The sequence below is a fragment of the Hyperoodon ampullatus genome, assembly GCF_949752795.1.
Source record: "Hyperoodon ampullatus genome assembly, chromosome: 2".
Classification (NCBI taxonomy): domain Eukaryota; kingdom Metazoa; phylum Chordata; class Mammalia; order Artiodactyla; family Ziphiidae; genus Hyperoodon; species Hyperoodon ampullatus.
In genome coordinates this window covers 89923219-90211576 of record NC_136915.1, presented here as the reverse complement: position 1 = coordinate 90211576, position 288358 = coordinate 89923219, and the positions used below count along the sequence as shown (strand labels likewise).

Genomic DNA, 288358 nt, shown 5'->3' with positions numbered 1-288358 from the left:
TTGCCACACCACTTATTGAAGAGGCTGTCTTTTCTCCATTGTATGTTCTTGCATCCTTTGTCATAAATTAGGTGACCATATGTGCGTGGGTTTATTTCTGGGGTTTCTATCCTGTATCATTAATCTATATTTCTGTTTTTGTGCCAGTACCATATTGTCTTGATGACTGTAGCTTTGTAGTATGGTCTGAAGTCAGGGCATCTGATGCCAACAGCTCCATTTTTTCCCTCAAGACTGTTTTGGCTATTTGGGGTCTTTTGTGTCTCCATACAAATTTTAAGATTTTTTGTTCTAGTTCTGTAAAAAATGACATTGGTAATTTGACAGGTATTGCATTGGATGTGTAGATTGCTTTGGGTAGTAAAGTTATTTTCACAATATTGATTCTTCCAATCCAAGAACATGGTATATCTCTCCATCTGTTGTTCTCATCTTTAATTTCTTTCATCACTGTCTTATAGTTTTCTGCATATAGGTCTTTTGTCTACTTAGGTAGGTTTATTCCTAGGTAGTTTATTCTTTTTGTTGCAGTGGTAAATGGGAGTGTCTCCTTAATTTCTCTTTCAGGTTTTTCATCATTAGTGTATAGGAATGCAAGGGATTTCTGTGCATTAATTTTGTATCCTGCAACTTTACCAAATTCATTGATTAGCTCTAGTAGTTTTCTGGTGGCATCTTTTTTTTGGGGGGGGGTTTAGGGGGGGTTTGTGATACGTGGGCCTCTCACTGTTGTGGCCTCTCCCGTTGCGGAGCACAGGCTCCGGATGCACAGGCTCATGGGCCATGGCTCATGGGCCCAGCCGCTCCGCGGCACGTGGGATCCTCCCAGACAGGGGCACGAACCCGTGTCCCCTGCATCGGCAGGCAGACTCTCAACCACTGTGCCACCAAGGAAGCCCCTCTGGTGGCATCTTTAGGATTCTCTATGTATAGTATCATGTCATCTGCAAACAGCGACAGTTTTACTTCTTCTGTTCCAATTTGTATTCCTTTTATTTCTTTTTCTTCTCTGATTGCCATGGCTAGGACTTCCAAAACTATGTTGAATAATAGTGGTGACAGTGGATATCCTTGCCTTGATCCTGATCTCAGAGGAAATGCTTTCAGTTTTTAACCATTGAGAATGATGTTTGCTGTGGGTTTGTCATATATTGCCTTCATTATATTGAAGTAGGTTCCCTCTATGCCCACTTTCTGGAGAGTTTTTATCACAAATGTGTGCTGAATTTTGTCAAAAGCTTTTTCTGCATCTATTGAGATGACCATATGGTTTTTATCTTCAATTTGTCAATATGGTGTATCACATTGATTGATTTACATATATTGAAGAATCCTTGCATCCCTGGGATAATTCCCACTTGATCATGGTGTATGATCCTTTTAATGTGTCATTGGATTCTGTTTGATAGTATTTTGTTGAGGATTTTTGTATCTATATTCATGAGTGATATAGGTCTGTAATTTTCCTTTTTTGTAGTATCTTTTTCTGGTTTTCATATCAGGGTGATAGTGGCCTCATAGAATTAGTTTGGGAGTTTTCCTTCCTCTGCAATTTTTTGGAAGAGTTTGAGAAGGATGGGTGTTAGCTCTTCTCTAAATGTTTGATAGAATTCACCTGTGAAGCCATCTGGTCCTTGACTTTTGTTTGTTGGAAGATTTTTAATCACAGTTTCATTATCATTACTTTTGATTGGTCTGTTCATATTTTCTATTTCTTCCTGGTTCCATCTTGGAAGGGTAAACCTTTCTAAGAATTTGTCCATTTCTTCCAGGTTGTCCATTTTATTGGCATAGAGTTACTTGTAGTAGTCTCTTAGGATACTCTGTATTTCTGCACTGTCTGTTGTAACTTCTCCTTTTTCATTTCTAATTTTATTGAGTCTTCTCCCTTTTTTTCTTGATGAGTCTGGCTAATGGTTTAACAATTTTGTTTATCTTGTGTAAGAACCAGCTTTTAGTTTTATTGATCTTTGCTATTGTTTCCTTTGTTTCTATTTCATTTATTTCTGCTCTGATCTTTATGATTTCTTTCCTTCTACTAACTTTGGGTTTTGTTTGTTCTTCTTTCTCTAGTTCCTTTAGGTGTAAGGTTAGATTGGTTATTTGAGATTTTTCTTGTTTCTTGAGGTAGGCTTGTATAGCTATAAACTTCCCTCTTAGAACTGCTTTTGCTGCATCCCATAGGTTTTGGATCGTGATGTTTTCATTGTCATTTTTCTCTAGGTATTTTTTGATTTCCTCTTTGATTTCTTCAGTGATCTCTTGGTTATTTAGTAACATATTGTTTAACCTCCATGTATTTGTGTTTTTTATGTTTTTTTCCCTGTAATTGATTTCTAATCTCATAGCAGTGTGGTCTGAAAAGAAGCTTGATATAATTTCAATTTTCTTAAATTTACTGAGGCTTGATTTGTGACCCAAGATGAGATCTATCCTGGAGAATGTTTTGTGCTCACTTGGGAAGAAAGTGTAATCTGCTGTTTGTAGATGGAATGTCATATAAATATCAATTAAGTCTCTGTGGTCTATTGTGTCATTTAAAGCTTGTGTTTCCTTATTCATTTTCTGTTTGGATGATCTGTCGATTGGTGTAAGTGAGGCGTTAAAATCCCCCACTATTATTGTGGGTGACTTTATTTCCCCTTTTATGGCTATTAGCCTTTGCCTTAGGTATTGAGGTGTTCCTGTGTTGGGTGTATAGATATTTACAATTGTTTTATCTTCTTCTTGGATTGATTCCTTTTTCATTATGTAGTGTCCTTACTTGTCTCTTGTAATAGTTTCTATTTTAAAGAGTGTTTGTCTGATATGTGTATTGCCACTCCAGCTTTCTTTTGATTCACCTTTCTATGGAATATCTTTTACCATCCGTTCACTTTCAGTCTGTATGTGTCTCTAGGTCTGAAGTGGGTCTCTTGTAGACAGCATACATATGTGTCTTGTTTTTGTATTGATTCAGCTAGTCTGTGTCATTTGGTTGCAGCATTTATTCCATTTACATTTAAGGTAATTATAGATATGTATGTTCCTATTACCATTTTCTTAAGTGTTTTGGTTTTGTTCTTGTAGGTCCTTTTCTTTTCTTGTGTCTCTTGCTTAGAGAAGTTCCTTTAACATTTGTTGTAAGGCTGGTTTGGTGATGATGAATTCTCTTAGCTTTTGCTTATCTGTAAAGTTTTTGATTTCTCCCTCAAATCTGAATGAGATCCTCACTGGGTAGAGTGATTTGGTTGTAAGTTTTTCCCTTTCATCACTTTAAATATATCCTGCCACTCCCTTCTGGCCTGCAGAGTTTCTGCTGAAAAATCAGCTGATAACCTTATGGGGATTCCCTTGTGTGTTATTTGTTGTTTTTTCCTTTCTGCTTTTACATTTTTTTCTTTGTATTTTATTTTTGTTAGCTTAATATGTGTCTCAGCGTGTTTCTCCTTGAGTTTATCCTGTATGGAACTCTCTTTGTTTCCTGGATTGACTATTTCCTTTCACGTATTAGGGAAGTTTTCAACTATAATCTCTTCAAATAATTTCTCAAGCCCTTTCCCTTTCTCTTCTTCTTCAGGGACCCCTATAATTCAAATGTTGGTGTGTTTAATGTTGTCCCAGATGTCTCTGAGACTCTCCTCAATTCTTTTTATTCTTTCTTCTTTGTTTTGTTCCTCAGCAGTTATTTCCACCATTCTATCTTCCAGCTCACTTTTTCATTCTTCTGCCTCAGTTATTCTGCTGTTGTTTACTTCTAGTGTATATTTCATTTCAGTTATTGTGTTGTTCATCACTGATTGTTTATTCTTTAGTTCTTCTAGGTTCTTGTTAAACATTTCTTGAATCTTCTCAATCTGTGCCTCCATTCTCTTTCTGAGATTCTGGATTATCTTTACTATCATTACTCTGAATTCTTTTTCAAATAGATTGCCTATTTATTTGATCTTATGAGATTTTACCAGAATCCTTCATCTGCAACATATTTCTCTGTCATCTCATTTTGTCTAACCTACTGTGTTTATGGTCTTATTTCTGCAGGCTTCAGGGTCATAGTTCCTCTTGCTTCTGTTGTTTGCCCCCTGGTGAGTGAGTTTGGTCCAAGGGCTTGTGTAGGCTTCCTGGTGGGTGGATGTGGTGCCTGCACACTGATGGGTGGAGTTGAGTCTTTTCCTTCTGTAGGGCAGGTCCTCATCAGGTGATGTGTTTTGGGGTTTCTGTGGGCTTAGTACGACTTTAGGCAGGTTGTCTGCTGATGGGTGGGGCAGTGGTCCTGTCTTGCTCGTTCTTTGGTGTGAGGTGTCTAGCACTGGAGCCTGAATGCAGTTGTGTGGGGCTGGGTCTTTGTGTTGATATGGATACTTCTGGGAGCATGCATACTGATTACTTTTCCCCAGACCCAGGAATTCTCTGGCAGTCCAGTGTCCTGGACTCTATGCTCCCACCCTAGACACCCAGGCACAACCCCTGGCCGGGGAATCAAGAACCAACAAGCTGCACAGTGCAGCCCAAGAAAAAAGAAAGAAAAGACAAAAAAGAAAAAGAAAACAAACAAAACTCAAGAGAAATAGCAAAAACAACAGCAGAAAACAACAGCAACAACCACACATCACACACTTACACACACACCCACACACACATACAGAAAAAAGAAAAAACAAACAAACAAAAAACCCAAGGGAACAGGCAAACAAACAAAAGAATTCTAATATGAGAACAGTCAATAAGGACTCAACTAACAAAAACCAAGAATGACAAATAAAACAAAAATCAAACAATAAAAATGGAAGAAAACATAAAATATATGCATTAAAAGAATGAAAAAAATTAAGACAAAATTTAAAAAAAGAAAAAAGAAAAAAAAACAAAGAACAAAGCCAAGAGAAAACACTGCAAAGCAACAAGAAAGTAAAATAAAAATAGAAAAATAAAAAATTATATATATTAAAAAAGTAAATAAATTAAAATTAAAAATGAAAGATAAAAAAATAATAAAAGCAACACCACCAACAACTGAGTAAAACAAAACAAACAAAAAATAATAGTAATAAGAATATTTTCCTGGTGCCTCCTCTGTCAGTGTCCTTGCTCCCACAGTGAGCCAGAGCCAATCCCCACCTCACCAGGAGGCCTTCCAATACCTCTAGTTAGGTCTCTGGACCTGATGTGGGCACTGTGGAGCCAGCTCAGACTCTGACCTGGCCTGATTCCCACGTGCACTTGTCCTCTGAGTCCAGTGCTGTGAAGGCTAGACAGGTCTCAATTGTTGAAACACTCATTGTCTATTTAGGTATTCCACAGATGCAAGATTTACCCAGTCAGTCTCGGGCTGGGTAATCCACAGCTTGTGCAGCTGCACGGAAAGATTTCTGTTCCACTTCCTTAGTCGCCCACCCCTGGAGCTCAGGTTTGGTTTTGACTCCACCTCTGTGTGTGCACCGCCCTCAGACATCTGTTCCTTGCCCCAGCAAGAGGGAGCAAAAGCAGCTGTTGCTTGAGGCACACTTACTCACTCATGTCAGGGTAGGGGTACTGAGACCATGAATATAGTGTTTGCAAGTTGCCTGCGGCAGCAGGACCAACAGACAGTTGGAACAGACTGTGGTGCACTTGTTCTGGTGGGTGTCCCTCCCAGTGGAGCTGGCATATGTGACTGGTGGCAGCCCTGCTCCCTGCACACCTCTTAACAATGACACCTCGCTTTTCAGGCAGACTACACTCTCTCTAGGGGCATTCCTGGCCATGCACCCCCTCATTTCCATCCCCTCTACTATATCCATGCTCCCAAAAGCTTTCCTCTCCCCAGATCCATTCTCCCAACCCCACGCTTCAGCACTCAGTCCCCGCCAGCATCAGCAGACTCTTGTTCCAGGCAGGGGTGCCCAGGGCTGATTCCCAAGGAGGCTTTGGAATAGTTGGCACCCAGGCCCCCAGAGCCCTCGTGGGTAGAGGAGACCCAGGCCTGAGGGGGGAGTGGGCCCATTTAGATTGGAGCTCCTCCCAGTGCTGGAGGCCAAGGAAGCTGGTGGTTAGGGAAAGGAGTTATAATGGCGGGTCCACCCCTTGCACACCACTCAACAATGACACCTTGTTTTTATGGTATCTCAGGTTTTTTCCACAGACTTTCCCAGTGGTGGAACTCCTTACTCCTGTCCTTTCAGGCCGTCTTTTCACAGCCAACAACTATCTCCTCCCTGGGTCAGCATTCCAAACCTCACTTTCCAACACCCAGCCCCCTCTCACAACAGGCAACTCACAATTCAGGCTGGAACATGCAGAGGTGCGGTGTAGAGCATGCGTGCAATTCTTACTTTGTCCTGCCTTCCACAGACCATCTGCTGCATTCTCCTTTGATCCCCTGAAGGTCCTTTTCTGTCCCAGCTGATTCCCACAGTGTGAGGGAGTTTTTCTGAGTGTGAGGACCTCCCTTCACCTTCAGCTTCCCACTAGGATTGCTGGTCCCTTTTTTGATTCTACTTTTCTTTTTTTCCTTCTTTCTTTCATTCTTTTAGATGTCCGAAGTCTTCCACTAATGTTCAACAGGTGCTGTGTGGGAATTGTTCTATTTGTGGATGAATTCTTGACATACTTGTGAGGAGCAATGAATTCCACATCCTCCTATTCCACCATCTTGACTCCTCTCTCTTGTCCTTTTTTTTTTGGCTGCATTGGGTCTTCGTTGTTGCATGCAGGCTTTCTCTAGTTGGGGCAAGTGGGGGCTACTCTTCATTGCGGTGCATGGACTTCTCATGTCAGTGGCTTCTCTTGTTGTGGAGCATGGGCTCTAGACACATGCTTCAGTAGTTGTGGCATGCAGGCTCAGTAGTTGTGGTGCACGGGCTTAGTTGCTCTGCGGCATATGAGATCTTCCCAGACCAGAGCTTGAACCCATGTCCCCTGCATTGGCAGATGGTTGCTTAACCACTGTGCCACCAGGGAAGGCCCTCTTGTCTTTTTGAGGATAGCCATCCTAACAAGTGTGAGGTGATATCTCATTGTGGGTTTGATTTGCATTTCTCTGATAATTAGTGATGTTGCTTACCTTTCCATATATCTGTTTGGAAAATCCTTGTAAAAATGTCTATTCATATCATTTGCCCATTTTTAAATCAGTTTATTTGGTTTTTGCTATTGAAAAAGACCTGTACACTGAAAACTATAAGACACTGATGAAACAAATTAAAGACACAAAGAAATGGAAAGACATTCCATATTCATGGGTTGGAAGGATTAATATTGTTAAAATATCCACACTACCCAAAGTGATCTAGAGATTTATGTGATCCCTATCAAAATTCCAATGGCATTTTTCACAAAAATAGAAAAAAAAATCCTAAAACTCATATGGAACAAAAAAACCTGAATAGCCAAAACAAACTTGAGAAAGAAGAGGCATCAATCACTCCTCTTGATTTCAAACTATATTACAAAGCTATAGTAAGCAAAACAATATGGTACTGGAATAAAAACAGAGTCATAGATCAATGGAACAGAAGAGAGCCCAGAAATAAACCCACACATATACAGTCAACTAATATATGACAAAAGCACTAAGAATACACAATGGGGAAAGGATAGTCTCTTTAATAAATTGTGTTAGAAAAACTGGATCTCCACATGCAAAAGAATGAAATTGCATTGTTATAACATACCCAAAAACTCAATTCAAAATGGATTCAAGATGTAAATATAAGACCTGAAACCATAAAACTCGTAGAAGAAAACATAGAGGAAAATCTCCTACCATAAACAAGACAAAAAGGCAACCCTCAGAATGGGAGAAAATATTTGCAAATGAAGCAACTGACAAACGATTAACCTCCAAATTATACAAAGAGCTCATGCAGCTCAATATCAAAACAACAAACCACCCAATCAAAAAATGGGCAGAACACCTAAATAGACATTTCTCCAAAGAAGACATACAAATTGCCAACAAACACATTAAAAGATGCTCAATATCACTAATTATTAGAGAAATGCAAATCAAAACTACAATGAGATATCACTTCACAACAGTCAGAATGGCCATCATCAAAAAATCTACAAACAACAAATGCCAGAGAGGGTGTGGAGAAAAGGGAACCCTCTTATACCATTGGTGGGAATGTAAATTGATACAGCCACTGTAGAGAATGGTATGGAGGTTCCTTAAAAAACTAAATGTAGAACTACCATATGACCCAGCAATCCCACTACTGAGCATATACCCAGAGAAAACCATAATTCAAAAAGACACATGCACCCCAATGTTCATTGCAGCACTACTTACAATAGCCAGGACATGGAAGCGACCTAAATGTCCATCAGTAGAGGAATGAAATAAAGAAGATGTGGTACATGTATACAATGGAATATTACTCAGCCATAAAATGGAACAAAATTAGGTCATTTGTAGAGAGGTGGATGGACTAGAGACTGTCATACAGAGTGAACTAAGTCAGAAAGAGAAAACAAATATTGTATATGAATGCATGTATGTGGAATCTAGAAAAATGGTATAGATGATCTTATTTGAAAAGCAGAAATAGAGACATAGATGTAGAGAACAAATGTATGGATACCAAGGGGGAAGGGGGGGAAGGGATGAATTGGGAGATTGAGATTGACATATATACACTATTGATACTATGTATAAAATAGACAACTAATGAGAACATACTGTATAGCAGCAGTCCACAACCTTTTTGGGACCACGGACCGGTTTCATGGAAGACAATTTTTCCATGGACGGGGGGCAGGGGTACAGTTTCAGGATAATTCAAGCACATTAAAGTTATTGTGCACTTTATTTCTATTATTGTTACATTGTAATATATAAAGAAATAATTAGGGCTTCCCTGGTGGCACACTGGTTGAGAGTCCACCTGCCGATGCAGGGGACACGGGTTTGTGCCCCGGTCCGGGAAGATCCCACATGCTGCGGAGTGGCTGGGCCCGTGAGCCATGGCTGCCGAGCCTGCACGTCCGGAGCCTGTGCTCTGCAACGGGAGAGGCCACAAGAGTGAGAGGCCCACGTACCGAAAAAAAAAAAAAAAGAAAGAATTATACAACTCACCAAAATGCAGAATCAGTGGGAACCCTGAGCTTGTTTTCACTGGCCACTCACTGATAGGGTTTTGATATGAGTCTGCAAGCAACTGATTTATTATGGTCTCTGTGCAGTCAAACCTCTCTGCTAATGATAATCTGTATTTGCAGCTGCTCCCCAGTGCTAGCATCACCGCCTCAGCTCCACCTCCAGTCATCAGGCACTAGGTTCTCATAAGGCATGTGCAACCTTGACCCCTCGATGCGCAGTTCACAGTAGGGTTTGCATTCCTATGAGAGTCTAATGCCGCCACTGATCTGACAGGAGGTGGAGCTCAGGTGGTAATGCAAGCAATGGGGAGCGGCTGCAAATACAGATGATGCTTGTCTCACTCACCAGCCTCTCACCTCCTGCTGTGCGGCCTGGTTCCTAACAGGCCACAGTCCGTGGCCTGAGGGTTGGGGACCCCTGCTGTATAGCACAGGGAACTCTACTCAGTGCTCTGCGGTGACCTAAATGGGAAGGAACTCCCAGAAAGGGGGGTTATATGTATATGTATAGACGATTCACTTTGCTGTACGGCAGAAACTAACACAACATTGTAAAACAAATATACTCCAATAAAAATTAATTTAAAAAAAGAAAATCTCCTGATATTAATCTTGGCACTTACTTTGTACTTGACAACAAAAGCTCAGGAAACGAAAAGAAAAATAAACAAGTAGAACTACATCAATCTAAACCTTCTGCATGGCAAAGGAAACATTCAACAAAATGAAAAGGCAACCTAAGAAATGGGAAAAAATATTTGCAAACCAAATGTCTAAAAGAGGGTTAATATTTGAAACAATTCTTAATTAGAATGATTAGAATGTGCAATCTAGATATTTTAATACCACTGAAACAAAAAGAGGAAGAAAACCAGTGTGATTTTTATTTCTACTATGAAAAAATAATTAGAAAGATTCTAGAAAAGAAGAAGGCAAATTAAAGCATCAGTAATACTTTTTAAAAGAAACCTTTACAAATCTAAAATCACTTTTTATGATAATACCTATTACACTGAAATGGTAGAATTATGGGTGAGTGACTTATTTTTCTCCATCAAACTCTCTGTGTAAGTACATTACTTCTATAATAAAAATGAATAAAGATAGACTCACTTTGACAAGTTAATTTGCTCATAAATTTATCATGGATTCCTGAGTTCAAATCCCCACTGCTTATGTGACACTGAACAAGTTAGTATCATTATTATTATTATCATTACCAGTAGTATTATTAATGCAATAAATAGCATTCAGCATGTATTTTGTGCCATTCTGTTAAGCACTTCATGTACATTATCTCATGTTAGTGAATCTTTCAAAATATACTTCTTCACCTATTAAAAAGTTGGTAATAACTCCTTAAATAGCAATTATGAAGATTAGATGAGATTATATATGAAAAGCATATGGCAAACTGTATGATATTACGCATGTGTTGGTTTGAATCTTTGTACATTCTGATTATAAAGAACATTCAGATAATAAATATAAATTCACCAATGCTTTGCTTTTAAAAAGAACAATGGTAGTTTTGTCCTACGACTGAACTTTAAGAAATTGGCCTCTTTTAACCTTAACTAGTTTCTGAGAAGTAGATACATGTGTTGAACTGAAGTGAAAATTGTTATTTTGGTTTTAGGGCTTAGTGTTTTCCGCAGTTCGAAAGATGGTGAAAGCACTTATTGCCAGAAAAGTGCTAGGGAGGAGAACGAGAGAATGGGGGAAATTCCCAGTCCTTGATAACAGAACAATGGAATCAGGTTCTGAGCTCTCCGTTCAACAGTCACTGCTGTTTCTGATGCTTCGCTTTCGTGCTCTTCACAGACTGACTAAAACGACTGTGTATTCACAGTGAGACACGCTTCTCTCCCTTTGCTAGTTTAGTTTATAAAATATGCAAATTATTTTTCAGACTGCAATAAATAAAGGTAAGAAGAAAGGTTGCCTGTGTCCAGAAAAAGCCTTACCACACGGTGCTGAAAAGATTGACTTAGCAGAATGCCACACTGTATCTCTCTGGTTCAAATTTTGGGCTACGTTCTACATTGCATCCCCTCAAAAAACAGAACCTTTTGGTCATGAAACTGCTAAGCCAGAAACTAAGAACTATGCCTTGGTCCTCCTCTTCTGTCAACAAACTCCAAAAAGACATCCTGTCACCTCTCACTGATGTCCATTTCTATTGTTGCCCCACTGTTATGCGTCTCCCCTGAACTTCTACAACAGCCTCTAACTCTTCCTCTCTTCTTTCATCCCTGACTGAATATGTCTCCCCAGTTTTCTCTCGCATTTTTACTCTATTCTAGGATAATTCCTTCAATTCAACCTCCTAGATCTATGTTGTCCAATATGGTAACCACCAGCCACAGGTGGCCACTGAGCACTTGAAACACGGTTGGTCCAGAATGAGATGTGCTGTAAATACAAAATACACACCAGGTACTCAAATATTTTGAATGAAAAATAAAAGAATGCAAATATCTCATTAATAATTGTTCATATCGATTACATTTGAAAATGATAATATTTTGGGTTAAATAAAATATATCACTAAAATTAATTTCACCTGTTTTTCACTTTCATAAGGTGGCTACTAGAAAAATTTAGATTATATATGTGGTTTGCATTGTACTTATTTTGGTTAGACCTCTTCTCCATTGCTAATTCAGTTGTCAGCTGCTACATTCAACCTTTTTACTGAGGGGTGTGGGGTATTTTTTAAATCAAGTTTTTAATTTCCTAAAGCCCTTTTGTGTTCTCTAGTTGCTTCTTTTTTGTAGCTACTACTCTTATTTTGTGAGTTTAAAAGCTTCTCAAATCTTTCTGGAGATAAACAGAATTTTATTAAATTCCTATATCCCTATATTAAATTCCTAAATCCCTATTTCCTCAGGATTTAGTTTCTCTATTTTTGCTTGCATTTTGAAGCCTCTCTTTCATGCTGCTGGTTTCTCCTCCAGTGGATTTGATTCTTGGCTACTCATATATAAAATGAGTATCTGTACTGATCAGTTATTGGTTGCTGCATTCTATTTCCTGAGCCCAAGTGAAATGGCATTTCCCTTAGCAAAGAATAAGGATATTGATCAATGTAATCCTAAATGTGAGGAGTGGGCAGAGACATGTGGCCTGGCTGGCTTCTCTTTAGGGCACATGAAGAACTTGCCTTTTTGGTACAGAGACTCCTTTTGATAATACCTGAGCCACTGCCCTAATTATCTCTCTGGCCCCAAGATTTACTTTGGAGCTCCTCAAGGTATATCATCCATTCTATTTAAAGTTTTCAGCTAATTGCAAGAAATAATTTTAACCTAAGAAATGGAAACTAAAACTTGTTACAGAACCATGTGGTAGTGGAGTCAATAGAAAGAAAAAAGAGAAGAAAATACAATATATCATCACAGCAAAGCTTTCAGACTTACCCAGGCAGTTAGAGCTATGTCTTCTTCATAGCAGCCCAAACCTTGCAAGAAGGCAAGATACGGTACAGATGAGGGACATCAACTATCCATATATCTGATAACAAATTTCTCATCCCTAAATCTATCCCAAAATGAGTTGAGCTGTCTTGGAGTTCTCCTCATTAGATAACTTTGCATTGGGTAAATAGGAGAAGAAATTAAAGTATTCAACATGTTTAAAACTGATGATTTCTAAGGTCTAGTCTAGGGAGGTACCAAGAAGAACATCCTGGGGTGTATCAGAAATAACACTGAACTGGAAATCTTGGCATAGAGTCCCAGCACTGCCAGTAACTGACTGTACAACTCGGGAAAGTCTCTTTAACCTCTCTGGGACTTAATTGTGAGCAACTCAGAAATAGTTTTTCTTTCCCAGAGACAGACTGCCTGGGTACAGTGGACTTCCTTTTGGCTCAGTTGTCTCATGTGTAACAGGACTCAGGAAAAGTTCTCTATAAAGGGCCAGATGGTAAATGCTTTAGGTTTTGCAAAACCTAATACAGTTGCTGTAGCATTTTCTGCTTCTCTCTCTTTTTTTACAATGTTCTAAAAATGTAAAAACCATTCTTAGTTCATGGGTCCTACAAAAATAGGCCACAGACCATAGTTTGTCTATCCTTGATCTTCAGAGATAATAAGAGTACTACTGCATAGGCTTGCTGTGTCTATTGAAAGAGTAAAGCATGTAAAGCATTGGAACACTGCGTAGTACATAGGAAGCTCTCAAAAATATTAAATGGCATGGTTACTACTATAATTGTTATCATATCTTCAGTATCTAGCTTAGCATTGGGAACATATCATGACCTCAATAAATGGTTATTAAATAAATTAATATGTAAAGGAAGGGGCTTGGACTCCATAATATCTGCGCTCTCTTCAAGCTCTGCAATTCTATAACCCTCCCATCTCAGGATGAGTGTTGACAGCAAGCATTGGCCCAGTGCTTGAAGGGAAGTCTGGTGAGAGTTGGAGGTGATGCCAAGTAAAGCCGGCAAAAATACTGACCTGCTGAAAAAAATGTTTCAATCTATAAGACTGAAATAAAAACCTGAAAGTCCAAAAGTCCTAGAAAGGTACTTAACAAATCCAAGTATGATTTTTGTTACATATATTTATGCAAAGTACAGTTTGCCAATTTATTTTAGAAAGCCTCTTTTCTAGTGAAGTGAGCTACTCCCTGGAGACTTTTGATATTATCTCTTGAAAAATTTACAATGACCTAATTTTTATCCACAAATGACAGAAATTAAACATTGAAGATGGTAAGGGGAGGGGGAATTAGATAAAAGTGGTCAAAAGATACAAATTTCCAGTTATAAGACAACTAAATACTAGGGATATAATGTACAACATGAATATAGTTAACACTGCTGTATGATATATGTGAAAATTGTTAAGAGAGTAGATCCTAAGAGTTCTCATCACAAGAAAAAAAAATTTTTTATCTATATAAGATGATGAATATCTACGAAACTTACTGTAATAATTATTTCACAATATATGTAAGTCAAATCATTATGTTGTACACCCTAAACATAGTCACTGCTGTATGTCAATTATATCCCAATAAAACTGGGGAAAAAAACTGAAGGTGCCCTGAGGTTCCAGAAATACTTTCCTTTCCTCCATCGAAGATTATACCAACAATTTAAGATGACATAGATCAATTATCAAATTAGTAAATATCGGTTAACATCTTTGGAAGCTGAATATACAATGAACCAACTAACTTTGCCCTGTTATAACCCCATTGTGCATAAAAATTAGGTTTAAATGCTTAATGAATTGTGAAAATATAATTTCTAAGTTATTACTCTTGTAGAGGTGACTAATAATCATATTACTGACAAAAAAAAAGGGAAAGAAAGGCTGCCTTTTTTCTAAGCCAGTGATTCTCAAAGTGCAGACCTCGAAGGAGCAGCAACAATAGCACCTAGAAATTGGTTAGAAATACAGATTCTCCTCCCTGCTCCAGACCGAGTCAGAAATTCTGGGAATGGGGCCAGCAATCTGTGGCGTTAACCAGCCCTCTAAGTAGGATCAAGTTTGAGAGTCACCATTTTAAACCATCCCCTTCCTCAATCATCTTCTTATTCTTATCACCTTAGTCCATTCAAGCTGCTATAACAAAAATACCATAGACTGGGTGGCTTCAACAGCAAACATTTATTTTTCACAATTCTGGAGGCTGGGAAGTCCAAGATCAAGGAGCCAGCAGATTTGGTGTCTGGTGAGGACCCACTTCCTTGTTTATAGATGGCCATCTTTTCACTGTGTCCTCACATGGGGGAAAGGGGCAAGGGAGCTCTGGGGTCTCTTTTACAAGGGCACTAATCCCAATCATGCAGACTCCACTCTCATGACCCAATCACCTCCCAAAAGCCCCACCTCCAAATACCATCACACTGGGGATTAGGTCTCAGCATATGAATTTGGGTGGTGGTGGACATTGGCGGTGGGGGTGGGGGCGAATGTTCAGTCTTTCGTCTCACCAAATTCAGGATTTGGGGTTTCTTCTTCAATTAGCATAATCTTTATAGAACCAGAACAATTCTCATTTTTCTGTTCTCCCAATTCTTGGATCCTTTCTCCTCTCTCTCCTTCCCTTATCCAGTCCCTTCCCTTTCCTTATTTCCCCCCTCAGTGCCTATGTTCTGGGCCAGGCCTTCCCAGACCACAGTGAGCACGTCATTTGCTGACATCTTTAGGATTAACTCTACTACAATTTAAACTCTAATCACACTCTGTCTTGCACTGTTACTTAGTTGTTTTATTGATTCAAACTAAAATCATTTACTAAGTTTCTACCTGGAGCCAGACTCTGGGCTAGACTCTGTGACAGTTCAGACACAGAACCTATCTCCAAGGAAATAATCTAGTAATGGATGAGAGGAAACTTACAAGTAATAATAAAATATAGAAAGCATGCTTAAAGGGGGCACATATAAAAGCATCATTTCTTGGTAATGTCTTGGTCTTTAAATAACACTCATATGTATTTGACTTCCAAATTTACATCTTCAGCCTGGACCTCTCCAATGGTTCCAATATCATAAATACAACTCTGCACTCCATATCTAGACCTGAATGCCACAAAGACACTGCAATCATAGCATGTTCACAACTGAAATTATAACCTTCCTCCAACCGACTCCTTCCCCATCTTCCCCATCTTTCTTTCACACTTCATATCTGAGTATGATTTCCTGCCAGCTCTACTTTCAAAACAGTTGCAGAAGCTAATCGTATCTCATCACTTCCACCATTACCACCAAGGTCTTAGCCTTTGGACAATGCTCTTGCTTTCATGCCAGCCTATTTGCAACCCAGCAACTGAAACAATCCTTTTGAAATATAAGTCAGATGATGTTACTTCTCTGCTCAGACCCTGTAATGGTTTCCCATCGCTCTGTGATTAAAAGCCAAATCCTTAAATAGCTACGGGATTTGCACCCTGTCCCCTTCCCACCATCACACATCTGCCCTCCTCACCTGTTAGACTCTCTCACACACTCTTCTCTGGGCTCCCTGGCCTTGCACTTGTCATTTCCTCCCCCTCAAGCACCTCCCAGCTCACTTCCTCACTTCCAACAGGTCTCTGGTTGAAGATCGTTTCTCCATGAGGCCATTCTACTCGAAACTGCAACCATTCTCCCCCACCCTGGAACTCTCTATACCCTTTTCCTGTCTTATTTTCCCCAGGACATTTATCACCATCTAATATAAAATATATATACATTTTTGTATCCCCCCCCACTAGATTATAACCTCCATGAGAGCAGAGACTGTTGTCTACACAGAGTATATATTTGTTGACTAGATGAGCAAATGAATCAATGAAGTGTTACAGCAGTCCAAAGAAAGGGCAGAGTACCTCCGATCAAACGAATAAAGGTTAGGGTGGAGGTAGCATGTGAGTTGGTCCTCCAAAAATTGGTAGAGTTTAAACAATAATAGATGGTTCATGGGGGCTTATCTTTTTTTTTTTTCATGAATAAGTTCTGAGGATCTAACGTACAGCATGGAGACTATATTGAATAATACAATATTGTATACTTGAAATTTGCTGAGAGTAAATCTTAAACAGATCTACTTAACCCTTTACGGATACTTACTTATGGAGATTTATCTTTTTACCAAACCTAGGAGAGCCCATTATCCCCAAATGTAGCTAAAACATTGTACTATTATGGTATAAAATATATTAAAATTATAGCCTTTCAATGTTAATATTAATAATATTATTACATTAACACTAATTATTAGTAGAGTCAAAAATAGTTTTAAATTTTTCTTGTGAAAAAGTGATAGAGTGGAGCAGGCAGTGAATGAAGACCTTTGTAGGCTCTGGACAGGACCCAGGGTGCACACAAAGGCTTTCAAGGTGAGACAGATGAAGATGTGGAGTCACTGCCTTCCTTTTCTGGGTTGAGGTGTAGCCAATGATCCTTTTCTGATGAGATTAGGGATATTTGTTCTTCATAAATTGATGGAAGAGAGATTTTGTTAGGCGATAAGAGTAAAAAACTTAGCATTAAAGAAGGTGTGTGTGAATGTAAGTGAGTGTGTGTGTGTGTGTGTGTGTGTGTGCGCGCATATGTGTGTGAGAGCTATGGAAACAAAGAAAAGGGAGAGGAGCTGCTTCCAGACAGGATACAGTGAGCATGACTCAGAGAATACACAGTAATGAATAAATAGTTGTCAAATGGATGAAGTCCCACCAATTTAAAATAGCCCCAAGAAGAATCTTCCTAAGCACTCACTGATGATTTTTTGATTCTCCTAAAACTCAGGTCATGATTTATCTCCCCCAGGAAAACTAAATGGTGCACCAATCTTATCTTCTCTGCAGAAAACATAGCATCCAAAACAGAATATTTATGCTAGAAAGAACCTTCAGAGTTGTTTATTCCAATCACTCTCATTCTCCAATAAGATGGTGGGTTTCTGAGATGTGTAGAGCCTGTTCAAGGTCACAGAGCTGGTTAGTATCAGATCCTGCACTGAGTCCAGGGCTTCTGGCTCCATGTCCAGGACTCCTTCTCCTTCACCAGCTGACACTGTTCCACTGTATTGTTTGCTTTATTGAACAAGAAAGCAAGTCAGGTGGCCAGTACTTGTTGGTGTATTATCTGACATATCCTGCAGAACTTGGATTCTGGCTTACACTTGAGTTCCTACTGAAGGTCAAGGTTGGCTTAACAGTTGTTAATTTCATTCATTCAGTAAATATTTATGGAGCCCTTACTCTGTGCCAGGCACTACTGATCCAACAATGAACATGACAATCATGGTCCTGTCTTCACAAGAGCTGCTTACATGTTGGTAGAGGTGACAGAAAACAAGAGCAAATAAAATTACCAAATACTGAGATAAGTGATATGGAGGAAACAAACAAGGTGGCTGTGGTAGAGAATAGAAAGGGGACCTACCTTAAGTAGGGTGACCAGAGGAGGTTGCTAAGAAGAAGTGTCACCCAGGCTGAGTATGAAGTAGGGGAAGGAGCCAGGCACTGGAAGAGTTTCTAGACAGAGGGAACAGCAAATGAAAATCCCTTGAGGCAGCAAAGAGCTTGGCATGCCTGAGAAGCCAAGAGAAGACCTGTGTGTCTGGATCACAGTGAGGGAGGGAGAGAGTGGAGGCAGGGCCAGGGCACACAGGACATGGATGCCCTGGTTTGGAGCTTGAGTTTTATATCAAGTACATGGGAAGGCACTGAAGGATCTTAAGTACATGGTTTTATTGACATATTAATAAGTTCCACTCATGTCAAAAGGGAAAAACTCACTCATCATAACTCTACAAGGTAGGTACTATTATGATCATCATTTTATAGCTGAAGCAATTGCAGCACGAAAACTTAAATAAATTGCTTAAGTTCATGGAGCTAGGAAGCAGCAGACCAAGATTCAAATCCAGGCCATATGATTCCTGAGTATTCACTCTTAACCACTACACTTTATTTTTTTTAAACATCTTTATTGGAGTATAATTGCTTTAAAATGGTGTGTTAGTTTCTGCTGTATAATAAAGTGAATCAGCTATATGTATACATATATCTCCATGTCTCCTCCCTCTTGCATTTCCCTCCCACCTTCCCTATCCCACCTCTCTAGGTGGACACAAAGCACTGAGCTGATCTCCCTGTGCTATGTGGCTGCTTCCCACTAGCTATCTATTTTACATTTGGTAGTGTATATATGTCCATGCCACTCTCTCACTTCGTCCCAGCTTACCCTTCCCCCTCCCCATGTCCTCAAGTCCATTCTCTACATCTGCGTCTTTATTCCTGTCCTGCCCCTAGGTTCTTCGGAAGCAATTTTTTTTTTTTTTTAGATTCCATATGTATGTGTTAACCACTACACTTTTGGTTTTTGCTGAATAAGAATTTGGTGAGGTGGGGCAGAGGGCAAGAGTGGAGGCAGAGATATCAGTTAGGGATCTATTCCAGGAATCTAGGGGAGAAATAATGGTGCATAAATCAGGATGGATGGAGGAGGTACTAGAGATGGAGAGAAGCTGATGGAGTTCAGATAGATTTTGGTAGTAAAACTGACAGGATTGGATGATGCAGTGGCTATAGGAGGTGAGGAAAAGAGAGGAATCAAAGATAGTTCTTAAATTTCTAGCAAAAGTCATAAATCAGCCTTCTGGGGGTACCATTTATTTAGATAAGAAAGACTGGTAGAGAAGTGAAACAGGTTTTAGAGGTTAAAAGTCCAGGTTTTTGATTTAGCTATCTTAAATTGGACAGATCAAGTAAATGTTTGAATGAGTCTAGAGCTCAGGGGGCTGGATATAAAAATGTGTAAGTCATCTGCACAAAGATGGTTTTTAAAAGCCATGAGAATGAACAAGCCAATGTAGGGGAGAGCATAGAGAAAGAAAGAAAGGAAGAAAGAGAGAAAGGGAGAAAGAAAGAAAGAAAGAAAGAAAGAAAGAAAGAAAGAAAGAAAGAAAGAAAGAAAGAAAGAAAGAAAGAAAAGGAAAGAGAGAGAGAAAGAAAGAGAGAAAGAAAAGAAAGAAAGAAGGAAAAGAGAGAAAGAAAAGAAAGAAAGAAAGGATCTGAGACCTTGATTAGAGATGGGTCCATCAAAGGAATTCTGAGATGCTTTGGACAATGAAATGGGGGAAGCCATAAAGTATGGTAACAGAAAATCCAAGACAGGAGATGGTTTTATAAAAACGGGAGTTGTTAATATGTCAGATGTTGCTGAGAAGTCAAATAACAGGGGTGAGTTATATCACCCAAGCCATTTCATACCAGTGACTCCAGGAAGCTCTCATCAGTTAAAGACCTGCCCAGTCAGTTCCCACATGTAAGAAAGTCTGCATTTAAGTTTTCATTCCTTTTTTCTTTATTTTATTACATTCACAGTCCCATCAGTGAAATATCAAATTGAATCATTTCTACCCCCGAGAGGTAATAAGTTTCAGATGATTTCTGGATACAGGAGATTTGATAAGGAAGAAAAGGGAGAGAGAGTGTAAGGGGGGAAGAGAGGGTACTATCAAAGTGGGGGAGAGGGAAAAGCAGAAGTGATGGGAGACATCAAATGGGACAAGAAAATACCCTGGGGCCTGCTCACTGCACTGAGTCACTTCTGTTTTAAAATGGTATTCTGGCTGACATTTGATTTGATAAATGAGTATAAAATCTCCCTTACATTTCCTCAGGGTATAAGCAAACATTCCCTTTATATATGATACACCATTGATAATGAGGTTCTTAACACACTCTCTTTACAGTCTTTATATCACCATCCTCCTTGAGGATGTATTAGGGACATAATTAAGAACAAAACTCTTATTAACGTGTAAACACCACATGATGCTACCATTGGACTAACAGAGACGTGGGGAATGAGAAAGACACATCTGGTGACTTGTATCTTTAGACCAACCCACAACCCTCAGGAGTGTGCATGTGCCAGAGGAAGGGCTCCCTTCCTAGTTGGGGGCTGGATGGACTTGAATTCTAGCTGGCACACGTGAGCCTGAACCCACTGGTTGTCCACTGCTTTACACTCTTAAATCTTTTTTTTTTTTTTTTTTGCGGTACGTGGGCCTCTCACTGTTGTGGCCTCTCCCGTTGTGGAGCACAGGCTCCGGACGCGCAGGTTCAGCGGCCATGGCTCACGGGCCTAGCCGCTCCGCGGCATGTGGGATCCTCCCGTACCAGGGCAAGAACCCGTGTCCCCTGCATCGGCAGGCGGACTCTCAACCACTGCGCCACCAGGGAAGCCCTACACTCAAATCTTTGATCTTTCACAGATCCTGAGGGGAGACTAAGCTGGAAAACTGGTTCACCTTCAGTGTCAAACGTTTCCAATCACCTGATGGGAAGTAGAAATGCCATTCATCAAGTACTTAATTCTTTAGAAACCTTGATTTCACAGGTCTTTAGAGGAACAAAACAAAGGAAGTCAGCATCCTCTCCACCACTTGTGGTTAGGAAAACAATGATGTCATGTAACAAATGTTTCTTAACAATAGAAAATTCTACTCAGATGAATGAATAAATAATGAATGAACTAACAAATTAATGAATGAAAGAAAAAGGCACATTATAAATTGATTCCCTATAGATTATTCCAGATACCGTTCCAAGGGCTGGGATTCCTTCCAGACTCCAAACAGGGCATGAGATGGGGACAGATAGGACAGGAATACAGGAAAAAGCTACAAGGGGGATAAACAAAGAGACCTTGGCCCCTGGGTAGTGGGGGTGACTATCTTCTGGACATTTGTCCTTGTGGAGTCTTTTAGACAATCACAGCCAACTCTTCTCAAATCCCTTATCTGAGTACGAAACTTCCCTGACTGTGCAAAAAATGAAGCAGCTGATGGCCTCCATAAGGAGGCATTTTTGAAGAGCAAGCATTTCCCCTGTTCAGGGCAACCCCCTTCAGAGAAGGTTAGCTTTCCTGGAGAGGCTCCAAACTGCCCAGAGAGACTCTGTCCCTGTAGTCTAAACAAGGAGAAAAGTCAGCAAGATTCCTTATAAAACAACACACACAAACAAACCAAAAAAACCCTTTCGCTTGGAGCCTAGAGGATTACAAAGTGGGGGCTGGCCAAGACACGTGAGGACAATCATGGCTCCTGGGGCCTCAGGGCCGCAGTAAGTGGATGGCAAAGCCATAATTGTGATTTGGCTCTCAAGTGACGATGCCAGGCAGAAGTGCCCTCATTTTTCTTTTTTGTTTTTCATTAATCAGTGGCATTTCCTATTTAAGCCCTAGATTGCTCCACTTAGAGGTGTTATAGATCCAGTTGTTTGATGGGCCTCCCTCATGGCAATGGTGCCTTGATAAGATTCCGTGACCAGAAGTGACACTACATTGTCCTGTCCATGACTTTCACCATGTTCTTTTCTCACCTGCAAGAGTGAGAACCCTCTAACGTCTCTATCATCTCCACTTTCAAAAATGGGCAATTGTCTGTAATTATTATCTGTGCCTAGTATCAGTACCTTGAAGCAGTACGGTGTAAAGAACAAACACATCAAATAAAACTGGCTTAGCATCCCAACTCCACCATTCACTAATTGTGTGATCGCAGATAAGTTCCTCAACTTCTCAGAGCCTCCGTTTTCCAAATCATACAATGGGTCTGTGAGTCTGTACTACACAGGATTATTGTGAGGATTACACGATAACATATACAAGCTCATAGCACGCTGTTGGCACTTGGTGAGCACTCAATAAACGCTGGTTCTGTTCTGTCCCAACAGGATGCTCGCTCCAACCTGAAATGACTCTACTTTTCCCACACACACTCCCAGAGTGTTTATTATTTGCCCATTTACAGAATGCCTGTCATGTCCTGCTTTATGCTCTCTACTGCACTGGAAGCTTTTTCAGGACATGGGATGTGCAGTGTGTTGTTTCCTCATTTCTCTACTGCTTGGCATCCACCTTCACATGAATAGTACTCCGTGAACATTAGTTAAATGAAGAAATCTTTCTCTCTTATCAGAACAGATCAGAAGGTAAACATTCCTCCAAGTCGTCCTTATTTACAAGTCTTTACAAAGAGAAAGGATTCAAGAAGTTCAGTAAAATATTTGAGATGGGGGAGGTGAGTGTCTCCTTCATTCTAAAGTTTTCACTTTATGATCTTATTTATTTCTCACATCAAACCTCCTTTAGCCCCAACTTACAAAAAGGAAATAGACTCAGAAATATAAATAGTTTGCCCAGGATTTCACAAACTATAATAGCATTTTAGTTACCCTAATTGAAATATTTCTATGCAAAATTAAAAGTGATTGAGAAAGAGACAACGGTTTGGGTCCAGAGTCCCTGGCAATCATTAGTTTTAATCAGTTTTCAATTATGCCAGACACTACCCATAAGTGACAATAATAACTGAGAGTCTGGTAACAACTTGGTCAATTTATAAAAACTGTCCATTGTTTTCTTTAAAAAAATTTAAAAAACAAAAAAGCAACTTCCTGGAGCCCGCAAGCCCTTTTTATTTACTAAAGTTCCAAATCCCATTGTTACCTTTTGTCTCATTCCAATATGCAAGGCCCTTCACCTAGTTGAGAGATACTTGTCCAGAGAGATGTTATTTTAAAGGCTGAACTTTGCACGCTCAGCAGTCTTACCCTTGAATCAGAAACAGTCTGTTCAACAGAAATCCCTGGAACTTCACCATCCAAACAAACATGGGGCTCAGGAACACCTCCCCCATCTCTGGGGAGAGGGTCCAGAGAACCACAGAATTAAAACAGCCCTGCTGTTTTTCCTCAACACAGGATTTTCTCTCCAAAGTGTCTGTACTTCAAATCTCTGATTTATGTAAGAGAGAAAACTTTATTTAGGTTCTAAGTGTCCTTAGTATTTTTTTCTTCCTCCTAAACCGAGGCAAACACAGGTTCACTATAACATGAGACAGCAGTGGTAGCTGAGGCCCAGGAAGGGGTGGGGGTGAGGATGCAGGGGTGAGGTTAGAGGAGAACACAGTATCTAGAAAGGAGCATCTGAGATTATTTTGAAACACAAATATAGAATCCATAAATCTAGGAACTGAGATTCCCTCAGGTTCCATAGTCATGTTATCTGGATAGTTTACATAGAGTTAAAGCCTCGTGGTTAGTATAGAAGCTACCCAGGTTTTAGAGCACTTCCTTTTCATTCTCTTCCATTCTCTCCTGGGATCTGACATGTGGCCTGATCCCCAGCTCTTCACGGCCCTGCAATCTTGGCCTGCCTTGGTCACCAGACCTCTCTCTCCTCCCCTTTTCATTTTGGTGACTATTCAACACCATCCTTATGTTTCTATTGCATGCCTGGGGGGTGGAGGGTGTTTCTGCTTTTACTTCATTGTTTGATTCTATCTGTCAGCCACGTAAAAGTCACCCTACATCCTTATGTGTTCACGGTTCTATAGGCATATTTGAATTCCAAACAAATATGTGATTTTACAAACACAGTATTTTACATACTGGTTCCCAGTCCAGGGGAAATATGTCCATAATATCAATTATATTTTCAGGGAGATTGGTCATATTTCTATAAATCACCTCTGAATTTACCCCTGAACCAATAGGCAGGTTTTAGGGATCAGAAATTCTCCCACAAGAAGTCCTTTAAAATAGAAAGATGGTCCTAGCTTGGTACACTCATAGAGGTAAACCAAGTTTATCAAGGCCAGGCCACCACACTTCCATTTGTATTGTTAAGATGGTTTTATAATTGCACAATGGGAGCCATTGATTCAGAAAGAGTGTAAGTTAATTAATGGATAATAAATCTATAACAGGATATTGAAAGAGACTCAGAAGCATCCAGAATCATTAAGCTCAATGGCCAAGGGCAATTTCTGTGAACACACATGAAATATCCCTTGATACTACTAGAAAAGACCTCTTTTTATAAAAGGATAGAAGGAATAAGTGTGGTATCTTTTACATGAGATGAGTGGGTCTGAGGGAAAGACAAATCAACCTGTCTTCTCAGGAGTAACCAGAGTCATTTGGAAATACTAGGGCTTCTTACAAGAAACAGTGAAGAGGGCCTATTTTAAAATACTTTTCCCTCCCCACGGATACACCAGAAATACAGCTACACGTGGAACAACTCCTACAGAACACCTACTGAACGCTGGCAGAAGACCCCAGACCTCCCAAAAGGCAAGAAACTCCCCACATACCTGGGTAGGGCAAAGCGGAGAGATTCCCGCACAGAGGATCGGTGCCGAGCGGCACTCACCAGCCCGAGAGGCTTGTCTGCTCGCCCGCCCGGGCGGGCGGCGCTGGAAGCTGAAGCTCGGGCTTCGGTCAGAGCGCAGGGAGAGGACTGGGGCTGGCGGCGAGAACTCAGCCTGAAGGGGGCTAATGTGCCACAGCTAGCCAAGAGGGAGTCCGGGAAAACTCTGGAGCTGCCGAAGAGGCAAGAGACTTTTTCTTCCCTCTTGGTTTCCTGGTGCGCGAGGAGAGGGGATTAAGAGCGCTGCTTAAAGGGGCTCCACAGACGGGCGCGGGTCGTGGCTGAAAGCGCGGAGCCCAGTGACGGGCGTGGGACGCTGGGGCTGATGCTGCTGCTGCCGCCAATAAGCCTGTGTGCGAGCGCAGGTCACTGTCGGCACCACCCTTCCGGGAGCCTGTGCAGCCCGCCACTGCCGGGGTCCCGGGATCCAGGGGCGGCTTCCCTGGAAGAACGCACGGCGCGCCTCGGGCTGGTGCAACGTCACGCCGGCCTCTGCCGCTGCAGGCTCGCCCCGCACTCCGTGCCCCTCCCTCCCGCCCGGCCTGAGTGAGCCAGAGTCCCCGAAGAGGCTGCTCCTTTAACCCTGTCCTGTCTGAGCGAAGAACAGACGCCCTCCGGCGACCTACACGCAGAGGCGGGGCCAAATCCAAAGCTGAGACTCAGGAGCTGTGAGAACAAAGAAGAGAAAGGGAAACCTCTCCCAGCAGCCTCAGAAGCAGCGGATTAAAGCTCCACAATCAACTTGATGTACCCTGCATCTGTGGAATACATGAATAGACAACAAATCATCCCAAATTGAGGAGCCAGGAGTCAGTGCTGTGCCTCTGAGGTGGGAGAGCCAACTTCAGGACACTGGTCCACAAGAGACCTCCCAGCTCCACATAATATCAAACGGCGAAAATCTTCCAGAGATCTCCATCTCAACACCAGCACCCAGCTTCAGTCAACGACCATCAAGCTACAGTGCTGGACACCCTATGCCAAACAACTAGCAAGACAGGAACACAACGCCACCCATTAGCAGAGAGGTGGCCTAAAAATATAAAAAGTCTGCAGACACCCCAAAACACACCACCAGACGTGGACCTGCCCACCAGAAAGACAAGATCCAGCCTCATCCACCAGAACACAGGCACTAGTCCCCTCCACCAGGAAGCCTACACGACCCACTAAACCAACCTTAGCCACTGGGGACAGACACCAAAAACAACGGGAACTACGAACCTGCAGCCTGCAAAAAGGAGACCCCAAACACAGTAACATAAGCAAAATGAGAAGACAGAAAAACACACAGCAGGAGAAGGAGCAAGATAAAAACCCACCAGACCTAACAAATGAAGAGGTAATAGGCAGTCTACCTGAAAAAGAATTCAGAATAATGATGGTAAAGATGATCCAAGATTCTATTTCCAAGATCCAAAATCTTGGAAATAGAATAGACAAAATGCAAGAAACAGTTAACAAGGACCTAGAAGAACTAAAGATGAATCAAGCATCGATTAAAAACACAATAAATGAAATAAAAAATACTCTAGATGGGATCAACAGCAGAATAACTGAGGCAGAAGAACGGATAAGTGAGGTGGAAGATAAAATAGTGGAAATAACTGAGGCAGAGCAAAATAAAGAAAAAAGAATGAAAAGAACAGAGGACAGTCTCAGAGACCTCTGGGACGACATTAAACGCACCAACATTCGAATTATAGGGGTTCCAGAAGAAGAAGAGAAAAAGAAAGGGACTGAGAAAATATTTGAAGAGATTATAGTTGAAAACTTCCCTAATATGGGAAAGGAAATAGTTAATCAAGTCCAGGAGGCACAGAGAGTCCCATACAGAATAAATCCAAGGAGAAATACGCCAAGACATATATTAATCAAACTGTCAAAAATTAAACACAAAGAAATCATATTAAAAGCAGCAAGGCAAAAACAACAAATAACACACAAGGGAATCCCCATCAGGATAACAGCTGATCTCTCAGCAGAAACTCTACAAGCCAGAAGGGAGTGGCAGGACATAATTAAAGTGATGACGGAGAAAAATCTGCAACCAAGATTACTCTACCCAGCAAGGATCTCATTCAGATTTGATGGAGAAATTAAAACGTTTACAGACAAGCAAAAGCTGAGAGAGTTCAGCACCACCAAACCAGCTTTACAACAAATGCTAAAGGAACTTCTCTAGGCAAGAAACACAACAGAAGGAATATACCTACAATAACGAACCCAAATCAATTAAGAAAATGGGAATAGGAACATACATATTGATAATTACCTTAAATGTAAATGGACTAAATGCTCCCACCAAAAGACACAGATTGGCTGAATGGATACAAAAACAAGACCCATATATATGCTGTCTACAAGAGACCCACTTCAGACATAGAGACACATACATATTGAAAGTAAGGGAATGGAAAAAGATATTCCATGCAAATGGAAACCAAAAGAAAGCTGGAGTAGCAATTCTTATATCAGACAAAATAGACTTTAAAATAAAGACCACTAGAAGAGACAAAGAAGGACACTTCATAATGATCAAGGGATCGATCCAAGAAGAAGATATAACAATTGTAAATATTTATGCACCAAACATAGGAGCACCTCAATACATAAGGCAAATACTAACAGCCATAAAAGGAGAAATCGACAGTAACACAATCATAGTAGGGGACTTTAACACCCCACTTTCACCAATGGACAGATCATCCAAAATGAAAATAAATAAGGAAACACAAGCTTTAAATGATACATTAAACAAGATGGACTTAATTGATATTTATAGGACATTCCATCCAAAAAACAACAGAATACACATTTTTCTCAAGTGCTCATGGAACATTCTCCAGGATAGATCATATCTTGGGTCACAAATGAAGCCTTGGTAAATTTAAGAAAATTGAAATTGTATCAAGTATCTTTTCCGACCACAATGCTATGAGACTAGATATCAATTACAGGAAAAGAGCTGTAAAAAATACAAACACATGGAGGCTAAACAATACACTACTTAATAACGAAGTGATCACTGAAGAAATCAAAGAGGAAATTAAAAAATACCTAGAAACAAATGACAATGGAGACACGACGACCCAAAACCTATGGGATGCAGCAAAAGCAGTTCTAAGAGGGAAGTTTATAGCAATACAATCCCACCTTAAGAAACAGGAAACATCTCGAATAAACAACCTAACCTTGCACCTAAAGCAATTAGAGAAAGAAGAAAAAAAACATCCCAAAGTTAGCAGAAGGAAAGAAATCATAAAAATCAGATCAGAAATAAATGAAAAAGAAATGAAGGAAACGATAGCAAAGATCAATAAAACTAAAAGCTGGTTCTTTGAGAAGATAAACAAAATTGATAAACCATTAGCCAGACTCATCAAGAAAAAAAGGGAGAAGACTCAAATCAATAGAATTAGAAATGAAAAAGGAGAAGTAACAACTGACACTGCAGAAATACAAAAGATCATGAGAGATTACTACAAGCAACTCTATGCCAATAAAATGGACAACCTGGAAGAAATGGACAAATTCTTAGAAATGCACAACCTGCCAAGACTGAATCAGGAAGAAATAGAAAATATGAACAGACCAATCACAAGCACTGAAATTGAAACTGTGATAAAAAAATCTTCCAACAAACAAAAGCCCAGGACCAGATGGCTTCACAGGCGAATTCTATCAAGCATTTAGAGAAGAGCTAACACCTATCCTTCTCAAACTCTTCCAAAATATAGCAGAGGGAGGAACACTACCAAACTCATTCTACGAGGCCACCATCGCCTTGATACCAAAACCAGGCAAGGATGTCACAAAGAAAGAAAACTACAGGCCAATATCACTGATGAACATAGATGCAAAAATCCTCAACAAAATACTTGGAAACAGAATCCAACAGCACATTAAAAGGATCATACACCATGATCAAGTGGGGTTTATTCCAGGAATGCAAGGATTCTTCAATATACGCAAATCAATCAACGTGATACACCATATTAACAAATTGAAGGAGAAAAACCATATGATCATCTCAATAGATGCAGAGAAAGCTTTCAACAAAATTCAACACCCATTTATGATAAAAACCCTGCAGAAAGTAGGCATAGAGGGAACTTTCCTCAACATAATAAAGACCATATATGACAAACCCACAGCCAGCATCGTCCTCAGTGGTGAAAAACTGAAAGCATTTCCACTAAGATCAGGAACAAGACAAGGTTGCCCACTCTCACCACTCTTATTCAACATAGTTTTGGAAGTTTTAGCCACAGCAATCAGAGAAGAAAAGGAAATAAAAGGAATCCAAATCAGAAAAGAAGAAGGAAAGCTGTCACTGTTTGCAGATGACATGATACTATACATAGAGAATCCTAAAGATGCTACCAGAAAACTACTAGAGCTAATCAATGAATTTGGTAAAGTAGCAGGATACAAAATTAATGCACAGAAATCTCTGGCATTCCTATATACTAATGATGAAAAATCTGAAAGTGAAATCAAGGAAACACTCCCATTTACCATTGCAACAAAAAGAATAAAATATCTAGGAATAAACCTACCTAAGGAGACAAAAGACCTGTATGCAGAAAATTATAAGACACTGATGAAAGAAATTAAAGATGATACAAATAGATGGAGAGATGTACCATGTTCTTGGATTGGAAGAATCAACATTGTGAAAATGACTCTACTACTCAAAGCAATCTACAGATTCAATGCAATCCCTATCAAACTACCACTGGCATTTTTCACAGAACTAGAAGAAAAAATTTCACAGTTTGTATGGAAACACAAAAGACCCCGAATAGCCAAAGCAATCTTGAGAACGAAAAATGGAGCTGGAGTAATCAGTCTCCCTGACTTCAGACTATACTACAAAGCTACAGTAATCAAGACAGTATGGTACTGGCACAAAAACAGAAAGATAGATCAATGGAACAGGATAGAAAGCCCAGAGATAAACCCACGGACATATGGTCACCTTATCTTTGATAAAGGAGGCAGGAATGTACAGTGGAGAAAGGACAGTCTCTTCAATAAGTGGTGCTGGGAAAACTGGACAGGGACCTGTAAAAGTATGAGATTAGATCACTCCCTAACATATACACAAAAATAAGCTCAAAATGGATTAAAGACCTAAATGTAAGGCCAGACACTATCAAACTCTTAGAGGAAAACATAGGCAGAACACTCTATGACATAAATCACAGCAAGATTCTTTTTGACCCACCTCCTAGAGAAATGGAAATAAAGACAAAAATAAACACATGGGACCTAATGAAACTTAAAAGCTTTTGCACAGCAAAGGAAACCATAAACAAGACCAAAAGACAACCCTCAGAATGGGAGAAAATATTTGCAAATGAAGCAACGGACAAAGGATTAATCTCCAAAATTTGTAAGCAGCTCATGCAGCTCAATAGCAAAAAAACAAACAACCCAATCCAAAAATGGGCAGAAGACCTAAACCGACATTTCTCCACAGAAGATATACAGACTGCCAACAAACACATGAAAGGATGCTCAACATCTTTACTCATTAGAGAAATGCAAATCAAAACTACAATGAGATATCATCTCACACCAGTCAGAATGGCCATCATCAAAAAATCTAGAAACAATAAATGCTGGAGAGGGTGTGCAGAAAAGGGAACACTCTTGCACTGCTGGTGGGAATGTGAATTGGTACAGCCACTATGGAGAACGGTATGGAGGTTCCTTAAAAAACTACAAATAGAACTACCATATGACCCAGCAATCCCACTACTGGGCATATACCCTGAGAAAACCATAATTCAAAAAGAGACATGTACCAAAATGTTCATAGCAGCCCTATTTACAATAGCCCGGAGCTGGAAACAACCTAAGTGTCCATCATCGGATGAATGGGTAAAGATGTGGCACACATATACAATGGAATATTACTCAGCCATAAAAAGAAACGAAACTGAGCTATTTGTAATGAGGTGGATGGACCTAGAGTCTGTCATACAGAGTGAAGTAAGTCAGAAAGAGAAAGACAAATACTGTATGCTGACACATATATATGGAATATAAGAAAAAAAATTGTCATGAAGAACATAGGGGTAAGACAGGAATAAAGACACAGACCTACTTGAGAATGGACTTTAGGATATGGGGAGGGGGAAGGGTAAGCTGTGACAAAGTGAAAGAGCGGCATGGACATATATACACTACCAAACGTAAGGTAGATAGCTAGTGGGAATCAGCCGCATAGCACAGGGAGATCAGCTCGGTTCTTTGTGACCGCCTGGAGGGGTGGGATAGGGAGGGTGGGAGGGAGACGCAAAAGGGAGGGGATATGGGAACATATGTATATGTATAACTTATTAAATTTGTTATAAAGCTAGAAAAATAAAAATGAAAAATAAAAAATAAATTTAAAAAAATAAATAAATAAATTAATTAATTAAATTAAATAAAATACTTTTCTTTTTCTCCTTGTAAAAGATGAATATTTTTGACTGTTGATTTGTTCCAGGAACTAAAACTGTGGAACAGACTTGAAGGAGAGCTGGATGGGAGACACAAACCCAGAGTTTAGAGGATGGGTGATGGGAGGAAAGGATTGCAATAACAAGAGTTTTCTGGAGTATGCTTGATTCTCAGAAAAGACAGGGGCTCTTGGGAACAAACTTGGTTAGAGTTATCTCAACATCCTGACCCAGCCCTGGGGAAACTTGTAGTGGGTTAAAAACAAAAGGCGGCGCAGAGGTCAGCTTCAAAGGAGCCCAATAGCATTGTGATACCTGTGGGGGAAGGATTCTCTCCAGACTTCCTGAGAGAAAATTCACCAATCACTAGGGTGAGGAGGTTACTTATGGTGGCTCTGGGTGGCAGCCAGGTCAGCCTCCTGGGCACAAGCAAGAGCCGCATCAGTCAATTAAGATCATGATCACTTCTACAAACACTCTATCTTCCTTCAGTAAGCATCTTCTAGTCATACTTTCTCCAGCTGTCCAAAGTTCCCATCTGCAATGAGGTTTTGAAAATCATACCCAAGTGCAGTGTGTTTTGGTTTCTAAGAAAGTTCCAGAGCTAGTTAGCCTCTAGGAGACACAAATTGCATTTATCTCCAAATCATCTGCTTTTGTCCTCTCTCAAACCCTGATTCAATATTTTTAATTAATTCACTTTATTCTTTAGAGAAATTTCAGGTTTGCAGAAAAATTGATCAAAATGAACACAGAGTTCTCATATTGCCTCCATGCCCACACACACACACACACACTCTCTCTCTCTCTCTCTCTCACTTTTTCTCTCTCTCTCTCACAGTTCCCCCTATTATTATCCTCTTACATTAGTGTGGTAAATTTGTTACAATTGATAAACCAATATTAATACATTATTATTAACTAAAGTCCATAGTTTACATCAGGGTTCATTTTGGGGCTGTACAGTTCAATGGGTTTTGACAAATGTATCATGACTTGTATCCACCATTATAATATCATACAAAATAATTTCACTCTCCTAAAAATGCTCTGTGCTCCACCTAGTCATCCCTCCTCTTTTCCTGTGAACCCCTGGCAAGCACTGAGCTTTTTACTGTGCCCATCAATTTGCCTTTCCCAGAATGTCATATGGTTGGACTTGACCTATTCAGATTGGCTTCTTTTGCTTAGCAATACGCATTTAAGTTTCCTCCATATCTTTTCATGGCTTGGTAGTTCATTTCTGTTTGATGCTGAATAATATTCCATTGTATGGATGTACCACAGTTTATTTATCCATCCACCTACTGAAGGACATCTTAGTTGCTTCCAATTTTTGGCTATTATGAATAAAGCTGCTATAAACATTCATGTGCAGGTTTCTGAGTGGACATAATTTTCCAACTCATTTGGGTAAATACCAAGGAGCATGGTTGCTGGATCATATGGTAAGAGTATGTTTAGTTTTGTAAGAAACCACCAAACTGTCTTCCAAAGTGGCTGTGCTATTTTGTATTCCCACCATCAATGAATCAGAGTTCCTGTTGTTCCACAACTTTGTCAGCATTTGGTATTGTCAGTGATTGGATTTGGGCCATTTTAATAAGTGTTCAGGGTATCTCACTGTTTAATTTGTAATTTCCTAATGACATATGATGCTGAGTATCTTTTCACATGTTCATTTGTCATGTGTATATCTTCTCTGGTGAAGTTTCTGTCAGGGTCTTTGACTTATTTTTTAACCAAGCTGTTTAGTTTCTTATTGTTGAGTTTTAAGAGCTCTTTGTATATTTTGGATAATAGTCTTTTATCAGATACATAATTGACAAATATTTTCTCTCAGTTGTGGGTTGTCTTTTCATTCTTCTAATAGTATCTTTCAAAGAGCAAATATTTTTAACTTTAATGAAGTCCTGTATATCAATTTTTTTTCATGGATTGTCCTTTTTGGTGTTGTATCTCAAAACTCATCACCATACCCAAGGGCACCTAAACTTTCTCCTATATCATCTTCTAGAAATTGTATAGTTTTATGTTTTACTTTTGGGTCTATGATCCATTTTGAGTTAATTTTTGTGAAAGTCATAAGGCTTGTGTCTATATTATTTTTTTTTGCATGTGGATGTTGTTATTTCAGCATCATTTGTTGAAAAGACCATCATTTCTCCATTGAATTGTCTTTGCTCATTTGTCAAAGATCAGTTGACTATATTTCTGGGAGTCTAATCCCAGACTCTCTGTTCTGTTCTATTGATCTATTTGTCTATTCTTTTACTAATACCAATTTTGTCTTGATTACTGTAGCTTTATAGAAAGTCTTGAAGTTGCATAGTATCAGTCCTCCAGCTTTGTTCTTCTGTATCAATATTGTGTTGGTTATTCTGGGTCTTTTGCATTTCCATGTAAACTTGATAGTTTTTGTCAGTATTCACAAAATAATGTGCTGGGATTTTGATTGGGATTACATTGAATCTATAGACCAAGCTGGGAAGAACTGACATCTTGAGTTTTCACATCCATGAACATGGACTATCTTTCCATCTACTTAGATCTTTTTAAATTTCTTTCAACAGAGTTTTGTAGTTTTCTTCATATAGATCTTGTGTATATTTTGCTTCATTTATACCTAAGAATTTCTCTTTTTTTGTATTAATATAAGTGGTGTTCTGTCTTTAATTTCAAATTACAATTGCTCATTTTTGGTACCTAGGAAAGCAATTGACTTTTGTATATATTAACCTTGTATCCTACAACCTTGCTATAACCCTTTTTAGTTTCAGGAGGTTTTTATTTGTTTGTGGGGAGGGGTTGTCAATCTATGAGGTTTTCTGCATAAACAATCATGTCATCTGCAAACAAAAACAGTTTTATTTCTTCTTGCCCAATCTGTATATATTTTATTTCCTTTTCTTGTGTTATTGCACATCATGTCCATGTATTGTTTACTTCTTTCTGAATATTTTTTGTTTTTTGTTTTTTGGTTTTTTTTTTTGCGGTACGCGGGCCTCTCACTGTTGTGGCCTCTCCTGTTGCGGAGCACAGGCTCCGGACGCGCAGGCCCAGCGGCCATGGCTCACGGGCCCAGCCGCTCCACGGCACGTGGGATCTTCCTGGACCGGGGCACGAACCCGTGTCCCCTGCATCGGCAGGCGGACTCTCAACCACTGCGCCACCAGGGAAGCCCTGAATATTTTTAATAGCCATGTCTGTATTGTTGATTATTGGTTACTGTCTATGAACAATTTGATTTAATTCAATTTGACTAGATTTAATGTGTTTAATTTGACTTAATGTGTTTATAAAGCTACTCTTACACTTTAGTAACTGAGTTTCAATAACTGTAGTAAACCACCATCTCTGAGGGTGAGTGATGTGTCAGGAAAATTACAAACTGAAATTCTCACATTCCTGTAAGATTGGTCCAAAAGATAGCTGGAGAGGCAAATTTGTAAAAGAGATTCAGTTCTATGAGAAACATTTTATTCTTTATCGAGATAAATAATTTATTGTTTATTTATTCTAAATATTGGGTTGGCCAAAAAGTTTATTCCAGCTTTTCCATAAGATGTTACAGAACTTTTGGCCAACACAGTAGATAATCAGATAATTAATGATATCTGATAATCACTTTCTGCAGGTGAAAATCCCAGAACACAATGTCTCCCCTTTAAAAAAATTGCAAGGGCTTCCCAGGTGGCGCAGTGGTTGACAGTCTGCCTGCCGATGCAGGGGATGCAGGTTCGTACCCCGGTTCTGGGAAGATCCCACATGCCACGGAGCGGCTGGGCCCGTGAGCCATGGCCGCTGAGCCTGCGCGTCCGGAGCCTGTGCTTCGCAACGGGAGAGGCCACAACAGTGAGAGGCCCGTGTACCGCAAAAAAATATAAAATAAAATAAAAACAATTGCAAATTTTACTTTTACTTATATGATAAAATTCAACAAAATTGTATTCATGTGAATGAAATACCACATGTCTATAGGCAACAATCAAAAGTCAACTTTTCCATATTAGAGGAAGTGAGTGTTCTTAAGGTCCAGCAAGATCTGGTATAGGCAACTGCTTAATCTGCTTTAACCTAGGACTGCCTCTGTGTGTGTGTATGTGTGTGTTTGTGTGTGTGTAGCCATCTTAATAACCTTCTCTATAAGGCTCTTCCTCTACACAGAGAATCTGACTAACCTTCTGCATCCTTCAAAGCTACAAGCTAATGCTTATTTTTATACACCTGTAAAATGAACAAATTTTCTCTTCCTAAAGTGTGACAATTAATAGAGGCATTTTACTGCTAAGGCTGTATGCAAGACAGGACTTGTGATAAACAGCACAGCTGAAAAAAATGCATGTAGTTGTTAAGGAGAGTACAGCTACTCCTGAAATCAGAAAAAGGAAGTAAACTGTGTTTCTTCCTCAAAGGGACAGATCTGGAGAGTCCTGCAACTATCTCAAATAATCTACTTGCAAATTTCAAAACAAAAGACACAAGGAAATTACAGGCTGTCTCTTTGATTTACAACTTCCCCCCAACCAGAGCTGGTACTTACACTGCTACATCTGAAACTGATCTGTGTGGGAAGGTTTCAGAGGGATGGCCAGCCAACTGATACATTGCTGCCAAGTCAGCTGATGCCACAGCCTGGTATGGGACCCTGGTCAAGTAACCCGTAGTATCTACCTGAAGGAGTTATTGTGCAGAGGTGGAGAGCAGTGAGGGGAGAAGGGGGGAGGAGGAGAAAATTATGGAAATACATTTTGAAAATCCAAAGTGCAGTTGAAATTCCAGTGTTAATGAAAAACAGTAACAGGCTCCCCTAAATACCCACAAAGGCCTGCTAAAAATATGTGAAGTTCATCCAGAGTTCAAATCTCAGAATTATTTTTATTTCCCAGCTTAGGCCTATCAAAACTGCCATGAAGCCTTTAGCTGTTTTACTGAGAAAACAATCTGTCCTTGCAAACTAACCAACATGTTCTTACACCACAAAATGAAGCCAGAAGTGAAAGAAACTTGACAAATCTCTCCTTGACATTTTACTGAGGTTTAAGAGCACTGAGTTTGGAGTCAGCGAATATAAATTTGAACTTACTAGCTTCTTGACAACCTCGCTGAGCTTCAATTTCTTAACCTTTAAAGTGGATTATGCATAGGCCACTATACTGCGTGGAATAGGAAAAATTCAAAATCGCTTTCTTTCCACTGTTACATTACTGAATCATGTGTAAGTCCTCTCTATGGTCAGAGTTACAATGTAGCTGAACCATAGCTGCTTCCCACTGACCCACAACACACGAAGCTAAGACATTGAAAGGGAAGAAAATGTTTAATTTGGAAACCAAATATCTTTGAGACACTAATCCAGATGTAAACTGAAATCACACTGTCCTCTGAAATTGATATAAAAGTATGTCCAGCCCTGCCCCTCATTCAGTGGGAAGTTTATTGCTCTACTTCAGATTTCTACAGAATCTCAGGGGCTTGTGTTTTTGTTGTTATTTTTGGCTCCAAGTCCCTGCTTTCGCCACACATCGAAACTCACTTGAGGCTCACCTCCCCTCCTCCTCACCCATCCCCAGTGAAATTACCTCCTACACACTCCCCCATTCAGAGTTCTTAAACAAAACCACTCACGTAAACAATTGAGTAGATGGCAAACGTTACTGAAGGTTTGAAGATGCAGAAAATTTTACAATAACAAAAGCAAATGGGGGCTTCCCTTCCCTGGTGGCACAGTAGTTGAGAGTCCACCTGCCGATGCAGGGGACACGGGTTCGTGCCCCGGTCCGGGAGGATCGCACATGCCGTGAAGCGGCTGGGCCCGTGAGCTATGGCCGCTGAGCCTGCGCGTCTGGAGCCTGTGCTCCGCAACGGGAGAGGCCACAACAGTGAGAGGCCCGCGTACCACAAAGAAAAAAAAATAAAGCAACTGAATGTACACTACAATGCATCCTGTGCTGAAAGGCATCTTGCCCCTTGCCCAGCCTCCTACCTACAGCCCAGCGCACTCTCCCTGTCCATACCCTCCTGCATCAAGAGTCCCCTCACCCAATTTGCAGAGAGATTTATCTCTCTACACCCTACTTGGTGCTGGTCCTTCTTTGGCTCATCCAGAGACACCCTGATGGTCTCTGTTAGGCAGAGAGCCATCCACTTGGCGCCCCAGTGCCACTAGCAGAGGCTGTGAGATTTTATTCTTTCCTTCTCTGCACTGCCCCCTCCAGCAGTCTCTGTAAATTGAAGGAAGTAGTATAAAGGTTTATTTTCCCACTAATACATGTTATTATTCCCCAAACACCTAAGACAGACCTGACAATTTAAGGATTTTTTTAATGAGTATGTACTTTGAGCAGTTTTAAGTTTATAGAAAAGTTAATCAGAGTATACAGAGAGTTTTCGCACACCCCTCCACCCTCTCCCCTTCACACACCCACACTTTCTTGTTCTTAACGTCTTGCATTAGTATGGGAAACATGTTACAATTGATGAACCAATATTGATACATTATTATTAACTGAAGTCTATAGTTTACATTAGGATTTACTTTGTTTTATACATTCTATGAGTTTTCGCAAATGTACAATGGCATGTGTCCATCAATACTGTATCACACTGTCCTACATTTCATTGTCCTAAAAATACCTTGTGCTCCATCTATCCATCCCTCCCTTCCTTCCCCACAAAGCCCCTGACAAACACTGATAACAAGGTAACATAACTAGTAAGGGGTGAAGTCAGTGACTATTGGACTCAAAAGTTAGTGCTTTTAACCACTGTCCCACCTGTCCTTTTTCTTTAGACATCACTCGCAGAAGAAAGGAAAATGGCTTTCTCAAATTAGATTTTAACTTGCATTTAATATGAAACCATTCTGTGTTAATTATCTTCACTGTCAGACATGGTATCTTTATGTGCTGAGGCAGTTTGTGCTAATCTGTGTCAAAAGGAATAAATGATAGCAACTTTGCTCAATGAAGTATTGTTTTCTGGTCACCAGTGCTCAGAAAGAACCCTTGAGATCAACAACCAAATAAATGTACATAAGTTGTAAACCTTCAGAAAAGATTATGTGTGAAATTTAACCCACTTTCGGGGGGGTGTAGAAAGCATATAAGACTTTAACTCCACATTAATATAAACTACAAATAAAGCACATTAAATGAGAATTTCCAGTTCAATAGTAGATATGAATGGTAAATAAGGGAGAGTAAGTAACTGTAAATAAAGAAAGCCCTCCACTGCATACCACTTGCTTGTACAGCCAGATGCCTCCAATCAACTTCATCTTTAATTTTTGAGAGCAAATTTCTGCTGTACTATAAATCATTGACTGTAATGTTTGCATGTGGCTGGCTTGGTTACTCTTTTGGCATTTGTTTTCCTACTTCTCAGTCATTATTTTGCAGAGGTGATCTGCAAATGGTGCAGCCAGTCAAGTCTGGTCTCTGAGGATCACAATTTACAGGGCCCAACACTCACCATGGAAACTTTGACAAGAGCGGTGTTAGAGAAATAGTGGAGTCCAGACTGGAAAGGGTTAGGAGAGGTAAAGGACTGAGAAAATAGGTTCATGGAGAACAGATTGTTTAATGAATAAGTTTGGCTGTGAAGGACCTGAGCATGTTAAAATTCTGTAGAACAGAAGCCAGTAAACAAAAGCCAGTAAAAGTCTGTAGAATAGAAGCCAGCAAACAAAAGCCAGTAAGCCTTTCAGCCAGTAAAAGTCTGTAGAACAGAAGCCAGTAAGAGAGAGCAAGCAAAGGTAAAGGAGTAAGAAAAAAATAGCTACAGTTCCTGGGGTCCAAGGAGGTGGGAGGGAATGTTGCTCTTAGGGCGCTGCTGAAAACCCATCGCAGCTGGAGAAGGCTATAGGAAAACTCTCTACTCCTAGGGGAAGGGAAAGGATACATGATGGAGCTAGAACTACAACTGGGGGAGGGGGAGGGGGAGGAGCCCTGGGAAGGAGACATCCAGAGACCCAGGGATATAGTACCTGCTGAGACTGAAGCTGAATCAGAGGAACAGAAAAGTCCCCTCACCTTCCCTACAAGGCTGGCAAATACTGAATAACAAAGAACAGTGAGACACCATTGGGAAAGTTGCAAGAGCATGGAAACAGGCCCTCTGTGAGTACAGTGCAAAGGGAAAACCTAAGGCAGAGGTTGGAGCAGACATTGTGAAAACCCTCTGACCAGTTTCTGACCTGAAACCAGTCCCACCAGAAACACAAAGGATCCCTAGAGGCATTTGAAACCTGGTGCAGAGGGTAACTATAGCAAAAGCAAACCTCAAATCTTAATTCTTAACTAGATTAATTCAAATCTCCACACTAAAGGCCCAGCAGAAGGAAAGATATGCCCATTTCCAGGTATAAAACTCTCTGCCTCAGCATCTTCTGTCTTATAGCTTTCAACAAAAAATTATAGAAAAGACAAGAAAGAAACAACACACTGCCAAGAGACAAAGCAATATTGAAACTGGAAATTTAACGATTAAGATGTTAAAACCTCTACTAGAAAAGATAGTAAACATGCAAGATCAGATGGGGACTTCACTGGAGAGGTAGAAACCATAAAAAATAAAAGAGAGAATTCTGGGGTGTAGGGAGGGATAAATCCTGGGGATTGTTTATAGGGACAAAAGTAAAAGGTGAGGAGGAACAAGAAGTCAGATGACTGTGATACTATTTACTAAGGTAGAAAACAGAAATTCTAGTTTGGGGAGGAATGTTCATTACTTCAGATTTGGACAATTTGAGTTTAAGGAATTGGTGGAACATCCAAGTGTGTATATTCAATCAAGGGTAAACAGAGATGTAGAGTTCATGAGAGACATCTGGGCTGGATCAGCAGGATACAGATTGGTGTTTGAATCATTGGAATGGATAATCTCTCTCAAAGAGATTGTGTGCATTGAGAATAGAAAAGAGTCAAGACTGAAAACACTGGGAAAACCAGCCTTTGAGGAGTGGGCAGAGGAAGAGCAGCCCACCAAGGAAACCAAGAACGAGCAGGAAGAACAGCAACAAAGGATGTTCACAGTGTAAAATGCTGCAGAGAAGTCAGTAAGATGAGAGAACATTCTATCTGGCAACAACGATGTCACTGATAAGCTAGAGAGTGTGGTAAAATGAGAGATAGAATGTGAGTTGGGTGAACAAATGGAAGTAGAGACAGCAAGAGAAAATACCTCTTTCAAGAAGCTGGGCTATAAAGGTAAGGAGAGAAATAAGGTGGTACCTGGATGGAGATAGCTCATCCTCCATAGGGAGGATTTCTTTGCAGAGGAATCAGCCTGAACATATTGAAGTGTTGATGTGAAGGATCCAGTTTGAAGAAACAGGGGAAAGAGAGGGCACTTAACTGATAAATGGCTTCACTGAAGAGATCAGTGTCAACTGGCTCCTTTTCACGCTCTCAGCATTTATCTGGTGTATATTATGTAGTAGGAAATATGTCATTGAATAAGACACTGTCCTTGCCTTCAAGGAATTTATGGCCTACATAGGCATACAGACCAAAAAATAAACAAAACAATTGCTATATCACAAGATACGAGCTACGGGTTAATCATAGGGGGCTATAAGAGCATGTAGGGAGGCTACCTAATTCAGTTTTAGGAGGTCAAAGACAATTTCTAAAAGCCAGAAAAATGTAAGATAGTAGGAAGGAATCACCTGATTTCTAAACAAAGGATACAGTTTATGATGTTCAAGAGGCTACAGAGAGCACTGATCATTCTAGAAAACAAATTTAGTGCTTCCTTTCATAAGTGTTCATTGCACTTACCACTTTTGCTTCTTGTCACTTATCCCAACTGTAATGAATGAACAATGTGTGTAATTATTTGTTTTATGTTTCTCTCCCCTACTGGACCTAAGTCCCCAAAAGGCAGGGACCACAACTGTATTGTTTGCACAGGTATATAGTAGTCTTGCGATAAACAATTGGAACCAAAAATGTAATAATTATGTCTCCCCTTATCTCTGTGGGGAGAGTCAGAAGAAGAAATCATTGGAATGTGTTCCACTTGGAAGCAAAGCATGTTAAAACCAATTGTATCTGATTCTTGACTGCAGGCTCTGACATGGTCTCTTTGCAGATGAAGGCTGGACCCACTGCCAACAACCCACGTGACGCAAATGCATCAAGGTGGGGTCTATTTTTAGCTACAGCAAATTACCATTCCTTTATGCTTTTAGATTTTCATCTCTGCGAATGAGTTCTCTTGTTCTTACATTTTTCAGCATCAAGACTGACTTCTTTCATGAAGAAAGAAGATAGTCTTTAAGACAAAGAGCATTTCTCCTTTCATCTCCACCCCAACTTGGAGGTTCAAAGAGATTTTGGAGGGCTGCTTGTTGCTATTCCTGAGAGTAGGGATGGTCCTTCCATACTTTTTGTAATGACACTGCAGACTCAAACTGGGGTGGGGGAAACTCAGTCCAAAGAAAACAAAATGAAGATTCGACTGTGAGTCTAGTCAGAGACATAGTGTTCCATGCAATTCTATCCAATTGGTTAATAAGAAACTGACATTGTATAATTACAGATTTATTTTACTATATTTGTAAAAAGGTTGTGTCATATAAAAATGAGCTACAAGCTCCCGCAAACAAATGCAGTTTATATAGTGTCTTGAAGATGTCTTCAAGGTCAAGTAGCTTTCTGGGTTAACAGATGTTGTAGTGTTGTTGGCAAAGTTGTCAGCTGAAAAGTGGTGTCAGCACAGAGGAAGGATCTCACTGTAAGAATCCTGTTTCTTGTGGGGAGCAGGGAGTAGAAGACAACAGGGGACCTGGATATCAGGTAGGCTGAGGTGGGGAGAGGACATGTAGCTTTTTAAGTATTTTTGAGGTATAATTTTATATTTTTAAAAATTTTGTTTTGTAATACAACACTAAAAATTAAAACTTGGTATACATTTCTTGATTAGTAAGGATATGGAGAAAAGGTTTTGGAATCACTAAGAGGCCAGAGATTTTTATCTTTGGTCAAGGAGGGCAAAAGTCTAAAAAACCCAGTCATAAGATTGGTCCCAAGTAAGAAAAGAAATATGTTTGGTTCAGTACCATCTTCCCTTCCTTTTTTACCTCACTTTACCTTACCTTGTCTCCTTTTCCCTATGTTAACCTTTTCTTTGTAGTCAAACACACCATACCCAGTCCTGCTTCCATGTCTGTGGTAGGCAGAATAATGGCCCCTCCAAATAAGTCATGTCCTAATCCCCAGAACCTATGATCATGTTACTTTATATGATAAAAAGAACTTTGTATTAAGGTTAAAATTAAGGACCTTGAGATGGGCGATTATCCTGGATTATCTAGATGGATCTAATCTAGTCTTATAAATCCTTGAAAAGTGCAAGAAGGCTGAAAGGTCAGAAGACACAGAAAGTATTCACCCCACCATTGATGGCTTTGAAGGTGGAGGGAGGAGACCGTGAGCCTGGGAAAGCAGCAGCTTCTAGGAGCTGGGAATCATCCTCAGTTTATAGCCAGCAAGAAAACATGGACCTCATTCCTACAATCAAATGGAGCTGAATCCTGCCAACAACCCAAATAAGCGGGAAATAGATTCTCCCTTAAAACCTCCAGAAAGAAACACAGCCTGCCAACATTTTGGAGGAACCAGCTTGAAGAAACAGGGGAGAGAGAGGGAACTTAACTGATAAATGGTGTAAGACCATAATGAACTTCTGACCTACAGAACTGTAAAATAATAAATTTTTGTTACTTTAAACCATAAATTTTCTTGCTATTTATGACACAACAATAAAAACCTAATACCATGTCTTTGCTCCTACCTTTCTCTGTGTTTATAATGCCCTTTCCTCTCCTACATTCTTCCAAATCCTGCATCCTCAGTGAAGCAATCCTGACTTCACTCCCTACTCTGTTCTATGTGTTGACACATATATTTATGTAGGACAACTAGTTATTTCTTCATACTTATGCTCTAACCCTATAATGAGATTGTAAGAACCTTAGGAACATGGATGATGTATTAATAATTGCAGTCCATTGCAAAAATGGCCACAAATCCTTTCCTTCCACAGTCTTGCAATGTGACTTTGAAGATATTCTCATAAAAAGATGGATTACAGTCCTCCACACCTTGAATCTGGGTTGGTCCTGTAACCTGCTTTGATCAATGTAGATTAGCAAATGTAGAAGCAGAAAGTTGACTCTGAGACCACCATCAAATGAATGAGCCTGGACTAGCCCAGTCAACTAGCCCAACTGCTAGCTCAGCCAAGAGCCAATCAAATGTCAGACAGGTGTGTATGAACCATGGACCACCACTCACTGCAGACTCAAGGGTGGGTTCAGCTGAAATCAGCAGAAGAACCACCCAGATGACCCCATCCAAATTTCTGACCCACTGATTCCTGAGCTAACTAATGGTTGTTGTTTAAAGTCAATGGTTGGGGGTAGTTTATTAAACAGCAAAACTAACACATATAACTCAGTGCTCTGCATTGACCTATTTGTGAATAATTTTTGATGGTACTCACAATTATGATGATGAAGATGACAATAACAACGACAAAGATTAAAGAAAGCCACATTCATTCCTAGTAAAACAAGAAGGTAAGTGGCATCATTTCCATATCTCAATACAAGGAAATTTCAGCTTATAAATTGAAGAGTTTCAAAATTTTTGTTCAAGTAAATTGGAAAACACAATGTCTATAGATTTTAGGTTTATTGGTCTGTTATTGGTCTCCAACAAACCCAAAATAGCTCTTAACCTAGCTTTTGTATTGGTAACTTTTTGTGTTTCAATCTGTTTCCCATTGTGTCAGAATATTGCGAGGAGCCAGGGAGTCACTATGATGCCCCAGTTCTGAACGTACAAGCAGACTTTGGTTAAAATCTTCAGGGGACTTTGTCACGTGAGAAAAACTCAACCAGGAATTTTCATCAAAGGTAGCTTTTACCCAGTAGCCAATAAATAGCTTATTTCTCATCCAAATAGTCTTCTCTAAAATCTGTCCCAACAAAGTCTTCCAAAGTACTGTGTTTATAAAAGTTCTTAAGTGAATTAGGTAGTACATAAAATTCTAATTTTAGCCTAAGAAATCTTAAGTATGATGCACTTTTTTCAGCCTATAATCCATTAAAAAAATGTTTGGGAATGAAGTGGGAACAAAAAAGAAACAAAGAAAAAAAGCCTCAGAAAGGAGATTGGTTCAAGATGGTGGACTAGAAGGATGTGCTCTCACTCCCTTCTGCGAGAACACCAGAATCACAACTAACTGCTGAACAATCATCAACAGGAAGACACTGCAACTCACTAAAAAAGATACCCCACATCCAAAGACAAAGGAGAAGTCACAATGAGATGGTAAGAGGGGCACAATCACAATAAAATCAAATCCCATAACTGCTGGGTGGGTGACTCACAAACTGGAGAATACTTATACCACAGAAGTCCACTCACTTGAGTGAAGGTTCTGAGCCCCACGTCAGGCTTCCGAACCTGGGGGTCTGACAATGGGAGGAGGAATTCCTAGAGAATCAGACTTTGAAGGCTGGGGGGATTTGATTGCAGGACTTTGACAGGACTGGGGGAAACAGCGACTCCACTCTTGGAGGGCACACACAAAGTAGTGTGCAATTCAGGACGCAGGGGAATGAGCAGTGACCACATACGAGACTGAACCAGACCAACCTGCTAGTGTTAGAGGGTCTCCTGCAGAGGTGGGGGGTGGCTCTGTCTCACAGTGAGGACAAGGACACTGGCAGCAGAAGTTCTGGGAAGTACTCCGTGGTTTGAGCCCTCCCAGAGTCCACCATTAGCAACGCCAAAGACTACAGTTAGACTACAGTGTTGGGTCGCCTCAGACCAAACAACCAGCAGGAAGGGAACCCAGCCCCACCCATTAGCAGTCAAGTAGATTAAAGTTTTACTGAGCTCTGCCCACCAGAGTAACAGCCAACTCTACCCACCACCAGTCCCTCCCATCAGAAAACTTGCACAAGCCTCTTTGATAGCCTCATCCACCAGAGGGCAGACAGCACAAGCAAGAAGAACAACAATCCTGCAGCCTGTGGAACAAAACCCACATTCACAGAAAGATAGACAAAATGAAAAGACAGAGAACTAGGTACCAGATGAAGGAACAAGCCAAAACCCAAGAAAAATAACTAAATGAAGTGGATACAGGCAACCTTCCAGAAAAAGAATTCAGAATAATGATAGTGAAGATGATCCAGGACCTCTGAAAAAGAATGGAGGCAAAGATCAACAAGATGCAAGAAATGTTTAACAAAGACCTAGAAGAATTAAAGAACAAACAAACAGAGATGAACAATACAATAACTGAAATGAAAACTACACTGGAAGGAATCAATAGCAGAATAACAGAGGCAGAAGAATGGATAAGTGACCTGGAAGAAAGAATGGTGGAATTCACTGCTGTGGAAGAGAATAAAGAAAAAAGAATGAAAAGAAATGAAGACAGCCTAAGAGACCTCTGGGACAACATTAAATGCAACAACATTCGCATTATAGGGGTCCCAGAAGGAGAACAGAGAGAGAAAGGACCAGGGAAAATATTTGAAGAGATTATAGTCGAAAACTTCCCTAACATGGGAAAGGAAATAGCCACCCAAGTCCAGGAAGTGCAGAGAGTCCCATATAGGATAAATCCAGGGAGAAACATGCCGAGACACATAGAAATCAAATTGACAAAAATTAAAGACAAAGAAAAATTATTGAAAACAGCAAGGGAAAAACGACAAATAACATACAAGGGAACTCCCATAAGGTTAACAGCTGATCTCAGCAGAAACTACAAGCCAGAAGGGAGTGGCATGATATACTTAAAGTGATGAAAGGGAAGAATCTACAACCAAGATTACTCTACCCAGCGAGGATCTCATTCAGATTCAATGGAGAAATCAAAAGCTTTACAGACAAGCAAAAGCTAAGAGAATTCAGCACCACCAAACCAGCTTTACAACAAAGACTAAAGGAACTTCTCTAAGTAAGAAACACAAGAGAAGAAAAGGACCCACAAAAACAAACCCAAAACAATTAAGAAAATGGTAATAGGAACATACATATTGATGATTACCTTAAATGTGAATGGAGTAAATGCTCCAACCAAAAGACACAGGCTTGCTGAATGGATACAAAAACAAGACCTATATATATGCTGTGTACAAGAGACCCATTTCAGACCTAGGGACATATACAGACTGAAAGTGAGGGGATGGAAAAAGATATTCTATGCAAATGGAAATCAAAAGAAAGCTGGAGTAGCAATACTCATATCAGGTAAAATAGAGGTTAAAATAAAGAATGTTACAAGAGACAAGGAAGGACACTACATAATGATCAAGGGATCAATCCAAGAAGAAGATATAACAATTATAAATGTATATGCACCCAACACAGGAACACCTCAATACATCAATACATAAGGCAACTGTTAACAGCTATAAAAGGAAATCGACAGTAACACAGTAATAGTGAGGGACTTTAACACCTCACTTACACTAATTGACAGATCATCCAAACAGAAAATTAATAAGGAAACACAAGCTTTAAATGATACAATAGACCACAGAGACTTAATTGATATTTATAGGGCATTCCATCCAAAAACAGCAGATTACACTTTCTTCTCAAGTGCACACAGAACATTGTCCAGGATAGATCACCTCTTGGGCCACAAATCAAGCCTCAGTAAATTTAAGAAAGTTGAAATCATAACAAGCATCTTTTCAGACCACAATGCTATGAGATTAGAAATGAATTATAGGGAAAAAAACATAAAAAACACAAACATATGGAGGCTAAACAATACGTTACTAAATAACCAAGAGATCACTGAAGAAATCAAAGAGGAAATCAAAAAAAACCTAGAGACAAATGACAATGAAAACACAATGATCCAAAACCTATAGGATGCAGCAAAAGCAGTTTTAAGAGAGAAGTTTATAGCTATAAAAGCCTACCTCAAGAAACAAGAAAAATCTCAAATAAACAATCTAACCTTACACCTAAATGAACTAGAGAAAGAAGAACAAACAAAACTCAAAGTTAGCAGAAGGAAAGAAATCATAAAGATCAGAGCAGAAATAAATGAAATAGAAACAAAGAAAACAATAGCAAAGATCAATAAAACTAAAAGCTGGTTCTTTGAGAAAATAAACAAAATTGATAAACCATTGGACCGACTCATCAAGAAAAAAAGGGAGAAGACTCAAATCAATAGAATTAGAAATGAAAAAGGAGAGGTAACAACTGACACTGCAGAAATACAAAGGATCATGAGAATTACTACCAGCAACTCTATGCCAATAAAATGGACAACCTGGAAGAAATGGACAAATTCTTTGAAAGGTATGACTGAACCAAGATTTTGGTTCATTTTGGTTCATCAATAGAACCATCTATTTTTTCCTGGTTCAGTTCCACGACTGAACCAGGAAAAAATAGAAAATATGAACTGACCAATCACAAGTAATGAAATTGAAACTGTGATAAAAATCTTCCAACAAACAAAAGTCCAGGACCAGATGGCTTCACAGATGAATTCTATCAAACATTTAGAGAAGAGCTAACACCCATCCTTCTCAAACTCTTCCAAAACATTGCAGAGGAAGGAACACTCCCAAACTCATTCTATGAGGCCACCATTACCCTGATACCAAAGCCAGACAAAGATACTACAAAAAAAGAAAATTACAGACCAATATCACTGAAGAATATAGGTGCAAAAATCCTCAACAAAATACTAGCAAACAGAATCCAACAACACATTAAAAGGATCATACACCATGATCACGTGGGATTTATCCCAGGGATGCAAGGATTCTGCAATATACTCAAATCAATCAATGTGATAAACCATATTAACAAATTGAAGAAGAAAAACCATATGATCATCTCAATAGATGCAGAAAAAGCTTTTGACAAAATTCAACACCCATTTACGATAAAAACTCTCCAGAAAGTGGGCATAGAGGGAACCTACCTCAACATAATGAAGGCCATATATGACAAACCCACAGCAAACATCATTCTCAATGGTGAAAATCTGAAAGCATTTCCTCTAAGATCAGGAGCAAGACAAGATTTTCGACTCTCACCACTATCATTCAACATAGTTTTGGAAGTCCTAGCCATGGCAACCAGAGAAGAAAAAGAAATAAAAGGAATACAAATTGGAAAGAAGAAGTAAAACTGTCACTGTTTGCAGATGACATGTTACTATACACAGAGAATCCTAAAGATGCCACCAGAAAACTACTAGAGGTAATCAATGAATTTGGTAAAGTTACAGGATACAAAATTAATGCACCAAAATCTCTTGCATTCCTAATACTAATGATGAAATCTCTGAAAGAGAAATTAAGGAAACACTTCCATTTACCATTGCAACAAAAAATATAAAATACCTAGGAATAAACCTACCTAGGGAGACAAAAGACCTGTATGCAGAGAATTATAAGACACTGATGAAAGAAATTAAAGATGAGACCAACAGATGGAGAGATATACCACGTTCTTGGATTGGAAGAATCAATATTGTGAAAATGACTATACTACCCAAAGCAATCTACAGATCCAATGCAATCCTTATCAAATTACCAATGGCATTTTTTACAGAACTAGAACAAAGAATCTTAAAATTTGTATGGAAACACAAAAGACGCTGAATAGCTAAAGCAGTCTTGAGGGAAAAAATGGAGCTGGAAGAATCAGACTCCCTGACTTCAGACTATACTACAAAGCTACAGTCATCAAGACAATATGGTACTGGCATAAAAACAGAAATATAGATCAATGGAACAAGATGGAAAACCCAGAGATAAATCACACAGCTATGGTCAACTAGTCTATGACAAAGGAGGCAAGGATACACAATGGAGAAAAGACAGTCTCTTCAATAAGTGGTGCTGGGAAAACTGGACAGCTACATGTAAAAGAATGAAATTAGAGCACTCCCTAACCCCATACACAAAACTAAACTCAAAATGGATTAGAGACCTTAATGTAAAACTGGACACTTTAAAACTCTTAGAGGAAAACATAGGAAGAACACTCTTTGACATAAATCACAGCATGATCTTTTTTGATCTACCTCCTAGAGTAATGGAAATAAAAACAAAAATAAACAAATGGGACCTAATGAAACTTAAAAGCTTTTGTACAGCAAAGGAAACCATAAACAAGATGAAAAGACAACCCTCAGAATGGGAGAAAATATTTGCAAACGAATCAACGGACAAAGGATTAATCTCTAAAATACATAAATAGCTCATGCAGCTCAATATTAAAGAAACAAACAACCCAATTCAAAAATGGGCAGAAAACCTAAGTAGACATTTCTCCAAAGAAGACATATAGATGGCCAAGAAACACATGAATATCTGCTCAACATCACTAATTGTTAGAGAAATGAAAATCAAAACTACAATGAGGTATCACCTCACACCAGTTAGAATGGGCATCATCAGAAAATCTACAAACAACAAATGCTGGAGAGGGTGTGGAGAAAACGGAACCCTCTTGCACTGTTGGTGGGAATGTAAATTGATACAGCCACTATGGAGAACAGTATGGAGGTTCATTAAATAACTAAAAATAGAACTGCCACACAACTCAGCAATCCCACCACTGGGCATATACCCAGAGAAAACCATAATTCAAAAAGACACATGCACCCCAATGTTCATTTCAGCACTATTTATAATAGCCAGGTCATGGAAGCAACCTAAATACCCATCGACAGACAACTGGATAAAGAAGTGGTGGTACATATATACAATGGAATATTACTCAGCCATAAAAAGGAATGAAATTGGGTCATTTGTAGAGACGTGGATGGATGTAGAGACTGTCATACAGAGTGAAGTAAGTCAGAAAGAGAAAAACGAATATCGCATATTAAAGCATATATGTGGAACCTAGAAAAATCGTACAAATGAACCAGTTTGCAGGGCAGAAATTGAGGACACAGATGTAGAGAACAGACGTATGGACACCAAGGGGGGAAAGTGGCGTGCGGGTGGGGGTGGGGGTGTGATGAATTGGGAGATTGGGATTGACATGTAAACACTGATGTGTATAAAATGGATGACTAATAAGAACCTGCTGTATAAAAAAATAAATTAAAAAAATTCAAGAAATAATTAAATAAAATGAGACTAAAAAAAAAAAAAACCAAGTAGGACTTGCACTTTTTTAAGAAACATTATATTTGTAAGGGAAATCTCCCTTTGTAAGGGCATCTCCCTCTCTGACTCTGGAATAGGTGGATGACCAAATCTCTAGAAACTTATCAATGGAATAGGCAAAGACCTAAATCTGTAACAAAATCATCCTTGTTTACTGTGATTTTCCTGCAACCTCTCTTAACCGACTCTCCTCATGCTTGACTTCCTTTTATCTTTAGCTGAGGATGGTATTTAAGGTAAGGGCTTCAGCCATTTTGACAGGTTACTCAGTTTTCCTAGGTCTCTCCCATGTATGTATACATGTTATTAAACTTTGATCTTCTCTTGTTTAAAAAAAAAAAAGCATCAGAAACAAGGCAGAGACACCAAGAATGTCTTTGTTGCATAGAGGCAAAGAATGTTACATATTCATGTCCCTGTGCCCAAGAAGGGACATCCCTAGTCACCTAGGCTTGCTTCTCTGTTAGCTGGTGTGGGTCAGGTTTTTGGCAAAGGCAGTCCTTCTCACTAATTATTTTAAATGTTATAAGCCCAGAGCAAGAAAGATTTTGTCACCTCCAAGTAGAAGAAGAGATATTATATAATCTTAGAAATTTGATTTCAAGGCATCTCAGAGTTGCTCTGATAAAACTTCCCACACAGTACAGACATTCTTTCCAGAGCTAGTCCTCCACACCCTACTTGAATTCCTCAAGTGTTAGGAAAGTCACAGTTTCCTGAGACAGCCCATTCTATTTTAGGCACCTATTAAGACAAAGTTCTTTCTCATAATAAGCTGAAATCTATCTCCCACCCACTGAGCCAGATTTTCCCTCTAGAACCACACCCCTCACCTGTTTTCTCCTTCCTCTATGGTTGCGTGCTGTGTTTGTTTACAAGGCCAGGCTTTAGAATCAGCTGGACTTGAGTTCATCTGTCAGTTGTTTCCCTTGCCAGCTGCATAAACTTAGGCAAGCCTAACTCTCGAAGAATCAAAATTTTCAACTATAATACTGGAGTCATCATACCTGCCTTATAGGGTTGTGAAAATCAGAGAAGGTAATATACATAAAGTTCATGGCACAGCATCTGACACATAGTATGTTACCAATAAATGGGATCTGGCTTTATTATTTTGCTTAACAGACTTTCAGACATTTGCAAGCATCTTATTTTTCCATATAGTCTTCTCCAAGCTGATCATCTCCTTCAATTGTACTTCAGAATATGGCAAAAATTATTCTTTCCCAGATCTGGATACTATACTGGTTTACAGCTTAAGTTTGCATTTAGGAGCTAGTTTAAATTATACCTGGCTAACACTTCCTGATACAACTGGCAGTTTACCTATTCCCAGAAACTAGGAGGCATTTCCTCTAATAAATAAAACTGGATAGAAAAGCAGCTCATCTGAGCAACTCTACCGGAAGCCTGCCTGTTCCTCCTGACTGCACCCTGGTTCGATATCACAGGTCTACACTTTTAGAGGAGAATGCCTTTTCCTCATTCGTCTGGTCTCCAGAGAAGTCACTTTTTCTAGCATTGCCCCATCTTTTAGTCTACCTCTTGGGAGTGAAGTGGGTTAGGCAACATCCACTAGCCAAGTTTCTCATCAGAGTGGAACTAATCCAGCAAGGTCTTTAGCCCAAGAGATGTGGTATCTTTCTCCTTCCTCTCCACTTGGACTAGCGAGAGCCAGTTGACCTGCTTATTCCAAGGACTAGACTGGTAGGGAGGGCATTAGTAAGCCCATCTCGGCCCTCACATTAAGTTACATCCTCTAACTTAGCCTTTATCAATATAGAAGTGGTATTGTGGTTCACCATTTGCACACTTTATGTTCTTATGTATCACATGGTCCAAAACTCAGTGACTGAAGAGGGGCGCTATTTCCTGGCCACCTCCAGGCCTCAGTATGTTCTGACCATGATCTGGAAATAGTCCTACCGCCTGAGTGCTGATGTTCAAGGAAGACTGAGGGCTGCTCTCAACTCTGCCTGCTCCGCCCCCAGCAGGAGTTCTCTTTCTACAACCAGCCAGAGAGCAACCTTGAGAGGGACAGAAACAGAAGGAGACCTGGTAGGTTGTAGATTTTTACAAGCTCCATCTCTTTACTGTCAAGAAGCTAAGTAATAGGGGTCAGAGAAGATCCTATTTCAGTGCAACAGACTTAACAATAAGTGACTTCTAGACACTAGAAATTGCACAAGGACCTACTCATTTTAAACTGCAGTCCAGCTGTAAGTTCTGAAAAAGAGATAAAATCCACCGAGTAAGTAGAGAGCAGCACAAATGGCAAACAATGAATCCTGTACATTGACAAGCACTGGATAGATTTCTCATGCTAATATTTTTTTAATGCCAGATGTTCACAGCTCAGCTTCCTTTAAGGGTAGCTATGTGACCTATTTCTGACCTATGAGAGTTCTTAGACTTTCCTCTCTCATGAAAAAGGGAGGCAAGCAGAAGCTTTTTCCCCCTCTTCTGCTATGGGTGCTGTAGTGTGATTATAGCAGCCATCTTGGAAACATCACCCAACAACATTGAAGCTGATGAAGCTTGATGACACTTGATGACATCAAGATGCTACTGAACAGGGCTTCCCTGGTGGTGCAGTGGCTGAGAGTCCTCCTGTCGATGCAGGGGACATGGGTTTGTGCCCCGGTCCGGGAGGATACCACATGCCACGGAGCGGCTAGACCCATGAGCCATGGCTGCTGAGCCTGCGCGTCCGGAGCCTGCGCTCCTCAACGGGAGAGGCCACAGCAGTGAGAGGCCTGCGTACAGCAAAAAAAAAAAAAAAAAAAGATGCTACTGAACAAATTCTGGAAACTACCTACAGACTTCTCAATTGTGTGGTGATGAAACGTCATCATTGTTTAAGCATTTTTATTTAGGTAGTCTATGACTTGTAGTTGAACATATCCTAATTATTACAAGGCCTAGGCCCCTCTTTATAACATCTTTCTTTTGCTTACACTTCTTAAATATAAGTGAGTGTACTATTTACAATAGCCAGGACATGGAAGCAACCTAAGTGTCCATCGACAGATGAATGGATAAAGAAGATGTGGCACATATATACAATGGAATATTACTCAGCCATAAAAAGAAATGAAATTGAGTTATTTGTAGTGAGGTGGATGGACCTAGAGTCCGTCATACAGAGTGAAGTAAGTCAGAAAGAGAAAAACAAATACTGTATGCTAACACACATATATGGAATCTAAAAAAAAACACATGGTTCTGAAGAACCTAGGGGCAGGATAGGAATCATAGACATAGAGAATGGACTTGAGGACATGGGGAGGGGGAAGGGTAAACTGAGACAAAGTCAGAGATTGGCATTGACATATATACACTACCAAATGTCAAATAGATAGCTAGTGGGAAGCAGCTGTATAGCACAGGGAGATCAGCTCAGTGCTTTGTGACCACGTAGAGGGGTGGGATAGGGAGGATGGGAGGGAGATACAAGAGGGAGGGGATATGAGGATATATGTATATGTATAGCTGATTCACTTTGTTATACAAGCAACGAACACAACAATGTAAAGCAATTATACTCCAATAAAGATGTTTAAAAAATTAAAAAATAAAAAACATAGGTGATGTACAAATACACATACATATAAATGTATGTCAATATATACTTTCCGGCTATAATTATGTACAATCAAATATACATAGGAAAAGAAATTTTTAAAAGTAGATGAGTACAATAAAATGCTAAGAGTGGTAATGAATGATATAATTTCTTCTAAGCTTCTATATTTTACAAAGTTGCTATGAAAACAGACATTAATCTGCACATAGAAAAACACACTTTATTTTCAAGAAATAAAACTTTCATAGGGTCAGATTTTTTTGTAGTAATATCAGAATTCAACCATGCCAACATTTCATAGAACTTTCATTTGGCTAAAAGCAGAGTATCCACTATAGCATTACTACACAAAGGAGGTTACGTACTTATCTACTACATGAGAAATGAAAAATGGGAAGTGGACCTAATTTATACCAGGAAAGATTAAAAACTAGAGCACTTTCTGTTGAATAAAAATAGCAGGGGGCTGGGCTGGCTAGCTGATCTTCAGGGCTACCATCCAGTGAACTGACACAAAGTAAAGACATTCCCACAGTTGTTCCTCCCAGGATTTTAGTAAAATTGCATGACCATTGATTAGCAATATTTAAGGCTTTTAGAAATCAAAAACACACAGCTTTACTATGCAAGACCCTGAGCAAAAAAGTATATGTGTAATTACTGAATATATGTTCAGTAATTTGACCTTGAATTTAAAGTAGTATTTAGGACTGAAACTTATTGTTGCTTTTGTCAGTGTGAACAGAGCTTGGATAATATAAATCTCCCCCAAATGTCAGCATGTGATTTATACACATGGCTCATAATCCCATACATTATTACTCTGGGATATCCTTCGGCAAGATATGAGTTGAGAGATAGGATTTATTCTCAGTCTGTTTCATTAAGAGGAAAATATATGTGCAAGGAAAGGATCAAATCTTTTTTCTCTCAAAATTACTGTCTTCAACTATAAACATATATTAATTATTTAGTATATTTCAGGTAACTGGTTACTAAAAGATAAAAGGCCGTATTTGCTCTACAAAAATGAAGAAATGAAAAATAAACCAAAAAAATCTTTCCTATCTAGTTTTGAAGATGACACACACAGTAAAACACAGGGAATACAAGGGAATATGTGGTACGATCAAAGAGGTGCAGTTCTCAGACCTACTTGAGAATGGACTTGAGGATATGGGGAGGGGGAAGGGTAAGCTGTGACAAAGCGAGAGAGAGGCATGGACATATATACAGTACCAAACGTAAGGTAGATAGATAGTGGGAAGCAGCCGCATAGCACAGGGAGATCAGCTTGGGGCTTTGTGACCGCCTGGAGGGGTGGGATAGGGAGGGTGGGAGGGAGGGAGACGCAAGAGGGAAGGGATGTGGGAACAGATGTATATGTATGACTGATTCACTTTGTTATAAAGCAGAAACTAAAAAAAAAAAAAAAAAAAAAAAGAGGTGCAATTCTGTTGGGGCAGAGCTTATGGCTGGGGGAGCTCTGATGAGCGGGGGAGAAACAAAGTGAGCCTTCCTGGAAGGAAGGATGAGGGTTGGGTAAGCGATGAGACACGAGGGGACTCCAGGAAGGTCCTTGAATGAACAAGTTACAGACACAGAACATGGGCCATGTTTAGAAGGCAGTGTAGAGACCAACTAGGCTATAGCGAAGGATGCAAGTAGGGGAGAGAGAGATTGGGGAAATTAGAGAACGGTCCCGTCATGGAGGGAATTCCACACTTAACTAAAAACTCCGATTTTGTCCTACAGTACAGTAGTTACCATCTCATGCTCTGGAGTCAGACAAAGGTTTGAATCCCAGCGCCACCATTTAAGTTGCCACGTGACCTTAGGCACATTAATTACGTTTCTTTCCTTTACTTTTTCTCTTCCTTCTTTCCTTCCTTCCTTCTCTCCTCCCTTCCTTCTTTTTCTTCAAGTTTGACTTCACTTTTTTTAACTTTTCATTATGAAAAATTTCAAAGATATGTACAAGTGAACTGTGCAATACATCCCATGTACCCATTGTTCCCCTTCAATAACCTTCGATATCTGACCTCCCTTCTTTCATCTACACCCTTCCCACTTCCTCCCCACTATCCTCCTTACCTATAGCACTAGGCCTGATGTGATTAAGCATCTGGGGAAACTCTATGTGTGGCGCCTGTTTAAGGAGTCCCTGCAGGTGGGAAGAGTTAGGAAAGGATACCCAAGGAGGACCCATGTGAAAGCAGCATTTCCCTTAGGTTGGAGATACTGGGGTCCCAAGCTGTGTCTCATGCTTCAAAGGGCCTGCTCCCACCTGCCTCTGGCGTCTCCCCTGCCCACACAGAAAAGGGTCCCAAGGAAATGTGCAAATCCAAAGTCTGTGCCTCCTTCAACAGGCCTGGTTCCTGGACCCCCGGAATTCCCTGCCTAAATGGCTTGAGGTCACTACCAGGACATGCTCTACCCTGTATGTGCACCACTAGGCACTGGCAAGGTGACTGGTTGAGAGGTGGATGTGGGCAGGGCTTGGACCTGTGGGCTGAGTCCACGCACACATGTGGAGGCTCCTCAGCACGCTGACTGCGAGAGGAGAGGCAGAAAGAAAGGCCTTGTTTCTGCAGACCAAGAGCTCTCGTCCGGAGATCCATTCTTGCCCCCATGCCCCACAAACAATAAGGGCGGCGCTTTAAAAGTGAGGAACGTCTATAATTTTCCTCAACGTTCTTAAGTTTAAATTTATGCTACTGATGCCCTTTGTCAGGTCAGCCCCTAGGACTGCCAAAGACCCAGATGAGCAGTGTCTGACTACCTGGAAGAATGGAATAAAAGGTCACACGTGAAACAAGGAAGTTGGCCAATACAGTTGTCATCAGAAGAACAGAGTTGCGTTAAACCAGGAGGCCAGGGCAGACCAACATTTCCTTGGTAAGCAGATCTTTTCAAGGGCTTTCTCTATTAGAGAGTCAAAACCCTATAGTGTTTAAAAAAACAAAACAAAACAAACAAACCTGTGGATGCTTCTGTACCTGTGTACAAAACAGAATTTTTGTTTAAGCACATATTTCGTTTTGGAAGAAGGAAAGTGCTACAAGTACTACCTATTACATCCTAGAATTTAGCCATTAAAGTACAAGGATGGTGCAGGGGGAGAGTGTGCTATATGTCTTAACAGGCATATACCTAAAGAAAAAAAGTAGAAAAGGCAAAGTAGGGCAGCCCAAAACAGCAATTAGGATTTTTCATTCTTGAGTGGATAATGTGTAGTTTCATTTAAATAGGAACACAATCTTCATTAACTTAATCTGTAAAAGCGGTAACTCCAACTCCCAGCTATTGCCCGAGTAAGGCATTTTTAGACACATCATTGCTACTTCGAAATTAAAAGTGAATCAGTCCTGTGGAGTTAATTACCAGTAAATACAACCTGAAGTAGGTCTCCCACATGGCACTGAACCAACATAAGGTGTTCTCAGTGTTAGCCAGAAACACTGCAATGTATCAGATACATGAAAAGCTAAGTTTATAGGCTTGGCAACCGTTTATAGGAACAGCGGGAAAAATCATTAGTAGCATCCACAGTGAGAAACATGGATAAAGGCCTAATTAAAAGAAGACCTTTTTGATAGAGGTTTAGACAAGCGTCCCCCAGCCCCCCCAAAACAAATTCAGCTCTCTGTTGTTGCAGCCTATTTCCCAAATCAGTTATACTTACAAAAAGGAAATTACACCTATTTCTTTTCAATGCTGTCATATGGATCCTATTTAGTTATAAAAGGTAGAAATAATTTTAGAAACTAAAAGTAAAATTAAATAAAGCCAGAACAAAGAAATTACTTTCATCACCAATGCTTCAGGATACAGTGTCATCTGCTTCAGTGTTCTTGAGGAGGTATGCAAGAAGATCAGAGACCGAAGAAAAAAACTCGGAGGAATAGTTGTCTGAACTTTAATTAAATATTTGAATCAAGAAAAATGGGAACAGATGAAACCTTAGTAAGAGAGAAATGGTGCATGCACAAAGGGGATAGATTAATAAAATGACTGCTGATCTATTATTGGTAATAAACACATTTGTTTTGTTTTGTTTTTCTACAAACATGTCAAAGTTTCCTGCAACTCCCATAATTATTCAAACGCACAAGTGTTCCCACTATCCTGGCTTACAAATGTCCAGGAGGCCAACAAAGCAAGCTGTTATGGTTCCTGAATTACACAGTTAATTGAGGCTGTTCAGCCCCAGATTTGATGTAGTGAACAGTCAGAATTGCTGATAGCTGAGTATCTTATTACTTTACTCTCATTTTTATTTTCTAAAGTGATTTCACACAATTTTGCATTTCAAATATTTCTAAATAAATTTAGTAAACCAGAGATGAAAATGGCAAGCCTCAAATCATATGTTTTAGAACAGATTCCCATTTGAACTGTTCATTTTATATAACCGAGTTTATTACACCTTCTTTAACAGATATGATATTAATGGTAAGTGTCATGGTAATACATAAAAAACACTGTTACTTTCTAATGTGTGACTTGTCTAAACTCTAAAAAGAGCACAGCTGGCTTTGCAGAGCCAAATCATATTATTGATCCATCTTGACTGCGGTTCATTTGTAAGATAAAGTCCCACCTGGGAGTCTTCTCATAAATTGGGTCAAGACAAGAAGAACTCTAGGTAGCCAGAGGTGTCTCTGTGTCTCTTTTCAAATAATTGATGGCCACTTCTTCTGGTGTGTGGAAGAAGTAAAATGTCCTTGTCAAATGGGTATTGCTTTAGTACCACATGCCCAATAAGTTCTAGCATCTAGGAGAGCATGCAATAGAGGTTAATATTAGCTATGCAGTCATGGTATTATTAGTGTTTAATTATATCATGTGCATTGAGATATTTTAAATGTTAACGAGAAAACAGAAGGACTTATTCTCCTTAGCAACCATTAGAGTACAGAATGTTCACAGCTGCAATCACACTCATAAGGCAGGTAAATTGATGACAAAATGAGGGTAGCAACTAATGTGCATGCTATAGAAAACCTGAAAGTGGAACCTAAAATAGATAGCCCCCTTATGTTTTCCAAAATTCCATAGCTGGCTCAGACCATCAATCAGCACAATGGAAATCTGTCACTTTAACACTCAATGTCGATTTTCAGTCTTAGAAGTGCAAAGGGGGTGGGGGTGCAAAATAATAAATTTGGGGTTTTTCCCCCTCACTGGCTAAGATGCTATCTCATTCAGGAATGATTTTACTTTATAAAAACCCTTTTAAAAATAAAGGGCTTAAGGTCTTAATGGCAACTCATACTGGTGTGCACATCTGTGGCTTCATTCTTCAGGTTAATATACAAAGGCTAAATTATAGCAGAAGCATCATCGAAGGTAGGTTACTTTCTAAAATGCTTCATAAATATTATTTCCTTCAATATTATTTCCTTTGGCTCATGCACACTCAACGCGCTTCATATATATTATAAGATGATGAAGGTGGGAATGGTAATTATGTTATCAAAGCTGTTTTTCCAAAACAGTGTTGAAAGAAATCAACCGGTTCTTTCAAAATGTCAGTGTGCAAGTTCCTGAAGTTTCCCGGTGTTCTGACTTTAGGATTTCTCCAAAACACGCAAACAAAGGGTAAAAATCAGGTGGCCGTCGAAAATGACTTCGCGGACCCCATGTATATGGAAACCTCGGTTCAGGTATCCCACTGGGGTCGAAGGCGAAATCTTCGCACCGATATATTATTGAGCTTCACCCGCAGGAGTCTTCGTTCAGGCAGGGGATGCTTTCCAAGATCAGGAGGCGGTGGTGCCCAAGAGCAATGGAAGCTGGGAATCTCCGCTTCCCGCCTGCCCTGCCCGGGTCACCAGTGCTGGCCTGCGGCGCGAGTGCCCAGCTGTGCCTGGGACACCGCAGGCATAGCCGTGGCGGCGGCGGCAGCGGCCGCCGCGTCGCCGACGCCGGGCAGGACGGAGCGCACGGAGCGGCGGAACTCCTCGTTCCTCCACGTGTAGAGCAGAGGGTTGAGCGCGGACAGAGCGCAGCACAGGAGCCAGCTGGCCGCCTGCACACCCCAGGGCACGGGCAGCGAGAAGCCGCTGGCCAGGCTCACCCACACCAGCGGCTGCGTGGCCAGCAAGAAGACGCAGCAGAGCAGCAGCACCGACAGGCCGCTGAGACGCCTCTGCGCCCGCCGCGGGTGCAGCGCTGGGGGCAGGGGCTGGGCCTGAGCCGGGTGCGCGGCACCACCCGGGCCTGGCGCGTGAGGGGCGCCCGGAAAGGCGGCGGCGGCGGCGCAGCCGGGCAGCTGGTGCAGCAGGTGGAAGTTGAGGACGCTGACCCGCTTGACGCTGACGCGCACGCGGCGCACGATGCCCAGGTAGCAGTGCAGCAGCAGCGCCGTCTGCGCCAGCAGCGCTGCGGCGGCCAGCAGCGCCGGGTAGTGGACGCGCGGGGGCGCGGCGCCGGGACGCGGCGCCCAGGGCGGGAGCAGCAGCACGAGGCCCAGGGCGAGTGCCCAGGACAGCGCCAGCATGCCCGCCGTGTGGCGCCGCTGGTACAGCGCCTGGTAGGTGGCGGGCGCCCGGGTGATGAGCAGATAGCGGTTCAGGGCCACCAGGCAGTGAGACAAGAGGGACACGGTGAGCCCGAGGCCCAGCAGCCCGCCCCGCAGCAGGCGGTAGCTCCCCCCGGCGCCGTCCCAGTCCCCCGGGGGCTCCGCGGAGCCAGCGGGCAGGAGCCCGAGCACCGCCTCCTGCGGCATCCAGAGGGCGCAGACGCTGAGGTCGGCGGCACAGCCGTTCACGATGAAGGCGTTGCTGGTAGTCTGCAGCTTTCGGAAGGACGACACGAGATAGATGACCATGCCGTTGGCCAGCGTGCCCCCGATGGCCAGGCCTGAGTACAGGAGGGACACGGGGATGCGCCGGCCCGCCCACGACTCCTCTTCCTCGCAGAGCAGCAACAGCGATCCCCCGGTGGCGGAGGAAGTGGACGTGGAAGAGTTGGTCATTCTGGCCAACTCTTCACACCTCTCTGGTTAGCGTCGGCTTCTCGCAGCGCGGCGCATCCTGACACCCGCCTGCAGAGAGGGTAGAGACATCCCTTCAGCCCTCTGCCACCGACACAAAAGGCTGAAGCAGAATAATCGGCTGGGGGAGGGGGAGAGAGGGAGCTCTAGGAGAACGGGGGTGGCAAACGACAGGTGCCTGCCTGGGAAATGTCTCTAGTGCCAGGTGAAGGGCCTCTTTACATTCAGCAAGCACCAGGGAAGCCCTAGGACAGAGCAATACAGAGAACAGTTTCCTCTTCTCCCCCTAAACACACACATAGACACACACACGGGAATGGCAGATGGAGCCCCCAGTTTCCAGGAGAAAGCAGAGATATCCCACCTGGGAAAAATACCAGGGGAAAGGGGTTGGGGGTATCTTACTTTTGGGCTGGTCCTTAGCTGGCAGTAGCAGAGGGAAGGATGCCAGGAAATACCTCCTCAGCAGCAGCATCTGTGTTCCCGAAATCAATAGGAGAAGCTCATCTGGGATCAGTGCCAGGAGCCAAGTGCCTCCTTCTCCAATGCAGCCTCCACACACATGGCCCTAGGCAGAAACCAGCAGCTGCAGGGAGACTTCTCAGCTGGCAGCAGGGCTGGAGAAAGTGAAGTGGCAGGCTGCAAACCCAGGCAGGTGGGCAGGTAGTCAGGCGGCAGCAGCAAGGATGCTTGGCTGCAAAAGCAGAAGCTCAGCTCAAGAGGAGAGCAAGCACCCCGTGCTCAGAAGCAAGAGTGGTGGCTGATGAGGGGAACCCACTCGAAGCGCTCTTCTGCTCAGTTATACATCACGCAGGGAAAAGGCAGCCTTTCCACACTTGCATGAATTATTCAATAGCTTCTAACTTGTGAAAGGGAAGAAAAATATCTTGCTCAGAAAGTGCTGTCATTAAACAAATTTCTCTGTTTTTTCTCAGTCTCTCAATCGCCCTATTTTTCACTTTGCTTCGTTTTTCTTTTCTTCTTTTTTTTTTCCTTCCATCAATGCTAGAATAAAATTTAATATACCCCCAATGTATTTCATCCCAGTCTGATGCATCCTGGGGGTGAGTTTTTCTGAGAGATAAATATACTCCTAATACCTACGACTGATCTCTTCCATCCCACATTTTCAGGGAGAATTTATATTCTAATTGAAATTCACTTTTTCTTTGGTAAGGTGGGACATGGGTCATTATCCACACAAAATCCCCAAGTCTTAATTTCAATCATAATTTCAGTTTTTTTCTCATCACCAAACTACTTTCTAGCGTGTGGCTTCTGTTTCAGTAATGAAATAGAGGGTAAAAATGAAATGGTCAGAAGTTTAAATACAAGTGGGTATCTGGGGGAAGGTAAGGGCCCTGAATGATCCACAGTTTAAGGGGCAAAGTTGTCTCTTTACTGCAGAACTTTTAATCTTGTGGTCTGTCTTAGATAGAGATTTGCAGTCTGATGTTGGAATCTTCCACATGGGAAATTTTTCATAAAAGTCATCACCTCCCACAAATCATTTTTCACCGGGAAAATCATTTATATGAAAATTTAACTCAATATAGAATATGGTAATATGGCATAATAGAAAAAAATGCTAGGTGGGGTTTCAGGACACCTGGGTTCTAAGCTGGGTGTCCACCAAATAAATGGCCTTGTGATGGATTGTTTTCATTCTTGTCAAATAAGAAGTTTCACTCAGTGACTTCCAAGGCCCTTTCTGTTCGAACTTTCTATGAATCCTCATGCATAAATTTGACATTTCTCCACCCTAGTCTGACACCTGAAATATACCTACTCTGCCTAACATGTAATGTAGTCAGTCTCAGGTCACATGGCAGCAGTTTTTTTCCAGTCTGTCCCTAAGGGTGCCTATTCAGGATGAAGCACAAAGTGCACCTCCTCTGCTCTCTGCTTCCCTCTCTCTCTTTCAAAAACAGGGTTAGTTAATGACAACTCTGAGGAGGTAGGGCTAAAGCAGGACTTGATGGATCTGGTCCATTTAAGTGGTATCTAATAGTTGAGTCGGGGGATTTTTTTGCCAGTGTCTTTTATCTGTTGTTATTTGTCTTAAGGCTTTGAGTACATCAAGCACAGCAAGCCTGCAAGAGATCCCTCTAATCATTTATAGTTAAAACTTGTTGAAATAAAAATTTCCTCTCACGTGGTGGGGGAGGATTCAAGTTCCAGGTCCTTGGTCCCAGCTGCTGCCTTGCGTGGAATGAGCGAAGCCCCTGCTGGGGGACTCCGATGCCTTGCAGTCACACACTTCTGCCAAGACCCTCCCTTCTTTAGCCCTGGCCTGGAAAGGGACAAATTTTTGTTTGTTTGGGGGTTTGTTTTTGTTTTAAGCTACTGCATTTACATAATATAGGGTAGGACTTTTTTTCTATCTTATTCCCAGCATCAAAACAGTACTCAATTATAATTAATATACTTGTTAGTCAATCAACAAATGGATATGTATATAAATGGTTTCATTTCTTTCCATGATGAGACAGTAAATAGTTTTCATTAGCATCTCTTTCCTCCTACCCCCGCAGGAACTTGCTCTGTGAACTATGCCCTCTGATGCTGGCCCAATCTCTCTACTCTCCAATGCTTGCTTTCCATTGGCCTTACAAAAATGCTGATTTCGGGCTTCCCTGGTGGCGCAGTGGTTGAGAGTCCGCCTGCCGATGCAGGGGACACAGGTTCGTGCCCCGGTCTGGGAAGATCCCACATGCTGCGGAGCGGCTGGGCCCGTGAGCCATGGCCGCTGAGCCTGCGCGTCCGGAGCCTGTGCTCTGCAACGGGAGAGGCCACAACGGTGAGAGGCCTGCGTACCGCAAAAAAAAAAAAAAAAAAAAAAAAAAAAAATGCTGATTTCACTGCAATCCGATAGTTTCCCTGCACTTCACCTCCTTCTCAAGGTGCCTACACAGCTCACTCTCTTTCCTGGCAAAAGTGCTGGCTTTCTGTTTCTACTTCCTTCGCTCGCATTGAATGCCCACCCCACACTGCTTTTGGCTCTCACCACTGAGACACTTTCCAGCTGACCAAAGGTCTGCCCATATATAAAACTGCCTACTGGACATCTCCACATGGCTATTCTATGGGTATCTCAAACCCCAGATGTCCAAAACTGATCCCTTCCTCTTCTTTCCAAATCAGTTCCTCCTTCTCCTGTGTTCTCAGTGACCAGTATCACCAGTATCCTGGTGCCTAAGTCAGAATCCTAGCTATCACCCTTGATTCCTTATTTTCTCTCTTACTCCTGATATCCATCAATCACCAAGTGTCATCATTCTACCATATTAATTTTTTTTATCTTTTCACTGATCTCTATTCACTTTGCCACTATCTGTCATCAGGCAACCATCATCTCTTCTTTAAATTATCCCAACAAGGGCTTCCCTGGTGGCGCAGTGGTTGAGAGTCCGCCTGCCGATGCATGGGACACGGGTTCGTGCCCCGGTCCAGGAAGATCCCACATGCCGCGGAGCGGCTGGGCCCGTGAGCCATGGCCGCTGAGCCTGCGCGTCTGGAGCCTGTGCTCTGCAACGGGAGAGGCCACAACAGTGAGAGGCCCATGTACCAAAAAAAAAAAAAAAAAAAATTATCCCAACAAGCTCTAACTCTATGTGCAATTTTACCTTCCTCCAGACATTATGATCTTTCTAAAACCAAAAGACATCACTTGACATGTTAAATATATTTATTTTTATCTGTTTCCTACCCTCCACTCTAATATACATTCCTTGGAAAAAGGAGGTTTACTTTGTTCACTACTATTATTGGCAGCTCCCAGAGCAGTACCAGGCACATAGTAGACCCTTAATCAATATTTGTAGGAAAACTAGTAAGCAAATGTCACATCCTGCTTAAAACCTTTCACTGGGTCACCTGTTGCCCTCAGGAGAATCATAAATATCATCATTGCTAATGATGTACACATACCATATGTACCAAGCATTGTTTTGAGTATTTTCTTTTTCTTTTCTTTTCTTTTTTTTTTTTTTGTGGTACGCGGGCCTCTCACTGTCATGGCCTCTCCCGTTGCAGAGCACAGGCTCCGGATGCACAGGCTCTGCGGCCATGGCTCACGGGCCCAGCCGCTCCCCGGCATGTGGGATCTTCCCGGACCAGGACACGAACCCGTGTCCCCTGCATCGGCAGGCGGACTCTCAACCACTGTGTCATCAGGGAAGCCCCTGTTTTGAGCATTTTTCATCTCTTGTTTTATTTAGTCCTCGTGCCAGACCTACAAGGTAGCCAGGCTAGGGCCTAAATTTGCAGGCCAGGGCAGGAGTCCAGATAGAAGTCCATAGGCCACATGTCTAAATATTTTAAAATCATAAATCAAGCTATCAAACTGTTAATAAAACATGTTCTATTCTCCTATCTTGATAAATATGCTAGAAAGCCAGGCTCAAATTAAGAATTCTCAGATTTATAAATTGTTTCATGCCACTGGAATGTGACAACTCAGAGAGTTTGCCTCTGGCCCACAGTTCACCCCAGTTTTTCCCCACTCTCTGTTCGACCATCACATGCCAGAGGGGCCTTATTTTAACATAGGACACACCAGCCTGCCCATCCAAGTTTCATTCTCATCCTTGTCACACAGCCACTCCTTGGCAACACCTCAGACCTAGGGTGGTACCTAGAAGGCATAGTCGGTCATCAGAAGGGCAAAGCCAGAGCGGAGGTCCACATAGGTCATGGAAGTGCGCTCATGGCCACCAGGCACAGAATTCTGGGTTCTTGGTAATGAACATGGTCTAGAAAGGGGATGTAAGGTTTAGGGAAACTTGTCCCCTTAAATCCATTTAATAGATGAGAAAACAGAGTCACAAAGGGGTTAAATAACTTGCCCAAGTTCAGCTAGGAAGTGACATAACTAAGATTTAAACCCACTACCCCATACTCAACCACTACACTATACTACCCCCTTTGGTGAAGTTTAATGTTCTTAACGTGGATTAGCTGATGTAGATTAAGCTAATGTAACAAGGAGACCCAAAACTATAGAGGTTTAAAAAAATAATGAGCGGTCCAGATGGAAGACAGATCAACCCTCCAGGGCCATTGAGAAACCCAGGTATCTTCTTAGTGCTCCACCACCCCTTAGGGTGATGAGGTGCTCCCTGGCCAGCAGCATCAGCATCACTTGGAAACTTGTTAGAAATGCCTCAGACATCCTGAATCATAATTCCTGGTGATGGGGCCCAGTGATCTGTGTTTTAACAAGCCCTCCAGGTAACTCTGATGCATGCTACAGTTCAAGAGCCAGTGCCCTGGGATGTTATCCTTGTCTACATGGCTGACATTGTTTCCCTGCTACCATGTCCACATTCCAGCTGGCAGGGATTGGATAAAAAGAAAGTGGGGTAGCCAGCTTTCTACTTAAGGATGTGAACTGAAAATTCCATTGCACACACCCCAGTGGCCAAAACCCCAGCAGTCACGTGGCTGCTCCTTGCTGCAAGAGAAGCTGGGACCACTCTAGCTCACATGCCCTACTAAAACTCGGGAGGGGCAGGAGAACGGAGAGAATGGACGCTGGGCAGTAGAGGGGGCCAGTTCTCAGGTTTATGCAGGTTTAAACCTGCAAGTTTAGAACAAGACATTATGATTAGGGCCCTATAAACACAGTGCCTAGAGCATACCAGCTTTTTAGTTTTTTCATTTTTATTTTATTTTTTATTGAAGTACAGTTGATTTACAATGTTGTATTAATTTCTGCTGTGCAGCAAAGTTTATTTGGCTATACATACATTCTTTTTTATGTTCTTTTCCATTATGGTTTATCTCAGGATATTGAATACTGCTGCCTGTGCTATACAGTAGGACCTTGTTGTTTATCCATTCTATATGTAGTAATTTGCATCTGCTGACCCCAACCTCCCATTCCATCCCTCCCCCACCTCCGCCCCACCTCCGGCAACCACAAGTCTGTTCTCTATGTCTGTGAGTCTGTTTCTATTTCATAGTTAGGTTCATTTGTGTCGTATTTTAGATTCCACATATCGTATGGTATTTATCTTTCTCTTTCTGACTTACTTCACTTAGTATGATAATCTCTAGGTCCATCCATGTTGCTGTATATGGCATTATTTCATTCTTCTTTATGGCTGAGTAGTATTCCACTGTGTATATGTACCACATCTTCTTTATCCATTCATCTGTCGATGGACATTTAGGTTGTTTCTGTGTCTTGGCTATTGTGAATAGTGCTGCTATGAACATAGGGGTGCATGTATCTTTTTGAATTATAGTTTCATGCCAGCTTTTTAATACCCTTTGAAAAGGTTTGGTATCTGAAAGAAAGAATTACTGGCTCTGAAAAGCAAAAAGAAAACTTTGAAATAGAAAGGGACATGCTATTAAATAGTCAACTGCAATTCAACTCATTGTTATTCATAAATTAGTTTAAGGCGGAATCAGGATACATTTTCATGTTTGATATGACCTGTGATGGGGCCTCCAAAAGTGCTGAGGTCTGCAAAAGTCTTAAAACGGTCCCACATAAATCCCCACGTGACCTATTACATCCTCACCTCTCCACCGCCTCCTCACTCCTCACCTGTGCTCCAGCCATGCTGTGGGTGTGCCCTTCCTGAGTGTGGCCCAGCCTTTCCTCTCCTTCCCATCCGGGCATCTCTATTTGTTCAGCGCATGCTTTTCCCATGGCTGTCTCTCCACAATCTTCCCCACTCTTGCCCAGCTAAGTCCTACTCAGCTTCCAGGTATGAGCTCAGGCTTCAACTCGTGCAAGGAGTCTTTCTTGATCTCCACTAGCGAGTGTCCAGCCTGGGTGCCCCCAAAGCACCCGAGTATATCCCAGCTGCAGCCAGGCTTCCCGGATATGTTTATTCCCTCTCCAAACCGTAAGCTAGTCCAGGGCCAGGCTCTGTTTTTGATCAGAGTGCCTGACACATTGGAAATACTTAAACATTTGTTGATTGAATAGGTCCCTTGGGAACCTTTGATATGTGGGATCAAAATTTCTATCTCAATTTGCTTCTCAAGAGATACAACCAGCCTCAGTCATGCTGCAAAGCATTGTGATTTTTCTCAATTTAAAAGCTTCATGTAACCATATCTTCATGCTTTATGACACCAGATTTTCTTTAAGTAGAACTTTTGTTCCTAACAACACCTCCTCATATAACCCCACCCATGACAGGACCCAGTGTGGACTTTTCTAGTACTCAATTTCATAATCCACCAAAACAAGATTTAGCAACGGTCTCAAGTGCTTTGCAAAATCAAGGGGTAAGTGACAGCACTGACAAAGTGCTCACTTCCTGTGCCTTTCCTGTCTGCTGTCAGCCAAGCCACAGAGCAGCCTCACTAAGCACAACACTGAGGCAGTCTAAAATCCCATTTCAAATCCCAACTGTACTTCCTCAGATCTTGGTCTCTCAGAAGTAACACAACTGGGAATCGTGTGGTATGGGCCAGTTTGTACTGTAGAAGAGATTTTTTAAAGAGCAACAGCTTTTGATGTTTCACAGCCAAACTTAGGAATAATTCAACGGCATGCGAGCATTCTACCATTACCACAAAGCTCAATGGTCGAGTTTTTAGAAATTAAGAATTTAGAGAATTATGAAGCTGAAAATGACCTATAGTTTGTTCTGTCCTGAAGCCCTTTACCTGGGGTACGTGAGACCTTGTCATAATGGTCCTCAACTTTTCTCCTGCCCTCAGAGAGATTCTCTATTTCCTCCTCAGTGACGTCAGCTCACTATAGTAAAGTGATCGGGGGGTGTACCGTGGAGCATAGTTCTCAGCTGGGGGCTAGTTTGCCCCCCAGGGTACATTTGGCAACATCTAGAGACATTTTTGGTTGTCACAACTTGGGTGGGGCAATGTTATTGGCATCTAATGGGTAGAGCCAGGGATGCTGCTAAACATCTCCCAAGGCACAGGACAGACCCCCGCGACAAAGAATTATCCAGCCAGAGAGCTTAAGAGCTCAGGGTTATTATTCCTGTCTTACCCCTAGGTTCACAGACCTACTAGAGAATGGACTTGAGGATTTGGGGAGGCGGAAGGGTAAGCTGTGACAAAGTGAGAGAGTGGCATGGACATATATACACTACCAAACGTAAAATAGATAGCTAGTGGGAAGCAGCTGCATAGCACAGGGAGATCAGCTCGGTGCTTTGTGACCACCTAGAGAGGTGGGATAGGGAGGGTGGGAGGGAGGGAGATGCAAGAGGGAAGAGATATGGAGATATAAGTATATGTATAGCTGATTCACTTTGTTATAAAGCAGAAACTAACACACCATTGTAAAGCAATTATACTCCAATAAAGATGTAAAAAAAAAAAAAAAAAAGAGCTCAGCGTCAAATCCAATACCTGTTTGTTATTAGCATGTGATCTCAGGCAAGTGATTGCACCTTTACAAACCTCAGTTTTCTCATTTGTAAATTGAAGATCGTGTCAACTACCTCTGAGGAGTCACATAATGATTAAATTTATGCAAACAGTTTTGTGAAGTGGTCATCTTATAAGTGTGCCACACCTATTGGTGACAAAGGTGATTCCCTGCACGGGGCGGGGAGTGGAGGATGCCCCTAATGGAACAAATCTGAATGGGAGGGGGTATGAAACATAGTTTAGATGAGCCAGTTCTCTAGCTCTGAGCATCACTACCATAGGAAGTCCCTGTAAGCTTGTTAAGGGAACTGTCACCCTCCCTAAAGTTGTGTGCAAAAATGTATGTGTATTTTTCTGGAGAAAAGATAAAAGAATTTTATTAGCAGCTCAAAGGAGACTGTAATCTCAAAATGGTTAAGGACCATTGATGTCATCCAGTCTCCTCACTTTACAAAAAAGAAAATTGAAACCCAAAGGGAGTGAATGACTTACTTACACACATAGTGAGGGATCTGCGCCTTGAACCAAGTTGTCCCATGACACTAAGACAGGTGGCTCCACTGAGGTGGACTAAGAGATAAATTGTGTTTACCTCATAACAAAATAACTTCATAGCAAAACAACATAATAAACACAATTCCTCCTTCTAGTCCTATCAACTTACAAATCTCTGTTTGTTTTTTCAGTTAATTGAACTGTGATCTTCAAATCTCCTGTACCAAAACCACCTGGGTCTGAGTCAGAGTTACCCTCTGGGCCCGGAAATCTGCATTTTAACAAGCTCCCCAGGAGATTCTTTCCTACACTAGTATTTGAGAATCACTGCAGTGGAGGATATGTAGACTGATCTTGTTAGTTTCTGAGTGTTGATTTGTAAAGCTGCCAAGGCATTGCTTTTCTGAGCTACATTTTCAGCTTTTCCAGGAAAACCAATTTGAACTAAAATTGCTTTGGCTTGGTCTCTGTCCAGAAGTGACTTTTTTCCAGTAAGCGGTTTAATATAGTTTATTTTTTAAATCTGCTTAAAAAATATTTCTGTCTGAAAGAGATAGGAACTGGATGGAGAGAGTTTCATGTTGTCAAGTGTTTAGGAATTATTTTAGGTAGTTTTAGTGATGAGATCAAATTACTTTAAGAGAGCACCGTGTGTTTTCACATATCACTGAAAAGGAAAAAAATCATACACTTTTGGGTGTCTGATCACAATTATCACCATCCTTGATGATGGTAAGCAAGATTGACAAGATCAGGAAAGAAATAACAAGAAAAATCTAAGAAATTTCCTTATAATTTTAAAGTCTAAATTAGATTAGGGAACAAGACAACCAGAAGCTGGTACCCTATTTCTGCCTCATCTAGGCAATCAGTGGTGGTTAGAAAAACTAATATTTTCTATTTTCCTCATCTCAGAAATAAGGTGCCCAATCCTCATCAATTTCCAGAAGCCCTTTTCTCAACATATTCCTTTATTTTCTAATCCTTGAAGACTTTCTCTGGATACTGGGCCAGCTCTGTGAGCCCTGGGGAAAGCAGCTGCTAAATATGTGTGAGAAGCCTCCCTGTCCTGGAATTTAAGTGTCGGGGACTTTGCCCCATTTCTGACTGTAACATACACATCTCCACTTAGGTGTCCCTCAAACACTGTAGATAAAACTAACCCCTCCCGTGTTGCTGCCCATTGGGTGTGGAGTAGGTGGTGATTCTCTGTGAGCAAACACCCTATTGCACCTCCTCGTTTCTTCCCAAACACCTCCATACCCCACACGCAGTGGGAAACCTAAGTGTGTACATAGACCCAACCCTGCCAAGAGGCTGCTCCAAAGGTCCGGCTTTTCTTCAGGTGGGGCTAGCAATACTCTGTACTATTCCTTTGCTCATTACATCTGCACCACACTGTTCTCCAGGGTTGTCCTGTAACCTTCTTGTCCTGTAACAGTGTAGTGGACGCTTGTTTTGATGGCCTAGCAAACCCCTCCCTCCACTTGCTCTTCTGGGACTAGAACACCCATTGTTCAGAAAACTATCCTTCACTTGATTTCAAAGGGAAGTGACCTGTTATTCTGTAAGCCCAATCCCAACCCACTAGATATGGTTTGTAAGTCTAGAGGTGAATGTGAGTCCCTTCCCAGAGGTGTGGGCTTGAGTCTGAGAGGCAGCCAGTACCTCTCCGGGTGACTGAAGCTGAAGTTGCGATAAAGCAGCAACTCCCAGCAGCCCAGTTGTCTGCCGTGCAGAGAAAGAGATAGGGCACACCTGCTGGTTTCCAGATCCTGGGTCCAGCTTTACCTTAAGTCCAGCCACTTCCTAGTCCTTGGGCTCTATAAGCTCCTTGTGTCCTACGCTGGTTAAAGTTGGGTATCTCTCACAATCCAAAAAACAAACAAACAAACAAAAAACCCAACCAATACATGATTAGATAATTTCCCCAACTGTATCGTGAACTCCTTGAAGACTTAGATGAAGGTGGGGAGAAGATACCTTCTTACCCTTTTCCCCCTTCCTTTTATTCTGTTATTCCCTTGGGTTCTGAGCACAAGCCCTTGAGCAATATATTTGTTAACTGATAGATGGGGGAGGGGCCCTATTTAGCTTATTATTTCTCCATCTAAATCTTGATTTTGAAAGCCACTCTGAACAATTAAATATCTTATTTTAAAAAGACAGCGTTAAATATTTGGAAACCTTGGCTTTCTCCCCTGATTTCCTTAATCCTACAGTGTACCAGTAATTAATGAAGAAGTTTTTGTTTAATTTTAAAGCCTAAAAAAGCAATTTCAGGCCCCATGCACCACTTTCTGGTATAATTACTCTGAGGTAAGACCTTGGTGTCACTATTTTTAAAACACTCCCCAAGTGATTCTCATGCAGCCAGAATTTAGAATCACAGTTCCATATGAATCTCACTTTACAATCATTTTAATGTTACATTTATATACATCCTTTAAAGCAGCCAGTTGAGGAAATTGAGTGTCAGGAAAGTCACATTCCAATAAAGTTAAAGTGTTTTCATGCCTCTATTCCTGCAGTCCCTCTATGACCCCCTCCAACACACAACCCTGCGCCCCTCCCTTAGTCAATTTTGTACATTTGTGGAAAAGCAGGAAGGATGGAGCAGGCAGTTCATTCGTCCTGCAAACCACTTCATCTCCTCTGGGGCCCACCTTAAAGTCTCAGAAGTATGGATCCTGCTAGGGCAGAGAGCTGGTGGGAATCACCACAGCAGGTGACTCCACCGGTCTCAAGATTATTGTTTCTTCAAGTTCCTTGCTGGGTGAACACATTCAGGTTTTTAATTAGGAAAAAAATACCAACATTAATTCTACACCTCCTGCTGTCCTCAAAACCATCTCAACAAATGCTTGCTGCTCTGGGAAGCCTCCTCTTTTACCCACACGCTCTCCTCGGGACTGCCAGCATTTCCCAGGAAAAAAGGTGTCATCAGACTGCATAGGCATTATTTAGGTGTCTGTGTTCTTCCCAAGACTGTGAACTTGAGCACAGGGGCTTTTACTTTGTATCTGTAGCTCCTTGGCAGCCTCTCATAAACTTTGTTGAATGAATGAATGAAATATTAATCTACAGTCAAATTTCCAATCTCTGTGGGTCAGTATGAGTTATTTTTTTTGATGCCTTTCTCATCATCTCCATTCTTTCTAGACCAGCAAAGACACCAGAGCCAGCAGCACATTAAACTTTCCTGAATCCTTTCTGATAAAGCCTCTTCAAAGTTCTGCTCCCAGCAGGAAGATGTCCTGAACCAGATTTCACTCAAACTTCTGGATCTAATGACTAAGAGTCTCCCCTAGAAAATAAAACCTATGTAGCACTTCATTTCTGAAGCACTCAGAGAAAATATGAAAAAAAGCAAAGTGAAATAAAAGGGTCCAAACTATCCTATTATGAGTCGGGTACCTGGGATAAGCAACAAAGGGCCTACAATCTTAATCAAAGATGTCACAGCGCAGTGAGGGGCAAAAAATGACAGTTCACCGAATCCAGAGTAGGAAAAGGCATTTTGAAGAAGGTAAAAATTATGCTGACCACTAAAAGGGTTGACTGTATGTGGCACGTAAAAATATGTAAGAAGAAGCCTTAAAGTGTAACTCACAAGAGGGGACAGAGCCTACTTTTATCCAGCACATTGTTTGGAACACTGAGTATATTTTTGCAGGAACAAGAAAACACATAACATTTTGGGTGTTCCAATAGAGTCATTATTTAAGTACAGAACATGCTTTAGAAAAAAATTCTGGAAGTCTAATCTGTTATCACAATTACTTCAGGTTAGCAGATTTGAGGGAAAGGAGGATTTGAATCTTTTACTCTGTACAGTTCTGATTTTTTTTACAAGAATCATATTACTTTTTAAAACAATTTATTTACTTATTTTATTTTTGGCTGCATTGGGTCATTGTTGCTGCGCAAGGGCTTTCTCTAGTTGCGGCGAGCGGGGGCTACTCTTTGTTGCGGTGCGTGGGCTTCTCATTGCGATGGCTTCTCTTGTCGCGGAGCACAGGCTCTAGGTGCGTGGCCTCCAGTAGTTGTGGCTCGCGGGCTCTAGAGCGCAGGCTCTGCAGTTGTGGCGCACGGGCTTAGTTGCTCCGTGGCATGTGGGATCTCCCCGGACCAGGGCTCGAACCTGTCTCCTCTGCACTGGCAGGCGAATTCTTAACCACTGTGCCACCAGGGAAGCCCTACTTTTTATTTATTTTTTATTTTTCAGGGAAGCCCTACTTTTAAAAATAAGAATAACATATTAACTTAAAACCACAATGTATGCTTTCAATGAAATATTTTATTAAATAGGACTCTAATTCTGATATGTCAGGTATATTAATGCACAGTGTTTGAGCCCATTAAAACCAAGAGAACAATATGTTTTGGAAAAGAATTGCCCAGGGTTTATTATTAGGACAATGTAAAAATTTATACTGAAAATTCCTTAATTGGCCTGTTTATTAGACATCACGTATTGTTGTGTGAGGTTTCACTCAGGCATGTCAAAAAGATGCACGGCCAGGTGGCTGTGGAAACTTCAAACCTGAACCCTCTGCTTTTTGGCCAGCTAATTTTTTCAACACTGTATTAAAACAATTTTTTAAAATTTCAAGAATTTAATTTTCTTCCATTAGATTCCAGTGCATGAATTCTTAGCCTTTTTAGATTTTTCATGCCAGTTGAGACTCAGCAAGAGATGATTAATTTATATACATGTCTCTGACTCCCTGCCTCGAAACATGCTCTATTTTCAAAGTAATAATACCTGGTGTGTCTGGTATTTTATTTTGATGTGTTCTTTCACAGCAATCACGCCATATTTAAGAGAGGCTCTTTGGCTACGTGTAATATAGCAAAAAAGCTTAGGTGATGGGCTTCGGCATTGATTAAGTCTGTGTTTGAATCTGGGCTGTCCCTCTTGCTAGCCGTATGACCTTGGACAAGACACTTAACTTCTCCACCTCTGTTTTGTCCACCTAAAACCTCTCAGGTCTACATAGTAAGATAGCTTACAGATTTACTTATAGATTTATGGCACTTAGCACAATGTCTGGCTTAAAGCAATGACTCAATAAAAATAATGTATTCTTAATATTCCCCCAAGGCTTAACAGCTTTTGCAGGTCTGCACACGCCAGCCTGGAGATCTAACTGAAAGAATCTGAGCCGACAAAACGTCTTGTTCGTAGGTCTTTTCCTTGGAATATTCTGCCTGGGAATTTTGACTCTCACACCTCTCCAGGGTAGCACAACCTTGGGATGAGGCTTAATGGGAGGCCTGTGGGCATCTATAAATCTCTCTGCTCAAGCGGCCCTGTTGCTTTGTTAAGAGTGTTTTAAACCTATCTTTATTTTTTATGTTTTAATTTTTTTCAATCCAGGCCATTTTTGTTTGATTTATTCTTAATTTATTTTAGATTATTTTACCTCATTATTTTAAATCTTCAGTTCCTTAATGGTATTATTCCACTGCATATTTTATTATTTAGATTTGCCTTTTATTTTAAGCAGTTTATCAACTTATATAAATCTTTTATCATTTTTATTTTTATTTAATTATATTTTATATTTAATTTTTCAATACTTTTTATCTTAATATTGTAAAAATTGCAATATTTAAAAATTATATTTCTGGGGGTTTTTTTCTTACTAGGTGAAGTAAGTCAGACAGAGAAAGACAAATATCATATGATTTCGCTTATATGTGGAATCTAATAAAATGATACAAATAAACTTATTTACAAAACAGAAATAGAGTCACAGATGTAGATAATAAACTTATAGTTACGGGGTGGGCGAGGGCAGGGAGAGGGATATTTTGGGAGATTGGGAATGACATATACACACTACTATATATAAAATAGATAACTAATAAGGACCTACTGTATAGCACAGGGAACTCTACTCAATACTCTGTAATGACCTATATGGGAAAAGAATCTAAAAAAGAGTGGATATATGTATATCTATAACTAATCAGTTATAGATATAACTTTCTGTACAGCAGAAACTAACACAACATTGTAAATCAAGTATACTCCAATACAATTTTTTTTAAAAAGGAAACAAAAAAAATATTAACCCATATTTTTATTTCTTTTTACATATTAAATAATGGGTAAATATTAGGAGAAAAATTTAGACTAGTTCATCTCTTCAAGCAAAGAAGACTCAGAGAGTTTTTCCTACTCTAGTTTGCCCTGAAAGGGATTAGAACATTGGAGACATTGGGTTGTGGCATGTCTACTATATCCAGTAGTGTTTAGGAAGGGGAAGCTGTAGCACTTCCAAATTTATCCATTTAAAAACAAAGCAGAGGGCCTCCCTGGTGGCGCAGTGGTTGAGAGTCCGCCTGCCGATGCAGGGGATACGGGTTCGTGCCCCGGTCTGGGAGGATCCCATATGCCGCGGAGCGGCTGGGCCCGTGAGCCATGGCTGCTGAGCCTGCGCGTCCGGAGCCTGTGCTCCGCAACGGGAGAGGCCACAACAGTGAGAGGCCCGCGTACCACAAAAAAAAAAAAAAAAAAAAAAAAAAAAAAGCAGAAACAGGAACTCTGGCCCATCTGGAGCACTGGAGACTCAAAGGATAGATCCCCTGTCTCCTGGATCACAACTCCTCCCCTCCACAAAGAAGTCTTTTGAAAACAGGGACTTTGGGTCAGTCCTGTTAAGATAAAACTAACTGCACATTAATTTAAATGGGTAGTTACTACAAATCAGTTGGCTAAGATACAGAGTGTGCAAAAAAGGGTTTACGTAGCAGGCCTGAGACAGGTGTCCTTAGAAAAGCCTGCTTTCAAGGTTGGCCTTGGCTTGCACCTGGGAACTTGACTGGTAAACAGATCCCTGGGCTGTTATCAGACTTCCCCTAATGATAAGGGTGGTTCACTGTCCTTAGACCATGCAAACAATAAAGTTTATGCAGAATGCCTGCTTTCCTTCTGCAAGTCTGGAATTTTGGTTCGTGCTGGGTGGTGGGTGCTTACATGACCAGCCCCAATAAAAAAAACCGTAGGTGCTTAGGGTCTAATGAGTTTCATTGGTAGACAACACTTCACATGTGTTGCCACTACTGGTTGCTGGAGAATTAAGCATATCCTGTGTGACTTTCTGGGAGAGGACTCTTGGAAGCTTGCACCTGGTTTCCTCCAGACCTCACTCCATGCAACTTTGCTGATTTTGCTTTGCATCAAACTGTAATAAGTCTTAGCTGTCAGTGCAAACATGTGCTGAGTCTTGTGAGTCCTTCTACCAAATTGTCAAACCTGGGGGTGGTCCTGGGGACACCGACAAACAGGGCTTCTCCTATCTCCAGACTGGCTGATAAATAATTGGTTCCTGGTTTAGTTCCTATCTTGATATCTCTCCTCCAGACCAGATGGATGAACTTCCCTCTTTTGGTTTACTCTAAAAATTAACAATCCTAACCACCTGTCACTTAAACTGGAATCCTTAATTAAGGAAAATGTTCCCCATGACTTGACTTTAAAAAGGGGATCAAACTATTCTAAAGTCTCAGTTTGTCAGCTTGGTGGATTATCAAGGTCTATCTCAGCAGTTCCACTTCTTGTCATGACAGTACAGTCATCTCAGGACCAGAGTCCCTCATTCGGCCACTCGTGCAGTATCTGAGAAAGAGAACTCCATGGAGGTGCTCTCTGGTGAGGGGACACGAGAATCTCTGAGCACAGTGATTCTGCCACCTGTGTCACTGCTCTGTCTTACGGTTTCTGCAGTGTTCCCCTTCAACATGGCCCCGGGCATTTATTCTTTGGTCACTGGAGGCCTGTGATCTAAGTGGTAATGTAAGCTCCTGGCTAGGCCTCAAGCAGCAGGAAAAGTCTGGAATCGGCTGCTATGCTTGTGAAGGAAATTGGTATGAAAAGTGACCAAGGGAGAAAGAAGAAGTGAATTTTATGTATTTCCTCAAATCAGGAAAAACTAGGTCTATCCAACCCTGCTGGTCACTGTCAGCGGATGCCATATTACTTTACAACCCAAGCTACATGAGAGGTGAATTGGTTACACCCTTCTAGAATTGAAAAAAAAAAAAAACTGCATGGAACTTGCCTCTTGGAGTATGGGATCTCTCTTAGAATGTGCAGTATGGTGCTAAAATTCTCTCTGCCTGCAAGAAACCTAGATTTTTAAAAATCGTTCCATTTCCTCCAGAGTTTTACTTTTTTTTTTTTTTAAACAAAGACAAAATGAACGGGGCTTCCCTGGTGGCTCAGTGGTTAAGAATCCGCCTGCCAGCACAGAGGACACGGGTTCAAGCCCTGGTCCGGGAAGATCCCACATGCCGCGGAGCAACTAAGCCTGTGCACCACAACTACTGAGCCTGCATGCTGCAACTACTGAAGCACACACCTAGAGCACCCGCAACAAGAGAAGCCACCGCAATAAGAAGCCTGCACACTGCAACGAAGAGTAGCCCCCAGCTTGCAGCAACTAGAGAAAGCCCACGCACAGCAACGAAGACCCAACAGATCCAAAAATAAATAAATTAAGACAAAATGGACTGGCTTCTTTAATCTCAAGTCTCTGGGACCCCTGTATCTTCCAAATTTTACTTCTCAAGACAAAAAGGCACAAGTTACACTTTACAGCTTAGTGAACACTAGCTCTCAGTAAAGGTCAGGTAAATTCTAGATGGATGATAGATAGATAGATAGATAGATCAATGATAGATACTTACATAGACTATTATTATCCTATTCTGATCTCTGGTTTCAATTTTTCCTTTGAACTTCCTATGCCATGTATCTGATGTAATCATTTTGGGGGATCTGGATATCAAGACTGACAATCTCACTTGGAGATAACCTCTTCTTTAAAAAAAAATTTTAAACTACTTTATTGAGGTATGATTGACATACAAAAAGCTGTACATATTTAATGTATACAACTTGATGAGTTTGGAGGTAAGTATGCTTCCATGAAAACATCACCACAATCTATGCCATAAACATGTCCATCACCTCTAAAAGTTTCCTCCCATCTTCTTTATTATTATCATTATTATTTTGTGATAACTTAAGATCTACCCTCTTAGCACATTAGTCAAACAAATAACAAAGTTTCAGTTCCACAAGATGAATGAGTTCTAGAGATCCACTGTACAGCACAGAGCTTATAATTAACAATAATGTATTATATTATTCTTAAAGATTTGAGTAAAATAAATACCAATAAGGAGCCCTGGAACCGACCAAAGGTGTGCATTTAGTATAAATGTGCCCATCCTAAGAGTAGACCATATCCTATGACATCTGAGAGGCTGTTCATCTCAGCTTTAAGTCTCAGCATCAGTTGCCTCAAAATTTGGTGTCCAAAGCCCCTTCCTTCTCATTCCTCTATGATATGCCTTCTCCAATCTTTGAAGCCACCTTAAATCCTTTTGGGAGAGAACCATAATGTAAATAAACAAAACACATTTGATAGATCGTTACCCCTGATTCTGAAGTTTAATGTAAACATTTGCAGTCCAGCTTCTCATAAAACCTTTGATCAACTTGATTCAAACCAAAATAGAAATAGCAAGTGGCATTGTGAGTCATCTCCATTTTGGTGGTATGCAGGTTAAAGCAAGGTATGGTGAGTGAAAAGTCAATTAATGTTCGTCCATTTAAAACCAATTCCAAATAATTTGAATTTTGTATTAAAAGCAGTCTTCCAATATAAGTTTCTACTTGTACTCACCAAAAGAAGTTTTAAATTCTCTAGAAAAGCTATTTTTCTCCTTCTTGAGATGATTATCATAATTCAATCCATAGAGAAGGAACTGGGTGGGAATATATTAACATAGCAATCCAGCTCAAAATAACTTAATGCAGTTATTTTCTGCTTTCCTTTCTCTGCCATAGGTGCCACCTCTACACAACCTATGTGTAAATAAAAAAGTTTTCTGTTATGCTGTAGATTGTGTCTCGCTGTAATTGGAAACCTCCCTAATTAATCTTCTGAGCAGACACACAGCGAGCAAATTCTTGCTTTGCTGAGTGTTGCCAAGAGGACTGCAAGGCTTTCGAAGGCAACTCTGCCTTAGGAGGGCACTTTGGGAAAGAGCACAGTCTTCTTATATGATATGAAACACCACAGAGTACTGTTCAGCTTACACACTGACAACTGGTTTAAGTAGAAACTTTTTAACATAGTGATGGTTTAACACATGTCACCAAGGAAAGCATACAAGTGAGAACAATTTTGAAAATACATTTATAGAGCTTACCGTTGGTCAACTCATGTTCCTGCTGTTATTTGAATCACAGCTGAATACATATATAGGGTAGCCTCTCCAGGTGTGTTTGAAGATTTAGAAATCATTTGACAGGGACTTCCCTGGTGGTGCAGTCGTTAAGAATCGCCTGCCAATGCAGGGGACACGGGTTCGAGCCCTCGTCCGGGAAGATCCCACATGCTGCAGAGCAACTGAGCCTGTGCGCCACAACTGCTGAGCCTGTGCTCTAGAGCCCACAAGCCACAACTACAGAGCCGGCGTGCTGCAACTACTGAACCCCACGAGCCTAGGGCCCATGCTCCACAACAAGAGAAGCCACCACAAGGAGAAGCCCGCACACTGCAACGAAGAGTAGCCCCCGCTCACCGCAACTAGAGAGAAAGCCCGCGCACAGCAACAAAGACCCAGTGCAGCCAAAAAAAAAAAAAAAAAAAAAAGAAAGAAAGAAAGAAATCAAGAAATCATTTGACATCTAAGGGTAACAAAACCATGTGAACTCAATGACTGGCAGGTGAGAAATTTATTGGAACTAGTTAACTGATTTTTCTACTATTTTTTTGGTAAGAACTAAATCTGATTTTCTGCCCTTCTAGACAGGTTCATGAATTCATAAGAAATCTCCTTCTCTAAGATGTGGTCCCATGACAACCTCGGTACTCCAACTGTCTCATGCAGTGTTGTGAGAACAGCTAATTGGCAGATTCCCAACTCAAGAAGTGAAACTATCTTCCCACTCACAATCTTTCCTATGTGTTCCGAAATTTTTCAGAAGACAAAAGAGAAGGGGAAAACCTCAGAAACATCACAACCCAAAGAGATCCAGTTGAATACATAAAATATCTCCAATAAATAATGCAGCTTCTCCCTCCCACACCAGCTCTTCAGGGCATAGATCCAACAGTGGCGAGGTTTGTGCCATCTGATTTATTTCTATAATTTCCCTTTTTTAAAAAAGCAGCTATTCTTTCTCAAAAGGAACTGATGACCAGTGTATCATACAATAGTCATAAATGATCAAGCAGGTCCAAAACACTGATATGAACAGTATTTTATTAACAAAAAGGAAAATTATATATAGAGGAAGACAGTAAGAGCCTGACATTATCTGACTCTTGTGAAATTTAAAGTATAAGATTTCTTTGTGCTCACTGTCACATATTTCAGGAAATGACCACAACCTGGAAAGTCTATAAAAGATAAACTAAAAATCTGCAACAGAGAATTTCAGAAGCTCGAAAGGCACCAACCAGAGTGGATTAAATATAAAATTATAAAAATACTTCAGTACATTGATAACTCCAAATCCAAATTACAAAAGCCAGGGAGAAGGTAAATTGCATAAAACTTTTATTATTTATTAGCAGTGTATTATTCTACACTTTAAAATAGAACAAAATATCTTTTTGAAGGTAAACTATTCATAACAAAATACATGTCAAACAATTTTTATTATTGGAGTAGAATCACTTTGCTATATACTTTCTATATTATACACATATAACTTCTTGGTTTGTCTATGTATGCACATGTGTATAAATAATTTTAAGACATACCCATGTAGATACATATGACTAAATACACACATAATTATGAAAAATTTACAGTAGTTAATTTTACAATCATTTAGTAGCTGCACATAAATTAGTATTCACAGAACTAAAACTGTCAATATGGTTCCCTTTCCCCCACTTCTCAAATATCATCTGAATTACTCTTCACTGATAATTTTTGAAAAAATACTATCATTTTCCTATACAATTAACCAATCATTTTTTACAATAACTCATAATAAAATATTTTACTATTTTAGCTTTAGAAAACGTATACAGTTTAATTCCACTTAGTTTAATTTTTGATTCCTAAAACATACAATTCCTTTTTTCATCAGTTTAGTGCAATTGTTTGGTACTGCAGTTTTTGAAGGTTAAATTAACGAACCTGAGTCAAACATTCATTCAAATGCCTTTTTTAAAATGTAAAACATAAACAAGATGTTTTGACGAAGCATGTATAATAGTCTCAATGTACCCCCTTCTAATAAATATATGATAAATAAATCAATGGTTGAGAGTAAAGCGCTTCATATGAATCCACTGAACTGTCTCTGAGTAGTCCATTCTTAAGCAGCATGGAAAACAATCAGGATCAAAGACTCCCCAACTCCCCACGGAAAAGAAGCTTACAGGCTTCTGGAGCCTAAATATAAGATTACATTTACATGAAAGGGCTGTGAAGTACCTAGGAGTCCCTTCATTTTCACGTTAGGTTTCAGATATGCTAGCTTGTGTGTCAGGGGTTTGTGATCTGTTTTAAACTTATCTCCTTTATTAATACATTGAACTACTTAGCAGCATCTTTTTCAGTTTTTTTTTCTCTTCGTTGATTTAGAACTGGTGCCAGACCATGTGTGAATACAGGCAAAAACCTCGTACCAAAAACCAGAATACTCTAATTGGGTTATGAACACTTTTGAGAGGAGGAAAGAAAAGCATTTGGACTGTAGAGTCATTTCATAGAGAAAAACCATTCTTTCAGAAGAAATATTCGATGAATTCTGATCTTCAGCTGGATGTTAAATTTTGTTAAAACCCTAAAGATGCAAAACTAAATGGCTCAGCAACAAAAACAAAGGGAAATGAAATGCTCTAAATAAGCCATATCAAATGACTATACTCTTGCTAGAGATAAATTCGGATAAACTTAAGTTAGACTGACTTCCCAAAAGAATGAACTGATCTGCCATATTCATAGTGGGAACAGAAAAATCACTTTCTAAAAACTTTCTCCCTTACTTTTTCTTAATAAAGAGGAATTATTTATTCATTGTAGATAAAACCATACTAAACAAATTCAAAATACAAATTTTTGGTAGCAAACAGGAAGAAAACCTAAGTCAAAATATAGTCTAGTTTTTACATAATTTTATATATTTATAAATTTATCAAAATAGTCTTTTAAAGTTCACAATACATACGTAACGTAACACTGTACATGTAAATGTAATAACAAACGTATTATGAAATACATTAAAAAATAACCTTTCAAAATACCAAATTCAACATGAAAACTGTCTTATAAAGGGTTGACATCTTCATAAACATAGTTTCAGTGCATTTATAGTAGTCATTAACCAGAGTTTTCTGGTTTCAAGTCTCATGAAGGTCTTGTCTTAGTGCTCTCTTTAATTTAAGGTAAGAAGGCAGAGATATTCTTCTGGCAAAAGCAGCTGCTTTCTCTCTACATTGCTCGTCCAGATGAAGCAATTGTGTCTAAGAGTAGAACAGCTTTCACCGGAGTGGCAAGGCCTTAGTAATGAACATATTCAGACTGAAGGGACTGTGCAGGGGAGAGACATAAACTGAGGTTAAATTCCATCACACACAAAATTTCTTGTACATTATGCAGCTTCTTCCTTCAACACAAGGCAATTTGGGTCTATTATGTAAAAGATAAATGAATAAACTAGAAAAGACTAGAAAAAGATGAGGGAAACAAAGTATTTGCTAAGACTGAGATATTCAATTAGGTAAAGTAATTGCAAGAAAACTTTATATTTTAAAAGGCTTACTAATTTAATACTAGTGATTAAAAATTAAGTATTATTTGGAAATTGGTAGGTAGCACTAAACTTGCTTTTAAGCTTTTGTACAATACTATTGAGTTTTACTCAAAAGTACTAAATGACATTTGTAACTAAATAGAAGATTATTAGAGTATACTTTAAGGAATATATATACATTTTATTTAATGCAATGCATAGCAAATGAATGTTAATGCTTCTAATGCAATAGAATCAGCCGTCATTTAAATAGATTCCTTAAGGATGTATGGATATAATAAATACCTTAAAAATCCTTTCCACTTAGGGGGGACACAAAGCACTTTTAGCTTTGAAATCTGATCTTAAGACCCAAAAAGCTTTTGTGTAGAAGAGTCTTGCAGTCATAACATAATAAACAGTGGGCAACTTTCAAGAAAAATAAATAATGCAAGTTCCTCCCACATCACATTAAATAAGAACATATAAAAGGAGCATGCTTCGGATATGTAATCAGAATGCATTGACAATAGACATAAACCAGGAAAAGATAAAGACAGGTAGAGAAAATCTGCCAAACAGTTATTTTTGAGCAGCAAACAGCAGTTAGAAAGAAGAAACATAAATCAGTCTAAACATTAACAATTTCTTTCCATAATTCTTCTAGTCAAATATCTTAGAAAAATAAAGTTTACTTGATTTGCTACCAAATGACCTTTTCTCTTCCTCCAATAATTATTTTTCAAATTTATCTGCAGCATTTTATTAATAGGTCATCAATTCTGAGAATGGTCCATTTTATTGATAGTATGGGTATCAGTAAAAAAGAATCTGTCCATTTTGCATATAATTTACAAAAGGATTCAAACTATCTTTGAACAGCTTCAAAATCCCAGTGAACTTTATACCCTATCAACAGCCATTTACTACATAAGTATCTATCAACACAGTGAGTCAAAAGTTATGGTCCTTGCCCTCAAAGGGCAAAAGACCACACTGTCACACAGACATAAAGTGAAAAGACAAAGGTGCCAACATTAAATAATAATATACATAGGGTGAGAGTAACATTGTGCACAAGCAAAAGATTAGGCAAGGGATGGAAAAGGAAGGTCGTGGCAGGGAGGTGCGTTCTCGAGGCTGCAAGTTTCAAGGAAGAGGTTAAATGTTAAGAGTAGCAAGAAAAAAAAGGAAAAGGCTTGGCAAACTGGCTTTCTCACTACAGGATGTAGTTTATGTCAAGGCTTCAAAACAGGAGAGATGATCAAGACTTAGGGTACTATAATGTAAATATACCTGAACTCACAGAGAGAATAAGAGGTAAAACTCTGAGAAAGTCCAGTGAAACTGGTCCAATGCCTTGAAGCCCATTTAACTTGTGGGACATCAGCTACCATCCTAGCAGTTAGAGCTTAAAAGTGGACTGTCATTTTTCTAGGTGCTTTTTCCCAGTTTCTTCTGAAATCTCTGCAGAGAGGCAGAGCCACGAGGTCTCCCCAGCAGCAAAAATGCCACACATGCATGCTATACACTGACCAATGCTTTCTTGGGAATATTTTAACTTTCGCTTTTGTTCTAATTAGAAAAGTTATTCATATTATCACTAACATAAATTATAAACCTCCTCTGATTGCTTGAAAATTTACAACAAAGTTGTTTTTGCAAGCACCTCTAAAGTTCCATCAACTCTCAATAAATAGAAATACAGCAAATGAACAGACACTAGACAAGCGACCTTTGTTAAACTAACTTTCTTCCAGGTTAAAGTGTTTTACATTATGCATCAATATATAGGGGGTAAATATGTGTGTACATATATTTATTTATTTTATGGAATCATGATACCCACTGAACTAGAAAATGGAAATAGTTTAGAATATTAGACTAAGGATTTCAATCATTCGTGTGAAGTATATATTCATTAGTCTCTGGCAGACAGCCTTTCCTTGCACACAGCAGAGGTCAGAAGCTCTGGCTGGTGTTTAATCCAGCCTTTAGATTCAGATGACCACAGTCTTTACTGCTTCCTTTGCCACTCACCCAGTTTGCTCACTTACATTGCCTAATTCCCTCTGCAGGCCTCCGTAAAATGAATGAAGACATAATTTGGCCAAAGAATGAAACTTCTGTCATGCTGATTAATTCATTCAACAAACAATTATTGAACATCAATAGTATGTATATATTAGGTACTGTGAGATAAAAATATGATACCAAAGTTCTCAAAAACAAACATATCCCATGGTTTCTTTATATGATATAAAGAAGGTTAAAAAAAATAAGAGATCAGTAAAATGGGTTTAGCAAATTATTCTGACATCAGTGTTTTGTAACAAATTAACCCCTTTTCATTTTCAGTCTAAAACAAAAATCTTAATGTAACTGGACTTAGGGAAGAAAGAGAATTGTTAAAGTCTACAAGACCTATTCACTTTTGAAAAGTATAACTAATACTCCAAGGCCTTTTCACTGGGGAAACAATAGTGACAGAAATTCAGATTTCAGGCACCACATATTTATATAATGGGGTTGTACTCAGGGTATCTGGTTCATTTGTTTTCCAAATGTACACGTATCCTAAAGTTATTAATATCCCAGTTATTGGCACTTGTAATTTTTATAGTAAAAATGAAAACGCACTGTGTACTCCATAAACAATATCATTATTGCTATTGATTTTATTATTCAAAAAATAGATTAACTGAAGTACAACTAACTGGAATTTTTGATACATTAGATATACTACTTAACAGGTAAATTATTCTGTAAAAGATGCTTATTGAGTACTTTCTACATACCGGGCACAGTTGTAAACATCTTATATGCATTAACTCATTAAATGCTCTGAACAACTCATTTTACAGATGGGGAAATTGAGGCACAAAGCAGTAAAGTACTTGCCCAAGATCAAGCAACTAGGAGGAATTTGGACTCCAGCAGTCTGGCTGTAAAGCCCAAACTCTTAGCCACCACAATATAATGCCTCAAGACACTTCCAGCATTTGTCCTGTGATTCACTACATATTCAAATGAACATTCTCTATCACATGACACAGACAAATAATGAGCAGGGTATGATCCTGAGGGAGCAAAGAAATACTAACATACAAAAGAGAACGTACTATTTATTACTGTAAAGGAGATATGATTTTTAAATGATTTTCAATAGAACTGAATCCAAAAGAATTTTCAGGAATATTCTATAAGGAAATTTTCTTTATAAGAACACCCATGTTTAAATATTCTGATTAAAGTTTTAATTCTGCTTGGCCAATTTTTTTTTATCATTACCATAGAATTGATACCTAATGTATCTGAAAAAAAAAAACCCTCAGCAATGACAATGATATGGTTATGAAGGAAGTAAGACCTGAGGTGTAAATATTATGTGACAAAGTAGCATTTATTTATATAACCAAGAGATTTTAATTTCTTTAATAGAAAATTCAAGTTCATGTGGCCATTAGGTTCAACTGGGTCACAGTGAGTTAAGACCAGATCAAGTTTATCATGATCATATGGTATTTTTATAGAACGAATACCCTAAATTAGCAATATAGCAATATTCAGCCTGCAAATGAAGGATAAAATTACCTTACATTGCAGCCCCCAAAATTTTTATGTCAAAATATAAGCTTCCAGCAAGAATTCTTGCTCTGAAAGCAACTGGATTTGACACAAAACACAGTGTTAGGTAAGGAGATCAAGACAATTTGTTCTGTTCTGGAAATGTGCTACTAATCTGTTTTGGCAGATGTAGGTAGTGACATTAAAAATTTAGCTATTCTGGGGGTGTTTCTTTTTTAAACAGCCCAGTTACCTAATCATGGTAGAAAAATGTCTAATAATGATTGATATAAATACTGTACAAATAGTTAATAAATAAAACAATAAACTGACTATCAAAAGCAGCAAATTGTAAAGAATAATGAAAGTTAAGGTCTTTGCGAGCAAATGAATGCAATAATGTCTTAGTGTTCAAACAACTTGGACCAAAGGACCCTACGATCTGGAGTGTTGGTTTCCTAGTAGGTCAAAATCACCGTGTGCTTTTGTCACACTGACTTTTTCTTTCCTGCATTTCCCCATTTTCCCAAGTCCCTTAGGAAGAAAAAAATAGTCTACTAGTTACCTTGGTTTGAGTTCTAACTACAGAAGCAAAAAGCACCTACAGAGGCAAAAAGTGATTTGTTTTACACTTTGCTGTACATCTGAAACTAACACAATATTGTAAATTAACTATACTTCAATTTTTAAAAAGTGATTTGTTTTAATGGCATCACTGATAGTTAAAGGAAAGAAACACATGTTTGGTAATATGGTATCTTATATATAACTCCAGTGTTTTTAAGTTTTAATAAACAAATGAGGAAAAAATAAACACTGGGGAAAAATAAATTTATCTATAACTGCCTCTATACTCCTGGGTCTTTTATGGCTTTGCAATGGAGTCTCCAGTTGTAATGTTTGTAAGTTAAAAACACACAAAATGCGTGCACTGATACATATTTCCACAAATGTGGTTTCACAATACTATTGAAAGTATTTGCCTCTGCTAACATGATAATACTTCTGCAATAACACTAGTAGAAGCATAGCTGGATAAGGTTTTATTGGCATCATATTAGGTTAAGGTTTGTGATAAAATCAGGTTTGTGATAAAATCAGCTTCAAAAGAGGTGTAAGCATTTTTCTACAGTGCTCTCTAAGCATTTCAGGGACCCCAAGATTTAACAATGCAATTTTAGTTAACTAAAATGCTATACAAATATTCTTTCACCTTCCTGCATAATTTTTAATAGATTCTCTTTCTAAGGGAACTTAATATGTGCTCTTCAACAATCACAAAGAGCTCAATTGTTAGATGACAGATTGTTGACACTCAACTTGACTCAGCCAACCATTACATGCGTGTTTTCAGTTCATCTGAACACCAAAATTATATTGATGCAAGCTTGGTTGAAATGTATTTTCTTTTATTTTAGTAAAGCCACATTTCTAGAAAAAAACAAAACAAAACTCTCAGATTGCTGTATATTAAAGCTAAAGCTGAGAAGTTGTTTGCTTTTTGTTAGTGCTTCCTGCTCTTGCAATGATTACAGGCCCCTAATTAGCCCTTTGCTTACCTTTCATGAACCTAGATAGATTATCCAACGTTTAGTTCAATAAATATTTATTAGGTGCTTTCCACACTTTGGAACCTGAGAAAACAAAGATGCCTCTGAGGAGCTTAAAAGCCAGCAGAGGAGAGAGAGAGAGAATCACATACAGCTGACTATACTATGAGAGAAACCAGAGGGTGAGAACAAAGTCCCACGAGAGATGAGAAGGACAAGGCATTCTGCCTGGATGGGTCACAAATGTCTCATCAAAAAGATAACTAGTGAGCCAGGCCAGGAAATAAAAAACCAAGCAGAGACAGGAGGAAAAGCAGAGTAAACTGCTTGTACTAGGGGCTCGGCATGAGGCAGAACGCCAGTCAGGATGCCGGGTGGAGCTGCTGGAGAAGACAGGGTGGGAGGCACGTGGTCTGATGGGGAAGGGTGCCGAGGGGCAGGCAAGGGATCCAGACCAGACCCTGTGTGCAAAGTGGAGACGATGCATGACTCTTACCACAGGAATGATTTAATCAGCTGGGTCTTAGACATCTAGCACTGGCAGCAGTACAGAGGAAAGTTTCAAGGCAAGAGATACTGAAGGCAGGGAGGCAATTTAAAATGCTAACCCAATAGTCCACGAAGACCTCAATGAAGGCAGCAGTGATAAGAACGGAGAAACAAAATACGGACATTTCAAAGGGAAAACTGCTAGGACTTAGTGGCTGGATGTGGCAGAGGGAAGGCAGAAGAAACGTCAAAGACGATTCCAAATTTCTAGCTTGGATGATTGGATGTATAAAGATTGCAATCAGTAAGCCAGGAAACAAAAGGAGGAGTAGATAACTGAAAGAGCATGTATTCTTTCCCAGGACTGCCCACAGGAAGTTAGAAATGCAAGTTCAATGCTCAGGAGATGATTACCCAGAGAGAGAAGTAGACCAAGACCAGAGCCTTAGGAAAAATCATTAAGGGGCAGGTGGAGGAAGACAAACAGGTAACTATTTAATGGGGGGAAAAGGAAAAATGGGAAAATAATATTCCAAAACACAAGAGACCAAAAATAACAGAAGAAAAGGGTGGTCAACAGAGTCAAATGCTGTAGGAAGACTGAGAAGAGTGAGGACTAACAAGAGATCATCAGATCTGGCTGAAAGAAGTCAGTGGCAGCCTGTGGGACAGACTTTCACCATACTGTGGTGCCACCTCCCTTGTCCAAGTTTGTCCATAAAGGAGACACTAGGTGACAGAACTGAGGGGAGAAATTGGTAAGACCACTCTGTACCTGTTCACAGGTGAGGAGACTGGCAAATGGACAGTAAGAGACTGAAGATCTAGCAGAGAAAGGATGTGGATGGGGCAACTCCCAGGAACAGTTTGGAAAGAATAGTTCAGGCAGGTAGGGTTACCACTGGAAAACACTAGGGCTCCTTTTTTAAAAAAGGAATAAAAGGACAAGTCACATGCAGATACACTTTAAGGTAGAGAAGAGGACAGTTAAGAGGAATTATTCCTGAAAAATTCTATGTTCTCAGCAGAACTCAGGACCAGGTTAACTAAGGTTGGAGGAGCTGTGTTGATGAAGGGCGTGAAAAAGCTTCGGAACAGCCAATGTGGGGAAGAGAAAGGGAGCAAAACTGCGATAAGTAAACTACTTATGAGCACTGAAGGGTCAGGGTAAATTAGAAATTCATTTGAAATGGAGTCAGTTGGCCAAGTCCGGATTTTCTCCAGCAGAGCTCAGAAGAGAGAGACTAGAAACAGACATGAGATGGCTGAACTGATCTAATTTGGGAGGCTAGTGATAAAGTGGCTACAGAAGAAAGGTCCAAGTGGAACAGAGAATGTTGGAAAAAGGAAGCAGAAATGACTATGGGGGCTACAAAAGGGAGTAAACTGTGAAGGGGAACAGGCAGGGGTCACAAAGAGGTCATGGGGAAGAGTCAGTAGGGTGTGGGGGGGGCAGTATGTTTGATATGGGCCTTATAGAATTCAAGACATCAGAAGCAATGCTCTAAGCAATAAGAAGATCCATGAAATGGATTTCCAAGTGAATAAAAGCAAAGATCACTGAAGTTAAGGAAGTTTAAAATACAGTAGCTGTGAGACTGAGCAAGTCACTGCCTCTCTGAGTCTTAATTTCCTCATCTGTAAATTATGGGTTAAATAAATAAGATGATGTATAAATATTGCACCTGATACAATGTGAGGCACATAGGAGGTATTCAGTAAATCATTGATGAGGATGATGATAAGGATTAGAAAAATGTTACAGTTGTCACACATGCTGGCAGTAGCTTGGTAGCTAAAAAGTAAAGCCAAAGTCCTCAGTATAATGGTATTAGGCGGCAGATGCTTTGGGAGGTAATTAGGTCATGAGAGTAGAGACTTCATGAATGAGATTGGTGTTCCCTTTTTTTAAAAAATTTATTTTATTTATTTATTTTTGGCTGCGGTGGGTCTTCACTGCTGCTCGTGGGCTTTCTCTAGTTGCGGTGAGCGGGGGCTACTCCTTGTTGTGGTGCGCGGGCTTCTCATTGCAGTGACTTCTCTTGTTGAGGAGCATAGGCTCTAGGCACATGGGCTTCAGTAGTTGTGGCATGCGGGCTCTAGAGCACAGGCTCAGTGGTTGTGGCGCACAGGCTTAGTTGCTCCACAGCATGTGGGATCTTCCCAGACCAGGGCTCGAACCCATGTCCCCTGCATTGGCAGGTGGATTCTTAAGCACTGCACCACCAGGGAAGCCCCAGGATTGGTATTCTTATAAAAGGGACCCAGAGAGCTCTCTTGCCCTCTTACAGCCATGTGAGGATACAATGAGAAGATGGCAGCCTGCAACCCAGAAGAGAGCCCTCACCTGAACCTGACCATGCTGACACCTGATCTCTGGCTTCCAGCCCCCAGATTGGTGAGAAATAAATTTGTTGTTTATAAGCTGCTAGTCTAGGGTGTTTTGCTATAGCAGCTGAGCTCACTAACATACTGGTTTTTTATGTCCTTTCTTTTCACTCTAATAACTTTCAATCAGAGACTGAACCTGAGGATGCCAAAGCCCACACAGATGATGAACTCATTAATATTACAGAACTGAGGGTCTCAAAATAGTCTGACCAAGAGAGAGAAATATCTGCTTCTATGGATAAAACAGTTCTCTCTCACACATATCAGCCGTGTGAGTTCAGATATTCAACAGCAAACAGAGCCTGTGTCATTTACCAAAGATTTCTTCCATTAGGGGCAGATCCAATGACTTTACAAGTAACATGCATGGGGTATCTGTGCTTGTTTGCACACGCATGCACACCTGCATGTATGTGTGTCTGTGTGTAATGGGGGTTGCAATAAAAACATGCCTTTCTGGGTTAAACGCCTTACACACATACAGTAAATTTCAAATTTTTGGAAGAAATAAATGACCTACTCAATATTAGAAAGGATGACAATATGGAATAAATAAACCAATAATCAAATAAGTAAGCAGAGTCCAATGCTAGATACTATGAAGTTAATAAGAGTAAGATGCCATGGTTTCTAACCTCAAGTTTACCAACGAACTCAGTGGGGATCCAAGGCGTACAACCATGAGAAAGGTGACTCTCAATACAAAACAGAAATGATAAAGGCCAAATGACCAATACAGAGGGGACAAATTAAGAAAAAGTCAAGACTGCTATAGTTGGGTGAGGCCAAGGAAGGCTTCACAGAGGAGGAAGTAGGATTTAGGCTAACTTCTGAAGTGAAGGAGTCTGAAAGCAAAGGTGAACCAGCTTGGGAGCATAGCATGTAAGAAAAGGATGAAGGCCCTTGGAGCAAGGAATATTCAAGTTCCACATGGAATAAGTAAAAGGATCATGCTCAGGAGTGAAGGGAAATGAGTTTGAAATGAGGGTTGGGGGAAGACTCAAAAAGACCCTGAATGGTTAACCCCAGAGACTGAACCTACTTCATGTCAAGATGGAGCTGACAGTTATGCTCCAAATGACCACTCTGAGTATAAATCAAATATTTTTAAAATGTGAGGAAGAAAAGGCACAACAGGACACAAAAGTAAGATCAACATGTTCATGGCCCAGAAACGAACTAAGACACAGTGTCAGGGCACTGGCTAAAGAGCTGGAAGCTGGTAGAGGTGGCCAGGTGTCCCATTCCTGGGGGTACACAGGCTAAAAGCTGCTGGCCTGAATCTGAGGCTGGGGTTAGGCTCTCCCACCTGTGAAAGGGGCCAAGGGAAGCCACAAACAATGCCTTGGGCCAGGTTTGTGCACAGCTGCATCCTTGCCTGAGAAGTCAGCCTCCCGAGCTCACCAAGGGAAGAGAAGCTGGGACATGAAGAATCTGTTTCTAGACTGGAACACCTAGGGCGTCAAGTGGAGCCAAGAAGAAAGCCAATAGATGAGGCGGGGAAAACAAAGAGAGAGGGGAGAGAAACAAAAAACTCCCTTCCAGAGTGAATCTACAAATGAAAATTCTAAAACACACAAGGAACGTGAACACCAAGAGAACTGACAAAGTCTGCAATCAGGAGACAAATTCTCACAGGCTGAAGCAACAGGCAAATCACAAAGCAATCTCAAAACAGCTTATCATCTGAGATCCTCAAGGTGAGAAAATGAAGAATAGCCATAAAAAGAATAAGAATTTATTAAATGAAATAGGCAGGTCCAATAAGAACAGATGACTATCATAAAGAATGAATTATAAATGCTGGAAATGAAAGCTATGGCTATGGAAATCAAAAGGTAGATAGGTTAGGGATACATTGCAGAATGGACACAGTTAAAAGAGAATTAGTGAACTGGAAAATAATAGGAGGGAGTCAATCAGAACACAGCCAGAGGGTTTCCCTGGTGGGGCAGTGGTTAAGAATCCGCCTGCCAATGCAGGGGACACAGGTTTGAACCCTGGTCTGGGAAGATCCCACATGCCACGGAGCAACTAAGCCTGTGCGCCACAACTACTGAAGCCTGCACGCCTAGAGCCTGTGCTTGGCAATAGGAGAAGCCACCGCAATGAGAAGCCCCCGCACCGCAATGAAGAGTAGCCTCCACTCTCTTCACCTAGAGAAAGCCCACGCACAGCAACGAAGACCCAATGCAATCAAAAATAAATAAATTAAAAAAAAATTTTTTAAAGGAACACAGCCAGAGCAATAGGAATTTCAAAACATAAAATAGAAGGCAAGAATACTGAGGACAGATTGAAATGCTCTAACATAAGTCTAGGGGTATTGCAAAAGAAGAGAGTAGGAGGAAAGGCAATAAAGCACTATCCAGAAAGATAATGGTTGACAATTTTCCATAATTGAAAAAGTCATCAGCCCTTTGACTGAAAGCACACTGAGGCCAAAAAAGGACAAATTATAATGAATCAATATCTAGATATATTATGGTGAAACTGTAGAACTTCAAGGAAAAAGAGAAAAATCTGATAATAATTAGTTTTACTCTTCAACCGAGAAGCTTTGGGAGCAAAGGATAACATTAAGAAACTAGGATTTTAAGTATACTCTGGCAGCAGTACAAAGACAGATTGAAGGACCAGAAAAATGATGGCTGAAGATTAACTAAGCCAGAAGATGCCCTCATGGAGCTTTCAATCTAGTGGAAGACAATGGCTTACACATCTTTGTCTTACCTTCCTCCACTAAAACAATACTGAGCTTATGGTAGACACTCATATAAATATTGGATAATTTTTTAATTGGATAAGCCTCTATACATATACAAAAAGCACTTACTCTCTTTTACTGCTGGCCAAAAATAAATAAACAACAAGAGGAAGATTAAAATAAGATCCTTTTCTATTGATTTAGCATATTGTTGACATTATATAAGAAAAAAGGTATCAAATTAAGTTGAACAACCAAGGCAATTAATAACTCCAATGTATTTGAGATTAAAGCAAGTTCTGTGTTTTAAAGAATCCTTTCAAATGGAGAGTCAAAAACAGCTGTCAGGATTTATACAGCAAATTAATGTAAACCACTATTTAACATTAGAAACTTGAACAACCTTCAGCTTATCTGCAAATACTGTGTGTACCTAAATAACTTATATGTAAATTTAGGCATCACCTGAACCGTGCTGACCTCAGAACAATTCAATGCTTTGTCAAGTAACATTCCCAAGTCCCCCTGGGAAGGGAACAGAAGAATACCAATGCTGAAAGAATGACAAAGATGTAGTTCAATACTGAGACTGAGCTCATGTTCTTGACAGTATTAGTATCCCTTAGCTGAAAAATTGCATCAAATTTAAGGCAATGCCACAACAAAGAGGAGAGATGGAAAAACCACAGTAATTTGAACATACAGCAACATTAGAAAGCTAGTACTCACCCTATATATTAAATAATATTTAATCCTTTATCAGGACAAGATGATAGTTTTTTAAATGAAGATCAGGCAGAGTGAAAAGACATCAAGTTAAATCAGGAAAAGCTATTACATACCATTGGAAAGTAGGCGCATTTTATTGGGAATGGATGTTCAAACAATCAATAAGTAGTTCATCACTGTCACACTAACATTACTACAAAGTAAAAATGAAGCATGATTTAATGCACACACCAATTGCTCAGATTTTCATCAAACTGGTTATTTCAGGAACCTGGATCTAATAATTTGATCTTATTCCAAGTCCTACTTTAAGAACAAATAATACCTTAAAATATATATTTTCCCCCTAATGCTAGAACACAGAACTTAACCTATTCATAGGTTACCCAGGTTGTTCTGACACTGGTCAAATCTGAGATGGAAACTCATCCACAGAGTCTTCGCAACCAAAGAGCAGACTAACCAGCTGAGTATAAAAATGGTAACAACCACTGGGACAGGGAAATGCATTTAAGGCAATTTCAGCGGTGGCATAAGGAGAACGTTAAAGTAGTACACAGTATTTCATTTCAATCTTCCTTTCAACTTTAAACCAACTGAGTATTTTTAATACTTTTCTGTGTTTAGAACCGCATTAGAAACCATAAAATAGAAAATACACAGAGAAAGTTTAAAATTTGGAGACTTGCAAATAAAAATTGCATGTATAAAGTCTTTGCATGTATAGACAATATGTAAACAAATACAGATGCTTGTGTATGCAAAGCAACATTACATATTGATAAAGTAGTAAATAGTCATCATGAATAGAAACAGAGGTTAAAAAGTAAAACATCTGGTGGATTTGATTTCTTGAGAAGAGTTTCAGAGCTTCAGAGCGTATATGGAAGATAATATGTCTTCTCATAATGAGAAATTAGTGAAGAAGGAAGGGGTCTTCCAAGAAAGAGCTTCCCAAAGGCCAGAAGGTAGGGAAGGAAACCACACTCAGGGTCAAGCAGGGTAAAGCTGGTACAAAGATACAATAAGGAGAACAAAGGACAGAGAGCCCGAAAGCTCAGCAGAGGAATTCAGGATCAATGTTCTAGCATTAGGGGATCACTGGTCACTTTCAAATGATGATGAGATCAGTATCTATTACCTGGCTATGCTCTCAAGCGGGGATGGCAAACTACAGCCCAGGGGACAAATCCAGCTCACCACCTGTTTCTGTAAATAAAGCTTCATTGGAACACAGCCACACCCTCCATACACATATATAAAAGAGTTGGGACACAGAGCCAAAAATTTACTCTCTGGTCCTTTACAGAAAGAGTTTGTGACCCCAGTTTAATGTATGAATTAAGACTGAGTTAAGAAGATTATCAACAAGGCTAACACAACAAAGAAGACGAGAAAGCAGCAGAATAGAGAATGGGAAAATTCCAAGAGACAATGAATGGCATCACTGACATAACCTGCAACATCACTAAGAGAATATTCTTGAAAATGTTTGAAGATCAATAGATGAGTGAATAACAAAGCTTAGTATAAGCTACTACTTAATAATTTTAAAAGTCACAAAAAGATTTTAATAGGTGATACCCGAAGAAGCTTTCAGAAGAACCTTATTATAGGACTGCTTATCTTATTTATGCTTATATTCCCTACAGGTCAATACAATAAAAGCTTGTTATAAAAGGCTGTTCCCATAAAGCAAAGATTAACTTCTGACACAGAAGTCACAAAAAATTCTTTGTAGCCAACCTGACTATATATATATGTATTTTTATAACAAAGCACATTATTTTACAACTCCTCATGTCAAATGTTGTAAAAAATATGTTTTCTAAGGACCATCATTTTTTTTCAATAGCTAAGTTTCCATTTATAAAAATAAATATCATTTAAAATTTCATAGTAAAAATATGTTAGAGCTATTGGTCATATATGATTATTTAATAGTATCTATACTACTACGTATGTGCATTGAAACACAGCGTAATTATTGAAAAGCATAGAATTTACTGAAAGAAAACTGCTGAGGTAGGGTTGGGAGACAGCAGACAGGGCTCAAACTGGTCTCCTGCCTTCAGGGTTTCTAGCAAGAGCTCCCATCCCCATGAATGCCAGGATTATCTTCATCAAATCAGATCTGATCAAGTCACTCCTGCTGACAAGATTCCAGTAGCTCACACTGCACCTCCCAGTTTGGCTTCAGCTTAATTTTCCAGCCTTATCTTTAGGTAACCACCCCTGGCTTTAGCTACACTGGAACACTCACTGCTCTTAAAACAATAATAGCTAAAATTATTAAGCATTATCTATAGGCACTGTGTAAACTATTTCATATGATTTATCTCAATTAATCATCACAACCACCCTATTACAAAGATTATTATCATTACCACATAAGCTTTAAGGCCTCACAGTCACACAAACCCCTTTCAAAGCACACAGTCATATGTTTGTATACAATTTACAAAAATAGTTTGTACTCTTTATCTTAAACAGATCCCACCAAACTGTATAAGTTTCAGGTGCACAAAACCTAAATATGTTCCTGATAATTATTATTCCCATTTACTGAGGCTCGGAGAGGTTAAATAACTTGCCAAAGTACTCATCACAAGGAAATGGTAGAGACAGGATTTGAACCCAGGTCTACTCATCTTTAGAAACTAAGAACTTAACTGTAGTACTAAGGCTGTACCTCTGTTCTTGTAGCTCCCATTGTCTGAAATGACCATTCCTCGTCTTCCTATTTTCATCACTAGATTTCTAGAAGGCTCCTATTCATCCTCCAAAGCCCAACTAAAATGTTATGCCTTCTTCACAGCTTTCCCTAACACTTCTTGGAAAAAAAGGCATATCCTTTAGATATCCCTCTATTTTAAACACACATCACAGCATATCTATGACATGATGTAATCAAAAGAATATGCTTTTTTGGAGTCAAACTGACCCAGGTACAAATTATGGCTCTGCTACATATTTGTGGTACAATCTAAGGCAAAATATTTAAACTCTCAAACCCTCAAGTTATTTACCTTTAAGATGGAAGCAATAATTCTTACCACATTCATTCATTTAAATATCTAACCATCCATAATATACCATTCAAGAAATACTTAATGAATGCCTACTACATGCAAGGCACAGAGCATACAACTGTGAAAAACAGACACTGGCCCTGCTGCCACAGAGCTTACAGTCTAGCGGAGGATACAGATTAGTGAACAGACGATTAAAATGCAGAGCGAGAATCTGAGTATTGCAATTAAGACCAAGGCAGGGTGTAGAAGAGCTTATGGGGGAAGCATTGTGACCTAACCCAGACTTCCAGGGTCAGGTAAGGACAATGCAGATGAATAGCAATTCAGTGGTAAGTCTCTTAAAAATAACACAGAGCAAATATTCAAGACAGATACCGCAAGTAATTTGTTTAATAAAATACTTCCACCCCACCCACGCCGTAATCACACGTCCCTCATCTCTTAAGATTTGAAAACGCCTCTGAATGTCAGGGAGGGAAAACTGATTTTTTACAGTAGGTGGGTCAGTCAAAATGAAACCTGGTGCATTGCACTGGTCAGTAGAAACCTCAAGACTAACAGAACAGTCCAAACAAAAATAAAATCTGCTTCTCAGAATTCTGTCACAACCATAAGGATCCCTTAACATTTGTTCTTGTTATCTGTGTTAAAGCATTTAATGACAGAACAAGGAAATCATTTCCACATTTTTCTGGGGGCTGAACTGCTGCACAAAGTGAGAAGCAATTGCAGCTTTCAAGAGAGATGATAATTGCAGCTTTTAAAATATTAGACGCCCTCTAAACACCCAGCCACCCCCGTCCCCTAGGAGTTTCTGGGTCTTTCTTAAAGGTGTGAGGAGGATACTGCCATCTAGACTTCATTTCCTACCTAAGGATTTAAAAACATTTTTGTTGAGTGATTTATTCCTAGTTCTTCAAGGATCATATGTCTCACATCTTCAGAAGCATTGGAAAAAAGGACCATCTTATTTAGACAAGAAACCTGTAACAATTAGAAAAGCTTCACTGAACTGATAAAGGAAAAAACTCCCAACCTCCTACTTTATTCCGCATAAAATGGGAATTTCCATCTTAATTTAGACTTTCGGCCAGCGAGCCAGCAGAGGTAGGACTTGGAACCCTCCCTCTCACAGACGTGGTCTAGGCAAAGATGAAGGAGGGAAAATCGGCTACAAGACACCTGGCTATTCTTACTTCCTGGGAGGGTGAGAGGGAGGAAAATGTTGTCTTGATGGCAATTCTATTTATAAATGCTTTTCTTTACAATAAGATGACAAATTTAAGAAGGAGAAGGGGAAGAAGCAGCAGCTGCCCACACAGACTATTACTTTAAATTTAATTATTGGAAAATCACTGTATTCAGGCCAGGAGAGGGAAAATATGGAAGGAAACCAAATTAAGTTATATAAACATGGTGGCTAGCGGACTAACGATCATCTAAAGGAAGCTCCCATGCTGCCACTAGCAAAGAGGAAAACTGAGATCCAGAACAAGTAGAATGTCATTCTTATCAAGCTACCAGTCCTTCTGGTATTGAGCTATAAATGTGGATTAGACAAAACCTTTAGCCATGAAATCTACAGGTATTCATATAATTATCTATCTATCTATATAACACTTTTTCTGAAAATGGAGAGATCTGTGCTCTGGTCTAAAAAAGAGGCTGACCCACAATCAGTATATGAAAATATTGACTGAACTCAATTCCTGCTGTGAAGTATAATGACTTGTAAAACTAGTTATAAAAATGTATAATAAATACACTTCATTTTCCATCTAATTCCAGTTACTAGGATTTAAGTTTTACTGATACATATGTACCCATAACTTAGTGGGATTAGAGTCAAATTAAGGGATAGAGTGGGCCTAGGCTATAATCTCTACAGGAATCTAAAATAATGTTGGAAAATCATCACTGGGAATAAAATCAGATTGGGGGAAATCACATGCGCCAGAAGGACTGTGTGTGGATAGAGTGGAAAAAAAAAAACTTTGAAAGAGGCCTGAGGTAGGGATGGGAGTAGTAATGAGTCCAACCAACACCCACACACACACCTACACACACACACGCTGCATCTTCACATTCACAAAGTGGTTTCTAAACTGCCTTCTAGGGAAAGTGGGTCCCATTAGCTTTTACCGTGGGGTATGGATTTGCTGAGAGCTGGTGAGAGGCACACTGCCACCCGCACTTCTCTTCCCCTCCTCTCCCCTGCAGAGACCCGCTTCTCCCAGGATAATGGCTGAGGAAGTGTTTGAAGAACAGTGGACATGAAGGGGTGCCAGACCACAGCCTTCCCAGAACACCTGGGGCTTGCTTGTGCCTGAGTGGAGTCAATGTCGCATTTTAACATTGACTGACATTGCCTTGATCTGTGGCATCTATTTCTATTTCTCCTTCCTATCTTGTCCTTGTTCTCTCAAATCAAAACTCACATTCCCATAGATCTCATTTCCCTTTGAGGCAATCAAAATATGTGATTAAAGTGATTCACGGCAAGGGGTGGTGAACCAACAAGATTTTACCCAAATAGGGATTACTGGTCACAAAGGGGGCTTGGTAACCAAAATGAAGAGCTCATGGGTAAAATGTGTTTGGAGATCTTCCATCTTGTCTCTAGAAGAGTGACAGCTAATTTTAAACGTCTTCCTGTTACCCTGCCTTCCCCTCCCCTACATCTCAAGTACCTACCCATAAACCTGCCATATAAGCACCCTCCATTTGCCATTTAATTAATTCTGGGTCAGTTCCCTGCAGGTGACCTAGTCAAGGGCTTGATGGTTAGTTCTGAGAAGACACTGTTCATTCAGCACCTTCCACATTTAAATACTCCAAATTCATCCACTGACAAATCATGTAGAAAAAGTCAGGATACCACTACAACCAAAGCAGATGCTGTCTGTCATATGACTCGACCCCTGACTTTGCTGAGTGATTCGAAACTTCAGTGAAAAGTAACTGAAGACGACGGTGTCCATGATGAAGGGCATGAAAGCTGTTTCCCTTCCTAGAGAAATCACTTAAAAAGGAGTGGGAAAAGGAGAAGAAAAAGAAGGAAGGAAGAAAACTGGGTCTACACTTGGCATTTACTTGAAGAGGAGCCAGCAGAATGTACGTGCAGAGACAGTTTCACAGCACAGAGGAAAGGCATCGATCAGAAGGCTTCCTTGGTGCAATTAAATTTCTTTGGTGGCGGCCTCGGCTGGGAAGGCAAGGCACAAAAGTTGTGTTCAGGGTTCTGAGGGCCAAGAGGTGGTGTCTGCAAACTTACGGGGATTGATCGGCTCAGGAATCTCGCTGAGGAAGAAGAAAGGCCGGTGTAGGAGGGCCGCAGGGTGGTGGCGTGATCCTCGGTCTTGGCGCTGTGAGGGCCCGGCTGACTGTTCAGGGCACTCCCACTGCTGCTGTTGCTTCTGCTGTACTGGTTGTTGTTGAGCTCAGGGTAACTTCTGGCAGGCGGCTGGGAGCTGCCATTCAAGAGGCTGGTGAACGGGTTGCCTACGAAACCCACCTTGGAGGGTGAGGCGGTCTTTTTGTTCTCTGGATCATCTGCTGCAGCGTTCAAGTTCCCTAGAGAACTGGCTAGCCGGGAGTTCATGGAAAAGCTGAACGAAAAACACAGATGGGGCGGGGGGGAACACAGACAGCCATGTATACTCACGCAGGGTTCACGTTTCTAAAACACATGATTACGACATTAGGGGAATGGGATGAAGACAGTTCTGATCAACGCAAATGGTGACAGAATTGCTCTTGGTGATAGTATAATATGTGGCCTTTAGTTATACATGGTAAGTTCCTCTCTCAAAAGTAGTTAAGACTCAAGAAGCTGGCTAAAACAGTTTGACCAGAGATCCTGAAATAGAATATGTGCGGGTTTCTACTTGCCCTGTGGCAGGAAGTAAATGAAAAGGACTATATAAGGGGAGAGTACAAAGCAGACCTAAGTACAAGATTTAACTTCTATATATTCAATCATATGACTACATCAAACATCCCTACCCATTTTAGTTCGGCCCATACACATCAGGGGAGAAATGACCATGTCATACATTATTAGTCTGCGCCACTGAGTCTGTTCCCTGGATCATGTTAGGCGAGCTCTGGAAAGGGATGCCGTACAGCATTCCCTCCATGGCCATGTCCCCACAATTCAAGACAGGAACAGAAGCCTAGAGGGTCTCAGTGCTTTTTGTGGTTTCTCCCCTTCCCCCGGTCCCCTCCTCTCACAAACTTCAGCCAAACTCATTGTCTGCTGCTGCCTTCCTTTACCTCCTGCCAGTGCCTCAGAAGGAGGAGAGAAAAATTACCTTCTTACACTGGTGCCTGAGGACAAAGAGCCTCTGTTTATCCTCTTGGCCATCACCAAAGGGGACAAAGCCACTTTTGAGGTCTTCAAAGCAGATGCAGATCCTTGTGGGGAAGAACTCAATCTTTGTGGAGAAAAATGGGCAAAGCGTCACAAAAAGCTGTGTTACCTTAACATTCAGCAATCGACTAAGACATGATAAACTAATAAATGTTAAAGAGATCATGGCAGGTCCTAATAACAGTAGCCAACACGGACGCAGCCCTCACTCTGTGCTGAGCGCTCATCTAAGAACCTGACGGACATTAACTCAGCTCCTCCTCACAGCAACCCCACGAGGTAGAGAAGACCACTTTGCAAGTGAGCAAATGGAGGCGCAAAGGAAAAGCTCCTCGTCCAAAGTCACTCAGCGAGCGAGAGGCAAAGCTGGGATTCAAATCCAGGATCCAAAGTCCTGGGGGTAACCACCATCCTGCCATCCTTGGTCACTTCCCTTCCTTGACACTGGCATTCATTCCTTCCAAGTCCTTAGATTCTACCTCTCTATATTTCAAATCTATCCTCACCTTTCCACTCTGCAACTGCCCTAGGAGAGGCCATCATTATTTCTTATCCTTGACGCCTAGCAGCACCTTTTAATCTGGTTCCTTAAAACTCACATTCTGAATAGCCTCCAACAAAATCTAAAATATCTAATCATGTCGCTTCACTGTTTAAACCATCTAATCTTTCTTCAGTGCCCAGAAAGCCTAAACTTCTTGGCTTGGCTTCTAAAACCCTCCAAAATCTGGCATTTGCCAATTCTCCACATTTTCCCACCAGACACCTCTTCTCCAGCTACAGAAAATGCCCTGAGATCCCCGGATGGACGGCATCCACACCTCTGTCCAGTCTGCATGCGCTATTTTTCCTGCCAAGGCATCTTCTCCTGTCCTTACCTCACCTCTACACACACCTTTTTCTTCCACCTCCATCTGACTCACTCCCATTGCTTATCCTTTAATGGTCCAATCAGCTGCTACCTCTTACAGCAAGCCTTCACTGAATTCCCAGGCGGGTTAAGCATCCAGTTTCATCATATATTCTCATAGTAAATCACAGCTCTTGTACCACATTTCATTGTCTAATATCGTCTACTTCCCTCGAAATTAGCTCCATTACGAGCAAAGAACTGTCTCTCATTTCAATTCCCAGACTAGCACAGTGCCAGACTCAGAGTAGGTGTTCAGGAAATATTTGCTGAGTGAACAAAAAGGGAAAAGTGACTCAAATCTGGACTACCAGGGTCCAGTCATGGTTTTAATACCAAATGTGTTTTGTCCTGGACAAATCTTTTAATGTAGCTGGACCCTGTTTTCCTATCTGCTATAGAAAAGCTGATTTACTTGTAGACTCTTTTCTTCATCATCTTCCCTCCCATCAGCAGCTTACAACATGGTTTGCCTCTAAATCAAGAACAGGAAAAGTTGTACAAGGAAGCAGCTCAAGCTTCTGGAGAAGTCTGGGCCATCTCAAAGCTGCCCTCACTAAACAACCTTAAAACCTAGAGCCGAATAAGAACAAAGCTGAGGAGTGAATCAGCTTCTTTTCCCCATCTGTTGATGACAGCTTTGGGCAAACATTTCTATGGCCCTCACCAAGACCTACCCTGGATCCTGGTACCACTTAGACCACCAGGGAGTGTTCGGGGAACATTTTTCCAGAGAAAAACACTAATATTTCCTCCTCAAATGGAGAATAGGGAAGGAAATAAAACTAGAAAACAAAGGAAGGGAACAAATACATGCAAAAATAGGAGGAAAGAAGAGTAACAGAAATTTTAAAAATTCAAGGCAAAATCTATCACTGGCTTGAAAGGCATGTTGCAGAGCCACTGTAGCTTATTGGAGATCCCACCATGCACTGGGCACACCGAGTACACTGGCATCATTCCCACAGCCATACGGCCCTGTAGACACCTCAGGAAAATAACTTTTTTTCATGGTGAGCATTAAATATAAAGCATATTGTAACAATCTAGAACAGAAAGGAAGGAATTTTAAAAGTGAAAAGCTGTGGGCAGTTTATTTCTATGGGCTTAAGGGTTGGGAAATGTATCTAAAGGGTAGCATTTGTTTATAAGCTACTGGAAATTCAACCTGGTTGACAGTACCTGGAAGGCTGGGACACTGCTCTTGGATGCCCTTTCGTATCCTCCAACCTACAGAAACCAAAGACAAATGTTCACACAACACCAGGGTCACACATTTAAGCCAGGACCAAAAGTCACATCATCTGGAGTCAGACCAGCAAAATTATTAAATGGGCAAGAGGGATAAACCTTGCAAATGGATATTAATATTTATTCACTTTATAAAATAAATCCTAGAACCAGCAGGAAATCTATTTTAGTCATTTTGCTTCCTCTTCAATTTCATTTACAGCAAAATGCTTTTTCAGCAGAAGGTGGTATTGCATCTACTCAGGTTAAAAATGTTTGATCATGGTGCCATGATGCTGTTAAGAAAAACTAAATTCCAAAAAATGAGAAAATTTCTGAGGATAAAAAGAAAAAGAAAAACACCATGTTGGAACGAGCCTTCTAAAGTTTGTGTAGTGAAGATTCTCTTGCTCCTTTCACCTTTTTATTTGCCAAGTTACACCCCAACTTACCCTTTCCTCCCCCTTATGATTTCTTAAAAATCAAATATAAATCTGTTTGAAGTTAATTTTAATCAATATAATGCAATTTCTTAGAGTTTCAAACAAAAAATGGTGAATAAAAAAGATTGGTAAACTGATCTTGAAGAAACTTCCACTGACTTAGACAATATATATAGTGAAAAGAGCATGAACTTTGAACAGTGCTGGGTTTGAATAACAGCTAGGGAGTGATTTAACCTCTCTGACCTCAAGCAACCAACACAAATGTGGGTAATGGTGCACACCTTTTGTGTTAACTCAGTTAATCCTCATGTCCAAACTAGGCACCTAACAAGATTCCTGGCCCATAGCAGCTGCTCAGTAAATGGTACTTTTCCTCAATTTCCTAGTGGTAGTTGGTGATTATTACTAAGTACCAAACTTGCTATCCCACCTTTCCATTTTACTATAGAAAACAATCACCTCAACTTTGAGCTAAATGAACCTTCATTTTTCAGGGCAGGAAACCAGTACCCAAAGCACAGATAATGGTATGACCACACCCAACCTGACTTAAGTGTTATAATCCTCCCAGATAATACATGAAACTAAATTCCCTGTGAGGAGTCTGTTTGACATTTATCATACTAGCAAAACATCTCTCTTGCTATGCATTTCTCTCACTTAAAAATCAGAGGAAAGTAGCCACTTCTGGTTATATTCATTTGTGGACTTGCCATTCCTTACATTACAATAAAGAATCTTGATATTTACAGATTTTTGTACCTACATTGATTCTGAAGTCTTTTTTTTTTCACTTAATCTGAATTACCAGAAGATTTCAAAGGTTGTGGTCAGAAGTTAAGTCCCATCAATTGATTCTGATGAGTAATTTCAGACCTCCAAACCAAGACGGTTTATAACTTTACAGGCAAGAATTGTTTATTCAATTCTCAAAAATAGAAAGTTAGGCTAAGGAGTTAGGATATAACAAAAGCTTGGCATACTATACTTATCTGCACACTCTAGTTTAAATACAAATGCTTGGCACATCTGTGAGAATTCACCATAGGACAGGAAAGCCATTCACAGGAGAAGAGTCCATTCCAAGTGGAATTTTGAAGAGTGCCAGAGACAACCAACTACTTAGCAGTTTAAGGTGGAATTCCAGAGATTAAGATGCAGCAGCTGCTTTCAATAAGCTTCTAAAATTTAGCTACTCCCCGCAGTGATAAAATAATAAAAAAATGACACAAAATAGTAATAAACCAAAAAATGAGAGGTAAACATAGTACTTGTAGAATGCTATTCAAAAGAGAAGACTAAATATTCTATCCACAAATGGAGGCACAATATAAATTTAAAAGTTTCAAATAGATCTACCTAAATGCACAAGATGGTGAGGAGCGTGGCTGTCTCTGACTTTTTAAGGCACGTAGTTTGTCTCCCTGGGTTATATTATTTTTCATTTCCACATCTTCATCCTCTTCTAAATTATTCTGGAAAAAAATTCATGTTCCACAGAAAGGTCATTATGAATAATTCTACTTTATATAGATTTCTTAACAGTTTATGGATTATCTCGGTATATGGATATGTTTTATACAGATTATCTTAAATAGCTTTAACACACTATGAATTCAGCATTGGCCACATATATACTAAAGAACACTGGACTAATCACCAATTAAATATACTGGTCAAATTCCAAAACAAAGAAGCATGGGTATGGATGTGGTAGAATTTATTAAAAGGAGCTCTGTTACAATGAACCACAACCATGGAGACTTTCTTGCAGACAAAATCATGCTTTTGAATATAGCTTAGACATAGGTTGGCTCAATAGGTACAGTACAAATATTTTTCCAGAAGCTACCAGCACCCATCACTGAAAATTCCATAACTTGTTTACATAAGTGAAAGATAAAACAATTTAGGATATCTATACAGTAACTTATTAACATCATTTAACACTATTAAAAGCACTCAAGATTTTTCCAAGCTTACTAGACTGGGAAAGTGTGTTTCCTGATAAAACAAGTCTTGTAGTTGGAAAAATATATATAAGAACCACACCAGGTCTTTTTTGCATATCAGCTCACATTTAATTCTCACAACCCAGGGAGCGGTGGTGGGGAGGGCACCACTACCCTTAATTTAAAGATGAAAAAAGGAGGTTCTTGTGGAAGATAAGACTATTGCCCAAGCTCCCCTAAACTCTTCATGACAGAGCTATGATTTTAAAATCAGATTTCTTGTCCTCAGATACAATGTTCTTTCTAAAATATATGCCACAGCACACTAACATTCCACCATAAAGATTGTATTTTGTATTTTTCCTCACCTGAAAAAAATCAAAAGGTTTGAATTTGCTAAGATCATTTCTAGCCATAAGAGTCTCCTCTCGGGCTTCCCTGGTGGCGCAGTGGTTGAGTGTCTGCCTGCCGATGCAGAGGACACAGGTTCGCGCCCCGGTCCGGGAAGATCCCACATGCCGCGGAGCGGCTTCGCCACTGAGCCTGAGCCATGGCCACTGAGCCTGAGTCATGGCCGCTGAGCCTGCACGTCCGGAGCCTGTGCTCCGCAATGGGAGAGGCCACAGCAGTGAGAGGCCCGCATACCGCAAAAAAAAAAAAAAAAAAAAAAAAAAGAGTCTCCTCTCTTCTTTAAAGCTAGAAGTCTTATTTGATGAAGAATGTACAAAAACGCACTTCCCTCAGTGACATTTTAGTCATTTTTGACAGCCATTCCTGAATCAAAACACTTTTTTGTTCCTTGCCATCTATTTTGGGGTCCATGGATTCATCTGGGGCTCAGTAGGCATGTCCTGGGCAAAAAGACCACACCTCACTACTACAGCTCTGATTTAAAAAAAAAAAAAAAAAGACATACAAAATACACAGCTAATAGAAAAGAAAAAGAAATGAAGATGAAAGCTTCCCAGAGGAGACAATCCCTTAGCTGAGTCTTAAAGAATGAGTACAAGTGAAGCAAGCCAAACCAAGATCACAGGAAGGGCCATGCTGGCAAAGAACACCAATTTAACAGTCATAGGATCATGGAACCTCAAAGGCAGGGGGTTCTCTTAGAGTCATTAAGAGATGTCCACCTATAAAGTCCCGAGGAATCAATTATATTATTCATCTTTGTCCATACAATCCCAGTGGGGGGAAATCTACTACCACCCAAGGAAGCCTGCAGGAACAGAAATCAGGCAGTCCTGAAGGCTAGGCTTGCAAGCAAGATAGTACACCTGAGAAGTTGAGCTTAGCTTCATCTAGCACCCAACATACTGGGTTGGTAGCAGTTACTTGTGCCTGATAGAAGGACAAGCACATAGCCAAGAGGCTCCAAAATATGAGGGGGTATCAAGAAGTATATAAGCCTTCATAAGATTGGCAAGGAGAGCTTCTTGAAGGTCTGACTGGATCCACACCACAATCAGTTTCACTGTCTAATGAGTGCCTTAGTGAGAAAGCCAGGAAAGCATGTTTGTCTATTCAACTAGGAGGATCTTTGTGTTCCCAGCTCTAAAATGCCTTCAAAATTCTAAGGAAAAGTAATTCTCAACTTGAAATTGCAATATTCAACCTATCTGTCAAGTGTAAAAGTAGAACAAAAGTACAAAAATTTACCTCCCTGACAATCTTTCTGTGAAAACTATTATAGGATGTGCTTCAGGAGAAGGAAAGAAGACAACATGAGATCCAGGAAAATTAGGGATCCAACTGAGAAGTGTGAAGAGAAGGCCTTGGGTCAGAACTCTATATTTGGGCTGTAGAACAATTAGTCCAGGTTGGAAGGCAGAAGTGTCTTCAGGAAAACAACGGACTTGGTAAGATTTTTTTGCTGTGTTGAGATTTTGAAAAATTTTTAAAGTGCTTGGCACAATTTGGGGAGGGGGGGGAGAGTAGCATTCTCTTTTCCCAGATATATAGAAAATTATACAAATAAAAAGAGCAAATAACTCTAGGGGAAAAAAAGGAGCTTCAACAAAGAAATCAGTCATAGTGGGCTACTAAGCTCAACAGTGAGCAATATTCACATAGTAATAATGTATACATTATTTGGGTTTAATCAAAAATTATAATATAGCTATATTGGGAAGCCAGGGGAAGTAGAGGTGATAGCAAGGTAAGAGAACTAATCCTATCTACCATAATCAGCAGACAATAGAAAAATGTCCGAAATTGATAAGCTTTTAAAAGTAGCATTATAGCAAGATATTTAGAAATTTGGCAGTGAAAATATTAGTATAATTTGCTTATAAGTTTCTCCCGTTTGAGAATGGGTCTGGGGATACAGAAAGGTGGGATAGGGAACTGATTTTTTATCAGAATTCAATACTTTTGATATTTCTAAAACTGTGGTCATATATTATTTTCTAAAATAAAAATTAATTTTAAAATATACAGTTAAAGAAAGTAACAGTATATTTATATTATAGTTATTTTACATGTGTTTATTTCTCCCACTTTATTGTAAACCTTAAAGGTGAAAAAATTTTAAATTATAATACATTTCAAACATGTAGAAAACAACAAAATGATGTAACAGCCAGCCATGTACCTAACTACCCAGAATTAATATATTTTTTCTTAAGCTCCTTAAGGAGTTTACTTAGGTACACTGGCTCTCAAAGAAAAAGAAAACATTATATATTAAGTCCCAGCTCTCAACCTCTGGAGAAGGAAACCATGTCTTTTCCAAAGAAAAAAAATATATATTTTACCATATAATACTTGTTTGTCATAGGTAACAACAAACTACAGAAAAGAGATTAAAAAAAATTAAAGCCACCTACATACCATCAAAAATAAACACATTAGCATTCTGTCATATAGTCTTCCAGACTTTCCCCTGTGCTATACATACCCCACCGACACATTTCTTCCTCTCAAAAGGAGGTTGAATTATACATGCTGCTTTGTAACCTACTTTTTCACTTACATATACTACAGAAGTGTTTCAGGGTAAATTTTTAAAATCTTCTGCATTATCATGTTTTATGGCTCCATAAAATTCCATTGTCGAGATGTATCAAATTTTATATATTTTGCCCTAAGTCAGGCTGTTTGCTGTCTTTCATCACTATAAACAGTTCCAACAAACATCCTTCTATAAACACATGGTTTCTGAACGCTGTCCTATTATTATTGCCTTAAGATAAATGCGTAGAACTGGAACTGCTAGATTAAAGTCTCCTGCTACATGTTATCAAACCGCCCTCCAGAAAGGCTACACCATTTTAAACTCCAACTAGCGATGTTTAAGAGCTTTTTAATCCCCAAACCCTTGCTAATACTGCATACATTTCTTTAATCTCATACAAGTTGATAGGCATAAATAGCATCTGTGTTTCTTTCATTCCTAGAGAAGTAGCACATTTTTTTATATTTACCAACCATAAGGGCCCCCATTTTGTTTTATTTGTGTACATGGAGTTTTCACATTGATTTTTTAAATAAATTTATTTATTTTCTTTATTTATTTTTGGGTGCATTGGGTCTTCGTTGCCGTGCACAGGCTTTCTCTAGTTGAGGCAAGCAGGGGCTACTCTCCGTTGTGGTGTGCGGTCTTCTCATTGCGGTAGCTTCTCTTGTGGAGCACAGGCTCTAGGCGTGTGGGCTCAGTAGTTGTGGCACGCAGGGTCAGTAGCTGTGGCTCGCGGGCTCTAGAGCACAGGCTCAGTAGCTGTGGCACACGGGCTTACTTGCTCCACGGCATGTGGGATCTTCCCGGACCAGGGCTCGAACCCGTGTCCCCTGCATTGGCAGGTGGATTCTTAACCACTGAGCCACCAGGGAAGCCGCACATTGATTTCTTAAGAGTTCTTTACATTAAAATTAAAAAAAAAACTTTCATTTGAATGTGTTGTAAATATTTCCTCCCAGTTGATTAATGTGAGGAGAATAACTCAGAGAGATCAAGACTGGGGGCCGGGGGCACAGCAGTGGTCTGGTGAGAGATGACAGATTGGATTAAGGTAGGAGAAACTGCCTGGAACTCAGGACCTGGGGAAGGAGGAGGGAGGGGAAAAGATCTGGACACACGGTATAGGTCTGAAAAAAATCTGGTAAAATATAAATCATGGGTTGTTTTGCCTCAACCTATCTCCCCTTATTTTATTTCTGTAGCTATTGTAAGAAGTTTTAGCCATTTTTAGGACTAAGAATATAAACTATATGAGTTATAAAATTCTTAGTAAATGATTAACAGCCTTCAAACTCTTGACAAAAATAGTTATATACAATGTTATTCAAAACACATTTAAATTACAAAATTAAGAAACAAAAAGCCCCACACACCTACGGTCAATTAATCTTTGACAAAGGAGGCAAGAATATACAATGGGAAAGAGACAGTCTCTTCAGCAAGTGGTATTGGAAAAGTTGGATAGCCGCGTGTAAATCAATGAACACACCCTCTCACCACACACAAAAATAAACTCAAAATGGCTTAAAGACTTAAACATAAGACAGGACACCATAAAACTCCTAGAAGAGATCATAGGCAAAACATTCTCTGACAGAAATAATACCAATGTTTTAGATCAGTCTCCCGAGGCAACAGAAATAAAAACAAAAATAAACAAGTGGGACCTAATCAAACTTACAAGCTTTTGCACAGCAAAGGAAACCATAAAAAGAAAAGTCAACCTACAGAATGGGAGAAAACATTTGCAAATGATGCAACCAACATGGGCTTAATTTCCAAAATACACAGCTCATACAACTCAACAACAAAAAAACAAACAACCCAATCGAAAAATGGACAGAAGACCTAAATACACATTTCTCCAAAGAAGAAATACAGATGGCCAATAGGCACAGGAAAAGGTGCTCAACATCACTAATTATTAGAGAAATGCAAATCAAAACTACAATGAGGTTCCACCTCACACTGGTCAGAATGACCATCATTAAAAAGTCTACAAATAACAAATGCTAGAGAGGATGTGGAACAGGGAACCCTCCTACACTGTTGGTGAGAATGTAAGTTGGTGCAGCCACTGTGGAAAACAGTATGGAGGTTCCTCAGAAAACTAAAAATAGAATTACCATATGATCCAGCGATCCCACTCCTGGGCATATATCAACAAAACTATAATTCAAAAAGATACATGCACCCCTATGTTCATAGTAGCACTATTCACAATAGCCAAGACATGGAAACAACCTAGATGTCCATCAACAGATGAATGAATACAGAAAATGTGGTACATATATACATGGAATACTACTCAGTCATAAAAAAGAACAAAATAATGCCATTTGCAGCAACATGGATGCAACTAGAGATTATCACACTAAATGAAGTAAGTCAGAAAGAGAAAGACAAATACCATATGATATCACTTATGTGTGGAATCTAAAATGTGACACAAATGAACCTATCTGTGAAACAGAAACACACTCACAGACATAGAGAACAGACTGGTGGTTGCCAAGTGGGAGGGGGTTGGGGGAGGGATGGAATGGGAAGTTGGGGTTAGCAGATGCAAGCTGTTATATATAGAATGGATAAACAATGAGGTCCTACTGTATAGCACAGGGAAATATATTCAATATCCTATGATAAACCATAATAGAAAAGAATATTAAAAAAAGAATGTATATATATATATATATAACTGAATCACTTTGCTGTACAGCAGAAATTAACACAACATTGTAAATCAACTATACTTCAATAAAAAATATTTTTAAAAAAAGAAAAAAAACTATAGAGAAGAGGACTTTGGTCTCCTGGAATCCTGAATAAGACATGCAGACAGGAATATAACCAACCCCTGTATTTATTAGGGCACTTATAACATATACTAGGTCACAAGCGCCTGTGTGGGGAAAAGTATATTAGAAAATAGAGTTCCATTTGTCATGAGGCATAAATCAATCCCAAGAACTGGTGGACCGAGGGCAGTTTGAAGATGTTTCTCATCAGGTACTGTTATACCACATTCTTTATATCAAATTCATTCCTCATGATGACTAACGATGAACAAAGTCACAACGATAAATGCCGAGAATCTAACCTAGGCCTCCATGTGCTCTTGGGCTCCAGCCCCTTTCCCCAGAGTCCCAGTGCAGCCCCCCTCTTGCTCTCAGCTACTCTGGAAGCAGCAGATCCCCTGAAACAAAGCCACACGATTGCTGGCAATGGTGAAGAAGCCTAGTTCAGGGAAGACCCTGATATCTTGGCTCCCCCAAGGACAGGGGTCTGTTCTCAGACCCCCTGTTGCCCTCTGGAGGGTCTGAGCATCAGTGCGTTTTCTTTTGGATACAAGCCTGCCCTACATAAAGATAGGAAAATAAGAGCCAACTAAAACACATAAAGAAGGAGCATTTTTACAGATATTGTTATTTATAGGTGACAGTCTAGCTAAAGAACAAATAGCATAAAATATGAATATGTATTTTATTCCACCAGTTGTTCTCTATATGCAGACAAGATGAAAACCAAAATCAAATAAATTAAATTGTGCCCATAGATTTCAGTTGGATAAATTACTGACCAACACATTAATAATTTATTAATGTTACCATTAATAAAATGGTAACAGAGAAAACTACTAGGGAGGCCATTGTGTATGCCATTAAGAAAAGATGAAATATAGCACACTACGGAATAAAGATGGAAGAGTTATAATAGAAAAATGACATAAAAGGAGAGTTTGAAATAGAAACAAGTAAAAATAGAAGCCTAAGGACTGAAAGAAAAAGACAAAAATGGAATTTTTAGCAGATTTAAATGATTTGGCAAGGAAAAATGACTGGGTCATCTCTAAAATTCTTTTCATCTCTCAGATGTTAAACCTATGAGATGTAAAAGTTGGAAAAAGGCAAAGAGGTCATCTTCATAAGTTGTTTCTGATCAATAAAAAGTTTGGATTTATCAGAGCTTCCCAAATTCGTCTCCTCTTCCTTTTCCCTTTCACTGGTTCAGACCTCTGTCACCCGGACCACTGCCTCATAACCAACTCCTTGGCCTTCCACCCCGGGCCACACACAGACACCAGCACCCCTTCCACAGCACAGCCAGGGTGAGCTCCTCAAAGGGTGAATCTGTGTACTGTCACTCCCCTTACTGATAGCCTCTGGTGGATCCCAGTGGCATTCAGATTGGACCTGGAGTGCCTTAGTGGGCCCAAGAGTGGAAAGAAAGGTGCTTAAAAGTAGGGCCTTAGAGATTTAATTTGTACTTCATAGATTTTTTTTTAAGATGTACCCTGCTCATGGGCAAAGGATTTTATAAATCATGGTAACTCAATGATGTAATCAAAACACCACACTCTTATTTACCTGATTGTCAATTAATGTGAACATGGCTAAACATCAGCAGCACTTGTATCTAATTAATATCTCTAACTCAAGAGTACATACTGACTGATGTGCTAATACTGAACTATCACCCTAGAGTAGGAAAAGGATAAAAACAATTGCAATTCCAGGAGAAATTTATTAGGACACGTTGGCTAAGGTTATGTCCAAAATGACTGTATGCAATGTACTAGAGCCACAAAGAGGACCCAGTGGAGAGGCAGCATAGTACAGTGAGAGGCCTCAGGGTCAGAGGCCAACTCTGGAGCCAGAGTGCCTAAGTTCAAATGACAACTCCACTCTGTACTTTGTGATCTTGGGCAAGCAGCTTAACTTCCTCTACCTCAGCTATGTCATCTGTGGAATGGACCTAGTAAAGGTGCCTATTTCATATAGCTCTTCTAGGGCCTAAAATTAATCCATGTAATAAAGTGCTTAGGACAGTGCCGGGCACATAGTAGGTGCTATTTAGGTGGTTGTTGTTGCCCTGTAAGCTCCTCATTTAACTCCTTATACATCTGGCACTTTAAATAAAGTGCATTAGATTCCATTTAAAGCCATTTTTTAATAACCCCAATACAGAATGGATCCTAAGGCCACTCAGTGTCAAAATGAGCACTTATTGCTGGTACTATTTTATATTTGAGCATATGCTACCCTTGGATAGCTTGGATTATTACCAGTTTCATGTCTGTATTCTTGTTTGTTTTCTGTGAAACTGTCAGTCTTCATTCATTCAGGTAATATTTACAAAGGCCCTGTGGGCTAGGAATAGACTTATGATGAGGGCAGATAGAAGCCTCCATCCTTACAAAGCGTATTGCCCAGCAAGGAAGGTGAAGTAAGGATCATGGAGGAAAAGGACAGTGCAAGGCAGGGGCATGAAGCAGGGAGCCCACTCCAGACTTACAGGATGGGCTGTGTACATTTCATAGTTCTTAGCCCAGCACTGAAGACCAGGTTCAATAAAGGAAAAGCCTCTATTTTTAAAAGATTTCTCATAACTCTAAGCAGGCAAAGAGAATTCATTAAAGCCACAACCTACTCCATTACTATGGCCTGAATCATTCTGGTTCATACTTTTGATTATTTTCCTTTTACCCACCCCATAAGCACTGAAAAACTATACATTCAAGCTCCCCAAATCAGGTAACTACGGAGCTTCCCAAGCTTCCTAATAACCAATCACAGGAAAATTCCTGTAGGCATAGAAATCCAAAAATAATTTGCTATCTTTGCTTTTAATTTGACCTTTAAAAAAAACAACCTCTAGAAGAACACTGGCTTTTTGCACTTTCTCTGTATATAAACTAAATAAATCCAGAATTTCCATGGGCTTCTATCCTGAACATTGGTATAGAACTTGAAACATTAAAACCCTTGCAGCATTCTTGACGTATTTTCCCAATTGGAATTCACAAGAATGATAAAGAAATCACTAACTCTGTTACACTCACTTGAGTAAACTAACTCCCCATATTCATGGAGACAGCACCAGATAAGCATAGCAATAAAAAAGCTCAGAATCAGAAGAGGTACTTGCACAAAGCAACACCTAACTATAAAGTCGTCCAAAACCCATAGATATGTCACTGTCTACAATCTTAACCACACCATCATTCTCTAGTATTTCTGAACTCTTTCATTTCTGTCTTCTAATTTCAAAAATAATAGCACTTCTGAATGAGAGCTAAGTAATTAATTTGGGGGTGGAAAATAGGAAGGAAGTAAAACAGCCAACGTCTGAATATATGCTCATATTTAAAACTGACTTATTTTAAATTTCAATCATATTGCATTCATCACCCTTCCAGTGATAAATAAATGTTAATCAGTCTCAAGTTCAACAAATTGGGATCTAAAAAAGTATAAGAATGAAATGTTCTAACTACCAGATGTTAATTTAATACAGATTATTATATAAGAAGCATTATGTTCCTGCAAGATAAATATATTTCTCAGATAGATGGATGGGTTTCACATGTGCCTCTTCAGAGGTCATAACTCAAAAGCCTTATTTACTTGAACTCAAACCTGGGGAGGAAATGCTGACCAGAGCAACAAAGTGTTCTTGTTTAGCTACATTATCTCATTAAAATGTCAGTCCAGATCCTTTTTGTTTGCTTTGAAAAGGCCAAACCATAACACAGAGACAAGAAAAGGTCTACAAAGGCTCTGAACATCAACACGACCTTGGCTAATAAGATTTACGCTTGGTCAGGACAGATGACTCAAACCAGTAAACTTAGCCACTTCATCAGTGGCTGTCCTGGAGAACATACCACAGGGTTGAAAACTCAGTTCCTCCAGCAGTCCCCATCCTTCCTCTTGAAGAAAACACTCCCTATCTCCAGGCACTCTTGTTATCTTTCCTGGTGAAAAAAAATCTGTTTGGGATGCCAATTGTTGACCTAACAGAGCTATGATGCATTCTTTCCATCCTTGAGAGCTAAGCTTGTTCAAGGTCCTTGTCCATGTCTAATGGGTCACTGCCTAATTGAATGTAAATCTACACTTGCTGCTTAAATATTTGAATAGCTTTTTTGCCCCTTTAGTGACATAAAAATATAAATATAAACTAGGTGCTTAGCTTCACCTCAGGCATATTGTGGTAGAAAGAGCTAAACTAGGAGTTAGACTACCAGCTCTTAAGGTGGCCCCACTACTTGAAAACTCTGTAACCTTGAGCAAGTAAAAAATTTTGTGTGACCCGGGTTTCTGATCCACACAAGAGAGGAAACTAGAACAAATTCTTTCAAGGTTGCTTCTAGCTCCAAAAATGCCCATGATCTTAATTCTTAGTGAATCACTACCATTTTTATTGAGGTAGCAGGTGTAATAGAAAAAAATACAGATTTGAAATCAGGTAGACCTGGACTGAATCATGTTTCTGAAACTGAGATTAGAACTTCTCTAATATTCAATTTCCTTATTATAAAATAGAGATAATATTGCCTAACTCACCAGGTAGTTATGGAGATTAAATCAGACGATGTATATCAATTGTTTAAAGTGGTTTGTTTATAATGGAGTCTCAATTTAAAAAAAAAAGTTGCTCCTGATTATGTTTTCAACTCTGGACTTACTTTAGAAATCATGAATTTGAGGCTTCAATGTACCACTTGTGGTATGTAATATCCAACTGTCCCATTAAGATTTTTCTTGTTGATATCTATTTCCATTTTCAAAGAGAAAGTTTGCTTTTCTATTTCTTTTTTGTAAGTATTTTCCAAACCAGAGTAGACTCCTTTATAATTGTACTCCTTAAATAACAGCTTTTTTTCCTTTTAAGGATAATTGCTTTCTTTGCTTTTATTATTGCTTTATAGGTGTTGACTCCATGCCTAAAAATTTAGTACTGCAGCATTCAGAGAAGAGATGTGGCTATGTTATATGTGTTCAATTGGGAAACAAAGAAATGCAGCACGTTAGTCTTAAGGAGACACGAAAATCTTCCTGGAAAAAACTCACCTCTCCAAATCTCTCCACGTTTTGTATTTTAGATAAGTTTCCACCAATAGATATATCATCCAAGCTAGAAAGAATTTTATTAATACTTCCTTCACTGGATGGTCTATTTTTCAGTTTGGATCGGAAAATGTCTCCTTGGACCCATAACGATGCCTGTTTCCTGTAAAAAGGAGAAAAAAAACAAAATAATCTTTGAAATAAATGAGTATCACCTCCTCAAAAGTATATCTTATAGACAAAAAGATTAGCAGAGAGACATTTGCAGATCAGACTAGAAAGATTATGAAGTCTTAAAGAAAAATAAAGTCATTTTCTGAATGCCAAAATGAATTATTTAAAGTTGTACAGATGAACCAGTTTGCAGGGCAGAAATTGAGACACAGATGTAGAGAAGAACCGTGTGGACACCAAGGGGGGAAAGCCGCGGCAGGGTGGGGATGGTGGTGTGCTGAATTGGGCAATTGGGATTGACATATATACACTGATGTGTATTAAATGGATGATTAATAAGAACCTGCTGTATAAGAAAATAAATAAAATAAAATTCAAAAAAAATAAATAAAGTTATATATTAAATACAAAACCCTTCTTCCAATATATGCCTATATAGCCCTACATGGGTTGACTATTAAGATTCTCAGTGTTTAAAACAAATTCCACAGCCATAAAGATAGTGAGTCAATTTGTCTTTTAAACATGAATTTGAAATCTGTAATATAGTTCTCAAATAGCAATTTGATACATCTGTAAAAATAGCTGGAGTGAAATGGACTCAAAGATGTAGGTGAATAAACTTAAGTTAGATGGAGATAGTACCTTAAAAAAGTACCAAACACCTAATTGTATGTGGTATCATGAAAAGCTATGAACATATAACTTTACAAACCCACTCTTATAACCTAAAAATAAGGTTTATAGCCTCAATTAGATGATCCTCTGGGAAAAAGAAAATGTATTTGACGTTCATCTATAAGCTTTCCTTTATTCAAACAAGACATATTTACAACTGTTTTCAAGGTTATAAGAAAAGAACTTAAATGTGTAAGTAAAATGACAATCTGGGGCTACTATTTTTATTGATCAAGTCACCTTCATGTATTTCTTTTAAGATAAATTACCCCACAGAACAGTTTTTGTTCTGTACTATACCATACTGTACAGATTAGAATTCAACCAAAAACATTATTGTTCATCACAAGGAATACCAACATGCAATGAAATAATAGCATTATCAGGGAGATGCCACCAATAAGAACATAGATTTCTTTTGTAAAGCAGCAGGAAGACCGAGTAATACTTTCTCTCAGAGGTTCGACATATCACAGAAAATCCAGGTTAAAACATGAGGAGAAAAACAAATAACCCTCCCTGAAATGTACTGTCTCACTGAGCCCTCAGAAAAGGAATCCATCTTTCCTTTTAAACAGGAATCTGTCTTTCCTTTAAAACCATGTTTATTCTCAAATCAGAACTTTATTGTTTACAGTTAAAAATTGTTGAAAGTCTTGAAGAAAAGTTTATCCTTTAAATTACAGCAAAACTTTACATATGCAATCCCTCCAACCAAGCAAATCCATATGTAGGTATCACACTACAGAAATACATGCTTGTGTACAAGATACAAACATGCTTGTTGCAATATTATTTGTAATAGCAAAGTAATGGAGACACCCTAATGGACAACAGCTTATTAAATTACAGTAGATCTATACTGTGAAATATTATGTAGTCAGTAAAAAGCCTGGGATGGACTCACATGTGGTGACAGGGAAGAGTAGACATGAAATAAAGCATTAGTGAATGAATAATATAAGTGACAGAGTGTGGAAAGTGTGACCCTGTTTTTAAAAAACAAAAACAGAAGGGAAAAAGGTTACAATTCACAGTTCACAGTTATTTAGAAGATTATATACCAAAATATTAATGAGTTACCCTGAAGAACAGTGACAAAGGAAAATTTTGCTTTCTACTACATAATGTCTACACTTTTTTACTCTTTTTAAAAACAATGTGCTTTGTTTGCTTTTGTAAAAAATAAATGATCTGAAAATAAATAAATACATATATAGCTCAAAGCAGAACAAAGATAGAGTAATTTTGAAAAGGAACCTTTAAAGTTGCTATCATAAAAGATAGCAGGCAGCACATGACTGCACTGTGTTAACAAGAGCACCTTTAGAAGTCAGGAGAAGAAGTGCCCAAATGTTAACAGCATAGGGTAGAACTGAATGGTTGAGGGACTTTCTTTATTTTAAATATAATATCCTACCTTACTTTCAAATAAGAAATTTTGTTTTTCTTTTACTTTTTGCTCATTTTTCAATATTTTCCAAATAAAGCAAAAGAGAAAAAGAAATACCTTTAGATATAATTTCTGAGACACCCTGTATAGGTACAGATACATAGATATAGACGTAGAGATAGATATGATGCAGATATAGATAGCCACTATAGATATAAAACGCTGTCCACATACAAGACTGACTTTTCATTCCTAACATTGTTCTAAAATTGAAACTAGATTAAAGAATGTTTCTAAATACATTAAATTTTAAAATAAAAATTTGGTGAATTTTTAAATATATGAATAAAATTAAAATTCCAGAAATCCACACACACCAATTCACTAAGGAGTAATGGCAGTATCTACCTTTTATCATGGCAGAATTTTTTTGCTTCTTGGAAGCAAACTACTGAGGAGTGTTTCCGGAGCTTAGGATACATAAATTGATGAGGTAATTTTTCTATACCAGTTGTAAAAATATGTATTCAAAACGAACTCTTCTTAACTTTTTCTCCCCTTGTGGAAATCTTCATAAAACCATGGAATAGGGCTTCCCTGGTGGCGCAGTGGTTGAGAGTCCGCCTGCCGATGCAGGGGACACGGGTTCATGCTCCGGTCTGGGAAGATCCCACATGCCGCGGAGCGGCTGGGCCCGTGAGCCATGGCCGCTGAGCCTGTGCGTCCGGAGCCTGTGCTCAGCAACGGGAGAGGCCACAACAGTGAGAGGCCCGCGTACCGCAAAAAAAACAAACAAACCATGGAATAGCCTTCCTGATACTTTGTATCTTCAAAAATTCTTGCTTTAATTTTTTGCTCCTCCAAACTTTTTTCACTTACTGTTACATCTAGCATAACCTTTTATATGATGCTTGAATCTATATCCTTACAGTAGTAGTAAACAAAAGCACAGCCCTTGGCACAGTATGGATACTTCAAAAAATAACTTAAATTTATAAATAATAGAGGTCTTGGGCCTCTGGTCAAAACCCCTCAGTAATAACGAACTACTTCTTCACAAGGAAAGAAAACTCAGCCCTGTCACAGATAATCAAAAAATCAGCTACATGGGGGGCTTCCCTGGTGGTGCAGTGGTTGAGAGTCCGCCTTCCGATGCAGGGGACACGAGTTCGTGCCCCGGTCTGGGAAGATCCCACATGCCGCGGAGCGGCTAGGCTGGTGAGCCATGGCCGCTGAGCCTGTGTGTCCGGAGCCTGTGCTCCGCAATGGGAGAGGCCACAACAGCGAGAGGCCCACGTACCGCAAAAAAAAAAAAAAAAAAAAAAAAATCAGCTACATGAAACACACAGAAAGGACAGGGATAAACAGATAAGACAGAATTCCTGTCCCTCAAGAAATTCCCAGGACTTCCCTGGTGGCGCAATGGTTAAGAATCTGCCTGCCAATGCAGGGGACACAGGTTCGATCCCTGGTCCAGGAAGATTCCACATGCCGTGGAGCAACTAAGCTTGTGCACCACAACTACTGAGCCTGTGCTCTAGAGCCCACGAGCCACAACTACTGAAGCCCGTGTGCCTAGGGCCTGTGCTCTGCAACAAGAGAAGCCACCGCAATGAGAAGCCTATGCACTGCAATGAAGAGCAGCCCCTGCTCGCTGCAACTAGAGAAAGCCCACGAGCAGCAACGAAGACCCAATGCAGCCAGAAATAAATAAATGAATAAAAAATAAATAAATTAAATAAATTTTAAAAAAGAAATTCCCAGGTTAGTATGAGAAAAATAAACAACTGAAATCCAATATTAAAGCCCTATGACCAAGATTTGCTTTGGAGCCTAGGAGAATGGGCCCTTAACTCAAACTGAAAGAATCAGACTGAAGTTGTCTGAGAATCCAGACATTATCTAGAAAGATGAGCAGGGCTTAGCCAGCAAGAGTATTCCCCAACAAAAAAACAATGTGGGCTTGAAGAAACAGTGATATCAAAGAACACAGCATGTATGGAAAACTGTTGTTTGGCTTGGCTGAAGCCCTTCTGCTTCATAGGAGAGGAGACGGGAAGCAGCTCCTGGCAAGCTCTGCGCACCATGCTAAGGGGCTTACCTTAGGTCTCAGAACTGAAGGGAAGACCCTGTAAGGATATTTAGCTATAAAAAACATGAAGAGGGAACAGAAGCAGAGAAGCTGGAGGCCCAAGAAGATAAATTGAAAAAAATTCTAATTCCAAAATGTTATAAACTTGCTGCCAACCTAAAGATGAAGATGACAACATGACACCTTTCACTTGCTCAGTTTAAAAGATTCAATCTGTCCCATCACTGGAAAGACTTGATTTAAACCTGAATATACAGATGATAAGGTGTCAAAGTTGATTTATGTGTTGCTGAGCGATGCTGTACTCAAGTGCTCCTTAAGAAAAAGCAGCACTTCACGCAAATACCTTTTTAATGACAGTGGAAACCACGCTAGCTTTGTGATGTCTATTACTCCTTAAAAGCCTCATCTCAAACAGAAGAAGTAAAACATGTATTTTTAAGTATTCAGCATTTAAAAATCAAATCCTGTGACACTAACACACCAACTCAAAGTAAATCCCCCAGTAAAGTAGTGCATTTTCTAAGAGAGCGTGACATAACTGACCCTCTACCAAAAGAGAACAAGTGCTTTGAAGTAACTTTGAAGAGAGTCTTGTTGAGAAAAGTAGCCAGTGCTAGGGTCATTATTTTTGGCCGTGTCTTGGCCCTAGGTTAGTCAGGTTTGGGCTAGCCAAGCCTGGGACATAAGAAAACAAACTAATTAACTTGGCCTCATTACGAGCCAAGTCATAGCTAATTCTAATATAAAACCTTCATGAGTCTTTAAAAAAAAAACTGCTTTTAAAATTCCTCTAAAGAAAGTCAGGTCAGTTGCATTGTTACAAATATTCCTGGTTTTGAATTCAGAACACAGTGGCAGCCACAGTGCAGCTTCTTCTGTTTGTGGCTGATCTCTTCTCTCTCACTTTCCTGACTGTAACCGAATCCCATCTCCACACCATCCTAACTCCTCCTCTTCATCACTTCTTCCATCCTCGACACATATTTTTCTAGTACGACCTAACCCTGACCCCAGTGTCCATCCAAAGCCACCATTTGGTCATTTCATATAGAAACCCAACCAACTTTCTAGCTCGACCTAGGCCTCCTCTAGCTGTGACATGAGCCCCAATCTGCCCTGTGTGCCTCCTTCCACTGCCCCAGGGCTCTTATGGAAACAGAGTAGTTCCCGGTTTAAAGAATTGGGCTAATAAAATGGTCTAACCTGATATCAAAGGAAGACAGACTAGACAGCAGTACCCAAGATTCAGGGAGTGGGAAGGAGACAGGTATTCAAGGAGTTCTACTCTTACTTTGGAGAGTAAGAATGGAAGATTTAGTAGGAAGATGCTTAGAAAGAATTTATGAGGGTGTAGGGAAAAGTTCTTGATTCTGAAATACACAAAGAGAGAAAAAAATGACTTAGGGAATTCCCAAAAAGATTCAACTAGCTAATTCTCATTTAGGGATAGAACCTCACAATAAGGACCTAGATCACTGGTATCATACCAAAGTACAAACTTTATAAGTAAACCTAATGCTTTACGGCTTACATTTTGTTTTTCCAACTCTAACCCTTTTACAAAGGAAACATAGAACTAGCACTATTCAGTCAACAAATAAAACATATTTTAATAAGAAAAAAAAGGAAACAAAACAAAAACCATTCAATCGTTTATCTTCAGTAACTGATATGAGTATTTCAGGATAAATTTCTGATGCCATCATTGCCAAAAATTCTTACATATACCTTATCCTTTTTACTTAGACCCATATTAGAATTTTATTTTTGCTTAGCCAAAAGATTCAATGCCAACTGAGAGTCAATAAATGGATCAAATGATGCAACAGTAAATACTGAAAAGCAATATAACTGAGTGTTACTGCAAAAATATGACTGTCAAATAAACAGTGCAAACTCAAACCTATGAAATGTGCTTGTTTGAAAAACAAATCACGATATTGTCTATTATTATTTTAAATTCTTTTGTTCACAATATTTCAAATTTTAAGTACTGTATTTTAGGAAAGACAAGTTCTTACATCTTCAAAAAAGATTATTAAAAAAATTTAATCCATATTTCTTGACCTAGCCCATCTATCTTAAAAAAATACTATAAATAAATTATAATTTAAAACTCAAGCAGTTATTGTTAGACATTTTAAAGTACTTTTCCATTTTCTTGAATAGGTTTTCTTCATCTTATTTTTAGTAATTTCCTGAAATAAAAACCAATGGTTGAACTATTAATTTCTATTGTTCAATCCAATTGTGAAACTAACCAAATGCCATAAGCACCAAACTGAATGTTGTATAAGATGATATCTACAAGTAAAAATGAGCCACGGACTCTTGTTACACAATGTGGTTGGTGGACCAGCAGCATAGTTATCACCTGGGAGCTTGTTGGAAAGTGCATTTCACAAAATCCCCAAATGAATGCTACACACTTTAATATCTGAGAAGTACTGCAGATAACCGAAGGCTTATTACTAAATTACAATGCTGAAAAATATCCAACTTACTGGAAGTTGATGAAAATATCTATGATAATAAAGCAGAATGGGGCAATTTCTGATTTATGGGTTTAGGAACAAGAGTTCAGCCACAACATTGCTTTCTTAAAGATAACTTCATTCAAAGTGGAAGCTCTACTTTGCAAATACAGAACTCCCTGCAGAATCCAGATTTAAGCTCTGAGTTCTTACTGCCTCAGGAGGATTTTAAAAAATAAAAACAATAACAACATCACATCAGTTCCCATAAGTAAAGGATCTCTGTGAGCTGAAAGTCCCCAGGGGAACTGCATACCTGTCCCTCAAGGATCCCTTTCTAATGAATGAAAGCGTCAATGGATCATGATCCAGAGGTCAGCATAGTATCACACAGTGAATATTCAATAAAACAAATCATAAAAGCAGCCTGATCCCATCTATATACTATATATATTCTACAGGCTCTCTCTGAGAAGGATGAGTTTAGACTTGCTCAGTAATAAAAGAGGCATGTTTGTGCAGCATTTTAAGAACTTTGAGGATATTTGGTAGAAGACATATTTTGGGTGCAGAATGGTATTTTTAGCTTAAGAATATGAACTTTAAGTAGAAGAAAAACACCTGATGGTTGTTTTGCAAATAGCTTTATTTATATCCTAGAAAAAAATTTAAATATAAAATCTCAGTCCATAACAAAAGGGATGTCTTGATCCGCCAATACATAAATTCATCAGCTCACAAGGATGTTAATAAACATCTCTCTTACTGCTGGTGACATTAAGAGGAAGATTTCTTCAAGGCATAGAAATCAACACTTGGGTACACTTTGGTGTTCAAGGACTAGCACGATGTGACGAACCAGCTTTCCTAAAGTCACAGATTTAGAATTAACATTATCTAAAAAGCACTGACTGGATTTTTCACTTCTGAAAGAATACAATCCCTCTAACTTGTTCAGTCATTTTCGACAGATGAAAACCTATTAGAAAACTTTTTAATCCTCTTTCTTTCCTAATGAACCTGTTACTTATTCATGCTTCTACGTCATCACTGACATCACGCTCTTCATTTCTCATATCATTAGTCAGTCTTCAAAGCCTGAGATTTATTTCCTTGAAATGCCCTGGTGCCCATCTCTAATTCTTCGGTCTAACTTCCAGCCCCTTTGACAAGTCCCTGTCCCCTAGATTTTAGTAGTAGTCTCCTTTTTAGCCTCTCTGACTACAGTCTCCCTCCATTCTATTCACCTTATACATTGTTGCAGCCCAATCTTCCTTAAATAACATGTCAATCGTGCAACTCTACTATATCAAATACTCCAAAGTAGAAATATGATGAATAAGAGAAGTCTGGAATATACATGTTGAAATTAGGATCTGTGTATCTTACTGTACATATTTACTGACTATCTACACAAATGTATACAATGTACACAGATGTATTAGTTTCTTCTCTGAACAAAGCTGCTATCACAAATTACCACAAGCTTAGTGGCTTAGAAGAACACATATTTACTTTATACAGTTGTGGAGGTCAGGAGTCCATCATCAGCTTCACTGAGCTAAAGTCAAATTGTTGGCAGGGTTGGTTCATTCTGGAGACTATAAAGGGAGAATCTGTTTCCTTGCCTTTTTCAGCCACCAGTGGCTGCCCATACTCCATGGTGTATGGTCCCATCCTCCAACTTCAATCCAATCTCTGTTTCTATCATCACATCACCTTCTTGTCTAGTTGACTCCTCCTGTGTCCCTGTGATTACACTGAACCCACCAGAATAATCCAGAATAATCTCTTCACTCTGAGATCCTTTACTTGATCATATTTGCAAACTCCCCATTTATAAAATAGAGTGGGGTTTATTCCAGAGATGTAAGCCTCATTCAATTTTTTTTTTCCTTCGGTACGCGGGCCTCTCACTGCTGTGGCCTCTCCCGTTGCGGAGCACAGGCTCTGGACGCGCAGGCTCAGCGGCCATGGCTCACGGGTCCAACCGCTCCACGGCATGTGGGATCTTCCCAGACCGGGGCACAAACCCATGTCCCCTGCATCGGCAGGAGGACTCTCAACCACTGCGCCACCAGGGAAGCCCTCATTCAATATTTTTAAAATATCAGCATAATCCACCATATTAACAGGCTAAAGAAGAAAATCACATGATCATATCAATCAATGCAGGAAAAGCATTTGACAAAATTCAACACCTACTCATAATAAGAACTCTCAGAAATACAGAAATAGAGGGGAACTTCCTCAACTTGATAAACCTCCAATTAATATTTCATGGTGAATGCCTGGATATTTTCCCCCACCAAGACTGGGAACAAGGGAAGGGTGTCTATTTTCACCACAATTATTCAAGTTCTAGCTGGTGCACCAAGGGAAAAAAGGGAAGTAAAAGACGTAGAGATTGGAAAGGTAACAAAATTCTCCCTATTTGTAGATGACATGATTATCTATGCAGCAATCCCCAGGAATTCGCACACATTTCTTTCTCTCTCTCTCTTAAATTTCAGGATACAAAATAAGTATAGATAGAAAGTCAATTGTATTTTACATATGAGCAATTAATACATGGACACTGAAATTAAAAAAACAGTATCATTTATAATCACTCAAAAAAATTGAAATGCTTAGGTGTAAATCTAACAAAACAGGACTTATATGATGAAAGCTAAACAATGATGATGAAAGAAATCAAAGAAGATATAAATAACTGAAAAGACATATTGTGTTTATGGATTAGAAGACTCAACAACAGTAAAGATGTCAATTCTCGCAAAACTGATATAGCGATTTAACACATTTGCATCAAAATTGCAGCACGATATTTTTGTAGATGTGGACAAGATTATTCTAAAATTTATATGGAAAAGAAAAGAAACTGGCATTGCTAAGACAATTTTGTTAAAGAATGAAAAATGGGAGGAGTTATTCTTCTGTTAAGGCTCTCTATATAAGTACAGTATCAAGAGAGTACAGTATTGGAGGAAGAATAGACACATACATCAATGGAACAGAATAAAGAACAAAGAAATATGCCCATCTAATTGTTGACAGAGATGTAAAAGTAATTCAATGGAGTAATTCAATGGAGAACTCAATGGAGAAAAAATAACCTTTTCAACAAATGGTGCCAGAGTAACTGGACATCTATAGGCAAAAAAAAAAAAAAAAAAAGAACCTTGACCTAAGTCTCACATCTTACACAAAAGTAACTCACAAGGAGTCACAAACTTATGGGGATCTATGGCTAAGCAAAGAGATCTTAGATCTGATACTAAAAGCATGATCTAAAAAAGGAAAAAACTGATAAATTGGACTTCATCAAAATTTAAAACTTTTGCTCTGTGAAAGATTCTATTAAGAGGATGAAAGACAGGTTACAGACAGAGAAAAAATATCTGCAAACCATTTATCAGACAAAGGACTAGCACCTAGAACATTAAAGAACTCTCAAAACTCAATAATAAGAAAACAAATCACTCAAAGAATAAACAAAAGATTTGAACAGATACTTCACCAAAAAGTTATAGGGATGGCAAATAAGTACATGAAAAGCTGTTCATTATTACTTACAATTACAATTTCAATGCAAGCCAAACCCACAAAGATATATCATTACACACCTATCAGAATGGCTAAAAAATAATGCTGGCAAATATGAAGAGAAACTCTACTGCTGGTGAAAATGGAAAATGGTACAGCCACTCTGGAAAACAGTTTGACAGTTTCTTAAAAAACTAAACACGTACCATACAATCCAGCAATTGCACTTTTGGGCACTTAACCCAGAGAAATGAAAACTCATGTTTGAACAAACCTGTATGTGCACATTTATAGCATCTTTATTCATAATAGCTGAAAACTGGAAACAGTTCAGCTGTCCTTCAGCAGGTGAATGGTTAACAAACAGCAGTACATTCATACATTGGAATGCTACTCAGCCACAAAAAGGAACAATTATTGCTACATGCAACACCCTGGAGGAATCTCCAGAGAATTATACTGAGTGAAAAACACCAAGCCCGAAAGGTTACATGCTCTATAATTCCATATATATAACACTCTTGAAATGACAAAATATATAAAGGAAGGACAGATTGGCAGCTGTCAGGAGTCAAGGAGGGGATGTGGGCAGGGAGGAAGTGAGAGTAGCTATAAAAAGGCAATGTGAGGGATTCTTGCAGTGATGGAAATGTTATATCTTAAGTGTATCAATGTCAATATCCTGATTGTGATATTATACTATAGTTTTGCTAGATGGTAGCATTAGGAGAAAGTGGGTAAAGGGTACACAAGAGTTCTTTCTGTCATTTCTTACAAATGCATGTTAATCTACAATTATCCCAAAATAAAAATTTTAATTAAAAAAGTGTGTGGGGCTTCCCTGGTGGCGCAGTGGTTGAGAGTCCGCCTGCCGATGCAGGGGACACGGGTTTGTGCCCCGGTCCGGGAAGATCCCACATGCCGTGGAGCGGCTGGGCCTGTGAGCCATGGCCGCTGAGCCTGCACATCCGGAGCCTGTGCTCCGCAACGGGAGAGGCCACAACAGTGAGAGGCCCGCATACCACAAAAAAAAAAAAAAAAAAGTGTGTGTGTGTGTGTGTGTGTGTGTGTGTGTGTGTATTATAGTTGGATCACTTCACTCCTCTGCTCAAAACCCTCTGCTGACTTTTCATCTCATGCAAAGAAAAATCAAACTCCTACAAAGGCCTAGAAGGATGCCTGATCTGACCTTTTTCCTCTTGGCCTCATCTCCCTTGCTCTCCCCATCAGCCATGGTGGCCTCAGGCACATTCCCACTCAGAGCCTCAGCAGTTGTCCCCTCAGAGGAAAACCCTCTTCTCCAAAACACCCACGATTTATTCTATCAGTTCTTCGAGATCTTTGCTCAAAAGTCTTCAACGAGCCCCACCACTATCACGCTATTTAAAACTGCCTTCTCTTCCTTCCCCTATTCTTCTGTGCTTCATTTTTCTGCATCACACCAATCATGGTAGAGAAACTATATAATTTATGCATTTGTTTATTAACCACACAACCAATCAACCCTCCCCCACCTTCGTCTTCCTCCCCTCCCCCTTCCCCCTCTCCTCCTCCTCTTTCTTTTTCTTCCATCTCTATAGGTCAGAAATTACTCTTTCATTGCAGCTTCCCAGGTGCAAAGAACACTGCCTACCAGTGGCTTTCAACAAATAGTTGTTGAAGGAAGGAAGGAAGGAAATGAGGGAGAAAATGAGGCATCCCTGCAATCTGGGACAAGAATGATATGGACAGGTATATTAAAGACCACTGAAAAAAACTTAAAACCAACAGAAAATTCTAACAGTAATGTTCAAGACGGAAAAGTATTTTAAAGTTATATCATTAGGAGCTTGTTAAAAGAAAGTAGAACCATAAATGAACCCTTTCCCTCTCTTCTTACGGTTTATATGTAATAGAGGAAGTAAACTTTTATCAGCTAATAGGAGCAACATGAGAAAGGTAAGAGAAAAATCATTATCGGCATAAAATGTAGCTTGGAAGAAGGCTTGAGGTCATGTTGGAATGGTTAGAGAAAGGCATGTTAAATAATCTTTCCCAGCAGGATGGTTAGAAAAAGTCAGGGAAAGAACTGAACAGAAGTGCTTGACCACCAGAGCCTCCAAGGCTTCCTGGGACCCAGCACCTCCTCCAGCAGACCACAGCACCACTCTGCAGAGGAGCGGAGACTACCTTGGTACCTCATGCTCCTCTGCTACCCACCTAAGCAAGTGGTCCCTCATCCCCTTGGTTACCATACCCCAGAAGTTGTTGGGGAGAAAATCATCAGAGGGCTCGTACCCTCTGGCCTCTACTGATGACCCACCTGGCTCTAAAATCTTTTCAGAACAAAACCCATCATGGCTCACATCCTGGTCTACCTTTGTCACACCAGACGATCAACGCTTCCAGGTAATCCAGCATCAACCAGGCATTATTTCCAAATGACTCTCTCATCCCCTAATTTCCCATCCCAGCCCCTCAAATCCAATATTGTCTTATACATAGATTCTTTGTAGAAAATAGAAAAGGAAATGCTTCACAACTTGTTTTATGAAGTGAGCATAACCCTGATACCAAAACTTAACCAAAGTATTACAAGAAAAGAAAATTACATACCAATGTCCTTCATGAATACAGACACAGAAATCCTTAACAAATATTAGCATATCAAATCCAGCCATATGAAAAAATAATAGCACATCATGTACATCATAGCTCCACATTCAAAAATCAATGTAATTCACATTAGAAGATTATGATTATCTTGATAAATGTAGAAAAAAACTGACAAAATTCAATACCCATTATTAATAAAAATTCTCAAACTAAAAAGAGATGGTAATTTCCTCATCCAGATAAAGGTCATCTATGAAAACCCCACAGCTAACATCATACTTAATGATGAAAGACTGAATGCCTTCCCCCTAAGACTGAGAACAAGATAAGGATGTCCATTTTCACCACTTCTAACTAACACTGTAATGGAAATCTTAGCAACGAGAAAAAAGGAAAAAAAAATTACCAGAACTAATGAATGAAAATAGTAAGGTTGCAGGATAAGAAGTTAATTTTTAAAAATCAGTTTCAGCAAAATTTTTAATTTTGCTCATTAAAAAACATACAGCAGGGCTTCCCTGGTGGCGCAGTGGTTGAGCCGATGCAGGGGACACGGGTTCATGCCCCGGTCCAGGAACATCCCACATGCCACGGAGCAGCTGGGCCTGTGAGCCATGGCCGCTGAGCCTGTGCGTCCGGAGCCTGTGTTCCGCAACGGGAGAGGCCACAACAGTGAGAGGCCCGCATACCGCAAAAAAAAAAAAAAAAAAAAACATACAGCACATACATCTGACAAAGAACTCATATCTAAAATATATAAACAAATATTGAATCATTATGTTGTACACCTGAAACTAATATAATGTTGTATGTCAATCATGCCTCAATTAAAAAAAAAACTCACTGAAAAGCAAAAGTGCTCTTGTAAAGCTGCCAGATACAACCTTAGCTGCTTTCCCTAATATTAAATAATTTGTAGAATAACAACATCAGCTCTGTATATAGTACTGTGAAAAATAATGGTTTTATATTAACTTCAACAAATATTTTTAATTAAAAAATAAAGAACTACCACAGAAAAAAATTTTTACTGGGCAAAGACTTGGGCCAAACACCTCACAAAGGAGATACATATATAAAAGGTGTTCAAGATCATGAGTCATCAGGAAAATACAAATTAAGATACTATTTCACACCAACCAGAATGGCTTTCCCCCACCAGTCATCCCCCTCCCCTGCTGCTGGTCTCTATTGTCATGTCCCTGTCAGAAATCATCTTGTATATAAACTTATACACTTGTTTATTGTGTGCTCCTTCCACTAGAAATACTGACACCCTGGGAGGAAAGGACCTCGTCTGTTGCATTCACTGTTGCAGCCCCAGGATCAGGAGCATTGCCTGGCAGAGAGTGTGCACCTAACATACGTCTGTTGATAGAATGAATGTCACTAACACAGTAAAGTATGTCTTCTGCCATGAGGTACATCAAGACATAGTCTCTTTTTTTCTTTTAGTGAGTTGGGTTTTTCTTAATCTTTATTGGAGTATAATTGCTTCACAATACTGTGTTAGTTTCTGTTGTACAACAAATCAGCCATATGCATACATATGTCCCCATATCCCCTCCCTCTTGAGCCTCCCTCCCACCCTCCTTATCCCACCCCTCTAGGTCAGCGCAAAGCATGAAAAGACAGCCCTCAGAATGGGAGAAAATATTTGCAAAAGACATAGTCTTGAAAAAGGAAAATAGGAGAGAAGGAGAAAACAAAATAAGTGCACACAGTTAAGTAAAGCAAAATACTACCTCTGGTGCCACTTAGAGGCATAAAGTAAATTAGGCCATAAACTGATACCTAGAAGGAGGCAATCAAAAAAGCCTGTGAAAGCCCATGAGTAATGCAGACATTTCTCCATAGAAATGGCCCTATAGGAAATACTACAAAATATAGAAGGTATAGTGCCTCAGATCGAGAACCTGCCTTCAGGAAAGTTCTGACCTAAACATTAGTAATAACTGATTTTAATATCTCGTTCTATAAGGAAGTCATTCCTGCACCTCAGATTCACAGATAGTAGAAAACTACAGTACTGACTCACACCTAAGTAAATAACCTAAGTTTTGCTGCTTAAGTATCTATAAATGAAAAACTCTTCAACTTAGAATGCCTTTGCCTCATAACCCTAATTTCTTCTGTTATTATTTTGAGACATGGCAGAGAGAGAAGGCAGGGTAGGGAGTAGGAAGGAGGAGTATGCAGGCATGAAGTGGGAGGGTTGTGGCATCTGGTGGCCTGAGACATCTAGGTGAATTTGACCAGTGGTGTTCTCAGGAAAATCTCCTCACCTTGTGAACTATACCTAGCAGAGAGCCAGGGGCAAGGTGAGTATTCGGTAGGTACCTAATGAATGAACATTCTTCCAAACAATGATTTTAAGAGATGGCTTAAAGATCCAGGTTTAGGAATGTTTTTTTGTTTTCTAACACTAAGGCCATTTATTCAACTTTAGTAAGTAATTAGTACAACAAGCCCCTGGCAGATACACAGCACAAAGTCCCATGTTGTAGGCACACATAATGCAAAATAATGGAAACCACTGGCAGAGAATCTGACAAGAAGAAAGCTCTAAAATAATATAATTATTTTATTTGTATCACACAGGCCAAAAACCTAGGAACTTGTCTTCTTAATGATCCTGTTCTTGGGTACTTTTTCCTTGTGTATTCATTACACTTCCACCTCATTCTTTTAAGCTAAGGTATAACTGCACATGTTTCAGCATGTCTTTCCCTCTCACTTATTCCCTCTGGGATTGGCAACTAAAGTAACTGCTCAGTAGACTCAAATCCTTTTATCCATTTCAGATGCTTAAAGCTTGCTTACAGCATCTTTCTATGAAATTCATGATCATTTGTTTCTCACTGACATAAAATGATTTAAATGGGAAAGGAATTATCTGGAAAAGAATGCTATTCCATATAGATCCACACCAGAATAAAAAGAAAAAAATGAAATTTCAGTATAAGACATCACCAATTGATTTTAGAGCTGGACCTAAATCAGCTAGTGCTAATTTCATCTCTTCATTTTCTTAATGGGTAAATTAATGGTAATTTCTGAAATTTTAAGGGGAAATCAGAAAGGATTGTACTCTAATAGGTTAAACCTCTCTGCCTTGCGGGCTGGGGTTTGACAAATAGTTAATGAATGAGTACGTGAACAGATGAAAGAAGGAATTTATAAGTATTCTTCTAAATAATGGTCATAAAGCTAGTTAGTGGTATAGCCAGGACTAAAACCCAGTCTTCTTTATTTCTTCCTTGGTAACTCATAAGTTGCAGCTACACGAACAGCTTAGTTAGTTGCCAGAGGAGCAGCAATGTCATCGAAATCCCGGACTGACCTCTGTAGTGTGTTTTTTCTCATTCTGCTTTTAGATGTGCAAACAAAAAAAAAAGAATGAAAAGTGCCAAGTGGGCTGACATAAGAAAATTGCACTGTAGCCAGATCACACATAGAAAATGACAGAAAAAAGGTAGGCAGAGATGGCTCTGTGATTTTCTTCTCACTCTCACCTGATCTAAGAAATATAAAAGGTACAAAGTTAGAATGCATTAGCTGTCAAATCAACAACGTTCCATTAGAGGTACAGCCTTCTCTAACAATGCAGCCATTTCACAACCACGGGCTTGACATAGTCCACAACCAGGGAACAAGCAGCAGAAATAATCAGGAACAAGAACATCATGTGATAATGAAGACACTATACTCACTCTTCCAGGAAGTGCTGCTGGGGTCCTATAATAGAGCCGGGCCGGCATATTCTGATCCAAGCAATTATTTCCGCGTGTGTAAACCTGTAGTGTTTCATGACATAACAGGCTATCAAGGTCCCTGTTCTTCCAAGACCAGCTGTAAGAGAGGGAAACACAACATGAAATACAAAACACAGCAAATGCACCCACAAAAACACTGAAATTAAACCCTGTCCAGAAGTTGCTATGGTTTCAAATATAATACAAGATTTTTAAACCCAGGCAATAATGTAATACTTCTTCATGATCGGGGCGGGGGGGGGTGTTGAAAGATAATTCTAACTCAAGAAATTTTTTAAAAATAGATCATATGATCAAAATAAACATATGTAAAAATATATATAAAAGTCAGAGCAAGGATCTTGAAAACTATGGAGAGTTCAACCCCCGAGAGCCTTTGAGAATGACTGTCATTGTGAACATTGTTAAGGCAATACTGGTTCCAGACAAGCACTTGCAGAATATCAGCTGCCAGGGACTTCCCTGGCAGTCCAGTGGTTAAGATTCCATGCTCCCAATGCAGGGGGACCCAGGTTCGATCCCTGGTTGGGGAACTAAGATCCCACATTTCGCCGCAACTAAGCCCATGTACCGCAACTAGAGAAGCCCGTGAGCCACACCAAAGAGCCAGTTCAGCCAAAAGTAAATAAATAAATTTTTAAAAATATATAAACTGGGCTTCCCTGGTGGCGCAGTGGTTGAGAGTCCGCCTGCCGATGCAGGGGACACGGGTTCGTGCCCCGGTCTGGGAAGATCCCACATGCCGCGGAGCGGCTGGGCCCGTGAGCCATGGCCGCTGGGCCTGTGCGTCCGGAGCCTGTGCTCCGCAACGGGAGAGGCCACAACAGTGAGAGGCCCACATAACGCAAAAAAAAAATATATATATATATATAAACTAACTTAAAAAAAATATCAGCTGTCAGGTGTCCCCATGCTCCCCGTCCTTAGCTCCAGCCCAGGCTAAGATGAACCTTCAGTTAACAGTTTGTGGACTTCCCCGGTGGCGCAGTGGTTAAGAATCCACCTGCCAATGCAGGGGACATGGGTTCAAGCCATGGCCCAGGAAGATCCCACATGCCACGGAGCAACTAAGCCTGTGTGCCACAACTACTGAGCCCACGTGCCACAACTACTGAAGCCCATGCACCTAGAGCCTGTGCTCTTCAACAAGGGAAGCCACCGCAACAAGAAGCCTGCGCACTGCAACAAAGAGTGGCCCCCGCTCGCTGCAACTAGATAAAGCCCACACACAGCAGACCCAATGCAACCAAAAAAATAATTAATTAATTAATTTTTAAAAAAACACTTTGTGTGTGTGACTCTGAGTCAGTAGTGTAACTGATTATATTATCATGGTCATTTTTTTTAAGCCTATTTAAATGGTGAGGTTTTTTATCGTAGAATAAGGAATTATAGAATCAAAGTAAGAAGACACCATAAGCATCATCAGGCCCCATTAGCTGCCTAACTCATGACTGTTTCAATACTATCTCCACCAGGTGGTCCTAACCTCTATGTAACTCCTTCAGAGACCAGGATTTCATTATTTCCTCAGCCAATAGGTATTGATGGAGCAGCTACTACCTGCCAGGTACTGTGCTAGAAGCTGGGGATAAAGTGACGAATAAAACAGACATGGTCCTGGCCCTTATGAGAGAACACAATCCACTAAGAACCAAGCCAACAGAAGTGCTCAAGTTTCCTTTCTTGAGGCTCTTACATTTTTTGGAAACTTTTGTGTCAACATATTTCTTATGTTGAACCCAATTTCTGTTATGTAGGAGAAATTAATATAATTAGAAATGATCTTCAAGGTTACTATCATGATCAAAATGTTCTTCAAAGTGTTTTTACAAATTGTGATTTTTTTTCTCTCTCTCCAGAGAAACAAAAGTGATAGGATGAAGATGGCGGTGTGGGAAGATGCGGAGTTAGCGTCTCCCCACAATTAGGGCACCTGCCAGCTGCCAGTGGGGGACTCTGAAGCCCAAGGAGATGGGAGGAACCCTCAAGTGAACCAGTAGGACGTGGGGGGACTGAGGGGGGAGCAGAAGTGGAGGCCAGACAGGATCGGTGCCCCTGAGGCCAGGGAGATCAGGAGAGGCAGGCAGGAGGGACTCTCCAGGAAGAGCAGGAGAGGAATGGAGGGCGATCGCCTGGCCCTCCAGGGAGCCTGATGAGTTCCCAAGCTTGTACCCCCTCTCCAAAGCCCCATCAAGGCCACGTGGGTCCTGGGGCCATAAGAAGGAGGCTGGGGAGATCAGGAGAGGCAGGCGGGAGGAGGTATCTGGGAGGAGTGGGAGAAGTGCGAAGGACAATTGCCCTGCCCACTCCGGGCTGGGGAGCCTGCTGAGCTCCTAGGCTGGTTCCCTGCACTCCAAGGCTGCCCCCCCCCACTGGGGGCATAGGAGGGAGGCCAGGGAGATCAGGAGAGGTAGGCAGGAGGAGCCCTCCCAGACCGGAGGAGCAGGAGAGGAGACGAGGGCGTCTGCCCCACACACTGAGGCCCAGGAAGCCTGCTGGCCTCCCAGGTGAGGCCCCCTGCTCTCTGAGACCAGGGGTGGTGGGCACACCTGGGCCCCTTCTGTTCCTTGAGCCTAAGCCCCACCCCCCACAGTCCCCAGGGCTTTTTCCAGCCCTGTGGGTCCTGAGCATTGGCCCTACCCACCACCCAAACCTTGCCCTTGCTTAGGCCCTGCCCTCCACAGCCAAGGCCTTTTCCCCCTTCATTTATTTTTTTTTTCTTTTCCCTCCTCCTCTTTTTCACTATTGTGGTACTGATGTACCTTCCAGTTGTTGATTCATCTATATTTTTATTTTTATATTCTTTCTAACATATCTGTCAGTTTCCTAATCTAATTTTATTTTTTACTTTGTTATTGTTCTCTTTTTTTTTTTTTGCCATCCCATGCAACTTGCAGGATCTTGGTTCATGAGCTGGGGGTCAGGCCAAAGCTCCTGCTGTGGGAGCTCTGAGTCTGAACCACTGGACAAACAGAGAACCTCAGACCGCAGGGAATATTCATCGGAATGAGGTCTCACAAAGTTCCTCATCTCAGCACCAAGACCTAGCTCTACACAATAGCCTACAAACTCCAGTGTTGGAAGCCTCAGGCCAAACAATCAGTAAGACAGGAACACAATCCCACTCATAACAACAAAAAAAGAGACAGAAAAAAGGATGTCACAGATGAAGGAGCAAGGGAAAAACCTACAAGACCAAATAAATGAAGAGAAAATAGGCAATCTACCTGAAAAAGAATTCAGAGCAATGATAGTAAAGATGATCCAGAATCTTGGAAATAGAATGGAGGCACAGATTGAGAAATTACAAGAAATGTTTAACAAGATCTAGAAGAACTAAAGAACAAACAAACAGAGATGAACAACACAATGACTGAAATGAAAAATACACTAGAAGGAATCAATAACAGAATAACTGAGGCAGAAGAACAAATAAGTGAGCTGGAAGACAAAATGATGGAAATACCTGCAAGGAGCAGAATAAAGAAAAAAGAATGAAAAGAATTGAGGACAATATCAGAGACCTCTGGAGCAACACTAAATGCACCAACATTTGAACTAGAGGGGTCACAGAAGAAGAAGAGAAAAAGAAAGGGTCTGAGAAAATACTTGAAGAGATTATATTTGAAAACTTCCCTAACATATGGGAAAGGAAATAGTCACCCAAGTCCAGGAAGCACAGAGAGTCCCATACAGGATAAACCCTAGAAAAAACACACCAAGACACATACTAATCAAACTAACAAAAATTAAGTTCAAAGAAAAAATATTAAAAGCAGAAAGGGAAAAACAAAAAATAACACACAAAGGAATCCCCATAAGGTTATCAACCGATTTTTCAGAGGAAACTCTGCAGTCCAGAAGGCAGTGGCAGAATATACTTAAGGAGAATGAGGAGAGGAGCTTCAAGATGGCAGAAGAGGTGGAGATCACCTTCCTCCCCACAAATACATCTACATGTGGAACAACTCCTACAGAACACCTGCTGAACGCTGGCAGAAGACCTCAGACTTCCCAAAAGGCAAGAAACTCCCCACATACATGGGTAGGGCAAAAGAAAAAAGAAAAAACAAAGACAAAAGGATAGGGACGGGACCTGCACCAGTGGGAGGGAGCCGTGAAGGAGGAAAGGTTTCCACACACTAGGAAGCCCCTTCACGGGCGGAGACTGCGGGTGGAGGAGGGGGGAAGCTTCAGAACCACGGAGGAGAGCACAGCAACAGGGGTGCGGAGGGCAAAGCGGAGAGATTCCCACACAGAGGACCGGTGCGGACCGACTGGCACTCACCAGCCCGAGAGGCTTGTCTGCTCAACCGCTGGGGCGGGCGGGGTTGGGAGCTGAGGTTCGGGCTTCGGTCGGAGCGCAGGGAAAGGACTGGGGTTGGCGACGTGAACACAGCCTGAAGGGGTTAATGCGCCACAGCTAGCCGGGAGGGAGTCCGGGGAAACGTCTGGACCTGCCGAAGAGGCAAGAGACTTCTTCTTCCCTCTTTGTTTCCTGGTGCGCGAGGAGAGGGGATTAAGAGCGCCGCTTAAAGGAGCTCCAGAGACAGGCGCGAGCCGCGGCTAATAGCGCGGACCCCGGAGACGGGCGTGGGACGCTGGGGCTGCTGCTGCCGCCGCCAAGAGGCCTGTGTGCAAGCACAGGTCACTATCCACACCTCCCCTCCAAGGAGCCTGTGTAGCCCGCCACTGCCAGGGTCCCATGATCCAGGAACAACTTCCCCGGGAGAATGCACAGCACGCCTGAGGCTGGTGCAACATCGCAGGCTCGCCCCACACTCCGTACCCCTCCCTCCCCCCGGCCTGAGTGAGCCACAGCTCCTGAATCAGCTGCTCCTTTAATGCCATCCTGTCTGAGTGAAGAACAGACGCCCTCAGGCGACCTACACGCAGGGGCGGGTCCAAATCCAAAGCTGAACCCCAGGAGCTGTGCGAACAAAGAAGAGAAAGGGAAATTGCTCCCAGCAGCCTCAGGAGCAGCGGATTACATCTCCACGTTCAACTTGATGTACCCTGCATCTGTGGAATACCTGAATAGACAACAAATCATCCCAAATTGAGGAGATGGATTTTGGGAGCAATGATATATGTATTTTTTTCCCTTCTTCTCTTTTTGTGAGGGTGTATGCATATGCTTCTGTCTGTGATTTTGTCTATATAGCTTTGTTTTTACCATTTGTCCTCGGTTCTGTGTGTCCATTTTTTTTTTTTTTTTTTGGTATAGTTTTTAGCACTTGTTATCATTGGTGGATTTGTTTTTTGGTTTGGTTGCTCTCTACTTTCTTTTTTTATGTTTTTATTACTTAAAATTTTTTTAATAATTATTTTTTGTTTTAATAACTTTATTTTATTTTACCTTCTTCTTTCTTTCTTTTTTTCCCCCTTTTATTCTGAGCCGTGTGGATGACAGGCTCTTGGTGCTCCAGCCAGACATCAGGGCTGTGTCTCTGAGGTCGGAGAGCCAAGTTCAGGACACTGGTCCACAACAGACCTCGCAGCTCCACGTAATATAAAACAGCAAAAATCTCCCAGAGATCTCCATCTCAACACCAACACCCAGCTCCACTCAACGACCAACAAGCTACAGTGCTGGACACCCTATGCCAAACAACTAGCAAGACAGGAACACAACCCCATCCATTAGCAGACAGGCTGCCTAACATCATCATAAGGCCACAGACACCCCCAAAACACGCCACCAGACACAGACTTACCCACCAGAAAGACAAGATCCAGCCTCATCCACCAGAACACAGGCACTAGTCCCCTCCACCAGAAAGCCTACACAACCCACTGAACCAACTTTAGCCACTGGGGACAGACACCAAAAACAACGGGAACAGACCAATCACAAGCACTGAAATAGAAACTGTGATTAAAACTCTTCCAACAAACAAAAGCCCAGGACCAGATGGGTTCACAGGTGAATTCTATGAAACATTTAGAGAAGAGCTAACACCTATCCTTCTCAAACTCTTCCAAAATATAGCAGAGGGAGGAACACTCCCACACTCATTCTATGAGGCCACCAACACCCTGATACCAAAACCAGACACAGATGTCACAAAGAAAGAAAACTACAGGCCAATATCACTGATGAACATAGATGTAAAAATCTTCAACAAAATACTAGCAAACAGAATATCCAACAGCACATTAAAAGGATCATACATGATGATCAAGTGGGGTTTATCCCAGGAATGCAAGGTTTCTTCAATATATGCAAATCAATCAATGTAACACACCATATTAACAAATTGAAGGAGAAAAACCATATGATCATCTCAATACATGCAGAGAAAGCTTTTGACAAAATTCAACACTCATTTATGATAAAAACTCTCCAGAAAATAGGCATAGAGGAAACTTTCCTCAACATAATAAAGGCCATATATGACAAACCCACAGCCAACATCGTCCTCAATGGTGAAAAACTGAAACCATTTCTTCTAAGATCAGGAACAAGACAAGGTTGCCCACTCTCACCACTATTATTCAACATAGTTTTGGAAGTTTTAGCCACAGCAATCAGAGAAGAAAAAGAAATAAAAGGAATCCATATCAGAAAAGAAGAAGTAAAGCTGTCACTGTTTGCAGATGACATGATACAATACATAAAGAATCATAAAGATGCTACCAGAAAACTACTAGAGCTAATCAATGAATTTGGTAAAGTAGCAGGATACAAAATTAATGCACAGAAATCTTTTGCATTCCTATGCACTAATGATGAAAAATCTGAAAGTGAAATCAAGGAAACACTCCCATTTACCACTGCAACAAAAAGAATAAAATACCTAGGAATAAACCTACCTAAGGAGACAAAAGACCTCTATGCAGAAAATTATAAGACACTGATGAAAGAAATTAAAGCTGATACAAACAGATGGACAGATATACCATGTTTTTGGAGTGGAAGAATCAACATTGTGAAAATGACTCTACTACCCAAAGCAATCTACTGATTCAATGCAATCCCTATCAAACTACCACTGGCATTTTTCACAGAACTAGGACAAAAAATTTCACAATTTGCATAGAAACACAAAAGACCCCAAATAGCCAAAGCAATCTTGAGAAACAAAAATGGAGCTGGAGGAATCAGGCTCCCTGAATTCAGACTATACTACAAAGCTACAGTAATCAAAACAGTATGGTACTGGTGCAAAAACAGAAATATAGATCAATGAAACAGGATAGAAAGCCCAGAGATAAACCCACGCACATATGGTCACCTTCTCTTTGATAAAGGAGGCAAGAATATACAGTGGAGAAAAGACAGCCTCTTCAATAAGTGGTGCTGGGAAAACTGGACAGGTACATGTAAAAGTATGAAATTAGAACACTCCCTAACACCATACACAAAAATAAACTCAAAATGCATTAAAGACCTAAATGTAAGGCCAGACACTATCAAACTCTTAGAGGAAAACATAGGCAGAACACTCTATGACATAAATCACAACAAGATCCTTTTTGACCCACCTCCTAGAGAAATGGAGATAAAAACAAAAATAAACATTGGGACATAATGAAACTTAAAAGCTTTTGCACAGCAAAGGAAACCATAAACAAGACCCAAAGACAACGCTCAGAATGGGAGAAAATATTTGCAAATGAAGCAACTGACAAAGGATTAATCTCCAAAATTTACAAGCAGCTCATGCAGCTCTATATCAAAAAAACAAACAACCCAATCCAAAAATGGGCAGAAGCCGTAAATAGACATTTCTCTAAAGAAGATATACAGATTGCCAACAAACACATGAAAGAATGCTCAACATCATTAATCATTAGAGAAATGCAAATCAAAACTACAATGAGATACCATCTCACAAGGTCAGAATGGCCATCATCAAAAAATCTGCAAACAATAAATGCTGGAGAGGGTGTGGAGAAAATGGAACTCTTTTGCACTGTTTGTGGCCATGTAAACTGATACAGCCACTATGGAAAACAGAATGGAGGTTCCTTAAAAAACTAAAAACAGAACTACCATATGACCCAGCAATACCACTACTGGGCATATACCCTGAGAAAACCATAATTCAAAAACAGTCATGTACCAAAATGTCCAGTGCAGTTCTCTTTACAATAGCCAGGACATGGAAGCAACCTAAGTGTCCATCAACACATGAATGGATAAAGAAGATGTGACACATATATACAATGGAATATTACTCAGCCATAAAAAGAAACGAAATTGAGCTCTTTGTAATGAGGTGGATGGACCTAGAGTCTGTCATACAGAGTGAAGTAAGTCAGAAAGAGAAAGACAAATACCGTATGCTAACACATATATATGGAATCTAAGAAAAAAAATGTCATGAAGAAAGTAGGGGTAAGACAGGAATAAAGACACAGACCTACTAGAGAATGGACTTTAGGATATGGGGAGGGGGAAGGGTAAGCTGTGACACAGCAAGAGATTGGCATGGACATATATACACTACCAAACGTAAAATAGATAGCTAGTGGGAAGCAGCCGCATAGCACAGGGAGATCAGCTCGGTGCTTTGTGACCGACTAGAGGGGTGGGATAGGGAGGGTGGGAGGGAGGGAGATGCAAGAGGGAAGAGATATGGAGATATAAGTATATGTATAGCTGATTCACTTTGTTATAAAGCAGAAACTAGCACACCATTGTAAAGCAATTATACTCCAATAAAGATGTAAAAAAAAAATACTAGCAAACAGAATCCAACAGCACATTAAAAAGATCATACACCATGATCAAGTGGGATTTATCCCAGGGATGCAAGGATTCTTCAATATATGCAAATCAATCAATGTGACACACCATATTAACAAATTAAGGAATAAAAACCACATGATCATCTCAATAGATGCAGAAGAAGCTTTCGACAAAATTCAACACCCATTTATGATAAAAACTCTCCAGAAAATGGGCAGAGAGGGAACCTACCTCAACATAATATAGGCCATATAAGACAAACCCACAGCAAGCATCATACTTAATGGTGAAAAACAGAAAGCATTTCCACTAAGATCAGGAACAAGGCAAGGATGTCCACTCTCGCCACTCTTGTTCAACATAGTTTTGGAAGTCCTAGCCACAGCAATCATAGGGAAAAAAAGACATAAAAGGAATACAGATTGGAAAAGAAGAAGTAAAACTGTCACTCTTTGCAGATGACATGATACTATACCCAGAAAAACCTAAAGATGCCACCAGGAAACTACTACCACTAATCAATGAATTTGATAAGGTTGCAGGATAAAAAAGTAATGCACAGAAATCTCTGGCATTCCTATACACCAACAATGAAAAATCAGAAAGAGAAATTAAGGAAACACTCCCATTTACCACTGCAACAAAAAGAATAAAATACCTAGGAATAAACCTGCCTAAGGAGGCAAAAGACTTGTGCTCAGAAAACTATAAAACACTGATGAAAGAAATCAAAGATGACGTAAACAGATGGAGAAATATACCATGTTCTTGGATTGGAAGAATCAATATTGTGAAAATGACTATACTACCCAAAGCAATCTATAAATTCAGTGCAATCCCTAGCAAACTACCAATGGCATTCTTCCCAGAATTAGAACAAAAAATTTTACAATTCGTATGGAAACACAAAAGACCCTGAAGAGCCAAAGCAATCTTGAGAAAGAAAAACAGAGTTGGAGGAATCAGGCTCCCTGATTTCAGACTATACTACAAAGCTACAGTAATAAAGGCAGTATGGTACTGGCACAAAAACAGAAATATAGATCAATGGTACAGGAGAGAATGCCCAGAGTTAAACCCATGCACATATGGGCACCTAATTTACGACAAAGGAGGCAAGAACATACAATGGAGAAAAGACATCCTCTTCAATAAGTTGTGCTGAGAAAACTGGACAGCTACATGTAAAAGAATGAAATTAGGACACTCCCTAACACCATACACAAAAATAAACTCCAAAAGGATTAAAGACTTAAATGTAAGACCGGACACTATAAAACTCTTAGAGGAAAACATAGGAAAATCTCTCTTTGACATAAACCACAGGAAGATCTTTTTTGACCCACCTCCTAGAGTAACGGAAATAAAAATAAAAATAAACAAATGGGACTTAATTAAACTTAAAAGCTTTTGCACAGCAAAGGAAACCATAAACAAGGCAAAAAAAGAACCCTCAGAATGGGAAATAATATTTGCAAATGAAACAACAAACAAAGGATTAATCTCCAAAATATACAAACAGCTCATGGAGCTCATTATCAAAGAAACAAACAATCCAGTTAAAAATGGGCAGATGACCTAAACAGACATTTCACCAAGGAAGACATACAGATGGCCAAGAGGCACATGAAAAAATGCTCAACATCACTAATTATTAGAGAAATGCAAATCAAAACTACAATGAGGTATCACCTCACACCAGTCAGAATGGCCATTATCAAAAAATCTAGAAACAATAAATGCTGGAAAGAGTGTGGCGAAAAGGGAACCCTCCTGCACTGTTGGTGGGAATGTAAATTGATACAACCACTATGGAAAACAGTATGGAGGTTCCTTAAAAAACTAAAAATAGAACTACCATATGACCCAGTGATCCCACTACTCGGCATATACCCTGAGAAAACCATAATCCAAAAACAGTCATGTACCAAAATGTCCAGTGCAGCTCTCTTTACAATAGCCAGGACATGGAAGCAACCTACGTGTCCATCGACAGATGAATGGATGAAGAAGATGTGACACGTATATACAGTGGACTATTTCTCAGCCATAAAGAAAAAAAAAATGAAATTGAGTTATTTGCAGTGAGGTGGATGGACCTAGAGTCTGTCATACAGAGTGGAGTAAGTCAGAAAGAGAAAAACAAATACCGTATGCTAACGCATACATATGGAATCTAAAAAAAAAAAAAGGTTATGAATAACCTAGGGGCATGACAGGAATAAAGACACAGATGTAGAGAATGGACTTGAGGACACGGGGAAGGGGAAGGGTAAGCTGGGACGAAGTGAGAGAGTGGCATGGACATATATACACTACCAAATGTAAAACAGATAGCTAGTGGGAAGCAGCCACATAGCACAGGGAGATCAGCTCGGTGCTTTGCAATGACCTAGAGGGGTGGGATGGGGAGGGTGGGAGGGAGGCTCAAGAGGGAGGGGATATGGGGACATGTGTATGCATATGGCTGATTTACTTTGTTGTACAACAGAAATTAACACATTATTGTGACGTAATTATACTGCAATAAAAATCTATTTTAAAAAAGTGATAGGATTTTACATTTTAGACAATTTTTTTTAATGTACACTGGCTTCCTCCTTTCCCAAAATATTCAAAAATTTGATCAAGCTGTAGGGTCTTCAAATATGGTGATTGTTGTTCACACACCAGAACTGAAGCCCAAAGATACTAACCCGTTCACTCACATTAGCATAACAAGTGAATATGGTATTCAGGACTGAAATCCCCAGGGGTCCTGTGATTGTCCCAGAGTTCTTTCCACTCTCGGCTCATCCATTCAGTCACTCCATTCTACAAATACTAAGACCAGCTGAGCATGCGGCGCTGTGACAGACGCTGGGGCCAGAAACAGGAAGACAAGCAGGATGCCTGCCCTCATGAGATATACAGTACTGAGCCACTAATGCTTATTTACAAGCATTTTCTAAATCTTTCCATATCTGGCTTCTTGGAATTAAATTCAGTACTATAAACTTTTATTTGTTAAGTACCACCCATGAGCAAGACACTGTGCTGAGTTATTTTTCCACTACTTAATCTCTTCCTATCGTATACTGTTTTTCTTATAGAACGACAAAGTGGCTCTTTGCTTTTAATCCTTTGATTCAGCTAGTCCAATGTTTATTTGCTGTCTACAAGCTACCCAGGACAGGGCTTTGCTCAGAGGATAAGGAGATGAGCAAGTAGAGGATATAATTTTGACCACGACACATTATCAAAGAAGTTGTAGACACAAGAATATTAACCAAGAAGCAAAGAAATTAGGTTTAAACTGAAACTGGGCTCTCAAAGAAAGGGACTGTGTGGGCTGTTGGTGTCTTCAAAGAATGTGTCATTGATGACAAGGACTTCAACAGACTCTAAAGAATAGGAAGGTCACGGAACATTTTCAGCAAAGGGTCCAGTGATGGAAAGCCTGGCTGGTCTGGAGAATGTGTCAGTGTGTGCTGAGTAGAAAATAAGGGCAGATGGGTGTGGAGGAAGCAGATTAAAGGGCACCTCTGATTTAAGTGGAGGAACCTGTACTTAGGGGAAGCAGGTTATCAATTGTGGGCCAAAGACACCAAAGATGCTGAGTTATTTGGGAATCCCCAAATCCAGATGCAAAGTTCTCTGAGCACTGATTAGGGCACATCTCCTGCATATATGTGTTATTACTCCTCAAACATGTAGATGAGCCTCTGATGAACGAAATTCAACTCATTTAAAAAGTATTACGGGGGCTTCCCTGGTGGCGCAGTGGTTGAGAGTCCGCCTGCCGATGCAGGGGACGTGGGTTCGTGCCCCAGTACGGGAAGATCCCACATGCCACGGAGCCGCTGGGCCCGTGAGCCATGGCCGCTGAGGCTGCGCGTCCGGAGCCTGTGCTCCACAACGGGAGAGGCCACAGCAGTAAGAGGCCCGCGTACCGCAAAAAAAAAAAAAAAAGTATTATGAAATTCATGATATTATCAACAACTAATAAACATACAATTGGTATCATGCAAAAATCTGATTTTGCCTTTAATCAATGTAAAGGGCAAAATAAAGCTGTCATGTATTTGGGGGCAAAGAATGTGACATGATAAAAGCAGCTGGATGAGGCAGCAGCATACCTCTGGATTGGAAAGGACAGAGACGGGAGCCAGAGAGAGGAGCTGGAAGGCTGGGGCAGGGGCAAGGCTGGCTGACAAGCATGGGCGGGGGAGACAGTGGTAACAACGAAGAGCTGAATTAGAAAGACATTTTGATTGGGTCACAGAGAAAGCTAAAGGCAATGGATATTTCTAGCCTTGGAAAATTGGTACAATGTCATCCATGAAAACATTTAGTTAGAAAAGGACTTAGGAAAATGTTGGTGCCTTCGTTTTTTATATGTTTCGGAATCTCCCCCCTCCCTCAAAAGGAGGGGGCCTTTTGTCAGCTTTTTCTAGTCAAATAATAAAGAGAATCTTCTCTAATTTCCTCAGTACTTGGAAATACACAAATTTTCAGCAAATCTAAGATATCATGTCATCTAACGGTGTAACATACACCATTATTTAAGTTCCACTAAGAAAAAATTAAACTATGGTATGCGATCAATTTTAAGATCCATCCTAGCTTCATAAATGTGAAAATTTTAAAAACGCATGTCTCTAAGTCAGTGTTTCTCAACCTTTTCTTCATTATTGTCCTCCCCCCCAACAAAGAGCCTCTCTAGGCATTTTTTTTCCTAACTGTCCCCCATGAAATTTTTTTTTATTAGTTTCTGCTTTATAACAAAGTGAATCAGTCATACATATACATCTGTTCCCACATCCCTTCCCTCTTGCGTCTCCCTCCCTCCCACCCTCCCTATCCCACCCTCCCCCATGAAATTTTACTGTCACAGACATACCACATATTTCTTTATGTGCCGTGTATAAATCTGCACTTTATACAGAAAAAGAAAATGTTTTTTACCACCCAAAAACAATTTTTCCCCCGTAAGGGCAGTATCCCCTGAGGTTGAGAATACATATCAAAAATGTAAATGAAATTACAATCAAGCTCATGTTTATGGATGCCTGGCATTCCCTTCCCATTCACTCTTCTTTTTTAAAAATTATATTTACACTATTTTATTAGATGAGGTGTGTGTGTGTGTGTGTGTCCTGTTTTCATCTGAAGTACATTTTACCCCAGATAAAACAACAACATTCTTTAGAAAAGAGTGACGCTTAATCATGGTCTCAGTAGGGCTCTCTTCCTTTAATATGAGTTATTTGCCTTCATGTTTGTGCCCAGAGCAAATATTTTCTGTTTCTGCAGAGTTGTTAAGTCCTCAGACATCTGACAAGACTACAGGTAATCATGTTGATACAACACAGCTGGACAGCCTGAAGCAGGAAGCCCAGTTGGTTTCCAGTGTCCTCCTTCAAGTCACCAGTTTGGGTCTCTGTCTGGGGAGAAAATGGCCTTCCCTACAGAGACAACACTGTCTCTCCCTGAACCCCTCCCTGTGCAGGAGGCTGCCCATTCCCTTGGTTGCACTCCTCATCACACACACTCACAACCAAGAAAAAAAGGTGGTGCAGAAATTTTTCAACTTTCTCTAAAACTAAAGTTGCTTCCCCCTTTTAAAAAGAGTCTATAATTTAGATCTATAAAAAGAACCTACTTAGCACTCAATAGTTAGGAGCTCTTACCACAGTTCAACAGAATAGGAACAGTTCACTAAGTTTCTATAAAAACTTTAACAAATTTTTTAAAGCATTCATAATTAAAGGGCTCCCTGGCACAGCAAGAGAAGACTTTGAAACGTCTTCTATTTATACCAAGTTAAGCACTGATTGCCTTACAGTTCCAGGCGTTTTCTGCAACTCCTATAGAACATCAAAAAGCACATACTGGAACATCACAATGTTGCCGTTGTTTAATGATTATTTGTGCTAGAAAATTTCACGAAATCATAGCCATTCCTTTTATCAACCAGAAGGCAAACTGCACATATTGAATCATTGTAAGATTTCACACATTCCCAGAAGATGTTTCCAGTTTGTCTCTATTTTTAGTACTTTACGTTGAGGCATGAAATAGTCATTTTTTTTCAGCAGCTACCAAAGTCCATTTGACATTGGATAAGGGTCTCTCTCCCTCCTTATAGTTTAATTAAAATGCTCCGTGCTGCTTTAATTCCCAGGAAACTAAGCTGACTTAATTAGGGCAGATGTCAAAATAATTAACAGGCCTATAGTAGCTAAGCATGCTATTTAAAGCAATACAGCTGTAATTAAATCAAAAGTGTAATCCTTATGAAAGAATCCTACATGTGTGTACAAGTGGAAGCAAATGAAATAACACTCTCAAAAAGATGTCAACACCTGTAAATTTGACCTTCCTATAAAAGAACTGACTTCGATGCTAAAGGTTCTGATTAAAATATAAAAACCTCTGCAATATAAAATATATATATCTCTTAAAATATTCTTTATAAGGTCAACATTCACAGGTCAAGGTTATAATAAAGAGAATACCTGTAACAAGAATGTTTAACACCAGAGTGGTTCATTTTCCCAATGTTTGTTAGGTGAGGAATAATATCAAGAGAGATGCTGAGTTTCAAGGAAAGCTTTGCATTTCTCCTCCCCTGAATTTGTCAATCCAAGACAATGACAGGCAGAGAAACTATATGCCTTGGTAACCATAAAACTAATTGATTCGGAAATAAGGCCAAATTAATCCCAGGAAAAATACTGATTTTTATGACACAAAAATAAGCTTTGAAACAAAGCATATGAATAGCTCCTACTAAACGTTAGCAGCTGCCATATTCCCATTAGCTTTCAAGTTCCACTGATAGCTGAAATACAATGGTCTCTCGGTATGCGCGAGGGATTGGTTCCGGGACCCCAGCGTATTCCAAAATCTGGGGATGCTCAAGTCCCTTATAGTCACTTTGGCGGACGCGGAACCCCCGGATACCACGGAGGGCCGACTGCGTGTGAAATGCAGGCTTTTCCTTGGGTCTGGGCAATCTTTAACGAAATGGGATAGAGAGGCAAAGCCAGGGCGCATATGGATCACTCGGGGGCAAGGCAGAGCACCGCCACCCCACAGTGACCTGGGCAGAACCGAAAGCAGCAGTCCTTCCTAACAGACCCACGCCCCCCGCACCCCCGAGACAGGAAGCCCAGCAAGTCGGGGCCCCGTCCTGCTGAGAAACGCGGAGGGGCGGGAGGGGGCTCTGTCAACGTGGACGAAGCTTGACTGAGGAGCCCTCCGCCGAACCAGGGGCCACGTGCAGCTCGTTTCCCTCACCGGGGCTCCCGCAAAATGCAGCTTCCAGTTACTGCTCACATGTTCAGCAAAGTACCTCCACCTACTCAAATCTTAAACATAGAAACAAGGGCCTACAAAATGGTATTTTAATTTCTGTTAGAACCAAAGCCATCTCGTCTGAGTAAGTCAGTTACAGCAGCACTAGGAACATGAAAAGAACAGTACAGTCCCCAACACCTACCAGACAATTAGCATAAAACGCGACAGAAACCTGTTCTCAGACTCAACACGGGAGAACAGCACCACCCAGTGGCGGTATGAAAAGCTGCATGTGAGGAACTAGAGGCTCCATCCCTGGTGGCCAAAGTGATTTCTCCTCACTGAAACGAAAGACCCCAGTAAAATACCTTCCACCGTGCTGGAAAATCTACCATGCGAGCCTCCTCAGAGTCTACAACAACTAGGCTTAGAGCAAATGGTATTTCATATTTTCTGAGTAGCTGACGCAAGGTTGCCAGGTAAAATACAGAATGTATGTTTGGTGCACTATTTGAGACATGCTAAAAAAGTACTCACTGTTTATCTAAAATTCAAATTTAACTGGGCATCTTGTATTTTTATTTGCTAAATCTGGCGACTCCTGTTCCAAAGTACCCACTCCTGGAGACCACAGATACATTTACATAAGTCTTTCAGTCTTTCAAAGAGGCAGTAACAGACCTGTGGCAAGGAAGCTAGCAATGAGCCGGGTATGCTGCCGCCCCTAGGGTTAGGGTCAGGGTTAGGGTTAGGTATGCTCCCGCCCCCTTGCAATGGGCAGGTAAGACACTCTGTTCCACGATGCAAAAGGCTAATAGGGGAGAGGAAGAGGGCGGGCGCGAAGTGAGGCTCCAGATAGCTGGGTCACGAAATGGGAGCATTAAATATCAGATGGGTGGAGGAGGATGGAAAAAGGATGGGCAATTATGGAAGAGAAGGAGAAAGGGGAACAAACAACCCTTGCCTCCTGACAACTGTGCCAGCCTACCGACGGTGCTGCTGCGATTTCCCCTCTGCGTGGCACCTGGTGTCAGCGATTGTGAGTTGGGGAAGGTAAGGCCAGAACAACCGCCTTGCCCAGAAAGCCGCACACCACCAACTGTCCACATCCAAGCAATCCTTTCTTTAGGAAGGGGTCATTTAAATGGGTTTGTGTTCCAGTTTTCTCAAACTAAAAACAACTCATCTGTTTCCTAAGCCGCTAACTGGTTTTGTTTCACATGTTTTGCTGTCTTTTGGCTCACCCCCTCTCAGAAACCCAGTGCCCACCGAGGCCTCCTCGCTCGCACCTTTGCAGTGAACCGCGATCGCCCCCTCCGTGTTCTCGCAGATATTCAGGAACCTTCGCACGATGTTGTCGCTGGGTGTGCTGCCATCGATGAAGAAGAGGTCATAGTGCTCGAAGCCGGCATCGGTGAAGCGCTTCGCTTCGTAAATCTTTTTGTTCAGCCTCACGATTGCAGTCACGTTATGCTTTTTGAAATAAGGAAAGTAGGCTTCGGGGGCGTGAAGAGGATAACCTAAAGGAAAGCAGGGGCTGTAAGCAAAAGGCACGCATTTCGTCTTACGTAACCCAGGAACACGAAAACCCTTCACAATAAAGATGATCAATCTCAATGGAGCTTAGGAGGAAAGCACATTTCAGGAGAGAGTAAGGTCGAAGCACGTTCCTAAAAGCAGCAGTCTGAAAAACTGAGAAAAACATCATAGGAGGGGAAAAAAAAAACCCTCTTCTGAGTATTGGAAATAGCTCATGAACGTTCAAAACCTCAAGCTCTAGGCTTCAAATCCTGGGAGCACACTCCTCCCAAGCCAAAACAAAGGGATTCCTGAGGCCCTGAGATGTGTACAGTAGGCCTGGAAGAACTCTGTTCTTTTTACTCCTCTTGACAAATACTTTTGAACCGCAGCCTTTTTGCCAGGTGTACAGTTTTAATCTACAATGCGGTCCCCCACAAGAGAGACTGATTATTAAGCACCTACCATGTACAAGTCACAATTGCATAAATTTCTTTCAATTCTCAAAACAACCCATTAAGATAAAAATAGTAAACCCCATGTAACAGTTAAGAAACTAAAGAGAGCTTCCCTGGTGGTGCAGTGGTTGAAAGTCTGCCTGCCGATGCAGGGGACACGGGTTCGTGCCCCGGTCCGGGAGGATCCCTCATGCCGCGGAGCGGCTGGGCCCGTGAGCCATGGCCGCTGAGCCTGCGCATCCGGAGCCTGTGCTCCACAACGGGAGAGGCCACAACAGTGAGAGGCCCACATACCACAAAAAAAAAAAGAAGAAACTAAAGAGGTTGAGTGATCATTTTTGTAGACATTTTCTTTTTTAAGGAGAACAAGTGGTCGGGCTCTAACTCCCATTCTATTGTGAGTGGGTCCAGCATCACGTGGAGCTGCAGTCAGCTGGGTTACGGACACATGACCTCGACTTGGCCAATCAACCAAGGTGATCACTGGGGGCTTTGGCCACTGCAAGCCTTGCCTAGTGGCCCCAGGGTTTAAAAGGACTAATTTCTCAGCCCGTTGATTACCACATCTGTAACCCATTCAGGGCATACCAGGTGAGGGGATCTCACTCCGAACTCGTTCATGATGGTGGGCTCCAAGTGGGGCAGGCAGCAGCAGCCAACAAAGTGAACCAGCAGTTTCTGCACTGTGGCTGTATTTCCCGCTGCCTCGAACCTTGCATAGGCTGGTCATTTCCTATTTTCTCTCAGTTGCAAGCCAACTCATATGCCGGGGCCGGGTGTGTACATATAACATTTCCCAAGCTAACTTTCCCACTGGGTTCCTGTCCATCTGAAAAGTGGGAGTCACGAAAGCACTGCCGGAGCAACTGGAGGCCAGAGGAGGGAGAAGGGATGTCTTCTGTTTTCCTGCCAGCATGGCTTCAGCAGCAGAAGAGAGGAACTCCCAGCTTAGTTTGGCACTCCCGGCACCAGCCTGCAGCCCAGCCTCAGGGTCCCCACTCCTCAGGCTCCAAATGCAAGCACCAGCCCTTCGGAGCTCCCAGCACCTGCCAAGGTCCCAGGTCCTGCTAACCCCATGTTTTCCTTTCTGTCCCTCGTTGCCTTAAAGGCAATAACTATTTCTTCCTTAATATGCTGGTTTTTTCAGAGTTGCCCTTTTACTTTTTAGCCTTCTTTCTAACAAATTCCTTATATTGCATTCCCTCTGTTTGAAATAAAGTGGTTTCCGTTCCTGCCTGGATGCTGCTGATACATGACCTCCCTTAGACCCTGTTCATTTTCTAAGCCTCATTTTCCGGCCTTCGCTTGGAGACTGTGAGCTCCCCAGCATAATTCCAATATCTGCTGTGTGCAACCAAGAGCCCTAACTGGCACCCTTAGCCAAGGTCGCACACGGGATGAAGGCAGCATTGGCAGGCAGGCCTAACTAATCTGCAGCCCAGACACATGATTTTCACAAGCCAGGCTGCTTTTGAGCAAACAGGTAAGACAGAGCTTACTTACAATCTTCTGTGTAGAAACAGTGACTTATACACATTTAGAGAAAACAGATCCTTTCCACTTGGAAAAAAATCAAAACTGTTTTCCTAGTTGGTTTGTTTGCTCAAATCATTTTCCAGCCTAAAGGGAAAAAGAACTGTGGTTGGCATAAGGAAACAAGAGCTTTTCTATCATGTAAGGAATGGGAAGGAGAGGGCTTAGGAACACATGGGCTGGGACATGGTGTGACAGTCTGACAGGCGCTTCTAACCCTGGGTTCCTAGTGATCACTGGCACCTCTGTGATGGCACCTGTCATGAAGCACGCTAATGGTTCTTTTGGTGTCTGTCCCTTGCCTCCTCCAACAAGGCTGTAAGAACTTCTCTTTACATATATGAATTCCCATCATGAGTAAATGGCATTACAGATAATATACCTAAATCTACTATCAAAGAGAAACTGCATATACCTTTTGAGAAAAGAACACTGAACAGTTATCCAAATATGGTAATAGGGCACTGAAATAGTAACAGTAATGGTAATCATAGCACCTAACATTTATTGAGCGCTTACTATGTGCCAGGCACTAAGCTAAGTGTTTCATGTATATCATCTCATTAAACCTTACAATTATCAGTCACTGATGCCTGGGAAAGTGAACTGGCCCATGCACACACTGCTGGGAAGAGACAGAGGCAGCATTTGAACCCTGACAGTCAGATTCTAGGGCCGGTGCTGGGGATGATTTAAGGTAAAATCCAACTCAATTCTATTTGTTAGATCTCCAGAACAGGGACATTACGTGAACATTAGGGGTTGCAGTTCCTAGATTTGTGAGGATGTTTCTTAAAAATCCTCAAAAGCGTTTCAAATGAGTTATAACCAACAATGACAATATCTTCTGACCTCTGAACAACTGTGTTTTCGATGTATTTGGATGCTTCTGATGGAGGACTTGGTTTTAGCAATGTGCACGGAGCTGACCGAGCTTTCATCTGACCCTTACTCCATCTGGCCACTAGATGGTGCCCTGGCATCAGTAAAGCACAGGCAGAGCCCTGGCGCTGACCAAACAATTTCAAAGCAAAGAGAGATTGTAAAATTCATCTCTTCCCAGACCCTCATTTAAAGGAAACTGAAGAACAACAGAGTCAAATGATTAGTCCACCCATTCATTATTAAAAGTAAAAACTGCAAAATAGATGTGGAAAGCAATAAAATATGTTTATCAGGTTCATTAATGATAAAAATGTAATCAGAATATCTGCTACCTAATAAGCACCTACTAATGTGCCCGACACTGTGCAAGGCACTCACTTCCTATAATATCCCTAATCTTCACCAAATGCCTGCAATGTGCATCCTATTTCCCCGTCTGATGATGAGAGAAGTTGAGGAACTCACAAAGTTCACACAGCCAGTTAAGGGCAGAGCCAGACTTCAAGCAGCCCAGGCTCTTCACACCTAGCTTCTCTCACTAAATGAGCAGGCTGATGCTTCAAACTGTTTGGATTCCCTGTCTCGAGCTGTCTTTCCCTGTTCTTTCTTTCCTTTTTCTTTCTTTCTTTCTGAAGTAGAGATGAGGACATTGCCACCTAAGAGTTTGAGGGTTTTTTGGGAAAATTTGAAATCCAATTTGTTCTACTGCTATATTATTCATTTATCAAGTCAAGCTTGTTTAATCAAAAAAGGGTTAGGGCTCCTCTTGTCTCCCCTGTCAAAACAATGTGAACAAAGATGGCTGAAAGGAACTCCTAGTTGGTCTTGGTTGACAACACACACTTAAGACTGCTATAATGCATTCTGCAAGACCCCAAGGTTTTAGGGCTTCCTTTTGCTACATCCTAGCAACAGCTATTTCAGTGCTAACTCCTTAAAAATCTACCTTTTTCTACTAACAGACTCCTAAAATGACTTTCAGCCACCTCAGAAAATACAGGGGTTTCTCAACTAAAAAAAAAAAAAAATTCTTAAGTTCAAAAAGAATTTACAAAGTTAAACCCCTTTACAAAAAATATATGACACTTCTAGTGAATATCAGATCTTAAAATGGGGATTCCAGTAAAATATCAATATTTTACCAATAACAGCCTTAAATGAAATTATTCTAGACATAAAAACTGGCAAGTATTAGGTAAGCAGCACTTTCACACCTTTTTTTTCTCAATGTGAGGGCACAGGATATGCATAGAAAAAAAAGATATAGAGAGAATGATATCTCAACAGTGGTTATTTCTAGATTATATAATTACAGGTGACTTTTTATCTAGATTGCTTAAAGTTCTGTAGCGAGCATGTTCTTTCTCTGTAGTAAAATAAAAAAGAACACAGAATTTGGAATCAAAGAGACCTGTGTTTGAATCCACACACTGCCACTTTCTGGCTATGTCAACCTGGGCAAGTTAGGTTACCAAGTCTCCATCTTCTCTTCCACAAAATAACTACCACCTGTTCCAGGGGGTGTTTCTGATTATTAAATAGATGAGGTGTGCACAAAAGGCTTATTAGCACCACTCCCAGCATATAAGCAAATGGTGGATAATTATTTCCCTATATTGTAATATAGGACCAAAAATATTTTTTAAGACTTTTGACAAGTAAGAATTGACACACAAAATACATCCTTTTATCTTGTGATTCTACTTCCAAGAATTTAGAAAAGAAACCAGGGCTGCAAAAAAATGTATGGACATGTATATCAACCACTGTAGTTTTTAAAAAGTGAAAAACTGAACAACTTAGATCTCATTCAAAAATTGATTGATTAGTAAAATTATGGCACAGTCACTGAATGCAGTCACAGAAAATTATAATGAAGATCTACATTTATTGCCATGGAAAGAAGTATGTGATATATTAAGTGAAAAAAAGCTGCCATAAGACAGTAATCATGTTATGACTCCATGCTGGTTAAAAAAAAGGAATATTTTTATAAGTCTGTGTGTGTGTGTATGTGTGTGTGTGTATTCTTTAAGAGAGAGAAAAAAATATGTGCAAATAAAAAATACAGAGAAGCAGATGGAAAGAAAATTTAAATCCCCAATAATCCCACCACCAACTAGTAAACCTAGAAAATGTGGTTAGAATTATAGGTCACCTTAATGCTGTTTTTATGAGTTCATCTGCATTTTCTTCTTTTTTAAAAAAAAATCATGCATTACCTCTATAAAATATTTTAAATGGGTTTTTTAAATTACACCTCTCATCTTCTCTTTAAGAAAATTTCATTTAAAAAGTGAATCCTATATGGCAAAATTCTTTCAGTTTCACCAAATGAACACCCAACAACAAAGCCACTACTGAAACCATACACCTACTAAGGTTTTCTGGGTCTGAGTCAGATCATTTTGCACAGAAGGCTAAAGGGAGGTTTAATCAATCCTGTCTGGAAAGACCAATGGTGGAAAGCAGTTTCCTCAGGCACTTAACAAGTTATTCCTAACAAGCCAACATAACAGGTTAATCAATCAATGTCTGGAACCAGATTCATGAGCAAATGTGTAAATGAGAAGATCTAATTATGGCTTCAGTACAGAGACATCCTATTCGTTAGGGTAACTCTGTAGACCTGGATTACCCATCCCCATAGAGGATGATTCAATCCCCATGATTTAAGCAGAGTTCCCTGTGAGATATGTCATAGGTATAAAATGATAAGCACATGTGTGGAAACTCAAAAAAAATTATCAAATCTAAATGCATGAATAACCATATACAATGAAACTAGATTTTAGAATAAATACTTATGATGATGATGATGATGGTTATGAAAGAAGAATAAACCTATAAATCTAGACTAAGGGTTTCAAATTATGTTCCTCCAAGGACTAGTGTTCCAGCTCTAAGACTAGAGAGGCAGCAAAAAAGGAGCTATTGTGTTCATGGGTGATATTTTTTAAATTTTATGTACTTCTCCCATAAACTATTCTTAAACCTTTGGTGCCTATCATTACTTGTCTTCTGGGAATCTGAGGTTAAAAAAAATAATTAGTAAAAAATATATGTTAATGGGAAAACACACATAGCCTATCATGTTTCATTCAAGAGGCTTATTTTTTTGTCTTGCTTTTTTTTCCTGAATATGTATGCCCCTGGCTCTACATATACCGCAAGTAAGTAATTTAATTATTGTCAGCTAGAAAATTGTTCCTAGTTGCCATGATGGAACTAAAAAGATCAGTGTAGTGGCAATGCTTAGGAGCCCTGCTCTTGGCTGGAGTATCACCAGTTCTGCATATTACTTTGTGAACTTGGGCAAATTTCCTACTCATATGCCTCGGTTTCCTCCTCTGTGAAATAGAGATAATAGTTCCTACACCTCATAGAGTTGTGTGTGCACTAAATGAGATAATGCTGTCATTAGCTAGTAACTAGCACTTAATAAATGATAGCTATTGTCACCATCACCGTCATTATTCAACATGGTGTTTCCAAAGAATACCTTGAGGTGTAGCACGCCACCACCACCAGATAAATCTGAGAACCACTGATAGAATTCAGCAATCTGCTTATTGTTTTGACCAGTTGGTTTCTCAGATTCTTCTTTGATAATTGGGTCAAGGTAAAGTGAACACCCTATTTATGGCAACCTAAAAATTTGATAGTTTTAAAACAGTGATTATAGTTCCACTTACTAAACTCTAATATTTAACACACTAATTACTGTTCAATTAGTAATTTAACAATTGAAATACTGTTCAATTTTTTTAATTAATAAATATTCTTTGGAGAATATCACCAATAGAAAGGATTATCTGAGGAAATTAAGAACTCAAAGAAGATGAACTGAAATAAATTTTTGGAGGGTAAAGTAAATAAAAACCTACCATTTTCAATTTTGCTTTTTGGATGTGGTCCACTAAATGCTAAAAATTTTCCTGGAACAATCCAGTTGAAGTCACCATTTTCAACTCGCTGGGAGAATTTTGTGAGAAAAGAGAAGAAAAATATTTTATAATTCTTATACAATTTAGGAAACCCTTACAAATATAACTGTTTTTCACTCTATTAGTACTAGACTAGTTGGACATACATGAAGACAAAATAATATAGCTTAAAATAAAAACATGCATCTGATTCTCAAAATGGTTATGAATTCAATCCACTTTGAAAAATTTTTATCTAGACTATAAGAAAAGTTTAGAAAACTTTATTTAAAGTGGAGGTACTTTGCTGAAAATAATTTTGTCTCTTGGCCACTCTGCAATGAAATGAAATGAAAACAAACATTGCTTGCCCCAGCAAGAAATAATGGGAGATAAGAGAAGACAGAAAATATAAGCACTTTCCATGAACATGGTAAACATACTTTAAACAATGAAAAAATCTATACATATCAGGATCATGATGAACACACCTCCATTTTTTGTTTTTACAGGTTTCTATTTGTTGTCGGTGCTGATTTTTAGATGGGGAAACAGAAAACAGGAGTGAGGGACAGAGGCTCATCAAACCCTCAGGGTGTACCACAAACTGGAGACTGCCACAGTCTCCTGCAGGAGCTGCAAACCAAACAGCTACAAGGGTCAGGCAAGAGACATAAATAAAGGCAAATGCTCCTCAGCTCTGGCCAATTGACCACAGGAAAGCTTGACTGAATATAGCTGATCTTCCAATTGGATGTTCATGTAAAATCTCTCTATATTTGAAATGTTGACTGTTTTAAATTAAGTTTTTTAATACTAGGAAAGCAAATAAAACACAACTGTGGGCTGACTTTGATCACCAGCTGTCAGCCTCTGGTCCACACACTCCAGGATCCTCAGAAAAGGCCTGAAGACCAGGCAAGGGGCCAAGCATCCTCCCACTGCTCCATTACCTCCTTCATTTCCTTCCCTTCCTGTTGTGCCTCTGAACCCAGGGAACACTGGGGCAGGGCTGAGGGAACCCAAACATTGCAGGCTATTGGGACACAGCTGTGCAATGCATCACAAAATATATGTATCTCTTCTTCCCCTAAGCATTCTTTCACCCACCCCCAACACCAGTCCTACTCCCATCCTCCACCACCAGGCACAGCTTTTAGTCTCCAAGTCTCCACCCTCTATAGCACTGCATAGATATCTCCCCAGGCTGGGAAGGAAGGCAGTTCTCTTTGCTGGGCCAATGTTATCCACAGAAAAGGCTCTCTGCTCCACTACATGGCACAGACCTCAATGGTAGGAATCTGTGTCAATACAGAGTCTGCACTCTGCTGTAAGAGCTCATTAGCATTTGTTAAAATAAACTGGAGTAATCCCACCAAGGAAATCTGGAGCCTCTACTTTAATTACTTATACTACCCATTAGATTTGATTTCCACAAAAATCATAACTTGGCTGTATAATTTTCATGTTTAAAATGCAGATGCTTCTTCCCAGTTATAAAAAGTTATAAATGAAACTTTACATGACACCTTGTAAATGTCTGAATTGCATTAATCTAATCATAATAAACATAAAATCTCCACAATGCCCTAAATAAAATCTTAGAGATGCTGAGTGTTATGGTTACACATGCCAAATTAAATCTCAAGCATAGCTATCTATTTAGAACAATTTGAATAAAGAATTTAACATGCAACTCTTTATGATAATTAAACATTTTCTTGTTTAAATAAAGCAGTCTCAAATTAATGGCCTAATATCCATCTCAAGTAATTCTCAAGCTTAAAACATTATTTAAAAATTCAAAAATAAGGGTATGCTCGCTCTAATCATCAAAAGGCTAAAACCAATTATTTATGAACAGTAGAAGAAAACAGGTTTCTATGTTCACTATTCCTGTATCCTTGACCACGAAGTTGGCCTAGATAAATATATACATTGTGCTATGTCTGTTTATTTGGATTATAGACATCCATTTGGTTAAATAGTAACCTTTTATAATCAATCATATGGAGAGAAGCAATGAACTCACTCCCAGAACCAAAAGAATATGTTTGCAAATCTGCCTACCCAAAAAGATAAACATTAGATAATATTGGGCTATATTCAGTAACTTGGATAAGGTTGATGGAGTAAACAAAAAGATTTATGTCTTAGATCCAAATCTGAAAAAAGAATGAATAAGAAAGTTACAGCTTTTAACTGAATAATATAACATAGCCTTACTGGTAAGCTTCCAAAATTAATATCTGTGCCTTCTTTCACAGTGGATTATATATAAGGCAATATTTATCAATAATAAAATATTTATGATAACACAAGCTGGTTTTTCTAATTAAATGTGTTTGTGCACAAGTGCGAGTGCACACACACCCACATACACACACTTCCAAGAAACCTAGATCAGACAGGAACTTAAGGTACTTTCCAACATTACCACATTTTATAAACAAATGTCTAGGCAAAGATGAGGTGAGAGAATAATTTTACCTCTTCCAATCCAAAGCCTACAACCTACCAAGTACTATGCAGAGAAACTGCAGATGTTCTTCACTACAAGAAAACCCCAAAATGAAAATGTGAATTCTTGAAACTGATACATTTAGGTGTTAATATTCATGTTACTATAAGATCCTTCAGCTTACATAAGACTCACTAGATTTCTTTGGGATGGCTAATTCTCCTGGTGCATTTAAAATAAAATTTGAAAAAAAAAAGAAATCAAAGTGTCTTACAAAGTAAAAATAAACTGTATTAAAACTGAAAAAAATTAAAAATTAAATAAAATCTAATTTGACTTGAAAACATGAATTTTTATAACTTCTAAGAAATAAATCTGTGCCAGTAAGGCATGCCTCTGTTCTAATGGTCACAGAGATATTTTTCAGTTAAAACACCGAAAAACATTTGGCCTTTTTACCACTATGATAAACAGACTGTAAGAGAGAAAAGACAGACCTTCAGGTTGACAATTATTGGATTGGTTCCCTTTATCAACAGATGTGTTTTCTAAGACAACATGGATAAACAGTTTTGAAGCACAATTCAACATTCATTAAAAAATTTGCTTTGCCTTTATTATATATCAAGGACTATAACTTGGTGTCACACATAAAATAATAAAAAGCACTCCCTCTGTGACCTTAAGGAGTATGAAAACAAGTAACAAATAATGTTAATAATAATAGCAGCTAACAGGGACTCTCTGCTAGGCACTACTCTATGACATGCAACTCATTTCATCTTTAGGGCAACCCTGTGAGGTAGGTGTTATTACCATCTCCATTTTACCCATTGCTATAGACTTTGTGTCCCCCACAAAATTCATATGTTGAAACCAAATCCCCAACGTGACGGTATTAGGAAGTGGGCCCTTTGGGAGGTGATTAGGTCATGAAGATGGAGCCCTTATGAATGGGATTAGTGACCTTATAAAAGAAACCCCCAGAGAGCTCCCTCTGTGAGGACACAGGGAGGACATGGAAGAATTTGGCCAGCTATGAACCAGGAAGAGGGCCATCTCCAGACAACAGTTCTGCTGGTGCCTTGATCTTGGACTTCCCAGCCTCCAGAATTGTGAGAAATAAATGTCTATTGTTTAAGCCACTCAGTCTATGATATTTTGTTATATTAGCCTGAACTAAGATACCCATTAAAGAAAAAGTTGCATTAAACTTTGATAAATGTTATAATACAAATACATAAGAGGTTTAATGGTGGCACAAAGATTATTTTAAAAATAAAGACAGAACTACAAAGTCTTTTTTAGTCATTAAAAAGCAACTTCTTTATATTTCCTTACTTCTGAAACAATAAAATAGCATTGATAGTATAGTTGTATTACGTAAACAGCAAATATGCTGTCAAATTTGGTACTTTATGAGCTTAAATCAATGTAAATATTTGAGGTATTTGGTTTAAATTAAGTTCCCTTGCCATTTGGCTTTAAACAACAGTCGAACTCTAGATTATTACTTAGGATTTACTTTTGAGAGAAACAGTGTGGTAGAGGGAAAGAGGAGCCCCAGGTGGACGACTGCTTCACCTCTAAACATAGAAAACATTTAGGGGGCTGCGCCCCTGATAATGCAACCGCAGGGAGCAAGAATCTAGTGCACGTGTGCAGGTACCTTTCCAGTGCTCAAGACATGAAGATCTGAGCCAGCAGCACACACATGGCTGTTGAAACTTGGAAACAGTCCCCTCACTCATGGAGAATGTATTTAACCAGAAATCACATGGCCCTAGAGACCAGCACATTTCGGGTGGGCAAGGGAAGAGAAAGGACTTGCAAGGGATCCTGAGACACATGGCCAGAGATGGAAGGAGGAGAAAAGTAAGAGACAGAACTTTTTTTTTTTTCTTTTTTTGCGGTACACGGGCCTCTCACTGTTGTGGCCTCTCCCATTGCGGAGCACAGGCTCCGGACGCGCAGGCTCAACCGCCATGGCTCACGGGGTCAGCCGCTCCGCGGCATGTGGGATCTTCCCAGACCAGGGCACGAACCCGTGTCCCCTGCATCAGCAGGCGGACTCTCAACCACTGCGCCACCAGGGAAGCCCGAGACAGAACTTTTGAAGTTAGGGAAGGAAAGTGATTTTCTAGAATTAGAGAGTGGCCACAGAGTAAATCAAGTAGGAAGAAGACCAAGCACAACAATTCGGTTTGGCTAAGTCTTGCATTAAGCACGTACAGTTTCCGTTGAGTCACAAGAGTAAAGGCCAGACCATAACTTTGACTGACTGAGTGAAAACAGAGTCAAGATTGCTCTCTTAAGAAGTGGAGGTAAAAGAAGGGACAAAGACCAAACAATAATTAAAGAGGAAGGGAAAAACATGGGAAATTTCTTAGACCTCAAAACATTTTATAGATTTAACCAACATAATCTTTGAACCAGCAATGGGTGCACTGTATTAGTAGATGTGGAAACACTGGGTCCAGGAAGGATTGAATCTTGCTTCCTTAAACCTGTGGCCTTTGAGGGGTATAATCAACACTACAGGATAGCTCCAGGGAAATGCTTCTAATAGTTCTTTGAACAGTCAAATCACCGTGGGATGCACAGCTCCCCAGTTCCTCCAGGTGTGAGGACATGCCCATATACCTGCATTCTGGAGCTTGCCTGATCCCAGCCTTATGGCAGGAATTCACAATTACAGTGGCAGAAATTCACATTTTTCCAGTTCTATAATTCATGAACAAGTAGAGGGCAAATCAGGCAGAATCCAGGTTACATTCTAAATTGCTGTAAAAATTCTAGTCCAAAGCAAAGCCTTGAAACATCATACCCTAGATGTTCAATTATTCCTCCTGTTGACCTGAGGTGACACACTGAGAGATAAGAGGCCTAACAAACCTTATTAGTTCTCAATGTGTATGCAAAAGGGCAATGTTGGGAGTCTACACCACCTTATCACTTGATAATTTACTTATTAACTGCAATGAAGGATGACATAGTCAACCTGGAGACAGTCTCTCCAGGTTTAGTAATATTAAACTAAACTGGCCTTACATGCAAGCCCTGGTTGAAGATTACAATATCTAGCAATCTGTGCTGCAAATAACTGCTCGGAAAAAAAACAACAACAACTCACTCTTGCTGCATAGATTGGCTGGTAATGAAAAAAAAAGAAACAGCATTTCAAGAAGTTGTCTACCATAGTCAATACATTTTCCCCCTGAAGTGTTACTACAAAATCAGAATGGATCCTTAATTAATATGTCTTGGTCATTTTCCACTGAAAAGTAGTTACTTTTAATAAATTATATAAAATATCTTGAAATGTGCTATATTCCTTTTTTTTAGAACTTATTGACTCATTTATTCATTAGTTCTTTCATTCTACAAATATTTAATGACTGCCCACTACAAGTATACTGTGCCAGTGGGTTACTTATTGACACAAAGATGAGAGAGACACATTCTTGACTTCAAGTACCCAGAGTGCAGGGAAGACACAGGTGTGTAAACAGAGCGTCACACACACTATGTGAGAAGAGCTCCCATCGAGCTAAAAATGACTTAGACATGTAAATACATGAATTTGGTGGGCAGAGGAGGAAGGATCACAGGGAAGAGGAGGAGGAAACGAGCATGTCTGAAGGCACAACAGCATGAAGATGCAATGCTGCATGGACTTGGGTATGAGGAGGGAAGGAAAAAGGACAAAAATGGGGAAGATGGCAAAGCCTATGTCCAGAAGGGCTTTCTGCGCTGCATTCAGGAGTTTGCATTTCCTCCACACTTTCAGTCAGGGTGGAGCCCATGAAAGACTTAAAGTAGGGGAGTGATGTAATCAGACTTACTTAATTTCTAAAACATACACTCTGAGAGTTATGTGGAGACTTGATGGAAGTGGCCCAAGGGCCAAGAAAGACCCAGTCCCAAGCATCCAGAATTGACCAACACTTTCTCACAAATAGTTTCCAGATGGGCTATATTGCAATGTGGCCAAGATAATGTGAAATCAACTTCTAGAACAGCAATGCTCTTTTCCCAAAAGAGCATCCTTTAGTGATAATAGCAATAATGATGGATTATGAATTGCTGAATTTCTAGAATGTCTCAGGGGCAAAATTTTCCACATTCAGCCTGTCATAGATCAGTGAGAAATTCTGTGTAGACAATTAATCTGATAAACATAAAGATGGAAGTATAACATATGAGAAGGGTCAAACATGATAACGTCTGCAGAATGAGGCAAAAGAATATATGGAATCTACGACAGCAGGTGATAAGAACAAAGGCTCTAACCCCATCCATGAAGAGACAAAATTACAGGAGCCCTTCTGAAAAAAAAATATTAGCCTAGTAAATATAATGAGCAAACAGGAAGTACTTAATAAAACGTCTGTTCAATAAATTAACTGAAAAGTTACCAAATTGAGGCCATAAAGAATGTGATACATCTTCTTGGTTCACAACAGTTAGAATGGGCATCATCAGAAAATCTACAAACAACAAATGCTGGAGAGGGTGTGGAGAAAAGGGAGCCCTCTTGCACTGTTTGTGGGAATGTAAATTGTTACAGCCACTATGGAGAACATATGGAGGTTCCTTAAAAAACTAAGAATAGAATTACCATGTGACCCAGCAATCCCACTACTGGGCATATACCCAGAGAAAACCATGAAGACACATGCACCCCAATGTTCATTGCAGCACTGTTTGCAATAGCCAGGTCATGGAAGCAACCTAAATGCCTATCGACAGATGAATGGATAAAGAAGATGTGGTATATATATATACAATGGAATATTACTCAGCCATAAAAAGGAATGAAATTAGGTCATTTGTAGAGATGTGGATGAATCTAGAGACTGTCATACAGAGTGAAGTAAGTCAGAAAGAGAAAAACAAATACCATATATTAACACATATATGTGGAACCTAGAAAAATGGTACAGATGAACCAGTTTGCAGGGCAGAAATTAAGACACAGATGTAGAGAACAAACCTATGGACACCAAGGGGGGTAAGCGGCAGGGGGTTGGGGGTGGTGGCGGGATGAATTGGGTGATTGGGATTGACACGTATACACTGATGTGTATAAAATGGATGACTAATAAGAACCTGCTGTATAAAAAAATAAATAAAATAAAATTGAAAAAATATATATTTTAAAGGGTAGAAATACAACACTCACTTGAAACATTTTTTGTACTTAAGTGACAGATAATAAACCTTTTAAAAATGAAAAAAAAGGGCTTCCCTGGTGGCGCAGCGGTTAAGAATCCACCTGCCAGTGCAGGGCACACAGGTTCAAGCCCTGGTCCGGGAAGGTCCCGCATGCCATGGAGCAACTAAGCCCGTGCGCCACAACTACTGAGCCTGCGCTCTGGAGCCCGTGCTCTGCAACAAGAGAAGCCACCGCAATGAAGAGTAGCCCCCGCTCACCGCAACTAGAGAAAGCCTGCCTGCAGCAACAAAGACCCAACGCAGCCAAAAATAAATTAAAAAATGAAAAAGAAAAACAAACGTTGACCTGTACACTGTTATTTCTGTAGAACAGAGCTTCCCAATTGGTGTAACAGAATGGAGTTTCCTGGGCAGGTGCTGGGGCAGCCAGAATTCCCCAGCCAGTTGCCATAAGCTGTGAGCTATGGTCACACAGTGCTGATCAAATACTGTCACATTTTCCACATGTGCCGAGACGGGAGAAACAAGAGGAAGCCTTGTGCTGTGACTCCACTCTCAAATAGGCAGGAACCAATTTGTCTGTCACCAGGCCTACAGAAGCCAAGCCCAGCTCTAACCACTTCCATCAAGTAACCCATGGTGAAGAGGTGTCCCAGGTTTGCCAGCATGTAAAAGCACAGGGGCAAGTCAATAATAACTTGATATTCTGGGAAAATATCCTCATATTGACAAAATTATTTCATAGAAAGCATTTTTTTCTCAAAATAAAGGAATGATTTATGGAGAAAAAAATAATGGCAGATATCAAATAGCTCAAAGAAAGAAGTCAAAGTAGTTTCTTAGCATTTGAAGTAAGTTTTACATGAACTTTAAGCTCCAGATGATTCCCAAAAGGGTATTTAAGGCAGCTCCTCAAAGCTGCATGGACCACATTCTGGATGAGGTAATTAATGTAAGCCACACTGATGAGGCATCTCCCAATGCTGCCACGGAAGCTGCATTTCTTTGCATTTCTCTCCCTCTCCCCTCCCCTCAACTAGGCACATGGTACTGCTCTGTGAGCTCATCTCTGCATGGCCAACACAGGGACGTCATCAAATATGGCAAGCCTTCTGGTAAACAGTGGAAAGTCCCATTTTGCTTTGCTTAGGGGACACCCAATATAAGGAACTGAAGACACAACTTCAAATTCTCTTTGATGAATAATGACTGCTTAAGAGTAGCATCAGGCTTCCCTGGTGGCGCAGTGCTTGAGAGTCCGCTTGCCAATGCAGGGGACACGGGTTCGTGCCCCGGTCCGGGAAGATCCCACATGCCCACATGCCGCGGAGCAGCTGGGCCCATAAGCCATGGCCGCTGAGCCTGCGCGTCCGGAGCCTGTGCTCCGCAATGGGAGGGGCCACAGCAGTGAGAGGCCCGCGTACCGCAAAAAAAAAAAAAAAAAAAAAAAGAGTAGCATCATTAGTGATCAGTGGTGTTTAGACAAAGTCTTACTTGGTAAGGATAGTTTCCCAAAAGAACAGAAGTTGACTGAAGGCAGCCTCTATATGGGTGCTACTTCAGGGTCTTACAAGCAGAATATTGTCCTATATTAGCAATAAACCACTAAGCTTTACTACTAGAGAGAATACAGTTCCTCACATACCTACAGGTACATAACTTGATTGAATACTCAAACTCTTTCACCTTCATTGTTTTTCCTGAGGGCAAAAGGTCTATTTCTATTTTTCAAATGTACTGATCAATGGTTAGATTTCAAAGGAGTGACTGCTCTTAGTTCTCAAGTTCTTGGAAAATACCTTAAGAAGCCTGTTGGAAAAGGGGACACTGATTCCTAGCAGAAGCTTCTGGGCCACCATCTTGCAGTTACTTTACTGGACCTTCCCAGCATAGCTCCCAGGGTTATATCTATTTGATCAGTGCAAATATGAAAAATGTACAGTTCCACATCGGCTTGGCAAAGAACCTGAGAGACCATATTTTAGAAGATACATTTGTTTATCAATAATTAATACAGTGGACTATTTGGAAGCCACAAGAAAATTAAGCAAGCTATCTGAGATATCTTACCCCAAGGCTTCTAAATAGAACAGAGCCTTGAAATTAATTCTTATGTGAACAATTAGATCACCTGAAGCTAGAAGGTACAACCTGTACTGCTCATCCTAGGCTTCATGTCATTCTGAGGGGCTATGATAGTTCATTGGCAAGCCTGTCCTTGCAGAATCTGCACTTTAGCTACGTGTGACTACCAAGCACTTGAAATGTGGCTGGTCCAAACTGAGATGTGCCGTAGTATCAACTACACACTGGGTTTCAAAGGCTCACTTCAAAGTTAGAAACATAAAATACCTCATTAATAATTTTTATATTGATTACATGTTGAAATAATATTTCTGGCATATTGCATTAAATATGTATCATTAAAATTAATTTCATCATTTCTCTTTACTTTTTCTAAATATGGCTGCTAGAATTTTAAAAAATATATAGAGAGATATACTCTCATGTATTTCTATTGGACAGCACTGCTCTAGACCCTTTTGCAGAATGAGCAGAGTGGTTCTTGTGCTCTGCTGACCTTGTCATTAACAGGATTTATAAGCAGCACTGTTATCATAAAGACTCCCTTTTTTCTTCCATAAGACTCCCTTTTAATCTCACATAGAACTGCCACATCATTACTTTCAGTTTTTTCTTGAGTCATATTATATATTAAATGTGGTTTAGTCCAGAAGTGCCTTTTTAAAAAGCTTTAACTTGAGCATTGCCATATTATCTAAGTCTTACATTCTCATAATTTGCTATCAGTGATGAAATTTTACTTTGAAAACTACAAATGACATTGGAATACTGACATTGTTGGAGCTAATGAAGCCTATGAATTTAGCTATTCCACAAGTTTACCAAATGTCCAGACTCACCGAAGCAGAGCAAACAGTGGGAGAAGTTATAACAAGGAATGAATGGTCCACAGTTTGTCGGGAAGAGAGTTTCTTTACTTATATCCATTTATTCCTTAAGCAGCGTTTATGAAATGCCTACCCCCTGCCGATCACGCTTCGACTTGTGCTTTTCTATTTTTTGGCTTTATGGCAGAATGGACATATCGTTCTCAAAGAGGAAGTTATCTGACGGAAAACTTTTCAAATGCTCACCAACTGCCTCCTCTCCCTCCTGTCATTACCTAAGTGGTGGTGCTGGTGGTGGTGGTGGTGTTGGTTGTGGTGGTGGTGCTGGTGGTGCTGGTGCTGGTGCTGGTGGTACTGGTGCTGGTGGTGGGCATGGTGGTGCTGGTGGTGCTCGTGGTGGTGGTGGTGGTGACGGTGGTGGTTATTTATTCAGGTTATGGTGTGACCACATTCTTACCAGATGTTTGGTTTGTTAGTTGGTTCTCAAGAATGAAATTATACTATGCTTCAGGTTTTTCAATAGCTTTTTCAACTAACTCTCAACATCACCATTAAAGTTTTTAAAAAGATAAAGGAATAAGTAAGACATTGACAAGTTTTCTTTCTTTACTGTGGCATGTCCTCCCCCTCCTCCCCCTCTAGCCCCCACTGTAATCTCTCCTTTCACTGAAATGGCTTTAGAGTTTCACCATATATTTTTCTGCAGGTTCATATACATGGGACAGAGATTCAGGTTTTGGTGGCAAATGAAACTTATCTAATGTGGAGGCCCATTTTAAGAAAAGAATACAATGTTAAGAACACAAAAAAGGCGCCCATGCAAGTGGAGGACTCTAAAATTTAAGCTTCGTTCGCTTCACAGGAAATTACCTTTGCTCATATAACACAGATACACATATACATGTACAGGGTGGAGGGAGTCTTGTCATTGTTTGTTAAAAAGGGGGGATTATACTAAAATCACTCTCTGTATCAACTTTTTGTCGTCAATATATAATAGAAATCATTCCAAGACAAGTGGTATAGCTCAAATCAATTTTTTTTTTTTTTTTTTTGCGGTACACGGGCCTCTCACTCACTGTTGTGGCCTCTCCCATTGCGGAGCACAGGCTCTGGACGCGCAGGCTCAGCGGCCATGGCTCACGGGCCCAGCCGCTCCGCCGCATGTGGGATCTTCCCGGACAGGGGCACGAACCTGTGTCCCCTGCATCAGCAGGCGGACTCTCAACCACTGCGCCACCAGGGAAGCCCTCAAATCAACTTTTTCAAATGACTGCGTAACATTCCATGGTGTATCTGTACTACAGGTTATTTATTCAACCTTTCCCTTTATAAGTACATAGTCTTTTTGTTTCTAATTCTTTTTTTCTGGGGGGAGTAGGATTTTTTTTTCTTTTGATACTACTAGAAATGCCATAATAACGATGCTTTTGGAGTTTAAAAAGAAGAAATTCTTAGGACATTTTTAAATAAATTGTACTACATGTATTAATTTGGGGAGAAGTGGCAGTTTTATGATGTTAAATCTTTCTATCCAAGAATGCAATACATATTTTCCATTTAGTCATGTCCCACCCACAAGGAATTTACAATCTAATAAGGAAAATAAGGCTTGTGTGCAAATAGCCATGATGTAAGAAAAATGGAAAGCACAAATTGTGACACATGAAATTGAGGGGGAGAGAATTCTGTAGAGAGTGAGAGCTGACCTCTGGAGGATTTTACACACACAAGTGAAGGAGGAAAATGTTAAAGGAGACAGGTATCTGGAGAAAGAAAGCTCAGCCAGAGTGCAGAGATATTCAAGAAAGAGTAAATAAGCAGCTCGGTGCGGCTGGAACAGAGAGTGCATACAGGGAGAAACAGGAGACAGGCTAGCAAGGTGGGCTGGACCTCATCCAAAGCTAACAATACGAGGACAGGGGAGTTTATCCTCATTTGAGCCGGGTAATGAGAGCAGCAGCCAGTTTAGGGCCAAGACAAGACGAGAGCTCTGTCTTAAGACCACTCAGTCAAGTGTGTGAAAGACCAAGAGGAGAAGGGCCTGGGCTCCTTGAAGAGCAGTTATAATAGTCTACCGGAGGGGACACAAGACCTGAGCCAGGGGAAGGAAGTGAGAACAGAAAGGAAGAAAGAGATGAAATACACCCTGGGTCCCTAGCAACGGGAACTCAAATACTCATTAGACTGTGGGGCGGGGGGGGGCGGGCGAGAAAAAAGAAATGTTTCTAGTCTTGAGCCTGGGTGAACAGTAGAATGGTGATGCCATTAATACAGAGGAACAAAGCAGAAGCCCATGTTTGGGTAAAAGATGATTAATTTCTTCTCAGATGTGTTAAGTTTAACATGTAAGCAGGATATCCAAATAGACACATCCTGAACTAGAGCCCAGAATGTGAGGGCTACCCTTGTCTTGCTAAGTAGAGTGATAAATGTTATAACTCCTCAGGAGAGCCACGACAGACGAGCTCAGTTTCATGGAGTGGTCAGACTACTCAGAGTCTACAGATGTCTCATCTTTAGGAAAAGTTAACTACTTCTAGACTTCTCTAGTACCCCGGAAGTACTCTTCCTCAACATCTCCTTATAGCACAATGTAACTTGGACAGCCTTTGCCTAAATTGCTTCACTGAACAGGCAAGATACTATTCGAAAGCTTTGTAATGGCACCATGGGAAAAAAATGCAGCCAACTCTTATATCTGAGTACATTCAGATGTATTTCAAAATAAAATATATGCAGTCAAAAATATTATATGGCATAAATCTGATCTTGTTTTAATCAAAACATAAATTAAAAAAAATAAAAGTAACAAAATTTTACTACCAAAATGTAGTTATAAATTATTTTTTCTTACAAACTGAAGGTTCAAAGTAATTGTCAATAAAGGTTTGATGAAAGAATATAGAGAGATATGGCATTTTCCCAACGAAAATTTTGATAAGTCCTGGTTCAAAGGCAATAACCAAAGCTGAAAGGATGGAACTGACAACTACAGAAAACTGCAGAATGCTTTTATTTAGCAGCCAATCAATTTGCAATACCTAAGTGCTAGGAAAAAAAGAACAATTTAATCAATGTGAAATTATATCTTGCAAAAAGATAAAGTGTACAAACCTCATAATGTTCATATTCATCCACATCAAAGGTCTCAAAGTCAAAAAATCCATGTTGTAATCCCTAAAATAAGAATTTGAATTAGTTTTTGCATGTGAAATTGATAATGGCTTCTAGCCATTTCTGGAATTCCTGCTCACAAATGATCCTGCCTGATCTGAAGGAGAAAGCTTGAAACCTTTATTTGTAATGCATACCAAGCAATCATCTAACATCTAATTTTGCTTTGAGATTTTCTTGCCAGTGGGGCTAAACACTTAGAAAAACATGAAAATATGTCCCACAAAATATGTCTCTTAAGGTCTAATATACATTAGTTTTGTATGTAAAATTACTTATGTATATCAAATGGAACATACTAGCAAATGTATAGTTAAAACCTATTGGGAACTATGCAATTAATTTATACCTAACTATGACAGAGTATATAATAGTGATTAAATTTTCAGTTAGAAGAAAAAACAATTATTCTTAGGTTTTATTTTCCTTTTATCATTAGTGAGATACTTAGTAAAAAGGACATTTTAGGCCCTTATTTGTTCCTGAAACTCTACATTGAGAGAATTTGTTTTATGGTGATAGTTTCTGACCGAGTAAAAATGTACTTGACTACTCTTACAATTTAGAAGGAAGAATTGATCTGTTTAACAACACGAGAAAACTTTCATACTCCTTTTTGTAACCAATGACTTAGAACTAAAAACTATCTGGCTTACTCAGATAAAATATTTTGAAGAGGACAGTCTTTTTTTTTGTATGTCATGAAGCTATACAGATTACAATAGAATACAAAACCACAGTTACTTTTGAAAGTTACATGATCAAGTCATTAAAAATAGAAGAAACTGTTAAGCCAAGTTTAGTACATCTATCTTTGAAAATACCTTAGAGACCAGTGTTTTCCAAAATGTAGAACATGGACCACCTGCACTTAAGGTAATTTATATTTAAAATGCAGACCGTTAGGTCCCATCCCAGAACTATGAAATCAGGTTCTTTGGGGGTGGGATCATCATTCTTAAAATGCCTTCCTAGGTGATTCTTATAAATTCTGACAACACTGATTTAGACAACCTCTACAGGATAAGCAGAACAAGCTATTTAAATTATTCCACCTTTAAACAAAGATGCTTACTTCATCCATATGTACCATTTCAGAGAAAATGGTGAGAATATAATGCCCTGAAGTACGACTTTCCTTCCTCTTTTTTTTAGTGTGTTTGTGTTTGTGTATGCCTCTGTGTGTGGTTCATACATATATAACTGATGCTTATAATGACGCTAATACATCAAAATCAGAAAGATATGCTTCTTAAAAAGGGAAAAATGTGGCCACAGTCTGTCTACCTTCTTAGGAGGTATGGTGCTCGTTGCCACAAAAATAGCCCAGCACACGACGCTTTATAGAAGAATGTACAGCAGGACAGTGTGTCCCAGTTGCTTAAAGACATGTTGAACAATCTGTCAGATCCTCTAAAATCTCATCTTCATTTGGGTAAAATAAACCCCAGCATTTGATGAAACAAGAAATTTACAGAAGACCTTATTAATGAACAAAGTCATGCCTTTCCTTTGTAACAGGAAGGATGTCATAAATGTCTATATCAAGTTACCAGTTACCATAATAACAGGCAAGGATATTCCAGTGTGAACTCTTTTTCAATTTCATAAGTTTTGTAAAAGAAACAGCCTGTACCAGATGGCAGGATAGGCAAAATAATAATAATGTAACAATAAGTAAATTACTTTTTTAAATGCTACAATTTTAGGTCGTATACTGGGTGATATATCCATAAGGGTTCTTAACTGGTGTTACTGAAAGTGTGTGTTGGTGATATTACTTGCAGGGGATAGGCTAGATTATCTTGATATAGTTTTTAAGTGAAAAGAGAACTAAAGTTTTACAGAGTCTAAATTCATTTCTAGATGAAATATCAAAGTCAAAAATATACATACAGAAAACAAGTAGCATATTTTACCATAGCAATTTTCTCAAATTAAAACAGGGCAAAAGCAATGTTATACTACATCAGAGAAAAGAAACTAGAACAACACTCACTACTGATACTATATTTACAGTCCACGATGACCCTTGCCAATGGGTTCTGAAACACGTACAATCCTGACTCATAAGTCATGACTATATGTTCTAGATGGAATGATGTACCTTGAACCTTCATTAGAATTCACAGTATAGCATGCATGACTTTTCAGCTTGTAAATCAGTGTTTCTAAAACATGTTCCAAAGTTCTCAAAAATCTTTTAGATTAACTTCTCCATAATATATATAAATAACTAAATAATTATGACTCTAAACTTTAGAGTGCATCAAATCACATGGACAGATTATACAAACACCGACAGCAGGGCACCACTCTCAGAATTTATGGTTCAATCAGTCTCGGATGAGGTCTGAGAATTTGCATCTCTCCACAAGTCCCCACCATTTGACAACCATTGATTTATGACATACCTGGATAGGATATGAGAAAGAACTCCAGATTGATATGAAAATCTGAGTTAGAATGAACCCTCCTAATAACTCCCTGTGGTCCTGAGAGTGACTTAACCTCTTTGGGGTTGTTTCCTCAACTGTAAAAATGAGATAATAATATCTGACCTGCTTACTACTTCATGTTCATGGGCATGTAATACTATCCAGTTAGAAAAACAATGTGGAAATGTTCACCACATTAACAGAGGAGACTTAGATAACTTCCTGTCCCTCCCACACCAAGATCTAGCTGGATAATGAAGCTGAGCAGGTGACAAAGCAACGTCACAGGCACGGCAGCAGATAGAAGTGATAACACAAATAGTTTAAGTGAGAAAGGGAGACCCCTTCCGCTTCTATAAGAAGAGTTATCCCCTGAAACACCGCCCCTATTTGCCCTGTGGTCTGTGTATTACAGATCCATCATTGTTTAAGAAGTGGAAAGCTGCCTTCTTATTCCCTCCCCTCTCTTCTCTCCAACAACAAACAAGGATATAGACATAATTCTTTTTTCATATTGTTAAACTGCAGTGTTGACCACAGCTAGGAGATTGTTATTACCTTTCTGATTCCGTGCAAACAGTCGAGGATGGTGAGATTGTAAGTGCAATTTCCAAAGGAAGCATCCCTACAAACACAAAAAACCTTAACATTAAAAACATGCATTTCGAACACTCAAATAATAAAATACCAAAGTCAGTTGGAGACATGCTTATTTGGATTCACAGCTGTCAACATGGTAAACTTATGTAACACATCAGATCCTACTAGCTTAACTCCAGAACTTCTGAAATTGCTTTAATCCAACTAGCTGAATGAATAAGAAAGCAGATTTAGGAACCTGAGCTCTGGAATCAGGCTGCCTTCAAATTTCAACTCTGTCACGAATTGGCTGGGACCTCGAGCAAGTTATTTTACCTCTATGAGTCTTGGTTTCCTCATCTGTGAAATGAAGGTACTGATAGCAGCTACTGTTCACAGGATTGTTGTCAGATTACATTTAAAAAATATAAAGTCCTTCCTATAGTGCCTAGCACAAAGGAAACAATAAATATTATGACTATTCTTATTAACAGTGAATATTTCATTAACTAAAACATGCATCATCATGAGAAGTATTCAGACAGAGAAACAACCATCTGTCAGGAATATGGCAAATACTAGCGTAAAAATTTAAGGGGGACAATGCATGCAGGTCAACAGAACCTGGCAGTTGTTTTCATGGATTAAATGCCACTACCTCCATTTTGCAACCCCCCCCCGCCCCACCCTCATTCCCCCACCCCCCCCACAAAAAAAATGCCAAGGAAAATGCTTCCAAACAATCTCCTCTCAGGATCCAGGAGAGCTTCTAATGCACCATGAAGTGTTCTATCAAAAGGAGTGGAGACCTACTGCACCGAAAACTGAGTGCTTCATCCTTTATTTAGATTTTTAGAGCAACTTAGCAGGCCTGCTTTAGGCAACATAAAACTGAAGTATCAAGTTCAGGTCAGTTAGCAAGAACTGGCACTGGAGCTTTAACACTAACAATGTTCCAAGGTGTCCAAGGCAAGAAACTTGACCTCAAGGCTCTCAGTCGCTCTTCCCAGCCCCCACTGCTGACCTGAAGGAACAGAGCTGTCAGGCACCTGCCAATCACAAAGTCAAATGTACCACACAAAGCTGGTCCAAGGTGGGGAGGAAGGGGGAGCCACAGAAGATGCTCCATGGGGAGAAAATGACCCTTAAAGGCTTTAACACACAATTAACATAAAACTGAATCTTGTATCACAACCATCTAAGGTAACTTGAAACTATGGCTGCTAAGCCACGAATTTAAATGCAATGTCAACATCACTGAGTTTCAGCATCCTGATAACCTAATTTAAAAATAGTAGGTTAGCAAAGCAGCCTAACAGAAATGTTTAAGTCCTGAAACATCAAAGTTAACCTATGTTAAGGAAGGGTTATTATAGATATTTAATCCTGATTTCAAGAGTTCTTTTTTAAATGCCATCTGAACTCATGGGTCAGTGAAAAACAAAAAACCCCATTTCAAATATCTTGTAAAGATACAAGCCATATATTAAGAAGCAAATTTTAAGGGATTAAACCAGAGAAAGGAGTAGCTGGGGATCTAAGACAAAATACTAGTTTATATAAATAACAACACATTCCTTTGTAGGAACTTGTCTTTTTAGGACAAGGGTTCAGAATCTTTTGTGTGTCATGGACCCCCCTTCAGCATTCTGATGAAGCCTGTGAATGTCTATTCTCAGAATGTTTTTAAATGCATAAAATAAAATACATAGAAAGAACACTAATGCAATTAAATGTAAAGTCATCAAAATGTAACAAAACAAATTTATAATACCATACTTTATTATTAATATTGATATATAACAAGATCTAATAGCAGGTCTGATAACAACTATAATTTTAAAGAAGGAATGAACATAAATATCTTAAGATATATGCAACAACGGCAATGGGATATAAAAATGTTTGTAGTTTCTATTGTGAAAAAGTCACTTATATTGCTAATACTACTATAGTTTACTTCCAACATTTATAATTGAATGCAATCTTATAAGTTATATGGTTAGTGAAAATAAAGATATTTTTGTGAGCTTCCCTGGTGGCGCAGTGGTTAAGAATCTGCCTGCCGGGCTTCCCTGGTGGCGCAGTGGTTGAGGGTCCGCCTGCCAATGTGGGGGACACGGGTTCGTGCCCCGGTCTGGGAAGATCCCACATGCCGCGGAGCGGCTGGGCCCATGAGACATGGCCGCTGAGCCTGCGCTTCCGGAGCCTGTGCTCCGCGGCGGGAGGGGCCGCGGCAGTGAGAGGCCCGCGTACCGGAAAAAAAAAAAAAAAAAAAAAAAAGAATCTGCCTGCCAATGCAGGGGACAGGGGTTCAAGCCCTGGTCTGGGAAGATCCCACATGCCGCGGAGCAACTAGGCCTGTGGGCAACTAGGCCCGTGGGCAACTAGGCCCGTGGGCAACTAGGCCCGTGAGCAACTAAGCCCGTGATCCACAGTCACTGAACCTGCGCGTCTGGAGCCTGTGCTCCGCAACAAGAGAGGCCACGATAGTGAGAGGCCCGCGCACCGCGATGAAGGGTGGCCCCCGCTCGCCGCAACTAGAGAAAGCCCTCGCACAGAAACAAAGACCCAACACAGCCAAAAATAAATAAATAATTTTTTTTTAAAAAAGATATTTTTGTCATCTGAATTCTCTCTATAGACTCTAGTTTAAAAACTACTGCTCTGGTAGAGAAAAGAAAAACTTAGGGAGAAAACTTATCTGTATTTAAAAAGAGTAAAAGAAATAATACGAATTGAAGGTGCTCCTTACTTCCCTCAAGTGTATCTTCCTACCTAGACGCAGCTAAACCAATCCACAAATGTAAGTTATCAGAAAAGCTCCAGATTCAGTCTCCCGTACTGTCTGCAAAGCATGGTGAGATTATCATGATATCTCTTGTCTTAGCACAGCCACAGTTTTTACCAACAACTGAAAAGAGAGCTCTGGTGACTTGGTGATCAAATGTGTAGACCTGAGAGCGAGGGAGCGTTAACAGGCCATCTGACAAAATTAGGATACAAAGCAGTCACAGCAGGCTAGAAAAGACAGGCTGGCATTTACAAATTGAAATATAATAAGGGATGCGATAAAATTAAGTCACATCCTCAGGACTGGGGAAAGTTGATGACATACCTTTTTCCAACACTTACTATGCTGGGTAATTTAGGTGCATTAACACATTTAATCCTCATGAAGGCAACAGGTTCCCAAAACCTGCCCTCCTAACTAGGCAAGAGAGAAATGGCTTATTAGTGGCACCTGGCTCATACATAGTCAAAGGAAGGTAACCATAAAAGTGGAGGGACACAAAAACATGTTACATATTCTCTGGGGGAAGAAAAGGGAGAAAGATAAAGGTGGCAGAGTAAATCCATGTATCTACAAAAACCCCACTAAAAAGAGAATTTTAAAAGGCTTTTTAAAATGGAATCCAACAAGGTCAGGGAGAATGAGAACAGACAACAGCAATAAAATTCTGAAAGCTGGAAGTCAGATACATGAGTGATAATAAATTAGAAGACCAAGAAAACTGAATACTAAGGTGACAGGGGAAAAATCAGAGCATCAACCCAATTAATACCAGATAATTCGCAAAAGGCTCAGTAAGTGGCAGCACTGGGTTCTTCTGGAAGTAAGACTGAAGGAAATGACTATAATAAGTTTGAAAGTACTTTAAGAAGCTGAAAAATTTTACTCTATAAAAGCAATATTATCTCCTATTTTATAAATAAATCTTACCTGTTGAGTTTCCTCAACCACCCAATGTAGTTAGAACCATCTAAAAATTAAATGGTTGGTCCTGGAAGGCAGCAAGATAACCTGCCCCAAACGACGTTCAAGTTTGAATTGGCATATGGCTTGCAAGAAATATTTTTCACCTACATTGTTATAGGAAATGGAGGTGAAGATTAGGAAAACACCAGGCTCTATTAAACTCAAAAGTCTTTTCCTAGGGCTTCCCTGGTGGCGCAGTGGTTGAGAGTCCGCCTGCTGATGCAGGAGACACGGGTTCATGCCCCAGTCCGGGAAGATCCCACATGCCGCGGAGCGGCTGGGCCCGTGAGCCATGGCCGCTGAGCCTGCGCGTCCGGAGCCTGTGCTCCGCAATGGGAGAGACCACAACAGTGAGAGGCCCGCATACCACAAAAAAAAAAAAAAAAAAAAAAAAGTCCTTTCCTACTCTGAAACTGCATCATTATTCAACACAGTGGATGATTTCTTTCCTCTCTGTATCTCTCTCTTGGATCCTTCCCAATAGCAGTTAAACATTTTCAAGTCCCTACCATCTTTAAAGGAAAAAAAATATACGAAATTTTCTTGACTTCAGCCACCACCCTCTCTTTGGCTTCCTCTTTCTTTTTTTTTTATTTTTGCGGTACGCGGGCCTCTCACTGCTGTGGCCTCTCTCGTTGCGGAGCACAGGCTCCCGACGCGCAGGCTCAGCGGCCATGGCTCACGGGCCCAGCCGCTCCGCAGCATGTGGGATCTTCCCGGACCGGGGCACGAACCCGTGTCCCCTGCATCGGCAGGCGGACTCTCAACCACTGTGCCACCAGGGAAGCCCTGGCCTCCTCTTTAAAACAAGGCTTCTCTGAAAACTTATTCATCTTCCTGCCCCCACTTTCTCTTCTCTCACATCTTAACCTCCTCTGTTGCTTCCACCCTCATCCATGCCATGAACATTTCTCACTAAGGTCACCAATGATCTCCATATGGCTAAGCCCAGGGGACTTTTTTTTTAGTTGAGATAAAATTCACCATTTTAGCCTTTCTAAAGTGTACAATTCAGTGATTTTTAGTGTATTCATAATGCTGTGATTTTTAGTATAGTCACAATGCACACCACTAATTCGAAACCATTTTACCACCAGAAAGAAACTCTATACCTATTTGCAATAACTCCTCATTCATTCCCCGTCCCCACTCCAACCCTGGAGATCACTGATCTACTTTCTGTCTCTAGATTTGCTTATTCTAAGTTCAGGGAACATTCTGCAAGCATCATTTTATTTACTCTGTCAAGAACAAGGAATTCCCTCTGAATATTCTCTTCAGTGTTCCTGGATTTTGCTTCAACCTCTCTAAACACTACTCCTTCCCAATCTCCTTTGCAAAGTCATCCGTCACCTCCCAGTCTCTTCAAGATTCAATTCCAGACTCAAATTCTCCGCACTCCATGCTCTCTTCCGAGACCAGGTGCTCTCAAACTTTAGCATTCATCAGCAACAGCATCACCAAGATGGCTTCTTAAAACACAGAATGCTGGGCCCCACCCGAGTTTCTGATTCAGTAGGTATGGAACGGGGCCTGAGAATCTGCATTTCTAACAAGTTGCCAGGTGGTATCAGTGCTGCTGGTAGGACGGACCACATTTTGAAAATCCCTGCCCTACACAATCTCATCCATGTAAGTTACCATCTATCTGCCAGTAACCCGCAAATTTATCTCCCTAGCACAAAGCCCTTAAAACTCCAAAGCAGGACAGCCAACCACATACATGACATTTCCACTTGGGTGTCTTAAGGCATCTCAAACTTACTGTGGAAGAAGAATCTCTTGAATCTGCCCCTACCTCAAAACAACAACAATAATCTGATCCTCCAACCCTCTGTAACTTGGTAAAAGACGCAGCTTCCACAATCACTCAACCTACAGCCCAGAAGTCCTTCTGTCTCTCTCATTTCCCGCACCCTACTGCATTGTGCCCCACTGTTTTCCCCCTAAACATCTTGTGAACGCATTTACTTCTCCTCGGTTCTGCTGCCTCTCACGTAGCACCTCTCCACACACTACAAGAGCCTCCCCGCATCCACTCCTCGCCTTTCTAATCAGTTCTCTTCACTGCAGCCAGAGTGATTTCTTTAAAAGGCAAGTCTGATCCAGTCACTCTTCTGCTGTAGCCCTTCTCTGATTCCCACTGCTCTCTCGAGGAAAGGTTCAAATCCTAAAATGGATGCAAGGCCTGTGGTATCTGGCCCTGCCCGCCTCTCCAGTCTCCTCCTCACATCATGCTCCCTCACTCTCTGTGCCCATCACAACCCCCTTCCCTGAGCTCCTCAGAGGGGCACTCTGAAACTTTGCTCCCCTGGTCACATGTTCTCCAATCGCCTTGCCTAGGTCACCCTACTCACCCTTCAGATGCCAGCTCAAAGATGACTTGTCTCAGGGAAAATCCTCCAACCCCACTCCGGCTAGATCAGGTCCCCATTTTTTCCCACTGGACTTAACTACAGTTTGACATTATGTTATGATGTGCTTATTTGATTCCCTGACTCTCTCTCTACAATAGTCCTTAAGAAGATGGGATCTATATGTTTTTTTTTTTATTCACCATTGTTTCTTTAGTACCTAATACAGTGCCTGGCATGAAATAGTCAATAAATGTTTGTCAATAAATGTTTAAATTAAGTAAAGGAGCTTGGTAGATCATCCCAAGAAAATGTTCGATGATATCTTATGGCCACTTTTGTTAACTCAAGAGCCTGACACCTCCGTCCTCACTAGCAAGAAGAGCTTTCTTTGCATTAACCCCAAATCCCTTCTGTCCATTTAAGATCATTTCTTTCTGTTCTCTTTGCCAAAGAGTATTAACTGAATAAAGCTAAAAAGCAGTGACATTCAAAGCAGTTTTCTCTTCCTTTGTCAAGTGGTATTAAACACACTTTTATTTTAACCCAGACACTTTAGAGAGGCTACACAGAGCTTTCGGGATTTAAATCACTATACCAATGTGCTACAAAGTTTTATACTCCCACAGTTTTTATTGCGGTTTTGGTTCCCAATTGTTTATTTAACTCCTGGTTTGCTTTTTTACTCATTCATCCATGCATTCATTTATATTTATTGAGCCAAATAGTTACTGAGTTGAATAAGAGGACATGTATTTTTCCACTTCCCTCATAAAGGACCACTGAAATCCCATAGACGTCAATTGAGGGAAAACGCTTGCACATCCTGTGCTGCCTGGGAAAACTACAGCTCTAACACTTATATGCCATGACAGTTTTACCATATATTGCATTACTCTCTTAAACAGGTAACCACAAGGCTGCTCTTCATTCAGGAGATAAGGTAATACCCCAAACACCCAGGATTCTAATCATTCATCCCTGCTGAAGAATACATCATGTGTCTCTAACCCCCAATACAGAAGACTAATGTTACAACCAACAGCTATCTAGAGACATCCAAATACAAATTTAGCTCAATCTCATGCTTGACCATCCAAATTCTATCCATCCCGGCAATTCTATCTTTCTAAATGTGATTTCTGGCATAATAGTCAACTGAATCATAAAACTATTATGAAGTGGTTATAAAAATCACTAGCAGTCAATAAATATTTGTTGAATGAAAGACTGAATTATGAATATTTTAATAGGTGAAGCAATTGGGATTCTTTGTTTATTTTTAGTTTTACATTTATTTTGCAGAGAAGCAGTAGAAGAAAAATTAAATTTAAGAAAACTAGAATCACCATCCACAAAGAGATACAAAGAGAAAGGGCTTGATTCCCTATTGTATAGGCTCTCAAGAGTCAACTGTTAGATATTCAAATATTTTGAGAGCCCAAATCAGCATTGGAGGGAAAATTTACACCACAGAAATCAGCAAATGTTCTTTAATTACAGAGCCAGTTTACCAACACACCACTGTTTGCAACCTACGAATCTAAGAAATCACTCAGAATGAAGCAACCCTGTAAATGTTAACAATGAGCAGATGAAACCAGAGATGAAAGAACATATTTACACAAAACAATAAGAAAGCATTTCTGGTAATGAAGTTGTTTGAAATGAAGAATAAATGAAAAACAGAGTCACAGTGTTTACAATGTGGAGACTACATTAAAGAATAAAAAAGAGCTATAGTAAGTGGACTAAGAAATAACAGAAATGACTATGATCTACACATCTTGATTCTATGATTCTCTGTAAATTCTCCAGATAGCAAGTAGTTACGAGGTAGGCAAATATCTGCAGAGCAATGGGTTAGAAAGGATCTCAAAGGTCATCTGAGCACCCTTCCAATACACTGAACTGAATCCCATCTACACAACCAGCACAAGATCAAGAGCTTCCTAAGGACAGGGAATGTGTCCTTTATGTTGTATGCCCAGAATCTAGTACAGTGTTGGGCACATTACTCTCTTGTAGCTGTTGAATGAATGAACGAATGAATGAATAACCATTACAAGGAGACCATTCAACATATGCCTGAACAACTCTAAGTGGCTGGGAACTATTGACATTTCAAATCAAAAATTATATAAAAAATCTGTAATCATAAACTGTGTACAATCACAAAAAATGTAATCTAGATCACTGCTTTCCAATGGAAATATAATGAAAGCCACAAAAGAGAGCCACATGTATAATTTTAATTTTTTTCATAACCATATTAAAATAAAAAGAAATAAATAATATTAATTTTAATAATATATTTTGTTTAATCCAATATATCTGAAATATTTCAGCATGTAATCAACATAATTATAAATAAGATATCTTACTTTTCTTATACTAAATTTTTGAAATCTAATGTGTATTTTATAGGCTTGTAGTCTATTTCAGTTTGGACTAAACAAACTGCAAGTGCTGAATAGCCCATGTAGGTAATAGCTACTGTACTAGACAATTCAGCCCTAATTTGTACGGATATTTGGGAATTAGACAATGTCCAAAAATACTTTACACAATTGTCCAGAGTACACCTGGTTTCCAGTCTCTCAACACATCCACAACATATATGCACCAGCTCCAGGGAAAAGAGCAAGCCAATGGTTTATATTATCTAGACCTATAAGATAAAAATGTATTTGATGAGAATTAATGGGGAGAACAAAGCTATTTCCCACTTACAAAAGAACAAAAATCAAATGGCTTCATGCCCCAAAATTGAGCATGACCAGTACCTAGCAAAAAAATAGGACACAGAATCTCCTGCTTTTCAGATTTAACATAAAGCTATATACTAATCATTCTGCTCATCTAAAGAAACAGAGATTTGTGAAAATTCATTTCTAAGTCATAGCTTAAAAGGTCATATAAATCAGCAGAATAGAATCTGTCTAGAACTAGCAATAACAGATACCAGAAAAACAGGCCAAGGGCTGTGCTCTGGACCTTTTATCAACACCTGACTATCCCCCATTTAACCACAGTAATTTTGTCTTAAAGATAAAAATAATAGTAAATTATCTTTGACTCCAATATTGAAAATAAGAGCTTCATATATGAGGCATTCAACAAAATAACTATGTTCATTAACATAAATGATTGCAAACTTATTCCAAACCACCTTTATCAACTAAGGCTGGCTATTGGAAAAGTACTATAAAGAGTACAAAAATTTGGCACTTACCCTTCTACAGAAAGTTTGGTACACTGGTCTGAAACCATAAAAACAGGAAAAACAAAAAAAGTAATCTGAGCCAATTTTCACAACTCAAACCACTGAAGCACTGCCACGTTCCAAAAAAAACCAAAAAAAACAAAAGAATAGATATAACTCACTTCCTTCTGTGTATTATTAGGTCCTAGAAACCTTGACAGTTGTTTCTGTCCTCAGATCCTGAATAGTGGTGCTTATTTAACACTTTAACAAGAAAACCGGATAAAGAGTCTACTTTTCATAGTGGTCCCAGTTATTCAATATGCCCCAGCTGTTGAAAATAGATTCCACAGTTTGGACTGGATAATCTATTTTGTTCTATTTTCAAGACTCAGGAAACTGGCCCATCCTCACTAATCAAAACTAATGCAGATTCTTTCCCATCACATCAAGCATCAAAAGTAAAGGTTTATTAAAGATCCATGGGGCTTCCCTGGTGGCGCAGTGGTTGAGAGTCCGCCTGCCGATGCAGGGGACACGGGTTTGTGCCCCGGTCCAGGAGGATCCCACATGCCGCGTGGCGGCTGGGCCCGTGAGCCATGGCTGCTGAGCCTGTGCGTCTGGAGCCTGTGCTCCGCAACAGGAGAGGCCACAACAGTGAGAGGCTCGTGTACCACAAAAAAAAAAAATGTCCATGGAGGTAGAAATGACCCCAAAGATCAACACTGAGAAGCAGAGAGTTAGCCATCATAAAGAAAAGTTGAGAATGAAAGTCTTAAGAGAGCATAAAATAAATTTTGTTTCTACATTTTTGATACTCAGGGAAAAAACATGGTAAAGAGAACTTTCCCGGTGAAGTACAAAGTTAATGCTAAATAAACTTTAACAAAAATCACAGTATCATATTTAAACTAACAAATATCTGGTTCAACACTTTATGTAAAGAGATACATTTTATAATTGCATCTAACATCTACCAGCACATGTTTACTTTGCTTTAGAAGAAAGAAGGTAGCCTAATGCCAAGTTCTAAGTAGTTGACCCCTCTGGGCCTTTGTTAAGAGACCTGCAAGTTCTGGCATGCCCAGGTGAGATTTCCCATTAAGACTCAGCCGCATTAACACTAGTTCAGCAACCGGGATATCACTAGGGGTCATCCCCAAAACACAACAAACCCATCCCTGAACACAAACAGTATGGGTTCATTTTAATGACAAATGTCATTCAAGGATTGTTAGGGGGATGTTTGTGGGTTCTCTGTTAAGGAAGGTTTTCTGGCGTCAAGTCTGCTTTAAGAGAAAATTCGTTATTCCTGTTCATATTAGATAAAATATCATTATTTGATAAGCCATCCATTTCTAAAACTCAGGAAACCACGCAAAAACATTTCCCCAAATGGAAGCTTATTATTCTAATCCCAAGAGAGCTATTCTGTTCCACACAGGTGTGGATCAGGAAATGTATCCTAGAGTTTCAGAAAGCCAGTTCTGCCGGATGTTGATAGACGTGGGAGGGGGAGGGGGAGCGATTTCAGGCTGAAGTACTTGGGAAAATTCTGAGTTAAACAGGTTATTTTATTACTCAGAACCATTCAGAATCTTTAAAATAGGAATGTGCTCTGTAAAATCTCCAAGATGGACAGTTCTAAACTTATTTGACTGTTGATTTTTTTTTTTTTTTTTGGCCAGGGTAAACCTTATAGAGCAGTAGTGCACAACCTTGGCATCATATTGGAATCATGTAGGTAGTTTTTTAAAAATCCCAACACCCAGCCTTCACCCCAAGCCAATTATATCAGAATTTCTGGGAGTAGAACCTGGCATCAATATTTTTTAAAGCTTCCCAGACTTTTTTTGGCTGCGTAGGGTCTTCGTTGCCGTGCGCGGGCCTTCTCTCGTTGCAGAGAGCGGGGGCTACTCATCGTTGCGGTGTGCGGGCTTCTTATTGCAGTGGCTTCTCTTGTTGCGGAGCACGGGCTGTAGCCGCGCGGGCTTCAGTAGCTGTGGCTCGCGGGCTCTAGAGCACCGGCTCAGTAGTTGTGGTTCAGGGGCTTAGTTGCTCCACGGCATAGCGGGATCTTCCCAGACCAGGGATTGAACCTGTGTCCCCTGCACTGGCAGGTGGATTTTTAACCGCTGCGCCATCAGGCAAGTCCCCTTCCCAGACTTTTTAAAACCAAGTATGAGAACCAATGTAACTTTGGGAAACACTGACCTATAAGCCTCTTCTCCAAGCTAAAATAAAATAGCCACACAAAAATATGTTCCTGGACCTATCCAGGAAGAGACCCACCAAAAAAAAAAAAAAAAAAACACACACTAAACTAAAAACTGGTGATGATAGGACATCCAACATTCAACCAGCTTTATTTCACTGGATATCAGCACAGCACCCTACCTCAACCTCACCTCTGCACCTAGTCATTATTTTTTAAGTCACGCTTTCTTTATTTGTCTTCAAAACTGGGCCCCTAGATGTTATTTATTATCTGTATAGTTGTATTCCCCATTTAATTTTATATGTCCTAGAAAAATTGCGTTTTAGCAGATTTATGAATCATTAATACCAAAAAAGTTACCAAGCTAATACATATGGACCAATAAAAAAAGAAGTAAGCGCAAAGTGAATTTAAAAGCACAAAAAAGATCTAAAAGCAGAGTTGTGCAATTTAGGTGGGTCACCTTTTCAGTGTTCTGTGAGATTTAGAAAGTTTTCACAAACACTGTTTTATGAACACCCAAAAATGCAGATTTAAAAAACACTGCCATTGACTGCCAAGAAAATAATCTAAGAATTCCAATAAGGGTTGGTGGTCTCATGGGACTTTAGACAGGCTGCAATTAATATGACTTTGTAGAATGACTGGTCAACAGTATGGACTATCAATTTGGTAGTACACTGACTGACAGGAAGAGAACCTAAAAAGATTCATACTGGACTTGCCAATTCAAACTCCGACTCTGGCCCCAGAACTGAAAAGCCCCTTGCTCCCTTGAAGGCCAACTGCCAAGCAAGCCTACAGTAAAGATGGATGGACTTAAAGAATTAAAATAGGTGAAAAATACCCTCTTTCCCTAGTTTTGAGATAAAGTCACTGTTGATAAACACATTGGCTATCCTTAGTACAAGTGAAAAGTACATTTTTCGACAGAACTACTTTACCATTCAATGGAACACCCTAAAACTGACTTGCAGACAGTAACATCACAACAAATACTCCTTGAGTGTCACACCAAGCCAGAAATTCAAATGCCTCCAAAGTCTACTATACTTCATGTAATCAAGAATAGGCAGTAGGTACTTCCCTGGTGGCACAGTGGTTAGGAATCCACATGCCAATGCAGGGGACACAAGTTCGATCCCTGGTCCAGGAAGATCCCACATGCCACGGAGCAACTAAGCCTGTGCACCACAACAACTGAGCCTGTGCTCTAGAGCCCACGAGCCACAACTGCTGAAGCCCGTGCGCCTAGAGCCTGTGCTCCGCAACAAGAGAAGCCACTCAATGAGAAGCCAGCTCACTGCCATGAAGACTAGCCCCCTCTCACCGCAACTAGAGAAAGCCCGCGGCCAGCAACAAAGACCCAACGCAGCCAAAAATAAAATACATTAATTAAAAACAAAAGAAAGGGGCTTCCCTGGTGGCGCAGTGGTTGAGAGTCTGCCTGCCGATGCAGGGGACGCGGGTTCGTGCCCCGGTCCGGGAAGATCCCACATGCCGCGGAGCGGCTGGGCCCGTGAGCCATGGCCGCTGAGCCTGCGCGTCCGGAGCCTGTGCTCCACAACGGGAGAGGCCACAACAGTGAGAGGCCCGCGTACCGCAAAAAATAATAATAAAAAAAAAAACAAAAGAAAATGGAATAAAATGGGAAAAAATCTTTAAAAAAATAGGCAGTAAATGAGGGTGGGGGGGCAGGAATTGAGTGAAGGTGGTCAAAAGGTACAAACCTCCAGTTATAAGGTAAATAAGTACTGGGGATGTGCAACATGATGACTATAGTTAACACTGCTCTATGGGGTATTTGAATGTTGCTAAGGGAGTAGTAGATCCTAAAGGTTCTCATCATAAGAAAAAAAATTGTAACTATATGAGGTGATAAGTGTTAACTAAACTTACTGTGGTAATCATTTCACAATATATGAATGTCAAGTCATTGAGCTGTACACCTTAAATTTATACATTGTTGTATATCAACTATATCTCAGTAAAACTGAAAGAAAAAAAAGAATAAGCAGTAAATCTACCCAAATCTTTTTTTTTTTAATTTGCTTCATCTTTAGTGAATTTTTAACTAGGTTAATAGAAAACTATTAATTTAACATTTTTGAGATAAATCCAAATAGAAAAACTCAATTAGGCAGTACTTGTGGTTATAGTAATATACTGCAAACATCATATTATATAGTATCCTACCTAACCTACCATTATAAAAAACAACCTATGCCATACAAATGAAAACCTACAGCACCTAAAGCCAGTACCTGGATTGTTATTCTCCATTTTCATCGTAATGTGAAAGGCATTCATGATGCCTACCCCTAATAATTCCTCCAATCTCCAGTTCCAGTGTTAAATCTCCTTCCTCCTGGAGCAGGTACCTAGTTGTCCTAATAATCTTTAGATCCATAAGTCTAACATAGTGACTGGCACAGAAAAAGCAATAAATTAATTAATTTATGTATTCCCTGGCACACAAATAAGGAAAGAGCCCAATCCCAGCCCCTGAGAGAAGAGTCAGCCATATTTGGTAGAGTCAGCCATGCAAACAAATAATTACAATATAAGACATTTGTTTTAATGGTGTATGTAGCAAATGTAATGGGGCATGAACAAAATGTAATAGGAAATTATAGGCACAGAACATGCCAATCCTCTCTAGAAAAATGAGCAAAGGTGCTACGGAAGAGACTGCTCCAATAAATGTTTGTTAAATCAATAAGTCTTGAAGAACAGTGTTATTTAAATTAAAACCTTAAAACACTTTTATTAGAAAGACTAAAACCCTATAGCACAAATGGTAACATAGGCATTTCAGTAAAGAGGGCATGTAAAGATACCAACCACACATCAACAAGCCTTCAAAACTGTCCTCATTTTTCTTAATTTTTAGACAATAAAACAATCACATTTAAATAGAAGTTCCTTTGAGGCTTCCTGTTTTATAAATAAAAGTATTAATGCAGAAGTGTGATAAAAAAATCTAGACAATGAAAATAAAGATGTAATTTAACAATAAATGGGGTGGAAAACCTAGTGGATGATAGAATCCAGATTATCAAAGGAAGGCAAAGGCAATGATGACTGACTAGGACTAGTATGAAGGTGATTCTTGATAATACTGCATTAGCTTTAGTTGATCTGGGCAGTAGACTAAAATCAACTCACATCTTACCTCAGCATTAAGAAAAAAATTGTTTCTGTAGTAAAATTCCAGAAAACTAGTAGTATTCTATCAACTAAAATTTCCACTGAATTATAAGTGCACACTGTGGTATTTTATGCTTCAAATGTATGATTTATGAAGAGTCTGGATTTAGAAATGCAACTTAATGTAAATACATTAAGTTGTACACCAACTCTTGGTGTCACATTATCAGAGAAATACAGCTTAGTTACATACAAGGTCAAACTTTTAGTTGGAAATAGGTGCTTAAACTAAGGGGAAAAAATGCCTGATGTCTGTGTTAAGTATTCTTTTATTCAGGTAAACAAATAACTAAAACTCTCTATGTCTAATGACACTACAATATTCTCCAGAGTATTGTCTCAGTTTCTTTCTTCTAAAATACATTTGAGACCATGTGACTTAAAAAGCTACAGTTAAAAAGATAGGAAATGACCTAAAAGTCTACCTGTCAGAGACCAATTAAATGCATTCTTGTATATTATACAGCAGGACAGAATGAGGAAGGAAGCTCTCTATTTACTGATGTGAAAAGATATATCCAAGATGAGTTAAGTGAAAAAAAATCAAGATGCAGAATAGTACACACAGTATGTTACATTTTGTGATAAAACGGGGAAAATAAGACTGTACATCTTTATTTGCTTATATATGCATAAAGAAACTCTAGAAGGATATAGAATAAACTAATACCAGAAGTTATTTGGAAAGGACTGGACAGATAAGAATCAAGGGTGGGAGAGAGAGTTTTCACTATAAACTATATATATTTTTAAATATTTGAACCATGTTAATGTATTTATATTTTCAAATATTTAAATAAAAACAGTTTGGAAAACTAAGCTACAGTTATAAGAATTATGATTTAATTCTATGTTAAGTAGTAATACTTTTTTTTACTATCTTTTCTTCCATTCCAATCTTATCAATTAATCAAAGATTCTAGTTCTCAGGAAACAGATTAATTACCTATCACATATAAGCTAAAATATAATTATGCTTAAAGGAAGAATTCATTCTTTCCTTCTCCTTCTTCAGTATCTTCATCTAAATTCACGATTAAGGTTAGCAACGCTCATCTGGCTTGTGAAACAAATACATCTCCCATGACTTCTGAGTGGATACTATCACAAGCATAAAAATTAATATATATTTTCTACTTAAAATGTCTGAATAGCCACAATGTCCACTGGGTCTATTGACTGGAATTACAATTTTACAAATGTTACAGCATTACAATTCCCAGATGCATGTGTTGTTTTCAAAATAACAACAAAAAATTGTAAACATTTTTCTGATTTAAAAAACAAATTTAATGAGGCCTCACTGTCTCAAGGAAAAGTACACCTATGATCCCTTCACAGTTGCTGGCCCCTCTCTCACCACGGATCTTATGGCTCCTACCACAGAGGATGTTGGAAGTTGCCTCAGACACAGTCCCTTCCAGGGCTTTCCAGTAGGGTGCACAGATGCCTAACTTTTCTCGTATTTCTGTCAGAATCTTTTCTTCTATTTGTATAAAACCCAACCTTTTAATAATTAATTACATGCCTACAGAGCTACCTGCCCCTACTAGAATGTGTGATCATTAGAAATACTTCCTATTCATATTTATATCTTTGTGGATAATCCTTATTTCTTATTAATAATAGTAATAGTACTGACAACAACAAGAAAAACAAAAACCAGGTACTGCACCAGGCACGGTGATATATGAATTACCTCATTTAATCCTCAGGATAGCTCTGAAGCCATTGTACAGAAAAGGAAGCTGAAGCTCAGAGAGGATAAGTAATTTGCCCAAGTTACATATACTTACTTATTACATATAGAAAAGAGCAGAATGAACCTTCGAACCCAGGCAGTGCCTTTGCCTCCAAATCATGCACTCTTAACCACTTTGCTTAGAATTTAGGAAGTGATTAATATTATCATTATTACTGCAATGAACCGAAAGTTTGTGTCCCCCCAAAAGTCATATGTTGAAAGCCTAATCCCCAATGGGATGGTATTAGGAGGTGGGACCTTGGGAAGTCGTTAGGTCATGAGGGTAGAGCCCTCATGAATGGGATTAGTGCCCTTATGAGAGGTACCCCAGAGAGTTTTTCTGCCCTCTTTCCACTATGTGAGGACACAGTGAGAAGTAAGCAGTCTACAGCCCTGAAGAGAGCCCTCACCAGAACTTGACCATGCTGGCACCTGATCAGCCTGCAGAACTGTGAGAAACAAATTTCTGTTGTTTACAACCCCCCCAGTCTATGGTACTTTGTTACAACAGCCCAAATTAACTAAAACAATTACCTTTTTCTAAAAAATAGAATTGTACAAAGACCTTTCAAATTATAGAAGCCAATAGAAGTGGGAGAAAAAGAGGCTTTGTCCTCACCATTAAAACTCTCTTCTACATAATCTGTAACCTTTTATCTGTCCTTCAATGGCTAATTAGCTCATCCTCTAGGTTGCTTGAAGATATTTTCCTCTCACTGTCCCAATTTCAGTACTTTACCCCTTGCTTTCACTGAGAAGATCAAGCATACTAGCTGTTTTTGTCCCTATTCCTCCTCCTCACCTGACATCCACCCTGTGCCTAATAACTCTCCCTCTTGTGGTCTGAGAAACAGATGGGGGAATCCTTTGGATCTTAGGGGATTTAGTCTTAATTTATTCATTAAAATAAATATTTACAAAAAGCACTTTTAAGTGTCAGGCACTGGGACCTGCCCTCTCTGAGTTTACAGGAGAGTAATGAAGACAAAGAGGCCTCCTCCATCTTTCCTGTTCCTTTCTTTCATTATTGTTGGTAATTTTGATACTAGTAACAATAATAAGCAATCCATGTGCTTGTAGATTCAGACACACAAATAAACAAAAAGGCAAAAACATTAGAATCATTCACAATTCTATCAGAGATGACTCTTGTGGAAGTTCTTCTGAAGTAGAAGTGGTACATTTCCTTCTACTCTTTAAATAAGCTCAAGTTTACAAGAAATTTTAAAATATCTTCTTCAGGTGACACTTACAAAACATTCTTTTCCAGCACTGTAATGAGAGACAGGCTTCCTCAGGATGGAAGCTAGATTTGTCTGCTAAACAGGTGATTAGGGTCCCCACTAAATATGTACTTCTGGGAAGGTGCTTTGAGGCTCTTATTCTATATTCCCAGCCCCTGACATTTGGTCAGAGCTCAATCAATGCTCACAAAATGAAAGAATGAATGGATGAATCAGTGATGTAGATTATTGAAATCTAACAAATCTTGACATGGTTATTAGGTCATAAATCAGGCACTGTTTGTGCTTAAACTGTCAAGGTATAGAAAGAATTCAAGGAAAAAAATAATTCCTAAAAAGGGAAAGCTATTTTATTCTAACCAGACGGGGGAGGGGGTCTCTACAAAAACAAAATAATAAAAACTACTGTCTCATTTCATTCCATGTAATATCATGGTCACACTCTTCATACAATTAAAAAACACAATTCTCCAATTCTAAAGTAGCGAGCTGTCTAGCAAAGTTGCCATAGCTCAAGTCTCACAAGCAGTTATACCTGAATGGAAGATAGGGGGGATTTGAGCCAGATAGGAGTGCTCTGTAGGCTTCTTCTGGTGTCTTCTTTAAATAGATTACCTAAGACAAATAAATAGCAACATTTAGAACACCACCAAAGAATGACACAAAACTAACTTAATTACTCACCAAATTTGCATTTCCCTTCTTCCACTTTGAAAGTGACAACTGTCATGGTGATAATGTTGATCTTTAGACAGCAAGCAAGCTGCCAAAATTTCCTTTTCAGCTTGAAGCAGAACAACAGCCTTTGTCTTAAGGATGAGTAAGAGTTTAAAGACACAGGGCAAATCCATAAAGGGGCCATCCAGGGCTGTTTACAAGGCACATTGAACAGATACAATGGCAAGGTTTTCCCTTTTGGGAGCAGAATAATTGTACCTCCAGTATTGAACTGTGTGTTCAACAAAGACCAATACAGACTTCCCTGTCCTTTGTAGAAGATCTGCTGCGAGGTAATTTAGTTCCTGGTGAATTCTGAAAGACATCTCAGGGCACAATACCCTTGGGAGATCTACAGAGTTCTCTGTCTCCTCTGAGGAAAGCGCATGTTGCTCTCTAAACAATCAATAAAATCACAATGAAATGGGGGGAAATGCATGCAGGTAAGAGCACTGGAAAACATATTGGCTTGGCTCTTGATGTCAAGGATACTTAAATCCCTCCAGTCCAGCATGATAAACTAATCTTAAATAAAGAAACAAACAAAAAAGAGCTCTTAAAACCAGTAAACAACTTCCATTTAATCAACTTATTGACTATATACTAAGTGCTAGGCACTTTATCAGGTACTGGCACCTCTCTTAATAGAATTTACATTTGTGGGGCAAAACAAAATAATTAACAAAAATAAATACAGTCTGAGATAAGTGCTGAAAAGGAAATAAGCAGAGTATTGGAAAGAGAGTACCTTGACATGGTCAGGGAGGGGTCTCTTGGAGATATTCAGGAGGAGAGCCATGGGAACAGCTAAGGGAAAGGAGGAACAACAAGGGCCAGGGTCCTTGAGACGGGACAAGCTTGGTGAGTTGGACAGAGGAGGTGAGTGTGGCTAGAGCAGTGGGGGAAGGGAAAGCCAGGTAGTGTTCAGATTGTGAAGAGCACTGCAAACCATGAGGAGAGGTTGGTTTTATTCTAAGAGCAATTTAATATTTTAATTCTCAGACAGGAGCACTGATCATTTTCCTCTGTAGTTTGAATCAACTTTCATCCCTAAAATCCTCTCTACCTAGAAAGAATGACATTATTTCCTTAATATGTTCCAACATCAAAACCCTATGCATTAGTACATATAGTAATATTACATATAATTTTATATATTTATATAAATAAATACATATAATAATGTATATGTATCTATACATATATGCATATATATATTTATAAGCTTGTAAAGACAAGAGAGAAATAATTTTTGAAATGGTTGACTAGGCACTGTAGACTAAAATGGTTTTCCATAAATATCAGTTATTCCTATGGATATACAGATATCAAAAAAAAAAAAGAAACCCTATGCATTTCAACAAGAATGACAGAGTCCCAGTTCTTAAAAAGTAGGGTTTTCTTCTCTACTTACAAAGTTTCTTTGAGCTTTATGCTGTTCCACTAGCAATATATTACATGTACTTAATTATTAACAATTTCAGGACTAGAAAACACTTCAATTCTCTAAAGAAAGAAAGCTAAAATAAATACATAAAAAGATACTTCTAACTTTATTAAGAAAGCTCCATATTCCTGTGACAAGTAAACAAGAAGGTCTGATAAAGCACACACCAAGCAAAGCAAATTGAATATGAAACAAAAACAGCACAGAAAATGAAACCACAGTAAAACAATGATCGAGACATGAGACACAGATTCCACCAACGGAGAACCACATCTCAAGCTGCAGCTCAAATAATTATAAAAATTCACGTAAACCAACCCTAGCTTTAAAGACCATTTTCAGTAACCAATATTAAAACAGGACTTTGTTGTTCCTTAACAAGTAGGTTATATAATATACTCCACAGAGTTGGTTATGATGCAGTGATTTTCCAAACCTAAAGATGCAGCAGTATTTGCAAGCTGACTATGCCTGCTAAAAGGGAAAGCTGCTTGTAGAAAGCTCCTGTGTTTGGCTTAGATAATTAAAGCTTATACAACCACCTTTGAAAAGCAAAAATACATTTCCCTCTTCAGGAGCAATTACATTAATTCTCTTTAATTCTAAGGCAATCATTCTACAGGAGGGACACAATAGGCCACATGACAGACCTCTTTAGACCAGATACCCCACTGAGTTTTGCTACTCATCTTACCTGCATGACTTAGCACACATGACCCATGTTCTCACACTGTAAGATGAGAGTCTTTGTTTTTATTTTTATCCCAATGCTAAATTATTAATAAGTGCAAAGTGAAACCCAACAGAGGCCATCTAAATTCCAGGAGGATTCCAGGGGCAAGTAAATACAATGTCCTTTTACAACCTGATGATAGGTACTTGGGAGGGTGGTGAAATGTTCTAATAAAGGAGTGTATTACTGAATGCATGCACATTGGGGTCATTAAAATACCAAATTCCATTTCTCCAGGAGAAAAAGTGTCATGGATTCTTATGCCAGATCTTCTTAGATATGTTTCCTATTAAAAAGAGACAGAGAGACAGACTAGGCCAGATCAGAGGTTGGAAATAAAACAACATTAAGCCTTTGCTGTTGAGGAACCTAAAGCTCAGAGAGGTAAGGAACTTCCCACTCAGAAAGGTAAGGAACTTCCCAAACTCGCATTGCTGCTCTGTGATGCAGTTAGAATTCGAACACAGATCTGACTCCAAAGTCCACAGTAATTCCATACATCATATCTGCTTAAAAATATAGATGCAAGTAATGGAAGCAGAATCTGGAACAACAACAACAAAAAGATTCCTACTCTTCCAAATTCTAAATGCCATTACACTTGACTTTTAAAATTAGGTGACTTCAGGGCATCCCTGGTGGCACAGTGGTTAAGAATCCACCTGCTAATGCAAGGGACACGGGTTCTATCCCTGGTCTGGGAAGATCCCACGTGCCACAGAGCAACTAAGCCTGTGCGCCACAACTACTGAGCCTGCGCTTTAGAGCCACAACTACTGAGCTGCGTGCCACAACTACCGAAGCCCACGCACCTAGAGCCCATGCTCCGCAACAAAAGAAGCCACTGCAATGAGCAATGAAGAGTAGTCCTCGCTCACCACAACTAGAGAAAGCCTGTGCACAGCAACGAAGACCAACACAGCCAAAAATTTTTAAAAATAAATTTATAAAAAAAAAATAGGTAACTTCAGGGGAATTCCCTGGTAGTCCATGGGTTCCCTGTGGCCCGTGTTCAATCCCTGGTTGGGGAACTAAGATCCCACAAACCACATGGCACGGTCAAAAATATAAATAAATAAAATAAAATTAGGTGACTTCAAACTATTAACAGTAGCTGTGCCTAAGGAATAGGGCTGGGGGAATATTAGTGGAAGAAGAAGGAATTTCTACTTATATTTTCTACTATCTCCACATTTCTTATATTTTGTAGTAAGGTGTATTAATTTGTTTTTTAAATGTGGAGTAACTAAATCAGTTATGAAATTTTAAATGTGTACTATTTCTAAAAATAAAATCTATATTTAACTGTTACTCAAAGATTTGTTCCCAGATATTCTAATATTTCTAAAAATACTTTCTGGATAAAATTAACTTCAAAGCATCTTCTAAATATCCTGATTTTCCTTTTCTGCTTCTCAGGGAGAAAATAATATGCTGTCTACTCTTCTCACTAAATATTAGCATATATGAACCCAAACCAGAAGAATCTTCCCCAACTTTTGATTGATAAAATTTAACAAAAGCCCTTTGCATAGAGCTTGGTTTGCCATGCCAATTTATCCTTGAAATTAGTGAGTATATGTATGAGTTTTATAAAATTGCCCTACTCTTTGCCAGAAAGTCCTATAAACCTTCTCAATAGAACAGCATTTGACATATATGTTCTTACTTTTAACTAAGTAAGAGTCAACCAATTAAAATGACTATGAGGTTTTTATTTAACAATTAATTAAAGTTACAGTACTACAAGCTAGTATAACATATTATTTACAAATAAGTCAATGTTTCCCAAATTTCAATTAATCATGCATCAACTTTCTCAACTTCTGCCACCACATGTAGCACCATGTATTACCATTTCTCTTTAAAGACATACCCTTTAAACTTAAATCAATGTATTCTAAAGTGGTTTATATCATTGCTATAAATGGAAAACCAGTATCACTTGCCACAGACTCTACACATAAATGAATTTTAAAATACATAACTCTTAAAACTGTAAACTGTTTGTGAAGATTAATTGCACATACAAGTGTGGGTTCATATCTGGGCTGTCTATTCTATTCTGTTGATCTATGTGTCTGTTTTTGTGCCAGTACCATACTGCTTTGATGACTGTAGCTTTGTAGTATAGTTTGAAATCAGGGAGCATGATACCTCTAGCTCTTCTTTCTCAAGATTGTTTTGGTTATTCGAAGTCTTTGTGTTTCCATACACAGTTAAGCATTATTTGTTCTAGTTCTGTGAAAAATGCCATTGGGCAATTAATCTACAACAAAGGGGGTAAGACTATACAATGTGGGAAAGACAGCCTCTTCAATAAATGGTGTTGGAAAAATTGGACAGCTACATGCATAAGTATGCACAAAAATAAATTCAAAATGGATTAAAGACTTAAATATAAGACTTGAAACCATAAAACTTCTGGAAGAAAACATAGGCAGTACTCTGACATCAATCTCAATAATATTTTTCTGGATATGTCTCTTCAGGCAAGGGAAACAAAAGCAAAACTAAAGGGGACTATATCAAACTAAGAAGCTTTGCACAGTGAAGGAAACTATCAGAAAAACAAAAAGAACACCTACTGAATGGGAGAAGATATTTGTAAATGATATATCTGATGAGGGGTTAATATCCAAAATATACAAAGAACTCATACAACTCAACATCAAAAAAATAAACAATCCAATTAAAAAATGGGCAGAGGATCTAAATAGACTCTTTTCCAAAGAAGACATACAGATGACCAACAACCACATGAAAAGATGCCCAACATCACTAACCAACAGGGAAATGCAAATCAAAACCCCAATGAGATATCACCTCACACCTGTCAGAATGGCTATTATCAAAAAAGACAACAAACAGCAAATGAAGAAAACAAAACCCTTCTGCACTGCACTGGGAACGTAAATTGGTACAGCTGCTATGGAAAACAGTAGGGGGACTCCTCAAAAAATTAAAAATAAAACTACCATAGGATCCAGAAATTCCACCCCTGGGTATTTATTCAAAGAAAACAAAAACACTAATTTGAAAAGATATATGCCCCCCTATATTTGTTGCAGCATTATTTATAAAAATAGCCAAGATATGCAAGCAACCCAAGTGCCCATCAATAGATGAATAGATAAAGAAGATGTAATACACAATGGAATATTACTGAGCCATAAAAAAGAATGAAATCTTGCCATTTGCAACAACATGGATGGACCTAGAGAGTATTATGCTAAGTGAAATAGACAGAGAAAGACAAATACTGTATGATTTTACTTATATGTGAAATCTAAAAAACAAAACAAATGAACAAACATAAAACAGAGTGGGTGCCAGAGGTGAGGGAGGTGAGGGGAGGAAAGAATTAGGTAAGGGAGATGAAGAGGTACAAACTTCCAGATGCAAAATAAATAAGTCATGGGTATGAAATGCACCATGTGGGGAATATAGTCAATACCTATACAGTATCTTTGAATGGTGTCATATCACAACTAGACTATTACTATGTTGATAATTTTGAAATGTACAGAAATACCAAATCACTATGTTGTGTAACAGGAACTAACGTAGTATTGTAGGTATTATAACTCAAAAACAAACAAACTCATAGAAAGAGAGATTAAATTTGTGGTTACCAGATGTAGGGGCTCACAGGAGGGGGAATTGGATGAAGGTGGTCAAAAGGTACAAACTTCCAGTTATAAGATAAATAAGTACTAGGGATGTAATGTACAACATGATAAATATAATTAGCATTGTTGTATGTTATATATGAAAGTTGTTAAGAGTGTAAATCTTAAGAATTCTCATCATAAAAAAATTCTGTTTTGGGCTTCCCTGGTGGCACGGTGGTTGAGAGTCTGCCTGCCAATGCAGGGGACACGGGTTCATGCCCCGGTCCAGGAAGATCCCACATGCCACGGAGTGGCTAGGCCCGTGAGCCATGGCCACTGAGCCTGTGCATCCGGAGCCTGTGCTCCGCAAGGGAGAGGCCACAACAGTGAGAGGCCCACGAACCGCAAAAAAAAAAAAAAAAAAAAAAAAAAAAATTTTGTTTCTTTAATTTTGTATCTATATGAGATGATGAATGTTCACTAAATTTATAGTGATAATATTTCATGATGTATGCGACTCAAATCATTATGTTACACACCTTAAACTTATACAATGCTGTATGTCAATAGTTAAACTTATACAAAGCTGTATGTCAATTGTATCTCAATAAATGTGGAAGAAAAAAGTAAAATAAAATAAAATAAAATAAAATGTTTGTGCACACCACACATTGAGAAACAATGTAACAAATATAAAGTTTGGACCAATTTTACAGAACAGCAGACCAACCTGGTAAATTAAAATCCTCTTAGAATTAATCTGCAAATACTTCTAAATCACTTCTTTAAACTAAATCCTATGGTCATTAAATTCTTAAAGCCTGTCAAAAAATAATATATGTGTATTTCAGAAGCAGTTTGAAATTTACAACTATATTTCTCTACTCAGATAATTTAATCTCTCTGATACACAAGGGATGATTCTTTAAACAACACATAGTTTAATATAGAAGTCTAAACCAGACTCTGAGTCATGAATTTGCTAATGGTCTTTCCCTGGGGACATTTGCCTCAGATCTTACTATGTTTTTAGCTTTGTTTTTAGGTGTTATTATTTCCCACAAAAAGCCTGATGGCAAAGCCATCACACACCCGTAATATATTTAAAAATGAAGCCTGAGCCCCTATGTCAATTATATTTATATTTTGTGATCTGGAAAGTAAAAATACTCTTGAAGATTCTATTTGGCCATCTGAGAGAGTATTCTTCAATTTTGGCTTTTGATTTCCTGTTATTTAATATTTTACTTGTTTATGAAAGAGGTAACAAATGCTGAGAACAGCCTTTCCCAGTCAGGTACTGCCATAGGAACACTGACATGATAGCTATGAAATCAGCATTACCAACCACTTCTGAGTCAATTAAATTTCTTCAAAATAGAAGTTTCCAGAAAACAGTTGTTATAACTTGAAAATAGTCTAGAAGCACTAAAATTTGCTGAATATAGAAGAATCTATACCAAACATATATCAAAAAAGGAGAGACTTTCTTTAAAGTTTTCAGAAAACTAGCCTTAGCATACACAGTGTACTAAATGTAGACATTACAAAGATGTCCCTAAGACATTTGCTCTGGGTTCTAGCCCACTAATTAGCAGTCATCTTTGGACCCCTTTCTCCAGCCCCCATATAACTTAAAATTATCACACTTGTCAGACAGCAATTGAGGATAGGGATGGGCAGAGGTTTAAAGAAAAGAAAATGTTCTTTCCCTGGTGAAGCTAACCAATCTAGAATACTCGCTCGGTTTGAAACCACTGTTCCCTAATTGGCTTCTCCCATCATTCCCCTTTCCTATCAGGTTCCTCCCCATCACCCAGACAAAATCTCGCAAGTCGTCTTTAACTCTGGCCTCTCTGCTTCACTCTATCTACCCTCATCAAGTCGATATACAGACTGATTCTTTCTCCACAGTCTCTTTCAATTATGGCGTGGAACCAGGTTTGGGGGACTGAAACATACCATTTAGAGAAAGAAGCAAAGGATACAAATAGCTTTTCAAATTTTAAAAAACCACCACTAGGATTCTGAGCATGTGAGGGGCCCTGAATTTTTAAGTTTCATTAGTTCTCCAGCAGATATGCACTTGACCTTTTTTTTCATGACTATCATCATCACCTTTTTTCAAGCCCTATCACCACATGCTAAGACTCACACCATTTCTCTCAGCCTCCATTTCCTGCCCACTCCAGGAATTCTAGAGCAGGGCTCTGAGAGACTCAATCCTGCTCAAAAAGCCCAGCCAGATTGTCAACTCTTCACCAAGATAAGGTCCTAATCCACCTTTCCAGGTGAATTTGTCATTGTTTCTTGAAAGAACTTCATCCACTAGCCTGGACTCCTCACCATTCCCTAATCACAGGTGACACTTTCTAGCACCTGAGGTTTCTTGGAATCCTCTCCACACCCTCTCTGCCTATCAAAATTCTTCCTGCTTCATTTGAGACCTAACTCAAATACCACCTCCACAATGTCTTTCTTCTTTAGTTCAGAAACCCTTCCCCTTACCTTTAGGCTTGACCATAAGAGTGATAGTGACCATGGTAATGATGATAATAATAAAAACAAAAAGTTACATAGTATATACCATGTGCCAGGCACTATTCTAAGCACTTTACATAATTTGGCTCATTAATCCTCACAATCACAACTTCCATTTTACGTGTGAAATGCAGAGAACCCCGTTGCCTCAAGGCCACAAAGCTAGGGTGCAGTGGAGTCAGGCAGTCTAGCTCCCACAGGCCCTCCAGTCCACTTCCTGATGGGCCCCTCACAACTCTGTTGCAATTATTTTCCTTTATGCTAAAGTAGGAAGCTCCTTAAGTGCAGAAACCAAGTGCTCCATACTTCTATAAGCCTTACAAAGCCTCGTTTGCAGATGCTCAGTAAATATGTATATGTTTAGTGAATGACTACATTAACCTGGTAAGATACAACGAGTGCACCTGCCCTACAGGGTTAATTCAGCTCATTTAATAATTAGTGAATGAGATTTTTGAAATGTGTCACTACAACGTTAGTGGTAATGCCCAGAGGACCTAGTGAAATTAACTTTCTGATCCCAGTTATATGAAAGCATCAAACTACGTACTTAGAGACAATACTTCAATGGTGTGCTAAAAGAGAAAGTAAGAAAGAAACTGATTTCAAACAGAGGGGCACAAGATCAAATGACCTGTATAAGCTTACAGAAAGAATTTCGAGAGCCAAGGCAGGCTACCCCACCCAGACATACACTCTCCCACTTGCCCGTGTCTGTTCTGAAGCAACACTCGGCCGCTCCCAAAACGTGACAAAAGGCAGGAAGCAAGAAGTGGAACAGAACACAGTCACCAAAGACCAGCATGTATTTACTTAATGCTTATAATCTGCATAGGAACCTGCACACATACAAGGACACAAGGAAAAGTCTGCAACCTCACTATGGTACTTAAAGCTATTGAGAGCAAGGGCTCTAAAGGGCGCTGGGGAATGGTCCACAAAGGGACCAGACTCCACCTGAGTCTTCCTTGCATCATGGTAGCATTTTGATGGCCTCCTGCTCCTCTTCACTGGCACCATAGCTCTAAGTCACTTTGGCAGGGCAGCCTTCTTTGGCAACTCGATGAGATCAGGCCCCTGCCTTATGTTCTCAAAGCTCCCTGCCCTTCTCCTTCAAACTCTTACCCTTGTTTGTCATCACACGTTTCTGTGGTTATTTTAGTCTATCTCCCTGGCTAGGCTTGTAACTCTGAGAGCAGGATTTCTATCTCTTCTGTATCTACAAGACTCACCACTGTGCCTGGCACACAGCACACACTCAAAAAATGTTTGAGGGCCTCCCTGGTGGCGCAGTGGTTGAGAGTCCGCCTGCCGATGCAGGGGATACGGGTTCGTGCCCCGGTCCGGGAGGATCCCATATGCCGCGGAGCGGCTGGGCCCGTGAGCCACGGCCGCTGAACCTGCGCGTCTGGAGCCTGTGCTCCGCAACGGGAGAGGCCACAACAGTGAGAGGCCCGCGTACCACAAAAAAAAAAAAAAAAAAAAAATGTTTGACAACTGCAGGAAAAAACAGTGGAGAGAAAGAGAGCGTTCTATGTGAGAACAAGCATGACACGGTCACAGAATACTGTTCACCTATCTAGAGAGTAGGTGACACTGTGTAGTGGTTAGGCACCCCAAGTCCACAGCCAAACAGCCATGTTCTTCACTTATGAGCTGTATTACTGTGCTTCCAATTTCTTACCTATGAAGTGGGGATAATACTGTAATTGCCTCATTAGGCTGCTTGTTAGGAAGATTAAGTGAATTAATAATGTATGTAAAGTGCTCAGAATTGTACCTGACACATGGCTCTTCTAAAGCAAGGGACCACAGGAAAAAGATAAACTTTGATTCCAAAATATTTTTTTCTTCTCCTTTTCACCACCTGTATCCATGTGAATCAGGATCCACAACTGCTATTACTTCTGACACCTTAGCCCTAAAGCCTGCCTATACATATAAACATCAAAACATGAGGATGTAAACATCCCTCATGATTGCTATATACCAAAGGTGCAACATACAGACCATCATTTAGTTCAACCCTCTCATTTTAACATACAGATATCAATCCTACTCTCAGTTTTTCCTGTTCAAAGTGTCTCCTGAGTCTCCTGGTGCCTTAGTATCAACAACCACAAAATAAATGCACTGGTTCCTGTTTTATCAACCCATTGTCAAAATATCAGAAGATCGCTGATGTGGCCCACATCTCTCTCTAACAAGGTAACCAGAAGAGAGTTGATGTTGTACTCATTTTTCCTTATGTGAACTTCTCACGAACTAGAGAATAAGATTACCAGGTTGGGTTTGTTTTTAGGAGAGGAGAGCAATTACCAGTTATCTACAAAACATAAACCACAGAAGTCCATGGAATGAACATCTATAAAAACACATGATGAGGTGAGAAACTCTGCAAAGGGCTGAAGCAAAGCTTTTAAAGTCTCTTCCTTGCCTCCCAAGACTTGGTTCTCAGACTTCTTAAGTGTCAGGGCACTTAATTTATAAACTGCTTTTTCCTGAAGACAGCATTAAGTCTTAACTGTCATACAGAAGCACAAATAAAATGCTTAATTTTTTATTTTTAGCAACATTTTTCTTCTTTATCATTTCCTCCCATTATAACCAGAGACTGAGAAAACAATATCTGCATTCAACTTTAAAATAAAATTTTAAAATAGGAAAAAGGCAAACATTTCCCAAACACACAGCTGATTCTACTTTTGTTCTAACTGCTTACAGAAATAAAAATATTCAGTGTTAAACAATCACAAATTAGATAGGTAAGACTAATTACAAACCAGAAATGCAACTGTATAGTTAAAACAACTTGCATTATTTAGTCTACTTTAAGTTTATTCTACTGGTCTAATTAAAACAGAACAAGAATGAATGCATCTTGAGTCTTTAAACACATTGTTAAACAAAGTCATTCTTCCTGTTCTTCAAGTTTTGAGTCTATTATAAACCACAGATTACAAGGTCTGCAGAGTGTTAGACAATGCATCTGCTTAAAAAATACGGAGGAAACACTAATTATAGAAGAAAGGCAGAACCTCAGGTTAGGTCTCTATCTCCATCACTTATTTCTGCCCCCAAAATACTTAAAAATCATCTGGCATCCTCTTCAGAACAAGGTCTAGAAATGACTGTGCTTTTTGGTTAAGGTGATGTCTGCTCTGTAATACTCTCATGTGTTGTCGCTTCACATTTGAATTTGAATTTGAATTTGGGATTTGATATTCAGTGAGTAGGCAGCGGACTTTATTTATGTGAGAATTAGTTAAAAATAGAAATCCTCTCTCCATCACTCTCATGGGTGTAATTAGAGTGAAAACACTGGGAGCTCTTTGATGGGTAATTTAGGAAAATTGCAGACAACATCAGCCATGTGTATCTTTCCATCTAATCTGACGGGAAACAGAACTTTCATAATCAGCCTGAAAAGATGTCCTTCCAGAACTGACAGCTATAGCCACGACAAATATACATCTCCTGCTAGTAGTGTCTCACTACCACAGCCTTCTCCTGCCTGAGGAGAGTTCATGTCCCAAAACAGATATTGCTGAGCTGGTTGTATCTCATTGAACTAGTCCAGCCCCTTGTTAAGCAAACCAAGGAAACACTAAGCCAATATTCTCAGCACACAGAAGTCTAAAGGGACACCTTTAAAGGGGAAAAGGAGAAAATATTTGGTCCCAAGAAAACCTGAGTCCCTAGTCTCACATAAGCTGAGTACAGGGCTGTTATGTTATAACACACAGATAAACATAACCTTGTATATCATCTATCATTCATCATCAGAAGGCAGTCTCTGCATAAAGCACAAAAATAGACTCACTCCAGAATACCACTTGAATAATACATACTCTCAAACGAAATGGTTTCATATTAAAAACTCCTCATACTGACATTCACTGTTTAATTCTGGGTATAATATGAGCTTTATTTCATAAAACCTTTCAAATTAAGAAAGAAAAGTAAAAAAAAAAAGTGAGAAGAGTAGTTCCTTAAACCAAGGACTGAATTCACTCACGCTTAGAAGGCAAGAACCATAACTTCATTTATTATGAAGATGCAGATGACAGATCCACTGTAATAGACCAAGAATCAGTGCTTAAATCCTCTTAACACCTATGACCAATTACAGAAAGCCCTTAACTTGCAAATGAATTCTATTCCAAAAGCTTATTTGAATTCTATTCCAAAAACTAATATTTAGATTTCTGGAAATAGTTTCCCAAAGATAAAATCTTATGGCTGTTAGTCTTGTAGCCTAGTCCAAAAATGATGCTATATTCCATATCATCATTGAAATCAGATATCTGAAATAAAATGTAGTAGAAAACATTATTTCAAAAACTAAAAACTAAAACAAAATAATTAAATTAAATAAGTATGTTTGCTTTTTAAATTATTTTCTCTCAATGCTAGTACTTGAGGAAAGGCTGGGTTAGAAAAACATGAGATCAATGAACATGTTTACAATGACTCTAAAGTGAACCTTGAATTATTTCAAATGTCTGACTGGTACTTTATTACATCTAATTCCACTTCAAAATGCATAGCTTTCCTCAATATTTGGCATTATGATTAGGACTAATTTCAAATCTGAGGCAATGGGAGGCAGGGCAAATATGAGAGGAAAAAGATTTTCTCAATGTAAATAGAGCAAAATAATTGGAAGAAAAATGAATGAGAAAGGTCAAAAACTTTCTGGACACACACAAGAGGAATATGGCCAAACTTGCCAGGTATGGAACCCAACCCAGGCTCCATAAGACAAAAGTGTGGCTCGCTTCCCATGACTTAAGGCAACTTACAGCTGCCTAAGATTTCCTAGGAGGGAAGGAGGTAGACCAGACAATCCACTGTATTTATGTTCGTAACTAGAGCATGCACCTGAGGGACCAAAAACAAAAAAGATTTTTCCTTTTTGAATATAGTCACCTTATACTTTTTCAATTTGAAAACTTCTAAGACAGAAGCCACACAGCATGTGAACTAAATCTCAGATCTAGAATCTCATAGTAACTTGTAAGCTACTGTTCTTTGAATTGACTCAAGAATAGAAAGCCAACGATGAACACAAACGAGGAACTGGTTGTTCTCTTCCAGTATTTACAAAGAGTTGTTGCTTAGAGAAAGCAGAGAAGCAAGAGCTTTGCCCACCAGGCAGGTGTTTGCAGAAAGGATTCAGTGGCAATTTTACTGTGCATTAGCCCAAACTGTTCAAATAGATGCCACATGACAGATGTATCCTACAAGAATGTAATATGGTTTATCATTCTTTTTTTTTTTTTTTTTTTTTTTTTTTTTTTTTTTTTTTTTTTTGTGGTATGCGGGCCTCTCACTGTTGTGGCCTCTCCCGTTGCGGAGCACAGGCTCCGGATGCGCAGGCTCAGCAGCCATGGCTCACGGGCCCAGCCGCTCCGCGGCATATGGGATCCTCCCAGACCGGGGCACGAACCCGTATCCCCTGCATCGGCAGGCGGACTCTCAACCACTGCGCCACCAGGGAGGCCCCAATCATTCTTAAATGTATATACTTTTTTAAGAAGTAACCACGTTCCCTAAATACTTTAGTTTACTAATTTCACAAACAGTAGAACTGAAACAAGTGAAGGAAACTTCAACTTAAATAAAAATAATTTAAATCCAACCCACAGATCTATCTATTGCATACATATCCAATATGTAATATATAGAAGTCCATCCACCTTCCCTGCAGCTACTGGAAATTTCCCTCTCATTCCAGCTCACTACTGCAGGTAGACCTCACTACTTCCAGAAAACACCCCCTTCACCCCTGGCCAGCAATTTCTCACCACCATCTTTTCATCAGCATCAAGACTTGCATTGCAAAAAAAAAAAAAAAAAAAAAAAAAAAAAAAGACTTGCATTGCAGATTTACTCATAGTAAGGAAAATTAGGAAGAGGGAGAAGAAAGGAAAAGGAGACGAGCAGAGAATTCTCCAAAGTTCTACACACAGGTAATTAATTTCTTCATACAGCAGTTACTGGTACCAGGCACCATGGATAATATGCAAGAACAGGCAAATATATTCCTGACCTTGTGGAGCATCCTTTGTATATTACTTCAGATCTTCCAAGCCAGGGGATCACAACTTCAAATATTCCTCAGAAAAACCTTTAAAGCTGTTTAAGATATAGATATCTTGGCTTATCCCCCCTGAGATTCTGATTTGCCAGATATGACAGGTCAGGCCCACAGGTATTTCTGATACATAATTATAGTTGAGGACCAATATTAGAAATGTTATAGAAGTCAGAAGGCTCAGTACCTGAATTACATCACAGTACTACAAATATTATTCCCTTAGCTTTAAGTGATAGTTAATATAAGAAAGGAGGTCTCCATTCTCAGTGAAATTCCATTGGCACAGTAGGCTTTGCCAATGCCCGTGACAACCATGTGAAAAATGCACCTCTTCTTTCACTGTCTACTTGTAGACACTGAGCTATATTTTAGGGATATAAAAATGAAGGTGACAGGGAAGGCAGACATGTAAATACTCAGACCATCATGGCATAGTAGCATAAGAGAAATTTGAAACCCAGAGATAACTGGTATCATGGAGACCTTTGAGTAGGTTTCTAAAAGATGAGTTTTAAAAGTCCTTTTAAGTGCAAATCAGATCGTTTCAACTCTCTAACAGCTTCCCAAGTCACGGAGAATAAAATCCAAACTCTTCCCCTCACACACAAGCACTGGCAGAGACACCTCATCGCTGCATCAGCCTTTTCACCCGCTGTGCTCCAGCCACATCAGCTTTCTCTTGGTTCCTCAGTCATACACAAGTTCATGCCTACCTTAAAGCCTTTGTACTTGCTATTACCTCTGCCTAGAATGTTCTTCTTCTTTATCAGCTTAACTGTTATCACCTCAAAGACAGCTTCTGTGAACTTCCAATCTGAACTACCCAAACACTAGCACACCACCCCAAAGCCATTATCACTGACCTTTTATTTCTTTGTTTGTCTCCCCCAGCAGAATATAAGCTCTATGGGGACAGGGATTTTTACCTCTCTCGTTCATTGCTATATCCTTAGAGCCTAGAAGAGTATCTGGCACAGCTGCTCAATAATTATTTGCCCAATGACAGAATGAACAAATGAACCAGATAGAAGGGGAGAGGGAAAGGCTATTTCCCATTAAAATGAATAGAGTTTTTATTAAACAGTGAAGGCTACAGGAGCCCTCTACTTCCCTCTTTTGACTAAACTACAAGGAAATTCATTCTAAAGTTTTGAGCTTAAGCAAGTCAGAGCCAGTTTCTGTTACACGAAACCAAAAAACTCCAATTATTACAATATTGCTATTCTATATACCAGCCAATTAAGACAGAAGGAGGGGCGAAAGGAAGGGAACAGAGCAACAGGAGAGATGTGATCAGAAACAGACGAAGGAGAAAGAGATGGAAATAGTAGGGGAAAAAAAGATGAAGATGGAGAGCTACACAGAGATAACAAGGAATGTGAACGAGTAACAGGCATAAAGGAAAGCCAAGAGCAAAGTGTGAGAAAAGAGGTAACTGGTTACTTCTTACATGGTGTTAACTTGGCTATGGGTGTCTACCTGAACAGGGGGTGCTGCTAACGAAGAGGGGAAGAAATGGAATGCCAATGATACAGGGGGTTCTTGTCCCTCCCTGTTCTGCCTCTTGTGACAGTTACTTAATTTCTCTAGGTCTCCTAGTACAATGAGGCAGAGGAGGAGGGAAGGGTATGGGTGGGCAGGCAGGGTGAGGGGAGAGCCTATCTAAGGTCCGTCTATTTTTGTAACTTAGGGGAGAATCACTGTATACAGCTCCACTGGAGCAGTTCTTCAGAGGAGGAATTACTCTCTGGATTGCTAGAGTAGACACTCCCACAACCATCTCACCCTGTAGTCTTTGTGTTTAACTCAAGGTCTAGGTCAACTACTGTTCCTTAAAAAAAAAAAAAAAAAAAAAGTAAGATAAAGTTTATTAAGGAAATCCACTTGCCCACATTCTGGGTAAATCCCCCAATTTTTAACTGTAATAGAATGATCTTAATCAACAACTAAAATCTAACTTCCTCTCCCATGAATCCAGAAGTAAAATACTGTCATTAGCCAGTACACATATATAAAATTTAATATCTAATATATTTTTTAAACTTTGTGTTAATAATGTCATAGCCCAATGTCAGGATATTCTAAAAGTTGTTGTTGTTTTTTAATTCAAATATCTGACTTGGAGACAAGTAAACAAAATGATTTTAGAAACTGTTTTAAAATATTAAGCACATTTTGTCACTATTTCCATTATTTCACAGATGTGTTTCCAGAAAGACAATAAAACTTAAAATTTGGCTCCTGGCAAAATATGCAGCTTGCTGCCAAAACTACAACTCCCTTACAGACACCGAGAATTTTCTCCAAATTTCAGACATTTCTGAAGGGAGCATAATACCACATTCAAACTAATGGGATTTAAGGCTTTCCCAACTCCAAGACAGACAATACCCTACAATGCTATTAAGAGAGTTACAGCATAACCCTAAATTCTTTGTACGGGATGGGTCCATTCCCAGAAGTTTTAATAAGCAGTGGATTTCAAATTTAAAGCACTGCAGCTGAGACCTGGGTTATAGAAGTCAACTGCAGGACCTGGGGGTAGGAGTGGTGTGATGAAGACCTCGAGCTTGGAGTCTGTCTGCATTATTTCTCACACACTGTTAACACAAGATCAGTCACCTTGGGAATCTGAATTCCCTCCACGGTTGTCTCCTATCTTGTTCATTCCTTATTCCTTAAAACAACACAGACAGGCACTATGTTAGGTACTGAGGCTATAAATGTGAGTAACAGTCATTCCTCTACTCAAGGAGCTCATTCTAGTAGGAGAGAGATGGCAAAGCAAGTAATAGCAAAGAGCTCATCTAGTGGATTATATCACACGTAATTAATTACAAGACAAGGTGAGAAAAGCTATAATTAAGCCAGTTTCTGGGTCAGATAATAAGAAATGACAAAATAAACAGTTGGGAGGAGAGGAGAGGAGACTGGACCAATTACAGAAAAAACATCAGAAAGTTTCTCTGAGAAAGGAATTATGGGTTTTTTTTTCAATCAATTTACAAATTTCCCAAAGTAGGCCCCACTAATTGACTCACACACCCACTCACGAAAGAACTTTAAAGTCTGATTCATCCTACAGTATGTATCTTCACACAGAAAGGCTTGTCTGTCTGCTCCTTAATTTGAAACTATGAACCACAAATGTTACTCCCCTATTAAATAATTCTCTGAGGTACTACAGCAACTCTAAATATCTCTTTCAGGCTGAACTTACACTTACCTAGCCCGACTATTTACTTTAACCATGAATTTGCTGACTAACTACATCTCTCGCTTTAGGTTCTCATCATAAGAGCCTGGTTTTCCATAACGAAAATTCAGAAGCCCTATAAGCATTTATTATGGAAGGTGAGAGAGGGTGGACACCAGGAAGCAAGGCTGAGGCAGAGGCACAGTGAAGAAGAGAACTAAGAAAGATGCAGGAGCAGAGTGGCGCTGACATGGGGCCTAGTAGCCAGCATGGGCACGGTCTGAGTTTATTGCTGTGGTGACCATTTTTGGGGCACTAAGAGTCTTAGGAATAACTCAACACACAGCAACCTCAATGGAGCTGCGGTTAGCTCCCGCTTTATTTAAAATTTCAGAAAGTACATATGGAGAGGGCTTTTCAGTTATTAGTTCACTGTCCATAATGGGGAAATGGCCACTATTTTATTCACTATGTCAAATAGAAAAGAGAGACTTGAAATAAAATTCACATAGATTAAAAGTATGCATTCAAAAACCCTTACAAACCTAAGGTTTAAGATTAGATGTCATGAGGTCAATAGGGCATTACATATCATGAGCACAAATTTAGAAACTAAACTGGACAGGCACTCACATAACAGACCCAGAGGCAGGCTCAGCACTGGCTCCTCAGGGCCCCCAGTGCTGACCTAAGCACAGACGTTTCTCATTCAAGGTTGTCTCCAAATGAATAAATGCACATTTGGGCTGCCAGGAAGAAGGGGATGTGTAGGAGAGGAGTTTGAGGGAAACATAGTGACTTAAATGGAAGTGCGATGTGCAAAGATAAATTGTAATATTCGAGGGATTAAAACAAACTCAGATTTTTCTAATAATCAAGTAGCAAATGAATGAAAATCATGTGGGAGCCAGCTGTACATCTTGATATTTAGAGAGAGGCACCTCTGAGGAGTTCAGGACACTTTAAAATTTACCTAAGCTGTTTGCGTTAATTGTAGACTAACCCAGATGGGCCAAACAATCACCTGCATGTTCAGTGTCAAAATCGATGCCCTAAAAAACATGCAAATACATTTCAGATCTAAGCACAGCAAGCAGAATCTCCAATGGCTGTGAGCAGCAAAATCAATTTAATGGATAAAGACTTTTCTTTAATAAAATAGGACAGAATATAAAACGTCAGTATACCTCACCCATTGTGAGGTAAAAATTGTTTCATGAACCTTTTGTTTCAGTTATTCATGTGAATGGTATGTGCATGTCTGTGTGTGTGTATGTGTGTGTGTGTGTGTGTGTATGAGTATGTGAACTAAGCTGCAATGTAAAATATGTTTCTTACTGTGGATTATAGTGAAAAAAGCTTGGAAAATCCAGTCCTAAGATAAACTACTTCATGTCACTCCTTGGTTCTCCTGTTTTTCTATCACTCCTGACACTTAGAACCACTTTAGGACATCCATAGACATCACTGAGGCGAATGTGAGGAAAACTGCCATTTCACCTGGTTGCTACACAAACTTATTGGGGTGTTAGCTCCATCAGACAGAATTAAAGCTTAGATGCTGCCTGGAAGAGAAACTGCATGACCAGTGTATTGGAAACATTGCTTTCCAACTGGAACATCCCACCCTTTCACACTACATGCTGTTTTGAATCTTCTGCAGAATATTGTGGTTTAGACACAGTATTATTACAAGACTAGCACTGCTCAGCTATGTGCTGTGGGTGGATATACCTCCAACTGGGAACCTGGCGGAGGGTTCTAGTCTCTCTCTTTCACTAACTGGATTTGACCCTGGGCAAGACACTTGACCTCTCTGGTCTCAGATTCTCCATCTGAGAAAGCAGGACTGGAGCAGGATTTTTTTTTCCCAGTCAGTTTCTTACAGAGATACTTCAGTGGTTCTGCAAAAGTGAGTCTTTTGGGGTTTTTTAGTACCAAGTCACATGATGATAATGAATAATATCTTCAGGGCTTTCAGTGTCTCTTTTCTAATTTTTTTCCATAAAAAATGAATACAGTTAAATTTGTTAATGCAACGGATTGAAAATTTTTCCAGTATTCTTTTTTTTTTGAGCATTTGAATTAGTTCTTATTGAAAAGTATATGGAGAGTACAAGGACAACTGTTAAAAAAGTGATTGACATTTTTAAGCAACCACTTATATGCATAAATAAGGATTTTCCCCTACTGAGAAAAACAGAAATAATGCTGGGGCTAAAATGAAGACTATCATCCATAATACTGATTTCAAATGTTTATATATATTAACAAAGTCCATTTCAGTTCTAAAATTTTAGAGAGCTATTTAAAACACCTTATTTTACTCTGTAAATTTATAAAAGTAATGCCTCAAAACACTGTGATTCTTGTTGTTATTTCTATAATTAGTACTGACTTCCTAATTTATTTTTAAGCAGTCCAGCTTTTTAATTACCCCATATCAAACTTTCAAGAATCGTGGAAGATAACTTATTTATCAATGTGTTTATCAATGTTACTAATGTTTATTTATCAATTAAACATTCGGTCAGGGCCTCCCTGGTGGCGCAGTGGTTGAGAGTCCGCCTGCCGATGCAGGGGATACGGGTTCGTGCCCCGGTCTGGGAGGATCCCATATACCGCGGAGCGGCTGGGCCCGTGAGCCATGGCTGCTGAGCCTGTGCATCCGGAGCCTGTGCTCCGCAACGGGAGAGGCCACAACAGTGAGAGGCCCGCGTACCACAAAAAAAAAAAAAAAAAAAAAAAAAAACATTCGGTCATTCATGCAAGTATTCATTGAGCGCTTAGGATGCATCACTGTTCTAGATGCTGGGGCTGCTGTGGGGAACAAAATGAAATTTCCCATTCCGAGCATTAAGTAAGTACATCCCTGGCTTCCCTGGGGGCGCAGTGGTTGGGAGTCCGCCTGCCAATGAGGGGGACACGGGTTCGAGCCCTGGTCCGGGAAGATCCCGCGTGCCACGGAGCAACTAAGCCCATGCGCCACAACTACTGAGCCTGCGCTCTGGAGCCCCGTGCTCCACAACTGGAGAGGCCACCGCAACGAGAAGAATGCACGCCGCAACAAGGAGTAGACCCCGCTCGCCGCAACTGGAGAAAGACCGCGTGCAGCAAGGAAGACCCAGTGCAGCCAAAAATAAAATAAATAAATTAAAAAAATAAAAGTACATCCCCTGAATTCAGTATGGAAATGAAACAAACGGACATAAGCTTTTCACATAGAAAGTATATGCCTTTTCAAGGCTACTAATGAGATTCAAAACTGTGTGAGCAGACACAGTATCACCCTTGAAATATACTCTCCTAAATACAGTGTGTGTGTGTCTCTGTGTGTGTCTGTGTGTGTGTGTTTACAGCACAGAGGAAACTTGTTAGCAGGAAGAAGGGGGGAAAAAAAGACTGAAAAGACAGTTAAACTTGAGAAACAAACCTTCCACAAGTGAAAAGCAAACAGCTGATTTCTCTAGCCCACAGCTAAATGAAACATGCAAGGAAAGTTGAAAAAGATATCGCTCTATCCATATGCAGAAGATTAACAGAATTTCCGAATTCAAAGAGTTTGAAATTGAAAATGCTGTATGATTTGAGGGAGACTGACCTGCTTAAAGACACCAAAAATGCAAGCCTGCGAGGATAAAAGCCTCTCTGGCCCACTTGCAGGCACTAGCATTCTTGCCTATCAAGCTATAAAAGGAAGGAACTGCAAACAGGAAATTGCCCTGCCCCAGCCATAAGCCACTCCTCCCTTCCTCTCCACAATTTCTATAAGCAGAAGCAAACGCTACCTGGTAGGTTTACCAAGAAGCCACAGAGGTTGACAGAACACTGTTAGCTGACATCCACTTTATTACTATTTTAATAAATATTTAAGGTAAACACCTTTATTATTTTGAACCAACTATTTTCTTGATAATTTAACCTACATTTTAAATAACATTTGTTTAACCTATAGTTTTTTTAATGATAATTTAAAGCAGTTCTGAAATTGCAATTTATGGATGAACTGTGAGTCAGAAATAAGACGAAAACAAATTCAGAATCAGTTGGCCTCGTCTACCATTTTCCAATGATTTAAACACACACACACACACACACACACACACACACATGTTAACCACTTTTAAATAATACTGTCCCAAATATAATTTTTTGTAAAATTCAGTAAACCACTCAGTGTTAAATAATCAGTAAGTTCATTATCAGCAGTTCCAATTAACCATCTTTGTATTCAACCACACAAAAGTACTTATTAATACAGCATTTTGATAAGTAACAGAACTTAAGGTATACGGACTTCCTAATTTCTTACAGAAACTTGGACTGGTGGATGTGATTTCTAGGGGTCTACATCTATTGATACAAATTAAGACACAGGGAAATGACTTCTTTTTTTAAAGGAAAGAGACTGATAGTCACTTTTCAGCTTTTAATGGTCCAAATACAGTAATAAACAAATTTTAAAAACACAAGCTATTCAAAAAGTTAATATACCTACAAATAAAACTACAGGAATAATCAACCTAGGTACTAATCATTAAAAAATGATTAGTAAAACAATGAAATATTTTCACCAATTAAATTTTTATGTTTTTTTAATTTTACTGAAGTATATAGTTGATTTACAACGTGTTAATTTCTGCTGTACAGCAAAGTGATTCAGTTATACATATATATTCTTTTTCATATTCTTTTCCATTATGGTTTATCACAGGATATTGAATAGAGTTCCCTGTGCTATACAGTAGGACCGTGTTGTTTATCCGTGCTATATATACTAGTTTGCATCTGCAATTCCCAAACTCCCAATCCTTCCCTCCCCCAGCCCCACCAAATGAATTTTTAAATCTTTAGTGTTTATCCCCATTATGCAAAGGTATATAACACTGAAGAGTCCACATGATACCAAATTTAGTGGAAATTGGCTTAAATATGGTAATATACTCCAAGAGCCTAAAGTTATGCTGATTTTTTTAATCTATTAATCACACTTCTGGCAATCTAAAGACAAAAATCCACAAAAAGAAGCATTTACAATGCAGAAAGTTGTTTGTCACATTATAAAAAATTTTGAAAAGAATCTAAAATGTTAAACAATGGTATGTACTCTAAAGGGAATATTATTTGGTCACATAGGTAGCAAAAAGGCAAAACATATGTAGGCCAAGTGAAAAAAGGTTCACAAAACTACACTGCAATTACACCTAAGTAAATAGTTCAAACTTAGAGAGATATAATTACAAGAGAAGCTTTCTACTTTTCTTCTATAATGTGGTTATGCCAATTTGTTAGATTAAATTCATTAAATTATCCTCTTTTCAAACTAGATGTTTAAAATAATTTAATCATTTCCCAACCCCTCCTGTCCTCCCCAAAAAGCATCCTCCCCTCCATGCCATGCCCCCTATCTGATATTCCCTTCCCAACTTGGCCTGCTCCGGTTGGTCATCCTTCATCCCTCTCAAATCTCTCCAGGTTTGACCCTGGTCCCCCAACACCAACACCAGAAGGCAGGGAGCTATTCACCTTAGTATCCTCAACTCCTAGAACAAGACCACATGTATGACAAGGAAAAACACTTGTTGAATGAATTTTTATCCAAATTTGGCACTTATTACTACACACTTTTCCCAAATTACTTTTTGCTCATCTGTTCCCCTATTTTAAAGCTAGGAATTCATTCTTTCTTCTTTTTTTATTTCTTTCTTTTTAAAAAAATTTTTATTTTATTTCCCAGAGCCCACCACAATGCTGAAGTCAAGCTCATGTGAGCTAAATAAATGCTCACTGAACTAGCGAACACCTGAATACACATCTCAAAAATGAGAAATTCATTTGCTTTAGACAGGTTCTTCCTTTAGAATGCAGATAACATCCTAGGAGGGGGAAAAAAGACTCATACACACACCTTCACACCTTCCAGTGAATTATTCTAAGCAATCATCACATTAACAACCTTCTGAGTGTTACTGAGTCAAGGAAGGATCTAAGTGCGAAATGGGATGGAAAGGAGGGAAGACAAGCAGAGAAAAAGAGGCGAGCAGCCTTCGGCTCTTCAGGGGAAGTAAGACAATGGCTCAGAAAATGATTTGGAAGGCCACACAACTTTCCTGCCTAGAGCACCAGCCATTCCTAAGTGCTTAAAATGCCAGGCACTGCCCTGACACCTTCATGAGCATCACCTCCTTCAGTCCTCACCGCAACTCTGTTAGGCGAGATGTTATTATCTCTGTTTTAAAGATGGAAAAAACAGGAGTTTGGATGAGTTAAATAACTTGGTCAAGACACACAAAAAACAAGTGAATTCAAGGCCAAGCCTGTGGCTCTGCTGAAGTCTTTGCTCTCAACCACTACACCAGATGGAGAATGGCTTCTCTGCAATTACTAGTAGACTTAGAGGTATAATATAACTGCTAAGGCCTTAAGTAAAGTCTACAAAACAAATAGCAGACATAGATATGGTTAGAAAGTCTACAAACCTTAACCTTGTCATCCCTGATTCAGACATGACATCTGGTTCGGGCCAGTCCCAGTTAATCCATAATTAGACCCCTTATTTAGCAATATGAGGCCTTAACAAGTGTGTTAAGGAACATACAATGTGGTAACCAGAATCCTCCACATAGCTGAACAAATTCTTAATTCTTTAACTCTGAATTATTTTCCAGTCCTTCAATCATCATGGCCTGCTCCAAATTCTCCTTGATCTCTTTACCATAGTTCTGTGAACCGAAAACAATACAGAAACAAGTGAGGATTTGGTCTCTAAGCATGTGGCAAGAGCCTAATTAATTCATGCTTTTAATTTTTTAAAAGCCATCTTCTTCAAATTCATATGAGAGTATTTTGGATGCTATGATAATCTAAGCATCCTAACTCTAAAACAGAAACTGCACTGAGTATTGTCCTGGAAGGGAAACATCTTTCCAACAAAGTTGGTCTGTTCTTAAAATCTGAGCCCTCCATCTCAAGGAGCACAACATCACAGCTTAGGGATAAAGAGATGCTTCATGAGTGGGGACTGCCCTGAAATGGGTGCCTGTCATCTGCTGAGCGCCACTGTGATCTCCAGTGGCCACATCATTCCAGCAACTCTGGCTTTCAGATCACCCACAGAGAAGGGTTTGTGGATTTCCTACTGAACATGATGTTCTGTATTTTATCTCCTTTTTGATACTCATGACACCTCTAGGAGATAAAACATAAAAAGGCTCTCCCTCACTTACAGATAAGGAAATGGAAACACAAAGGCTTCTGTGACATACTTAAAGTCATGATCTAACAGAGAAACCACAGGCAAAGCCCTGACTCTGTAGGTACATAATGTCTGCACAAGATGTCACACTCAAAAGCAAGGGATGATAGTTGCACAACAATATGGACGTACCTAATACTACTGAACTATACACTTAAAAATGCTTAAGACTCATCAAAGAAAAAAAGATTTTTGGTAACTATGTATGGTGACAGATGTTAACCGGATTTGTTGTAGTGGTCATTTTGCAATTATTTGCAGATATTGAATCATTTTGCTGTACCTCTGAAACTAATATAATGTTATGTCAGTTATACCTCAATAAAAATAATAAAAAACAAAGAAAAAATGATTAAGATAGTAAATTTTACACATAGTATTTTACCATAATAAAAATAATTGAAAACAAAGTTTATCAAAAAAGAAAAAAAAAAGAAGCAAGATAGTGATGTGACTTTGTATACAGGTACTGTCCTTGGTCTATAACCTTTGCTTTGATTCTGCATCTTTAAAGACCATGGTTGAGGGACTTCCCTGGTGGTGCAGTGGTTAAGAATCTGCCTGCCATTGCAGGGGACACAGGTTTGAGCCCTGGTCCGGGAAGATCCCACATGCCACGGAGCAACTAAGCCCCTGCGCCACAACTACTGAGCCTGCGCTCTACAGCCTGCAAGCCACAACTATGGAGCCCGAGTGCCACAACTACTGAAGCCCGCACACCTAGAGCCCATGCTCCACAACAAAGAGAAGCCACCGCAATGAGAAGCCCGCACACTGCAACGAAGAGTAGCCCCCACTCACCACAACTAGAGAAAGCCCTTGTGCAGCAATGAAGACCCAATGCAGCCAAAAATTTTTTAAAATAAATAAATTAAAAAAAAAAAACATGGTTGGCTCAATCATTACTGCAAATATTTCCAGTAATGAGGAAGACATGACTTTAAACTTTATGTCCAATTTGATCCAATTTGATCATTTTCAGTTTCTCTCTGAAGTTACCCAAAGAAAGTCACCTTCCTTCTTTCTTTCATATTTTATCATTCCATTATTCATTCATTCAGTAGATATTTATGGAGCATCTACCACAGGCCGGGCACAGTTCTAAACTGATGCTCAGTGTTCAAGTACCGAAATAGTTCCATTCCATTGGTAAATCCTTCAGCCCCCTCCAGGCTGGCCACCTCGTCTCTTCCCTGGGACCCCGCCCCCAACCCTGGACTTTCCCATGATTCAGCACAGGAGGAAGGCGCCACTGTGGCCAGTTTCCAGTTCAACTGGTGAATGCCTGGGCCTAACCCCTGATTAAATAGTTTATCACCTCCTAGACACAGCAATGAACAAAACTGACAAGGTCCCTACCCTCTAGTCTAGGAAATAAATAATAAACAAGTAAATACACAAATGAACCAGATAATTTCAAGTAGTAGAGTGCTACAAAAAAATGACTAAAACAGCAAAGGGCTAGAGGGTGACTGGAGGTGGAAGAAGCAAGGTAAAAATCAAGAGAAAGTCTCTCTGAGGAGGTGACATCAGATCAGAAGGAAGAAGCAATGCAAGGGTCTGAGGTAAAAACCTGAGGTGAGAGAGAGAGAACAGAAATATCAAGGCCTTCCGGCAGGAGCACACTTGCGATTCCATGGCTAGAAGGCCAGCGTGATGGGAGCATCTTGAGTAAGGTGATCACAGAGGGAGAAAGGGCCAGATCAGGGAGGACCTTCATGGCATTGGTAAGGAGGCTGAATTTCATGCCAAGAAGAGCGAGCGATCATTAGACAGATTTGGAAGAGGGCAATGATCTAATTTATAGTTTTAAAACATTACTCTGACAATTGTGTAGCAACTGGATTAAAGGGAAGCAAGGGTGTGAAAAGGAGACAATGTATGAAGCTGTAGTGGGCATCCAGGTGAACGGTGACAGTGGCTTGGACTAGGTGATAGGAACAGAGAGGGAAAGAAGTATTCTGACTCAATATGTGTTTTAGAGTTAGAAATTACTGATGAGTATAATGTAGGAAGAGGAAACAACAGGAATCAAAATGACTACTATCCTTTGATTCAGTAAGTTGCTGATGGTAGCTCATTTACTAAAAAGGCATTGAGTAGGGGAATAAATAGGTTTGTGGAGAGAAGGAATAAAAAATTCTGCCACAGTAAATGTGACATATCATTTAGATATATTATGTGGTGCTATCAAACAGGCAGTTAGATATTTGACCTTGATAATAATCCTGTGAAGTAGACCAGAAAACCCTGGTATTAACCAAATTTTACAAATGAGAAAAAATAAGGCTCAGGGAAAAAGGCTTGTCTTAGTACAAATTAGTCGTCAGTGCCCCTTGATAGAGGGCTGATACCACATATTAAAAAGAGGAACACCTTCACTGCTGGGGATTCTGAAAAATACACATGTACATAGCTCACCCCATTTGGCTACACAGCTACTCCAAAAGTAAAAGTCTTTTATGTCTAAGAAGATTCCCCCAGGAGATTATGACTTACCCAAATAGCAATATGTAATACATATGAATCTTAGCTGAGATGTATGTATAATGCCATTACTGTCTTCTTAAAATACTTGAGTCAACAATTAAATGCATACATATAATACAAAGTAAGGCACAAAATTTTCTTTAAGGAAAGTTTACAATTCCTGGTTCTCATTTTTATTAAGGGTTGTGTCAAAAATCTTTCTGGGGAACACATTTCTAAAATTAGAAAAGAAAATCAACTGGGAAATGACTAGTAAAATAATCATTACGCTGCTTCTCAGGACCGTAACCAGCATTTAAGACAAGCTCATGCTGCCCTCAGCACTTCCTCAGACTGCTTTTCTGTCATTTGGCTGCTTTAAAGTGGTGGAAACTTCTGTATTAGAAGATATATTTTATCCCCAAGCTCAACGCATCTATTAGAACTAAACTTCCATTCAAAATTCCAAAGGTGCCATGCTGAAATTAAGGAAGACACTAAAAACAGGAAGGACGGGCATTAAGAAAGAAAAAAAGAGAAAGAAGGGGTGAAGGAGGGGAAGAGGGGGGAAGGAGCGAGTAGCAAATGACCTCTTCCCGACGGCAATCCTTGTGACAAAGGTCTCACGAATAACATGCCCAAAAGCATCACAAAACCCCTCAGGAAGACACGCTTGTTTACGTGGCTTGAATCCAGAGGTTATTACAGACTCTCCATATTTTAAACACGGTGTCAATTATCAGTTTCAAATAAATAGTAATTATCAAAGTGAAAAATAAGCATGCCTGCTTAATTCAGCTTATCAGCACTTCACTGAACCTTCATGCCAACAGCCAGCTTTTCATGCATGCTCTTAAAATAAAAGCAAGAGCCTGGCTGGCGTTACAAATAATCCTGGTATCCTCAGAATTGGAAGGAAACTTAGAGGTCATTATATCCAACCCTCTCATTTTACAGATAAGGAAACTAAGTAAAGCTAAGAAAGATAAAGTGGCTTACCCCTCATCCCAGAGCCACTCTAGGATGAAAAACTGTGCTTCTGATTCTTAGTCATGATTCCAAATACTATAGCATGCTGCCTATGGAGCAGGAAAGAAAAGTACCACAAGGGATGGCCCAAGGCTTTACTGTAGCCACATCCTGATGAGAAAAGGTGGACAGAGCTGGGCATCTCAGGCCCTGGGCTGCAGTCTGGCTGTCAGCCTGCCACTATCCTCAGCCTACACCCTGCAACAGCTGACAGTCTTTTCAACAGCACAGCTGGGCTTTTTCCCCCAAAGCTTTTGGGTTGATGTGGCAGAGTTTGATGTCTAGTAGCTGGTGCCTCCTTCCATCAAGGTCTTCAGAAGGAGGCCATTGAAAGGTCATGCAGCAGTGAGCTTCCAGGCTTTAGAGAAACACCAACCTTCCTGAAGGATGTGAGGGAAAAGGACACCTCTCTCCCCTGTTTGCCCAATCCCAGTATATATAGAAAATTCTAGAAGTATTCACAACAAAATTGTGTAGCACATTCATGTGGAACTCACATTTACATTTTAGTGCCTACAGAGAACAAAATTTCTAATCAAAATTATTTTTGAAAAGTCATGTCTAGTCATTAGGGAAGTTGCAATATAAGCAGATTTATATTCAGTTTGCTAATGCAAACACTTGTATAAATAAATGGACTGATAATAATAATAATAATAATCCTCTCCCATGCAATCAAGGATTTCCTCTTATCCCCCAAAAAAGGAAACCATTAAGTCTTTAATAATCTTCCACTATATATTTTTTTCCTGTAAATATCCTTTCTGGGTATTCTTTTTATTAAAAACACCTATACGGGCTTCCCTGGTGGCGCAGTGTTGAGAGTCTGCCTGCCGATGCAGGGGACACGGGTTCATGCCCCGGTCCAGGAAGATCCCACATGCCACGGAGCGGCTGGGCCCATGAGCCATGGCTGCTGAGCCTGCGCGTCCGGAGCCTGTGCTCCGCAACGGGAGAGGCCACAACAGTGAGAGGCCCGTGTACCGCAAAAAAAAGATAAAATAAATTTAAAAAACACCTATACAACTGTGGAGTACAAGCTACACATTGCAGTCCCAAGATTCTCTCATTAGCTAATGGAAAATAAGATCCAAGAGTAAACAGATGATCAATACTGGTCCACACTTTCCATTCCAGATCAATTCCCAAGCTGCTAATAATCTTCACCATCTCCCAATTCCACTGAAAAAGTGGCCTGGATTTTATTTGACAGTGTTAGCATTCCATTGACCTGATTATAGAAAAAATCATGAAAAAAGTACTTACGGCATAAGCACCTATCAAAAATGCTGCATTTGCTCTTTTCCGTTGGTCAAAACAGGTGTAGTGCACAATTTTCTTTCGTGATAAACTGTATGACTAGAAAGAGGGAATAAAAAGAGTTCGTGTAACCACAGAGACAATGTTGAAACGTACAGAAAAACATCATCTCTTAACTTTCAAAGACATGTCACAATCAGTGAAATTTAACAACTTTCGACTTCAATTTCTATGGCATTCATACAAAAGTAGTACGGGATGGAGGGTTACTAGCTCATACTTTTTACAGCTCAATCATAATGTAAGAATTAGCACATACCAAACATATTTCTCTCCAAGAAAGGAGACTGATTCAATGGGAGATAAATTATTCGCATCTTTATTATAGCAGGAAACATTTTTGAAGATTTACTCTTGATCTTATATGTAAAGTCAACTCATCCTATTTCATCCCCTAACACACCACACCCACTCCCAGAAAATTTATCTATGCCTTTCATATTATGCCATTTGTTTTTAAATGTGTCAACCAATCTATCTTCCTCTCTAAAAAATTTTAAATGTCTATATTAACCAGAGCACCAATATTAATATTTTCTTTTTATAATGTTCTATTAAAAAATCCCCTTTTAATTACCTGAAAATAAATGGTTAATGGAAAAAAATGAACCATCAAAAGGATTATGTCAGCAAACATCTTAATACAATAGCCATATATTAAATTCATGGACTCAAATGAACAGTTATTAAGCACCAGCTGCTATATGCCAGGCAATATGCTGCATGCTCAACTAAATCCAAAATAAGCAACATAGTATATTGTATACATGCTAAACATGAAAAGAAGGTAAAAACAAAAAGATCTGTTAAAATGAAATCAAATTATTAGTAAAAATTCAAACATAAAACAATGAGAACATGATACAACTCAATGAAATCCACTCCATTTCCTCATATTTCAAAACAGTTATATGGTTTTCCTCATATTTCAAAACAGACAAATGGTTTTCAAAAATACAGACACATAAGTACATTTTAATATTTATCTATAAATTCATACCGACTAGAAAGGCAGCTTTTTATACTCTACACACTAACCACAACCCGCAGAATATCTGCTTTTAGAGCCCCCTTAAAAATGTAAGAACTCAACTATATACCTTTCTTTACCCTGCTATTTTCTACAAGGAAAAGAAACTCTTCCAAAACTCTGAAGTCCATTCTAAGATGAAACAGCAACATTCTGGCTTTAATGTGTAACCACAGAAAATGCAGTTCTATGCATCATGGCTGTAAGCCTAGAAACCCTCACCGCCCCAAGACAGGCATTTCTTTGATAACCAAGAATCACGTTCTGAAAATGGCACTGCTCTTTTTTTTTTTTTTTTTTTTATTTATTTATCTTTGGCTGTAGTGGGTCTTCATTGCTGCACGTGGGCTTTCTCTAGTTGAGGTGCGCGGGCTTCTCACTGTGGTGGCTTCTCTTGTTGCGGAGCACGGGCTCTAGGCGCGCAGGCTTCAGTAGCTGTGGCATGCAGGCTCCGTAGTTGTGGCTCGTGGGCTCTAAAGCACAGGCTCAGTAGTTGCGGCACACAGGCTTAGGTGCTCTGCAGCATGTGAGATCTTCCCAGACCTGGGCTCAAACCTGCGTCCCCTGCATTGGCAGGTGGATTCTTAACCACTGCACCACCAGGGAAGTCCAGCACTGCTCTTTTAAATTGAACTTTGAAAAATAAGTGTTTGCCTCAAACCTCTTTGAGGTTTGGTCTTTTACTACCAAAGTCCTTATTTCCAGACAAGCTTACTAAAATACCCCTATGATATAAAGTTTAAAAGAGTACATTTAAAAACAATAATAATAAATTTTTTTTAAAGAGTACATTTTATTCAATTCAGGTCAGTGGAGTGAAAGCACACAAGTTATCTAAAGACTTCAAGGTCACCATCAGTGGTGTTGACACTTGTCTACTTGCTTTCTCAATTTGGAATTGTTATCTGCTGGACATTTCTCATTTGTTTGTTTGTTTGTTTTTGCCAGTGATTTATCTCCATCAATAAGCTATGTTTGATTTATTGAAAGAAGAATCAAGGCTCTTAAGACCTAAGCTTCTTCTATGGTCTCTAAATCCTACATTACCTAAAGACTGCCTTACAGAGGCCAGGACCCCGTTAACATGAGTCAGATGGAACACAAGGACTCAGCTCTTCTGGCTCTCAGCCTCTCACTATTTTCATTTCCTGGATCCCTAACACACTTCTGAGGAAGTTTAAATTATCTGTTTCAATGCCCTTTTCTACTAAGAGTTTAGGTTTCATAACAAGCTACTCTTATCATTAAATAATGTGGAATTAAATTTATTTTACAAATTTACTTGCCAACTCCTATTGCTATTCTTTCATCGCCAATGGTCTTTACTGTTGGATTGTTTTTGAACTTTTTGTGTTTGCTTCTCTTTTGCTTTTCTCTCTAATTCTAAAGTATACGGAATGCAGAGAACCATCCTACAATGGGAACCGTGAGGACGGAATTCTGAAGGAAACTTTCTTTTCACTGTATACTTATACATTTTTTAAAGTAAAAATAATACAAATTAAAATTTTAAGGGAAGAATTTTTTTTACCTTTACAAGCTTTCAGAAATTATATCAGATAAAGAATATTCTTCACAAAATCTACCTAGAAATTTTAACTATTTTAAAATACATAGACTTCCCTGGTGGCGTAGTGGTTAAGAATCCGCCTGCCAATGCAGGGGACACAGGTTCAAGCCCTGGACCAGGAAGATCCTACATGCCGCGGAGCAACTAAGCCCGTGCGTCACAACTACGGAGCCTGCGCTCTAGAGCCCGCGAGCCACAACTACTGAAGCCCGCGTGCCTAGAGCCTGTGCTCCGCAACAAGAGAAGCCACGACAATGAGAAGCCCGTGCACCTCAACCAAGGGCAGCCCCCGCTCGCCAAAACTAGAGAAAGCCCACGCGCAGCAACAAAGATCCAACGCAGCCAAAAATAAAAATAATAAATTAAATAAATTAAAAAATAAAATAAAATGAAATACCTCCTGTTGGAAGCTGCCTACAGGATGCAAACATAATTGACTTTTTTTAAAACATCTGTCACCCTACCTACTCACAAAATTTTTTTTCTTGTGATGAGAACTTTCAGGACTTACTTTCTCAGCAGGTTTCACCCATGCAATAGTGTTATTAACTGTAGTCACCATGCTGTACGTTACAATAACTGATTTTTTAAAATGAGAGTTCTCTATCTGACTTTTAGGAAAGCTTTTAAAACTCCTAGCATTTACTTTGCTTAGGGTTAGATATTTTGGAATTCAAGTGTTTTTCTCAGCACTGCAAGTCAAAAAATGATCTTCTCATGCAGGGAACACGGGTTCGTGCCCCGGTCTGGGAGGATCCCACATGCCGCGGATCGGCTGGGCCCGTGAGCCATGGCCGCTGAGCCTGTGCGTCCGGAGCCTGCGCGTCCGGAGCCTGTGCTCCGCAATGGGAGAGGCCACAACAGTGAGAGGCCCACGTACTGAAAAAAAAAAAAAAAAAAAAGAAATGATCCTCTGTTTAGTGAAGCTTGGCCAATATCTCCTAGGTCATATCACAGAGAGGTGAGTTCTCACTCAAGGAATCAAAACTAATTCAAAGTGAAGGACAACAGAGAAAAATCTTATATATAACAAGCCTTGTCCTAATCGCCCTCCCTGTCACAGCCAGGCCTTCCTCTTATGGGTCAGCATACCCAAGTCTCGCAGCAGTAACGCTGTTCAACAGAGGAGATATTCTGGTACTAGGATGAAAAATTTCAGGGATAACAAAACATTTTGCCAATCGTTTAGCTGATGCTTTATATGATTGAGTTGATCTACACAATTTCTTTAACGTTTTCTCCTTCCAAATATTAAACATGTCCTTATCTTAAAAACAAAAACAAAAACTACCTATTACATATCAAAGCACACTGATGACTAAAGTGCCTTTAGAGGAACATTTGGCTCATCCTTTGAGATCTTTCATATGGAAGAACTTTACCATGCAAGAAAAGAAAGTCCTGCAGACAATAGGACTCTATTTTATAAATGAGCCCTGTAGATATTTTTTCAAGTTCTGCTCTAATATCAGGAGAATTTCATGCCTCCAAACTGGACAGTTGCCTCTTCCTTGCCTGGCTGCCACCTCTACAGTCCAGTGTACCGGCCACGCCCTTCATGGAGATTACTTGCTAAATCATACCATCACTTCTGGCTTTCAGTGAGCTCCTTGCTCTAATACAGATTCTTTCTGCTTTACATGAAAAGCTTAGAGATTACAAAAACACTGTGTACAATAGCAAAGTAAAGTTAGAAATTGGTAAAACAAATGAATATAGTCTTAAATATAAAGAGGAGGATGTCACAGAAGGAATACTAAGACCTCTGGACTATTTGTCTGCTCTGTAGCAAGGCTGCACATGACTCATTGCAAATTATAACATGCAGCCACTATCCACACTATATTGTAGATTTCAATCTGGAAACTGGAGTATATAGCCTTCTGAATCTTCTTAACCTAAGTGGACACGGCCAGCCCTCTATAATAACAACAACAACAGTAATATTTATTAGTCACTTGCTACATGCCATTATTTCTCAAAGCAGTAGGACAGTGCCAAAGGGGTCCAGTTTGACCAGACACAGAGTGACTCCCAAACCAGAAGTCCTGGGCAAGGCTGAAGTATAATGAGCATGCTGTGTCTCTTTTACCAAGAGAACATAAGCCTGGAGCCATGGAGGGCCTGGCTTACCACACTTGGCCAATAGCTCCCAGGCCAGATGAGAGTTGAGTGTTCTCCACAAGTGTGGTAGATGGGAGGAATCCAGAACTCTCTCACTGAGCTTGATAACTGTGTAAACCTTAATTCTCAATTATAAGGCCATAACACGTTTCACGGTTCAAAATTTAAATAATTCTCAGGTTGAATTGGTCAATAATTTAAAAACTTTTCAGAAATAAAAAACAAACTAAATTTCAATCTAAATTATATTTTATTATATTACCATATTGTATTTCATCCTCTTAACAGACTGATTCAGAGTCACCTAGAGAGCTTATTAAAACACAGATTGCTGGGCCCTGCCCCTAGAGTTTCTGATTTAGCAGGGAAGGGCCAGAGAATTTGCATTTCTAACAACTCCTTGGTAATTAATACTGATGCTGCTGGTCCAAGGACCACACACTGAAATCCACTGTGCTAAGATATGGCTAAATTTTGGAAAAGAGCTGCATGAAAATGTGGGAAAAGGCCCCATTCCTGGAAATACTCTATATGGATCCTAAAATACCGTCCATCTGGTCAAGTAGCCCCAAAAGACATTTAAATTCTTTTAGGGACTCCAAATCATGCCATGTGACTTTTAAAAGCATGTTATAGAAAACATATTTCCCCAGATTCCTCAGAAAACTTTATTACGATTTGTAAATTCTTGCATTCCAGCTGATAACACCTAAGGGAAAAGTTCCTTTAATGTTTCAGTAACTAAGCTGCTTTAAACGGTGCTATTCCAGGGCTTCCCTGGTGGTGCAGTGATTGAGAATCCGCCTGCCAATGCAGGAGACACGGGTTCGAGCCCTGGTCTGGGAAGATCCCACATGCTGTGGAGCAACTAAGCCCGTGCGCCACAGCTACTGAGCCTGCGCTCTAGAGTCTGCGAGCCACAACTACTGAAGCCCACGCGCCTAGAGCCCATGCTACGCAACAAGAGAAGCCACGACAATGAGAAGCCCGCTCGCCACAACTAGAGAAAGCCCACGCACAGCAATGAAGACACAACTCAGCCATAAATAAATAAATAAATAAATAAATAAATAAATAAATGTGTTATTCCAGAGGTTCCAAATTCAGATGCTCTCAGGGGCCAAGAATTTAAAGTGGGTCAGCTGGGAAACTAGAAAAGCATGCCCTACCCAGTGCAGACCTAGCTCTCATGAAGGAATCTGGGCCCAAATCAGATACTGCAATATTTAAAAGAAGCCAGAAATCTATAATTTAATGAAAATTTTCATAAATTACAGATGTTGACCATGAATTCAAAATTTTTAAACAGCATTCATGCCAAAAAAAGAAAAAAAAACATGTCTGTGGACTGAAATCAGCCCATAGGCAATCAGTTTGCTGAATCTGAGTGCTGGGATACTGCAGCTGAATAAATTTCTAATGGTTCAATCAGCATGAAGTGAGCAGCTGTTGTGTGTCAAGCACAGTGCTGAGCAACATGGTAACAAGGGAAGCAGAACCCCAGTCTCCAGCCTCCTAAGTGCTCAAAGTCTAATGAATATTTGATGCTAAACAAGGGGAAAATATTAGCCAAGGCTTATTACAAATGGAAGAGAATAACTACCTAGGGATGCATTCACAGCACAGCAAGGCCCAATGGAATGATCTTAATTACAGGTACAATAATTGTTTCATTTAACAAGGTAAAAAAATAGTAACTAAAAGATGGGATTTAGTAATGAATATCTATCAATTAACATAAGCAAACCTATGGAAATTTCCAGACCTGTACTGTTTCCCTGAGTGAGAATTAAAATTCTACTACTCTTATGTAAATCATGACAAGTGTGTAATATAGCATATAAATGTTTGATGGTACTTGTAAACCCAAGTACAATGACTGCCATATTAGAAAAATACAAACTAAGATGAGGATATTGACCCCAGACAGACATTTTCTATCTCAGAAAGGAAAGCTATATGAAAAGTTACATTCTAATGGGATCACTCCTTGTGAAAAACAAGCCACGGCAACTCAGACAGAGAGAAAATGATGACATGCTACACAAATCACAAATACCCCAGGCTATCCTTGAATTATGGTGACAGACACAAATCATGCACTTGTTTAGTTTAGGTCAGGAGACCACAAACTACTTAACCATTCAAAATCAAAAGGTGATGCAATTAAGCTCAAAGCCAAAAAAAAAAAGAGTTAATGGCCAATTTAAAGAAACAGATTTTGGGGGCAGCCTTTCGGTAAAGTTGTTTGCCATGCTTAAAAGTAAAATCTTCAAGTCGTGTGGTTAGAATGTGATGTTTAAGCTGTGTCGATCAGCCTGATTAAGCTAAGGAAGACATTAGTGCAGCCTGGATTATATGCCCTTTAATAAAAAAAAACTGAGCCCATGCACTTCCCTAAACAAGCAAGCTCTGCCAATGATGATGGTCAGATTAAGTAGATTACAGCACAGGGACCATGGTGACCAAGGCATCATTCTCTTACAGTGACTAGGCTAGCCCAGTAATGGCCGCAGCAATCAGCGTCTCCATAGCAATCAGTGGTCATTCCATTGCAAAAGCGATAAAATGAACAGGTCTTCCTGTGAGCAGCCATGACCTCTACATGTTTTACCTCCAACTTCCCCAGGAAAGGGATATTCTTGAAAATTTTCTTTGGCTGTACAAAACAAAATACGGTTTATGTTTTTATTTAAAGCTAAAATAAAACAGATCGAATAGTTTATTTAAAAAGAAAACGGTGTCTCTTTATGGTCCATCTTGTTTCAAACCCAGTATGTTTCATTTAATGAAATGGCACCTTTGATCAAAGTAGAAGTCAAAACGTCAAGAAAAGTTGCTCATAAAGGTTAACCTATCAGGCTGATAATATAGTTGAAGGCATTTGGGGATTTTCTATGAAAGGGGGTTTTCTTGCCTGAGGCTTCTGAATGGGCATAAGGGCTCCAGGCCTTGCAAACTCTACATACACTCACTCCTGTGGGAATTAACACTGTTTTAGCACCCCTGAAACCTCTTTAAACTACATGAACACTCTCCAGAATGTAGCTTGCTTTTCTTCCCCCAAAAGCCCATGAACCTGCAACAGAAGATAACCTCATGAAGAAATCTTCAACATGTTTTTGTAGTTATAATAAGAGGGTGGTCTGATCACTGTATCAAAAGAGTGCTTGTGTACAACCACCTGATACCGTGGCAGGTACCTGGTTACCAGATAGGATTACTGCACTGATTCATTCAGCAACAAGGACATTCCCTGAGCCCCACCATTTGCCAGGTACTTTCAGTGCCTTAATATAATCATCCATTTCACCATGCACCCCTCCCCTTTTTTCTTTTACCCTGAAAGGACCATGTGGGATGTTTTGTACATTTAAAATTACATTTCTGTCAATATTCTTTTAAATCTCTCTAAATTGTCCCCAAGATTACTGTGATTGTCCTGTTGATTCATAAGAGCAGGTATTAAAAAAAAAAAAAATCACTGCCCTAGAAAACGTCCCCTTTTTTCAGAGACACTCTTTTTTCCCGCAGGCTGGGGTTTTATTTTTCTCTGAGGAAAAGTGAAATCAACAGTTAAAACTGTGTTGATTATTTTAGAAAAAGTCAGTTCAATCATATTATGTTTATAAAACTGTCAAATTACTGAATCAGTAATTGAAAGATTTTCTTAACTGATTAACTTTGAAAAAGGTACTCTGCTTTTCAAAATACCACTACCTTGTCTTTAATTACTACAGTCTTCTCTTTTAGAAGCTCGTATATTCCAGCCCAGTGTTCTTAGCATTGTCTGTGCCAAAAATCCCTTTGAGAACCTATTAAAAAGTTATGAATCCTCTCAGAAGAAAAATGTAAATACATACAAAATTTTATATATAATTTCAGGAGTTTATGGATTCTTCGAAGTACAAGATTACAATTCTTGGTCTAGCCTATCAATCATTGATGACATTTTAAATTAAACAACATACACAGTTTTGCAAATTGTCCTCACTTCATTAAATCTTCTTTCTTTGACTGATTCCCTTATTACGGTAACTCTTGACCAGAATTAGTAAACTACTACCTATTACTGTATAACTCTTAATACTTACATTTTTTAAAGTATAGTTTAAAATGAGAAACAGGGTTTTTGCTGGTGGTAGTGGTTTCTGATTTGAGGTTTTTAATCTAAGTAAATGTGTAATGGATAATTTTCCATTTTAATTCATATAATTAAAATGAAGGCCATTGGGAAAAGAATGCATATGAATACACATACAAAAAATATCAGTAAATCATCACCTCAAATCATCAACTTTTAAAGAAACCTTTTAACATATAAAAAATAAGAAACTTGGGTTTGGAATAGAATATACTATAAAATATTACCTATCTACCTAAGGTATCAAATAAAGGGGAAAAATAATAAGAGCTTTATTGGAAGAAATAAAAATTTCCGAAGTAGAAAATAAAATGCGCCTCAAAGAGTTAGGAAACCACACAGAAAAAGAATTCTAAGAAGTTTTTTGTTAAAAGAACAGAAGTTATTTAAGTTATTTTAACAAAAGTTATTTGTTAAAATAGTGCCAATTATTCAGAGAAGCAAAGGAGTTTGAGGACAAAGTCAGTGGCATCAGATTGGGTATTTAAGATGTCACTAGAGCAGTTTCAGCACAGTTGGGAAGACAAAGGTGGGAGAGCAAATGATAAGAAATCAGTGCCAAGTAAGGATGTAAACATGCTGAGGGCAGGATATTGAAACCTCTAGAGGCAAAAGGATGGAAGAGGATCTGTAAGTCATGGGGATCATGATAAGGCCAAAGTAGTTTCTGTGTGTTTAGTGACCCCGTGCTGGACACTTGGAGACAAAAGTCTCCATCTTTTGATAAGGCATGCCTCCATCCTCTAGGAGCTCAAAGTCTAGTGAGAAAGATAGATGCAATTGAAAATTGCAAATTATAACTGAAATTATAATTTCAATTAAAATTAAAATTACAACTCATCAGTAATAGAGATCTGCACAAAGAATTAAGGGAAAACAAAGGAGGCACTTCCCACTTTGTCCAGCAGCACAAGGAGATGCTTACTAGATGTGGTGGTGCTTTTGCACAAGGTCTTAAAGAATGAGGAATTATCAAACCAGAGGGCAAGGGCACTCCAGCCATACTGGATGTCGCACGCAATTGTGTGGAGCAGCGCTGTGGTTCGGGGTAAAGATCAAGGCTAGGAGTGGCAGGGGTACTGCAATCTTCAGTAACTCAGTAAGTTAGTCCATGACATCACCCGCTGGGAAGATGCCAAGGGTGGGAGTTGTCAAAGTGAGCAAGACAAAAGGCATGGAAGTATGGTGCCAAAGGTCTTCCAAAATGAGTGACCATGGGCTGCAGACAAGAGACATCAGAAGGGAGCTGAGAGCCTAAAAGAATAGGGAGACTGAAGGTCTGGAGATTACACAAGGGTGAGAGAGATGATGTGGGAGGTGTGTAACAAGGAGGGTACATTCAAAATCGGAAAGCCTAGAGTCTGGGTTCCAGGAGGCAAAGCAGCCAGAGTGGCAGGAACGGTCACTGGAGCAAAAAAGAAGCAGAGGAGCTATGAGGCCACCATGGGACAACAAGAGGAAGTTAGTCAGGGCAGTGCTGTGGGTGAGTGCAGGAAGATGATAAACCAGAGGCTGCAGCTACCAGTGAAGGTGGAGAGAAGTGTATGAATGATGCAGTCAAGGGCCTGAGAACCTGGCCCCGACCTTACCTTGCAGCCTTGGGCAAGTCACATGCCTCTCCTGGGCTTCCCTTTCTGCACCTATGAAATCAGGAGGCTGGACTAAATGGTTATTTGGATTCCTAAAATGATATCGGATAGCTTTCGCATATGGAAATGATAGCTATGAGGCTGAGAAGGTGTTCGTAAACTTTGTTGAAGAACTGTCTTAGGGCTTCCCTGGTGGCGCAGTGGTTGAGAGTCCGCCTGCCGATGCAGGGAATACGGGTTCGTGCCCTGGTCCGGGAGGATCCCACATGCCACAGAGCGGCTGGGCCCATGAACCATGGCCGCTGAGCCTGCGCGTCCAGAGCCTGTGCTCCGCAACGGGAGAGGCCACAGCAGTGGGAGGCCTGCATACCACAAAACAAAACAAAACAAAAAACCTGTCTTTATTGTATTTCCTATCAGAATTCACAAATGTTACCTTAGTAACTTTCTTTTGTATAGGACTTCAAAATTTACAAAGATCTCTTACACATATTTTCTAACCTCTGTACATATATAATCCTAACCACCTTTCTGTGAGAGCTCTATAAGCCCTATTTTAGACCTGAAGAAACAGATTCTACAAGGCTGAAGCGACTGCAGCTTTGAATTCGTAATGTAAGTCTTTTTCTCCTGATAAAGAGATTCTACTTGGTATGCTTTATTGAGATAACCCATGACTTACTAACATTTAAAATTCATTCCCTCAGCAAGTAACAAGGGGCCCACTAATTGTACTAAAGCTAAAAAGGTCATTCATTCCAGGCATCCATCAGATTATCTGATCACTGAAATGAACCGAGGGGACTGTCTGAACTTTATTAAATTTGTATAATGTTGAAAGAAAGCTTTGTAAATGAAAAAAATCAAAACAAGCCCTTGTATACGCTTACCCATACTGTTTAGTATAGACCATGATAGTAAAATAGTCTTAATTCAATCCATCTACTCTTATGTACTTGTTATATAGAGCACTGAGTCAGACCAGAAAATTTGTTTTCCTGATAATGATTCCTTTCTCTTCAATCATTCCAGATAGTAGACAGGTTCCACACTGTTGATTATAACACCCAGTTCATACCAACTACATACTACCAGGACTAATCAAGAAAGTGAAGAAATTCCTAGGTCCTAAAAAGGAAGAAATGGATTTTAATTATTTATGAATTATCCTTTCCTTGTTAATTCATCCATAAAAAGTCCATTTAATATTTCTTATTAAATCCTTTTGGGGATATTATTTGCTTCCTTGGTGATTACAAAAATTTTAACTTTATCTTTTAAACGATAGGCAGTAGCTTCTTTTCTGAAAAATGTAAGTAGGTTTAGAAATTGAGTTATTTGTAGTGAGGTGGATAGACCTAGAGTCTGTCATACAGAGTGAAGTAAGTCAGAAACAGAAAAACAAATACCACATGCTAACATATATATGGAATCTAAAAAAGGTTCTGAAGAACCTAGGGGCAGGATAGGAAGAAAGATGCAGACGTAGAAAATGGACTTGAGGACACAGGGAGGGGGAAGGGTAAGCTGGGACGAAGTGAGAGAGTGGCATGGACATATATACACTACCAAATGTAAAATAGATAACTAGTGGGAAGCAGCCACATATTACAGGGATATCAGCTCGGTGCTTTGTGACCACCTAGAGGGGTGAGATAGGGAGGGTGGGAGGGAGATGCAAGAGGGAGGAGATATGGGGATATATGTATAGCTGATTCACTTTGTTATAAAGCAGAAACTAACACACCATAGTAAAGCAATTATACTCCAATAAAGATGTTAAAAAAATAGAAAACCAACTTTAAAACTTTAGTATGAATAAAAAATAAAAATAAAATTTTTTAAAAATGTAAGTAGGTTTAGTTAAAGGAATGTACATACTATGTATTTCTGAGTCAGATACTACTTTAGAAATTAATCCCCTAAAAAGTTGATTACAACAGATCTTATGTTATGTGATTTTTGACTTTAAAAATCTTTCTTTGGTATCATTCCATGTCCCTTTAGCATTTTGAGATCAATGGCAAAAATCTGTGAATTCATATTTTACAGGAAATTCTCCACAATAGACTCTTTTATACCTAAGTACAATAAAAATCAATCAAATCAAAAAATTATCATCAAGCAGATAATATATACAAGGCACTGCACTATGTCATGCCAGTAACATTTTACCCAGCAGAAAGATTAAACTATCCAAGCATTATAATTTGTGGTTATCCTCAAGAGCATGCTGTGTAGATTTCACCTTGCAAACTGAAACATTTAAGATCCTCATTTAGAAAATTGAGAGAAAAAGATAAATATTTCTTTCTATGTGATGAAGTAAGTTTACCAAAACTAGGAATATAGATGTCACTCTTCCTCATATATGCTTAGAATTTAAGAGGGAAAAAAAGCTACAGGTAAAATTTAAAAAACAGAGATGAATAGTAAATGTATGACCCAAATTTTGTCATAACAGGTAAAATCCATGCTCTACTGCTGCTAGTTGATCAATCTCACTTGGCTGTTACCTCTACAGAGATGACATTCAAGAAATACACAAAAATTTCAGTCTTGATCAGATAGAAAAAGCTTATGCTCCAGAGCTCCTGCCGTGCAATGATGAGCCAGCCCCCTTCATCACCTGGTAACAGTGTCCAGAAGTGGACCTGAAGGTTTCAGAAAAATCATCCTAGGAAGGAATTTGATCAACTCATTAACAACAACCTGAAAGGATTTGTGTTTTCTTTCTTAGATCACTATTTCAATGACTTCATTCAGCTCATGTTTCCATTGATCCTGAAAAATGAAAGAGGTTAACATGATCCTGAAAAATGAAAGAGGTTAACATGTCCTTTGTGGGGTAATCAGGTAGATCAATTTCAACTTCTAGGTGAACTACTCACTTAAATTTCCAAAGATCAAGATTACCTAACTAAATGGTATATGCACAGCAACCCCACTGGTTAGATTTCACAGTTCAAATTTTTAAAACCAAAATATAAACATCACCACAATACTCACTTTTAGTTTCTTGTTTAGTTTACAGCAGTATCTGTACACCATTGCCAAGTTCAGAGGTCCAAAATCTGCATAGAAACTGAGATTTTTTTTAAGTAGTATTTAGTAAAGATATTTTAACATCAATGCTCATTTTTATTTTCATTAAAGTTACAATCAAGTTTCAATTATCTTTGGGAATAAAGGTTAGTATACGACTGAATCACAGTAATCCAAATAACTAGTGATTTCACCCTGCCAATGCCCTCCAGTTACTATAACCAGTCTCATAACAGGTAACTATTTGGACAGTTTTGAGTTCCACCTCCTTTTATCTCCCTGCCAGGACATTAAGTAAAAGAATTAAAAAGCAAGCACTGAAAGAACCAACGTGAACAAAACATATATGTGGCCTACACTTCCTGGTTTTATTTATCACCTACTTAGTCATAAAGCTCATGTACCCTAAGTTCTAATTCCAACTATTCCACTCAAGCCTTGCTCTCAAGTTTCAAGTATCTTAAATCCAGTGGTCTTTTTTTCAGTTTCATTCTCCTTGGACTCTCTGTATTATATAACACCCTGGCTCATCTCCTTCTCTCCACCCCTTTACATATCCAGGATACACGCATCAGTCTGCAGATCATCTGCCGTCATGAATTAAACGATAACACTATGGAAAACAGACGGCTCCTAACCCAAGACCCAACATCAGTTTTTCCCATCTTCAGCTACCTGCTGGACTTCCCATCTATGGGTCCTTCCATCACCTGGAACTCAACCCATCTTTCCTTCAAATCAGCCCTCCAGGCTGAAAACATTTTACTTCTTCCAGTTGCTCAGACATGAAACTTCCTATTAATTTAGTTCAAATAAATATTAATTTAGTTATTATATATCAAATAAGCTACTACTCTAAGTCATCCTTTCCTTTTCTATTCCTACTTTAGCAACAGAAGTCCAGATCTTTCTTCATCTCACATCTTTAGTGTTATAATTCTCTCTCTCCTGCCCAGTCAACCTATATTCCACACTAGAAATTAATCTTTATAAAATCTCACTTCTCACATATCCTCTCACTGTTCAAAAATGTTTAATGGCTCTTTACTCCCTTCAGAATAATTCCTTGGCTCAGAAATCAAAGCCCTAACCATCACACCCTTAGCTTCCAGGCTGATCTCTCCTAATAGTTCCCATATGGAATCTTCATTCCAACAAATATGTCCATTCCTCATTCTCAAATACTCCATGCATATTCTTAATCCAAGCCGCTGCTCAGATTGGTCTCCTTGCCTGGAATGCTCTCCTTTTCTCTTTCTACTACCCTCTAGTTTCCTCAAAATCCAGTTCAAGTCCTACCTCCTGCACTCACCCTAAGAGAAAACTAACCACCCTTCTCTCAAAGTTCCCAAAACTTATCATCTGAGCCACTGTTTTGGCCCACGACACATACTATCACATACTATGAATTATCTTTTTAAGTGTAGATCCTAACTGGCCAACTACAGTGTAAGCTTCTCACTCAGGGACTGGATATCTTGAGAATGTCCTGCTCAAAATAAACTTCAACAAATAAGTCTTCATTATGACTATTTTGCTCATTAATGCCCAAATTCAATTTAGCTTAGACTATAAATTTACTAAATATCAACACACTTCCAAAAAAAGCATTCCCAAAAGACATTTAATTTTTTAAATAAAAATTAGGATTTATTTAATTTTTTCTGCTACCCAAATTACACTACCATAGATATGTCGTTACAAATCTGCCAAAATCCTCTTGCCTTACTTAAGAATACTCTACTTGGGCTTCCCTGGTGGCGCAGTGGTTGAGAGTCCGCCTGCCGATGCAGGGGACATGGGTTCGTGCCCCGGTCCGGGGAGGATCCCACACGCCACGGAGCGGCTTGGCCTGTGAGCCATGGCCGCTGAGCCTGCGCGTCCGGAGGCTGTGCTCCGCAACGGGAGAGGCCACAACAGTGAGAGGCCCGCATATCGCAAAAAAAAAAAAAAAAAAAAAAAAAGAATACTATACTTGTATATTTTATCCATCTTAAACAAGTTGACAATATTTTGGCTCTTATATTCAAGGTAACATGAAAATTAGCCGCTCCTGCACACAGGTTTCATGAGAGTAAGAGTAGAGTTGCCAAAAAAGGAAACCTGCAACAATTTGAAATTAAAAGTTCTTCTATTTCTAGTCCCCAGTGTGATGCTGTGCTCTAAGTATAAAAAAAAATACCCATGAATCCAAAATGAACTATGCCTACAACAATTACCGACCAGTTCAAGCCCTGTCAACAAGAATCCACTCAAAAGAACCAAAATGAAAAGACTGTACAAGTAAGTGTGTACCAGCACTGATTAAGGCAGCCTTGTTCCTATCACAGAGATTTCCTTATCCTTGGGTTATTGTAAGCAAAACTCAACTAATATATCTTATTTTTGCTACTTGAACATGAATATTGAGACATAGAACTTTAAGGTAAATCTGGAATTTTTAGTTAAGATTATTTCAGCTTTTTTAACCCACTGTGAACAAATTTTAGGAAAGCATAAAGAATTCAGGTCATCTAATTCCAGTTTCATACTAACCATTATAAGCCAACTTCAATTCCAGACTCAAAGCTATTCCTAACAATAGAGCCAGCTCAGTCACATATACTTTTGGAAGCAACGTGGTTAATGAACACACCTATTTCACCAAACACCATGAAAATAAATTGGTATACTCCAACAGCACAGGAAAAAGTAAATCAAATACAGACCTCGTCCTTAAGTTGATCTGCACTCTCCAATATGGCAGCCACTAGCCACATGTGGCTATGTAAATTTAAATTAATTGAAGTTAAATAAATTAAAAATTTAGTTCTCCCATCATATCAGCCCATTTCAAGAGTTCAAAAGCCACATGTGGCTAATGGCTACCAAGATGTACAATACAGATATATAACATTTCCATCACTGCAGAAAATGTTCTGTGCTGATAGACAACACTGATCAAGATTTAAAAAAAGAAAGAAACAAAAATAACAAACAACTAGAGAAATATAAATAAATAACTTATTTAAAATAACTAGAGAAATAATCAAGTACCATGAGTGAGGTATAGATGAAATGTTTAAGGACAATGTCCTTCCCTTTCAGGGGCCCACATTTTTCCCAACAGTGAGATTAGGCTCTGGTAATTCTTGTCCCTTCCTGTTCAAGGGGGTCATAGTTCCAGAAAGCCAGTTTGGGACCTAGGACAGGAGAGGGTGGAAAAATAGAAGAGGACCTAGTCCCCATTCCCCTTCACAGTCCCTCAAAGAGACAGTTAGCTCAGAGCATCAGATAGCTACAATGAAAGATGTAGACCTCCATCTTGACCACAGCCCCAGGTTAAGGGTAGAAGAAAAACAGGCAATTTTAACCTAGAAGGTTTCTAACCTCACAATACCTTGAAGCTCAATGGGCCAGCATTTATATCCTACAAAAAGAGGGATGGCTTTCAAGTCACACTAAGAAATTCAGTCAAAAATTTTGCACAGCCAAGAGCAATTTAGAACATGTCTTCAAAAGTCAGAATTTTCACAGACAAATATAAAGCCAACAAACTCTATCTTAAGGTCATTTTATATATCCTTTCCTTACAGTGCTTACAGTTCTAAAAATATATATGTATTTATAATACAGTTTTATATACATATAATTTTCTAACAAGCTAAATACATTTCTGAAAATGTCAAGAGCATTGAAGAAAAAATGGTCACAGCTGCTCACACCATGCTAGGTTATCACTGACTTAGGTATAATAAAATGCCATGAACAGAGAAGACACCTTCCAACAACATGCCTCTTTGTAAGAAACTTCCTCACCAGAGGTGGGGAAAATGGAAACACATTTACAGGTCAGACCATTAGCTAGAGGGAAATGTTAAAATACAAAAATCAATTGATAACATTTGAAATAACTCAAGTATGCTAGAAGGTATAAAATATGTACTTGAGCAACTTAGAACCAAGGCAGGAGAATAAAAGAATTGGGCTCAGGGCAGAAGAGGAGAACTGGAAAGTCATCAACCTGGGGACAGTGAAAATGGGGAGAAGAAATGGCAGAGATAAGCCGTGTAGAGACACAATAAAGAAACCCGAGGGCTGAGTGGGCTCCTAAACCTGAGGTTAATGATACATGATAGTGTCTTCTCCATTCTGGCAATTCCCAGGAAGAGGCCTCCAGAGCCACAGCCAAGCAAGGGTCCCCACTTTTTCTAGGGTTGGGGAAAACTCGTCTCATTTGGACAAGGAAAACCATGGATATATTATTTTATTATTGCAGAGTACCCTGAGCTTCCCCTCCAAATGAATGCACGAATGAACAAATGAATAAGTATCCCTTATATATATATATAAATTTCCCCTTGTAAGGTTGGTAAACTATGGGTCAACACCTAGAATGAAACTCATGAATTATTAAGTGAAAAACAGTCAATCTGTCTTTTTATTCAGTAAGTGTAAATAGCTAAAATCAAATTCTTCCCTGTTTTGATAGGAAAGAAATGAAAAGAATTGGAGTCCTGCAAGTGGGGAGGGAAGGAAAAATAGGGTCATCTTCTGGGGAGAATGAAGAAATGGGACCAGAGCAAATGTTTACCAGGGCCACCCGCTACCCACAGAATTTAAGGGAAATAGAACTTGGGCCTAGAAGCCTTTCTCTTATACCCTACATGTCTAGCTCTTCTCACGAGATTTATGAAGTTTATGATGTATCATTCTTTTGTGTTTTGGTTTTTCTAACAAACTCTAATTTAAGTGGGTCCATTCCTAGAGGAATCATTATTTAAAGCATAGTTGTACCTTATTCTACATATCAGAAGTTTCCTCTGAAAACTGTCAACTCCTCGGCAAAAAGATAAACTATATTCCAAGCAATATTCACTGAAAAAAATTTATGACCACCTACTCTGAGCAAGGCACTACAAGTTAACATAATAATCAAAGAGTGCTGACAATACAAAAAAATATGAAAAAATTCTGTAAGATCATTATAACGCATACCAACTCTTCAAACTTTTTACCAGCACTGCTGACATGTTTTGTCTATTCATTCATTCACTCACTCACTCAAATATTACTGAAAACCTGCTGACTACCAGTCCCTACCCTTAAGGAGCTCACCACCCAATGTTAGACAAGTAAACATAATTACTATTAATAAATGCTAAGATAACAGTATCCTCCAAAGCACAGTGAGATGTGTGTGTATGTGTGTGTATGTACATATGTGCAAAATTTTGGTGAAATTAATCAGCACTGATCTCTGGGCTATACACTTCACCTAATATTTTCCCTATCACTAAAATATTATCAGTACCCCTCCAGCCTGATGATAAAGATCCTGTACATGGCTGAAACTCACAATGATCACATTTCAAAAAGGCCTCAAATGCTCAGCAAACATTAATCTAAGATCAAAGTACAAGTCTGAGTTTTTGCTCAAGTATAACAAACCACAGTCACATTGATGTCTACCTCCTAGGGAAGAGAGGCTGGACATCTAAGAAGCTTCCCGCTCCACATCAGTCACCTAGAGACTGATGGAAAACTAAAGACCATTGGGAAGCAAGGGGTTCACATCTCAACTTGATCCCTCTAAGTCCCTGGGCTGATGTCTTAGCCTCTCTGGGACTCCACATCCTCATCTATCAATAAAAATGCTGAATTAGATGGCTTCTAAAGTTCCTTCCAGCTATTATATTATATTATATTATATTACCCTATCATATCACATTCCTAGCCATCATATATGACTATTATATATATTATATATTATAGTGTGTATATATATTACAATATTATATATATATATTATATATAATATATATAATATATATATAATATATTGTAGTATATATAACATAGTATATATAATATATAATATTGTATATATATTATATATATCATAATGTGTGTGTATACACATATATATATATATATATTAAAAATAGTCTAGATTGTCTATGACTCTAGTTATCCATACTAGACAAACCATTCAACAGCTCAAATGTTTCTCAAGGGCTGCTCGCCCTATCTGATGCACTCTGCCCTCTCAATGTGTTGGGTCTAGGTACAGAAGGCATTTTCCTCAGAGTGTCTCCTCAGAGAATAGAAAGAACCTCACAGCTTTCTTCCTGATATTCACTATGCTTTCTACATAGCCGGAAAACAAACCCACAGTCCAGAGAGCGGCTTCATAAGGTAGGAACCTTCACATCAGTACTATTTACTTACCTACGTAAGGTAAGTAAATACCTTACCTTATGTAGGTAAGTAAATTTGTTGAGATCACAAAGGAAGAAGAGAATCCCAATATCAACTCTCATGCCTGTCCTTTGGTACATTATCTAGGTTTTCAGGAAAGTCCAGATACACAACTGGGAATATGAGGAACCCTTCTCCACTCACCACCTTATTAACCTGGGGCAAGTAGCAGGGCCACCTAAGCCTTCAGCTGCTGCTTCTGTAAAATGGGTTGCTGCTTTGCCTTAAAGCCAAAAGACAGACTAAATGATATCAAGGAACCTTCAGCACCAGGCTCTGTAATTCTGTAACTTCCCTCTTTGGAGCAGGTCAATTAATTAAAAACCCCTTTGACTCTCAAACTAATGTAAACAAAAGAAGACTTTTTCAGGAATGCACTGGCAAGATTAAAATTCACTCCCACAGAAACACTCTCAAGCAGTGGAAATTTACCCCTTTGTTTAATGGCAGGTATTGAAAGCAAGAGGGCCATGCAGACAGTATGCATGTGACTTTGGTAAAAAACAGAATGGGGACTGATCCCCTTTACACAAAAGACTAACCTTCCTCATATGTCATAAAGCAAGTGAGGTCCTGAAAAGGAAAATAATTACTCTAAAACCTAGCAATGATCACATTACCTCTCTAAGCTCTTGGAAGTAAAACCAAAATCCTCAAACTTGTCTGTGAGGCCCAGGGTGATGCAGCCCCTACCTATCTCTCTTTGGGGCCTCATTTTGCACTATTTCCCCCATTTTAGTACTAGTAAGCTCCACCTCCGCTGTCACCCCACTTCACACACATACACACACGCACGTGCACACACACACGCACCCCTTCACCCTGCAGGCCAGTTTTCGTTGTTGTGTGCTTCCAAAACCATAGGTCTTTCCTTCAGAGAACTTAAAAAACAGTCCTATGTCTCAATATTTGATTAATAGCCTCCCTAAGCCTCACTGGACTATAAACTCTATGAGAACAGGGTTGGGTTAAAATTTGCTCATTAATGTCTCCCTAGGACCTGGCACAGAGATGACTGAGTAAATGAATGAAAGATTGACGTGGTTGGTTCATCTGCAAAAGTACCGCCTTCTTCCATTTAATCCTTCTAAGCTATACACCAGGTCAAATCTGGGGAAAGATATCCGACATCACATTTTACTAGCTTTGGGTACAAAATTGAACTAAGTAGACAAAATTGACAAAGATAATCTAAGAAGGAAAGGACAGTGAGGGGGATGGAGAATGGCGAGGTCATCTGCCTCTCTAGAGCAAGGAAAGGTTGGGAGCACCCATCTCCACAGTCTCCCCTCCCCCACCGCCTGCATCTTTATTACTGGCTTGCTCCCAATGTGAACTGCTCCAGAAGTAACCCCCAATCTAAAAAGACTCACCCCAACTAAGCACCATCCCAACTCCTTTTTTGCTTAGCAGCTCCTTCAATTCTATCTGAGAGTTTTGCCAAGTTAAAATCATTCTAAACCTTTACTTTTGGGTTTTCTAGAGCTGTAGGCAATCTGCTAAAGGCCATATAAAATAAAACACATTTGACACTAGTTAAAGCATCTGGCAGAACAGTAAATGCACTATTTTAAAGCCCACTCTTCACAGCTCCCTAGAAAAGACCTTTTAACCCTTTTCTTTATCACACACTTAGAAAAAAATAAAATGTTTTTAGCATTTCAGATTAATTCAGCTGCAGATGATCAATAATTTGATTACCAGGACTAATATAAATGCTGTATATATTTCACACTGTCTTAAAAGGAAGATAAATGTATAGAATAAGAATCAGTTCTACAAGGATCCCCAATTCAGAAATCTCAATCTGGAATATAAGTGAGAATCACAAGTAAGTCAAAAAACAAAGTCACATTGCTTTTTCTAAAGCCTGTCACAAACCCATGCCCTTTAGCGATGTTTATAAGACACTCTCAGACTCGGTTGGAGTCTATTTAGCCTTATTTTGTATGAAATGTGATATCTAGTTCCTATGCCCATAGTATATTAGACTCATCAGACAGATCATAGGCAGGAGGCAGCTATTGGCAGCTGGTACCTTGATAGTAATGTCAAAAGCTAATCCAACAGTATGTACCACCTAGAAAGTACTCATGGTAGTCATCAACAAAAACTGACTGAATAAATTAAAACCACTAAAAGACAAAAGACATTTAACAAGCAGGCACCATCTGCTACATAAGCAGAGATCCTTTTATTCCTTAGGAGCTCCTAAAACTATCCCTGAATTACAGTGAAACTGTACAACCAATGTATTCATAATAATAGAGTCTGAGTATTACAGAAAAAAAGCAAATCATAATCAGTAAATTCTTTAACAAGGCAAAAATGTACATTCATTTTAGGAAGGTTTCCATAAATTACAAAACTGCTTTGATATTTTAAGATGTGATTTTCTAACTCTTTGTAGAAGCTGCCCCAGTGAAATGCCACATTCCCCGACAAGATAAATGCATTACAAGAGTATATCCATCAAGGAGAGCAAATCTGAAATAAACCATCTTTTCTGGTTCTCAAAAGAAAATTAAATTTTATAAGAAAAGAAGTTCAAACTAGAAAATTCTTTAATTTGTCAATAGGACATGATTGTCTTTAAGACCAAAATATTAAACTAATAAATTAATAAATGAAACATTTAATTCAAAAACTCTAGTTCACACAAACTATTTTCCATAAAGGAATTTCTATCAATCACAAGTAATAGTGATCCTTTACCAGATGTTTCCAAGTTGTCGAGGACCGGGACTGTTATATCCTTTAATAAATACGGCAATATTTTTGATGGTTCGCATTCAACATCTGATTCTTTGGTGGTCCTGGAAGTATTTAGGCGATTAACAAAACCAACTTTTTGTGTGTGTGTGTGTTACGCGGGCCTCTCACTGTTGTGGCCTCTCCCGTTGCGGAGCACAGGCTCCGGACGCGCAGGCTCAGCGGCCATGGCTCAGGGGCCCAGCCGCTCCGCAGCATGTGGGATCTTCCCGGACCGGGGCATGAACCCATGTCCCCTGCATTCCACACTTAAGCCCAACTCAAATCAGTGAGCCAGAAAGGAACTTGAGATCAGCTGTCCCACCCACCTCCCCAGATTTTAAACAAGTAAATATCTAAATATCCAGGGCAGACATTGTCTATTTTCTGCTGAAAGATCACAAAACACAAAGACTCCTCGTCCACTTTCATTATAGACCCCCCTTTTTTACTTCTCTTCGCCATCCCCAAAATAAAACAAGGCAACAAAAAAGGCAGCTCCTCCATCTGATTTACAGACATGGCCTACTTTAAGGTGTCCCTTTCTCCCAATCACCCAAGTCAGAAACCTTGAACTTAACCTTCAATTCCCCCACCCCCTCATCTGGTCAGTCCCAAATATAGTCACTCCATCCTCTCTAGCCTCTCTCCCACTGGGCCTTTCTGTTCCCATTGCTACAACCATAAACCAGCCTGGCCACAGACAACAGACACCCCACCTCCCAGCCACGGGAGTACTTGTCCTAAGCAGAGCTCTGCTCCGTCTCCCTGTCATTCATAAACCAGCAGAACTGAGATCCAAACAGCTTTCCATAGGCCAGCCCCCAACCATGTTTTCAGCCTCACCTGTGATCTCTCTGCACTGCAAGTATTTTGCCTCACCTGACAGAATCTTGCTATTCCCCAACACTGAAATCTTTCTTTCCTCCTTCTTCACTCACTCATTCATTCAGCTAAAATTTCTTGTACACCATCTCTATGCCAGGCACTGTGCTGGGTATAGGGATGCAGTGGTGAGCAAAAATAGGCAGTACATGTCCTCACGGAGATCATAAAATTTACTCTTTTGCTCTTACGCACCCTTCAAAAGCTAGTTCAAATATCAGCCTTTATATCTCTTCCTTTCTTAGATTTCTAATATGTACGTTTACAGCTTTTGTCATATATTGCCTTGCAGTGTATTGTTTCCACTTCCTTCTTTATGTATCTGTGTCTCCCCAAAGCATTAGCACAGTGCTCTGCGCCAAAATCTATCCCATCTAAATGTTAAGTTTTCTCTATTTCCAACCGCTTACAACTTTCTTTTAAATTTTGCTTTCTCCACTTCCCATAAAAATGGGTCGAGTCTTTTTTTCTTTTTCTTTGTTTTTTAAGCACAAAGGTGTATTAAACAGTGGCTAAGTAAAGATCATTTACTTTCAGCTTTGGAATGTGTTTATGAACTTACAAATGAGAACATCTGATGTCTTAGGGATCTACTTCAAACACAATAATGAAGCTGCCCTGTGGTGACTTGGCTGACAAAGAACTTGGACGGCAGACAGCTCCTTATTGGACTCTCGTACAGTCCATTCGGATCCCTCTCTCAGGCTGCCCTTTTAAGACTAGCCCTGTCAGTTTTTAACTGAGTCCTCAGCACCTCCGTTAAATTTTGCATTTTCATCAGGCTTATCTCAAGCAAACTGAAAGAACTGAGTAACAATTTGTCCTTATGAAGAGCAGAGACTGACTGCCCACTGTGAATGCCTAGGAGGTCAAAACAGCAACTATTTAAAAATCAATACCCTGAAAGTAACAGTTGACTCCAGTGGGTCACAGAATTAAGAACTGACCAGTGAATGTATACAGATATGTCTATTGCCTCATCACGTACACAGCATAGTACTCCTGGTTATGTACACAGGTGTACACATACACAAGCACACGCCTAAAACTCATGTGTTCAAAACAGAGAGTGGAAAAAGTGGCCCTAAACAATACTGGGTTATTTCTGCAAGGTTAGGATGGGAGGAAGGAGAAAAGGGGAAGAAAGTAGAAACCTATACCATCTTTTAAAAGCTAAAGAGTTTTCCAAGTCTTTAGGAGAATTCTATATAGAAATCATTACATCTTACGTTACACCAGTTAAGCAGCAAGAACATTTCACCAGACAGCCTGCAAAAAGTTTTCACAGCCTTATAAAAACTGGGCTTCTTTTGTTCTCATCTCTCCTATTAATATATAATGATAATTAACTCAATTTACTTTCTCTCTCCTTTTTAGGCGGGGCAGTCCACTGAAAGGAGAAAAAGCAAAATTACACCCACAAAAGTGGAGCCGTGGAAAAACATTTTAATTACTATCACACATTCCCAGATACAGCCTGCACACAAATTTGTGCACACAAGGTCAGCAGCACATTTACTGGCAAAGCCATCACCACCCAAGTTAGAAGGGCCACGTGAGCCAGGGAGGGGCAAAGCTGTACTGCACCCTCTCCCCAGCCTCAGGCTCAGGACAACTGGGAACTTGCTGGAAGCATAAGAGCAAGACTTCAGGGCAAATTTACTAGCTCAATGACCTTAGGCTCTGCATAACCCTCTCTGGGCCTCAGTTTCCTTACCTATAAAGTGGTGATAATAATAGCACCTAACTCCTAGGGTTGCTCTGAAGATTGAGTCAATGTGTATAAAGGATATAGAACATTGCCTGTCACAGGACTATAAATATCTGTCTATATCATAGCAATTTATAATGAAAGCTAAGGTACCAAATGATGGCCCTAAGGCTCTTATAAGATCACATATCTGTGTATGTATATATGTGCTTAGATGGCATTCAGCTGTCCGTTAAATAAACCTACTTGTTACACATTAAATTTAAAATAAAAATTGAAAAACCAGAAGTGTTTCTTCCTACCTCTATCTAACCTAAATATCCATTCCCACAAGTATTTCCGGGCAAGAGAAGTTTTTCTGTATTTCTCTCAAAGATGTCCTAGGCTCACATTTCAACTCAAACCTATGCTACAGGCTCCATAAAAGAAATCATTCTTCTATAAATTACTTATCCAAAAATTCCCGGCTGTATTAATATCAGCCTGCTTTAATAAAGTTTAAATGAAAATTGAACATTTTAAATTATTTAAATCTTCAAGTTAGCTAATTAGTCCTCATTAGAGGCTGCTCATTCTTCCATGATAAAACATTTGGTGAAATCCTTTGAATCGTTTCACAAACTGCTTAATATTCAGTCCCCAGAGTATGACCATGAAGGGTTCTCTCCTGCATTTTCAATACCTTTCCTTTGCAAATGCAAGGAGAGAAGAAATGAAAATGGACAAGCCCTCTACACTCTGCTTTATAGCAAACTGGCTTTCTATGCATAAACATCCAACCCTACACCCATCACCGTTAAGGGGGGCACACAAAGGTTATAACAATTAACATATTTGATTTTGCTAACTTTTGAGCCAAAAAAAATTTGAGCCAAGTTATAAAAAGTAAGCCTCTATTTAGATTACGTGGCCCAATTCCAAAACCAAAGAACTAACCTTTCTGGAGGGTTGTACGTTATTTGTAGCTTAATCACATACAGACAAATCTTTGAAAGGCTCCCTTTTTATGGGGCTATTTTTTTCCCACAAGTGTGTTAGTCTATACGCTAATGTTAATTCTGATCTGTGAAGTCATAAACCAAGGACAAATGTATGCTTATTATCAACCACATTTTACTAAAACTGCTCAGGCCTTTATATTAATGTGATAAATTCTGTTTAAAAATCAAGGAGAAAATTCAGACTTTCATTTCTAATAGACAGCCTGACCTCATAAGGCCACTTGGTTAAATTTTCTCCACCAGCTTCTCAGAAGGTTGCCATTTCAATCATAATGCACTAATGTCTCTCCATAACTAAATAAACCTCTGCACAAAACACAGCTGTGTCCAGAATGCCCGCAGCCTAATATTTAAAGAGTCTACTTCCTGATTCAAAAATAATAGTTGCATTTCCAGGGTGATAATTTAGCCAGAAAGGCAGTATTTCACTTATACATTCAGCAAATAAGTACACAGATACAGGGCTGTACAAGGCCTGTGTGATTATGTATACTAATATTCCCCTTTCCTTAGAGACATGAAAATTGATAGTCAAGGTTTTCCTCACCGTAAGCCATCCTCCATAGAAGAACCCAGATATTACTCATCCTTCAGGAGCTTTATAGTCTCTCTCATTCAATACCACCCTGAAGTGGAGCTGAAGAGATAGATTGCACCACTTCTGTCGCTCTCCCCTTTCTTCTCTCTCCTTCAGCATTTGTCCACCTCTTTGGCTGCTTATTTCCACCTCTTTCCCTTGCTCCTCTCATCCTGGTCATGCCTATGAAATACAGGCCTTGATATTTTCTCTTTCTCCCCAGAAATCACATCATTCTCACGGCTTTATCATCTCTTTGGGGAAAATTCCCACATTTAAGGACTTCAAATTTATGTGATATCCAACACTGACATACACATCCCTTAAATTCCTTAATTCCAACCTGACCAACATGGAATGCCTGATCTCTCCACTAAAGCCAATTCTTCTGCCCTACTTCTTATTTCAGTCAGTGGCCCCAGCAGGTTCACCGTGACCCAGGCTGTCTTAAAGACTTCTTTGACCCCTCTTTTTCCTCAGCACCCCACCAACCCACCCACCTGATCTGTTCCCAAGTCACATGGATTCAGAGCCCTTCTTTCCACGACCATTGCCACTAGTCCTAATCTAGGCACTTATTTCTCCCCACCGAACATTTCGGAATTTTTCTAAGTGGGCTCTACCTCCTCTCTAATCCATCTTAAGTGATAATAGCATCATATTAATTTTTTGAGAGAGGATATATGTACTCTGGAACCGGAGGCCTTGGTTTTAAATTCCAGGTCTGCTACTTCTTACTTCTGTGACCTTGGGCAAGTTACCTAACCCCTCTGTACCTTACTCTCGTCGTTTGCACACTAAGAATGGTAATAGTAGCTGCCTCAAAACTGTTGTGAACATAAAATAAATTAATAGTTGTGGGGCACCTAGAACAGCATCTGGTATGCGTTTAAATGCTCAATAAATGTTTGCCATTATTTGCAGTTAGCATAGGTCCAGTCATACCTTGGACTGCCCCCAGATCCTCAAGAGAGTCCCATGGCATACCATGCTGCATTCAATCTGCCCAGCTGACCTTTCAGCTTCATATCACACAGCCCCACTTGAACCTGTACACACACCAGGCAAATCGGAAGTCTTACTATTCCCTGAACACACGCCAGAGCCTCCCTCCTCATCCTCGCTGTTCCCACTTCTGGGATCTCTCCTCTCATATCTCTGTCCATCCTTCAAGCCAGTCTTAACTCCTTCATGAAGCCTTTTCTGAACCCCTCAACCAGAAGTGCTCCCCAATGCCCATGAATTCCTCCCAGCACAGGGGTTATGTTATTCTATGGCAGTTATCTTTTCTCTCCGTCTCACTGCAGTCCTGTCTTTCTCCCTGCAGGTTTGGAGCTCCATGAAGGTAACATATGCATCCATCATCCGTGTACTCACTACATCCTCTAGCCCTGTGAAATATGTTGAGGTGACAAAAAAATGGCGTTGTGGGTGATCAGAACCATAGCCACTACTGTGGCATAGTAGTTAGGCACCTCAAATAAAAAGAAATACACACTCTTCCCAGACTGGAGTCCTCATCATAGTTTTGAATGACATCAAAACTCACAATATAAATTGGATGGTCTCTCCAGCAAGTCTTTCTTTACAGGACACCAGAAATACAGTAGAATCAATATAAGAAGAATGTGATTTGTAGCCCTATCCTAAATACTAACATTAAAATCACACAAAAAATTTTCCTCATATATCAATATTAGAATCAAAAAACCACTGAGTACTGTGTTTAGTTGACTAAACGTAATTTTCTGCTAGATCTATTATCTAGCAATCCCAAGAGAAGCAACTTAGATCTCAATGCCTGGAGCTTGTTCAGTGACATATTAACTTCTGGCACATCACTGAAGAATTAAACATAATGGCATATACACAGTCCCTACCCTTGGACTCATGAGAGGTCCCCAAACCCTACACCCAGGAAAAGAAGGCGATAACAATGCACATTCCCAACAATAGAACGAACACTCCATAAACACTGCTGGCAGTGACATCATCCAGGTACCAGAGGTCAGAGAGCAGGCAGTGCAGTACTCCATGCTATCTAGGAGCAGAGCTGTAATCTGACACCAGGGATTTAGACCTCTTTGCCCAGCAACTCTGGGCATTCATGAGCAGCAGCAAAAGGCTCTTTCATTCCCACTTTCACTTCAGCCATTCAAGGAGCATCCTGCTCCCAGCACCGCTAAGAGAAATGTCCTGAAGACATCAGTTTCAAGAATCCCTATGATGGGGCTTCGCTGGTGGCGCAGTGGTTGAGAGTCCGCCTGCCGATGCAGGGGACACGGGTTCGTGCCCCGGTCCGGGAAGATCCCACATACCGCAGAGCGGCTGGGCCCGTGAGCCATGGCTGCTGAGCCTGTGCGTCCGGAGCCTGTGCGTCCGGAGCCTGTGCTCCGCAACGGGAGAGGCCACAACAATGAGAGGCCCGCGTACCACAAAAAAAAAAAGAATCCCTATGATGAAGTGAAATTAAAGAATGTTTTCCCTCAAATAAAAGATATGCTCTTGAAGTTCGAGGATACTCTCACTCTTCCAATACCTGGTGGTACCCACAAATCCTTTGGCAGAACTGCCAAAATCCCTCTTAACAGGACAAGTCCTAGGAAGCTTACTAAGTAACTATGCACGTTAATTGCACGTTTGGTTAAGAAAACAAGAAGGTAAAATTAAATGTTTGTTAGAATATGTTGGACAACTCTGAAACACTAGCTCTTTTAATAAAAAGACATAATTAAGTCAACTCAGCCTTCTTATTCCTTATTATATGTTGCTTTTATTAAGTAGAGATTTATCTCTCTTTAATTAAGTTTTTACTATACTATACGATATCTTTTTCCTGTAGATCAATGGTCTTTCACAGAAAACAGTTCCCTACTTGTATCTTACACTCTCAAATCCTAATCCCACAGAGGCACAGTAAACAAAGAATGTAAATTAGCACTCCTATACCACTTCCTCAACGGCAAAAATAATAATACTGTGAAGTTTGGGGCACCCAAATAAAATAACTCAATAATTTACCACACAGATAAACTCTTACTCATAGAGATGGCTTGGATACAGCTATCTCCAGCTAAGTGTGTCCCACTTTTCAAATATGAGCTGCACAAACAAAAACATCCTGAGATACAACAGAAGCCTTGTGAACTGTAAAGCTGAAGCACCTATAATACACACACTGCCCTGTACTCTGTAGGTGCTCCAATAAATACTCCATGACTGATTCACAGGCCTACTACAGAATCTGGCAAGGACAGAGGGTGCATCTCCCTGGTCCTGCTCTGGGGAGTGTTAGGAATCTACGGTTGCAGTTTATTGTGGTGGTAGGAAGAACTAATATAGATAGAGGTCTAAAAGGAATGAGGTGACGATAGGTTCAAATTATGTTAACTTTCCCTGCACCTCTCCCCAAGCATCTGAGCCTAAAGAAATTGGATTTGTTGCTTGCACCACTGGGGGAAGGTGAATAAAACTGCCATAAAGGTGCATAGCATTTCCTCACCAAAGAGCCAACAAACTAAATGGTTGAGAAAAAAAAGAAAGAAAGAAAGAAACTTACTTTTCATAGACCAGCTCCTCATCGATGGAGAAATAGTGGGTATTTACTGTGCTTTTTGGTCTATTCCTTAAAGTAGCAAAATATAACCGATCTGAAAGACAAGTTGAAAAGACAGGAGAAAACATATGAGAAGTAGGGAAGCTGGGGGCAAGGGGGGTTGCTAATGCAACAAGATTAAAATAACAATCGCCCCCCATTATTTAAAGACCCCGTTAACACATGGAATTCTTGCAGAGCCCTGATCTCTCCCACAAAGCGACAGAGATCCAAGAGCATACCAGTTAGAGAAGTGAGAAGAGGGCCCGACTGAGGAACTCAGCAGCGGGCAGAGCTCCCATATCCCCCTTGTTCAGGCCAGCGGGAGCAGCTAGAAGCTGAGGGTACCCGTAGCACTGGAGATGCAAGTTTGGTTCAGAAATCTCCACACCTCAGCAGCTGCGGAAGGGAAAGGGAGAGGCCAGAGGCGAGCCTCTCCCCTGCAGCTCCGGAGACTTCAAGAAGAGGAAGGGAGGAGAGACGAGGTGTGTGTCTGGAGATGTCCCGAAAACCGAGTCCAGCAGTAGCAGGTTAAAGGCAACCGAAAGGATCCCCCGGATCCGCACGAGCCGCTGCATGCAGGAGCCCGGCAGAGGCCGGCGCCGTCCCATTATCGGGCGGGGAGGCCTTCCGAGGGTGCTGCAGAGGGAACGAGGGACGCAAGAAAGAGAGAGAAGCCGGAAGCAGAGGGTCCTCGGGGAGAGGATAGTACCGAGAGGGGACGAGAGCCCGCGCAGCGACCGCAATACGCTGGGGGCCCAGGAAGAAGACGGAGACAGTGGTTGGGACGTTGGGACGAGAAGTGAAAAGAGTTGGGGGCGACGGAGGGTTGGAGGATGCGGGGCGGCTGCTCCTCACCTTTCATGAACTCGCAAGCCCCGATTAGTTCCCCTGACTCCGCTGCCATCTTAAGCGAGATACGCACGGGGGAGGGCTGGGTCCTGGCCAGCTGAGGTCACCCGCCCCCGGGGGCTTCCCCACTGCCCAGGAGCCGGGAAGCTTGCAGTCCCGAACACCGAGCCCGCCCGAGAGAGGCAGCAGGAGCCGAAGGCGGAGGCGGCTGGGGGGTCAGCGCGCAGGGCGCCCCGGGGACATTCCGTGGGGAACCCGAGCACCCTCCGAGCGGGGCGCACACGCCCCGGTCTGTGGCCACTCCGCTTCGGACCCGGCTGCTGCCGCTGCTCCGCCGCCGCCGCGCCTGGGAAACGCACACCAGCTCTCACGGCCGGGCAAAGTCTTCCCCCGGCTCCCAAAGGGATCATGGAGGAGGAGACTTCTGGCCCCGATCGCGCCCGTGGCTACTCGTGCGGCAGCGGGCAGGACTCTGGTGCCCGCCGGCTGGCAGCAGCTGCTCCGGCTCCTCCTTCGCCACCTTCTTTCAGCAGCAACTCTTCCTCCTCCTCCTGCCCCTGGGACCGCCCCCAGACCTTCCTCCCCGCCCTCCCTCTGCCCCCTCCACTTTCACGGCTCCGCGGCCATCCCTTAAAGGGACAGCGCCGCTCCTTTCTCCGCGCCCGCCCCGCGCCCCAGTTACCAACCGCCCCGCGGATCACTAAGAGTCGGTTGCTAAGGCTTTGTTGCCGTCCACCAATTGCTGTACGGGAAACGCGGCCCTGGGCCTTGAGGAGCCAGGCGGGGCCTTCAGACCAGAAAGTTATGAATGAAACGGTGGAGTTGGGAGTGATCCCGGAGGGCACTGCAGCGGCTTCGCAGGCAAGAATAAGCCCGCGCCCCTCCGTTTTCTGCACCCACTTAGTCTTCTTCCTATTCCAGATTTTTCGTCTCTGTCTCTCTCATTCTCTACCTCTCTCGCCCCACTCACCCTTGTTCTTCTAAACTCTTGCATGCGCGCGTGCACACACACACACACACACACACACTCTTAAAGATCTCAGAACTCCGTGTCCCACCTTACCTATAGCTAATCTTTCAACCAACCGCCATCCTCACCACTGACAGATCTCTATCTTTATTTTTAAAAAAGCCCTACCTCCTAGCTCAGAAGAACACCTACTGGTTTCCTCTACACTTATTGGACTCTGAGTTAACTTGTGCTTTGTTCTCACTGGGTAAAACGTTCCCATCCGGTTCCCCACGTCCTCTCATTTGGGTCGCTGCTGTGGCCGCAAAATCATCACAAATACCTAACCTTTCTGTGGCTCTGGCGTTGGAGGGGGGCGGGGCGGAGGAGCGAGGCCAGCCAGGGGGGGAGGGGAGGGAACAGGGGAGAGGGAAGAGGGCCACTTGTCCACGGGGAAAATTATCACAAAAGAATATCTTTACACAGCCTTAGCTGAAGCGCTGCAGGGAGTGGTTCATCTCAAAGAAGCCCTTGACTTGTTTCTGTGAGGCTTCTCGTACAGCTCGAACAACTTTAAAGCAGGGTGTCCTACCGGTGTGCCTAATTAGAGAGCAGTCCCTTCCATATGAAAATGGCGCTACAGACCCATCCCCGGAAGAGCATGCGCTGGTTTCTCCAGAAACAGACAGGGATTTGTGCCAGCCTTCGGTTTCGCAGTCGTTTGTTTACCTCTTGGAGAAAGGGGGCGCGCAAGAGAAAGAGTCTACTGACTTTGAAGGAGCGCTCTGAGATCAACGAGTAAAGCTCAATCTATTGGTCTCAACCCGTTAGCTTTGCTGGCTCTCCAAAAAGCTAAAGAGCCCACAGAAAAATGATAAACAAATATTACTTAGATATTCAGAAAAAATATTCTGAACATATCAGTAATTCTAATCGAACATGCCCTTGCAAGACAGTTAAAAGAAAACCTATCCTGACATCCAAATCTTTAAACTCCAAGGTAAGAACCATATAAATTTAAAGCTGGAAGAATCACTAAAGACGACCTCCTACCATCCCCTAATCTTCCCACAAGGAAAGACTATCTCAAAAGAGTTTTTAAAACCGTAAAAGTCCTGAAAATATGAGTTGTCATGAGTGTTCCACTCCGCTGAGATGCAGTCCATGTTTTCCAGGCCCCTGGCCATGGTTATGGAATTCTAAAGAATCAAGTATCTCTAAATGTATTGTCCACACTCAACAATTCTTCGAATTTTGCCTGATATTTACTCCCACAAATCGTGTGTCAACAATCATGTTAGCCAATTCATATTATTTTGTTGAAAAGTCCCAACTGAGACTTTATATGTAACAGTTATGGAAAAGCAAAGTGTATGAATGTCTCGGTAAACTTACCCACTTTGTTTAAAAAACCTAATTCAATGATGGCAATCTATTTCCAAATTTTATGATGTAAAATTCGTGTAGAACCTAAATTCTCTTAACAAATTTCCTAACAAGTTTTCATCCAAGTGTTGGATTAGAAAAACTGCTTTAGAAAAAGAAGCTCAGGTTCTCATTCAACACATAAACTTTTAATTTTACTAAGTAAATAGACTAATGAAAAGAACTCTAAATCTATACGTTCAGAGAAGTCAGATTTAATTAAACACCTCTTGTTATTTTCTGAAATGAATTTACAAAAACATTTTCTTTCATATAATTCTCCTGCTTAGAAATTTTGGTCATGAGGAGTGAATTATGACCTGAACAAATAGAAGTCCTTAAAATTAAGAACTCAAAATGAAAAAGTTTATTTTTCCTTAGCATATTTACAGTATGAGTATTACAATGAAATTTTTGAAGTTGTTAAGACTTTATAATGTTTTTTTTGAAGCTCAATGAAAGGAAAATAAGTGATTGTCAGTATAATCAAATCTCTCTAAACCAAAATCTGCACAACCTAAATGGTATAAAAAAATCCTACAAGAAAAATTATGAACAAGATAGTGCGCATACAGCACACATACATGTCAAGGTTCTAATGAGATCATAAAATACTATATTCTCTCAAATCATGAGGTCAGAGTTCCTATTGGTTGTAGTTTCATAATAAAGGCATGACTTCACAGTCTATGGAGGAAGATATGGAAAAAACTTTCCAATCACTCAGAATAAATGTTAGGAACTGACTTTTATCTTAACAATAAAGAATGGTGTTGCACACATAAAGAAAATACTAGGAGAATAAAGATTTCACTCAACTGCAGAAAGGGAAGGTAATGTTATACAGAGAAATTTAGTTAAGTATAGGGCTTCCCTGGTGGCTCAGGGGTTAAGAATCCACCTGCCAACGCAGGGGACACGGGTTGGAGCCCTGGTCTGGGAAGATCCCACATGGAGTGGAGCAACTAAGCCCGTGCGCCACAACTACTGAGCCTTCGCTCTAGAGCCTGCGAGCCACAACTACTGAAGCCCCCTCGCCTAGAGCCCGTGCTCCGCAACAAGAGAAGACACTGCAATGAGAATCCTGCACACCGCAACGAAGAGTAGCCCCTGCTCACCACAACTAGAGAAAGCCTGTGCGCAGCAACGAAGACCCAACGGAGCCTAAATTAAATAAATTAATTTAAAAAGACGAAATTTAGTAAGTATAGAAGTGTCTCAAGTTTGAAAATGACAACATTTATTCTAACTCTGCAAACATATGTAGCTTGAATCCTGCCTCCAGTGCCCTGAGGGCAGTCTGCAGCCTAAGCTCATGCACCTGGAAAGCTAGAAAACTCACTGCTAGAGGCAGCTCTAAAATATGTTGTCACCCTCTGGTTCTAATTCTGCCCCTTAAGGCTGTGCTGAACTCCCTTAATTACTCTTGCATATGACAACTCTTCAAAAATACAAAGGCAGCTCCCTTGGACCACTTCTTTCCCCTTGGTATTTCCCAGATTAAAATCTCCATTTTCTTCAACCTTTTCTTAAATTACATAGCTTCAAGCCCTGCTGTCTAGTCACCCTCTTTTCCAATTTGTCTGCATCCCTCATAAAGTAGGTCCCAGAACTGAATGCAGGCCTGTGGTGACCTGGTGTGACTAGTTCTGAGATCAGAAAAAAAAAGCACTGATGAAAATTCAGATGGGAACAAAAGCACTGAAAAACATAAAAGAACTAAGTTTTATTATTTAGTTTCAGTTTTATTATTTAGTTCTCTCGTTGGAAGAGGGGGGAAAAATGTTGCTCAGGATAGTCAAAGGCCTGACAGCTGTGATATTTACATATTCTATTCTTTTAAAATTATCTTCATTTCTCAGAATATCTGATTTTAACATGCTCTTTTAGTTGTTTGTTCAGTCATGATGATGTTATCTAAGCAAATAAAAGGGAATATAGAATACATACTTTGAATTCTTTCTAAAAATCAATTTTCAGTTTAACTATGAACCAAGGGGCAGTAGAAACCTACACTGCTGAGTAATTTGAAATTCAAAGTAATTTGAATTGTTTAAATATTTTGATAAATTGCTTATATAATGCCAAAAATAATTTAAAGCAGCTTTTAGTAAAATATATATGCAAAAAAAGTCATTACAAGCCTGTCCCAATCTGATGAGAATGTATACAAAAGTGAATAATGGCAGAAAACAATTGAGGTTTATTATTATGGAGTATTATTATATTATTATATATTTTATATTATTATATTATATATCAATTATAAATTAATATATATTATATTGTATATTATTATTATATTATTATAGAGTATTATTATTATTATGGAGTATTATAATAGTATTTTTTAAATGATCATTCTTTAGTTTTCTTTTACAAGTAAAGATTCAAATCCAGAATGAGAATTCTGCCCTTGTTTTTCAGCTCATCTACTCTGCACTCATCCTGTTTGTAAAAACAACCTTCCCAAAGGAACCCCAGGTCATTATTGTTCTCCCCTATTCCTGTCAGTATCTGATTCATGAAGCTTCCTTGAAAAATGGGGAAGAATGGGGTTTTCTACTTTATTATCATCACTGCCAAATATGTTACACATGGATTGTTGAAAATCTGAGTGCAATAAAAGGAATAGTAACCAAAAAAAAAAGCCATTACAGTACAAAAAGAATACCAAAAATTTGTAGACAACATGACTGCCCACAGATGCTAAGATCTTGGCCTGACCTAGCCATATTCTGCATCACACTAATTCTGTTTAAGGATTTCAAGCCAGAATCAAAGACAGTAAAAACCAGAAGGGACCTGGAAGATCAGCTAGGTCCAGTTTTCAAACAGACTCCATGGAGTCTAAGGTAGCAAGAGACCCCACATGGGGTTGGGGGTGGAGAGGGAAAGATGAGCAGGCAGGGCTTTTACAAAATATTTCATTTGTAAAAGAGTATGTGTCAAAATAGAGGAAAGAAAAGAGAAGAAACTGAGGTCCACAGTTGGTAATCAATTTTCCAAAGTTATGTAGCTTATTAGTGGTAGACTCAAGACCAGTATTCATTATTTGCTCTAATACCAGCAATCTTTTCTCAGTTTTCCCCTAACTTAGCTTATCTAACATAGTTTAGTTCATAGGTTCTGAAACTTTTGAGATGATAAAGTATCAAGCAATATAATGTATATTAATAACTTTTTTCTTCAAAATTTTAGAGAAAATGATTTAAACTCAGAATGAAAAAATAAAAGATGCTTCATTATCTGCCACTACAAATATTGTCATGTGGCTTCTATAAAAATCTGAATTATTTTTCCACTTCTGTGATTTATTAATAGTATACCAGCATTCTACAGAACATAGCTTAAGAAATACTGTTTTAGTGAACGTTAAATAATTCGATAATCATCTCATCCTTGACCAGTGCAGCCAGGAAAGAATGATGTAGTTTTAGAAAGTAAAAGAAAGTTCCATGGGCAGGTCAGTATACATACGATTGCTCAATTTATTAACCACTTTGCTACATTTTTCAAAGAGGCTAAAATGTGGTTTTTAAATTTACATAGTTTATCCATCTACATTTATCTGTCATTTCTACGCTTTTTGGAGAAGAAATGAAGAAGTGAACATTTTTTTCTCCAAGAATATAGAAAATAATATTCCTCACACCACTCCTTGTCCTCATCACCACTGCCTCAACTTACCACCACCCCTTTACCATTGCCCTGTTAAGAAATATCATTAGTGAGCTCACGTTTTAATCTTGTTTCCATGTTCACTCCCACATGCACATTTAATACATGCCCCTACTATACTCTGTATATGTTTCTATCAGGAAAATAATAGTTGAGTTTTATCAAAAATCAAGCAGAGCAATTTATACCTCAGGTCTCACATCAGTTGCCTATGAGGTAGGTACTATGATTACTCCCATTTTACAGTTGAGGAAACTGCCACAAAACAGATGCTCACGGAATATTTGGAGAATAAATAAATAAATGAGTAATTAAAATGTTGGGAGTTGATCTCTACTACCAGGCTCTATTCACATTGTCATTTCTTACCTATCTTTCCTGCAGTTAATCTTATAATTATATTTTTGTCCATAATTGTGAAAATAAAAATGAATTTCATAGTAAAAAAAAAAAAGTTGGGAGGTGAACTTATGTGAATCGCTTGGATATGTAAATTAGTTATATCTGTAGCCTAGAGTAGTGGAAAAAATACTGGATTTATAATCAGAAGCCTGGGTTTCAGGCACTGCTCTATCACCAACTGTATGCATTATCTTAGACTATTTCCTCTGGTGTTAAATGGGAATTATAATAATTTCTAACTCACAGGAATAAGAGTAGAATTAAATAAGACTACCATGCTGTGATGCCATTGTATACAAATATTTGTTATTAGTGTTAAAGCTGATATTAAATACTAAATTATTTCCAAAATATGATGATCAGAAGCCTCAAATTATATCTATTTGGATCTAGGTATCGTTACTTAATTTACTCCTAGATTAAAAACACAAGCAAATTATTTACAATAGCCAGGACATGGAAGCAACCTAAGTGTCCATTGGCAGACGAACGGATAAAGAAGATGTGGCATATATATACAATGGAATATTACTCAGCCATAAAAAGAAACGAAATTGAGTTATTTGTAGTGAGGTGGATAGACCTAGAGACTGTCATACAGAGTGAAGTAAGTCAGAAAGAGAAAAATAAATACCGTATGCTAACACATATATATGGAATCTAAACAAAAAAAAATGGTTCTGAAGAACCTAGGGGCAGGACAGTAATAAAGACGCAGACATAGAGAATGGACTTGAGGACACGGAGAGGGGGAAGGTTAACCTGGAATGAAGTGAGAGAGTGGCATGGACTTATATACACTACCAAATGTAAAATAGATAGCCAGTGGGAAGCAGCTGCATAGCACAGGGAGATCAGCTCAGTGCTTTGTGACCACATAGAGGGGTGGGATAGGGAGGGTGGGAGGGAGATGCAAGAGGGAGGAGATATGGGGAAATATGTATATGTATAGCCGATTCACTTTGTTATAAAGCAGAAACTAACACACCATCGTAAAGCAATTATACTCTAATAAAGATGTTAAAAACAAACAAACAAAAAACACAAGCAAAATGTACACTCACAGAGAAGCTCTTTTTATCAACTGAAGACAGTTCCACAGGATACAAGTTAATGTTGTCTTTCATTTCTGATTGCCTGAAGCATGGTACTGTCCCTAGAATGTGATTGGGGCCAACGACCCCATTCAGGCATCCTCCATGGGTTCCTAAATTCCCCTGCTCTGGCTCACGTTCTTTCAATCGTTCTGTTCCAGAAGCCTGGAACACAAATGTTGTTCCCTCCGGTTCCCATGGTGACCCTTGGTGCCCCTTTGGAATCCCAGGTTTTCTGGTGCCTACCCCTGTGCAGAAACTCCAGGAGAAAATAATTTCAACAAACTAATGGGAGATCCTTGGTTTTCATTTTTCCAATCACAAAATGCTATACAATTACTGAACAGATTCCTGATGGTTGTTCTTGCTGCTGCTGTTGTTAACACCTATAATTGTATTGATTCCAGTGGGAAAAGACACACAATATCTTCTGTGTACCAAGCCTTCCTGCATGAAGATTCTATGTTATTCTTCAGGTTCTATCTAAAGTATAATTTGGACTTATTAGTGTAGGATAATAACGATATGAATAATGTGCACACAAACAAAAATAATTTCTGCTTATCCTAAAATATATTATTTCTTTTCAAAACCATGTTTTATTTCCCATAACATCAAACATATATTTTCTATTTATGCATTCATTCATTCAGCAAATATCTGCTGTTTACTATTTGCCTGGCACTGTACTAGGTGCTAGGATAACAATCAAGAACAAGGCAGATTGTTTTCTTAAGGAATTTACATTCTATAAAGTGATATAGATAAGCAAGCAGTCTCCATAAGCAAGAGACATATGATAGGCTGGAGTAAGTACAGAGCATTAGGAAGCTTTTGTGAAAAACATTAGCGCTGAGAAGTGAGGAAAGCGTTCCCTGCAGAATCCTAGACTTGAGCTTGAACAGGTGTTAGCCAGGTGGAGGTAGCCAGATTGAGAAGGGAGCAAAGTAGCAGGGGAGGTGGGAAGGAGGAAGACACAAGGAGAGAGTCCCAGGCTGAGAAAACACGATATACACTGGCTGGGAAACAATCATGAGAAAGGCTAATTCAGGGATCTGAAATAGTTTCATTTGGCTCCAGCCCAGAGTGTGAAGTGGGAGGAGAGGGGAAAGGATCTTGGTAAGAAAGGTTAAAAATGTGGACGTTAGCCAGAGGGCAATAGGTCACCAAAATGAAATATATTAAATAGGAAAAGCCTAGTCAGGTGGGGATTTAAAAATTGCTGGAAATAGTCTACAAAGTATTTATGCTAATTGTAAATAGATTGGAGCTTACCCCAGTAATCCCCAAAGGAGCAGAATTATAACAAGAATATAGACTAAGCTCCACTTAATAGTCTCTTTCATTCTCTCCTTTTCCTCTCACTATTAAAAAGACAAAATCGAACTTGCCCATTTTTTGCAGAACATAATTAAGTGCATAAAGGAAAGAGTTGTCTGAGATTCTGGAAATTTAATTTGTATATACTGAGGATAAATGTGGATAAGGCAATGCATATTTCCTCTAAATTGTGGGTATTTTTAGTAAAGGACCCTAAGCAAATGTAAAAAGTAAAATATACAAGAATTACACTTTATTAAAATATACTAATTAACTGAAAAAAGTAAGGTGGGATGTGTAAAAAGTTGATTTCTAAAAAACTTTAAAAAAATTTTTAGAAATAATAAGTTAACATGAATGATTTGATTACCTGACTTCTTAGAGGACAAGTTGATAGTGCCTAATGATTTAAAAAAAAAAAAAGCAGAGAGGCTACAGGGCATGACTTGTGCCCTGGAGCTCCCAGCTGGACAGCCAATCCCAATCTTGCCATCTCCTCTTAAGACAGAAAAGTATGCACCAGCGTGCAGACATAATTCTTATCTAACATGCTCTATCTGTCTGTGTGTTGTGTGTGGTGCCTTTCTTGGTGCTCTTGGGTCGTTTGTCTAGCCAGGTTTTCCTGATGGACTTTACCTCATCACTGACCTTTACAGCATTCCTCTAAAAGTGATTTTAGTTCTTGGAACATCATTAACCTAAGTATTAGCCACTTACCTGCTGGGATGGGGGGAAAAAAAACTGACAAGAGGAATATTCACTTACCACGCTGACTCATCCCTTTCCTAACACTTTGTTCCAGGCCAGATTTTTTTATTTCTATCCCTAAACCTCTTCCTCCTCCAGACTTCTCCAGCTCAGTACATACTGACACCAGTTACCAGTTGCTCAAATACACTCCTAGCTAAGGATCATCTTAACTGATCCCCCGCACGGAGTCATTCCACGTGAATTGCTTGCTCTGCCTTATAATGTATCCTGAATCCTTCTACTTTTGTCTCCTCATCCCTTCCCCCTGGACCTCTACAACTGGCAAGACTTTTGTTTTGATCTGTAGGTAAGACCCAAGGATTATGGTCCAAGGAATTCCTTGCCTATTGTGTCCTTTAAGGGTGGGGGTGGGATGCAGTTATTTTGTTAGTTCTTCCTGTCACAATCCCAAGAAAGCATCCTGGGGAAGAGGTATCTAAGCATCCACTGCCTTTGGCTGGTGTGGGATGGGGTCACTGTCAAGTCTACCTGAGCCTCTTGCCCTGCCTCATACTTCAACTTTGAATGATGGGGCCTTGTGAACCCAACCTAGGATGTTTGGTCAGAGCATAGGTTCCTGTGCCTGGTCAGAACATACCTTCCTGTCTGGGGTTGGGAAGGCAAGGTTGAGGCTGGAAATAAGACAAGAGCCAGATTGTGAATGGTCTCATTTTGAGAACACTCAGAAAAACGTGGACCTTTATCCTTTAAACGATGGGAGTCACGGAACATTTCTAAAAGGGGAAAATCACATAACTAGTTTGATACTTTCTGATGCAGTACATAGAAAATGATGAAAATGTATTGAGTAAAAGTGAGAATGATGGGAAAGGACATGGATATTAGTGCCTAAGGGCTGATATTATAAGGCCCAAACCTATGTTTATTAGCCAGAGTTCAACATAACACCTTTTCTGTGAGTGCTTGTGGGTGACCTAAGAACTCTGGGGTAGAGAAGTTCTACTGTGGGCTCCAAGCTCCATGTAAAAATTTCGGAAAAGCCCCTTACTTTTGTTACTAAACACAGACCTTCAGTGATGAATGGACTTAGAAGTTAGGTGATGAGAAGGCATATTAAAAGCCTATACTTCAGCTTTTGGGGCACTGATATTTTCTTTGGGTGAAAAGTTGTTTATGTAATGAGAAAGAGTTTACACAGAGTAGAGGTTAAGATAGTATTTTGGAACTCTGAGATATACAGTGATGAGATTGGAACACAGGATATTTTTCGATAATAATATTGATTCTGAAATGACCATAGAAAAAATTCAAAATATGGAAAGCAATTTCTGTATACAATAGAGGAATGTTCAACAAATGACATTAGGATAATTGGTTAGAAATATGTGAGGAAATATTTAAATGCCTCACCCATATTAGAATGAATTTCATACATATGAAAGAATTAAATATTTTAAAAATCAAATAATTGAAAATAAGACTAATTATTTATCCAGTCACTTCAGGAGGTAAAAGCATAGACCTAATAGAAGAAACTGCAGAGGAAAAGATCAACAGGTTTGACTATAAAAACTTAATCACAATGAAAAGATAAGCATCAAATCAGAGAAAATATTTTCAGGAAATATGACAATAATGAGTTATTATGTTTATGTAGAAAATATGTACAAATCTATAAGAAATCACAACAATCACAGCTGAAGCAATGGACATTCTCAGTCTTTAATACAATAAATTAGAAAAGACAGAAGGGTTAAATGTATAATATTATAAATGATCTAATGAATTAACTATTATGAAAAAGTCAAAGTGATAATTAGGAAGGTTATGTACATACATATATATAGAAGATAACTGGTTATTACACTGGTTATACCGGTTATTTTTTTTGAACACCTATTATGTTCCAGACTATATGGCAAGCCTTTCACTTACATTATCATTTAACCACAATATTAATCATACATAATTATTTTCAGATGGTGCTACCGAGGCTCAGACGTGTTTAAATGTGTCCAACATTGAACTGGAATCCAAATATGACTATCCCCAAAGAGCAACCCTATAACCATTATACTGTGGCCTTCTGTATCAAGTTCTACATTTTTAAGGTGTTATTAAAATTGTTATATTTTAATACTATTACCTAAGAAACAACAATTTAAAACATTTAGAAAGATGACTGAAAGAGTATATATCACAATGATTGCACTGGAATTGACAGATTACAGGTTATTTGTATATTATACACTGTTTCATAATTTTTTTATGACTTTAAAAAGATTTTATAAAGAACACTGCCTTGGTTTTAGAAAAATATAATACATTACCCAGCTTATATCAGGTCCTACTCTAAAACTTGACAAAAATAACACACTAAAAAAACCTATGTGCCCATTTCATTTGTGAACTTACTTGTGATTTTAAATATAATTGTAAAAATAAAACCATGCATTTCATCTGAAGAGTAATTCATCTTGACCAAGCTATGGAAATAGTTGTTCTGTTAGGTAAGTGAGTTATGGGACATATTTGTTTCACATTTCTTTTAGTGTTGTTTATAAGATTATTTTAAGAATCAATAAAAAGAATTTAAACTAATGTACAAAGAAAAAAAATTTTAATATGTAGCCAAGAACGAAGGTTCATAAACTTTGTTGTATGCTGTTGTTTAAAATTTCAGCAACAGTATATTGTACCAGATGCTATTACTTCCAGTTGCAAGTGAAAAACATCACACATCACCAAGCAGTTCTCTTCCCTTCAAAAACATGAAAACTGGCTTTAATTGGACAAACTCATCATTGTTTCCTCTTTCTTTTATGTTGAATTTTCCTGTCCCCTTTATAGACTTCTCTTTTCTTTTTACAAATAGACTTTTATAGGGCCTTCCTTACTAGTTCATCAGATATACCCAAGCAGATATGAATCCCAATAGTGGATAGACATAGTTGATGCATACACTGGAACCCCTGCTACTCAGGAATTCAGGAAAGAAACAATGAGGGTAAATGGCAGTGGACATAAAGAGAGGGACAAATTCAAGAATCTTTAGGAAGTGTAATTGACAGGATATGTAAAAAAGATGTATATAGAAGTCAAGGGGGGAAAGGGGAGCCAGGAATAACTCCAAGAACTGTGATTCTTTCACTGGCTCGATGGTGATGCCATCTTCTATAGGATGTTCATGGGGAATAAAATGAGCTCAGTTTGTGTTATCTAGAATTTGAAGTATTTGCTGGGAAATGAGATGGAAACACATATTAAGTACTTGAACATATAGATCTGAAGCTCAGGACAGGTAGATGGGCTTGACAGACAGGTGTAAGAGTCTTCACAGAATCAGCATAGTCTAAAGTGCAGGATAAGCATAGTGATGTGAAAGAGTATGGCCTCTGGAGACAGATTCTCTGAGTCCAAATCCTGGCTCTCCTCTTACCAGAGGTGGGACCTTAGGCAAATTATTAACCTCTCTGTGCCTCTGTGTCCTAGTCCATAAAATGGGAATAATCAGAGTACCTATTTCATAACACCATTAAGATGAAACCAGTTTCAGATTGGTTCAAGAGGGCAGAGTAGAAGGACATATGCTCACTCCCTCTTGTGAGAGCACTGGAATCACAACTAACTGCTGAAAAATCATCAACAGGAAGACACTGGAACTCACCAAGAAAGATACTCCACATCCAAAGACAAAGGAGAAGCCACAATGAGATGGTAGGAGGGGCACAATCACAATAAAATCAAATCCCATAACTGCTGGGTGGGTGACTCACAAACTTGGGGACAATCATACCACAGTAGTCCACCCACTGGAGTGAAGGTTCTGAGCCCCACGTCAGGCTTCCCCACATGGGGGTCCAGCAATGGGAGGAGGAATTCCCAGAGAATCAGACGTTGAAGGTTAGAGGGATTTGATTGCAGGACTTCAACAGGACTGGGGGAAACAGAGTCTCCACTATTGGAGGGCACACACAAAGTAGTGTGCACATCAGGACCCAGGGGGAAGGAGCAGTGACCCCACAGGAGACAGAACCAGACCTACCTGCTACTGTTGGAAGGTCTCCTGCAGAGGCGAGGGCGTGGTTGTGGCTCACAACGGGGACAAAGACACTGGCAGCAGAAGTTCTGGGAAGTAATCCTTGGCATGAGCCCACCTGGAGTCCACCATTAGCCCCACCAAAGAGCCTGTAGGCTCTGGTGCTGGGTCACCTCAGGCCAAGCAACCCAAAGGGAGGGAACTCAGCCCCACTCATCAGCAGACAAGTGGATTAAAGTTTTACTGAGCTCTGCCCACCAGAGCAACACCCAGCTGTACACACCACCAGTCCCTCCCATCAGGAAGCTTTCACAAGACTCTTAGATAGCCTCATCCACCAGAGGGCAGACAGCAGAAGCAAGAAGAACTACAATCTTGCAGCCTGTGGAATGAAAACCACATTCACAGAAAGATAGACAAAATGAAAATGCAGAGAACTATGTCCCAGATGAAGGAACAAGATAAAACCCCAGAAAAACAACTAAATGAAGTGGAGATAGGCAAACTTCCAGAAAAGGAATTCAGAATAATGATAGTGAAGATGATCCAGGACCTTGTAAAAAGAATGGAGGCAAAGATCAAGAAGATGCAAGAAATGTTCAACAAAGACCTAGAAGTATTAAAGAACAAACACCTAGAAGAATTGAAGAACAAACAAACAGAGATGAACAATACAATAACTGAAATGAAAAATACACTAGAAGGAATCAGTAGCAGAATAACTGAGGCAGAAGAACGGATAAGTGACCTCAAAGACAGAATGGTGGAATTCACTGCTGCTGAACACAATAAAGAAAAAAGAATGAAAAGAAATGAAGACAGCCTAAGAGACCTCTGGGACAACATTAAACACATGAACATTCACATTATAGGGGTCCCAGAAGGAGACAAGAGAGAGAAAGGACCAGCAAAAATATTTCAGGAGATAATAGTCGAAAACTTCCCTACCATAGGAAAGGAAATAGCCACCCAAGTCCAGGAAGCACAGAGAGTCCCAGGCAGGATAAACCCAAGGAGAAACATGCCAAGACACATAGTAATCAAATCGAAAGAAATTAAAGACAAGGAAAAATTTTTTAAAGCAACAAGGGAAAAATGACAAATAACATCAAGGGAACTCCCATAAGGTTAACAGCTGATTTCTCAGCAGAACCTCTACAAGCCAAAAGGGAGTGGCACAATATATTTAAAGTGATAAAAGGGAAGAAGCTACAACTAAGATTACTCTACCCGGCAAGGATCTCACTGAGATTCGATGGGAGAAATCAAAAGCTACAGACAAACAAAAGCTAAGAGAATTCAACACCACCAAACCAGCTCTACAAGAATTGCTAAAGGAACTTCTCTAAGTGGGAAACAAAAGAGAAGAAAGGGACCTACAAAAACAAACCCCAAACAAATAAGAAAATGGTAATGGGAACATACATATCAATAATTACCTTAAATGTAAATGGATTAAATGCTCCAACCAAAAGACACAGACTGGCTGAATGGATACAAAAACAAGACCCGTATATATGCTGTCTACAAGAGACCCACTTCAGACCTAGGGACACATACAAACTGAAAGTGAGGAGATGGAAAAAGATATTCCATGCAGCAAACGGAAATCAAAAGAAAGTTGGAGTAGCAATTCTCATATCAGGGAAAATAGATGTTAAAATAAAGACTATTACAAGAGACAAAGGACGCTATATACTGATCAAGGAATCAATCCAAGAAGAAGATATAACAATTGTAAATATTTACGCACCCAACATAGGAGCACCTCAATACATAAGGCAAATGCTAACAGCCATAAAAGGGGAAATCGACAGTAAGACAATCATAGTAGGGGATTTTAACACCCCACTTTCACCAATGGACAGATCATCCAAAATGAAGATAAATAAGGAAACAGAAGCTTAAAATGACATGGTAGACCAGATAGATTTAATTGATATTTATAGGACATTCCACCCAAAAACAACAGAATACACTTTCTTCTCAAGCGCTCATGGAATATTCTCCAGGATAGATCATATCTTGGGTCACAAATCAAGCCTTGGTAAATTTAAGAAAATTGAAATCATATCAAGTATCTTTTCTGACCATGACGCTAGGAAACTACATATCAACTACAGGAAAAAATCCATAAAAAATACAAACACATGGAGGCTAAACAATACACTACTTAATAACCAAGAGGTCACTGAGGAAATCAAACAGGAAATCAAAAAATACCTAGAAACAAATGACAATGAAAACACGAGGACCCAAAACCTATGGGATGCAGCAAAAGCAGTTCTAAGAGGGAAGTTTATAGCAATACAACCCTACCTTAAGAAACAAGAAACATCTCAAATAAACAACCTAACCGTACACCTAAAGGAATTAGAGAAAGAAAAAAAAAACCCAACGTTAGCAGAAGGAAAGAAATCATAAAGCTCAGATCAGAAATAGATGAAAAAGAAATGAAAGAAACAACAGCAAAGATCAATAAAACTAAAAGGTGGTTCTTTGAGAAGATAAACAAAATTGATAAACCATTAGCCATACTCGCCAAGAAAAATAGGGAGAAGACTCAAATCAATAGAATTAGAAATGAAAAAAGGAGAAGTAACAACTGACACTGCAGAAATACAAAGGATCATGAGAGATTACTACAAGCAAATATATGCCAATAGAATGGACAACTTGGAAGAAATGGACAAATTCTTAGAAAAGCACAACCTTCCGAGACTGAACCAGGAAGAAATAGAAAATATAAACAGACCAAACAAAAGCACTGAAATTGAGACTGTGATTAAAAATCTTCCAACAAACAAAAGCCCAGGACCAGATAGCTTCACAGGTGAATTCTATCAAACATGTAGGGAAGAGCTAAAACCTATCCTTCTCAAATTCTTCCAAAATATAGCAGAGGGAGGAACACTTCCAAACTCATTCTACAAGGTCGCCATCACCCTGATACCAAAACCAGACAAAGATGTCACAAAAAAATGAAAACTACAGGCCAATATCACTGATAAACATACATGCAAAAATCCTCAACAATATACTAGCAAGCAGAATCCAACAGGATTGGATTATAAGGATCATACACCATGATCAAGTGGGGTATATCCCAGAATGCAAGGATTCTTCAATATACGCAAATCAATGTGATAAACCATATTAACACACTGAAGGAGAAAAACCATATGATCATCTCAATAGATGTAGAAAAAGCTTTCGACAAAATTCAACACCCATTTTTGATAAAAACCCTCCAGAAAGTAGGCATAGAGGGAAATTACCTCAACATAATAAAGGCCATATATGACAAACACACAGCCAACATTGTTCTCAATGGTGAAAAACAAAACATTTCCTCTAAGATCAGGAATAAGACAAGGTTGTCCGCTCTCACCGCTATTATTCAACATAGTTTTGGAAGTTTTAGGCACAGCAATCAGAGAAGAAAAAGAAATAAAAGGAATCCAAATTGGAAAAGAAGAAGTAAAGCCATTACTGTTTGCAGACGACATGATACTATACATAGAGAATCCTAAATATGCTACCAGAAAACTACTAGAGCTAATCAATGAATCTGGTAATGTAGCAGGATACAAAATTAATGCAAAGAAATCTCTTGCATTCCTATACACTAATGATGAAAAATCTGAAAGAGAAATTAAGGAAACACTCCCATTTACCATTGCAACAAAAAGAATAAAATACCTAGGAATAAACCTACCTAAGGAGACAAAAGACCTGTATACAGAAAACTTGAAGACACTGATGAAAGAAATGAAGGATGATACAAACTGGTGGAGAGGTATACCATGTGCTTAAATTGGAAGAATCAAGATTGTGAAAACGACTATACTACCCAAAGCAATCTACAGATTCAATGCAATCCCTATCACACTATCAATGGCATTTTTCACAGAACTAGAACAAAAAATTTCACAGTTTGCATGGAAACACAAAAGACCCCGAATAACCAAAGCAATCGTGAGAAAGAAAAACGGAGCTGGAGGAATCAGGCTCCCAGACTTCAGACGATACTAGAAAGCTACAGTAATCAAGACAGTATGGTACTGGCACAAAAAGAGACATATAGATCAATGGAACAGGATAGAAACCCCAGAGATAAACCTGTGCACCTATGGTCAACTTATTTTTGATAAAGGAGGCAAGAATATACAGTGGAGAAAAGACAGCCTCTTCAATAAGTGATGCTGAGAAAACTGGACAGCTACATGTAAAAGAATGAAATTAGATCACTCCCTAACACCATACACAAAAATAAACTCCAAATGGATTAGAGACCTTAATGTAAGGGTGGACACTATAAAACTCTTATAGCAAAACATAGGCAGAATACTCCATGACATAAATCACAGTAAGATTCTTTTTGACCCACCTCTTAGAGAAATGGAAATAAAAACAAAAATAAACAAATGGGACCTAATGAAACTTAAAAGCTTTTGCACAGCAAAGGGGAACATAAACAAGATGAAAAGACGACCCTCAGAATGGGAGAAAATATTTGCAAATGAAGCAACTGACAAAGGATTAATCTCCAAAATATACAAGCAGCTCATGCAGCTCAATAACAACAACAACAAAAAACAACCCAATCCAAAAATGGGCAGAAGACCTAAATAGACATCTCTCCAAAGAAGATATACAGATTGACAACAAACACATGAAAGGATGCTCAACATCACTAATCATTTGAGAAATGCAAATCAAACTACAATGAGATATCACCTCACACCAGTCAGAATGGGCATCATCAGAAAATCTACAAACAACAAATACTGGAGAGGGTGTGGAGAAAAGGGAACCCTCTTGCACTGTTGGTGGGAATGTAAATTAATACAGCCACTATGGAGAACAGTATAGAAGTTCCTTAAAAAACTAAAAATAGCATTACCATATGACCCAGCAATCCCACTACTGGGCATATCCCCAGAGAAAACCATAATTCAAAAAGACCCATGCACCCCAATGTTCATTGCAGCACTATTTACAATAGCCAGGTCATGGAAGCAACCTAAATGCCCATCAACAGACGAATGGATAAAGAAGATGTGGTATACATATACAATGGAATATCACTCAGCCATAAAAAGGAACAAAATTGGGTCATTTGTAGAGACATGGATGGACCTAGAGACTGTCATACAGAGTGAAGTAAGTCAGAAAGAGAAAAACAAGTATTGTATATTAATGCATACATGTGGAATCTAGAAAAATGGTACAGATGAACCGGTTTACAAGGCAGAAATAGAGACACAGATTTGGAGAACAAACGTATGGACACCAAGGGGGGAAAGCAGTGGCAGGGGTGGTGGCGGTGGGATGAACTGGGAGATTGGCATTGACATGTATACACTAATATGTATAAAATAGATAACTAATAAGAACCTGATGTATAAAAAGTAAGTTAATTAAATTAAATTTTTTTAAAAAGATGAAACCAGTTTGTTTCCTTAGAATAGTGCACAGCACACAGTAAACATTCATACACATATTTTTCAAATAAAAATGGTCTCCAAGAAAGAGTATATGAAATCAACTATACCCCAATATAAAATAAAAATTAAATTTAACAAGAAAGAAAGAGTGTATGGAACAATAGTTGAAGAAAACCAGAATTAGCCATGAGGAATATTAACACTTTAAGGTGTGGGTAAAGAAATAGGTACTCTTGAAAGAAAATGAGAAAAAACTTCAATAGTTTTTTTTTTTCCTCCAAAGACATCAAAACTGAGACATTGAGACATAGAGGTAATAAGAGAATTGGGGCTTAACTCCTCCTGCCTGATTCTCTACAACTTTAACAGGCAAGCTCTCAGATGGTTTTAGAAGTATAACGTTTACAGGTTCCACAAGAGAGAAGGAAAGTCTTTAGCTACGTTGAACGGGAAGTGTCTAGTATCCTTTTTCCAGTTATAAAGAAGCCTCACATTTTAAAAGCTTTTGAGTGTGCTGTATTAGGAAAAATCACAGGCTCTCAAGAGGAATCAAGCTACTCTGACCATAAAATAATGTCTTTCACAGATTCTAGGTTGAATAATTAACATTCATTAAGTGTTCCAAAAGGAAAATCACTTAAGAGCACTGAGTATTATTGTCTAATTAATAGTTTCCTAGACTTTACATGATTAGATACCACAGATACAAAATTAATTCACCTGGCATGAAATCAGACTTTTACTCTCATCCCCATATCCGGCAATGCTCATAGTGTGGTAATGCCTTTAAAATGCAGGAAATGTACCTTTTAAAAATAGTTTTTGATAGTTCTGTACTATTGCTACTCACAGTACTTCTGACACCAAATATGTGGGGTTTTTTCACACCAAGCAATTCTCCAATTCTCTGTGGATGTTAACTAGGTGTTCTACAATTCAATTCACTTCTGACACTGTCTACCTAGAGATAGCACAAACCCCATAGCTTTGTCCCACAAGACTGCTCCTACATCAGATGCCAGTCACAAGTCCCAGGTTGCCACCTGTATTTCTGACCAACCAGCTATAAATCAGGGATTCCCATGACTCCCTCCTCAGGTTCAATAATTTGCTAGAATAGCTCACAAGACTAAGGAAAATATTTTATTTACTAATGCAAGTTTATTACAAAGGATACAAATCAGGAAAAGCCAAATGGAAGAGATGCATAAGGCAACATCTGGGGGAGAGAGGGGCTCAGAGCATCCATGTCCTTCCTCTCTGGGCATGTCACCCTCCCAGCACCTTGATGTGTTCACCAACTCTGAAGCTCTCCAAATCCTTTCTTTTAATCATTGGCCATTAGGGAACTCAGTCTCAAGTCTCTCTCCCCTTCTCAGCTGTCTGGGGGTGAGGCTGAAAGTTCCAACCTTCTAATTACAAGGTTCGTTCCTCTGGTAACCAACACCTAGGCCCTCCAGAAGGTACCTGTGGGCCCACCAGGAGTCACCTCATTAGCATAAACTCAGGTAAGATTTGTTGCAAATAACAAAAGATGCTCCTTTCACCCCTTCCACTCAGGAAATTCCAAGGGTTTTAGAGGCTCTGTGTCAGGAACAGAAAAAGACCAAATATATATTTCTTATCACAGGTAGAAAAAGAAAAACCTAGGGATTATTTGGGAAAGGAGGCTTTCCCAGTCTTTCCATTTTCTAATGCCTGGGTGCACTGCCCAAAACTACTTGTTAAGAAGGGGCTTTTAATTGCAAATATGTGAACTATAAGCCAAAAATCAGTATTTATTAACATGAGACCATTTGACCTTTATTTAGATTATATCTATATATGCGGTGTCTTAGTTTATTTTTCCCAAGAAGTAGATTCTGAAACAAGGGTTCAAACACAAGTAATTTATTTGGGAGGTGCAAGGAACTGCACCTGGGGAGTGAGGAAGTGGGCAGGGAAGGGAAGTCAACCAATAGAGGGTATGTTTTCAAGGCCATCTACCACTCGGTGTACTGGATAAGGGTGTAAAACCACCTGTCCCAGAGTACCCCCAACTCACCCAAAGGGCAAAGGACCTCTGACATTTGTCTACCACCCCTCACCATCCATTGATTGAGGGCTACTCCTGGGGGTGCTAATTCTCTGACACTTTGGTGCATACATGTTTCAGAGAGACTCCTTAAGCACAAAGATGCAGAAGTTGGCAGATGGAAGTCTTAGAAGCCAGCGGAGGTGACAGTCCATAGGGCCAAAGACAACAGGTAAACAAACTCAGAAACGACAAGTGTCTTTGGACTTGTCCATTAGAGGCTGTTTCACTGCTGCCTTTCATGACAAATCTCCTCAAAATGTTTCTTTCCTCCCTGTTGCCAATTCTGCCTCTCATTCTCTCTTGAACACACTCCAATCAGGCGTCTATCCCCACTATTCCATCAAAACTGCTCTTGTCAAGGTCACCAATGACCCACACACAATGCTAAATTAAACAGTCGATTCTCTGTCCTCATCTTACTTGACCTACTAGCAACACTGAACCCCATTGTTTCCGGCCTCCTCCTCCTCGAATCACTTTCCTCACTTGGCTTCCCTGACACCACAACTCCTGATTCTCCTTCTCCTTCAGTCTCACAGGCTGCTGCTTTTTTGCACTCTGTTCCTCCCCGTTTTCTCAACCTCTTAAAATTGGAGTACCCCAGGGCTCAGAGCCTATACACTTCTCTTCTCTATCTCAGCCACTCCTGTTACAATCTCAGCTCATTTTTTGGCTTTAACTCTGATTGATGTGCTGACCTTCACAAGTTTACCTCCAACCCTGATGTCTCCACTGATCTCCTGACTTATACATCCAACTAGACATTTTCACTTGAATATTTAAAAGGCACCTCAAACTTAGTGTGTCCCAAACTCCTGATCTTTCTCCCAAAACTTGCTCCTCATACAAGTTTCTTCATCTCAATTAATGGCAATTCTACCTTTCCAGTGCCTCAGTCTAAAACCTTGGATTTATCCTTGACCCACCTCTCTATGTCATATACTGCATCTAATCTGTAGCAAATCTTGTCACCTCTACCTCAAATTATATTGAGAACTGGAACAGTTCTTCACTACCATACACACCCAAGCCACCATCATCTGGAATAACTGCAACCGTCTCCTAACTGGCTTCCCTCATTCTGCCCTTGTCAACTATGGTCTTGTCTTAACAGAGCAACCAAAAGTTTCTTTAAAATGCTAAGTCAGATCATATCACTTCTTGGCTCAAAATGTCCCAAATCATTCAGAGTAAAAGCCAGAATCCTTTAAATGGCATGTAAGGCTCTAAGTGACAGAGCCTCCCATTATTCCTACAGCCCCTCCTCCTATCACTCTGCACTTTACTCCTATTCACGCCAGCCACATTGGTCCTTGTAGTTCCTTGAACATTCTAGACACACTCCCACTTCAGGGTTCTTGCCCTTGCTGTTCTCTCTGCCAGGCACTCACTCACTCACCTCCTTTAGGTCTTTGCTCAAATGTCATCTTCTCATTGAATCCTTCTATGACTACTCTTTTAAAATCTGAACTTCCCACCCCCAACCAACACTCCCTATCTCCCTTCCCTGATTGATTTTCCTCCATAGTACTTATCACTTTCTAAAATATTCGATATTTTACTTACTTATTTTGTTCATTTTCTGTCTCCCCAACCAGATTATAAATTCCTCATGGCAAGAATTTCTGCCAGCTTGGTTCACCAAATGGTGTCCTCAGAGCCTAGTACAGAACCTGACACATGGTGGTAACCCAACAAATATTTTAATTGATTAACTAAATGGGTAATTAATTAACTAAACTGATTGGCTTAATTAAGTAATTAACTAACAGCAAATGGTGAGGACAAAAGCAAGTCTGAAAAATGGTACAGATGAACCGGTTTACAGGGCAGAAATAGAGAGAGAGAAGTGGTTCGAGGAGTGACTAGAAATTGAGAAATATGAGATCAATCATGAAAGCAACACTTTTAAGAAGCTTGAGTCAGTAGGGAAGATGAGAAATAAGACAAGGTCATGAGAGTATTGAAAGACCAAAGGAAAGTTGCATTTTGTTTTGTTTTGTTTTGTCTTAAGGCTGGTATGTTTGAGCACACTGATAGACTGAGGGAAAGGGGCCAATGGAGTTGGAGAGGCAGAGGCAGAGGGAAAGCCTAAATGATCTGAAGGGAACAAGGTTAAGAATGAGAAAGATTAGCCTTGATCATGTGAGGATCACCCCATCTTCTAAGACAGAGATCAGCAAACTTTATCTTAAAGGGCCAAATAGTAAATATTTTAGGCTTTTTGCGTCACAGGGTCTCTGGTGCAACTACTCAACTTGACCTTCAGATTGCAAAAAAAGCCATGGACAATACATAAACAAATGGGCACAGTTGTCTTCCAGTAAAATTCTATTTACAAAAGCATATGGCAGACCCAGACACTGTAGTTTGCCAACCTCAACTCTAAGATTAGAGGGGAGAAGGTAAGAATAAGAGCAAATGTACTTACATTTATTAATTGGATTGGCAAGTGGTAAAAATGGTATACTTGTCTAATTACTGCTATTTTTCTTTATGAATTAGAAGTTGGGATCACCTAACAGAAGAGTGGGACTAGGTAGAGACTTTTTGGAGAGGGGTGAATATTTGAAATACTTGAAATATAGAAATGAAACAGCATGGGGGTGGGGGAGGATATTGCCCAACTGATATTAGAAACCAGTCCATTACAGTTGTGGTCCATCAGGACCAGTCTTGGGAACAGAGAAGGTTAATTACCTGAAAGAGACAGGCTAAAGCTAGTCTTGTCTTGGCCAGCTCCCTAGCATCTACTTTTACTTTATTCCTCCAATAAAACCCTAATTTTTCTTTGAAATATTCATCCCTCAACCATACTCGAACACATGGTTGTGGTAGCATTAACCTCGGCCTCCCCACTCAGCTCTAGAGGTGGGCTCTAGCCAGCTTAGCCAGTCAGCATATTCTGTCCCCCATAGTGGTCACAGTGACAGAGTCGGGGATGAAAAGGGGACACAATGTGCATCAAAGAAAGGGAATGAATCCCCAACTCCTTGCCAGAGCAAATTCAAAAAATCTGTTCCTTCCCCACAGGTGGATGGTATAGCTAGAAAAGATAATGTCTAGAGCTGTAACTACCCTTTTTACCCCCAAGTGAAATCCAAGGATAAAGCCAGCCTGTGGAAGGCAGAATGGAGAGAGGAATAGAAGAGGACTTGGGACATCACTGGATCAATCATGATGGAAGAAATGAGCTGGCTTTATCCTTGGATTTCACTTGACTATGAACTGTCTATTCTTCTTTAAATTTCCCCATATTTAAGGGGTGCCTTGCATCTATTAAATCCTTGACAAATTTGTTACATTAAAAAGGTGAAGTGGGACTTCCCTGGTGGTGCAGTGGATAAGAATCCACCTGCCAATGCAGGGGACACAGGTTCAATCCCTGGTCCAGGAAGATCCCACATGCCATGGAGCAACTAAGCTGTGCATCACAGCTACTGAGCCTGTGCTCTAGAGCCCATGAGCCACAACTACTGAGCTCGCGTGCCAGAACTACTGAAGCTCACGCACCTAGAGCCCATGCTCCGCAACAAGAGAAGACACCACAGTGAGAAGCCCGCACACTGCAACGAAGGGTAGCCCCCGCTCGCCGCAGCTAAAGAAAGCCGGCATGAAGCAACAAAGACTCAATGCAGCCAAAAATAAATAAATTAATTAAACTGTAAAAAAATAAAATAAAATAAAAATTAAAAGGTGAAGTATGCCTGGGGTAAGATGAGTAATCCGATGTGACTGGAGCAAAGGGCACATGAAAGGAAGTTCTGGGATATAAAACTAGAAAAATAATGGAGACTTTCTAACACCAGCTGAGGCATAGGGCATAGGGAGTGTTACAGTACAAACCTGTGCCTCCTGACACCTTGCTTTTCCATTTATAGTAAATAAGGCTAATAGTGGTTTTTAAAGCTATAAGTCTGTGTCAGCATTCCAAAATAGAGCACTCAGATTTTTAGCAGACAATGAAAGAAAAAAATGCTCTCATACATATTACCCTCATTAGTCTGAAACTCAGACACCACTGAGGCAAAATTGAAAATATTGACTTTGGAGTCAGACCTATGATTGAGCCTAGGCTCTGTCACTAACTGTGCTAGTTTCCAAACCTCTCTGAACTTCAGTTTTATCATCTGTAAAAGGGATGACACTGGTACCTATATATTGGGTTGTGAGGATGAATGACATAGTGTGATGTAAAGTACCTAGCCTTAGCACAGGACCAGATAGTTGAGTGCTCAATAAACATTAGCTATCATTAGACATTACAGTGAAGTACCAGCTTATTTAACTACCACTCTATAACCTTCTCTTTTATTTTTGCGGTATGTGGGCCTCTCACTGCTGTGGCCTCTCCCATTGCGGAGCACAGGCTCTGGACGCGCAGGCTCAGCGGCCACGGCTCACGGGCCCAGCCGCTCCGCAGCATGTGGGATCTTCCCAGACCGGGGCACGAACCTGTGTCCCCTGCATCGGCAGGCGGACTCTCAACCACTGCGCCACCAGGGAAGCCCACTCTATAACCTTCTTTTGCAGATGAATCGGGTGAAAATTTTGCAGGTATGACAGCTGAGTCAAAAGCAGGTAAGAATCAAGAAGTATTGGAAAACATTCAAAAACAGCCTACATTTCCTATTTTCCCCTAGAGTTTTACGGTCTGTGCAACGACTGCAAAGCTTAAGTATTGGGAAACGTCCTTCTAAAGACATACAGACTTTTGGATAGAAATTATAACTAAACATATTACATCTCTGATCAAATGACTACTACACTTGTAGTAGCTTCTTAACTAAGAGACTTATTTAAGCTTCTATTTGCCTCTTAAAGGGAAAAAAGTAGGGTGGGGAATTCTGAAATAAGCCTGAGATCTGTAACACTAGGAAAATGTATTAAGTGTGTGCCCTTAAAAATAATGTTCATGAAATATTGTATTACCCATCTGGAAGGTGACATCAGTTTTCCTAGAGCACTTTGCCACTTTTTAGAACTGTTGTGGAACACAGAAGCAGGACCTGGCTGAGAAAAATAGAAACAAACCGATATCCAGTCTCCGGGAAGAGAGTTCCACTCCTTTACCCCCACTCTATTCTTTCACTTCTTATTCTATTGTCTCTATGCTCTATAATCCTTCAGCTAAACCCTGAGCCCAAGAAGGGTGCCCAGTGCAGGAGAGTGGTTAATCACAGGAACCTTGGTACCAGCAGACCTGCATTCAAATCCCAGCCTAGTTGCCTTCTTACCAGCTGCCTTCTTACCATCTGCCTTCTTACCAGACTTAATCCAACCTGTATTGCTTAATATAAACTTCACTCTTCTCCTCTATAAAATGGGGATGAATAAGTAAAAGGGCTGTAATGCAGATGAAGAGAGATAGCACATTCAAGCCAGTCAGTACTGTGCTTAGCACATTGCCATCAATAAATGATAGCTGCTATTATCACTACTATATTATCATTCAGTTTAAGATATTTAACCTTTCTATAACATTTAAAGGACAAGAGAAAAAAACCCCACCAGGCAGTAGCCCCAGGAATTCTGAGAGGTGATTAATGATATAGCGTCTATGAGACCTATTGAATGATATGGGGGAAAGGTAATACAACAGTCTTGATAACAAGCAAGAAAAAAGGTGCTCACCCACCAAAAATCTTCACCTGCCAACCTCCCCTCTATATGATAACAGTTCATACTACAGATATAATAAAGAAGAAAACATCCTTAACATTCAGCCCACTGGAAGCTGCTACTGGCCCTGAGTACAAAGGTGTTTTCACAGATAGGAATTCTAGGGAAGTTACTCTCTCTAAAAATTCCTAGGACCTCAAAATGAAACACACATATACTGTTCTCAGAGCGTCATTTCAGAAACTTACTGGGACCGAAACCATACTCGGTTCACACTAACCTGAGATCTGCAGGGCCCATACTTCCTCTTCTTCACAAGGATATCCGCTTGGGCTATAAGGACCCCACATATTCTGAGTTACCTTTTCATTCTTCTGGGTGGCACAAGCCTGTTGTACTCAGGTGAGAAGACAGAAGAATTCTGCCCTATCACATGGGCAGACGTGGTGTTCGATTACCTTCTATCAGTTAGATTATGAGGTTAAGGAACTAGATCAAATTACAGTCCAGGAGTGTTCAGGCATTGTAATGCAAGTAAAGGTATGGATGACAGTGGACTGCTGCTTTGCCCTCGGAAAACACCAAACTGACAAAAAGTGCAGTCTGAGCCTAAAATTTTACCAAAAACTGCCCAGAAGCTCTTAGTAAAGCAGAAGTGTAAAATAATGAAAAGTAAAGCTAAAGTGTAAGATAATGAAAGCTGACTGCATCAGAGCCTATTACTTCCATTCTGCTATTTATAGTGCTGTGGCTCATTCTGTATCAACACAATCATTGCTGAATTAGATATGACTAACAGTTTTGGTTGATCCTGTTTAATTGGGTCAGATTAATGAGCCAGCTGCACACCCATGTGGGAGAACCATTCATCATAAACTAGATGTTGATGTTTAATGTAATATTAGATTCTCTTCTCCCAAATTGGTTTGAATTATACTGTTAAATTAACCTCTCTTTCCCCTCAGGCCTCCAATAGAAGCCTATAGCCAATACAGGACTGAGCTAGCTCAGCTTGTCATTAAAGCAACTTCTCAGGAGCTAAGTCCCAGCTGAAAGGAGGGTCTGGCCTCTGAGTTAGAGATGCTAACTGTTGGTGGTGGTGAAGTGTGAAGAGCCAGGCATCCTGGATTCAACTCCCCCCTCCACCACTTGTTAGCAATGAGATCTTGGCCAAGTTTCTTAACCCCACTAAACCTGTTTCTCCATTTGTAAAACAGAGCTCATAATAATACCTACTCAATAGCGTTTTTGATGATTAAATGGGATAATCCATTTAAAGTGTTTACCATAAATGCCTGGCATATGGTAAGCCCTCAACGAATGTCAGCTACAACTAATGATAATAAATATCAGGCTAAAGAAAGCTTTCCTGATAGTTGCTCTCTCAGAAACACACAATCGACACATACACTAGTCAAGGATTCTCAATCTCAGTACTGTTGGCATTTTAGACTCGATAATTCTGTTATGGGGGACTGTCCTAAGCACTGTAGGATGTTTAGCAGCATCCTTGACATCTAACCACTATGGGACACTGCCTCAGTTGTGACATCCGATAATGTCTCTAGACATTGCTGAATGTCTCTGGGGGAGGAAAGGAAAGCAAAATCACCTCAGTTTGAGAACCACTGTGGTAGAACAAGTAATAGCTGCTGTTAAGGACATTACCATCTTTGTCTTATCACTCTTGCCTAAATGTCCCATCATCTACGTCTACTAGGTAACTAAATGATAAATAAATCATATACATAGAAGGCTGCCTTAAAATTACTTCCTCCTTTGCTATTAATTCAACTCTGTGAAGATGAACAGCGTGTCATTTTTACCTCAGTGTTCTCAGTACCCAGCACACAATGGACAATGAATGAATGAATATACCCTTGAGCTTTTTTGTTTTTTAAACAACTCAGAGCAGCACTTAGGTTTCCTCACTCTTGACTCCAGTCAACACACAAAGGAGATAAACACTGACCATGCCCCGACACACTCCCATACCATGAGGAAGCATGGTAAGCTGGGCCAAGCCAGGTCACGGTTGCAGGAGCAGGGGAGGGCAGGGGCAGCCTTGCCACAGAGCTTCAGGGCACAGAGCCAAAGGCTGAACACCAGCCCATCTCCAGCAGACAGCACCAAGGGCTTAGCTGGAGAAGTGGGTCCAAATAGGTCAATGAGCAAAAGACCTGCAGAAAATCCTAGGGTGAGAGAGGCTGAGCCAGCAGAGCCACAGAGCAGAGCAAGGAACAGCTCAGAAGAAGAAGTGGTCTGAAAAATCCCACAGACAGGCAGAAATGTTTCTGGCTGGATGTAAACATGTTTCAGACAACTTGTGATATGGTCACTTACGGACCCAAGATGAAATGAGACCCAGATTCTGTCATCTATGGTTCCAATTCACCCTGCCAGCTTCATGTCAACTACAGTTTTGTTTCATTTTTTAATCTATTCTTTTTCAAATTCTTTTCCCATTTAGGTTGTTACAGAATATTGAGCAGAGTTTCCTGTGCTGTACAGTAGGTCCTTGTTGGTTATCCATTTTAAATATAGCAGTGTGTACATGTCAATCCCAACTCCCTATCCTTTCCCTCTCACCCTTCCCCCCTGTCAACCATAAGTTTGTTCTCTAAGTCTGTGAGTCTGTTCCTCATAACAGTTTTAATCAATACATTCTCTCTTCATCCAGGTCAATGATAAACATGCTAAACAAAACTTTTCCTTAGAAACTACGATTATTTCCCCAGTGGCCCGTTAAATAAAGGTATTTAATTTTGTAGAGAACAACTTAAATATGCTGTAAAATAATGACATGTATCACAAAGTTCAGCAAACAAAATTTTCAAGTGAACATCACTTCAACTATTTTCATATGAACCCCCAAAATGATCCAACTGTACCAGGTGATTGCATGATATTTCTGAAGCCCACGATCGAGGATTCTTAAATCCCTGGTTATTTGATACTGAGGTATAAACTGGTAAACAAATACACAGCTCTCTGAAGTCACGTCAGCTATACCTACTTTCCCTTCATTGTCCAGTGCTCAGCTAAAATTTATTTTCTCTTTGGTTTTGTGTCCTTTATTTTGCAAAGGTATGTGGATTTGAATGTGATAATAAAAGCTTATAGCCCAGGTGAGAAATTTCTTCTAGGGTCATGTGTAGGAAAAGCTATATACTTCCCTTAAGGAAATAGTGGGCTTTGGGGGAGATGGCAGTGGGAGGGGGAGGGAATAACTAGTAACATATCACGTCTCCTTTTTCACTTTCGCCAGGAATCCTAGACCATACTTGAAACTCAATTCTAGTGGTTCATTTGTGTTCTACTTATATACCAGGGCACGACTTTCTACTCTAGTTTTTATTTTTCTGAGCCTGATTTTTAATTTATTTGTAGCTCACCACTTTATGGTATGTGCTTATTACAAGTCTCTGAAAATATTTTGTGAAATGAGGTAAAGTATGAATAAAAATTGAACAATGATCAAAATTTTTATATTATGTAAATGGCATTATAAAATGAGAGGCAAGATTAGCCTTAGTAATTAGTCAAATAGTATAAAGGAAAAGGCATAAATATTAGAAAGTGTACAACATTCTTTTTAGTTTTGAGGGTTTTTTTATTTTTAGGATTTCTGATAAAAATGCAGAACCCTCAAGGGGTTAATACCTTAAGACTTTATCAGTAAGTTAGCAGCTTATTGAGGACTAGCTAACATGTGTGCAGGATTATATGCAGGAGAGGATCATGACCAGGAAAAAGATACAGAAAGATAGTGTCAAGGATCAACCTCAGCTCATAGTTTTTAAATGGTGCTGCTAGCCACAAGGATCCACCTGGGAATATTTTATAGTTTCTTTGTGCTGTTATGCTAAATGTGCCAATCATGGTGACAGTCCCGCCCATTGCCCTACTGAAGGGGCAACCCTGGGACCCGCATTTTACTTCAGCAAGAGTCAGTGCTTGACCAGAGCACAGTCAACCCTGACTCCCATCCTAGCCTATGATAAACACAAAAGATTTGCTATTTAGCCTAATTTAGCAGCAGATCACAAAACATAGGTGAAGTCATTTCCATAATCATATTGCTACTACCAAAATTTTCCCGTCATTAAATTAGAGCAGCCAGATCTGAGCTAAAAAAAAGTCTCTACTCTTTAATTTTGCTTTCCATTTTTTGTGTAATTAATATACAAACAAGGTTCAGATTTCAAGAGACACCCTGCCTCCTGGGTCTGGAACTATTCTGTTCTCCAATGAAAGCAACAATGTTGTCAGTTTATAGTTAGTCTTTCAGAAATTTTCTATTAATTCATAAAAATTTATAGTCTCAGGACTTCCCTAGTGGTCCAGTGTAAGACTCCTTGCTTCCACTGCAGGGGGCGCAGGTTCAATCCCTGGTTGGGGAACTAAGATCCCACCTGCCGCGGAGCCGCCAATCAATCAATCAATCAATCAAGTCTCACAAGCTAGGAAACTGAAAAAAAACCCTCATTTTTTCCCTTTAACTTACAGCATCCAGTTAATTAACAAGTCCTAAATTATATTTCAAAAGACTTGTGAGCTTTGTTGTCCTTTCCCATTTTATCACTACTGCATGAGTGGCTTTAATTTTCTCCCTGACTCTGTTAATCTCCCTTCTTCCACATGGCTACCAGAGTAATCTTTTCTATTAAATATGTTATGAAATGTGTATATTACACATATGTACAATATAAATATACATACAAAATGGCATATATGTGTGTGCTTTTTAGAACAATATAACATCCCACATGCCTACCACCAGCTTGAGTCATAGACTATCACCAGCACTTTGGAAACTTGCTTTGTGCCTTTTGTTGTCTGTTTGTCTCTCCCTCCCCCTCCCCTAGAGCAATTACTTTTCTAAATATTGAGTTTTTGCATTATCTTGGTATTTATTGCACCCCAATAAAATAAATGTATAGTTTTGCATGTTTTTGAAGATTTCATAAGGGGAATTACACTGGATGCATGTCTGTGACATGTCAGATATCATTGTTTTCATCTCTCAAAGTTCTATTGTATCTTTTAAAATATCTTCTATGTCTCTAATTAGCAATATTTAATCTTTCCTCTAGATTTTTGAACATATGGAATACAGTCATAATATTTTAATGTTGTCATGTATAATTACATCTTTGTCAGTTTTGGGTGAGTTTCTATTGATGTATTTTTCCTATAGTTATGGTTCATATTTTCCTGCAGCATTGATTGCCTGGTAATTTTTGATTGGATGCCAAACATTGTTTTTTCCCTTGTTAGAAGCTAGGTATTTTTGTATTCCTGCAAATAGCCTGCAGATTGGTTCTGGGCCATTGTTAAGTTAGTAGGAGACAGTTGGCCCTTTTAGATCTTTCAAGATTGTTAGGTGCGCCCAATTCAGCATTTATTCTAGGGCTAATGATTCCTCACTTCTGAGCCATGACTGTTCTGAGTTCTCTATACAATGTCCTATGAATTATGAGGTTTTCTAATTTGGCAGGAGGTGCGGAGAGGGCAGGAATGGGCAGTGGACAGGTACTTTTCTTAGCCCTGTGAGAACACCAAGTGCTAGTCCCTCTAATCCTCTTGGGTGACTCTTTCACGGTCTCAGTTAGTTTCCTCGTGTGCACACACTCTTCAGTACCCTGCTGAATATTTGAGGGGAACCCTCTGCAGGTCTTTGGACTTCTCCGTGGTGCTCACTCCCTCTCCTCCCCAGTACTCTGTCCTGCAAACTCTAGCCATCCAGGTTACCTCAAGATCTCAGTCAGTATCTTCAAATCAGGGAGTTCACCAGGCTCCACCTGGGTTTTCCCTCCCTGTGCCATGGCCTGAAAACTTTCTCTTGGCAGTCAGTTGGGGCAATTACAGGGCTCTGTTTTCTCTCTCTCAAAGAACACTATCCTTCATTGCCTGATGTTTAATATCTTGAAAATTATTGTTCCATATATTTTTTTTTCACTTTTTAAATTGTCTCAGGCAGAAGGGTAAATTTACTCCATCTTGGCAGAAGCCCGATAAATTGGGTTTTTTATTCTGTTATGTAAATATCCTCAAATTAAAAAGTTATAAGCCCCTTATACATATAACTCTTATACAACTAAAATGTCTTAAAATTTTACAAATTAATTATAATCTAATCCAAAAGTGAATTAATAACATTAATTTAAGGTGATTAATGATGTGATTTGGTTTAAACAAGGCACAGTATTAATTGCTAAAGCATAGGTTTGCTTTAGTTTGGCTGTGGTGACTCCCTTCTCCCACTAGTTCTCTGTATTTCAATCACTGAAAAATATTCATCTCATTCAGCCTTCACTTTGTTCAAACATGTCACTTATATGTTAAGTCTACTCCTGTTTTCTTTGGTGTCTATATGTGCAACTGTGAATACTCAACTTTCATAGCATTATTTGGCTGCTATGATGATCCTGAATATGCTTATATTAATTTTTAAATAATCACTGAATTGAAAAAACAAAAATTTTTTAATTCTTGTATAAAACATCCTATTTGATATACATTGTTTCAATGCAAGACAATAAAACTTCTATCAAGTTGGTAGCCACACTGAAAAAGCTAAAGATGTATTTCAGCCAAGAGAATTCCTACAACATAATCTCTACTTTATCTAAGATGATTGACAATGAGGAGAAACAGGGACTGAAGTTATGATGAGCTAAAAAATATCTGCAAGAGAAAGGTGGGGAAACTCTATGAGAAT

General features: G+C 39.7%; 2 protein-coding genes across 6 annotated transcripts; both read right to left on the bottom strand.

Annotated features, from left to right (window-relative positions):
* Nucleotides 1–59811: 59811 nt before the first annotated feature.
* GPR88 (G protein-coupled receptor 88) lies at nucleotides 59812–61422 on the bottom strand (the record flags this gene model as incomplete). The annotated part of the gene is made up of 2 exons (XM_079698470.1): nucleotides 61384–61422; nucleotides 59812–61034 (listed from the first exon to the last, which is right to left on the bottom strand). Exon 2 carries the CDS (start codon nucleotides 60958–60960, stop codon nucleotides 59812–59814), a length of 1149 nt encoding a protein of 382 aa, XP_079554596.1. The 5' UTR covers nucleotides 60961–61034; nucleotides 61384–61422.
* Nucleotides 61423–101245: 39823 nt separating this feature from the next.
* CDC14A (cell division cycle 14A) lies at nucleotides 101246–256096 on the bottom strand (the record flags this gene model as incomplete). 5 transcript variants are annotated; one of them, XM_079724884.1, is made up of 16 exons in its annotated part: nucleotides 101246–101696; nucleotides 102402–102524; nucleotides 104553–104600; nucleotides 106406–106521; nucleotides 117814–117973; nucleotides 134479–134617; nucleotides 151816–152046; nucleotides 158808–158895; nucleotides 172515–172577; nucleotides 175571–175637; nucleotides 193862–193941; nucleotides 223697–223789; nucleotides 231089–231133; nucleotides 237217–237292; nucleotides 253977–254067; nucleotides 256003–256096. In XM_079724884.1, the coding sequence occupies 16 exons, from the start codon at nucleotides 256094–256096 to the stop codon at nucleotides 101246–101248; spliced, it is 1965 nt and encodes a 654-aa protein (XP_079581010.1). The 5 variants fall into 5 exon arrangements, with proteins under 5 accessions (XP_079581010.1, XP_079581012.1, XP_079581011.1 ...); XM_079724886.1 differs by lacking the exon at nucleotides 256003–256096 and adding an exon at nucleotides 254871–254919; XM_079724885.1 differs by lacking the exon at nucleotides 231089–231133.
* Between the last annotated feature and the right edge of the window lie 32262 nt (nucleotides 256097–288358).